This window comes from Elgaria multicarinata, chromosome 11, assembly GCF_023053635.1.
Source record: "Elgaria multicarinata webbii isolate HBS135686 ecotype San Diego chromosome 11, rElgMul1.1.pri, whole genome shotgun sequence".
Lineage (NCBI taxonomy): Eukaryota > Metazoa > Chordata > Lepidosauria > Squamata > Anguidae > Elgaria > Elgaria multicarinata.
In genome coordinates this window covers 28,565,375-28,799,080 of record NC_086181.1, presented here as the reverse complement: position 1 = coordinate 28,799,080, position 233,706 = coordinate 28,565,375, and the positions used below count along the sequence as shown (strand labels likewise).

General features: G+C 45.7%; 6 protein-coding genes across 12 annotated transcripts; 2 read left to right on the top strand and 4 right to left on the bottom strand.

Annotated features, from left to right (window-relative positions):
- The first annotated feature begins 936 nt into the window (after window positions 1-936).
- On the top strand, window positions 937-17,243 carry LOC134405266 (tetraspanin-4-like). Its single transcript, XM_063136504.1, has 8 exons — window positions 937-1,053; window positions 5,241-5,320; window positions 5,931-6,122; window positions 9,286-9,360; window positions 12,090-12,191; window positions 12,329-12,457; window positions 15,340-15,423; window positions 16,757-17,243. Exons 2-8 carry the CDS (start codon window positions 5,252-5,254, stop codon window positions 16,823-16,825), a joined length of 720 nt encoding a protein of 239 aa, XP_062992574.1. The 5' UTR covers window positions 937-1,053; window positions 5,241-5,251; the 3' UTR covers window positions 16,826-17,243.
- A 257-nt stretch (window positions 17,244-17,500) lies between these two features.
- Window positions 17,501-32,985, bottom strand: AKT1S1 (AKT1 substrate 1). Its single transcript, XM_063137722.1, has 5 exons — window positions 32,838-32,985; window positions 31,271-31,743; window positions 25,006-25,083; window positions 19,787-19,935; window positions 17,501-18,588 (listed from the first exon to the last, which is right to left on the bottom strand). The coding sequence occupies exons 2-5, from the start codon at window positions 31,740-31,742 to the stop codon at window positions 18,445-18,447; spliced, it is 843 nt and encodes a 280-aa protein (XP_062993792.1). The 5' UTR covers window position 31,743; window positions 32,838-32,985; the 3' UTR covers window positions 17,501-18,444.
- Window positions 32,986-34,419: 1,434 nt separating this feature from the next.
- TBC1D17 (TBC1 domain family member 17) lies at window positions 34,420-54,254 on the top strand. 3 transcript variants are annotated; one of them, XM_063138717.1, is made up of 17 exons: window positions 34,420-34,465; window positions 34,897-34,995; window positions 35,660-35,734; window positions 37,151-37,262; window positions 38,027-38,240; window positions 39,835-39,946; window positions 42,787-42,951; window positions 44,022-44,153; window positions 44,591-44,694; window positions 44,843-44,937; window positions 45,904-46,020; window positions 46,816-46,916; window positions 47,816-47,915; window positions 48,332-48,429; window positions 50,889-51,005; window positions 52,156-52,242; window positions 53,009-54,254. In XM_063138717.1, exons 1-17 carry the CDS (start codon window positions 34,445-34,447, stop codon window positions 53,219-53,221), a joined length of 1,962 nt encoding a protein of 653 aa, XP_062994787.1. In that variant the 5' UTR covers window positions 34,420-34,444; the 3' UTR covers window positions 53,222-54,254. The 3 variants fall into 3 exon arrangements, with proteins under 3 accessions (XP_062994787.1, XP_062994785.1, XP_062994786.1); XM_063138715.1 differs by lacking the exon at window positions 34,420-34,465 and adding an exon at window positions 34,530-34,791; XM_063138716.1 differs by lacking the exon at window positions 34,420-34,465 and adding an exon at window positions 34,532-34,791 and having other exon boundaries at window positions 44,025-44,153.
- A 35,639-nt stretch (window positions 54,255-89,893) lies between these two features.
- On the bottom strand, window positions 89,894-137,224 carry LOC134406123 (potassium voltage-gated channel subfamily C member 1-like). 3 transcript variants are annotated; one of them, XM_063137401.1, is made up of 5 exons: window positions 136,620-137,224; window positions 121,235-122,168; window positions 111,671-111,865; window positions 94,508-94,565; window positions 89,894-90,359 (listed from the first exon to the last, which is right to left on the bottom strand). In XM_063137401.1, the coding sequence occupies exons 1-4, from the start codon at window positions 137,220-137,222 to the stop codon at window positions 94,549-94,551; spliced, it is 1,749 nt and encodes a 582-aa protein (XP_062993471.1). In that variant the 5' UTR covers window positions 137,223-137,224; the 3' UTR covers window positions 89,894-90,359; window positions 94,508-94,548. The 3 variants fall into 3 exon arrangements, with proteins under 3 accessions (XP_062993471.1, XP_062993470.1, XP_062993469.1); XM_063137400.1 differs by lacking the exon at window positions 89,894-90,359 and adding an exon at window positions 95,860-95,902 and having other exon boundaries at window positions 93,932-94,565; XM_063137399.1 differs by lacking the exons at window positions 89,894-90,359; window positions 94,508-94,565 and adding an exon at window positions 100,714-100,823.
- Window positions 137,225-155,220: 17,996 nt separating this feature from the next.
- LOC134405638 (cathepsin D-like) lies at window positions 155,221-181,420 on the bottom strand (the record flags this gene model as incomplete). Its single annotated transcript, XM_063136879.1, has 9 exons — window positions 181,334-181,420; window positions 173,649-173,799; window positions 172,968-173,091; window positions 171,396-171,514; window positions 168,295-168,494; window positions 165,227-165,355; window positions 158,423-158,618; window positions 157,266-157,364; window positions 155,221-155,403 (listed from the first exon to the last, which is right to left on the bottom strand). Coding segments are annotated over exons 1-9 (1,263 nt in total), but the record flags the coding sequence as incomplete, so codon positions are not given.
- Window positions 181,421-188,048: 6,628 nt separating this feature from the next.
- LOC134406271 (protein kinase C and casein kinase substrate in neurons protein 3-like) lies at window positions 188,049-230,437 on the bottom strand. 3 transcript variants are annotated; one of them, XM_063137614.1, is made up of 11 exons: window positions 230,292-230,437; window positions 230,102-230,184; window positions 212,676-212,743; window positions 211,298-211,454; window positions 207,390-207,625; window positions 205,350-205,511; window positions 203,375-203,550; window positions 201,431-201,551; window positions 198,041-198,138; window positions 192,177-192,271; window positions 188,049-188,533 (listed from the first exon to the last, which is right to left on the bottom strand). In XM_063137614.1, the coding sequence occupies exons 2-11, from the start codon at window positions 230,139-230,141 to the stop codon at window positions 188,418-188,420; spliced, it is 1,269 nt and encodes a 422-aa protein (XP_062993684.1). In that variant the 5' UTR covers window positions 230,142-230,184; window positions 230,292-230,437; the 3' UTR covers window positions 188,049-188,417. The 3 variants fall into 3 exon arrangements, with proteins under 3 accessions (XP_062993684.1, XP_062993683.1, XP_062993685.1); XM_063137613.1 differs by having other exon boundaries at window positions 230,102-230,437; XM_063137615.1 differs by lacking the exons at window positions 230,102-230,184; window positions 230,292-230,437 and adding an exon at window positions 228,684-228,761.
- Between the last annotated feature and the right edge of the window lie 3,269 nt (window positions 230,438-233,706).

Sequence of the window (233,706 nt, the reverse complement as noted above, 5' to 3'; positions counted from 1 at the left end):
ACACTAAACTCTGGCTGAGTTCGGACGACACGCTAATCGACGGTTGATTTCTATTTTGCTCCTATTAACCCCCCCCCCCCGTTGATTAGCGTGTTGTCCGAACTCATCCGTAATGTGGGAGATACAGAAGCGAAGTACTTTACTCCCGATATTACAACCGGGGTAAACTACTGCGGTGTAAGAGGAAAAGCGATCTGAGCGTGTAACAGAAGCCCAACGTAAGGTTAAGTGTGTGTCAGCATAAAATCTGCACGAAAATTTCATTCAACATTCCGGGAACAAAATAATCTGAAAAGGCAACCCTTAAATAAACGAAGGCAGGAAGGCATATTCTTCTTTTAATAGTCTCAAAAATCATAATCGCAAAGAGAAAATCTTCTTTATAAAAGAAACATGAGCCAGAAATAAATCATATATGTAAAAAAAAAAAATATGCTGAACGCCAGCCTTCGAATGAAGCAGAACTCTTCGCCGAATATATTTATTTATTTATTACATTTTTTATACTGCCCAATAGCCGAAGCTCTCTGGACGGTTCACAAAAATTAAAACCATGAAGAACATAACGGAACGCATCTTCCAACTCCGGGGTGGGGGAAGGATTTCTGCCCTGGAGACGTTCAAAGCGAAAAGAATAAAATAAAATAAAAATCCCCCCTAATAAAAATGACGCCATACATCTGGGCTGATGTTAGCCCAGTGAAGCTGGGTGGCTTTTATTTTGGGGGGGGGGGGAATGTCTAAATACAGGCAAGAGGTGCCGGGGTTCAGACTCGCTTGGACGTCCAAATCTCTGCCCTGGTTTCCCTCCCAGAGCCCCCTGGACTCCTCCCCAGATCCTCAAACCCGCCCTCCCCATCGCTGCTCCGCTTTCTCCACTCCCATTTCCTTCCCCCTGTCCCGTGCCTGGAATTTGCTCCCCCCGCTCCCTTTCCATCCTGCATCCCAGCGGAGGAGAAGCAACTTTCAGGCTTCTAGGTGTCTGTGGGGGGGAGGGGGGCTATCGCCCCAAATCCACCCTCCTTCTCCAAATCCCCCTGCCCCGAAGCCAAGGTGAGGGGCGCACCGAGTGGGATTTACGATTGGGGGGGGGGGAATAAAGGATGGGAGGGAGCGGGGTATGAAGAACCAAAGTTATGAGGATGGGCATTGAAAGCAACGGGAGGCATCTCCCTACTCCGGGGTGGGGGAAGGATTTCTGCCCTGTAGATTTCTTCTGGGCCCCTTGGAATAGATCCTGTCCTGTCTCTTACTGAAAGCTCAGGAAAGGGCGGGAGGAGATTTGGCAACTGTGATTAATTTCCTTCAGAGGTATATGTACTTTGTTAAAAGAAAGACAAAAGAAAGAGGCTTAGTCAAAAACTATATTTAATCTGGTTTGTCTTTCTTTGTTTCTCCCTCACCACTACCTTTATGGGAAATTACTTAAGGGGGAAAAAACACCCATTAAATGTATACTGGTTATTTAGTATCAGAAATTTATTTGACCAATTCACATTCAGAAATCCAACGTTTCTGTTCATCTAAAATCTGGGATTGGGGGATGGGATTAGAATCTAGAATTGGGGAGGGGGTCTCAAATTTGGATTACGTGTTATTTCTTTACTGCAAAATAAAAATAAATGTGAAATGAGTGGCAAGGATGGGGAGAGGCGAGCGGTGAAAATGAAGACTTAAACGTCCAGGAGGGCAGGAGGTGGTGGCTAAGTAAAATTGGCAAATTCTTTCTCCGTTTTGACTAACAGGGGTGTGTGTGTGTGTGTGTGAACCTTGCCCATCTCTCCCCCCCACTTCTTCTGAACACATGGTTGGCAGGAGATGAGTAGTCCTATGAAATCTGTAATGTGTGGGTCTGGACAGGGTATACTCAAACTGCGATAACAATTGCTTCATCCCATTTTTAATTTTTGTTTTATTTTGCTTTCCCTTTAGAAGTCAGATATGTCTCAGTTTCCCCTACTTCCTTAGTTCCTTCATCTGAACAGGATAAATAAATGTAATCTCCTGCCGCCTTTTTTTTTTTTTTTGTGCAGAAATGCAAATCGAAAGTAAATAAATGTTTTAAGTAAAGGGGGGATTTCCCCCCCCCAATCCTGGTTGCATTTGAAATCTTTATGTTAGTAATTTATTAAGAAGCGGAAAGAAGTAATAGATAGTCCTTAGAAGTTAGAAATACATAAATATAGCTGCTGCTGCATCTTTATCTTGTGTTTAAAGCAATATACTGTATATATATGGACATTGGAAGACAAGTATAAATTTCTACTCCCTCCATTTTGCTGTCCAGTGTGACTGTTAGGCCAGCCTCATGACAGCTGTGTGACCCCTCAGTTTGAAGCCACACTCCTTCCCTGGTATACTGTCCCTTTGCTACAAGCATGATGCATGAAAGAGAAGGGGCATTGCTCCTCGCCCATTTCAAAACTCCCATCTAATCATTTCTCAGGAAACATCTTTATTTCTGGCCAACTCACTGGTTCTACACATTTTAGTAACCACAATGTGGCAGTGTGATGTGGTGTACCCAGGGTGTTTGATAATGTAAGATCTAGGTTGAAATCCTCAGCCATGAAGAACATTGAGTAACTTGGGGCAGCCTAGCTTACCTCACAGGGTAGTTGTGCCATATATGCCACCTTTTGCATAGAGTAGGAAATAAATAAAATATTGTTATGAACAATTAAATGAGCCTGGGTGCCAAAGTCACCCATTTCTTCAGACTAATTAAAAAGGAACCTAAATTGAGATAACATTGCTTATAGATATTGAGGTGTAAGAAAGTAACCCCAACAAATTCTCTTTAAAAATATACTTTATTTCTTTTTGCATTTGAATCTTTAACATGTCCTTTAAACCTTGCTGAGAATCCGCAATAACACTTCTGCCTTGGCCTTCTCATCCTCCCAGCTAGGCCAAGAAACATTTACATTAGCCTATATTTATGGACTCCAAATTCCAGAATGCCCTCTTGATCCTGGAAGTGGCTCCCTTTCATACAGGTTGTGGGGAGATAAATGGGATTCGGTTAGTCACCATTCAGCTGAGGCAGTCAGGGAACTGGAAGGGATATTTCCCTAATGCAGGACCGGCCCTAGTATTAAGCAGAGTGAGGCGGCTTCCTTAGGCGGCAGATGCTGAGGAGCGGAGAGCATACGTGAGAGATGTTGGAGGACAGAGCTGTGTGTGCCCTGTATCTCCTAAGCTAGCCTGCTGTCCTCTGGTGTGACAGAAGATGCTGACCTGTCACTGGTGTTGAAGTAACACTCTAACCCAGCGGTCCCCAACCTTTTTGGCACCAGGGACCAGTTTTGTGGAAGACAATTTTTCCACGGATGGGGGGTGGGGGTTGAGGGGATGGTTTTGGGAAGCCCCACCCCACCCACTCCAGCGTCCTGGCTTCGCTTTGGCTGGGTGGGCGCCCAGCCGAAGCGAAGCCAGGATGCTGGGGCGGGCGGGCGGCTTCGGAATGGCGCTCCCGGAAGTCGCTCTCCCAGAGCAGCTTCCGGCCAGGCGCGCCGTTCCGAAGCCGCCCCACTGCACCCCAGCGTCCTGGCTTCACTTCGGCTGGGCAGGCGAGATGGTGCTCCACGCCCAAGTACGCTGGGGTAGGGGTGGGGGTGGGGGTGAAAGCAGCTCACCTGTGCGGCCTGGTTCCTAACAGGCCATGGACGGTACCAGTCCATGGCCTGGGGGTTGGGGACCCCTGCTCTAACGAACACTGCTCTCAGAGCCGGTGTGGTATAGTGGTTAGAATGTTGGACTGGGACTTGGGAGACCCAGGTTCTAGTCCCCACTCAGCCATGAAGCTCACTGGGCGGCTTTGGGCCAGTCACTGATTCTCGGTCTAACCTACCTCACAGGGTTGTTGTAGGGATAAAAATGGAGAGGAGGAGGACCATGTGAGCTGCCTTAGGTTCTTTGAAAGAGGCAAAAAGGGGGGATATAAATGTTGTTATTATCATTATTATTACAATTAACAACTGCCAATCCTGGTCTGCTTCTGCACACGTGGAATGAAAAGGGTTGGACACATCATCTTTTTCTTTGTCTCACGCAGCAAAATGTCTTGGGCTGGTTCTGTTTCACAGTTTTTATATATTGAGGGGGTAACACTTATAACCCCACACCAGCTACAGCCTGTTTACTCAGAAACAAGCCCCATTGAGTTCAATGGGACTAACTTCCTAGTAAGTTATTTAGGTTTTCAGCCTTAATCAGAAATTATTTTGACTTCTGGAGCGTTCTCTCCTTTTCTTGGGGAAGGCCATTCATCCAGTCTTTATGAAACTTTGACTGGGACAGAGGCTTCTGGGAACCCTCTGTTGTCCCTTGCAATTTGCTCAGAGTAGAGCAGTTTTGGTGGTGGTGGGGGTAGATGTATGCCTAAGATGTTTTCAGTTAAAAAAATATGTAAAGCGTGATAAAAACAATGGGGATAAACTTACACTGGCAGTGATATGAATTTTCTGGAGAATTTTGAATGGGGAAATTTCCCCAATGCAAATTAGGTTCATTTGTGTGGGAATATTTTCAATTTGCATCAGAAAATGTTCTGATGCCCTAGAACAAGGGTGGGCAACTTGTGGTTCTTCAGAACTTTTGACTTATAACTCCCATCATCTCTTACCATTGGCTATTCTGGCTGGGGCTGATGGGAATTGTAGGATAAAACACCTGAAGCACCTGGAGAGATCTAATTTATCAAGTTTATTTTACTTGTATTTAGTAAACAAAGCTAAAAAAAAGTACTTCATGATAATTTTTTTGTCTCTATACACCACAAGTATTTGACCTGAAATATTTGAGGGGGGAAATCACACTTAATGTTATTTAAATTTTGTAATATGTAGATTTTTTTATTGGAATATTTGTAAAATTTAAAGATAATAACATGTACTTCCCTGAAGCCATAATCCTATGCATGTTTAATAATGTGAATTTCAAGTGCCTCTTATCTTCTGGGTAGGATTATATCACCCAATAGGATAAGATAACTGTTTTTCAAAACATAATTTTTATTGTAATTTTAGTCATAATTATTCTCTTTAAGGTTTCTTATTATCTTTGTTATTGTTATACATAATGAAAAATCTATGTTGTTGCTGATGTTTTTGTCATTATTATCATATTAGGGGTCAGGATTCCCTGTGATTTCTGTCAAATGTGATTTTAATGGCAAACCCAGGTTTGCCTTGTGCCATGTGTGAAAAAACTGTTTCTCTCTCTCTCTCTCTCCCTAGAGCCATTAATCATGGGGGTCAGCCGTGGCTGTTTGCTCTGCGTCAAAGTGAAGATGTTTGTCTTCAATCTCATCTTCTGGGTGAGTTGCAGTGGCTCGGTCAGCTTCCTCATAGTGAAGGTTGTGAGAATATGACCTTGAAAGTCAAAATTCCATGTCAGATAGCCCTTCTGTACAACAGCAGACCACCTCCCGGTATTATTTGGGAGGATTCGTCAGTGGGTACGTTATTAATATTTAACAAATATAATACAACAACTTACCTAATATGCAGGGTTGTTGTGAGGATGAATGAAGTAAGGAATGTCTTTGCCTGTTAAAATTCTAAAAACTGATTCTCCCTCACCCCTATTGGCTGAATTGCTGTGATGTAATGGAATGTTTGTGTGTGTAAAATGTTGTTGAAAGCAACTTCTGTGATAGAAGTGCAAGGTCAATTTTGTTGAGGGAAAAACGTTGCACAGGACCTAGAGAGAGGAGGAGCTATGTATCTTTGGCATGAAAGGAATGGGGACAAAAGGAAAACTTGGTGGTTCAGAGATTGGGAGGGCCAACAGGTGATTTTGGGGAAGATTAAGCTGAATATCCCACAGCAGTGCCCTGGGGCAGAAGAAGGAATGGTGGGGGTATTGGGCTTCCACACTACCTGGTTATATGACCTTGCCTTCTCTTCCCTCACCTCTTCCCTCAGCTGGGTGGCTGCGGAGTGCTCGGCGTGGGAGTGTGGCTGGCTGTTTCCCAGGGCCGCTTTGCCACCTTATCCTTCTCCTTCCCGTCGTTGTCAGCAGCAGGGCTCTTCATGGCGACAGGAGCCATTATCATGGTCGTGGGCTTCCTCGGATGCTTGGGGGCAGCCACAGAACATCGCTGCCTATTGCTGACGGTAAGGAGTACCTCCCCACTGGTTGTTACGCTGTGTGAGTGGTTGAGTGATAGAGAGACAGACAGACAGAATATGGCATTCAATTGGGATTGGCGCAGAGGAGTCAAACAAGACCCTTGGTAGAGGCAGGTAGAGGCTAAAGAAGTTGGTGTTAATTTCTTTAGCTGATACCTGCGTCTATCAAACCAGGACTCTAGCAGGACTCAATTTAAAGCAGGGTTCATCTAGAGGGCTGGTGGACACATTTGGAATTTGGGAAGAGTGTCATGGGCACTCTCACAAAATAGCTGACATTGGGCAGGTTTTTTTATTCATAAAATGGCCGCCATGGTGTGCATGGCTCAGTCACAACACCCTCATTTCCCATAAGGCAAAGAGGTGAAACTAAAAGGAAAATAACTTGTACAAGGACAAGGCAGAGTCTGAACACCAAAAGACAAAACTACATGCCAACCTCCAAGTTACTTTTTTAAAAAATAAAGAAATAAAATAAAAACCATGAGGGACAGGATGCTTAGAGGGTATGAAGAGAGGTGTCTGCAGGCACATTTGTGCCCACAGGTTCCATGTTGGAGACTCCAGATCTACAGAACCTATTTTACATAGCAGGAATGCTCTATCCTGGAATGTGGAAAATAATATATAAAAAATGAGCTCCTCAACGTGGGCAGAATACAGTCATTGATTTGGAGCATAATAGTATATTTTTGAAACATTGTAAACAGGCATGAGGCAAGGACTCAGTGATTCCATCAAACTGCAGGGGGTATGGAGATGAAAAGTAGGGCCTCTCAGACTATTTCTATATGAAGCTTTTATTGCACACTCATGATTGGTCACTCACAGAAGTGTGCGAGTCCAGCGCTTTTTGAGCTTTATCTCGCTTTTTAAAAGATCGGAGATAACGCAATAAGAAAGGTTAATCCGAGATATCAGCTGTGTGAAATGGGAGCAATGTGCTATAATTCAGCCACTAGATGGTGCTATGTAATGAAACAGATAGAACAATGTGGAGAAAGGAATTCAATTCAAATCAAATCATGTGTCCATCATATAAAGAAGCCCCTCGTAATCAGAAGCAGAAAGCCCTGGTAAGGATGCGAGATTTCAGCCTTGTGTGATGAACCTCTCAATTGGCTTGGCTGAAAGATCCACTTCATAAGGCTCCACCTCTTCCTGAACTGTTTCCTTTCCATCTGGCCATGATAAGAATTACCTACAGGGTCGTTTTCAAAGAGTAGCATTGGGTGACCAGTCCTCGGCCTCTTGGCAATTGAGCTATGGAGTGCTGCAGGGCACCATCTTGTCCCCAATGTTATTTAACATCTATATGAAGCCGTTGGGAGAGGTCATTAGGGGATTTGGAGCTAAATGCCATCAATACGCTGATGACACGCAGCTCTATCTCCCTGTGACAAATGAATCAGGTGAGGCTGTGCAGGTCCTGGACAGTGCCTAGACTCAGCAATGGGCTGGATGAGGGCCAATAAACTGAGACTGAATCCTGGCAAGATGGAAGCCCTGTGGGTGAGTGGTTCCCGAGTCCGGGAGACAGGCTCATTGCCTGTTCTGGATGGGGTTGCACTGCCTCTGAAAGAACAGGTTCGTAGTTTGGGGGTACTCTTAGACCCATTTCTGTCGTTGGAGGCTCAAGTAGCCGCCACAGCTCGGAGTGCCTTTTACCATCTTCGGCTGGTTCGCCAACTACGGCCTCTCCTGGACAGGGATAGCTTGGCCATGGTGGTATTGGATTACTGCAATGCGCTCTATGTGGGGCTGCCCTTGAAGCTGCTCCGGAAGCTGGAGCTAGTGCAGAATGCTGCAGCTCGGCTGTTGTCTGGAGCTGCCCCTTTCCAGCATGTAACTCCTCTGCTGAGGGAACTGCACTGGCTGCCTATTCGCTACCAGGCCAGGTTTAAGGTTCTTCTACTTGTATACAAAGCCCTAAACAACTTGGGACCAGGATACCTGAGAGAGCGCCTTCTCCCTTACCAACCTGCCCGGTCACTGAGGTCATCCGAGGGCCTGCTCCTGGTGGTTCCACCTAGATCCATCCTCCGATTGGAATCCACCAGGGGAAGAGCCTTCAGCGTGGTGGCGCCCCTCCTGTGGAATTCCCTGCCTCTGGAGGTCAGGCAGGCTCCAACCTTGTACTCCTTTCAGCGCCTCCTGAAAACATCTTTATTCCAAGAAGCCTTCCATTAATATGCAGCCTTGAATCTGTTTTTGCTTCTTTTAAATTTTGTTTTAACTGTTTTATTCTGTTTTTATTTTCATTTTATCTTGTACACCACTCCGAAATTTTTCAATGGGGAGTGGTATATAAATATTCTAAATAAATAAATAATATTTCTTCAATTCTAAGACACACTTTTTTCCCCATATAAACTTCTCTAAAAACGGGGTGCGTCTTAGAATCGTGGGTGTGTCTTAAGTTTTTTTTTCTGTTGGTGGTACTGAAATTATTGTGCATCTTACAATCGATGGCATCTTACAATCGAAGAAATGCGGTAGTTAAATTTACAAATTTGACTTGTTTTTCTTCTTTCCTCCTCAACCTTTTTTGCTTTCGAGTTGTGAAATTTAGATTCTCAGCCTGAGGAAATGGACTGGTGTGTGTGTGTGTGTTTTAATTTACCCTATGTAACTGTCTCTGGGACCCTTTTTGACTATTTAAATAATATTTAAATAAATGTTTAATAAAATAAAAAAAATAAAGAGCTTTATTTTGGTAGTGAAATGAGCTTTGGGGGCAGACAAGTACTGTATGTGCACTTGTAGAATGTCTAGGTTTGGATATTTTCGTTGCCATTTCTAACTTTTCTACCTGCTTGTGGCTTGGCTTGCTTGCTGGAGTGATGCAGAACTGTTTGCTTTGCAGGTATCCTCCTGCCATGCAGCTGAACTCTGGTCGTGGCGGAATCTACAGGAGTCTGGGGGAGGGGCATGTGCATTGAGGTCGTTTAGCTCTGCAGTGCTGATTGGGGCAGTTCAAACTAGACGGGCTTTTATGTTCATTCTGATTGCATGTATGAGAACCTACTAATGCAGTCAGGTAAGGATGGAGCAGAGAGGCGGCTTCAGAAACACAGACGCAACGCAAAGCCTCGTTTGGGAAGCTCTGCCTGGCCTTGCTGATCTGGCTGTCTCTGTCTCTCCCTAGTTCTTCCTGGTCCTCTCCACACTTTTCCTCCTGGAGCTGGTTGGTTTGCTGGTTTTTGTCACCTGCCGGGACAAGGTAAGGATACTCATCCCCATCTTTGGGGAAGGGGAAGGGGAAGGGGGAGGGGAAGGGGGAGGAAAAGGTACACAATAATGTATTTCAAGAGCCTGCGTACAGGCGTTGGCAGCTGCTTGTAGTTTCCACACTTGAAAAACATGCTCCAAGCTCTAAGGCAGGGGGTGCGGAACATCTGGCCCACCCGGGGTGCAGAACATCTGGCTCTGCAGGGTTCCCTAGAATGCCACACCCGCTTTCCCTAACCGCCAATCATTTGATGGCTTCCCGTCTTTTGTGCAGCTCCACACACACCCCACCCCCATTCTGAATGTTTGAAATGCCTCTTCTATGGCTTAAGCCTTAAGTCAGAGCTTTAACGTAAGTCCCTTAGATCTTTAAGCTAAAATATGCTGGTATTGTGGGTTCTGCCCCTTTTGCTTTCCACCCTGCCGACCGCTGGAATGCTCCCCCACCCCCCCCCAAGAGACCTCCAAAATGGAATTTGGGCTTCACCGCTTTTATTTATTTATTTATTTATTACATTTTTATACCGCCCAATAGCCAAAGCTCTCTGGGCGGTTCACAAAAATTAAAACCATAATAAAACAACCAACAGGTTAAAAGCACAAATACAAAATTTGTGCGTGTTCAGAAGAGGGCAACCAGGACGATCAGGGGTCTGGAAACAAAGCCCTATGAAGAGAGACTGAAAGAACTGGGCATGTTTAGCCTGGAGAAGAGAAGATTGAGGGGAGACATGATAGCACTCTTCAAATGCTTGAAAGGTTGTCACACAGAGGAGGGCCAGGATCTCTTCTCGATCCTCCCAGAGTGCAGGACACGGAATAACGGGCTCAAGTTAAAGGAAGCCAGATTCCGGCTGGACATCAGGAAAAACTTCCTGACTGTTAGAGCAGTGCGACGGTGGAATCATTTGCCTAGGGAGGTTGTGGGCTCTCCCACACTAGAGGCCTTCAAGAGGCAGCTGGACAACCATCTGTCAGGGATGCTTTAGGGTGGATTCCTGCATTGAGCAGGGGGTTGGACTCGATGGCCTTGTAGGCCCCTTCCAACTCTGCTATTCTATGATTCTATGAAAATACAGTATTGGGCTGAAAGAGGTTCCAGAGCAATGCTCTAAAGGCACAATGTGCAAAGAAGGAAATGATTCAGGCTATGAGCCTGCCTTGATTTAAATGAACAAGGAAAGAGTCCGTTGTATGAGCCTAATGAATCACTTCCACACCTTGCTGGGCAATAAAGCTACTGCCCCAGTTGTGTACACTACTCTTCAAGTTTCCTTTGAAGAGTTGCAGCATACATGGTTTCTCAAAATGGAATGTCTAGGAAAAACAACCTTTTCTTTTTTCTTTTCTCCAGCTGGTCTTCTTTACCATTCACAGTTGTTTGCTTCTAGATAATCATTGCATGATTTGGTACAGTGTGCCAGAAAACCATATTTTAAGGCCATGCACAAATGTACCTGCTCTAAAGTCCCCCCATCACCACCACACGCTGCATATTCACACCTGAAATAGAAATGCTGAGCAGAAAGACCATGGTTTCCTTTGCTTTCCCAGTGGCCAGTTACGTAGAATTTTTGCTGTCAAAAACCCGGCCTTGAAACAGGAAAAGGAGCATCCTATTGTGTTTTCAAGCTAACTCCCAACAAAATGTTGCATGGGGTGTATGTCTGTGTGTGGCTGTTCAGCCATCCCTTTTCTAGGACACTCCATTCTCTTCCCACCTCCCATTGTCCGTTCTCCTGCTCCCCCCCGCCACAAATAAGTAAAAAAAAAACACCCTCATCCTGACCCCTTACAGTTAAGACGATGAAATGGGAGAAAGGGGTAGATGTATTGATGACCGTCTCACTGTCAATTGTCACATATAATATAGAGATAACTGGAATATTTTAAAAAAACTTTAATATACTGAGCAAGATAGCTACTCAGTATAATTCAACAGACTTTCAGCATTCTGTGCCAAATTAGCATGCTTAGCCCTCATTGGGTTGTTTGGGATTCCCCACCCCATAGGAGTTTTTTCCCCTAAGGTGTTTTTGTACTTCTGCAAACCTTAGGGTCCCCCTAAGCCTGCTGATGGTGCATGGAGGGTGCTGTTTTGGATTGGCATGTTTACATTGAGAATGCGTTGGAGTATGAAAGGGGCACAGGGATGCCCATTTACTTAAGCTAAGTTGTCATCATCATCATCATAGTTCTGCCATTATAAGTCTCAAAATACTACTGTTTATAAAAACGACACATTATTATTATTTATTATTATTATTTACATATGCTTTCTTCTGTTAGTGGAATCCAGCAACCGTCCCCAACCTGGTACCCTCCAGATGTGTTGGACTACAACTCCCAGCATCCTTTAGCCAGCATGGCTGGCTGGGGTTGCTGAGCGTTGAGCTCTTGGAAATGTGAAGTGAGGCCAAAGAGAGAGCAACTTTTAAAAATGAAATGGAGTCTGCAGGAGGTGACCATCAAAGTTGCCGCTGCATTGACCCTTGGAAGGCTTCCCAAAATTCCTCGGGTTTGAAAACCTTAGAAGATTTTTTTGTTGGTTTTCATCGAAATGTTCATAGCTACCATGAGGACCGGAAACTTGTTTCATTGTCTATTTCGCACCCTGCTAGACATAAGTTCAAGTCAACCACCTAGCTTCTTTGCATCACGTGCAGTTCATACACTGACGGCCACGGTCCATCAGGTGCATTTATTGTGTCTTTTCTCCAGTTTGACAGGTATGCCCAATCCAATCTAAAGGAAGGGCTGAAGCTGTATGACACAGAGGGCAACGTGGGGTTAACCAAAGCATGGGACCTTGTGCAGAATGAGGTCAGTGTTTGAACACCCCAATTAAGGGTGCTAAGGAACTGCAGGTACAGCTGGAACCACTGGGAGTTCTTTCCCCACATCAGGTATCTCTCCCCCGACCCACCTCTCCAAGACTGATTCTTCCCCTTCCTTTCCAGTTTCGTTGTTGTGGGGTGCAGAATTACACAGACTGGTTTGAAGTGTGTAACAGAACGTGGGTCCCCAAGTCCTGCTGCTTACAGCAAAGTGAGACTTGTCAAGTGGACAGCGCCAGCTGGTGGCCAGAGGTGAGATGGTAGCACTAGGAGTTGACTTCACTCTTAATTCAAAGAGTCCTTTATTGAGGCGATTTCTTTGCAGAGGGAACCGGCCGGATCAAGGCGCTAGACGGAGGGGCCTGATTATCAGGTTCTATGCGCACAAACACGCTGCACTAGGGCCCTCTTCAACCGTTTGTTGTCATGTGCTAAATCCCCCAGTGTCATGGTGGAAGTGAGCTAGGAGGAAAGGAATCTATTTTTGCTTTGGCAAAAGAGGCTCTTATTTTTATATTTGGAAAACTTCTTGCCTTTTCTCAGGGCTTTCATTCTGAACAAAGGACATGCCCCGTTGGGAGTCTTGGGTCTCTGGTTCTCATTGTTCTAATCCTCGGATGCCTGTTTCACTTGAGTGACGCGCATAGTCTTAAAGTTAAAAGAGACCTTAAATATGTGGGGTGTATATCTGGGTAAGTGCATACTTGAGTATTAGCCAGCACATGTTGCAACACACTTGAGATCCAGGGCTTAAACTCCATCCTGTGACAGAAGGAACCACTTCTGACAGGGAATGCTCATATTTTTTAAAACCTTGTATACTTTTTAATGTTTACTATTTTAAACTGTTGTAAACCACCCAGAGAGCTTCAGCTGTGGGGCGGTATATAAATGTGATAAATAAATAAATAAATAAATAAATAAATACATACATACATATTCTCTTCTGGTGCTGCATCTACACCGAATTGACACTGGTTTTATACCACTTTACTTGCCATGGCTTCTCCCACTATATCGTTTGTTGAGATGTTGAGACGTTTATGTTACAGGCCCTTAGCTGTACCACAGAACTGCAGCTCCAAGAGGAAGGAGAGATTGACTGATAACAAGGGTGGTGGACTTAGTCCTTAGCGTCCTGGGCCAAAGTACTTCAAAGATGGCCTTCTCTCTTATAAACTTGCCTATGTTTTAAGACTAGCCTCATTTATTGCCTTGTTGCCATTGGAAACAAGGCACCAGACCCTCTTGGTGGTGGCACCTAAATTGTAGAATTCTGGGACAATAGTCTTACCACCAGGCCTGGCCCAACCAAAGTTGCTGCCTCAAGTGAGATGCTGATGCTGCCACTGCCCCTCCCACTTCTTCTCCCTGTGCCTCCCCCCTCCCTGCTCTTGCATGGCAGCAGCAGCAGCAGCAGCAGTTTCCAGCTCCGTCCCAGTGCCATGGCAGGGACTCCTGTCTCGCAGCTCCCTGCTCTTGCAGGGCGGCAGCTCCTCCTCCCTTCATCAGCCAGCTGGGACACTTTGCTAAACTAGGCAGAAGGTGGGAGCCGCCGGTCAGATGAGGGAGGAGGATGCACCACTGTTAGGTGACTGCAAGCTGTTGGCCGGCTGGCCAAGCAAGCAGGCAGCTAGGGAGGGAAGCGACAGCGGCAGGAGGGAGAAAGTGGCTGGCCAAGCAGCGGCGGGCCCTTTGGGTGGGGAGGGTGGAAAAATTCACCTCTCAGGATCTCTTCTCGATCCTCCCAGAGTGCAAGACACGGAATAATGGGCTGAAGTTACAGGAAGCCAGAATCTGGCTGGACATCAGGAAAAACTTCCTGTTAGAGCAGTACGACAATGGAACCAGTTACCTAGCGAGGTTGTGGGCTCTCCCACACTAGAGGCCTTCAAGACAACCATCTGTCAGGGATGCTTTAAGGTGGATTCCTGCATTGAGCAGGGGGGTTGGACTCGATGGCCTTGTAGGCCCCCTCCAACTCTGCTATTCTGATTATTTCTAGCCCTCACCACCTGCTGCGCCCACTTCCTCCTGCTTAATTGTTGGGCCAGCCCTGCTTACCACGTCTCTTCTGGTATTTAGATAAACACTTTAAGATCCATCTGTTTCAACAGACCTTTTGAGTCTTGATGACTGCTGTGATAAGATATTTTAATTGATGTATTGATTCTGCTTTTGAGGGTTAGTATGTGAATAACATTTATGTTTTAAGTGAGAGGTTATTGATTTTTTTAATGTCTGTTTTACGATGGGATTTTCGACTAGCTTGTTTATATTCAAAGTGGTGAGCAATAGAAACGAGTATAAATAGACTGATTTTTTTTTACAAAACTGGTCAAGGCTGAAACACTGGTGTATAGCTATAACCTTCATTTTCTACCTCCACTCCACACAATTTCATTTACTTTCTAAAATACTTCAAAACATAATGGCAGTAGTGCCATCAGTGTGTCCAACCAAAGTTCAGAAAAGTTTACTTATCACTGCATAATGTATTTTATGTTCCATCGGCTAAAGACCACTGCTCTAGTAGAAGGAACCTGTCGTGCAAGCACTGATTCATTACTGACTCTTGGAGGGACGCCAGCTTTTGCTGTCATTTTCTTGGCAGGCCTTATAGCGGGGTGGTTTGCCGTTGCCTTCCCCGGCCGTTATTACCTTTCCCCCAGCTAACTGGGTACTCATTTTACCAACCTCGGGAGGATGGAAGGCTGAGTCGACCCGAGCCGGCTGCCTGAAACCAGCTTCCGCTGGGATCGAACTCAGGCCGTGGGGAGAGTTTCAGCTGCAGAAACTGCTGCTTTACCGCTCTGCACCACACGAGGCTCTACCTAGTAGAAGCTACCTGCGTGTTACAAATATTTTTGTTTTAAATCTGGGGTGAGTAACTTGTGGCCCTCCAGATGTTTTGGCCTACACCTCCAGTCAGCCACCATAACCAATGGTGAGGAATGATGGGCATTGTGGCCTTTCAGGTGCTGTGGCCTACAAGCTGCCCACCTCTGGTTTAAATGAAAGTTGACGTTCTTGGGAGTGTAGAATTAGGGCAGTGGCACAGAATACAGAGAATTTGTCCCAAGCTGCCTTACCAGTGTTTTTCACATGTTTACTTTGGTTTCTGTTCCCTGCAGGCTTGTTACAAGAAGGTGAAAGACTGGCTAGGGGAGAACATCTCTGCAATGGGCATTTTTGCTGCCTGCATCATTGTTGTCCAGGTGAGGTGGCAGGAGCAGCCAGAGCAGACTGGGTGATCCAGGCAACTGCTGAGGACTCCCTGTTGCAATTGGCAGAGCAGGCAAAGAGCAGGCGCGGGCAACTGCGGGAGGTTTTCAGTGCCCTCCCATGGGCAATAAAAAAAATGGCATCTGTAGCGCTACAAAGCGCCCAAAAGCTAAAAATTAGCTTCTTTGCAAGGGTCAAATTTAGCTGGCAAACAAGCTTATTTTTACCCTTTCAGCACTCTGTAGCACTAAGGATGCCTTTAAAAAAATACAACATAGCAGGGGGCACATGCTGCACCTTGCCCACCCCTGGCATAGAAAATGCAGATTGCCTATTGGAAGAGAGCTGGGCAATGTATTCTATGGGATAAACTATCTCCAAAATGTGTCCAGTGCCCATGTAGAACACAGGCCCAAACTGACCTATTGCTATGAACAGTTATGGCTCCACCCAGAGATATCAGGTACTCTTCAAGGACAGCTGCCCTCCTCTCCTGCTCACTGCAAAGAACCCAGATTCCGCCTCCAACTTAGCATTAGGTGGGAAGAATGCATGGGTGGGTGGTGGTGAATGCACATGCATGTAAGGAAGGGCCAGAGGTCAGTAGCAGAGCACATTCGTTGCATCCCAGTTTGATCCTTGGCATCCTCAGTTTAAAGACGGAAATACTGTATAAGGCATCTGTCTCTAGCTCTGCACTGAACTAGCATCATCTTTTCAAGGTTGCAGGCAGGGCTCTTTCCCAGCCCGACCCAGAGATGGGGCCTTCTTCCCGTAAAGGGCTGAACCTTCTAGCACGGAGCTACAGCCCTTCTGAGACACCAGAGGTTGGGTACTAACCAGGGATATGGCAGGTTGATGTGAGCTGGGCAGTTGGATAGCTACAATACTGAGCACAGGCCAGCTGTACCTAAGGATGGGCGAATCAGCAAGACTTGAGCTCACTAGACTTCTCCCAATTCCATCTCGAAGGCTGTTCCAACTCAAGTCCATATCAGATTGTGAGCTTTGCCTTTTCCCCCTTTTTGCATGAAAATCCCTGGGTGTTTTCATGCATTCCCCCCCACCCCACCCAAAAAACCCCGAGACGTCAATAGTGCACATCTCTAGTTGATTATTGTGCCCGAGTCCAGGTTTGGTCCCAAAGGGGAAACAAACTGAAACACGTTTCTCATTCATCCTTAGCTGTGCCTTCCCAACGTTTAGAGGCAGTGAGGCAGAATGGGGCATCTGGATTCTAAGCGGGGGAGGGGAGGAGGGTGCGACAGGCTGGGCTGGAACTCCCCCTTCCCTTCCCCCCTCACCCGATTCGCCTCCTCTCCCTAGGTGCTGGGCATAGTGTTCTCCATGCTGATGTACTGCCAGGTCCGGAAGGCAGCGAAATACTACGACTGAGTCCATCCGAGTATACTCTTGTGTCCATCGGTCCTTGTAGCTTAGGGACATGGAGCTCAGCAGCAACAGTAACGGCATCTCTCGTCCCTCTGCCTTCTCCATCCTGTCCTTTCCTTCTCTTATTCAAGCCTTATGGCTTTTGCTTAAGCCAATTCTTGCCATTTGCTCATGCTGCAACTACTGGGGAAAGATATATTTTCACAGCAGAGGATCCCCCAATTCCTGCTGAAAGACCATTTATGCTTTTTTTAAAAACTACCCACACATGTTTTTAACCCCTAAATAGGGCTCGATTTTCTTCCATCTTAGCTTACCTAGTTCCCCCTATATTTTATATCATAATGTCCCCTCTTCCTTCAACTCTGTTGCTTTTGTATATAACAGAACTATACCAAGCACCAATAAAATACCCTCTAGCCACCCCATTTGTTATCTGTTGCGTATTTGTACTTTGATTAGGGATCATTTCCCTTTAAAGGAGAACATCTGTTTCTATCTAAACCAGCCTTCCTCAACCTGGGGCGCTCCAGATGTGTTGGACTACAACTCCCAGAATGCCCCAGCCAGCTCTGCTGGCTGGGGCATTCTGGGAGATGCAGTCCAACACATCTGGAGCGCCCCAGGTTGGGGAAGGCTGATCTAAACCATTTCCTGCCAGACAAGACACCAAACGGGTTGGTAAAAGACAGATATTTATTTTTTTATTATTATTGGCTTATAGGTTGGCAGGAAGGAGAAAAAAAAACACATCCTCTCGCTTCCGATTTACCAGTCATCTTTGGACAAAAATAGAGGGTCAGGACCAGAAAAGGCCCTTGAAAATCTGATACAAAAGTATGCTGGGCTGGCAGGGTAAGGAGCATAAAGAGAGGGTCGTTAACGCAACTCCTAGAGCCCCCCTTTCCATCCCATCTGCCTAAGGGCAGCCCCACGTTTGCACCACCCTCCCCCAATAGGAAAGAAACAAAAACCAGACCCTGAAATACCACTGTTGGAAATTGGGAGAGACTTATTCATGGGGAAAGGGAGGTGTAGGGCGAGCAGGAGAGAAAGATGACACGATGCCTCCCCCCACCGTTCCACAAAGGGTCACTTATCGTAAACCGAAGTGTAGACAAACCCAGCTTATGTGCAAAGGATCTTTTAAGACACTTATTTGGAGAGGGGGGAATGGGGGGGGGGAATCTGATTCCGAGAACCCTCAGCAACCAGGGCTGGGGTAAATGAGGCAGATGTGGCAGTGTATATTTGTCAATACACCTCTGTAGTGTTTTTTTTTAAATTATTTACTCCTCACATGTCTCTCAGGAGCCCCACTCAGAAGGGCTGCTGTATCTCCTCAGTACCCGAGTCAGAGGGGGAATGCGGGGGGGCAGGATTTCGAGGGTGGAGAGAAAAGGAGGTAAACGGACCCTCCAGCCCAACTGTAGTGTGAGACTGAGGTTGCCATTTTTTAAATTAAAGCTTATGGGATCTCAGGCTAGGGAAAGGGAGGAGGTTTGAACTTATGGCTTGTGGGGAGCTTCCAACCCTGACCACCGATTTGTGAGGCGGGGCGGGAGAAGGGTACCAACTGGGGATGGCAAGAGAGGGGCGGGGGGGGGGGGCGTCAGATCCCTTTAGTATTTCCGCTGCAGCTTCTGGAAGTCGCTTGTGTTGAGCCGTGGCCGAGGCAGGTCCCCAAACATCTCCGTCCCGTCCGACACCCGCAGCACTAGAGCCCGCATGCTGGCGGCGATCTTCTCAAGGTCAGGGGACGAATGCTGCGAAGAGGAACGAAAGCGAGGAGGCTTTTTCTTCCGTCTCCTTCGCCCCCTGATGACCCACGCCCTTCCCCTCTTCCTCGCTGGCTGTAGGCAACCCCAACCCCACATCCACACAAAAAAAAAGCCAATATCCACCAAGCTTCTCTCTTCGCCTTCCACTGGTCCTAGACATGATCCCCAGGTGCTACACTTAAGTAGATTTATGCAAATCTCCCTGAAGGTTGCAAAATAAATAAATAAAATAAAATCTACAAAAGGCCCTGCTCTGCTAATAAGTGCATTTGCACGCGTTAGCAAAGGAGGCTGCTGAGGTTGTGCCATGAAGGCCTATGGGGTACGTGCCGGGATCAGGCAGGAGGACTACAGGGGACTAAGCAAGCCACGTCTGATCATCTGTCGGGAGTAACGTGGGTTAGCGAGCAAACAACCAACCCACCAAAGCGTATTTTAGGGTAGCTTATCGTGACGTGTGAAATGGCCCAGTAGTAAAGCAGCTAGAAGCTATTAAAAAAAACTAGGCAAACATTCAATACAAGGACAGTGGATAAAGAAATAATGCATCGAAGAATTGTATAGAAATAATTAATCATCATGAAAAATAGAAGTTAAGCAAAGCCCTACTGCAAATTATGTTCTATCTTCCTAAACACCCTTCAGCTGAACTACTTTAAAGCTATATTAGTTAAACCCAGGTTGGGGCCCTCCAGCTGGGTTGAAACTACAACTGCCATAAACCACAGCCAGCATGGCCTTTGTAGGGCACCAACACAGGGAAGGCTTATCTAATCCATTCCAAGTTTCACAACATTCTATCATTCTAAGCTAGCAGTGGACAATTTGTAGCCCTCCAGGGTGGGTCACCCCACGCCTACATCTCCCATCAGCCCTAACCAGCACAGCCAATGGTGAGGGATCATGGGAGCTGTAGGCCAAAACCTTCCCTCCTGTTCTCAGCTGAGCAGAGACTCTTCAAATGCTGATTGCTACCAACACCGCCCCCCTCTTCCCATTTATTTTTCCACTTGCAGGGTTCAGCCTCAGCACCTGCAAGGCCTTACCCGTTACCCTGCAGGATTTGTGCTGCTAGGTTTGTAAGGTTACGATGACACCTGGCCAGAAGGGAAGGCAAAGAGGATTCGACCTCCCCGAATGGGGCCTGTCCTCCCCAAATGCCTCCCCTCGGCTCCCAACCCACCTTGCTGTTCTCTTCATCAGAGGATCGCATCTCTTGCCGTTGCTCCTTAAAGCCCCAAATGGGCACCGAAACAGGCAGGGATTTGGCATACTGATGGCTGAGGGGCGGAAGCGCTGTCTGTCCAGGCGCTTCCTCGCTCAGACTTCCATCTGGGGAAAAACAAGGGAGCGGGGAAATAGATTACAGCGGTGGCAGGAAGTAAAGATGAAAACGGAAAACATCGCCATCCTAAACTCTAACAGGGATGGTCTGAGTTTAGTCTTGCACGAACAAGACTTCCTTTATTAGAATCCCCATGATGCACCGATGTGTTGCAGATTTTATCACGCAAGTGTGTATACCAGGATTGCAGAAGCTTTTCCTGCCCAAGGCACTTGAGGGAGTGCCTCTCTCTATCTATGCCTTGCCCGAGATCGGAGATCTCATCTGTGTCCCACCAACCCAAGACATCCCCTGTTTCCCCGAAAGTAAGACATCCCCCGAAAATAAGACCTACTTCCAGTTTTGCCTCTCGCTGTAATATAAGGCATCCCCCCGAAAATAAGACCTTTTTTTTTTTCAACAATAAATGTGTACCGTATTCTTCTTCATGGAAAAATAAGACATCCCCTGAAAATAAGACCTAGCGCATCTTTGGGAGCAAAAATTAATATAAGACACTCTTATTTTCGGGGAAACACGGTACATTATGGTGGGACAAGGGAGAGGGCTTTCTCTGTGGTGGCACCCTGGTTGTGGAATACCGTCCCCTTGGAGGCCCGACTGGTGCTGACGCTGGCTTCGTTTCCGCGCCAAGTTAAAACGTGGCTTTTTATTAAAGCCTTCGAAGTTTAAATTCTCCAAGGTTGCACATAGTTTTAATTGTTCTTGTTTTTAAACTTTTCTACTGGTTTTAGTTTGTTAATGATTTAATACGTTTTAGCGGTGTATATTTGTTTTACATTGTTCTGATTTTGTCTGTATGCTGTCCTGTGATCCTAGTGATATAGGGAGGGATACAAATGTTTTAATAAATCAAATAATAATAAATAAATAGTGGGCAGGGCAAAAGAGGGCAGGGCCAAAACACCAGTATATTGTAGCTCAAAGCTCTTATTAAAAGCAATTAAGCCTTTAGGAGAGAGATTTCAACCTTTCAGAATTGGGGCTCGGGGGGAGGGGGAGGAATGCACCAGGTTCTGCATCTTTGGTGTATATTCAAGATCTGTGAACTTTTAACATATAAACTAATTTGTGTTCAGTGATCTAAACTGGTCCACACCCAGGACCCACCTCGAACTCCCAGCCTGCAATATGGGACCCACTTTCACAATTTTCTTCATGCTCAACATGCCGGCAACAGCTTTGCCGTGACCCATCTGGACTGATCTTGTGACCCACCAGTTGAAGACCACTGATCTAGAGTATGTACTCTTATTTAAAAAGAGATGAGGCGCCTTGCTGGATCAAGCCAAGGCCAATCTAGTCTACGCCTCCAAGACTCCCAGTATCTACCTGCTACTAGGTGGTTCACAATTTAAATTTCCACTCAGCCCCGTGTCGGCACTAAGACGAGTGTACATGCAGTTTTGGTAGCCCCCGCTACAAAAGGAATATAGCAGATCTAGTAAAGGACTGTTCAAATGCCACCTCTCCCTTGCAAAAGCTGTAGGGCTGTGTGATGTTACACATCTATACATAATGAACCTGTGAGTTTGATTATGCATTCCTGTCATACCTCTTTGTTTTATGGTGAATGTTTCTGTGGTGAAAGACAGATGAGTGACAGGAAGAATGGTGGAACTGCATATGTGTGATGACTGGCTGAGTAAGAGGGGGTGAAGTGTGTGAGCTATATAAGCTGTGTCTGATAGGAATATGGATGTAGATGGGATTTTAGGACTGAGAACTGAGAGAGGGGAGGAGGTCTGTGGGGATTTGTGAAGTGACGAGATTGATCTAGAGTAATGTATGAGAACATATATTGATAGACCCAGTGCTTGTTTATTATTCAACAACTTATTACTGTAATTAATAAAGCTTATTGTTTATAAAATCCTACACCTTCTGCTCTGGGCTATGTAAGACGGAGGTAATAAAGGGAACAGTACAGGGTTATGGGGTAAAAAGGGTTGGGCTTGAGCCTTAAAGGTCCTGGTGGGAGCGAAACCGTGTGTGTGTGAGTGTGAGTGAGTGAGTGTGTGTGAGTGTGTGTGAGAGAGAGAGAGAAGGAAGTGGTTCCTTTTGGGTTGAGAAAGGCCATAGGCAAGGGGAATTCTCACTAGGAGAAGGCTGGAATGCCACCGGCTGTCAACTTAAGACATTTAGGTCGATCAATCAAATTTCCATATGATATTCAAGCTTCTGTCCTTGAGGGCCATTAGCAACGTCAAGATATAATAATACATGCACACAGACACTCTCTACAAAATCTGGAAATATGTTGACTAACCATAGTTCTTGAAAGGGATCATTATCAAACATGTCTCATCAGAGGTACAAGATGCGGAGAGTAGAATTAAAAATAAATGGGAAAAATGTTTAGAATTAGTATTTTCAAGCTGACAATCGAACACAATGTGTTGTGAATGTCCGAATTACTCAACTGATGTAGGTACAAGAGCATATTTTTTGCGGGGGGAATACTGAAATTATGGTATTATGCTCCATGGGTTGACTCCATCTAGTCACGCTTAGAGTGGACTCATTGAAATAAATAAGACTTAAGGTAATCATGACTAAAGCCCCATTGATTTCAATGAGTCCTTACTCTAAGCATGACTACATATGGATTCCACCACACAGAAATGGCAAAAAATGTATCAATTACCCAATTAATGTTGGAGATGCAGGCAAGATAGAGCAGAATTTTTTAATACATATGTTGTGAGCAAAACAGAATAAAGAAATTCTGGATTAGTGTAATTAGGTTCATAGAATACATTATGGGGTATAGATTGCTAGCAGATCTCACAATCATGTTATTGGTTAGACTGGATGGACTTATACAGATAAAATTTAGAAAAGCAACAGGGAAAGTCTTAGTTACTGCTTGAATATTAGTGAGTAAACCCTGGACCAAATAAGTACTTAGATGATTGAAGAAGTATATGGCACAGAATACTTGTGTCTAAGATAACAACATACCTTGTTATATGGGAAAGAAATGGGGTGGGTGGGAGACTCAATGAAGTGTTGGTATAAATCAGTTTTCCCCAACCAGGGCCCTCCAGATGTGTTGGATTGCAACTGCCATCATTCCTAGCCAGCATGCCAAGAATTGCAATCCAACACATCTGGAAGGCACCTGGTTAGAGAAGGCTGGTGTGCATCCCCCCCACCCCCCAAATACTGGAACTTGTTAACCTACCAAAACATGGGAGAGGTGTTAAATTTCTCAGAGAATATTGTGAACAAAACAGAAAATGCAAATGGCATAATGGGCAATATCCAATTAATTCAAAATAGAGTAATAGAATTTTTAAAATAATGAAATGAAATTTCTATACAAGTTCAATAATATTCTGAACCAAGAAGTATACTTTAGGATCATGAATATGTGTTGTAGCAGACATAACCTTAGAAGATGAATTCCATTGTGTGAGTGTGTGTGAGTGTGTGTGTTTAGAGAGAGAGAGACAGAAGAGGGAACTTCTTCTTGAGGATGGTGTTTCCCCTCTGTAGTTTTTATAAGTACTTGCATTAAAAAGACTTAAAAATGTACTGCTCAATGAAGTGGGAGCAGCTAGCCTTCCTGTCCTTTGAGTGTCACTGGCCTCCACCACAGAAAAGGCGTGGAGAAGAGGGTGAGGATGCAGTTCTATGAAAGGGCAATAGCTACCTTAGTTCAGTAGAACTTCCACATTCTGGGGTGCTGTATCTGATGATGTATGTCACACGAGGGGAAACCTATGGCCCTCTGGATGTTGTTGCTGTTGTTTCATCGGCCTCTCCTTCCACAAGAGGCAAAGGAGAAACTCACACCTTACACAACCCTCACAGGTCTTCTATTCCTTACCATGTTGCCTGTGAATGTGGAACTAGGAGTATTATTCTGTGTAAGTTTTCTTGTTTCTCAAGAAAGAGGAAGTCATGGGTTCGAGGAGCCTTCCCCAACCTGGTGCCTTGCAGATATTTTGGACTTCAACTCCCATCAGCCCCAGCCAGCATGAGCAATGGTCATGGGAATTGTAGTACAACATCTGGAGGAAACCAGATGTTCTCCATCCCTGAGGCATATGATGTTTGGACCAAGCAACTGGTGTCCCTTTGAGTCTCTGCCTGAAAGATTTCCCAGAGACGGCTGATTTGTCATTGCTGGAGGCAGAATGCTGGACTTTGCTGTGAGTGGGCATGAAAATTTTCATGTCATTTTAGGTGCCACCCTTCTTCAAGAACCCGGCAGAATACAAAAAAAAAAAAAAAAGTTCCTAGGACCATAAAAGGAAAAGAGCCAATTCTATACTCAAGCACCAACACCAGGAAAGGCCCTTTTCACACACTCACATTTCTATCCTTCCTCCAAGAATCTCAGTGGCCCAAATGTTTTTTTTTAAACTTATTTATGTTTATATCCCACCTTTTCCCCCTCTTGCAAGGAACCGGAGGTGGATTACGTGATCTCTCCTCCATTTTATCTTCACAACCACCACCCTGTGAGGTAGATAAGGCTGAGAGTCAGAGACTGGCCCAAAGTCACCCAGTGAGCTTCATGGCCGAGTCCCCAGTCCAACACTGGCTCTCCCTTTCTGTCCTCATAACAAACTTGCAGGGTAGGCTAGGCTGGCCCAAGGCCAATCAGCAGGCTTCTGGGCCAAGCAGAGATTCAAACCCCGATTTCTCCATTACACACTATTCCAGGGGCAGACAACTAGGTACCCTCCAGATACCTTAAACTACAACTCGCGTCGCCTCCAGACAACATGACCACTGGTTAGGGATTGTGGGAGTTGTAGTCTAAAAGACCACTACACTACTTTGATGCTGACCCTTGATCACCCAAGAGGCCTTTCAAGAAGATGCCCAGAAACTGATAGGATCGTACGAGAAAAGATACTTCTGAAGGTACTGATAAATCCGGAAATGTCCAGGCTTAGTGTAATAACTAAGGGTTCTTCTACAAAGGCCTTCTCAACGGGCATAATACTCACTTTATGGGGAAAATATGAAGGAAACCCAGTGTGTGTGTGTATGTATGGTAAGGGGGGAGCATCAGTTCATCCTCAGCTGGTGCCACTCACCATCAGTGCTCTCTAGATCGGAATCGAAGAAAGGTTCATAGTCTTGACTCGGGGAATCCTCATCCATCACAAACAGACCTGGAGGTGGAATTTGTTTTGTTTAATGTTTTCTATGGTTTTAAAATTTGCATATTTGTTTTTAATATTCACTGTTTTAATCTTTGTAAACTGCCCAGAGAGCTTTGGTTATGGGGCGGTATATAAATGCAGTAAATAAAAAATGAATTGAATTACCATTCTCGTTCACACAGGGATCTCCTATCTAGAGCCCAGGTGTAATCGTTTCCGGACTGCTCATTTAAGGACCACACAAGCCTGGTTGGCACATAATGCTAACCCATGACTTCTTTAACCCGTGGCTTGTCGAATTCTGGGTTGTCATGATGTGTGAACCCAGTTGTGCTAACAAATCATGGTTTGTTAACCACAAACAACCCAGAAAAATAATCCATGGTTTGTTGTTGGGTTATTAAAACCATTAAGTTGTCACTACATACGAAACCAGAATTGTGGGTTGTTTTGCCAGACTACAGAGGTGGTGGGCAAGAGTGGTCAAAAACCTCAACTGCTCTGCACATCAATACTACAGTGCTGCACAGGCACTTGGGATACAGGGAGGAAGCATGCAAAGAAAGAAGAGGGAGCATGAAAGGGAACCCAAGACTGAGAAAACAAACCACAACTTGTTCAACCATTTGCAAGACAAATCCTGGGTAGGACCACAAACTATGGGTTAAAGAAACCATGGCTTAGCGTTACGTGCGAACCAGGTCACTGTTGCCTCCAGAGCAGGGGTGGCTGCTTATACTAGGATTCCTCAGCCAACATTTTAGATGCAGCTATATTGCGAGCAGGAGAAATTGTTCACAAAGCCATCTCTCACACCTTGCCGAGACGCAACTGGGGCCTGTGTGCAAGTTCCCCCACACGCACACCATTTCCATCTCCTGTGGCAATTTGTCCTTGCCTGCCCACATCATTATCTCCCTTTGAAATCCCACCCAGATAATGAAACAAAACTATTTAAACGTTTCAGATTTAAGAGCTTGCAGGAGGAAGGGGAGAAGATTTCTCAACACTGGGAAGTAGAGATTAGAGTTAATGACAGACAACGTGTCTCCATTCAGTTTCTGAAAATCCTATGCTCTGCATGATCGCCCCATCCACGTATTGACTAAACAGCAGAGCTAGAAACTTGATAGCCGGTTTTGCTAGATTGTCTTGTAGTGCACAGAAGCAACTTAACATGGAAAATGTACTCTTCCACTATAAAGTGTGGTGTGTCTTCCTCTTCCATTGTGCATTTCATTCCTGGTCAGCAACGATTAGGGGACCCAAATAAGGGGTGGGTAGGCTAACGCATCAACCCCCACCTCTAAAGTAACCTTTGTAACAAGTATACTTCATGACACATTTGTTTCTAGGCTGACATCTGAGGGTGGGGGCAGATTGCAACTCTTTAGGGGGCACATTTGGCCCTGAGGTCTCAAACTGCGGACCCTTCATTTAAAGGCTTCAAACCCTATTTTTAAATAGGGGACCGACGGTGAAGGAGCCAATCTTCCATTTGGGCAAGGGAGATGCCGCGAGCAGTTTTACCCTGAGTTGGGCACAGATGCCGATTTGGAGTGGGGCTTGTCCCGAGTGAAGTTCCTGACATAGGATGCCTCCTATCGCTTCTGGTAAGGATGGCAAAGGCAGTATCCTATGGAAACATGGCAGTTGGGACTGGGCTGCTCCTTCCTTAAGCAGCCTGCAATTCCATTCGGCTGCATCCGAGGGAAAGGCGAGACAGCGAGATATATGTAAGCACATAAGAAGAGCCATGATGGATCTGACCAAGGTTCATCTAGTTCAGCATTTTGCTCACACAGTGGCCAACTAGCTGCCTGTGGGATACCCACAAGGGTGCAATATTGCCCTCCTGCTTGTATTCCCCAGCATAGACACACTGCCTCAGATACTGGAAGTCATTTATAGCCGTCAGACTAGTAGCTACACATACACAGACCTGCAGCCTGGCTGGGACCAACTCCCCTCCCAGAACCAGGCTTCTCAGTGGCCCTTCCACTTGGTCATACCACAGTACCATAAGAACTGGTGCCAGAATTTATTTAATTTCCCTCTTCCCTCCCTGTCCTTTTTGTGTCGTGCCTATTAAATGGTAAGCCACCACTCACATGCTCACACACACAGGCTCAATTCTAACCATTGAGAAACAACACGTTTCTCAATGGTTAGAACTCCATGGTGGAGTTTTGACACCCCTGTTGAGAAATGTGTTGTCTGGCAGGAGAACTCCACCCCACAGTGGAGGGTTTTTTTTGGGAAATCACTCCACACTGAATATCCATGCTGTGCAGAGGAGAGTTCCTGCACAACCATTGTGTTGCGTGTTGTGTGGAGGGCTCTGTGGAGTTTTCTGTTGCCCTAAGTTGACGTTTCCCACTGGCTACAGAGTTCCCTGGCCAGAGCGGCAAAAGGAGTGAGTGCCGCTCTAGGAGAGCCGCTGGGATTGTTTTTTGAAGCAATGGCTGATGGGATACTATCGGGAGGACTGGGGGAGGAGGGAGGGTGGAGGAACTGTCAAACATCACAATGGGTTTTACTCAACTCCACCGTAGCCCACACTCCGCTGACTAACGTGTTGTCTGAACTGAGCCACAGACGTGAATGATGGCTTGCTTAATAGGTCTCAAAAGGACTCAGTTCCCAAGTGCGCTGAATAGTGCACTTGGGAACTGGGTCCTTTTGTTGCCAAACCAGCACCATCCACACTCCAAGAGGGAAGCATTGACAAATGTGGGCAAGCTTCTAAGGTTTGCAGAAGTACAAAATGGTTTAGGAAAAATCCCAGAGGATTCCCCCCCTCCCCCAATGAGAACTGAGTATGCTCAGTGGCCATGGAATGATTGGGGAGCCGGAGGGAGAAAACCAGCAAGGAGGAGGAATGGAATGGAATGTCAAGGAAGGGGGCATGGCTGGCTTGCACTCTGAAGTAGACAACTCCATGCTGCAACATTTTGTTGCAGGTCTCACTCGTTACTGGAAGCTGAGAACTGCTTTCAGCACATAGGCAAAATAGTGACATGTAAAGAAACATAGTAAATTATATAAACCAACCCACAGGAGAAACAGGGAAAGACGGGGTGGTTGGAGGGGTGACAGACATCAGAGGGACAGACATTATGGCTTCATGGGCCTGGAAGTGGCCCATAAATGAGGATCAGTATTAGATGATCACAACCCAAATGAATAAGGCATTATACATAACCCCTGAACAGCTTCGTTTCAGAGATGGAACGACATTCAGGCAGATTCAGGCCATTCCTTTCTCAAGGAGGGGGATGTTCCAAGAGCGAATCGTGGTCTGAGCTATCAGGTTTATGGCAGCCTTTCCAAACCTGATGCCCTCCAGATGCCTTGGACTACAGCTTCTATAATACCCACCCAGCCAAAGGGTATGCTGGTTGGGGATAACGGGAAGTGCAGTCCAACATGTGGCTGGGTTTGGGAAGGCTGATTTAGGGATCCCCTTCTAGGGCTCGGGACCCAACCACTGCACTCTGGATGTCAGGAAAACCACCCAACAGGAACAAGGAAGGGGGTTCATTTGGAATGGGGGTCCCAGGTAGGTGAAGGGAGAGAGCTACACAGCCATTCCAGCTCAGGAAGGAGATGGGCGCCCTGACCAGGAGCGAGGCACTGTTCAGCCCCTTGAGGTACAGAAAGACACTCCCAAATCTACAGGAGCCACTTCAAATGGGAATGCGGATCTCAATATTTACCACTGCATACACAGGGAGCACAGCCTTGTTTACAGTTCCATACTCTAAAAACACCATGTAGATCAATGTGCTAGATAAATGAGCAATAATAATTTTGAACTGCGCCATTTGATCCAGGCGAGTCTGGGTGCTGCAGATCAGTTTGAGAAAGCTCCGAAGCTGAGAAGGGAGCAATTATCATGGTTAGGGAGTGCCTGCCTCATTTCTTGAACTGAGACAACTTTGATGGCTTCGTCTGGGGGGGTGGGGAGGCAGAAGTGCTCCTAGGCCAGCCCTCCCCAACCTGGGGAATTTCAGATGGGTTGAGACTTCATCTCCCATCATCCCTGGTCGATTTGGCCACCTGGAGGGCACCAGGATGGGGGAAGGCTGACGTGGAATCAATTGAGTTCATTAGAGGACCAGAAGTCCTAGCAGAAGCCTCTAGAGGCCAGCCATTAATGCACTTCAAGGTGGACTTTGGGCTGCAAAACGGAACCCAAGAGAGTCCAGCTAATGTGCTTTGTCAATCACAGACCAGCACAGCCTTCGTCCAGCCTCCTGCCCTCCAGATGTCTTGGACTACAACTCACAGAGGCCAACAATCTCACCTGGTATGAACTTGGATTCCCTCACCCTGGTGGCTAAGAACACCTCTGCTCTCCTCAGTGCTGGCTAGGCTTCCCTTAAACAAAATGGACACACAAAGGGAAGGCTCTGCAGGACAGTAGAAGCCGAAGGCAAGAGGTACACAGAGTTAGCCAAAGGCTACAAGCCCTCAAGGCCAAATACATGCCTTCCACCTCAGCCACTTACTCATCGGGTGACCTCTGCCCACCTACAATAGGGGGGATGATACTGGTCTATCTTACAGGGCTGTTGTAACAATTCCCAAACCAAGTTACAAGAAAATGCTCTGGATCACTTGAAAACACACAGGGCCTGTTCAGAAGACACCTTAAACCCTGTTGGTTAAAGCTTTTGGTTAAGCAGCAGGGTTTAAGGTGTCTTATGCGAAGCGTTTTGCTAAACCCTGCTCACTCACTAACCACAGTTGGACTGTCTGTAGCAGGGTTAGTAGCTCAAACAATGGCTTAAGGTGTTGTGTGTGAGAGCACGGCTTGTAGTTAATGCTAACCCCAGAGAACCACAGGTTCGCTAACCACAGAGCTTGAAGTATTGTCTGAACAGGCCCATTATATAAATGCTAAATATTATTAGGCACATGCAGAATTATAGCTATTGGCGAAGTTTACATATTTAATACATGGAGCAGTACGTCCCCCCCTTTTTAAAAGGATTTGGAATGTTGTATTGCCATGTGAACCTACCTAGTCACTTAGCCCATTACCTCAGGCCCTGCTTAGTATTTCCGTTGCCATCTGAGGTGTAATGGCAAGCATGTGGCGTAGGGCCTTTTTAGTGGTGGAACCTAGACTACGGAACAATCTTCACAAGGAGGTTGGTTTAGCCCCCTCTCCACTTGCATTCCGAGTGTTTTTATTAAGATGCTGCTTTTTAGAGGCCTGGTTTTGCCTTCTCCTGGTTCTGCCTTTGTTGAGGTTTCATTTGTTACTCTGCTGCTATTTTATTGCTTTAGTTTTTAATTGGTTTTTATTGTTCTGTTAGCCGACTCAAGGGTTCCTTGTTGAGCAGAAAGGCAGGGTGTAAATACGTTAAAACATTAAATATTTCTGATCATTTGCAAGGAAAGATTTTTTTTTGGGGGGGGGAACAAAAGATGACAGGGTTGGTCAATTAGCCTGTAACGCTGAGGTTTTTCACCCCATCCCTATTTTTTTTTTTTTTACAAAATCTAAAGACACAATCCTAAACATGTTTAGATAGGGAAAAAATCCCTTACAACATAGGATTATGCCCTAAATGTAGCAGGTGAGAGCTCATATAGCATAGGAACTAAGTGCACAACCACTATGTGCTCACCTCAGCCCCCAACGTGCTAGGTGATCTTCAGTTACCCACTGGTTGCCTCACTTTGAGAGTTCAGTCTTCCTGCTTCAGCAGCTGCAAGTTTTGTCAGAACTTTAGCTAAAGTAAAGGATCCTGCACAATACATTAGCAGCAGCAATCCATTTCTAAAGTGATCACTTCCCTCTAATTCATATGCAACCCAGTTTCCTCTTTGCTCTGCTCTCTTACTGATCTATGGACCTTGTCACATCCAGGCACTGCAGCACCTAGATTGTGGAACACCAAAAATGACAAATGTCATCGTCCCTTGGTCTACCTCACACCCAGACTTGGAACGTCCTTCCCAAACCTGGCTTTTCAGGAAATCCTTTGGGATGAGGATTTATACCATGGCTCAAGGAACTTATTTTTGACTGCTGTGACTTAAGGTTAACTGTGAAGTTGCTATCTTTCTCTGTTTACATCGTTTTAAAATTATGTTAACATGAGCTAGTTTGAGCATTTTATGGAAAAATGGGATATAAATATTGTAACAAACAAGCAAACCATTGATTGTGCATACTTACCAGTGGTATCGCTGGGATGCTCCCTTCCACCCGGCTGCTCCAATTCAGTTAACGTATTCCTATCTCCTTCATCATCTTCATCTTCGGGTTCAGGTTCCTGGCCTCCAGAAGCCTGTGGCAAAGGCCCCTGGGGGGTAGGTGTCCTGTGGGGGGCAGGGTCGTCTGGGGCACAAGTCGAGGGATAGCTCCGGGAGTAGGATCCGTGGGTGGGAGATGGGCGAGGGGCTGCAAGAGGGCGGGCAGCATAGGTGAAGGCAGTGGTCTTGTGAACCACTGCAATATCTTCGAGGTAGCGTTGAACGGCGTCAGCCAGAGCACCACTTCCATGCTGCGTGTAGCTGAACCTGCCAGGGGGTGGGGCCCTAAACGCAGTGAGCAGCACAACCTCGTTGCCCGTCTGACGCCGGTACTGTTCTGCTGCAGCAACCAGTGCTGCCCAATTCTCCTTGTGGTTGTCTGCCATGTCGGTCATCCTGCAGGCAAAGAAAAAGAGAAAAAATAATTGGCTGCCATACAATTAAGTAAACCTTAACTGATCAATTGTTATGAGATTTATTTGATTTAAAACATTAAATGCTCATCTGAATAAAACAATCATGGGAAGGAAACAAACGCTTGTTTTTAGATGGCACAAGCGCGCATTGCAGTGGGCATAAGTGTTACACATATGCAATTCTGAGATGGTAGCTACCACCCAGTTTCTCTAAGTACTGGCATTAAGATGATTTAACATTTTGTTTGCATTTTGTTTGTGTGTTTGTTTGAGTTGTTGATGAATGAGAGGACAAGTTTTCTAGTTGATTAAGCTGATCAATTAATCAACTCACTGTTGCAACCCCAGTTTATATTGCATGCCTGGTTAATTTTAGGACTGAGAGCTCTTTTATGAGAGAGAAGGGATTAGAGGGTTTGAGCTTCTCAGCTTTTCAATATAATAGATTAAAGTAATGAGGGCCAAATATCAGAACTCTCAGATTCTTTGAGCAAGAAAGTGGGGCTCAATTGGAGGGGGAGGTGGGGGCTAGGGGAGCACTTGGAATAGTTAAAGAGCCAGGACTTCCTAGGTCTTCTTAGGTGAGGGCAGGCAGGGCGAATTAGTGGGTTTGGAAGGGGCAAGGAGCCCAGACCTCAAGTCCGCTTGCAAAGAGAAGAGGGAAAGTTTAGAGAAAGAGGACTCAGGAGTCCAGTCCAGAGTCCTCTGAAAGAGAAATGCAACCTAGCGGGCAAAAGCAGAGGGAGACACACTAGCAGAACTTCTGAGTTCTTATGGGGAGAAAGCGGAGCCATTTCTAACGAGCCACAGAAAGGAGTGAGAGTCGGGAGCCAGGATTCCTGGGTTCTCGGGCAACAAAGCAACGTTTCATGCCCTGAAATGGGGTGGGTGGGGTGGGAGAGGGGACTGTACTATCAGAGAGGCAATACTATGGGAAATGCGGGGGGGGGGGGGGGGAGAGGGGAGGAATAAAACAAGGGGTGATGGAAATATGCAAAAACAACCCCCCCTCTCTCTCGCTGTGTCTTCCCCACCTCCTCTGGAAGGGGAGGTGCAGAGGGGGAGATGCATTACCTTCTCCTGCCTCCCAGTTCTTTCTCCTCGCTTAACCACCGGAGCCTCCCCACCCACCCCCCTCCCTCGCGGGGTCACCAGCCGGAATCCTGACCTCTCGCCTTTAACCCTTCCCAAGACACTTATACCTCCCCCACCCCTCTAAACAACAACCGCCTCCTCCCCCTCCCCACCCCAAGGCTCCGCCTCCTCCGCCCGCCCTCACAAGACATGGGAACAGCGCCCGCACGGTGCCCGGGACAAAGATGGCGAAGGGAAAGGGGGCGTTGGCGGCGGAGAGCCGAGACCTATGCCCGATACAAAGATGGAGTCGCAGGGCGAAGCGTCCCTTAAATAAGTATCGGCTGTAAGTAAATAGAATCTTAGTTTGAGATGTGCATTCAGTACACACACACACAGACACACACAGACAGACAGACACACTGTTGAATACATATCCAGGACTCTGAATGTGGCAGAAAGTACTCAGAATGCCTCCTTTTTCAAGAGGGAAACAGGCGCCTGTCACAGCGCTGCCCGTAGTAAAAATGGAGCGGTCACTTAAACGTAGAGATTTTTTTTTTTAAAAAAAATAGAGTGACACCCAGCTTAAACTTCCAGTACAAATTAAAACCCATGATTTCTAGAGGTGGACAGTGGGTGTCGCTCTATCCATTTGAAAATGCTCTGCTGGAACCCCTCTACTATTTGCATTGTAAAATTCGAGAGGAGGAGGGGAGCCACATCCGCTTTAGACAGGAAGTAATTTAGCCTGCAAGAGTGTATGTGAGTGAGACTCTACACTGTTTCTATCTCTATGCTCCTGGATAAAGGCGGTGAGAATATGTGGTAGGAGGTTCCCCCCCCCTCTTTCAGCCTTGCCCAACCTGGTGCCCTCCAGATGTGTTGGTCCAACACATCTGGAGGCGCCAGATTGGGGAAGGCTGCTTTATAGGTATAATAAGGTGACCATATGAAAAGGAGGACAGGGCTCCTGTATCTTTAACAGTTGCACAGAAAAGGGAATTTCAGCAGGTGTCATTTGTATATATGATGAAATTTCCTCTTCATCACCACAGTTAAAGCTGCAGGAGCTATACTAGAGTGACCAGATTTAAAAGAGGGCAAGGCACCTGCAGCTGTTCACAACTGTTGTGATGAAGAGGAAATTTCACCAGGTTCCCCATATATACAAATGACACCTGCTGAAATTCCCTTTTCAATACAACTGTTAAAGATACAGGAGCCCTGTCCTCCTTTTCATATGGTCACTCTAGATATAAAGTATTCATACCCGTATACTCTCTCTCTCTCTCTCTCTCTATATATATATATATATATGGCCTATTATTATGCGCTTCGAAGCTATAGCGGGCTTTTCTTAACTGATTACGACCTTATCAACAAAATAAATAAATAGATGTCAAAAAGTCAATCATTTTGCCCTCTACCAAGATGGCGGCGGAAGTCTCCCTCACGCAAACGAACATGGCGTCCACAGTCCCTCGCTGAGGCCCTTCGCGCCAGAAATAATGATGGCCGCTGAAGAGGAACTAGTTTATGAAGAGGGAGGAGCGAGCGGGCCAGGAAATGACGTTTTGTTTTTCCGGAAGTGGCTGTCAGGGAGAATGGAGTCAGGGGGCTCCAGGGTGAGGGAGGCTTTTGCCCCAATGCTGGAGGCCTGGTCTGCCGCTTAGGACCAGGGATGTGATGTGTCAGGATGAGAGGGTTTTTCCTCTCAGGGGAGAAGCTTAGAATTATTCCCCGGGGCAGAAGGAGCGGGGTGTCGCCCCGTTTGGTTGCTAGAGTGGGACGCTTGATTTTCTCCCACCTAAGAAGTGAGGGGGGAGAAGTGGCATCTGGCCGCTTCCTGGGGGCGTTTTTTTTTTAAAGTTTCATTAATTTGTGACCCGGCTTTCAATTTCTCCTTCGCATGCACTTTGGTATTATTTTGGAACCTTGTTTTGATAATAAAGTATGTTCCTACTGTGCTGGGTTTCACTCCCTGTGGAGGGAGGAGTGGGTTTGGGTGAGTCCCTCCTTTCTCTTTTGACCATTTGTTTCTTCTGTCCTGCTGCAGATTGCATTTGAAAAGGATGGCGTCTATTTACACACCAGCGCAAAGCGTCATCCTGACCAAGATTCCCTCATACCAGGGGTTATCCGCATAATTGAGAAGGTGGGTTGAGATGGGCTGCTGGGTGGAACTGAAAAAGCAAGAGAAGAGGGCTTAGGCACCTAGGGTGAGAAACCTGGCCGTGTACCAACAGTAACAAGCCACAGCGGGCCTTGGGGTTGTATGCCCCTCCTCTCCTCAGTGCAGCCACGAGGAGGAGTTTGGAATAACTTGATTTTGATGTCTGAAAAAGTATTGAGGAACATATCTGATTACAGAGATGGTCTGAACAGCTTTCCCAATAGTTGGTGTGAGTTACTTTTCTAGGACCAAGTAGGAGTATACAAAGTGGAATTCTTCAGTGCTCTCCACAGCTTCTTGTTCTTCCTTGTGGTTTACAGAATAAGGAAACCTTAAGGTTGCATCATCTAGATGATGGGATTCAGATTGCCTTGTGCCTCCGGACTTTTTAAATACACTGTGTGTACTACATTGTAGTAGGAAGTGGTTGTGAGCTGGATTTTTTTGTACAGTGTGTGTGTGTGTGTGTGTGTAAACAGCTATGTGTAGTTTGAGCTTTTATATTGTATTTTATATTATGGTTTTATACTGTTGTTTTATACTTTGAATGTTTTTAATTTTTGTGAACCGCCCAGAGAGCTCCGGCTATTGGGTGGTATAGAAATGTAATAAATAAATAAATAAAGTTCTTTCTCCCTTTATTCAGGGTTCAGATACTTTGCTACAATGGGCACCTATAGAAGAGTCTTCAGATGCTGCTCAGATCATGTACACCAAGAAGGTGAGACCCCCCCCCCTTCCCTGATGGCTTAATCCTCCACCTGTATCTGTTCAGTTAACACTTTAGCACATTCCATCCCAAGGACTAGATGTGGGTAATAAAAAATCTCTTTAGACAGGTGATTCTTTATTGTATTATGAGCCACTGTTCTGATTCACTTATTCTTTTCTGTGGAGCGGTTGCTGAGATTACATCTGTATGTGCCCTTGGTTTGAGGTAACATCATTAGATGTCTGTTCTTGGTGCTGTATTGACAGTAACCAAGACACAAAACTATGGGTGCTCTTGCAAAAGTTGTTCAGAAGTGTGCCTTTACTGAGCTATGATTCCCGCACTCTTTATGCAAAGGAGCATATGCCCTGCTTTTCCCCCAGCAAGTAGGTTTGTGGTTGGTGAAATGGTGTGAGGATATTCCAGTTCTCTCCTGCTCTGCTTCCTAGACAAGGAGTAGTGCTCCCACCCACTCTCTGTGGCACCCTTGGAAATAGTAGAATAGAACAGGCTTGCTGTGGTATCATTAAACCAGTAGAAATGCTGGGCACATGGAATAGCGTTATACTGAGTTGGACCTTCAGTCTGTCTAATCTAGGACTGCCTACTACAATTGGCAGATGTCTTTTCCAGCTCACCTTCCGCAGTTCTTTTTTAACTGGAGATAAGCATCCACTCTGCCACAAAACTATGGGTTTAATGTAAAAGTTCTAAGTCAAAGGTACTCTGGGGAAGTGTTCAGAACTGTGGACATATTAGGGGCTCTTATTTGACTTATTCAGGATGGGTATTGATCTTCTCTACTGTTCCCACATTCTTTATGTACAGCAGTACAATCCCTGTTTTTCTGTCCAGATAGATTATCCAATGATACACTAGCACAACGGGGATCTAGCGGTTCTAAAAAACATCCCGAAACAAATAGAAATGCATGTTTCTGGAACAAGGCAGGTTAACGAAGCTTATAGAAGGAAGCTCCACTGACCTGTCCTGATCTGGAAACAAGCATTTCCGCTTGCTTCTGGGTTTTGAACCGCTAGCTCCCCATTGCATGAGTGGTGGGTCCTGCTTGCGCAACAGATTGAACAGGAGCCTAGCAGCATGGTTGGATTGTACTCTACGTTCGCTGAAATCCTGTGAGGATATCCCAGAGTTATCATTTGCTCTGCATCCTAGGAAGGATGTAGACCATTCTAATATAGACAGCAGGGCAGCCTCTGATCTGAGGAGAGGTATGTGCTTCTCTTTAAAGAGGATTCCATATGCCCACTCCTTCCTTATTCAAGTTCTTCTTGTTTAGATCAGAAGTTAAAAGTATATTGCACTGAAGTCACCATTTGTGTAAGCATCATCTTGGAGATCATGATAAAGTCTTTAAGGAAGTGGGGAGCCTCTTGCACCCTAAACATGCTTTCTGTCCACTAGGACCTGGTGGGCTGCCACACCGAAGAAGAAATCTTTGATCCAGGGTATGAACCAGATTGGGCTGTAATCAGCACAGTGGGGACCCGGTCTCAGGTCCCGGAGGAAACAGCCGGTAAGCAAGAAGAGGGATGGGGTGACTGGAATGGAAAAGGGCAACTAAAATGATCACAGGGCTGGAACAACTCCTCTATTTACAATATCTGAGATTGTTAACTGAGAGGAGAGTGAGGGGGAGACATGATAGAGTTGTGGAAAAAGTGGATAGAGAGTCATTTTTCTCCCCCTCTCATAATATTAGAACCCAGGGCCATCCCATGAAGCTGATTGGTGGGAGATTCAGGACAAATAAAAGGACGTGCTTCTTTACACAGTGCATAGTTAAACTGTGGAATTCACTACCACAAGATGTAGTGATGGCCACCACTTTGGATGGCTTTAAAGGGGGATTGGACAAACTCCTGGAGGAGAAGACTATCAATGGCTACTAGTCCTGATGGCTATGTGCTAACTCCAGTATCAGCGGCAGTATGTCTGATGTACACCAGTTGCTGGGGAACATGGGTGGAAGTGTGTTATTTATATTCATGTCCTGCTTGTGGGTTTCCTGTGGGCAACCCACAGTGGGTAGTCACTGTGTGAACAGAATGCTGTACTAGATGTACTAGATGGACCCTTGAACTGATCCTGCATGGCTCTTCTTATGACCGCCCCTTGGTTTAGCAAAGAAGGTTGAATCAAGGCTTGTTCATAATGCTGCAATAAGTGATGCAGGATGGGGAAAGGTGCTAGCTGGCAACCATGGATTACTCTTTGAGAGAGAAAACAGTTCTTTAACATGAGCCCTTTCGTTTTTGTGTTCTCATCGCACCACACCAGCTTCTGGGCCAAAATCTCCAGTCCCACGTGGGCAGTGGGCCTTCTCTCTCAGCTTGTCTGAGCTGAAATCCATTCGCAAGAGTAAGCCAGGTCTGGGCTGGTCGTACCTCATCTTCATCACCAAAGATGGCATCTCCATTCAGGCCCTGCACTTCCACCGCGGGGGCACCAAGGCCTTGCTCAAAGCTCTTTGCAAATACGTGATCCTAGCCACGTGAGTGAGATTCGTACCTGCTACTTCTTTGGTTCTATAAAGATCACAGATCAGGGGTAAGTGGGGTTTCCTCCAGGAATTTCTCTGGAGTTAACAGTGGAAGCCCATCCCCGTCCCCTAGAGGAAACCAGGAAGGCTTTGTAGGCTGGATAGGCAACCTCCGCGGGCTAGATTAGTCCCATGGGTTGGTGGCTGCCCTAGTCTGATTTATAAAGGCTGTTCACACAACACGCTAACCCACACTCAGTGGTTGAGTGTGGGTTGTTTTGAACCATGGGATGGGTTAGAAAGTTGTCTGAATGCAGCCAGGGTGTCTTCTTAACTGCACAGCATGGCTTGTTAACCACCCTGAACAACAAACCATGGGTTCTTGAGGTGGCTTGTTGAGAAAAACAAACCACATTGCATGTTTAACAAGCCACCCTGGCTGCGTTCAGACAACACAGTAACCCACGGTTCAAAGCAACCCACACTCAACCACTGAGTGTGTGAGTGTGCTGTGTGAATAGCCCCATTGTATAAACTTCATATGAAAGAGGAGGGTGGTGGAGGTCAGTGGAAACTCAAGTCTGCTATGAAACACTCTGACCCATCTGATCTTAAGTCTTCTAGGTGCTGGCTTATGTTACTCAGTAGAGAGGTAGCCACTTTGAACCAACTTGGCGGGGGGAAAGGCTGTCTGTGTTCTTTAAAGCAGTGGTCTTCAACTGGCCAGCCCCGAGATCAACCCTGGACTCCCAACCTACAACATGGAACCCACAATTTTCTCCATGCTCAGTATGGCAGCGGCGGCAGCTTTATTACGACCCATCTGGACGGATCCCATGACCCACCAACTGAAGACCACTGCTCTAAAGTGCTTTTCTCATCCAGTGTGTGTATGGAGAGAAAAACAGTCCAAATTTATGCCTGGTATGGGATATCATTTCCTGAGGCCAGCTTCTCAAAGCAAACTTTGAAGCTTCTGTATTGATGCCCTGAGCATCTCAGTTACCAGTTGCTGGGAAGTTGCCCTAATTTCCTGCTTGTGGGCTTCCCAGAAGCTTTTGCTTGGCCATGGTCGGAAACAGTATGCTAGGCTTTGGTCAGATCGAGCAGGGCTTGCTTTTCTGTTAAGTACATGTGACCCGGATGCTCTCTTCCCCAGGCTTGCTAAGAGCTGAGCCACGTGATTCATCAAAAGCATGTAGTAGAGTCTGTCCTGGGTTGTATCACTGCATACTGGAGGTGTGGGAAATTGCATGTTGAAATTTAAACCACTTCGGGTATTACTGCATGGTTGAAAAATGTTATCTAAATATTTTCAATATATAAAATATTCTCTTCTTCATGTAAAACAAACCAAACTTCCAGTATAAGTACTTCAGGGAGAGGGTGAGGCAAGAGCACATTTCCCTGATGTGCTGCCTTTCTGCATGTAGGAAAGAGCATTAAAAAAAAAAAAAAACCAGGATTCCCCACCTGCAGTCTGGAGCATTATAGTTTTGGAAGAACTTTTGCCATATTACTATACAGAATGTGTATCCCAATGCTTAAGAGTATCTGGGTGTGAGGGAATAAGAAACTTGCTCTAGTTCCTCTTCTCTCCTTGCAGCTCGCCAAAAGATTCCCGTCTCTATCTGGTATACACACACGACTCGTACGCTCTCACCCACTCTTTCGATGAGCTTCAGCTCTTTGACGACAGCTCTTCCAACCTTGTGTCGGTGAGTCTCTTCTGCAAAGTGCTCCATGGTCACGGCTGCATCTTAGTGGGTTTGGGGTTGCGGAGAGGGATTGTGGAGCCCGGAAACCCGGGTTCTATGGACGAGGGAGTGGAGGAGAGCTGAGGGAGTGAGGTTTTGTGGGAAAGGGCAGAAGCTGTGGACAAGGGCACAGGAGGACCTCTGTCGGGGCTACCCTTGGTTAGGGCAGGAGGGTGCCTGGTTCTCCTGAGAAGTGATGGTGATACATCTGGGGTTTTTTCAGATACAGATAGATATAGAATCAGTGCAAACAACACGTTTCTCTAAGCAGTGGGAAAACTCCGCTCAACGGTTGAATTTTTTAAGGGGGGTTCCCCACACAACATGCACTAAACTCACCGTTGTGTGACTGGGCTCCTGTGGAACTTGAGTAAAAGGCAACGTGACATTTGATTGACAGTTCGTCCACCCTCTCTCCTCCCCCAGTCCTCCAGATGGTATCCCATCAGCCATTGCTGCATAAAAACCCAATCCCAGCGGCTGTCCTAGAGTGGCACTCCCTCCTTTCGCCGTTCTTGCCAGAGAACTCTGTAGCCAGTGGGAAACGTCAACTTAGGGCAACAGAAAACTCTACGGAGCCCTCCACACAACACGCAACACAACGGTTGTGCAGGAACTCTTCTCTGCACGGCATGGATATTCTGCATGGGGTGGAGTTTTCCCTCCAGACAACACATTTCTTAACAGTGGTGTGAAAACTCCACCATGGAGTTCTAAAACCTCTGTAGAGAAAAGTGTTGTCTGAACTGAGCCATAGGTATAGAAATGTGTGGCTGTGAGTTTTGAGCGAAATGAGATCCCTTATACGCTTGGGATATTGTTTGAGCTGCACTCCTGGATTCTCTGGCTGGGGAATGGAATTTTAATTTTATATCAAGGCCCTGAGGCCAAAGCTGGCTCTCTTGACATCCCAATCCAGCCTTCCAGGATTCCCGAGATTATCCTGGCCTTGCCTCCTGTCCCACCAGTCATTGGGTGGTTTCCTGTGGTTTTTGGGGGAATTTTTTCACCTCGTTCTAAAAGTTGGAAATGCTTCTCTGAAGGCTTAGTTACTGGCAGTAAGAGCTTTACGCCAAAATATACTGGTGTTTTGCCCCACCCCTTTTGCCCTGAGCCCCCGCCCACCCCTGGAACCCCCCCAAGAACTTCTCCGGAATCAAACGTGGCACCTGGGCTGAAAGAAGTGCAAACACACACACACACACACACACACACACACACACACACACACACGTGTTAGATGGTAGTGGAGGCAGCTACCGAAATGCCTGAATTCCAGAGCTGGATCTTTGATTTTAGTTTAGTTACAACCAGCTTCTCAGCCAAAATTGCCACCAAAATGGCTTACAACAAAAAACAATGCAAAGGTGCAATATAATTAGGGACATGAGAGTGTGTGTGTGTGTGTTGGTCTCTTCTGGCTCCTGGCAGTTAGCGGTGAAAGTCCATGTCCCAAGCTGTTCCCTGCAGACAGGAAGAGCAGATGGGCTCCGGAGGTGTTGGTGAAGATGCCAGCCCACCAAGGCAGCCCCTTCCGATCATCTGTCTGGGATATACATGCATGCAGTGGAGGCTGGTGGCTGTGATGTCGGTAGGACGGGTGAGTTTGCTCCAGGTTTTCTGTCAGAACTCTGAAGGAGCTATGCAAGGTACAGAAGCATCATGCATAGCTCCTTTAGAGTTTCAACTGGTTCTGACTGAAACCCAGAGCGGATTCACTGCCCCATTGACATTTTTAAAATTTATTTTATTACATTTATATACCGCCCCATAGCCGAAGCTCTCTGGGTGGTTTACAGAAGTTTAAAACAGTGAACATTAAAAGCAAGTATACAAAATTTAAAACCATCAAGAACATAAAAACAGCAGTATCCTTTATATTTTTATTTTATTACATCAGGGCCACACTCCTCCACTGCCCTGAAGGAATTCTCTCTGAGACTGGGAGGTTCACCCTGGGCCCTGACTCTGCCTTGAGATTGTATTATTATTATTATTATTATTATTATTATTATTATTATTATTATTATTTATTTATATAGCACCATGATCAATGAGCTACTGTATGTGCCCCTAAACCAGCCTTCCCCAACCTGGTGGTCTCCCAATGTGTTGGATTGCAACTCCCATTTTCCCCAGCCAGCATATTTTATTTATTTATATTTATTTATTTATTACATTTTTATACCGCCCAATAGCCGAAGCTCTCTGGGCGGTTCACCAAAATTAAAACCACAATAAAACAACCAACAGGTTAAAAGCGCAATTACGAAATACAGTATAAAAAGCACAACCAGGATAAAACCACGCAGCAAAATTGATATAAGATTAAAATACAGAGTTAAAACAGTAAAATTTAAATTTAAGTTAAAATTAAGTGTTAAAATACTGGGAGAATAAAAAGGTCTTCAGCTGGCAACGAAAGCAGTACAGTGTAGGCGCCAGGCGGACCTCTCTGGGGAGCTCATTCCACAACTGGGGTGCCACAGCGGAGAAAGCCCTCCTCCTAGTAGCCACCTGCCTCACTTCCTTTGGCAGGGGCTCATGGAAAAGGGCCCCTGTAGATGATCTTAAGGTCCGGGCAGGTACATATGCGAGGAAGCGTTCCTTCAAATAACCTGGCCCCAAACCGTTTAGGGCTTTAAATGTCAATACCAGCACTTTGAACCGGGCCCGGACCTGGACACCAAGGCGGACCCATCTGGCTGTCAACCTCCCTCCGCAAACTATACGCAAGATGCATTTGGTGCAATGAAAAGCCGGGCTCCCAAAAACCTGTTGCCTTTGTTTTCCTCCCCTAGCGGTTCCTGCAGGATCCTTACGCCGCCACTTTCGGTGGCTTCTCCAAAGTCACCAACTTCTTCCGGGGGGCTCTGCACCAGGAGGATGGGGTTGGCCAGCATTCCCACGGTGACCCAGGTGCTGCCAATGTCGAGGATGAGACCGGCTTCGAAGTGATCACCTGTGTGAGTGCTGGGACGGGTGGCTCCGGTGAGGTGTAATGGAGGGCAGGAGGAATAGCAAGCAGTGTGGCAGGGGGCGTGGAGAGTGCTTCTGCAGGGCAAGAGATGCTTTGGCAATCCTTTCTCCTCTCCAGCCACCTCCGCTCTTGCACTGGCCCAGAGGCAAGAAGTTTGGTGGGGAAGGGAATGCTGTAGAGCTGGGAAGGGCTGCTTGTGGTGTTCCGGGTGTTTCGACTCCAGTTCCTACCACCCCTAGCCAGCATGGCTAGTGGTGAGGGATTTTGGAAGCTGTATCACAGCCTTCCTCAACGTGGGGCGCTCCAGATGTGTTGGACTGCATCTCCCAGAATGCCCCAGCCAGCAGAGCTGGCTGGGGCATTCTGGGAGTTGTAGTCCAACACACCTGGAGCGCCCCAGGTTGAGGAAGGCTGCTGTATCAGGAGGGCCACAAGCTGCTGTAGAAGCAGAGGAAGAGAAATGGAAGGGTGACCTTGAGACCCTTTGCAGGAAATCCCTTCACATTGGGTGAACAGTCCATAATGCAGAAGCCTACGTGGACTTCTGCTAACACCGAGCCTAACTGTGGTGCTAAAACATTGTCTACTAGGCCTGGTAGTTGCAACAGTTAGTCTTACCCAGATGTCTTGCGGTGCCCATGTAAGCAGCGCAAAGCATCTACCGATCTCACTCAACCATGGAGCAGAATGCAAGGCCTTGTCCAATCAATGGGTCCAAAGAGGTGATTCCTGAGGATGAGACAGTCAAGGACATAGTTTGAAAAACACTGTGATATCTGACATTCCACATGAGCTTACTGGGGAACCCAAGACCAGCTCAGTACTAGTGGATCAGCTGCTCCAAAGTAAACGTCCACCACTGCTGATCTTCCCCTGTAATATGCCTCAGCAGGAGACGACTTGGCAGACTTCCTGCTAGTCATCTCGGTCTCTTACCCTGACAAAATTGAGAAGGGGCTTTACGACACCCCCCCCCCCCGGGAATCCCCTCAACTTGCAGGAATTCCGCAGTATATAACCGTTCCTTCTCTTTAACTCTCTGTCTGTCCCTGGCAGCAGGCACAGCTGGGAGAGCGGCCCCCTGTCCAGCGGGAGACCCCTGTGACGGAGCAGGAGTGGGAGCAGCACCTGGATCCTGATGGGCGTGTGGAGGACCCTGTTGGCTTGCGCAAGAGGATCTTTGCCGGGGTAAGGCCTGAAGGGACGCAGGAGCCTTGGCTGACGAGCCATCTGTTCATCTGTTGCTGGGGGAACTAGGTAGCAATGCGGAAGGAGCAGGTGGGTTGAAGGATGCTGGATATCGGGACAAGGATGCGTGTAGGGTAAGACTGTGTTGGTTTTCTTCCCAACATCTGTTTGCTTGCTTGCTTTCATTTATTTATTTTACCACATTTTTATACTGCCCAATATCCACTCTTGTTCACAAAAAAGTTCACAAAGTTCAAACTCAAATATGACATGATAAAATAGATTTTTAAAAAAGTTTTAAACAGAATAAAAACCAGCAGTAGTCTAACGATCTATTTTTTTTAATGCATTTTAAAAATGAAACTGAAAGACTAAAAAGCCTCAGCGCGCATCTCGAGCGGTTGCCCTGTTCAGTCCTCTCCCCTGTTCTCTTCCAGGGTCTCAGCTTGTCCTTACGCAAGGAAGCATGGAAGTACCTATTGAGCTATTATTCCTGGGACAACACCAGTGAAGAGAACAAGGCCCAAGTGAGGCGGAAAACGTACGGCTGGGTCAGGATTGTGGGACAGCAGTTGTTCCAAGCTGTGCTGGAACTGGGACTTGGGAGGGCTGGTGTGCCCGCGGATCAAGACTCAAGCCCTGAACTCCCTCTTTTCTTCTTTAACACTCTCTTTTAATGTTTATCTCAGAGACGAGTACTTCCGCATGAAGCTACAGTGGAAGTCAGTCAGCGAGGAACAGGAACAACGGAATTCCTTGCTGCGTGGCTACCGCAGCCTGATTGGTCAGTATGGGTTCCCTCTCCTGGTCCTGATTGGTCAATGGTTTTATACCCCTTGTGGTCATGGCAGGCATTATTCTTGATTCATTGTTTGCTCTGCTTTCTGATGCGTGGGAGTGCAACCTCTTCTGCATTCAAGATGGTATTGGAAGTAAAAATAAAATAGGCCTGTTCGGAAGACACCTTAAACCCTGCTGGTTAAAGCTTTTGGTTAAGCAGCAGGGTTTAAGGTGTCTTGTGAGGTGCATTTTGCTAAATCCTGCTCACTCTCTAACCACAGTTGGACCATCTGCAGCAGGGTTAGTAGTTCTAACCATGGCTTAAAGTGTTGCGTGTGACAAGCACGGCTTGTGGTTAGTGCTAACCCCAGAGAAGCACAGTTTCACTAACCACAGAGTCTGAAGTGTCATCTGAACAGGCCCATATTGATCCTTGCTGAATCAATCCAAAAGGCCACCTAATGCAACAGTGGCCAACCAGATGCTTCTGGAAGCCAACAAGCAGGGCATGAAGGCAATGCATTTCTGATGTTGCTCCCCAGCATCTGGTATCCAGTGGCATACTGCCGTCTGAACATGGCTCTGTTGGCAAAGTTGGATGAAATGGTGCTTTATCGCAGCAGTGTCATATCGCCATCTAGAGGCTGTATAATGAAAGGGGGGGAAATAAACGTGGAAAGGAGCCAATTGTAATCCAGCAAGGAATCCGGAAGCAGAAACTCCAGTAAAGTTATGGGATTTTAGCTGCAGGTGGAGGAGCCCTGACCTAGTGGCCCCTGGGACTTTTCCAGGGTGGGGTGTCATGCCTTTGTTTTTGTCCTCTGCTGCTTCTGTATTGCTAATTTGCCTTGCCTTGTTTTTCAAATATTTATGGACTGTTTTATTGGTTGTTTCCTTGAGTGCCCTTTGACAGAAAGGCAGTAAGTATGTTTTTTAAATAGCTTGTGTGGGTGTCTACATGCCTTTGCAGAAAGGGATGTGAGCCGCACGGACAGAAACAACAAATTCTATGAGGGCAGTGAGAACCCTGGCCTGGTGCTTCTGAATGATGTCCTGATGACCTACTGCATGTACAACTTTGACCTTGGTGAGTCTGGACATGGGGAGGGAATAAGGTTGGCAGGAGAACATGGTGCAGAGTTGGGTCAGCTCAGGATTTGTGGGGGGACCTTGGCTTGCATGCCCTAGGAAGACTCCTTAACTATCTAGGGTGGGGTGGGGGGAGGAACCAGAGGTTTAGCTAGTGAGGGATAGAAGAAAGTGCATCTCCTAAACAATCCTAGGGTCCTTCAGCCCCACCACAGGGGATTCTGGGACGTGTTCTTTGCCACAGGGCCTGGCCAGGTCAGAAATGGTGCATGGTGCCTTGGCTCCAAAATGTCAGGACTCTGCAATGAGAGGGAGTCAAGTTGGCATTGCTGGCTCCTGGTAGATGGTTCCTTAATGGGTCTAGGGCCCAGCAATGCCTGATCTTGCCGGCCTCTAGTATCCAAGCATGGACTTGAATAGAGCTGTGTATGGTCTGTGCTCAAATAAACCCATCACTTGCCCACCTGCTTTCAAGTTTTCCGCAGCCCTATGGGCTAGAAACATGATTTTAGGTTGTTTGCTTTCCTAAAAATGAAAGCTTGGGATATTAAATTCCTTGCTGAGCAGCATACCCGATACAGACAGACCTGCAAATCTCTCCCGCTAGCCTTTTTTCTGGAGATATTTTTTGGGGTCCTTTTTCTGCTCCTAATCCTGTCTCTCGTCATGGCATTCTGCAGGGCCCAAAATGAAAGAGCCTAGAACTTGAAGCATATGATTAAAAAAACAACGACAACCACACACACACACACACAAAACGCAGTGACTTTGTATTTTTTGCTTGCCTGCGCAGGTTACGTCCAAGGCATGAGTGACCTCCTGTCCCCCATACTCTACGTCACCCAGAACGAAGTGGACGCCTTCTGGTGCTTCTGTGGCTTCATGGAGCTGGTGGTGAGCGTGCATGGGCTGCAGGAACTCCCGTCTGTCCTGGGAAAAGAGCCTGTCCCCGTACAACTGGGGGTGACACGGGACAAGGGAAACAAAGTCAGAGAAGGGCCCGGAGATGAAGTTTTCTGAGAAAAGGTTTTAAGGAGCTGAGTATGCTTAGCCTGGAGAAGCAAAAATTAAGAGGCAACGTGTTAGCCATTTCCCAATATTTGAAGGTCTGTTGCATAGATGATGGAACAAATTGGTTTTCTGCTGCTCCAGGAGTGGGGGAGGGGGCTGTAACATTCGACACAGCGAGTCAAATTCCAAGAAAAAGGATGTTGAGTAAACATTAGGAAGGATTTCCCGGTGGTATAAGCTGTCCAACAGTGGAACAGTCCCCATCTGAAGGCCGTGGGCTCTCCTTGGTTGGCGTTTTTTAAGTGGAGGCTGGGTGGCCACCTGGCAGAGCAGCGGATTTCCTGCGTCGCCAGTGGGTTAGACTAGATGATCTTTGAGGTCCCTTCCAACTCAAGGATTCTAACTCAGGAATGGTCAAAACATGCCCTGTGGGCCACATACAGTCCTCCTGCCTGCAAAATCAGGGTGGGTTGGGTGGGGAGAATGGCATCCGTAGCAGCTACACTTGTTTCCAAGATAAATTTGACTGTTTGGGGCACCCCATTGCCGCTATGACTGCTTTTAAAAAATATATTCAGCACCTTCCTGGGAGGGCTTTTGAACCTCCCACAGTTGCCCTCCTCTGTTCTAACTCTAAGGACAAGATGGGAGCTTGGCATTGGCCCAGACGTCATCCCCGAGGAACAATCCAGCGGTGAAGATTTCCAGAGCAGCCAAGGGGGCCAGTAGTCTGGAATTCCTTTTCTTCGGCTTGTTCACACTCTTTCGCTTTCTGCCTGCAGCATCGCAATTTTGAAGAAAGCCAGGAGTCCATGAAGCGACAGTTATCCCAGCTCACCTTGCTCCTCAGAGTGCTGGATCCCCCACTCTGCGACTTCCTAGGTACTTGTATTATTGGCTGTGGCTTAAGATGAACAGGGGCTATCAGAGAGGACAAAATGTATGTGTGTGTGATCATGAAACCTTTTGTCGTGAGATGAAAATGGATGCGTTTTGAGCCTTTCATTCAGCCATCTCCAGCCTGGTGCCCTTCAGATGTGGCGGACTGCAACTCCCATAATTCTCAGCCAGCCTAGCCAATGCTGGTTGGGATTTCTGAGAGTTGTGGTCCAAACGCATCTGGAAGGCACCAGGTTGGGGAAGGCTGAATTAATGATTCAGGAACTCTTTTGTCTCTCCGGCCAGCTCTTTGGAAAGTTTAAAGAAGGAAACAAACACTGTGGTGAATAACGCATCTCTTAGTGTGTGTATAAAACAATCTCTTACTGACTTCTGACTTGCTTTGCTGCTTCTCCCAGACTCAAAGGAATCCGGCACTTTATGCTTCTGTTTCCGATGGATCTTGATCTGGTTCAAGAGAGAGTTTGCCTTCTCTGAAATTCTTCAGTTGTGGGAGGTAAGACTGAATTGGAGACTGCTTGTTTGATCTGAGTACTGGGGTGGGGAAAGTGCAGATTATGTCATGATGGTTTTCAGTGTTGGGAGAAAAGTGGGCGGCATGGAAACATGAAACAGTGAGAAGAAGCTGAGAGCTTTCTGGATGGCGTCATAAGGTTGGGATGTGGAGAAGACAGCTGAGGGATGTTTTCTGAGCGATATGATGAAAGCTAGAGAGATTTCTGTGAGTGAGAAGCAGATTAGAACTACAATCATTGGATTGAAAGATACCCAATGGATTATTTAATCCGGAGGTATACAGCCCACCTGAGCATATGGAAATTGCCTTACCTTGACCTTTTGGCCCAGTATTGTCTACTTTGGCAACAGCTCTCCAAGCTTTGGGGCAGAAGAGCTTCCAGGCCTGCTTCCCAAATTACTTTCCACTGGGGATGTGAGGGATTGAACCTGGGACCGTCGGCATGCAAAGCAGAGGCTCCACCATTGAGCTACAGTCCTTCCAAAACTCTGTTCCAGCTTTCCTCCAACAAGCTTATTCCATTCCCAAATGGTCACCCATCCAGATCCTGGTCAAGCCACGTCCTGCTTAGCTTTGGCAAGGGAACCGTGTTTTTAGATTTGAAGACATTGATCTAACAGTGTCACGTGCCTTTCACCCAAACGGTTCTATAGGCAGCTTAAGGGCTGCACCTCCCATAATGTCCAATTAGGATACACACATGTGTGCACACACACACACACACACACACACACACACACACACACTAAAACAACCAAGTCTTGGTTGGCTCTGGATGGGTTTAATTTTGTCCAGTGGTCCTCAGTCTGTCCTCATGGTGTTCCCCTGAACTCCTCCAGCTTGTCCCATATCTATGCTGCTACCTATGCTGTTATTTGAGCATGAGGCTACGGCGCACAAACTTCATAGTTGCTCCTCAGCGCCCTCTGCGTTGTCGCATGGGACCTTCAGGCGCACCATTTGGACAGTGCGTGTAAATTAAATCTGCCAGGATATTGAGAAAATGGGAGGAATATTTGTGAGTGTGGCTCCTGTGAGTTACACATGTCGTACTGAATGGATTCTACTACAGCAGGAAGGCAGTGCAGCTGGTAGAATATAGATAAGAGAGCCTTGGAATTCATGTGGAGAACCTTTACCCCTTTCCTTTCTATGCCATCTAAGCATAACCTGGTGAACTGGATTAGCTGTTCATCTGGTATGATTAGATGATTAAGTAGTAACTCTAGATTTTATCACTGGGTCAAAATACACCTTAAAACCAAGTACAAGTCAGTAGCTGCCACCACTTGCTGGATTATTGAGTGGCAAGAGCTCATCACAGCTATGAGGAGTAGTTGCTTCACTTCAGACTTCTAATTAGATGACTGAGTTATAAGTCCACCAGTTTCCAGTGATTAACCGCCCCCCCCCAATTCTCCCCGAAGTATAGTGTACTCTCTTTGTAAGTTGCTCAGAAGGACAAAGGTGTTAATGTGGGGTAGGCACCCGGAAGAGGACCTTAGATGTTGAGCGTAGCGTATGGGTAGGTTCATGTCGGGAGAGGCGTTCCCTCAGGTATTGTGGTCCCAAGCCATGTAAGGCCATATAGGTTAAAACCAGCACCTTGAATCAGGCTCAGAAACATACAGGCAACCAATACAAGTGGGCCAGAGTCGGTCTTATATGCTCAAACCTTCTGGTTCCGGTTATCAATCTGGCCGCTGCATTTTGCACAAGCTGCAAAATTATTAATGTAATGTAATTATTATGTAATTAATGTAATTATTAAAATACATTAAGAATTTAAGATTGTATTCAAAGAATATAGAAAGGCCCAGAGAACCGCCCAGAGAGCTTCGGCTATTGCTATACTTCGGCGGTATAGAAATGTAATAAATAAATAAATAAATAAATAAAAATAAGGTAGATTCTAATGTTATTCCTGCCCTAGATGAGCTAGCTGACTTGGTGATAGGAGATCCATCAGGATTAGCACCAAGGGTCGGCATGGTTGGGCCCCTGCTGAGGAGGGCTCAGACCGCAGCAGGGGCCCACTGACAAGGGCGGGCTCTGGGCCTGTCAACCAAGCAAGTAGTATCTGTGATGAGAAAGTGTATGTGGAGCAAGAGCAGCCAATGACAATGGCTGTAAGCAGGCAGACTCACTGAGGGGTGTCTTGTCGAAGGGCCTTTCAAAACCCGGAGCCAGGATTGCTTCAAGTCCCAGATAAACCAGACGCAGATGGAAGCTCAGGCCTCGGCCAGCCATACTTGGGGCAGTCAGGCCTGCAGAGAACAGCTTGACCTGTTAGGAATGGTGGCACATCGGCTATTACAGGCTCAGACATAAGAGGGTTGCATTTAACTCTCAACAACGTGGTGGAGAATATTCCTAACTGTGACATGGGGTTATGGCTCCCTTCCTCAGCCCAGCGGTGTGTCTTTCTCCCATGCCAGGTGCTGTGGACAGGGTTCCCTTGCCCCAACTTCCACCTGCTGGTGGCCTGTGGCATTCTGGATGCAGAGAGACAGGCTCTTATGAACTCTGGCTTTGGCTTCAATGAGATCCTCAAGGTGAGTGCTGGAGACCTCTAGCCTTCCTATCTTCTCTCTGTGCGTATGTGTGCTTGCACTCTGTCTAGCACATACAGACACATGTCATGCGCCGTTTCAAAGAATGAATCCGGTTTGTAGTCTTTACATACAGTGCAGGATTTAGGAACAAGCCAAGCAAGGCATGGCTTTGGACCTCATATTCTGCGGGGCCTCTAAATATGTTGGAGATAATTAAGATATAAGATAACTAAGATGAAATTGCTTTGACTTTAAATATATTGGAAGGTCTGCTGTGAGTTACAGCAGAGTTGCTTTATATTAAGAAAGCGTGGTAACACAGCATTTAATATTAGAGGCAATAAGCTCAAACTAGAGCCAGTTTAAAAGAAGTTCAAGTCAACTCACTTTATTAGTCATTTTATACACATCTTCTGAGAAAGCTGCAAGCACCCCTTAATACTGGGTGGTACCCTTTCATTACCCTTCCTATTATAATGCAATACACTTTTTTCTCTTTATATTTGTGATATAGGGCCTCTGACTCTTAGGGCATCAGCATGTCTTAATCCCCCTTGCTTACACACAGGCCTGTTTCTGAAAATGTGTGGCTGGTGACAGAAAGAGGCCTGTTCATCCTCCACTGCTGCCTATTCCTCTTTCGTGGCTCCTAGTTTTCTTGGCTCCAGCCCCCTGCCGCTGCCCGCGACCTGCCTTTGCAGCACACTGTCCCCGCTGTTCTGTGAAGTTTCTGCTGAATGCTTAGAAAGGCAGATGAGGCACACTGGCTAGCAGCGTGGACAAGGAGCAGTGCTTATTTTCTTTCACCGTGCAGATCTCAGTCCTGCCCCAGGAGCCTCTGCTCTTGGCCCTCTGCCTCTCTAATACCTATTTGTAAAGATCTCCCCCAACCCCACTTTGCATAAAGCGTTCCAATCTGCAGTACTTGCATTTTTCGAATAATAGCATTATAACTGGCAGCTACTTTGCAGAAATACATAATCCACCCTTTGTCACATACTGCTTCTCTCCCTGTCTTTCCCTCCCCATCTCTCAGAAATGTACATTTCTCTGTCTCTCTTCCCCACCCAGCCCTTGCCAAGCTGCATCCTCTTTTCTTTCCTGGTTAACCGTTTGAGTCTCTTTATGTTCCGTGTCTGCCTTTCTACAGCATATCAATGAGCTCACCATGAAGATGAGTGTGGAAGACATCTTATGCCGGGCTGAGGCAATCTACAGGCAATTGGCAGCGACTCCAGTGAGTCTCATCTAGCCTGGCCTGATCCCTTTCATATCATGGTATACTATGGGGAAGACTGGCAGGCAAACTAGGCGAGCAAACGGCCCTGGATCTCATTACCTGGCTCCCCACGGAAAAGGGACGTGTGAGATGGTAGTTAACTAGCAGGCTGGTTATTGTAGCTGTAAGAGTCGTGAGCATCCTTCTCACTCAGGGCTCCATGCTGAACAAAATGGAAGAGCCACTGATTCTCTCTGTGGCTTCGAAATATCATATTAGTGAGAACAGGTTTGAATGTGAGGGCCGCCAGGTGGAAGCTCCCCCCCAAAAGCACAGGTGGCGCCCCATGCAGTGTGCGTCATGTTTTATTATTAACAGTCGTGCTTATAAGTGGGACCTGCAACAGAATGTTGCAATGTGCACTGTTCTTGTTGAGGTTCCAGCCAGCCATGCCCTTTTCTAGGATGCTCCATTCCATTCTTCTCCCCCCTCCTCAAAGGGTACCACGCCTGAAAGTCTGCAAGTTGCCCACCCCTGCTTCATTGATCCTTTACCTGGATCCAAGAATTGAACCTGGGACCTTTGGCCTGCAGGAAAGGTGCTCTAACAATGAGCTGCGGTCCTTGTCCTGTGTAGTTCCAGCACCCCTGTGCCACTGAAGGAGTGTGGGAGCAAACCACCCCACTCTGGGAATGTGTTTTGAATTGGGCTCTGGGTTTAAGCCAAAGGGAAAACATTTCCTAATGAAATGGTGTCTCCCCCCCCCCCCCCGCTCCCCATGAAGGACCTACCACGCAACGTCCAGGAGCTGCTGGGACTCTCCGAGGGCAAATCCCCAACTCCCAGCACGGACACGGCGAGCTCCCCTCAGCCGCTGTCACCCAGCCAGGTCCAGGAGATGGAGCTGACGGACAGCGTCTCCCCGAGCCAGCCGGACAGCAGCATCGAGATCCTGCCGACCGAGGATGCCTCCACCTCTCAGAGCCTCACTCCTTGAGAGCTTGTCATCGCTGCCATCACCTTCTTAACACAAGCACTTTAACCAGAGCAGGGTGAGGGGCTGGGGACGAGGACGAGCGCAGGGGGTGGGGGGCTTTGGGGTGTTGTGTTCTTCCTGGAGTCCATGTCGCAGTAGGAGCATCAACTCCCTCTAACGGCAAACGGGGCTTGAGAACAGCTGCCGCGTTGCTCTTGAACACCCCCAGTGCCTGGTGTGCATTGTGTGCCTTTCCCATAATGCACCAGGGCATGGCCATCTCTCTCAGACACCCCAGGGCTTGTTATAGAGTTCACCTACTCTACCTGGGTTATGCAGAAGACGGAAGGGAGCAAGTTAATGGCTGCTGTGTGCATTTTTCTTCCACTTTGGCTTCTCAGCCGCCTCAATTCTTCCTTCTGCTCTCACTGGCTGGGTTTTCTGTTTGTTTGTTTGGCGATGCTCCCGTTTCTCTTTCTGTCTCCTCTGCGCCTCCCTCTCTGTGCAACTCCCAGGCTCTTCTATGGAACGTCGATCTTGATGGCGACGTCTTTTCAGGTTGCTAATAAAACCTCTGTCTTGGGTAACCCAAGTTCTTTCTGCCGACGAGAGATGACGGGTAGCAGATCAGAGCAGTTTTCTAGAAGGAGCGTGGTCGGCGATGGGAGGGCAGATTCCGTCTGAGAGAAATGTGGCATCAGAGGTTACCGCAGTCCAGGCTGGAAGGCAGAGCTGCTAATTTCCTTGGTCCTTTGCCAGGGAATTCCCGTCGACATAGCTCCTCAAGCTTCCCTCCCCTTGCCGCGTCCCTTTTGGGGTGGGAGGGTGGTGGTGGTGGTGGGTGTTTATGAACCGACAGCAATAGATAAAAGGGGGAAAGGTGTCCGGCTTTTGTCCTTCCGTGCCTCTCCAGCCTAGCAGGCCTGTGGACTTGTTGCCTCGTGTGCGTCTGTGCACCAACGCCCCACTTCTCCCCACTGGACTGCATCCTTCTCAGCCCCTAACCTGGCTTCTTCGTTTCCTTTATAACGCACATTAAAAATGTAGTGTCATTCGTTTGGATGTGGGGTGTTTTTGTGGGGGGGGGGGGAGGGATGGAAAGCTGCTCACTTTGTACCATTCAAGTTGGCCAGCCTGGGATTGCGGAGTTGTGGGGGGGGGGGGGAGTGTTTGAGGGCTGTTTGCCCCTTCTGACCTGAACACGATCATTATAAGGACCTAATTCCCACAGCACGTGTGCATTCTTCCTTTGCCTGCACTCGCACTAGTTTGATCCATGGCCTCTCCCAGGGAACCCTGGATCAGGAGAGTACTGTTCTTCCTTGTCTTTCCAGGGTGCCTGAAAGAAAGGGGAGCCATGGTAGTTTGACCTGCTCATGCTTGGCATATATCTGTGACTGCTGGTGGAAAAGATGTGTAATTTTGCCCTAAAACAGGGTAGGCGAGAGCAACCTTTGCTGGGTTTTGCCTCCAATACCACCAGTCCCAAAGGAGGCAGCCAGCGCTGATCGGATGCCCAGAGCAGCAAGGTAAAGCAAGGCGGGGCCAGTTGGGTGGGTGAACGCTCCCAGCCTCAACTGTTGGCCATCAAGTGGAAACTGCCTCCTGCTGATTTGTAGATCAAAACATTGATCTACACTGACTGGCGATGTCTCTCCAGTGTATCAGGCAGCAGCCTTTCCTAGCCACTCCTGGCAATTGAACCTGGGGCCGTCTGCTCTAACAATGAGCTCCAGCCCCTCGTGCGTGTGTGTGTTTTAGATTGGGTTTTTTGTTTTGATCAGTTTATGGCTCCTGCTGTACCAAATGCTTGTCACCTGTTTGTTGTTGCTGAGTTCTTATGGGGGAGAAGACCTGACAAGCCAGGACTCCGGGGTTCTGGAGCGGGAGGCGGATGGGCCTAGCAGGAAGGGTGTGTGTGTGTTTCTGATTGCGTAAGGAAAGGACTCGAACTCTGCACTCCAGAGCTGTTGCCTTTACCCTGCTGAGAATTACCGAAAACTGTTAAAGGTGAAGAAACTGGATGACAGGGGTATTCTGGGCTAGAGCCTGAGTCACAGAGCTGGTCCTTGCTAGTGTCACTGATGTGCTTGAAATGATAAGCAGGCCAGGTTGACCTTGGGTGGGCTTACATGTGTACTAGGGTCTGAATAATAATATATTTCTTACCCACCTCTCTGATTGGATCGAGGCGGAGAACAACAAGCATAAAATACTGGTTAAAAACATAGCATACACTGTTAAAAACATCCTAAAAGCATCCTAAAATTCTACTGGATAGGCCTGAATGTTTGAAAGGTTGGGACTAAAAAGGAGAGAGACTCTTCTTGCCCACCCATTCCCCCCCACCCCAATTCTCTGGATAGGATTCAGGTGGCCCAGAGTCGGTATTATTAGGATCTGTGAAGAAAAGAGTGTTGTAGTGCAATCCTATGCATGTTTCGATGGGGGAAAGTCCTACTGGCTGGGGAATGCTGGCAGCTGTAGGACATTTTTCTTTCTAAGCAAGCATAGGATTGTGCTCTTAGGAGCATAGAGCAATGGCCAAGGTGGTGTTCTCGGAGGCTGTTGAGTTGTCTGGAAGGCCAATTGTCATGGATATTACTCATAAAAACACGAGCCCTGTTGGGTCAGACCAAGGGTCCATCTAGACCAGCATTCTGTTCACACAATGGCCAACCAGCTCAGGAACCTACAAGCAGGACATGGGTTCAACAGCACTTTCCTGCTCATGCTCCCTAGCAACTGGTGTATATAGGCTTACTGCCTCTAATACTAGAGGCAGCACATAGCCATCAGGACTAGTAGCCATTGATAGCCTTCTTCTCCAGGAATTGATCCAACCTCCTATTGACGCCATCCAAATCGGTGGCCATCACTACATCTTGTGGTAGCGAACTCAATAGTTTAACTATGTGCTGTGTGAAGAAGCACTTCCTTGTATCTGTGAATCTCCCCCCCAGTCCCTCCGTGTCCTCGTTGGTTGGTAACGGGTGGGGAGTGGATCCTCCCAGGGGGCTGATTTGGCTCAGCGGCATCCTGTCCCTAACCCCCTGCGTGTTCAGATTCCCTCTCTGAGCTGCATAATCACCTGGGTGCCTGCAAATTCAAGGCCCGGCCTCTGCACAAAATAAATAAATGTGCTACTTTTTTAAACCCACCAATGTGAGTGAAGGGTAAGAGCCGCAAGACTATATATTTTTTTTTCCTATTCTCTCTGCAGGCAAAGCAAAGGAGAGACCACTGCAGTGAATGCTGCAATTGCTTCCCTCCACTTCCCTCTCCTCTCTTTTCTCCCCCCCCCCACTCACCTTCCTCTCCCTCTCCCCCCCCCCCCCCCCGGGCCCAGTGCTGCAGGAGAGTAATGCAGGGAGGTGGTGATGCAGTACTAACTGGCAATTCGCGCAGTATCACAACGCTTGGCTCTTTGCCCGCCTTGCCTTGTGCTTCTGCGCCCGCCTTTTCTCTCCTTGCTTTCTCAAGCAGCTCGACGGGGGGGTTGGAACCGCGGGGTGGGGAGAGAGAAGCGGAGTGGGGGTGGGTGGAGAAGGAGGGCTGGATTTGGGAGCGAGAAGCATCTGCGCCCCCCCCCCCCCCGCACCCCACCCCGCAGGGGGCTTCGTCTCCCCAGGGCCTGCAGCGGCATTCACAAAACTGCCATTCGCAGCAACCTGGTTTCATTCAGAAAAGCCCGGGGGGGGGGGGGTGCGGAGGGGAGAGGGAGAGATTCAGCCGCAGTGTCAGAGAAGGAGGCCAGAGGGGGTGAAGCGGAAAAGAGCCTATTTCCCTCAGTAGCAGCCCTAGATATTTGGGTCTGCTGCAGCAGGCTGATCAGCACCCTCACTGTTTTCAGGTTCCCGGCTCTATTTCAGGCACCCCTTTTCCCTCTTGCAGCCTTCCTTTGCAGCCGTTTCCTCCTCACTTTCCCAGCCCAATCAAACTTCCCCTAGCAAAGGGTCTCCTGGGCTGCTTCGCCCTCCCTGTGTAGAGGTGGCGAGTCAGGGACGTTGGTGTGCCCCCCTCCCCGGCCTTTCAATAGAAGGGCCTTGCTCTGCTTCCCCTGGCAACAGCCACCATCTAGCACAGCTCTTCCCAGAATTTGAAGTCTGTCAGATGCATCTATCTTCTGCCGGTTCTACATAGGCAGCAGAATGGGCTGTGTTGTTTCATATGATAGGTGCAGGGGGTATTACTTTTAATACTCCCCTAGGTTTTTAAAAAAGCAACAGCATTTATTTATTTATTTATTTATGTATTACATTTCTATACCGCCCAATAGCCGAAGCTCTCTGGGCGGTTCACAAAAATTAAAATCATAGTAAGACAACCAACACGTTAAAAGCACAAATACACATGCCTCCTTGCTTGTAGAAAGCTAGCAGATCAGAGGTCTGGTTGCCATCTTTCACCCCCACATGCTAGCTTTACTCTGGCAGGGAGCATTTTTAAAGTAGTGGTACTGCTATTTGCAAACTGAAGTGGTACAGCCCACTTTACCACTGTCACTCTGCTGTGACTAGACCAGGCCTTCCAAATACTTCTGTCAGGGCTATACTGCAGGTGAGAGGTAGCACCTGAAGCTGAGAGAGAATGGGCTTGCCTAAGGTGACTTAGTAGGTTCATGACGGGGACCAGATTTGAACTGATTCACAGTGTTGGTCTCTTAGCTGCTGCTCTATGCTAGCTCAGAAGGCCTTGGTGAATGCAGGAGAAGACCAGCGCCGGATAATTTATTTCTTTATTTTAATCCTGCTCTTCCTTCAAGGAGCTCAGGGTAGTATATGTAGCCCTCCAATCCGGCTCCAAATCAGTTGGTGAGTTTTATGGGTAAGTGGATATTCGAACCCAGATCTCACCCCGTTCTTAGGCTGACAACTCTAGCCACTTTTAACCCTGTCAAACGGTGATGTGTGTTAGTTTAAATTTGGTACTGGGTATAAAGAAAACACACACACCTACATTTTGAGTCTTGGAGCATATCTGTCTATGTATCTATCGTCTATTTATCTATCTAAAACAGTGGAGTTCTAGCTCTTGTTGCTTGCAATGATGTTAAAGCATAGCGGGGCGTGATTTGTTGAAATCTCAAGAGGGTGTTGGTGGGAGACTACAGTATGGGTCTCTAGATTTTACTGCTCCTAATCCCGTGCTTTAAAAGCATATTGACACGCAGAAATAATGGCATGACTTCTATAAAGGTTGCCACAACAAGCATCCATAGACACATTTAATTTTTTTTTACGAAAATAAATGCTGCCCAGTATATATGCTAGAGCTGCTTAAACCTCTTCCGAATGAAGCATTGCTTTGATGAGGTCAGCTAATATTTTAAATACTGGAAGCAAGCTAGTAATTTACACGGAACTCTTCTTCAAGTGTAGGTGTAGAATAACATTTTCTGAGCAATGCCGTTATGATTTCAGGCCTGATGTTTTATTCAGTAATGCTTGAGTGTTCTTTAAAGGAAAGGAGAAAAAACATGGTTAATGGTGGACAGGTGGGGTGAGCTTGGTTCACACATGCAGGTGTCCATCACCTGTTTACTCAAAAGTTGAAGAGGTTTAAGCCTGGTCTATACATGCAGCAGTGGCATGAAATAGTGGCATGGACTGCATTTGCTTTAGAGTGCAGCTAGGGGAAATCTCATTTTTAAATTAAGTACAAAATTCCCCCGCAAGTAAGGATGGAACAGATTACCATCTTCCTCTACCTCAGCCTTCCTCAACCTGGGGCGCTCCAGATGTGTTGGACTGCATCTCCCAGAATGCCCCAGCCTGGCTGGGGCATTCTGGGAGTTGTAATCCAACACATCTGGAGCGCCTCAGGTTGAGGAAGGCTGCCCTACCTGGTCCCCTCTAGATGTGTCGGACTTCAATTCCCAGCACACCCCAGGAACTTTTCCTGGGGGATGCTGGGCGGCTAAGACATTTCTCCTTTATGTACTAATCTTGTGTGGTTGTGCCCTTGCAGGCAATATTTTTCCATGGGGGAGCGTTCAAAATCAGCTAGTGTGGTGTAGCGATTAAGGTGTCGGAGTAGTAGGCTGGAATCGTAGCTTCGTGGCAGAGCACATGTTTTGCATGCAGAAGGTCTCAGGTCCAACATTCCACCCCACCCCGACATCTCCAGGCAAAGCTAGGAAAGAAACGTGACTCAATCCCTGGAGAGCTACTGCCAGTCAGTGTCGACAATACCAGGCTGGATGAGACCAGGGTCTGAGTCAGTCTAAAGCAGCTTCCTCTGATCATGGTAACGACGGTTCAACTGAGATTCTTGAATTCATGAGACCAGGGACAGATCGTCTGCTTTGCAGATTATTTGCTATTGAGCTATGGCTTTTCTCTCGTGCTAAAATCGCACGCTACGTTGGCTTGAATGAAAACAACGCAGATGTACATGATGCCGTGCGGATTAGCTCTTCTTAGCCTCCTGGTGGCGGTTTAAACTGGGCCTGCGGTGTTTGATCGGGGCTGCCTCACGCCTCTTATCTCATCCCGCGGTGGCGGCGTCCTTAGAGGCTGAGCATGTACCTGTGGACTAGGTTTGTGCAAATTGGTTGACACCAGTGAATGGAGAACCTCTTTCGGCCCGAGGGTTGAATTCAATCTCAGAGAAGCTCTTCGGGCGGCCTTCCACTAGCAAGCAGAGCCAACGGCGAAAGGGCCTGTCCAAAATGCCAACATATTTTAACTTTAAGCCAGGCATCTCAAGCTTTTAGAACAGGGAATAAAACACACACAAATGCTGGGAAAACCCCCAGTGTGACAGGTCCATCCCATGGCCCTGATGCTCAACAGCCTTGGTTTTCACCTATCTGACCTTGGGGTCAGGGCCAACCCAAGATAATTTGCTGCCTGAGGCCAGCGGAGGCTGGTGGCTCCGTTGTCAGTGGGGTTGTGAATCCCTTCTGGATTTCAGCCAGAACTCTAAAGGAGATATCCAAGGTGCTGAACCAATTTGGGGGATAGCTCCTTTAAGGTTCTGGTTGAAAGCCAGAGTGGACTCACCGCCCTGTGAAACTGGAGCCATCAGCCTCTGCTGCCTTAGGCAAAGGACAAGATAGTGGCAACCCCCCCCACCAAATCATAGAATCATAGAATAGCAGAGTTGGAAGGGGCCTATAAGGCCATCTAGTCCAACCCCCTGCTCAATGCAGGAATCCACCCTAAAGCATTCCTGACAGATGGCTGTCCAGCTGCCTCTTGAAGGCCTCTAGTGTGGGAGAGCCCACAACCTCTCTAGGTAACTGGTTCCATTGTTGTACTGCTCTAACAGGAAGTTTTTCCTGATGTCCTGCCGGAACCTGGCTTCCTGTAACTTGAGCCCATTATTCTGTGTCCTGCACTCTGGGAGGATTGAGAAGAGATCCTGGCCCTCCTCTGTGTGACAACCTTTCAAGTATTTGAAGAGTGCTGTCATGTCTCCCCTCCATCTTCTCTTCTCCAGGCTAAACATGCCCAGTTCTTTCAGTCTCTCTTCATAGGGCTTTGTTTCCAGACCCCTGATCATCCTGGTTGCCCTCCTCTGAACCCCCTCCAGCTGATGGCACCAGCTCTTGACTTTCATTTTAAAGCGGACTTAAAGGACGGGGGTGTTCTCAGCACCTCACTGCTGCCTGCTCCCCGCTGCACCTCGTGTCTGCTCGCCATCATGTGAGTGGAGCAGCACATGTGCGATGCCTGATGCGACCTTTCAGGCTGGCTGCCTCTCTGCCTGCTCGGGCGCCTTTCCCACCAGCGCTGACTGTGATGTGCTTGGAGAAGGTGACGAGGGGAGACATCTAGACAGGCAGTCAAGGCAACGCACTCTTGCAGGCGTTGCAACAAGCGGCGGAGCCTGTTGGCTCCTATTTCAGCGGGGCCGTGGATCTGCCCCATGATCGGGTCAGAACTCTAAAGAAGCTATGCAAGAAGGCGGATTCATTTTGGGAGTGGGGTTCAGCACCTTGGATAGCTGCTTTAGAGTTCTGACTGAAACCCAGAGCGGATTCAGTGCCATGTCGAAATAGGAGCCACCAGCCTCCACTAGCCACACGCAAGACTTGCCACCACCAGAGAGCTAGGTCAGGAGAATCGGGGTGTGTGTATGTTGCCATCACCCCAGCTTCTGCTGCCTGAGCAGGGCAGCTTCATGCTGTTTACTGGTAGGGCTGACCCTGCTTGTTGAGATCCACACACCACAGCCAGGGCCAGTGTGTTAGGTTACATCATTTTAGACGCTGGGCTTAATGATCTTCAGGGCCGGCCCTGCTATTAGGCAGAGTGAGGCAGTTGCCTTAGGCAGCAGTTGTTGGGGGCAGCAGCAAGGTGTTGGAAGAGAGCGCTGTGTGCTACACAGCCTGTCCTGCACCCCCTAAGCCAGCCTGCTCTTCCATCACGGGAGGAGGCTTCATTTTTTTTCTTTGCCTCGGGCAGCAAAAAAACTTGGGCCTACCCTTATGACCTTCCACTGCCTGCCTCCCTCCCCCGTCTTTAGATAGTAGCATGTGTTATTACTGCTTTCAGAATGTGGTAAGCCAGCCTTGCTGCGTTTGGACGTCCTCTTGCTCATTCCGTTAAGTGGGGCCTTGGGCCTGTGCCTCAAAGTCTTTCCCTGATGGCACCGCTGACCAAGGCAGTGAAAATGTTCAACACGAGATGAAAGACAATGAACAAATGTTTAGCAAATAATTAGAAAATAGATGGAGACCGAAAGGCAAACTTCATGCATTCTCCGATGCCTCTAGCATAAGGGATGCATAACAGTGCAATGGAGTTAAACAAATTTCAGGCAATAGTATTACCTAGTAATAGGGTGTCAATATGAAAAGGAGGACAGGGCTCCTGTATCTTTAACAGTTGTATTGAAAAGGAAATTTCAGCAGGTGTCATTTGTATATATGGAGAACCTGGTGAAATTCCCTCTTCATCACAACAGTTAAAGCTGCAGGTGCCCTGCCCTCTTTTGTATCTGGTCACTCTTGTATAGCTCCTGCAGCTTTAACTGTTGTGATGAAGAGGGAATTTCACCAGGTTCTCCATATATACAAATGACACCTGCTGAAATTCCCTTTTCTATGGAACTGTTAAAGATACAGGAGCCCTGTCCTCCTTTTCATATGGTCACCCTACCTAGTAAGTATTCATAGCATTTGTAAGACAGCACTGGTTGGGGGGAAGTTTGATCAGGGAACTAGGGGGGAAAGGGTTAACTCTGCCCCCCTGCACCATTCCCAGGATTGAATCACACCCACTCACCCATGACACTGCTTTAAGTCCAGCTGGGGTTGGAGGGGCAGGTGGAAAGAACCAAGTACCCATATTGAAAGTATCTTTTGTCCCTTGTAAGACTATTAGCAGCTTTGGGAGGTGGGAGAGGCTTTTTCATCAGAGGCATTGACTTAGGGTGACCATATGAAAAGGAGGACAGGGCTCCTGTATCTTTAACAGTTGCATAGAAGAAGAAATTTCAGCATGTGGCATTTATATACGTGCAGCACCTGGTGAAATCCCCATTCATCACAACAGTTAAAAACTGCAGAAGGCCTGCCCTCCTGACCAGATACAAAAGAGGGGAAGGCTCCTGCAGCTTTTAACTGTTGTGATGAAGAGAAAATTTCCCTGGGTTCCCCATATATACAAATGACACCTGCTGAAATTCCCCTTTCTATGTAACTTTTAAAAATATAGGAGCCCTGTCCTCCTTTTCATATGGTCACCCTAATTGACTCAATCATGGAACTCCCCATCACAGCAAATTTGGCGCTCTTTTTCATTTCAGATTAACATCCGATTAACATTAACATCCAGATTAACTTAAATCTTAAATTTATCAATGTGAGTTTTAATAAATGTAGTCAATTTATGAATCAATTGAGGCCAGCCTTTTCCAACCTGGTGCCCTTCAGCTGTGTTGGTACTACAGTGCCCATCATTCCCAGCCAGCATAGCTGGGAATGATGGGAGTTGCAATCCAACACATCTGGAAGGCTACAGATGTTGGGGAAGGTTGATTTAGGTTGTACTCTTTTGCACCCTTGTTTGAGAGGAAGCCCTGCTGAATAGAATGGGGCTGACTTCTCTGCAGGATCGTGGATGTACAAATCGCAGCCCCTGTTTTAAGTTCCTTGCTCAGCGCCGGCTTTGGGGGAAATCATTCATCCCTCCTGGCCTCAGTTGCCCCTCTGTAAAGTGTGACCATTAGTGGCATACTTTCACAGGGCTGCTGGGAGATGGGTAGCAGCAATTGCAAAGTGCCTTCCATGCTATTAAAAAATGATAAACAAAGCAGTGACTCTGGCAAGAGAAATGAAGGACTCCTGGGTGCCAGAAGGCACCTTCTTGCTCTGGCACTGCTAAGATTTCTGGCTGGCAGCAAAGAAGAGTTTTCCCCCCTGTTCTTTTTTCTAAAAATAAATAAATAAAAATTGCATTAATGTCCTTCCAGGCTTAAGCTAGGGGAAATCTAGGTCACCCCAGCACAAGCGGCAACACGCATTTATCTGTACCTCCTCTTTCATCGCTGCCCCAATAGAGGGGGGTTTATTTCTGGAACTGCAGCCCCCATTATGCAACTGCCAGAGTCTCCTGAGAGCAAACCTATTTTTATCCAGGCTGGGAGTGTGTGTGCTGTGACGTCTAAAATCAAACCCTGCTCCCAGAGTGCCAGATGTACCCCTGGCAGGGGGTTGAGGCTGCCCCCTGATATATACATACACACCTCTTGTCAATACTCTGCCCCCCCCCATCATCCTGCTGATAACAGACCTGTAGTCCTGCTGCATAGAAACCCCACCCCCCGCCCATCCCCATTATTCTAGGTCTATCTTATACGCCTATACCAGGGGTCGGCCCAAGACATTTTGCTGCCTGATGGAGAGTGATAAATGGTGCTCTTCTCCCCCACTCCACCCCACCCCAAGAGAAGGTGCATAGTACCCAAAGTTAGCAGAATTGTTTTGGTACTCAAATACCAAATCTTCAAATACTCTTCAAATACTTGAAAGGTTGTCACACAGAGGAGGATCAGGATCTCTTCTCGATCATCCCAGAGTGCAGGACACGGAATAATGGCTTCAAGTTACAGGAAGCCAGGTTCCGGCAGGACATCAGGAAAAACTTCCTGACTGTTAGAGCAGTATGACACTGGAACCAATTACCCAGGGAAATAGTGGGCTTTCCCACACTAAAGGCATTCAAGAGGCAGCTGGACAGCCATCTGTCAGGGATGCTTTAAGGTGGATTCCTGCATTGAGCAGGGGGTTGGACTCGATGGCTTTATAGGCCCCTTCCAACTCTACTGTTCTAGGATTCTATTATTCTTCCTTGGCATGATTTAAGGAAAATTAAGAAATGAGGTACATGCTTCCATGTTCTCTGTTTTCTGGCCCTGGTATGTTCTGGCCGTTTTTTGTTTATTTGGTTTTGCCTCTTAGGGATGCCTTGGTACAAGTGAGTGGCTAGAGCTGTCATTCTACAGCAAGGATGGGACACCTCCACCCATGTAGACCAAACTCAACCTGCCAGATCCCCACTTCTGGCCAGAGGAGTCCCCTCCCTGAAGTCCCACCCAAAGCTCCGCCCCCTCAGAGAAGCAGAAGCTGATGCCCTGAGGCAGCTGCTTAGGAGTCTCTCTCACCCCTCACCTTTCCACAAAGGTGGGAAAGGGAAGGTGTGAGCCAAGGTCCTCCCAGCTGAGCCTCCTCTTCAAGGAGCATCTTGCTGCAGCAGCTAAGGTGGCTGGGTGTTCTTATCTGCAGAAGACAGTCCTCTCCTTGAAGCCATCCCGCAGAGGTCTCCAACCTTTTTGGACTTGTGAGGACATTTGGCTAGGGTGACCATATGGAAAGGAGGATAGGGCTCCCGTATCTTTAACAGTTGTGATGAAAAGGGGATTCCCTTTTTCTATACAACAGTTAAAGCTGCAGGAGCCCTGCCCACTTTTGTAGAGTGTCCAAATCCAAAAGAGGGCAGGGCTCCTGCAGCTTTAACTGTTGTGATGAAGAGGGAATTTCACGCTGCATGCATACAAATGATACCTGCTGAAATTCCCTTTTCTATACAACTGTTAAGGCTACAGGAGCCCTGTCCTCCTTTTCATATGGTCAACCTAATATAAAGAACCATAAGAAGAGAGTGACAGGACAGAGGAGAGAAGACACACAGTCTTCTGTCTAGAGGAAATCTTAAATCCTAGTAAGTCTTTTAAAATATGTATCTATACCAATGAACAGTGCTTGCACATTTTAGACAAGTCTATATCTTCTTTCGCCCTCATTTTTGGTGATATAGAAGTAGTCACCTTGCCAGCAGCTCGGTCGGCTTTGCTCACCGCTCCCATGTCCTTTGCCTCAAGCAGTAAAATGTCTTGGATCTGCCCTGCTTTTGAAGTATAATTTTAACTACTAATAACATGGAAGGACAGTTATGTTTTACTGGATGGTTAGTAAACAAATACAGCATATAATTTTACACTCACTCACACACACCCCTTTAGTTTTCTGCAAAGTGTAAGTGTATGTGTGTATGTTAGTAATGTGTGTGTGTTTATTCTGCCTATGATTCTTGATATGAGAATAGCGGTATGACAAGTATGTCTCTATATATTCATTTATGAAATGATGAAATATTTTGAAGAATATTAAGAGTGGTCTCTCTCCCTTTTTTGTTTTTGTTTGCTTGGTTTTTTTTTACTAATTGGTCCATTTAAAGCCCTGTCAATAAATGATCGCCTTCAAGCCAGCATCAAGGGTAGGCATAGTTGGGCGCCTGCTGAGGGATCACACCACAGCAGGGGCCCAATGAGACGCGGCCCCTGGATTTGCTTCTCTCTTCCATTGCAACCTTTTGGTCCACCCACCTTTCACTTGGCCCAGGCAACAGTGGTGGGGAGGAGGACGAGGAGCAGCGGATGATGCCGCTGGCTACTTGCTCACTGGCTCTGCCTGTCCAGCACGCAAGCGTTAGCAATGATGAAACTGAGGCAGACTAGGCAAGGTGGCAGGGAGCGGCCTCCAAATGGGCTGTAAAGATGGCCAAACAAAATGGCCGCTACCATCGAATGGTGCCTCCCATTGCAACACTTTCCAGAGGGGTAGCTGTGTGAGTTAGTCTATGGCAGCAAAAGCAACAAAGAGTCTTGCGGCACTTTAAAAACTAACACGTTTATTCTGGCATAAGCTTTCTGATAAAGTGAATATAGGTTTGTCTAAAATTTGCAGCTGCTAATTCATAGGTATAGATACATATTTAGAATTACTAGGGTTTAAGTGGAAAAACTGTACCTTACTCTGTTTTACTCTGTACAGCACCATGTACATTGATGGTGCTATATAAATAAATAAATAATAATAATAATAATAATAAGACTGAGGCGTTTTTCCTGGCCCGCTCCTCACTTCTTATGGTGAGGAACGCCTGGAACGCTCTTCCAGAACATTTGAGAACTACAAGTTCGATTGCAGCTTTTAAAGCTCAACTAAAAACTTTTCTTTTTCCTAAAGCTTTTAAAACTTGATGTTGTGCAGACTTTATACTGTTAGTTTTACCCTACCCTGTGCCTGCTTACCCTACCCTGTGCCTGCTTACCCTACCCTGTGCCTGTTTGCATTCTCTTCCCCTCCTTATTGTTTTACTATGATTTTATTAGATTGTAAGCCTATGTGGCAGGGTCTTGCTATTTACTGTTTTACTCTGTACAGCACCATGTACATTGATGGTGCTATATAAATAAATAAATAATAATAATAATAATAATAATAATAATAATAATAATAATAATGGTTCCTTATGTTTAAACTAGACCTGGACTACGCAGGCTTATGCCAGAATAAACATGTTCTTCTTTAAGGTGCCACAAAATTCTTCGTTGTTTTTACCATAAAGCAGGGGTCTGTGCAGAGAGGCCTAGTTTAAGTCTAGAATTTTTAGTTTGACTTTACCCATGAAATGGGAAATTGGCCTGTGGGTACTTGAGTCTGGGGTGGGAGCGGGGTCGGGGTGGGGTGGGGAGATAACTCCCAGTCTCCAGTTTAGTTCAGAAATCTCTGGAAATAAATAAATAAAAATTCCAAACCTGTTCTTGCAATAGGGAATAGAACTGCATTGGCAGAGCTGGTGCGGGGTGTGTGTGTAAATCAGAGAGAAAAATTTGACCAGGATTTCTCTAGGGAGCCAGTGCACACAACTCTCATTAACTCAGCCCCTCTGGGCTAAGACATTTAATTAGCTACGAAGGAGCAGAAACAAAGCAGCAAACAAGGAAGCGGCAAGCCGTTGTCCTCTTCACAGCCTCCTGGAAAGGTGGAAAGTGGAGGGATGTGTTGATCTGGGAGGGAAAATGCCTTTGTTTTCCAATATAGCCTTCCCATATAAGTACTAGGTTGTAGTTCCCATCATCCCCAACTACCACCGCCACCCAGACAATCTTGGAACTGGAAGACAACGTCATCTGGCCCCCCCATAACATTCCATGAATGAGGCAAGCCTCGTCTGGAAGCACCCAATGTTGAACAGAAAACAATGCTCAAAATTCTCGATTTATTCAACTTTATTTATTTGACCAAGTAGCAGCTAACAAACCTGAAGTACTGAATTGGTAGCTAAAATGTTTCACACTTGGCAACCTTACTTGCTTCTTCACGGAACTCTGTTCCCTGAGGTTCCTTGGTTGGCAGCCATGACAGTTACGCTGGCTTGAAGCTGGGTTAAATGTCCCGTTTACTCAGGTCTTGAGGCACCTAGGTGAATCTAGAAATGGCTAGCCTAAGAGGCTATCGACGCACAGCCTTTCCCTTATCTAGAAGGCACCAACACTGACAGCCCCTCATCCTCACTGTGATCCCCCTTCAGTCTGTCTGTGTGTTTCTCTGCCAACGTCCTTGTCCACAGTTGGGCTAAAGGAGTTCCTGGCACAGATCAAGGGGTTTGGCGTGTGGCCAGTTCTCTTTTGCTGGCAGCCAAAGCTATTTCCCGTCGGTGGCTGGGAGGCCCAGAAGCCTCTTTGCTAACCACAGAAGCATCACAATTCCACTGGGGCCCCTTGAAAGGATGCAGAATCCATTTAATGGGGGCGGCGATTCATTAAGGGATAAAACCAGTTGGCTCAGGAACAAGGGCAGAGGAGATGATTTTGTCTTCCTTACAGCAGGGATCCTGTTCAAGGGCACCGTTTAGGGTGGGCTGAAGAACCATTTCGATAATGTCTCTCCCCCACCTCACCTCCCAGTGTTCAGGACTCAAGAGCACTTATCCATTGCTTCCATACTCTGGCTTGTTATAAACAGTTAAATGGGACCGTGTGCTGTGGACACAAATACTTTTGTGCTTGTTTTTAGAAAATGGCTGTTGGACTTGATAGTATTGCTGTAGTGAGGCATAAGCAGCTGAGCAAAGACATTTTCTCTAGGGTCCCATGTCCAAGATACGAACAAAAAATGTTTTAAAATCTGTTTAATTGCCACCACTCGAGGTTCCTTGAGAGTTGACATTTGGGGCAGAGGCTAGAGTGGTCTAACAAAGAATTTCCTAGTCTTTGTCACCAAACAATATATCCCAGATTTCTGGTAAAAGATCAGCTAAACGGCAGCCCAATTTTCATCAATATATGTCATCTAAGCTTGTAGGCTATTTGCATCTTTAGATGTGAGTTATGCTCAAATGCAGGTCTACTCAATTCATAATTCACCAAGCTAACCATTCCTACCAGCCATATGTTGAGGCATGCTAGGTGCTTGACAAAATCTTATCCTGTCATTGTTGTTCTCAAACCAGGAGGCTTATTGAGCTACCGCTGACCAACCATACATGGTGAATAGACTTTTTCATTCTTTGCTTCATGGGTCCAAGTTCTGCTGTGTTAGATGATAGCTCAAATCTAAGATCTTGCAAATGCTTGGCCCATCTCTTGAGTAATTTACAGCCATTCCTAGACATCTGAGATTAAAAACATGTAGTTCTGGCATGTTTTGACCCGAACACCTCTCACCTGAGAAATTAAACACTGATTCTTCTTAAAAGGCCCCCCTCCTGCTGGTGTTGGAAGCAAGGGGACGAGAGCTTATTTGGACTGCAATGTGGGTGGTGGCATAAATTGCACCAAACCCATTCTAATAGCTCAGTTTGTCAGTATTCACTTTCCAATGAGCTGAGATTCTTGCAGAGGTCTGCTGCCCAGAGTTTTCCTTTGATCCAGTAAACTGAGCTTCAGTTACCAATATCATTGTTTTGAGAAATAACAGAGGTAAAACCAACCATAAGAAAGGCAAAAGGATTGTTCAGATGTAATGTTACATGCCTGATCCTCAGGCTCACACTTCTTCTCAACTGCGGTGATTCCAATCCCTCCTTTCCTAGTTTGAGGCAAACCATAGTTGATTGGTTTGTCAGAACTGGCAAGCTATGGTTTGCACTTGCCCTGCAAACCAAGGCTGGAAACTAAGTGCAAACCACTGTTTGCCAGTTTGGACAAATCAGGAAGGGGGTGGCTATATATGTGAGGGGAGGAGCACGTGAGCTCAAGGGTCCTGCCAGACTTGTTCACTAATTATCAAGCCATGGTTTGAACTTATGTACGAACCATTTCTTTGTTGGGGGGATAAGGGCATTAACAGATTATGGCAATTTTGCAGTGATGTTATTCATTTGTTCTGTACAGGTGAAATTCCCCCAACCAGAGCATCCATTCTTGGAAAACCTGGTTTTCCCTGCAGTCTGGTAGGAAGAAATGCAGTCCCATTCCCTGCTCCTGCAACTATAATAAGACCCAGGGCTATGTTCTGAATAGCATTGGCTTGAGGTGGTCTGCATTCAAATCAGCCAGGAAGGTCACTGGGCAATCATGATTACCAACCTCACCTCTCTCTCCTACAGGATAAAAATGTGGCAAAGAAACCCCCATATACCAATGTCCCTGAGCTCTCTGGAAGAAAGCTGGGATACAAATTTGATAAAGAATGGCTTGGGACCAGAGTGTCTCAAGGAACATCTCTGTTATGTACCTGCTGGGACCTTTAGGTCATCTTTGTAGGCCCTCCTTCAGGTTCCTCCAGCTGGAGGAAGCTAGGTGGGTGGCTATAAGAGAGAGGGCCTTCTCAGTAGTAGCACCGTGCTTATGGAATAAACTCCCCAAAGAGGTTTGCCTAGTGCCTATGTTGTTATTGTTTGGGTGCCAGACAAAGAACGTCATCAGATGGGGGGGATTGCGTTTCCCTACTGTCGCTTTGCCTCCTGCTTCTGTCCCACAATAGGGATGAGCAGCTTCCTGTTTCTTCACACGGGGAAGAAAGAAGAAGCAAATAATGACCACATGGCCCATTCAGTGGGCATTTTTATCATGCAGCTTCTCCTGTACGGATTGTCATTGTCCTACTGACACAGACATCTGTTGGATGGTGTCATGTCATACACCTTCCTCTGTATAGCTGTACCATCGGAGGTTGTTTAAAAATATCCCACCAATTGACAGGGCCAGGCCTACCCTCAGGCAGAATGAGTTGGCCGCCTCAGGCAACAGATGATGGGGCCAGGGAGCTGTGGTGAGTTATGGGGATTTCTACATGAGGCTTTTATCCTGCACCTTTTTCAAGGCTTCTGCTTTCGGAATTAAGATCAGCTCCTTTACACATGTTTTTTTTCTGGTTTTTCTTTCTCTGCCTTTCTATATGTATCATTGTACAACTACCAGATGGCGCTGTGGTATAGCAGAGTTGAATGAGACTCTCATTCTACCATTTCTAAATAATACCAGACTTTCCTCGCTAGGGAAAAAATGTGATAACGGTTGCAAAGCACAGGAAAGGCCCTGCAAACTAGCATGAGTTAGCAATCTGGAACGCATAACGAAAGCCTCATGTAGAAAGTCTGTTGGGTTCAGAGCTATTGTGTGTGGCTCATGGACTGCGCTGCATCCCCTAAGCTAGGCTGCTGCCCTACAGGGCAATGGAGGAAGTTGTCTTGGCCCCAGTGCTGAAATAAGACTCAATCATCAATGTGGTTGGCTTCTTTATGTGGAATGGGTGGGGATGCCATCTTGTGCTTTGCCTCAGACAGCAAAATGTTTTCTGCCGGCCCTGCCAACTGAATTACTTTTCCCCCTTTGGCTTTCCCATTTCTTCCACTTTCAGAGTTTGTGCACTCTTGGCTTCCAATAGGATGCACAGCTCCTCAGCAGCAAGGCTAATGCACCCTCTTCCATGACATGGGGACTCATACAGCGCCAGAGGTGCTGGATCTATCATTTATTTAGCACATAACTCCTCACACCAAAATCTGGAAAGGCCTTAAGACATCCAAGCAAGGCCGCAGGGAATCCACCTTAAAATTCTGCTGAAAGAATGGCCTCTCCTCCTGTAATAGTGCTTGTTGGATATATGTGCAAAGTGCACAGCCACCTCCTAGGGTAGCCTAAGTGTCATGGCAAAGGAGAGAAGCAACTTCCTTTAGGCCTTGCCCCAGATTCTAGGTCAAACACCACCATTCAAACTGGCTTTCATCCATTACGGGCACCACCTCTTCTTCCTCCTCCTCCTTTTTCTTTGTTGACTGGTGAGGAATTGCCAAGATGCTGCCAGTATCCTAGGGTCATGTTTACATCAGATGGGGTCACCCTGACTTCTCTGGCCCAGACAGGAAGGGGAACAAAGGGCATGTCTACACCAGCCATTTATCCCGGGATCATCCCTGTGCATCCAAATGACACATGGGGGATCCCGGGAGCAGGCAGGGACAATCCCTCCATTTTCCTAGGATAATCCTTAGGTGTAGAAAGGCCCAAAGAGGCAATGGTGCAGGTTGCAGGCGGTGGAGCATAGTAAAGAAGGAATGTGCTGCCGACCCTCCCACATTTGTTGCCTGATATTGGGGTTCACCTCTAGCCCTGCCTCTTGTGTGCCCCTCCCTCCAACCCTCCTTCAGCCTGTGAATAATAGTCTGGATGCAATTGGGTTGTTGTTTTTTTGAAAGTTTTAAATGAAAAGGAAATAATTTTATTACATGCTGTAACCTTGGCATGTCAGCTCATGCAGACAGTATAATGTCCCAGAGACCAAAGACCAGGGGACGCTGCGGGAGGGGAGGGTGGAGTGCTGGTGGAGGGAGCAGAGTGGATGAAATGTAAAATGAGAGAAGAAATTAAAAGACACTTCAAAAGGGGGGAAACGAAATGCACCCCCTTCTCTATCGCCATCAAGAGGGAGATGCGAAGGTTGGAGGGTGGGAGGGAGCAGGGCCAGGGTTTATGGAGTTTTTGGGGGGACACTGGCCCAAACCCTCATCCAGGAGTCCCTTGTAGCACCAGAGTTGAATGGAAATGAAAGGATGGACGGATGAGTGGGGTGGGTGGCACTGAGCAGCCAAAACCAGTCTGACCCAGTTGCTTGTCCTAGGTTCAACAGGCCTGGATTTTGCTGGTTAATTCCTCTCTCCTGAGCAAACTGCAGTACAAAACAAATGAGACATTAGTGTGTGTGGTGGTGGTGGGAGAAGTTCATGAAGGACTGTGGTAGGAAGGCAGGGGCATCACACACAGGTCTGTTTTATGTTGAGAACATCATGAACGGATTATTGGTTGTAAACTGGAGCAACAGATGTATGAGGCTGCGGGTGGATGGAGGATGGTACTCTGGGAACATAGATGGAAGTTCAATAGGGCTAAAAAGACCATAGATAGCCAGATTTGGAGACCATCCATGGACAAATACATGGATCTGCCTTGGAGAATGTGGTGTGTCTGGTTTCACAGAAGGTTGGTGGTATTAAGAACCCATATTAAGGTAAGATTAATGACCTATATGATAGGGATTCTGAAATATGGGGGATTCCCAAATCTTTATGGATCTGACCTTCCCACATAGCTTTGGTGATCTTTTTCTGCTTTATCATTGCTAATAAAGTACCTCCTAACACAGTCTGAAATTTGAGGTGGGTTGACTTGGGAAGACAGATGAATGATGTGTAGGAAACTGGAGGGATAGATGGGAGTATGTAGGCCATGGATTTTTGAGTGATTGGCTGAATAAATGGAAGTGTAGGTGCTGGCACGGCTGATTGGAAAGAGAAAGGATGTAGGAGGTGGATGACTGTGACCTGGAATGACCGTCTCAAGTGCTGGGACAAGGGAGAGTTGAGTGTAAATCCTCATAGAAGGCGTGAAGGAAGGGCCAGAGGTGGGAAAAGATGAAAAGGGCTTTGTGGAACAGGCTGGCTTATGAAGAAGGGTGACGTGGTCGATGCTCCATGCTGTCCTGTCACCACAAGGCAGAGTGTGAGTGCATTGCTGTGTAAAGAGAGCTTCTCCCTCATTGGGACAGGTCAGCAATGGAGCTGATTTATTGCTTTCTGTATGAAATTGACCTGGAGGTAGCCCTTCCGCTAGGAGAGAGCGTGTGTGCGAAGGAGGGTGGGCAAGGCAGGGGCATCATAAACATCTCTGAAGGAGGGCCAACATCACCTCCTCAAATTGAAGTCCAAAATGGCTGCCTTCCTGTCCCCGTAGTCCAGCAGTTGGAGAAGTGAGTGTCCCACAGCAAAAACTTGCAAGGTGGGGAATTGATGGGATGGTGTGTACGTATCCAGTTACACAGTTTGCATGTTGTCGGATCCTGCTGCTATGGGAAGAGCACATGGTTTGCGTGCAGAAGGTCCCAGGTTCGAAACGCTGGCATCTCCAGCCAGGGCTAGGAAAGAATCCTGACTGAAACCCTGGAGAGTTGCTGCCAGTCAGTGTCAACAACACTGGCTTAGAAGCCCACATTCTGATCCCATATAAGGCAGCTTCCTATGTTTTTTTATGCCCTCTGATTGTGGGTGAACATTTGTGTACATGCCTTCTTCATATGTGTGTGGAATGTGAGTGTTATGAACACCAAAGAACTTGTTTAATAGTCAGTGCCTTTTCCCAGGAGCTCTAAGAACTGTAGTTCTGTTAGGAGGCTAGGGGGCTCTAACAAAGAAGTCCTGGCATCCTCACCAAACTACAACTTCCAGGATTCCTTGAGAGTTGGCATAACAGCAACACTGGTATATAACCAATGTAAATGTATAGTGTGGATATGCCCTGAGAATGTGGGTCAGAATTACATGGGCAAATGGGAGAGTTATCAGCCCATGCTTTGCATAGATGTGTTGGTTTGTGCGTAAATGCATGGGCTACACACCTCTGTGTGTTGCCCAATGTGTGAATACTGAGTGTGGAAGAATGTGTTGGTCACCCAGACATGAATGTGCATTATCTTTCTTCAAGTATATCCCTAGGGATGCAACTGTACTACAAACTTAAACCAGTACTAAGCCAGGTTAACAGTCATGGCTTCTTTCTTTCAAGGACTCCTGAGAACTGTAATTGATGGAGGGGGCTCCAAATTTTGTTAAACTTTAGCCTGTCTTTCCTCTATTACTAAACTACAATTCCCAGGATTTTTTTTTGCCACTGTGAATAGCCCTGACAGAGAAACCACTTTATGCCAGTCAAGTAGACATTTCCTGGGGATATACATTTACACTTAAAAAAACAAAAACCCACAGACTTTTCACCTCCAGGAATCTTGGGAATGATACCGTAGTTCTTTAAAGGCAGTGGAAGTGGGATTCCCAATTTTTCAATCAGCTTAGCTGTTCTCTTAAGAGCCGCTTGATCTACAGCAATTAACAGGTGGGCAACTTTCACACCATCCTGCCAATCACAGCAGACCCAGTTACTCTTAAAGGCACCACTACAGAGCAGCCTTCCCCAACCTGGTGCCCTCCAGATCTGTTGCACTGTAACTTCCAAACCCATGCTGGCTAGAAATGCTGGGAGCTGCAGTCCAGCACATCTGGAGGGCACCAAATTGGGGAAGGCTTCTAAAGAGGCAGGTTGCAAAGTCAGACTGTGAAGATGCAACACATCACCTAGGGCAGGGTTCCTTGGGAGTAGCTATGGCAGATAAATTGGTTTAGTTTACATGCACAACCTTTTTGGCCTCAGTGTGATGCTGGTCGAGAGGCACGCACACACCAGTATTCCTGATACAGATTGCTCTTTCCTTGTTACTGATCTGCATGAGGATTACTGGGGGGTGGGGGGGAGTGAGTGGAGAAAACAGATAGGAGGGAATTTGGTGGGGGTGGCAGGTTCAGGATACCCTTGGTGGGGATGCATTAAAGGCGTTGGGAGGTTGTGCACTCCTGATACGGCATAAAGATATGCCCTTAATTCATTGAGAAACAACGTGAATGCTCACTTATGCTTACTGATGGTGTGCACGTGTGTGTATATCCAGAAAAGTGCTTGCGTATAACCCATGCATGTGCGCTCACTGCCCTGTGTAATTGTTGCTGTTTTTTAAAAAATATGGGTTATTCCCCCTCATGGGTCTCTAGAAGTGTTTGTATATGAGAGAAAGAGGTTATCCGTCCAAACATGCGATTGTCCCCCTTTGTTATGCATTCACGTGCTACCTTTGTGCACATAGGTGTGTACTGGTGTGCAGAATACTGAGTCCTATATATGTGTGTATATAGACCCAATCTGTACACAGGGTTGCAACTCTCTTGATGTAGTTTGCCTGAAGTGCTTCTATGCACTCTAATGGAACATGTGCGGAGCAGTGGAGCACATGGAGCTCTTGTTTGAAAAAACAAAAAACAAATCATACCAATCCAGTGGAGGCTGGGGGCTCCGATGTCAGTGGGGCCGTGAATCTGCTCCGGGTTTCAGTCAGAACTCTAAAGAAGCTAAACAAGGTCCAGAAGCACACAGAGCTCCTTTAGAGTTCTGAAACCCAGAGCGGATTCACTGCCCCACTGATATCAGAGCCCCCAGCCTCCATTGTACCAATCTGCTGTTTGGTAAGGAAGGGAGAGTGGAAGGAAATAAATCCAGCCTCACCTGCCCCCCTTTTCCCCTCCCAAATACCAATCCTTAGGATGTTCATTTTCCAAAAAGGGGGTTCTATGCTGGAACTGAGAGGGGAACTGCATACGGAAAACCTAAACACACATGTAGGTGTTCCCCCATTCTCCACCCACATCTAGCTAAAAATACCTGTGCAGAAAACTGCTTCCTTCTATAGCTGTGAGAGTCAACTGGATTGAGCTAACTGTGTGTATCTGGAATTCATCAATTCCCCACTTGCATTTTGAGATTGGGGTGGCGGGGTTGCGGGGTGAGAAGGAAGAGAAAATATTTTGCTTACCTCCTTGGGACCCAGAATGGTTTGGGTGTGTGAGTGGAATGAATATGAGCAAAACTTAAATCCTTAGAAATGATTTCCTGTTACGAGGAAGGTAAAGGATGAGCACGTATTAGGGTAAGGAATTTGCAAACTACAACAATGAGTCTTGTTCTTGTGGCACCTTAAAGGCTTAGTATTTGATCATGGCAGTGGGCTGTATAAGCAAGAGCCTACAGCATCAGAAAGCTCCTGCCACAATACATTAGTTAGGTCTCATTGACATCAGAGACTTAAACTGGTTTAATAATAGGAACATAGTACAAGAGTCTCAGATCCTTCATCAAACTACAATTCCCAGGATCCTTTGGGGGGGGAAAGACATGACAGTTAATTACTATGAATAACCAATATGAATTTGTATGGTATTTATGATCTTAGCTGATAAGGTGCCAGAACAAAACGTCTTTATTGGGTTTTTTCCTGCAACAGGCTAACATGGCTGCTCTTCTAGAATGAAGAAAGAAGGGGGCTGGGAGTGAGGAAATAAATTAATAATGAAATGAGAGAAGGGAGAGGGGATGCAGTACATTAATACAAACTTGAATGCTGTCCCCCATTGACCCTCCAGCCCGCCCTCAAATGCCCCCTCCCCCATCACTTAACAATTCAAGATTTGAGAATTGAAAACATTTTGGCACATCAATTGCATGTGAAGGAAGGAAGTACCACGGGGTATCAGGCAGAATAAAGACCCTGGCATTTATATGTGTGGGAGGGAAAAACATATCTCCCCCACATTTACTATATTCCTTCTTGAACCGCTTGAATTTTCCCCATCTGATTTCTTTTTGGAATGATCAAAATAATGCTTTTTTAAGACTTCAAAATTCCTGAAAATATAACATTTTGGACTCAGTTTTCTTTTTAAAGTTTTGGTTATTTTGGTCACCTACACTGAACAAGTACGTAAAAAATAATTTCAAGTTTCAAGGCATTAAAATATAGCATTTTGTATTAAAGCTTCTGTTTGGGGGTTGAGTGTAGATAAAGTGTTGTTTTTAATCAGATTGCACATTTTCAGGAAGTGAACAATAATATTTCACTTTTTAGTGAATAAAAAGACTATAAAATATTTATTTTGTCCTCTTGACGTGGTTTAAGCTTTTTGCTCAGTGTGAGCAGAAGAAATCACTTGGATTTGGGAGAAAAACACTTTGATAACCACAAAGAAATCTTTCTCTTACTTTTTTTTTTGGCAAAAGAACACCCCTTTTCCGTCACCCCCTGCGTTTTCCACGCTTCTCCCTCCCTTGACTGTCCCCGTGGGAAATCCTTATGCCTCCATTACAGGACTCTTAAAAATGTTGCTGTGGCAACTGGAGGGGAGGAAAAGAGGGATTTATGAAAAAATAGCATCACTTTCTAAATTTTATTATTGTAATTATTATAATACATCTGCTTGAAAAAATAGCTCTGTGTCCCTCCCCCACCGTCCCTGAGCCCACCCATCATCCCCAACTTTTGGCATCATCTTCTGCCAAACATAAATCTTCCCCCACCCCCGTTGGCCTCACTCCCACACCAACATGGGGCAAAATCATGCTTCTACCCCCCACCCCGCCCACACCCAATCTTTCCTGAGTCTGAAATCACCCGTCTTCTCACCAATTCTCATCGTTGCTCCTAATTTCATACAGTTTCGGGAAGAATCAGTGCTGAAAGACAATATTTGACTGCTAAGAGCCTTTCTTGAGCACCACCTGTCTATTCCTCCCACCCCTTCCAAGGCCTCAGATCACCCCTAACATTTGCAAGAGAATAGGGTGCCCTGTCCCCTCTACCTCCAGAATGAATCAGGGTTATTCCATAAACTCCCCCCTCCCACCACCCATCTTAGGTACACACCTAGAGGCAGGCATCCAGCTTAGCAAAGGTGAGGAGAGATTGTCTCGAAGCAGAGCACACCCAGACAGACAGACAGACAGACAGACAGACAGACAGACAGACAGACAGACAGACAGACACACACACACACACACACACACACACACACACACACAGACGGCTTGTTCATATGTCATGATTTGGTAAAATGAAAGGATTTTTAAAAATAAATAAGTAGCCCCCCAACTTTTATTAGAACACCTTGTGACTACAGTACTACTAGGGCAAACTGTATCCAAACTCTATCCAAATAGATAGGTCTGGCCTGCTTAAAGACATAAGAACGGAAAGGCCACTTTCACGCTAAAGCGCTGCATGAATGGAAAGTATTCTGTGGAAAGTATTCTTACACTAAAAGGTCACAGGGTCTATTTCTCTGAGACCCACATGGGATCAAAAGCAGAGATTTGCATTCATGGCCAGCTTTATGCTTCAACCCTACAAGGTTTGGCTCTGCCTCTTACTGTGATTAAAGACCAGTAAAAAAAAATATGCCAGTGATTTAGTTTATTACTAAATTTCCACAACCATAGGAGTGTAGGAACCATCTCACTTTTCTGCCTCCGATACCAAAATGGCTCAGACTGTCTGTACCTATGACACGTGGTAGAAATAAAACATGCTGATATGTGTGCACACTGTGAGGCCACAGTGCCGGTTGCAGGTTTTTGTGGGCTCTTGGGGAAGACACCTGCAATGCCCAACTCTCAGTGAGACCACCTGTATCACTTTGGACTACAGGTGAGGAATACCACTTTTGAATGCTCTCCTGGGTATGAAAACAAAATCCCTACCAGTAGAAAAATAGCACAGGCAGGGAGTGGGCTGGATTCGGTTTTTAAAATGCCACCCCCCCCACCCCACCTGCAGCTTGAAATGGTACAATCTGTTGTACCCTGCAGAGTTCAGTATGCTGCATGACTAGTCCACACCTCTGAGCATGTCCTGAGAACCAAGAAGAAAAACACACATACACCTGCACATATTAGTGCTTAACTTGAACCTGTCCACATTGGGCTTGATATTTGGGCTTAGAACTTGCTCTTCTCCTAAAACACTATAACCCGGAGTGGTTTCCCACCTACTCCCTTTTTTACTCCGGCAGGTATTGGCTGGTGTAAAGAGTGCATCTGAAGATGTGCAGCATGCCTTTCCATTGCCAATGAATCACCAAAAGACAATATCTAGAGAGCTTTAGGGTATAATCCTATGCCTGTTTAGACAGAAAAAAAGTCCTACATCTTCCAGCATGCCCCCTGTCTGCATGGTTAGGTGGGAGGTGCTGGGAGTTGTAGGCAAAGGATTGTGCCCCCCTTAGCAACTGTCTATGTACTCATGCATAAGTACTTAGGCCGTTACACTGTGACGATCCTGCTTGGCGACAAATACCACTGCCCCTTGCCTTTTGTGGTACCCCTCCCCCTTAGATACTCTTTTGAGAAAGCTTTAGGGGAGCGGGGTTTATGGATTTCAGCTCCCCCCTCCCATAAGTAGACACAGCAGATGTGTACTAACCTTCAGATGTGTTGGGGCTCAGGCCTACCCAGAAGCCTCAGCTTCTGGACTCAGAAGCTCCCAGATGGTTGGGAAGGGCTGGCCCTATCATTAGGCAGAGCAAGGCAGTCACCTCAGGCAGCAGATTTTGGGTGCCACAGAAAGGCAGCAAATTGCTACTTATTTAACATGTTAGTATTGTATTTTTACTTCCAGAGCGAGGGAGAGGTAATTATGGAATTTTCTTCCTCAGGTGTCAAAATAACACAGCCAGTCTTGAATTCTGCGCACCTGTACTTGGTGGGAAGAGGGGGAGCCACTTGCTGCTCTACCTCAGGCAGCGAAATGTCTTGGGCTGGCCCTGTGGTTGGGGATTGGTTGTTTTTAGTCGTACAGGAAACACTTGTGTAAGCTCGGAGGTATGATGTGTTACCAATGTCCATGTTGTTGAGCTGCGCCCCGGCCCTGAAAACAGTATCTGAGGAGCCCATATGTGTGATGCACAGAGACCACGAAGAACCCTCAGATGATAACTGCCACAAACACAGCTGTAATGTGCATACATACACGCTCACACACAGATAACCAGTTAAACACTGGGATGCACAGGTGAAGATGCGCTTGCCTTTTCAAGACATCACTAAGCTCCACTAGTCTTTGTTGAGCTGGACACAGTGAGTTAAGAGTTGCATACTACGCTACGCAGATGCTGAATAGTCCCCTCACAACCTGTCCCCTACTAGGCTGGCTTTCATTAGCACCCTTCCTGAGCTCCTAATGCTTTCTATATAATGTCTCCGTCTGGCTTGCATTAAAACCAAAATGAAACAGAATACTTTTTTTTTATAGTAGAAGTTTGTTTCAAACCTAGGACATTCTTCAAATTTTTTAAAATCCAACCCTCCACATTTATGAAGATGTTTTTGTCAGTAGGTTTAAAAAGCAGCAGCAACATTCTTGGTCTCTTACACACTGAAAATGGAAAAATTAACATGTTGTAAATTAAAAACACACACTTTATTATCAAGTAATTATTTTTTTTCTGAAAATCTCAGAAAAAGTGCTTCAACACATTTTCAAGATTTTTAAACATCTTAGTTGAATTTGAATTCATATTTTGGAGGAGGGGTTAGAAGTGTCAAAAATTTGAAAAATGGCATCAATATTTTATATTTTGAAGCAAAAATGAGAGCTGGTAGCATTTTGCATATGGAAAATGTCAGTATTTAGCATGTCCCCAAATTTCTTATACAAAAGTGTCACATTTCAGTTTTTATTAATGTTCCCCATGCTCTGGAATATTTTTTTTTTAAAAAAAACACATTCTTTGCTTCATTTTTGGCAATTGAAATGCATGGAAATCATTCATTTGCTAAAAATGCTATTTTTTCTCTATCTTTCTTTTTTAGGCAACTCAATTATATTGCACAAAATGAATTTAGCAACTAAAATGTTTCATAATTAAAAAGAAGCTCAAACATTTTGAAAAGACAAACAAAATTTCTATTGCTATGTAAACTTCAAATTATTTGTCCAGAAAGGCCAAAAACAATGAAAGAAAGAAACTGAATGAAATTATCATTCTGAATGTGAAAGCAAAACAACCGTCATAACTTTTCATGGAGAAATTATATTCCTTCATCTGGGCAGGGAAGAAAATATTCCAAAAGAACGAAAGGACATATAAATAAAGCGACAATATTTCTAAGCAGTATTGTGGTACAACTGGATAGAAATGCTGTTACAACATTATTTCAATCTCCTTATTCAGAGCCAAATTACATATCTGCAAAAAGCATATGCTATAACTCTCCTGGTACTCTACCACTTCTGAATGCAGGTCGGCCTGACTGTACCACCTCAGAATGCTTGACTGAATACACCCCTGCTTCCAATAAAAAAAAAAGGATTTTGGGACCCTGCCAATGGCAAGCTACCATGGTCAAGGCAGCTTTCTACATGCTAGTTTTCTACAGGCTCATGGTTTTTGATACGGGGAGCATTCTAATATACAAACCAAGTCCACAAAGGTAACAGACTCACAAAGAATGTTACTAGCTGACATGCTCATGCATACTACTAATCTAAGCTATCTACAGCATGAAAAAATCAAAGAACCTATTCTAATCCAGTTTAGAAAACTTCCCTGCCTGCTCCCCTGGAGACAATTTTACTCATCCCAGGTGAGTGAGTGGCTATTTACAAGCCTGTGCAATCTCCCGCTTCCCACAAACACTACATTCTGAAGTGGTATAGTCCAGGAAAGCTGTACCATGTGAACATGTCGATCAGCTCTGACAAACCAGCCAAACCAAATCATACAAAGGACAGTAATTACAAGAAATGAAGTAAATATTGTGAAAGGAAATTGCCCATTTAACCCTGATAGATGGGTGGGGGTGGGGGGCAGGATTTAAAGTGCAGAATGGCAACACAGCAGAAGTCCCAAGACTATCCAGTCCTATCCCCCTCCTGCATATAACTTTTAAAGTGGGGGTGGGAAGTCATTGTTGAAAATCTATAGTTACCATGATTTGTAGAGAAGGCTGTTTGCTGCTGCAGTATCTGCTATTATGCACATTGCCTTGTCTTGCTATTTTATTAGAGTATAAGACAGTGAAGGGGCAAACAGCCATATTAAAGGGGAACAGACCCAAACAGTACACAGTCCTATGGATGTTTACCTAGAAATAAGACCAAGTGAGTTTAGTTGGCCTTACTCACTATTAAGTATTCTTAGGTTTGCGGTCTTTGCCAACATCACCCCTTTCCTCAAATGCCTCCCCGCCCCCTCAATCTCAGCTACACATCAGGTCACTTAATCAACTTAACATGGGACTCTGTGTGTCCTTCAAAGAGAAATCCCGGTCAATATGACCGACTTAACAACTGCCCCCATTTTCCCAGCCCGGAAGTGGGTCGGAGGAGAATGCACCGCAAAAGGGGGGGTTATACAGGAGCTTGCATTAATCAACCCCTCTCCCAATTTGGCTAAGGGAGGGGGGCTCCGAATCACCCTCCTGAATCTAGCCAGCTATTTTTTTTTATCATCTTTTTTTTTTTTTTTTTTGCATAGGAATCTTTGCATAAAGAGCTTCCATCATCTGGGGAGGAGTGTGGTGGGATTAAGACTGGATGGGATCCTGGAGGAGGCGTGGAATGTATGTGCCTCCACCGAAGTAGGAGAAACATTTGCATAGTATGTGAGGCGGATGATGGGTTTCCAATAGGTGTGGCAAGTTGTTAAGATGATTTTTTTTATAGGGGTGCAGAAAGCTCTTATGAAAAGGAAAAAGGGAGAAACGGTGTTTTGGAACGAAATGGCTAACCACACACAACCGCCACAGGCCAATGTACGAATTTTCATCAACACAAGGAATTATTCTGCACTAAAGAACGTACTCCCAAATCAGAATTCAGTTGGAACCCTGTCCTCTGGATACGAGGCTCCTGATCACACATCTTCCTTGGAGAAGATTTATACAAAAACAGAAGAACGGGGGCCAGCAACTAGACACTTCTGGGCCAAATCCAGCCCCTTGACAGCTGAAAACTAGAGACAACCTAAAGGCATAACACATGTAAGAGAACTTGCTAGCAAGCTACTTTAAGGGAGGCAGGTGCTGGACCAATACCCCTCACTCCCTTGTTAAAGTGGTCCTAGTTGCTATCCACGATAACATAGGATTTTGAGATTTCTGCTTATTTGAATATTTGAAATGATCTGACATCTAGGTCTCACGGTAGTTGCGCCATTCCAGGTTGCAAGAAGAGCCACACATAACTGAATGGTCATCCATATGCATAGAAAATTGACATGTCAGCGAACAGGGGCACAGCTGGGCCTGGATCCATGGGGTCCTGGACCCAAATCTATTTCTCAAGGCCCCAGAGAATAGATTCCACAGAGCCCTGAGATTTTTCAAGTGCGACTGCAGCTGGGAAGAGAAGGATTAACTCTCCCCTTCCCACATGCTGTAACACCCACCAAAAAATCTTTCCCCGCATGGCAATTAAGCTTGGCGGGGGGTGGGGGGACTTTTTACATTGGTTTGGCATGAATTGGGTCAGGGTGCAAATTAATTGAAATATATATATTTTAAGATGTTTTTGATGAGAAAGTAACTGGCTGGCTTTGCCTCCTGTGAAATGTAGATAAATCCTAGTAATTATTTCTAAATTTCCAAATACAGATATAAATTCCCATATACAGATTCCCCCCCGCAATTTGTGTCCTATGGGGTTAAGCCCCAGATCTTTTGTGCCTAGCAACACCTCTGTCACAGAGTAAGTTTGGCTAGTAGCCTTCTCTTTGGCATGTAGATTTCTATGCTGAAGGATTATTTATTTATTTATTTTGTATACAGGAGCATTCCGTCATGGCAGTCCCCGCCTGCAATCTGAAGTGGTACAGCCCAGGCAGAGGTTTACTGCCTCTGTGAAAATTGGGCCTTATACATTGTTGTGGGCATTTTCTACTATCATGGCAACACGAGCAGCAATTTCTGTGGCATGTGATGCTGAGAAGCCAATCACATGATACTGAAGAAGAGGTAGCATGGTTAGCAAAATTAGGGGATTTAGTTTATCTAAAACCCAGGCCCACAAAAAGAGTCAACAATCCTGATCTGAAATCCATTTACTTGGAATATAGTCCTACTGATTTTCAACAGAATTTCCAACCTTGGTGGACCAAAGATACTTAAAGATTATTTAATGCAAAAAGGTAAAACAGATTACCCATTATGAAGTAAAGCACCCTAAACTAGCACATAATGAACGTAATAAACACAACAAAACCCTAAATATTAAGTAAAGGGCAACCAGAACCACAATGAACACCATTAACATCAACAGACGAATGACAATTATTCTGTGTTTTGTAATGTATCAATAAATCTTTTCACAAAATTCGTAGATTGCACAAGACAAGAAATTGGATTATTGTGTAATGTGTACATGTGAGGGGCAGGGCCTTCTTCGCCATAGTAACAAGGCTCTAAAATGCCCTCCCTAGGAAGGTCAGTCTGGGCCCATCTTTACTGGCTTTGAGTTGGGCAATGAAGAGAGTTTTATTCCCACTGGCCATCTGGGTTCTTTTACCAATGTTACATTTGTTTCATCTTATTATTTATTCTTGTTTTATTTAGTGATGTTTTAGATTCATTAGCCATTTTGATTATCTTTGACAGAAAATCAGGGTAGAAATGTTTAGAAAAAATAACTAATTAAGGGCGAAATCCTATGCATGTTTAGATTCAAAAACGTCCTACAACTCCTGGCAAACATGCGTATGATTGCACCTTAAATATCCACAGCACAGATTTGAACTGGTTTGATAGACATTCCTTCTCCCTAGGAAATCCTAGGAACAGTAACTCTGTGAGGTATGGAAGGATTGGTAGGAACCTCTAACACTACATTTTCAGCACCCTCACACTGAACTACAATTCTTCCTATCCTGGGAATTGCTTTTGTCATTCATACATATCCTTGCCTGGTTCTGATGTAGTGATAAATCATGGTTTGCTGATATGAGAACAAACTTGCTCAAGACTTGGTCTTGCGTGCTCTTTTGCATAGATGAGAAGGAGATCTGAAACATTTGCTTTTGAACTAACCATAGTTTCCTATTATGGCTGAACTTCGAATTGAAGTTTTTCTAACTGTGGATAATCGACAAACCAGAATATCAAACTACAGTTTGATCATTGTTTGTTTTAACTAACCACAGTTAGAATAAACCATGGTTCCCCATGGTCAGACATAATGGGGAACTGTGGCTGATTTGAAAGAGGAATTTCTTTGATCTCTTCCTCTTGTATGCGAAAGAGGAGGAGGGGGAAAGGGAAGTGCATAAGACCAAGACTGATGCAAATATATTCTTGTAATGACAAACCATGGTTTGTTGTTACATCTGAACCAGGCTAGAGTCCATATGATTGCTACTGAATCTCATGTTTACTGAATTCCTCATTGCAAAATCAGTTCCAGAAACGCCTCTGTTACGCAACACACATACCAACCAAAAAAAAGTTACTTCCATACACATCAACTCAGAGCTTTTCAGTCTGAGATAGTCGCTTCAATAAATTTGGCCTGGGAAAAATTGGTGCCAGTGGGGACAATTTAGCAAAAAAAAAAAAAAATGCTAAGAAAATAATTTTACCTATCAACACTTTGGACACTTTTGATCATATCTCAGGTTATTAACCTGAGATATGAACGAAGCTTATGCCCATGGATTCCATCCTCAATCTGTGCCTTCCTGCTTCCTTCTTGGTATGATGTGACAAGCCAAGAAGTCTTCAATTTGACCATTGTTTCCCATTTTGCCTGAAGCATTACAAGGTTAGGAACAAGCCATGATCTTAAACCACAATATGAAGTTGATTTAAGTCTGGCTTGTTCTGGTAACCATAGATTCCCAGATCAGAGGACAGGGGAAAACTATGGTTAATTGCAGTACAGGAAGGATAGAAGGAAGGACTTTGTGTGCAGGCACAAGGTTTATTAAGCTGAGATATGAGTATCTGAACACAGCCTTTGTCTCGACTTCCCTTCCTGTCAAGAATATTCCATTCTCTTCCTCCTTTCACTTTCAGTTTGTATTACCACCCTCATTTTATACAAAAGTTGCTACTATATTGGAAGAGAAACCCCATGTGGTGGGGTTGAAGTGTTGAAGTAGATTTAGCAATAGCAGGCCAGACGCTTTAAGAAATAATCTTAAACTACTTTCCTTTAGCTTGAACTTATGTTAAATTGAACTTATATTTTACGGTTTTAATTCTCTCTTACATGTTAAAAATGCATAGCTCCTTCTATAGTCAAAAATTGGACATCATTTGCTAGCTTGATGAAGAAAATGGTTTAAGCATCTACTGTCCGAATTAAATGAGTTCACTCCAATTTGGCCAGCATAAAATAGAAGTACAGAGAGTTATAAATTGTTTCACCATCTTTCTCTTGAATTTTGACAACTTTACTGTCATGTTTTAGGGGTGTGTGTGGGAGCTGCCATGGGTGGGGGTCCTGTTGGAGAGACAGAAAGATGGGGCAGACATATTTAAAAAAATTTTTTTTTAAAAAAAAAGTTTTATCAAATATGTATTGGAAGTGCTTCAAAGGAGCCATCCAAGATCACTCAGGGTGCAATCCTATGCATGTTGAAACAGAAAAAAAGTCCTACAACTCCCAGCATGCCCCAGCCAGCATGGCTGGCTGCAGTATGCTGCGAGTTGTAGGACTTTTTTCTATCTAATCACTCATGGGATTGCGTCCTTAGTAGCTCTCTGAGAGCTGATCACATGCCCACTGCAATGACATGCAGTTAACAGTGCTGGTGAGTTTAAACAACAACGTCTTCTTGAAGGTCAATATTTAATTGACATAACCAGCTCTGTGTTCCATGAGGTTAAGAAGCCAATCAGATGCTGATGAAGACGCAATACATTTAGACGTGTTCACAGACTTTATATGGACCGAAATAGCGCTTACGATAGGCACATTTGGCCATTGCCAACCAGCTGCCATTTTGCAGCCACATGATAGTCAGGGATCGCACAAAAGCAAGCTATCACACGTCAAAGATGCGCACAATTTTATCCTATCAATGCAAAAGTCTCTCAGCAAGAGGCAAGATGACCAATGTCTAACTCTGGGATAATGATCGCTTCAGCTGCACGTGAGGTTTGGCCCTAGAGAGCTACATTTTTAGACTGCCTATGGAATGAACAACATTGCTCAAGGCACAATCCTCTGCAAACGCACTTTCAGACAACACACAAGATGTTTTTGCTGCCAAAGGAGTCACTCGGCCTGTCTGCAACACCAATTGTTGACTCAACCAAGCTCCAGAACGGCTCTCATATATTTTATACCACTTCAATATGCTTTATACTGCTCCCATACACATTAGCATTGTGTTTGGAGGAATTCTCTTTAAAAACGGAGAAGAACCACTGTGCTTCCAATATTTCACTCTTCAGTTCCCGAGCCTCTTACAAAACATAATGTTTTGCATTCCTCAGTGCATTCATTGAAAAACCGGAGCTGTGCAAATTTGCAAAATCTTTTCCCCCATTTAAAAAGCAACAACAATCAGATTGCTTATATACTTTTAAACCATTTACTGGTGCTTTGCTTTTCTCCTATAAAACTTTTTTTAATGGAAGCTGAGGCACTGAAGATTGACAGCCCCTACAAAGGGATTACAAAACCTTGTGTATTATAGCCTTCTGAAGTATTCCTCCACTAAAATACGTCACTTAAAGGGAACGCCTCTATGTACAGGGACTGCAGTACCACACCTCTCACTTCCTGCTCCCAACTTGGCCATGGCCACACTTCAAACCATTCATTGCCTTTTGTACTCCCTCCATCCCACTATCTGAAAATACGAATAACAGAACACCATTCCTGCAGCCTCCTGCATTGTAATTTTCTCTGGAGATTACTATATGAGTTAGCAATGTGCACACCATACTCCTTGCCCTTGCACTGTTTCAGATTTTATGAACTACAAACAGGAGGCTCTTGGATTCTGGTCTAGGACAGAGAATTCTCCCTGCCAAATTCTTATAGCCATCCATGATCCTACACCCAGGGAAGGAAAAAGCCCTTTAGGATACACCAAGCCCCTACAATGTGCGGTGCTTCTTACCCCCTTTCGGGATGGGAACAGACCAGGGGAGGGGGCACTGGCTAAATTTGGTGGGTTTTGTTGTTGCAGGGGATTGCAAGTCCAGAAGGAAAATATACCTCTTTTTTTGTTTAGTTCTTTTTTTTTTGTCTTTTTTTTCCGTTTTTGCATATAACATTAAATATCGTCGCTTACAGTATCACATGCAAACACATGCTGGCTTGGAAAATGCAGACTCTAAATAGTTTAGCTCGGCGGCGCTATTCCTTACATGTTTGTTTCATCTGTCTCAACAGCAGCGCTTTGAAAAACAACGTGTCCTGGATTCTGCTGCTCAGTATCATGTCCCATATTCTGTTGTTCCAGGAAAAGCTTGGGGAAGATATCTTTTCCCACATGGTCGCCGACAAATGTTCTGATTCTGTTGTTATATCTATATATATGTATTTTTCTGCTGAAAAATAGGTTTATTTTTTCCTGCATTTCTGTTGTTGTTGCTGTTGTTGTTGTTGTGTCTCTTTGTTTCTCTCCACCCATTTTTGTTTTTTTGTGATCAGATCAAAACACCATCTCATCCCAACTTCGGATGGAAGAAGGAAAAAAATCACAGTGAAAGCACCCACCTCAACAAGGGATGCTCCATTGTCGTTTTCTGTGTGTGGAAAAAGAAAAAAAAAGGGAACAGAACAGAAGAACGGGAGAAAGAGGGAGAGGCGAAGGGAGAAGCCTGGGTCTCTAAGCTTTCTCCTTCAGGCCCAGTCAAATGTTGGAATGTCCTGCTCCCTAACCCCATCCTGGTCTCTATGCCTACTCTCAGCTTTTTCATCGGTAGGAACTTGATAGTTCTTAGAATATCTACATTGTAGGAAAGACGATATCATGCATCCAGGCAGAAGGGAGTGCTTGACCTTATTGCTTGTGATTGATGGAAGATCCATGCACAAAACAGAAGAACAATTCCAAGGAAAGACAGAAGGCCCAAGGCAGATGGGTGGGGTGGCCTTCCCCAAAGAGACTGTGGAGTGTCCATGTGTTCAAAGAGCCAGCATCACTCATTAAGTAAGTAGGGAGAATAAGAACAAGAGTTACAGATAGAGAGACTCGACGGATGTCTACAGTGTGGATGGCTTTGACAGATGAGTGGGTATTTTATGGGGAAAGGTCAGCAGGCAAATAGATCAGAGATTGATAAAAGAGATGGATAAATCAAACATAGATTATAGAGTGCAGACGGGAGACATATAACTGAAGGAAGGAAGGCAGGAAAGAAGGAAGGAAAGAAATCACTAAGCTCTATGGCTCGTTACAGTCCTGAGTAAGATGTTGAGAAGGAAAAGAGCGTTAAACGGAGGGAGATAAAGCGCAAAGCCAGGGCCAGAGAAATATCGTGCAGTCTGGTGAGGTTGAAGAGGAAAATAAATTCAGGTAACTTAGACAGGAGGGCCTTGGGGCCTTTCCTGCAGTGTCTCTCACTGACCTCCCTCTCCTGCTTTTTGGAGTATTTGGATTTTCAGAGCAAGCCAGCCCTCCCCCTCATCCTTCCCCCTCAATAAACTCTTATGCCCCACTCCTGATCCATAGCCATAGGGACAGAAGGCTTCAGGATTCTCATGGACACTCCAGAAAGTGCAATCTTTAGTGCAACATCACTTTTCAAATACCTCCTGCGTTTCATTTATTCCAGTGCGTTTGGCTGCTTTTGTTTTCTTTTTCCTTTGCCTTATTTTTTTGGCATTACCTTATTTTTTTTCTCTTTTAATTTTTTTTAAAAAGAAACAAACATACAAGCTAACCCCAAGCATCTCTGGTGTGTCTCTATAGGATGGAAGGGATGGGCGAGCGAGGGCGTCGGACGGAACCAGGCGAGCCAAAGGGAGTGGGTGCTGGAGTCGGGCGCAGTCCAGCAATGCTGTTCAGGCTGTGGGACTTCTCATAGCCTGTGGGGGGCGCTGTGAGGAAAGAGAGAGAGAGAGAGAAAGGGTTGAATGAATTAAGAGGAAACAGGTCAACCTAAGACTCTGTAGGGCAGCCCACCTGATGCCCTCCAAATAGGCTGGACTACAACTCTCAGAATCTCCCAGCTGGGGGATTCTGGGAGGTGTAGTCCAATACATCTGGAGGGGACCAGGGGGAGGAAGGCTGCTATAGGGCACTAAGTGTTTTAGAGCAGGGAGTCTGGTAAATGGCACCTGGCTCTGCAACCCTAGTAGCATGTTAAGAGGAAGTGGACTACTTTCTGCTGTGCTCCATATGACTTATACTGACTCAAACATGTTCCACTTAGCTCAGTACTGGCTGTGACTGGACAGTCACTGGTGGCTCCCTAAATCATAGTTTATGAAGTTATGGACAAATGTCATGGCTGTGTGCTCCTCCCTTCCCCTCTCCCCAACACACATTAGTTTCGCAAATTGATCCTGGCTTGCATTAAGCCATAGGACCCTTTTAGGTCTGAACCAGGGAACTCTGGCTTCATTCTGGTTAGCAAAGCATCATCATAATCCAGATCCTGGTTTGTTAAATGATATTAAGCCGGAGTTTGTGAAGGCTATGGTTTATGAAGCCACTGACAAATGTTCAGGCACAGCCATCGTATACTCTGATTGGTGGCAGTTTTCCAAGGTTTCAGGGCACAGCTCTTTTCCAGCCCGGCTACTTGAGATTTTTGTAATTGCAAATGTCAGGAATTGAAGCTGAGGCCCTCTGTATGCAAAGCTTGTGCTCTACCTGTGAACTATGGCCTTCCCCCAGTGCGAGTGCTCCAAATAACTAGGGGACAGTATTGCAGCTACCAGCTTAGCAGGTGTCAGGTGACACAATGAACCAACAGTGCTAACCCTTGTCTGGTTCATTGGGCCTAGACTGAGCTGCCAGATTAACTGTCCCTGTGTCGTTGCCTATTTCTCTGACCACCTCCATCCCTGGCTGATTTCCAAATCAGTACCTCCCCTTCAACAAGCAGTATCAAGCACGGCCCTCCATGCCGAACCTGAAAATATCAGTGCACTATCTCTTCCTTGCCTTCTCCTTCTCACTGCCACGGTGTAGTCACATCTCTCTGGTGACAGAAGCAGCTTCTGGCACCCCAGTTTCAGCTGCCATGCTTCTTTAGCATGCCCATGCAGACAGCAGAGTACCCCTGGAGAAGAGGGGTGGGGTGGGGAATTCGCCTGGTACTGGGGTGCCCAGCTGCTGCCATCACAGGTGAAAAATGCGTTGGGCAGGTGAAAGCTATGGGGCAACAGGTTTGGAAATGGGCTGACCCACACTCCACAATTGAATTTAAAACTGTGGTGCCCAATAATCTTAACTTAGAGATCCATGAACTTTATGAAAAGGCCCCCTGACCTCTCCCAACCCATACCACTCCAAGCAACTAGCCTAATAATAATAATTTAGAGCTTGCGGACCTCGCTGCAACTTCAATATGTTGCATGTTTATCCCACCCTTCCTCCAAGGAGCTCAGAGTGACAGAGATGGTCACTTCACCCTTTTATCCTCACAACAGCCCTCTGGGGCAGGTAGCTGAGGAAGTACAGCTGCATCAAGGGCACCCACTGAGCTTCATGACTGAACCCAGAGTTTTTTGGTCATGGTCTCTAGGCTTGCATCTCACCGGCTCTCTCACCACTATTACGTAAGTGAGAGATACGTTTTGCAGTTTCTCCCTTACCAATTCCTTCTAGTACCACAGTTCTCAAAGCATGTGGTTTGCCAAAGGAAGCATAAACGAAGAAGCTCTCCAAGCTAAAAGGCACATAAGATGAAGCTTTACCTTATGTAGCTATTTCTGGACTGCACCATTTAAAAATGATCTCAGTATATACAAAACTAGCATGTCGGGGAAGAACTTTCTCCAGGTATGCCCATTTTGTATGTACAAAAAGCATTATATATGTGGCGGGGTGGGTGGAACTCCCACTACCATCTGAAAGGGCTTCACATACATAACACCAACAGTGATCCACTCTGTTTTGTTTTGCTTTTTTAAAAAAGCAAATGGTACAGTCCTCTCTGGCATTCTATGTTTCTGGCCAATCAGAATACACACCTCACTAGATTGCGAAACAGAGAGCCAGTGTAGCATAAAGAAGAGCAGGAGCTGTTACCTGGATCTGAACTCACTGGGAGCCAAACTAGGCCTGATGTTAAATGCATCTTTGCATTTAATTTGCAGGGTTGTTGTTGTTGTTGTTTTTAAATGCAGATAGTGTTAAGGTGAGGGCTGATAATTATTGGGACCACAGCAGGCATGGAGGGGGGATGAAACCCTTTCCTTCCCCGCTGCAGTCCTCCTCTGAAGCTGGTACCTATCTAGGACGACAGAGGAGAGCTGTGGGGAGGGAATCGGGTGCATGTGTGCAGGAGGACACAGGACCTTGGCAGCTATGTGGGATTCCTTTTCACCCCCGACTCCCTTCCCACGTCTCTTCTCTATCTTCCTAGAATGGGGAGATCCTTCATGCCACCCTTTACGTGCTCATATATGTGTGCCCCACAAAGCCAGGCATGCAATACAAGCAAAAATGTACATGTCATGCTTGCAACCCTCTCATGATAGGCCAGATGAGACGAGGCATGGGACTTGAGCATGTTATGACCTGCTCACATTAGGTGTTTAGTGTACCATGTGTGCATAAGACACAATCAGTGTGCGGAAAAGTGCCCTGGTGGCATTGCCCATGGCACCAACGGGCAGAATATCAACACTACATGTGGTGCGGTCACAGCAGCTTCCAGAGGGAAAAGGGGGCTGCAGAGTAAGAGTGCACACAAGAATGCATACTTTGAGTCTCCATGAAAAAAGTGAGGTGTGAATCTTCCAAATAAATAAATAAAATAAATACTTACATGTCACTGATGTGCATCAGAGTAAAATGTCATAATGGACACCTCGCTCTCGCAGCTGAACAACATATAATCACATACGTATACATGGCGTTAAAGGTCAAAACAGACTGTGTATGTTGGTAGCATGTATTCAATGTGTCAGGTAGAGTAATGTGATATTAGATTCTGCATGTGGACAGCAGATATTTATATGAACTTGTGTGCAGTAATATTATACATGGAATCAGCCTGTTGTCTGATGGACCAACATGTAAAAATGACACCTCTGTACATTGCAGACTATGCATGCAGCTAATATGTCATCATATGTGTCAAGCACACACCATAGCGTGTGGAGTTAGCTGTCAATATGCATGTGATATGTGTTGGTAATATGTTAACACAGAAGCCATGAATGTGGTTACGTGGTGTATTGCGAGTACTATGTGGAACAGTTATACATGGGAGATACATATAGGTAGACAGATAGATAGCATATAAATACCACCTAATGTGCAATAAATACAGCAAGTTGTAAGTGGCATGACATGTCTGCAGCATATCAACAGAGGCACTGTATATTTATGCACCACAATGTGTGTTGGCGTAGGATCTCTTAAGAGCCTACAACTCCCATCAACCCTCACCATTGGCTATGCTGTGAGGGTGATGGGAGTTTTAGGCTGGAGGGCCACAAGTTGCCCACCTTGTCTTAAAGTATGTTGCATAACATGCGCATAGAAAGCATGCTGCCACATGTGCCAGCATGCTCTTTGCTGGCCCATGTGGCATCCGACATACCACGTAATGTATGTTATGCATGCAGATAACAAGTCATCACATGTGCTCTGTACATGGCATGCTCTTATGATCAGAACTGCATGTTATTCAACGTTCATAGCATGTAACACCGAGGCACCAGCTTTTCCACCAGAGTATCGCACTAAATCTCTCTCAAAGCAAGGCCCAGTTTCATAGCCCAAGGAAGCCTCCAGGTCTCTCTCTCTCAGACGTGATTAAGGCATATCTCCATGTGGAAGAGCTCCTCCATGCCAGAGGTAGCTGCATTTCAGCACTGCTACAGAAAGGGTCTCTGCAGTGAACAGGTGCCCTCAACTCAGCTATCCCAGCAGAGTGGAGAAAACGGACATTATTACAGATTGAGATACCCAGAGACCTCCTTTCCCATCCGCCAGGCTGCCCCCACCCCAGCAGGAAAAGCCACAACACACTGAGATTGGATTGAAAGCATTGAGCAGGGCTGACCTGCCTCCGGGAGGTGCTGGAGTTCACATGCCCAGCCAGTCTCAGGCGGTAATCAGAGCTGGGGACAAAGAAAGACACGGAGACCTGATCACACTGCGCTGGAAATGCTAAGCAGGACAGCTTGTGCAAGCAGCAAAGTGGAAACATTCACATCCTTTGCGTGCACAAGAAAGGTGTTTCACTTTGCAAGGCATTGCTGGTCCACTGCCCCTTCTTTTGCACACGGCAGGAGGGAAAAGGAAAAACAGCACGTGCAAACAGTGCACATTCCCTGTGCTGCCTGGTGCACTTTGTAACTGCACAGGCAGCACTTGTACAGGGTAGTTTGAATGTTCTAAGGAACACTTCACATCAGATGGAATTTCCTGCACAGAAGTCAGTTGAGCAAAGCAAAACTTAAGACGCAAGGAGCTTATCTCTGCTATTTGCATATGCAAGTCTTTTTAACCATATGCAACTAAGCAGCGGTTGCACATTTACCACATTTTCAATGTGCAGAAATAGGTTCACCTGCAAGCAGGCAACCAAGTACAAATGCAGATGTGCAAACCATTTTATTGCATTTGTCACATTCATTTGCTCGTCCAGGTTTTGCATGTGCAGATGGAGAGCAAAGCTTCCCTGGCATGCAGTAAGATTTGAACATGAAACCAGGAGCCCAGTTTCACACTTACCTTCCCTCATACTCTCTCTCTCTCTCTCTCTTTTCTCCCTCTCTAACACACACTTTGCTATTGCAACCAGAACAAGGTGCACCTTTGTCTCCTTTGCACTTACAAGGCTTCACATGTGCAAACAGTTGTGATGCACTGGTCTCCTTTCCATATGTAGGACAATTTGCATGTGGAAAAGGGAATGACACTTGTGACTTCTTTGCACGCAAAAGAATATCAGAACGTACAAAGAGGGAGAGGAGTTCACCCACAGGATTTGCACCAGTCCCACTGGACAGCTTAAGTAGAGACCAAGATGCTGAGAATGGGAGACTGTGTAGCCAATCCTAAGAAGCCTCATCTAGTCACCTGTGGCGAGTTAAGAATTATGTCCAAGCAACCATGCATGGAACCTTTATATAAGCTGGAGCTTTTGTTTCTTCAAGGGTACAAATGGCTAACACAGGAAATTAGACAGGCTAATATTTTTTGTGATCTTATTTACATGGCTGCTATAAGGAATTCTGCCTGATCCCCTCCTCCGCTCCTCCCAACCCCATGCATCAGACGCTGGGGTAAGGTCACAGATATGTCGGCCTCATCCAAACGTCTATGCCCAGCTGCCAGTGAAAAATAAAAAAAATGTCTCCCCAGGGGAGCAAAACAAGTAGACTGAGGTGTGTGGAGTGAGTTACGTACCTGGCTCACGCGGTCGGGGCGTTACGAGAATACAGGGTGGACCCTACAAGATGTATGAAATGGGGCATTAATTGGAATCAAATATTGGTGCAGCCCATCTCTGAGGAGAACACGAGGAGAGTCCAGCCCACAATCAGGAATGGAAAAGCCCCTTTGCAGTTCAAATATACTTATCCTTTGTGCTAAGTCCCCATCTATCCCTATGCCTCAATCCAACCATTCCCCTACGTGACCCCATTTCCTTGTGTGCTTCAAGCCTTACAACACCTCCTAAGTACACCTCATTCCCTCACCCTCACTTCACACCATCCCTATTTACTACCCAAGTGATGCTCATCCTCTAGCTTCGTCTTCTGAGCAATATTCCTTCCTCTTTTGGGCACTTTGGAGTGCATCTCCCACCCTTACACCAACCCACAAGCCCAGAGCTATGGGCCCCTCCCCCATCGTGTTCCCTTCTGTGGACAGGTGCAATATTTGCCCTGAAAATGAAAACAGATAATAATGAAATAAAGCCACAAGCACATGGGAGACTGGGAAGTGTTGGGAGGGTATGTATGTGCCTATGAAAGATGAAGGAGAGGAATAGAAATGAAGAGTCCCCACCCACCCACCAAAGCAGGCCAATTCTGTAGCAATGGGGAGCAGTTTTGGAAGGGGGTGGTTGAATACTTTAATGCTCATCCCTGACTGAAAGTAATGCTACAATCCTGTGCACACTTACTAGAAATGTCTCACTGAACAACAGGACTAATGCACAGAATCATGCTGCATGTTTAAGAACACTAGCTCTATTTGCTGATCCATCCTTTCTTGCTCTTGCCTCTCCCTTTCCCTTTGATGGCTCCCTCGCTATCAAATTTTAGATTGTGAGCTCTCTGGGGCAGGGATCTTGTCTTCTTGGCTTATGTTAGTCTGTTAAGCACGATGAACTCTGTTATTTTTAAAGGGGAAAAAAAGACAGCGCTGGCAATGTATCAGCATTGCATTGCTATACATTGTGGGTTAATTGTCCAGGATGGTTGGTCAATGGAAGATAATAATCAGGAGGTAGGCTCCAGATAAATGGGAAATCTCTTTGTTTTTGTTTTGTTTTTGAATGAGATACCCACCAGAGCTTGGAGAAAGTGTTATTTTCACCCAACAACAAATTACGGGTTCCAATTCTGGATCGCATAGCCCTAAACAACCCAGAGTGCCGTGCTTGGATGACACAATAATAACCTAGGACCGGGGGTGTTCCGGAGTTGTTTTGGAAACCAGAAGCCAGTGAGGAATAATGGGCTCAAGTTACAGGAAGCCAGTTTCTGGCTGGACGTCAGGAAAAACTTCTTGACTGTTAGAGCAGTACGACAATTGAACCAGTTACCTAGGGAGGTTGTGGGCTCTCCTACACCAGAGGCCTTCAAGAGGCAGCTGGACAACCATCTGTCATGGATGCTTTAGGGTGGATTCCTGCACTGAGCAGGGGGTTGGATTTGATGGCCTTAGGCCCCTTCCAACTCTACTATTCTATGAGCAGGTGGGAACCAGCATATTCGCTCACTCCCATCCGCTCACAAACAGCTCCTAGCTTGTTAACCATGGGTTATTTGATCAGGTGAAGCGGATCAGTATCTTCTAAATATAGGGTGACCATATGAAAAGGAGGACAGGGCTCCTGTATCTTTAACAGTTGTATTGAAAAGGGAATTTCAGCAGGTGTCATTTGTATATATGGAGAACCTGGTGAAATTTCCTCTTTATCACCACAGTTAAAGCTGCAGGAGCCCAGACCTCTTTTAAATCTGGTCACTCTAGTATAGCTCCTGCACCTTTAACTGTGGTGATGAAGAGGAAATTTCACCAGGTTCTCCATATATACAAATGACACCTGCTGAAATTCCCTTTTCTATGCCCTGTCCTCCTTTTCATATGGTTACTCTACTAAATATAAGCATATTTGCATTTTGGGGGTGCAAATTTATTTTGCTTCTCCTGGTCATACAGAGGGCGAAAGGGAGCTAAAGCCCTGTCTTCTTCCCCATGGGAATCTTTGGAGTTCAGCTAGATGATGCAGATTTTCTATCACTCTGCATGGTTTCTATTATTTCAAACCACCTGTGTGGGGCTGTTAATTTGATCAGGAAATGGCACTGGGGTGGGTTCCCCCCCATAAAGAATGTAGAAAGAGAAAATAGTTCTCAAAAGTAACAACAATTAGAATTGAATGCCACCCAATGTGTTTTGCAATAGTAAGTTTCTTCTTCAGGAGCAGTCTATAAAGAATTACAAGATGAATAAAATCAACTATAAATATGTACAAAAATCTAAACAAATTTGTTTAAAATTAGTAAAAAAAAACACCAACATATACAATGTAACTAGTAAAGCCTGTTATTTAAACACATTTATATGAAAACAACTTTAATAGAAATGGGAGGACAACAAAAATATTGTGAACCATTATAAATGAATACTTCGAAACTCAAGTAGTTTAGACTTTCAAATTCTGAGAACAAGCTGAAGTAATTTGCAGAACTAGCAGCTATCTTTCTTGCACAATGAAGAAAACTAAATGTAGGAGAGGAGTATTTCTCATATAATTACTAACAATCTTCAGGTGGCAATTTTTAATAACACATCTTAAAGAGAAAGAATGTAAAATTGAAAACTTTTCTTACAAATAGTAAGATACTTATAGATTTTTGTTCACGTTTATAGTGAATATTTCATTTTGTAATTCTTTGTAAATTGCTCCTGAAAAATGAACTTATTATTCCAAAACGCATTACAGTGCATTAAATTTTAATTGTTGGCACTTTTGAGAGCTAGTTTCTCTTTCTGCATTCTTTTTGGGTTTTATGCTGGTTTTTCGTTTTTACCCCATACCATTTCCTGGTAGATCTCATTCTTCCAAAGCCATTTGCCCTGCAGAAGAGTGTGTAGGTTATACAGGTACTTGTAATATTTTCTGTTGCAAATTTTGTCAAATGACAGAAATAGAAGAATGGAGTTTTACTAAAGAGTTTTACTTCATGCAGGGTAACTCTTACAGGATTGGTCTACACACACAGAATGAAATACAATGCATAAAGTGGTAGAATAGACAGTGCCCTTTTAGATTATAGATGGATCACATTTTTTACTGTTCCTTGTCAAAAATTTGCAAAACTAAAACTTTACAATACACATATATATGGAGAATCCAAAATTTAAACTTACTTTCTAGTCTGAAGTAGCACAGTCCATTCTACTACCTCATTCTCCTGCATGTGTAGGGGCAGACCCAAAATGGCTGTTTTTCTAATGTTTCCATTCCTTTCTTAGTCTTTCACAAAATTGCTCCCGCCTTACAACTGGTAGAACGCTATGGTTCCTTCCTCCTCTCAGTTTGTGTGACTAAATGCCTATTATCGTTCTGTGGTAATTATTTTGTGTGGCGTCTTGTGTGGCTCCAGTGTATCTGAGTAGGCCTGAGGCCTTCTTTTGTAATGGTCAAAGGCCTGTGTAGTAGACAGTCCTTTTGAATGTTGTTACATGGAGCATGTAAAATGCATTCTGACTAGCTAGGGATTCTTGTTAGGTGAAAAAGAGCAGTTGTAAGGTGAACATATGGAAAGGAGGACAGGGCTCCTGTATCTTTAACAGTTGTATAGAAAAGGGGATTTCAGCAGGTGTCATTGCTATGCCTCCAGCACCTGGTGAAATTCCCTCTTCATCACAACAGTTAAAGCTGCAGGATCCCTGCCCTCTTTTGTAACTGGTCATGCTAGCTAATGAAGCAGGGCTCCTGCAGCTTTAACTGTTGTGATGAAGAGGGAATTTCAGCAGGTGCTGCATGCATGATACAAATCACACCTGCTGAAATCCCCTTTTCTATACAACTGTTCAAGATACAGGAGCCCTGTCCTCCTTTCTATATGGTCACCCTAGCAGTTGGGAAATGACAGTTAAGGCATGACAGTAGACAGGAGTCAGTGAGAGTTAGTCTGTGGAGAGAGAGGGAGGAGGTCTGCTGGTTGATACGGTGTTTTTAGAAGGGCTGAGGAGAAAGTCAGTAGATACTCTTTTTCTCTGGGATAACCTTAGTTGGCTGGTGAAGATCAGGAGTAGGGGAGCAGATGGCTGTGTTATGCCAAGACACTGCCCTAAGAGCTTGTTAGAGGAGGGTTACACAAGCAGGCAGTAAAAACCCAGATAAACTGTCGAAGTACCCAGACATACGAGAGCAGCTTTGCTAACAGAGGGGGACTGTACCCAGGAGTTGGTTGAAGGGGCCACATTTGGTGGAGATGGAGGTTTAGGGAATTTGGCCTGAGGTAAAAGAAGTTATTAAGAGGCTTATAATAGCAACGGTGTCTTGAGTCCTAAAGAATGGTCACTAAGCAGTATTTTGAAAACCCAAAGTAAATATTAGTAATCCCTTATGAACCAAATATCCCTTTAATAAGTTATTTGTTTAATTGTTCAACTTGTGTTGGTGGCCATGTCACACCTAAGCCTCTTATACCAGCTACTAGGAGGTTTTAAAGTATTCTAACAGAATTGGTGGCTGCGGGAAAGGGTCAGCTTGTAGAAGAGAGGACTTTAGGCCCAGAAACCTAAACATTTGCTCTGAAGAAGAAACGCCATAGGTGAGGGGATTGCCCAGTGAAGGAGCAGTTTCCCCAAAGGTGGTGGCAGTAGCAGGGAGAGGAAATCCGACATAGTCTGTCAGGACAGGACCGCTACTAGAAAGGAACCTGGCAACTGTAGCTACTGGAGGAGGGAGCTGCGAGAGTTTTGCGAGGAGGGCAAGCCACAAGGTAGGACTGAACTGCAAGAGTGAATATAATGGGGGTGATGTGGGGAGCCTACTCACCAATTCCCTGCATTCCAGGCATCCTACTCATGCTTCCAGGGGGCCGCGTTGGCATTGTAGTCATGCAGGTACCAGGAGGTGGCAGAGGAGTCTGATGCTGGCTGCGGCAGGCGGCGGGCGCCTATGGGGCCCGGGTTTGGTGGGCAGTGGGGTAAAGGGAGGGATAGGGGTAGGAGCAATGGATGGAGATGAAAAGGGGGTAGGGGTAGGAGAAACAGACAGAGGTGGTGTGAGGAGGAGGAGGCACTGAAGATGGGCATGTGATGAAGTAGAGAAAGGCATGGCTGTGAAAGCCACCCACCCACCTCACCTGCCCTCCTCCCAACCCAAGGTCAAGACTCCTGGGCCCCCAACTCACCTGTTCTGACACATTAGAATCCCCTTCTGCCCGGCTTTCTAGTTTCCTTACTCGCTACCTGTCTCTCCTCCACCAAGGTCAACCAGTGTGATGTAATAGTTAGGATGCTGGGCCTAGATTGTAAGCCTTGCTTCAAATCCTGCTCAGCCATGAAGCTCACGGAGTGACACTGTCTATCAACATAACCTACTTCATAGGGTTGTTGCGAGGATAAAAGGGATGCGGCCTCACAATCTGTGCCTTAAAATAAAAATTCAGCTTCTCGCACCTCCAATATCCTAAATCCAAGCTCTCCCCTTGTAAGGCAGCTGGGTGTTTCGTCCCTTATCCACCATTTGTAGCCTTTTTGCATTCAGAGTACCCCAACAGACTAGGCTATTGCTTTTATGTAGAGGCAAAGATCTTACAGAGATCTGAATTTAAATCATTCTAAGCTATTTAAAAGAACAAGAACACTGTTGTAGTTTTAATAAATTTAATTATTGTTGACTACATGTATTAATGTTGTTTAATAAAACTAAACAAGTCCTATTGGGTTTCCCTCCCTAATGGACTAACATGATTGCATGCATGGTTTATTTATTGTTGTTTGCTTTGTCAATTCTTCTTGTAACAATTCTTCTTGTAACAAAAAAGGCAGGGGACCTCCTGCTAAGTTTATCCTGATTTGAAGCAGTGGACCTCTAGCAATGTTTAACTTCAGCACATCAATTTTACTGCTGTCTGTTTGATTTTAAATCTTTGCTTAATGGAATGAGCTGCAAAACTATTGAACAATGTCCTCAAGTATCTAGAATATTAGCCCTGAAAGTGGGAGACCTGAGCTCCAATCCCAATTCAGCAATGGAGTTTACCCAAGTGCCTTTGGACCAGTTACTATTGTTCAGCACAACCTACTTCACAGGGACATTGTGATGAAAACAATGGGGATAGGAAATCATGTGTTCTGCCTTCAACACATTGGAAGAAGGGTGGGATATATACAGAAATCAATCGTTTATAACAAACTTTTCAAATATTTTTGTTGTTGTTGTTGTTAAAAGGAAAGTTAGAAATGATGGTTAAATAAGGAGCAAAGCTGTGCTTTTAAAAGGAGATCCCAGCAACTAAACCTGGAGCCAACTACATATCCTCTACCTCTGAGCTATTGTCTTTTCCCTAAAAAGAGAGTTTCACTGGTCAGAAAACAAACCCAGGCCTCCCATAAGACATGTCAGAATTCAATTGACCTAGCAATGGAGGCCTGCAGCACTGCGGGGATAGCAAGACGTCTGGCTGAAAAGAAAGAAAGCCTTCCTTCACTCCCATCAGCCTCATCTTGTCTTCCCCATGATATTTTCTGTGGCGCAGATGGCATTCTGCAGTCTCCTCATGCTGGCCAGGCTACCAGTGTCCTAAATTTTCCACCAGCTGGGAACACAGCTCTCCCCCTGCCCTCCATATGAGAGCGTCCATTATATTCTGAGCTGCAGAGAATATGAAAAGAGGCTAGTGTGCAGAGCAGGGCAGACCATACCTCCCCACTGGAAAAATGATTATTATGCCAAACAGAGGTCCCGCTCCACAGTTTACTTAGCATAATGGTTAACCTAGAGCCCTTGGTTTGATCTCCTTCTCTTTCCATACCACTTCTTAATTTTTATTTTATGTGTGTGTGCTCAGCCTTAATGCTAAGTAATAGGAACATTTCTATTTGCATACCTCTGGATTAACAATCATATGCAAATTAGCAATGGCCTATTTCCCATTTAAATTAGCATACTTTGGGATTATGATGCACAAAGTGCTTAACTTCTGAGAGGTGCCAGAGCACAAGCTAAGCTAGGAGCCCGTACTATCTTGGAAACCCTGCTCCTTAATCTTAAATGTGTAGGAACAAGCTGTAGTTACTCTATGAGGGTGCACTCTGCACATGCCCAGACACTCTTCTTTATGTTTTTGTTACATACTTGAGGAGTTAGCCCTAGTACTGAAATCAGATTCTATGAGCAGCAAATCCCCAACGTATTTTTTAAAATGTGCATGCATTGTGATTAATTTTCCTTGATCTTGTACGCACAGATTTGGTCCAACAAACATATGCAAGTGTTCATTTGCATCCCTATGGCCTAACAAGCATAGGCAGATGAGCAGTAGGTTGCCACAGGGTTAACATGTTTGTATATATATTAAAATCCCAGATGAGTAGCTGGATTAATCTCTAGCACCAAACACACACACACACACGATACTGCAGACACCCTGGGGATTAACTGATGATTTTAACAAATGTTGCAGTTAGGAAATTTAACTCTGGACTTAATGGTTTATGGGGACCCTTCTCTTTAGATTGCAATAAGTATTACTTTGCCTAATTAAAAATATAATAAACCAACCCTACTGCATTAGGGGCCCTTCGTCCTCATTCTGCTGAGTGAAGCCCTAGATGTTAGCTCCAAAGTCCCACCTTGATGGCACCACAGCTGTTTTGTTTTGGCAAATGTCTTCCTAGGCAATAGCCTTCTTCAGAGGTATTCACACCAAGTTTCTAGGACACTGGGGTTTCCTCAGAAGCTTATCAGGGTTTCTTCAGTGAGAACAGAGAAGTGGCAGACAATCTGGCAACCATTACAGATCTTCCCCCTGCAAGGTATAGCTCCTGGACACGGCTGGCCCTATCATGAGTCACAGTGAGATGGCTGCCTCAAGTGGCAGATTTGGGGGGCCAGAAAGGTGTGGGAGGACAAAGCTGTGTGTGTACCACACAGCTTGCTCTGTGCCCCCTAAGCTACCCTGCTGTCCTCAGGTGCAGTAAAGGAAGCCAACATTGGAGTATGATTCAACTGCCAATCTTGTCTTTTGTACATGGAATGGGGGGAATGGGGCATCTTGCCTGCCTTAGGCTGCAAAATGTCTTGAGACAGGCCGTGCTCCTGGGGGTTTGTATGTGAACTCTTGGAAGCAACAGACCAGACCCAGCAGATGCACTGTGTGAACTGAAAGTGTGCCATAGTCTTACCCTGCAACTTTTCACAGATGAAAATAGGGACGTGATGGTAATAGTCCTGTTCTCATACCAAAGATCATTGTCCAAGGTCTTGCCCTACATTATATAATGCTGAAGAGTCTTCTCTGTTTTAAAGTGTACTCGTTTACTCTGCAATAGCCTATCCTTTACACCCAAATGGTACTTGTGCTTTTAGTTAAAGATACAAGACCAGTAATAGGCTATCACAGTCCAAACTATACCTCAACATCTGCAGTATGTGAAATGGCAGGCTGTGCACTACACAATGCCTTTACTGCTCACGTGCAGGTATTTATATGTGTACCCACTTGAGATGAGATACCGCCAGTTCTGCTCATAAATGTGTCTTCTGGGAAAGAAGCACCAACAACATTTTAACAAAACATCCCCCTGAAAGGCAAAAATAGGGATAGTGTATTCCCAGGGATTTTAACCAAAAGTGGGATTGTCCTTGGTAAATAGCGGCAGAGCATGTATGGTGTTCTTGAATACACCTCCGAATCATCAGCAACTGTGACACAGCGAGGGTCTATGACAGATGCACAGGAGCTCTTGGGAGACAAGCTGATGTGGAAAGGGCTCCTTAAAGGCAAGATATTTGAAAACCATTGGCCTGCTTCATTAGATGCATCTGATGAAACAGACTATTATTGCCACAGTAAACCAATTAGTCTCTAGGGTGTCACAACATTCTTTGTACTTTAGTTAATAACATGGACACCCGAGCAATGGTCCCCCACCTCGTTTTTAATCTAGATATTTGGATAAATTAGCAATTTCATATGAACAATAGCCCTTCTGACTTTTTACTTCTTCCTCTTATTCAGGATTCAAAAAGCTCTAAAGAAGCCCGATACAGTATACTTGAACAGGTGATGTCTTCCACAGTGTGTGATGAATGGATTGTGGCCTCAAGTCCGCTTTTTCATGCATCATGTTTATCCTGAGGCTGTGATGTGATAAATTACCGAATGGTGTTTTCAATAACGCCATCACTTTATTCATGCTTGTCCAGACATCTTTTTAATCTGGTGGTAAGACTGTTGTGGCTCCTTGCCAATGGCATTTTCGCCCACACATGTGTTCCCAGGTGATACCCCAGAATGCAGCGGAGTATCTCTGGGACCACAGAGAGAGGCTAAAGAGTGGCAAAAAAGCTGGGGAGAGGACACTCCTATTTGTTGGGAGGACCAAAAAAGGAAAATGGTGTTAAAATATGGTGTAAAAAGGTAGAGATTTTCTGTAGCGCACACACCACAAAGCCAAGTGGGCAGGATCAAAAATGTCAATATTTTTTGTCAGTGTGAAACGCTACACTCCACCTATGATAATCATTTAAAATGTGGTAAATATAGGAAAAAGCAAAGGAGGACCGAGCTCCTGAACTAGTAACAGTTACGTATAAGAGGGAATTTGTAAGTCATTTGTAACAGTTGTTATAGAACACTGAAAGTCACCTTGAATATAAATGTAGAAACGCAATTGACATATTCATGTTTGGGTTGCAATGTTTAGCCAATTAAGCCTGCAATCCTATGCCCACATATCTGGGAGTAAGCCCTATTGAACTAAACGGGACTTATTTCTGGGTAGACGTTTTCAGGACTGCACTGTTGTCTGTTAGATCATAATTTAAAAACATGTAATCAGTTAAAAAGGTGCCTTTGATTATTCAGGCAGCAGATTTCTTTTAATTGGTTTTTAACACGAATACTAAAAATTACAGAAAGAAAAAAACATTTTACATTCTACAACCAAATTATTGTAGAACAAAATGTATGTTCAAGAAAGGGAAAGTAATACTGTTCTAAAATGATGCCTGCTGTGACATACATGCATTATCTGAAAACTAAGTATGCTGCTATTTTTCTATATGCAAATTTATGTAAATTTAGTAACTAAAACTCATATGAGTTGTAACTAAGATAACTAGTCTAGTTTAAATACATGGCGGTGGGGGGAGATCAGCAGTGGCAATTTCTCGTGCAAGAATAGAACAGCTGCCACTGCTAAAATTCCCTCCACTACACAATGCGGTAGAAAGAAAGATCGAAGGAAAAAGATCAGAGCGAAGAGGATAAACATCATGGTTAAACAACTTGAGGAAATGGTATAGCTATACTTCTATACAATTATTTAGAGCAGCGGTGTCAAAAACAAAAATAGTTGTAATGATAGGAGAAGGCACCATAAGAATTCACTATTGAAAGTAGCTCTTCAGGACTAAAAGAGTCTTTAAAAAAAGTTTGTTCTCTGTAAATTAATACTGGCCCCCCACCGTTTAATCAACTAAACTTTAATCTATAGTCTTAATCGACTAAGCTTTAGTTGATTAGCCTACAAACTAAAGCACTTAAAGCTTGAAGTGCTAATCAAGTTGAGAAGGATATATTTAGGGTGACCATATGAAAAGGAGGACAGGGCTCCTGTATCTTTAACAGTTGTACTGAAAAGGAAATTTCAGCAGGTGTCCTTTGTATATATGGAGAATCTGGGGAAATTTCCTCTTCATCACAGCAGTTAAAGCTGCAGGTGCCCTGCCCTCTTTTAAATCTGGTCATTCTAGAATAGCTCCTGCAGCTTTAACTGTTGTGGCAAAGAGGGAATTTCACCAGGTTCTCCATATATACAAATGACACCTGCTGAATTCCCCTTTTCTATGCACCTGTTAAAGATACAGGAACCCTGTCCTCCTTTTCATATGGTCACCCTAATATATTACACACACACATACACACACAGCTGATCAAGATCTAACGCTGGCTAGGGAAGGACAGAGGGGAGAAAGAAGGCCCAAATAGAGGCTGGGAATTACAATTCACAACTTTGCTGAATACAAGTGACATTGAAGTTGGACAGAACACTTTGAGTAGTTGCAATGTAGAACTTCCACTAATGGATGTATCATGTGTGACATGCCAAAGTATTTTGTGCATAGGCTGCTATTGGAATGACTCTTTTCTTGCACTCTCTCATTAGCTGGGTGTCAGGATCTTTAGTTCAAAGAAGATCTTGAACTAGAAGCTAGGGTTGTCTACTACCTAGGGGAGTAAAACCAGCCTAGCCTGTTCCTTTAATACAGTTTTATTTATAGAAATCTGCAGGTGAAGCTTCTTGTAGCATGATCCATTGTTAATTGTTGTAGAACAAACTGTTAAAGAGGCAGTTATAGAGGGCTGCTTCAAAAATTGGCAACACAAACTGGCAGCCTAAGGATGCAATCTTATACTCATATACGTAAGAGTAAGATCAATTGAACTCAATGGGGCTTACTTCTGAGAAGACATATATAGGATTGTACAGTAAGGATATCAGGTTACTCAAATCTGGTTAATGGAAGGAACTCATGGAGACCAGCCACATTAGCAAGACATCCTCTTTATTAGGGATGTAGTGCTTAATTGATAATCAATTAGATCAATAGTTTTTAAAAACCTTTTTATTGACTAGAAAGGTGCCTTGATTAATCAGGCAGCAGATTATATAAAATTTTAATGCAAATGTTGATTAAAAAAAACAATTGCAGATGGCAAGCGCCACCTGGAAAGAGGCATTCCTCCCTTCTCTCTTCTAAGATTATCCCTGCTACGATGCAAATATACTTTAAAACCAAAGAAAGTATGTTTGTTTGCTTCAGGACTATAATTTTACCTGTATTCAAAGGTACGCAGGTCTATTGTATTTGATTAAAACTCAGTTAATCATCTTTAATCTTGTGAGAGTTCTGATCCTCACTCAACTTTACGCGAGCCATGTCTGACAATGAAACAAATTATTTTATGAGAGTATGAGCAGATTAGGACTAAAATGCATTGCTCAAGATTGCTCCTAAGGAAAAACTCAGTTCAAAATGTGTTCAGCTCAAGGGAAAAAATATGCACTTGGAGGTCTCCCCCTTTCTTCCTGTTTCTGACACTAAGGGCTCATCTACACCAAGCAGGATATTCCACTATGAAAGCGGTATATAAAAGGCAGGAGCCACGCTACTGTTTATAGCGATATTGAAGTGCACTGACAACTGTAGGGGCCCATGACACGTAACATATACCGCTTTCATAGTGTTATATCCTGCTTGGTGTATATGTGTCAAGGGCCCCAACAGTTGTCAGTGCACTTCAGTACCACTATAAAGCAGTAGTGTGACTCCTTCCTTTTATATATTGCTTTCATAGTGGAATATCCTGCTTGGTGTAGATGAGCCCTAAGACTCAGCAAAAGATCAATTCTGTCCAAGGCTGCAACTTCTAATTTATTGATGAGCTTGATTAATCAATTAACAAATTTTATTCAACTTAAAAGGCATTCCTAATTAATTGAACAGCACTCCCTTTTAAAACAAGTTAATTATTTTTAATATAAAAACTGCAGAAGGAAGCCACCATCTTAGAAAAAGTGTGCACCCTTCACTCTCACGCAGGAAGAAATACCATTTTAAGCCAGAGCCTGCTGTGACATACACATGCTCCATTTAAAAACAAAGGAAGTATTCTTTCTTCAAAACTATTGTTTTAGTCACATGCAAAACTGCTGCAGTTGTAATTGACCAATGAATTGATTAAAACACATTTTATTAATCAACTAACTTTTTTTTAATCGGGTGACAGCCTTAATTCTGTGTTTGATGAAGAACTCTGTACAACTCAAAAGTCTGCATACTGTTACACCAACAGAAGGCACCTCATTTCATACCTAGACCTAAATCTATTTTATATCTCAAAGTCTGTGGACTAGAAATACAATTGTCAAGATTTGGGCCTAATGACAAGCGGCAAGTCGACAAGGCATTCCTCCCCTGAGCTCTCTGTAGTTGTGCCTTGCCCACTTCTTGCTGATTCTCCCTACTGCGTAACACCTTGAACATCTGTCGTGTTCTCTCCCTTGGTGGAAGTAAATACCTCGTCAGCTTTCATTTGCTGCAGCCTCCTGTTCGCCTGCTGTGACAGGCACAACCTTGTCCCCGTTCGAGAGGCTGCCTGCTGCTAAGATCAGCTTCTGACAGATGCTAGACCAGCAGTTATAAAACACACAGGCACGTTGCTGCTGATTCCTGTCCAGAGGGATCAAGTTCTCTCATACCTTTTCGCAGTGAGATGGGCAAAACTGAGATCAGCTCTCACCTAATTTAGAACAGAGGACTGCAAATGAAAAGGTGGAAACTAGTAGTCCAGTTCCCAGAAGAACTACTGATGGATTTTCCAATAGTACTAAAATCAGATATAACAGTAGCAGTGCTGTATTTAAAGTACAAATTCTAAAACTGTAAGATACCCAGTGTTAATTACAGCGGTAGAAATAAAATTCTATCCTGTCCTAATTAGCATTTTGTGTATGCAGTCAGGCTGATTTATTTATTTTACTAACTAGTCTTCTGTATATGCAATTAGGATGACTTAAATGTGTGGGTTTGGGGTTTTTTTATATAGAAAGGGGGTTGGGGAGTAGAATATTTGAATAAACACTGGCTACTCTTGATCTTGAAAGATCTGAAATTGGCTTTCTTTCACCCTCCTTTCTGTAAGAAACACAAAGTTTCTGATCTTCTACAGAGAGCGGAAAAAATCAAAAAGGTGCAGTAGACAGTATAGACAGACTCCAAAGGCCTGAAAACTAGTGGGCCATGGTGTGGCGAGAACATTCAGCGGACACAAGAAAAACTTCTATTTCTTAAACTGCTTTTTATCCCTGTATCTTCCACCAACCTAAACACACACCTTCTCTCCATTGTCCAATTCCAGCCAAAATACTTACAATATTTAAAATAATAAATAACTATATTTAAAGTACAGAGTTTGTGTTTCCTTGACACAAAGATTAAAATTCTAGGCCAGGGACAAAAGGAACATATATGCATTTTCCACACAGATACTAAATGCATTGTTTCCTATTCAGAAGCTGGCACTTTGCAGTTGCACGAGAAACGTGTCTTTAGACTCACCTGAGTCATGAAAGAGTTTGGGGATTTGACACGCAAAGACTTTAAGGGAAATTGGGGGAGGTAGGGGAAGTATTACCATATGTGCAGTGGTGGTGCAGTTTCCCGTCTGATATACTTCTGCGCTATATTCTCAAACCACTTTTTGAACTCAAATTTGTTGGTGTCTGTGGAGGCAGCTTTAGAAACAGAAATGGCAAAAAAGCATGTAGTGTATAGAACCTACACCTCTTTAGATGATACCTTACTTTTTTTTTACAGAGTAGCCCAGCCATGGCTAGCTGTTATCAGGGTTTGACCAAAACACTTCACTGCCTGAGGCAAAGGCCAAAATGGTCCCCTCTTCCGTTCCATGTACAAGGCCAACTGGACTGATTCATCAACACTGGTGATGAGATAGCATCTTCCACTGCATCTGAGGGCAGAGGGCAGCTTAGAGGGCACAGGGCAGGTTGCATGTCACAGATTACCTTCCTAGTTTTTATTATTAGTTTTATTATCCCTCATGCTGGTTGGCCTTTCCCCTCCCTGTTTGTTTATTATTGTGATTTTAGAATGTAAGCCATATGGCAGGGTGTTTTGTATTCTGTTTTATTTTGTTCTTTACAGCACCATGAATATTGATTGCGCTATATAAATAAATAAATTAATAATAATAATAATAATAATAATAATAATAATAATAATAATGCTCCACAGCATCTGCTAAGTTTACAACCAACCATCCTCCCAGGGCTCAGAGCACAAATAACCTTTTCTTAAAACACCTCTAACAGGTAGCTATCTGCTATTTCCCTTTTACAGATGGGGAATTATGCCATGTATGAGCAAGGATTTGAAGCAAAGTCAATTGCATCCAAGTCTAACTTTTTCTCTTCACAGAACTCTAACAGTGTGGGGCAGGGAGACAGGGAGATAATAGCTTTCTAACATTTTATTACCACTTGCATGACCCCCCTAATAATGATAAATTAACTCCCCACTAAAATATCTACCCTTTGCTGCAGCATCCTTCAAAATAGCAGCCTCAGTCATTTGGAGAGCAACTACAGCCAAACGTAGTGGGACAGAATGATGCATATAAGGGAGGAAACATGGCGGAGTGAGGGATGGAGACCGACAGAAAGGAAGAGCTGATCTATGCTGAGGTGACTGCGATAATGGAGCTGGGGGATGGGGTTACATAGGGAATGTAACTAAATTGAGCTGTTGATCTAAGAGGTTGTGAAAACAATGGGAAGGAACTGGGATAGCTGGGGTGGAGAATCCACTTTCCCCCTCCCCAATTTAAACCCTAATTGCTCAAAATCGGCTGTGTTAGTGTCCATTACCCATTGGAAAAAGGCACTAGGGGGTGCTGCTTCTTGACCAATATACACTGTTGCTAGGGAGGCAAAAGTGGGCAAACAGAGGCCCTTTCTTTGCTAGGACACCATCTGCCCCATTTTAATGTGTCCTGATCTTTTCCCTGACCTAATTTCCTCACACATTATTCTCAATAGTTGGCTTATATTTAAATAAACTACACATTGGCAGTTGTCTTTTTTTATCTCAGAAAGGTGGTTTTGCTATGGCAATGTGGTGGCAGTGGTGGTGGTGGTGGTGGTGAAGGGGTTGTTGTACATGCCTTTGCAGAAAGAAGCAAGGCAGAAATGGTGCGCAAGTATGTACCTTTTCGGATGTTCCCATCTGGTGACTGCCCAAAGTCACCTGTGGAGAGGAGGAAGCAGGCTCGATCACGGTTGTAGCGCTCACGGCCGCCAGGCGTGACAGGCGACTTCTCCTCAGGTGACAAGGCCTGGTCAATTGTGGGGCAGTCCTCATTAGCCAACGCTGCATTTGCCGCATCACCATTCTGCTTGGAATCTAGGAAGGGATTTGAGGAAAGAGGAAGGGAGAAAGAAACGTGAGGCAGATGTTAAAAGCCACCTCAAGCTCCTGGAGAGAGCTTTGGCTATTGGGCAGTATAAAAATGTAATAAATAAATAAATGCCATCCTTCCCACTTAGCTTAGGGTAAGAAAGGGTGAATAAGCCAGGACAAAATAGTGGTGTATAAAACTATGCATGGTGTGGAGAAATTGGAGCCAGACTTTTTTTTTCTCCCCCTATCATAATATTAAAACCTAGGATCGTTTAATGAAGCAAAGTGGTGGGAAATTTAGAACACACAAAAAGGAAGTTTTTCTTCACATAGCACATAGTTAAGCTATGGAATTTGCTTCCACAAGAAGTAGTGATCTGGGTGGCTTTAAAGGGGGATTAGACAAATTCATGGAGGATACAACTATCAATGGCTGCTAGTGATGATGGCTATATAGTATGTCCAGTACTGAAGGCAATATGTGTTCGAATACCAGTTTATTCATTTTATTTTTCCCGTTAGCCAGGGAACATGAACAAGAGGGTGTTACTGTGCTCATGTCCTGCTTGTGAGCTTTCCATAGGCATCTGGCTGACCCTTGTGGAGAACAGAATGATCCAATAAGATTGTTCTTATGTTCTTAGAGCTACAACACGTTTTGAGGAAAGGGTGGGGGAGGATGTCTTAAGATATTCTCTCAAACTTGCTTCTGAAAATTCAAAGTAATGTTCTTTACAATGGATGTTTTTAGAATGAGGAAGGTTCAGTTTTACTTCTTACAAAACAGATGTAAACTACTGACTTTTTGGCAAATTAATCCATCACATTATTACTTTATGTTCAAGGCTTAAAATGCTTCAATGATGGTGAGTTTCAAAAGTTCAGATTTCAGAGATTTGGGCCAGATTTAAAGTGTGTTCAAAAATTAGTGTTAGCTGTATTCTCATGTCAGGGAAAAAAGGACTATCCCCCACTACTTATTATATAATTGGTCTATATTCAAGTTCAGTTTATGTAAATAAATTGCCTATGTAGCCACCTCTTGTACTCACAAAGAGAGTGGCTAAAGGGCATTACAAGGAGGACATTTGTTATCTCAGTCAATATATGATAGTAAATAGAGAATGGATCCCCATATGTGTTATGGATAATGAGTCTCCCTCAGGGAACCCTGGGAATTGTAGTTCTGTGAAAGGTCTCAGAACCTCTGTAAAACAGTTTCAAGCTTCTATGTTGGAAGCCATGACAATTAGACTGTTTACCAACCAATTAAAATCAGTAGTGTGGAAATGCCCTGAAAGAAAGCCAGCACAAAAGGGTATTTTTTACACAGCTCACTGACCAATTTGAAAAAAAAATACAGAGTAGCTCACTAAAGTTGCTAGGGCTACCAGGTCAAAAATGTACAGATAAAGGGCATTTAGAGGGCTTTGAGGTTTTCATTCATGGAGCTACAATAGTGTGAAATAATATCCATTTTGTATTATATGACTGTGATATTCTCAGATGTCACAATTGATATTATTGTACCCGACAGTGACACCTATCATTTGATGACTTGAATGGGTGAGGCTTCATTGGTTTGCTATCACAGATCATAATTTTGAAAAACGATATTAGAACAAAACTTTAAAAACCCACAGAATGATGCTGACATAGGGGAAGAGGAATATCTTTCAGCACTGGTGAGATCACAGGCCCTGATCCATCAGATTCCTATGACGCCTGTGCAATGACATTCCACACAATACTTCAAATAACAATAGGCACACTAAAGAACAACCTCATTGGCCGAATGACAAAATAATGATGTTTGAGTACTGGCAAAATATGATAATGAAGAAACAGTTATCCTTCTTTGAACAAAGGTGTCTCTTAGGATCCTGTGCAACAAATGATCAACAACTGCACACGTATTGCACACTCATTCGTACTGACACCAAACTATCAGTCCTAAATTAAATCCCATTGTTTCTTATTCTGCTCTTTGGCAAACAGGATGAACAAGTGCTCTTTCTTTTTCTGACATTCTACAAAAACCTGACAATTGTTGTATAGACTTCTCTCCCCCAATCTTTCCCCCTATGTTTCCTGCCCTTAGGGGCTTCTTCTTCTTTCTTCTTCTTTTTTTTTGGGGGGGGGGGGGAAAGTTGCACATCTCTGTGGAATCCCCAAATGTCGCAGAGGATTCCTTGGAACAGCTTGAAAACCACAGCTCTAGGCTAAACATACTCAGTTCCTTCAGCCTTTCCTCATATGATTTGACCCTTTAGCATCTTTGTAGCTCTGCTCAGAATCTGTTGTCAACATTCTTCTTAAACTGTTCCGCCCAGAGCTAAACAAACTACGCCAAGTGTAACTAGGCCCAAATAAAATAATTGGCATTACATTCTCTTTCTCACATTACGCAACCAAAGTCACTTTGGCAAGTTCTGGCAAAATGACAATGGGCGAAGTGTTCAAGTGGTTCCCAATAAACTGGGATTGCTTTGACAACTGCCTGGGTTTCCCTGTAAGTGATTTTGGAAGAGGCAGAACCTTAATACTGGCCAACCATGAAGTGTTCAGACTAAGAGATTCTGGACCTCTGTTCAGGCTTGAACAGACTGTTCCATTTTTGAGAAACAACAGTACTCTTCTAACTCATCCCTCCAGGCCCTCCATTATACAGACATTTTGTTCTGCCTGCATTCAAAGTACAAAGCGGTATAGCTGAGGGAAATTGGATTCTCTGCCCTCCCCAACTAGTATCTCCATTGCTAATGATACTGCTATATGTTGGTACCAGTGTCTGTGACATCACCGAGAAGAGATACAGTTTCCCCTCATCATGCCCGCACAGTTTTTAATATTATTTTGCAAGTTTTTGTTTTGTTTTAATTCTTCCCTCCTGCTATTTCTTTTCAGGATGCATACTCATTTGTTCAATACTCAAATAGAACTTAAAAAAATAAATCACTAACATGATAAACAAAAATAGTGTCCTCCTCACAAGAAGACTCAGCTATTTCCAGAACTTTCTCTTCTTTACATTTTTTAAAAAATATGAGCTCCCCTTTCCAGCACCAGAGCACATATCTCTTATTTGTTTAAAAAGAATCAAACAGGTTATATTGCTTTACAGGAAACTTTCCTCAGGGATTGTGAGGTTTTAATTGGCCCTGCTCCTATGCCTTTAACCAGTAGTCTGACATACAATACTGGACATTTTGGCTGAAAATCCAAATGGCCATATATACACACACACTGCCACACTTAATGGTGCTCACAACCACCACCTGAGGCAACCATTTCACATTGCCTATTGGTAAAGCCATTTTTGATGTAATTTTTTTTATTAGCATCTGTAGCATTTCCTAGCATGGAGTTCACAAGATGTTGCAGTAGAAATAGGATGGGTGGGCAAGCAAGATGGAATATGACTGTTACCTGTATAACGAAATGACAATGCAAACCTAAGGTGCTTCCAAATGAGGTTTTTATTGTGCAATCGCCCTGCCTCATTCGGGGAATTTTACAGGGTGTCCAGATGTTGTTGTTTTCCACTCATAAACCTCCCGGGTTTTCCCGCTGCTTCTTCCATCTTTATTTTTTCCTTACCAGAAAAAAGTCCGTTAAGGAGGAAAAGACAGAACAGCTGTATAATGCCTTTTCGCTCATACTGCTAGCAGCCCTTCAACTGGAAGCACCCCTAGTTGAAGGAGTTGCAGGGAAATGGTTGCTTTGGGGAAAGAGAGGCACTTACTGGGGTATCAGGAACCTAGGTGGGAAATGCAAGGTTGTTACCAAGGTAAAAGAAGCTGAGGTAAAATTGTGGGCTGAGGGATTGAGGGGAAGGGAGCAGTTATACAGTGGCTGATGTGTTTTCCCTAAGAGCATTAGATGTTCTAACCACTGTATTCCCCCCCTGGGCCTTCCCCTGCCATGTTCGATGCACAGCCAAGATCCTGTCCAATTAAGTGAATCCTTGCTCCTCCACTGCACTTGCTGCAAATGGCCTTTCTGGCCCGGGGCAACTGGAGCGGTTGGAGAGCATGGCAGGAACTGGCCGCAAGCCCTGGGGGCCCTCCAGCATGCAACCTTCCCCCGCCTCCGCCTTGTTGCCTGTCTTTGAGAATTTGCTGGGTGAGTGGGCACCGAAGAGCAGGAGAAGCAGAATTCTATGTATCTGTTTGCGCCGTGCAAGAGGATGGTGATCGTGATCAGCTACATTCACCATGAGATATTCTTTAGGCTGTGATCCAAGGCTGTGCTCCCATTCCTCAGTCACAAAATTTGAGTATTTTGGTGTCACTCCTCTCCTGCAACTTCACTGCCCCAAAGTAATAATGTGTCCTGCCCCCCATTCAGCTTGATCCAAGAAGGTATTAGCCCCACGACTTTTTTCTTCTAGGAGTCATTCTCAACTCAGGCCACAGCTAGACCTAAGGTTTATCCTGGGATCATCCAGGGTTCACTCCTGCCTGAGCACTGGATCCCCTGTGTGTCACCTAGATGAACAGGTTTGACCCCTGGACGATCCAGGGATAAACCTTAGGTCTAGCTATGGCCTCAGTCATCTTAAAAGTTCTCAAGAGGCCATACTCCTGCATCCCTCATCTCCCCCCCCCCGCCATTCCAAAATACCAAATTCTCTCTGAACGAATGAAGAAACCCTGACTCACAGATCCCTCCCCCCATTCTTAGGGAACCCAGGCATCCTGGCTCTCAGCCTTTGCTGGGGATGTGCATGACTGTCTCCCTTGTGGGATTCCCTGCCAGCAACCCAATTGTCCTTGCCAGCTCATAGAGGGACCCATCTGCTGCTCAAGCCCCAGTGCATTTTGGGTATTTAGGATGCTCTTTCTGTGCGCAAGAATGCAGGCAAGAATCATCCCCTTATCTCTGCATAAGAGCAACCAATGCCAGGCAATCTTCATACATTCATTCTCTGCCCAAAAAGAAAAGGAGTTAGGAGGGCAACATATGGTTTGGCACATGCCCTTCCATCCTGATTCAGTTTCTTTCCCCCTACAAACTGCTACTGGGCCACCTCTAAGAGTAAATCAAAATAAAAAGCTCCAGTGCTTTTAAATCACCTAAAGCCCAGCATGGCTGCCAACCTTGACTCCTTCTTCTCTCCACCCCCGTCCATCCACAGAAGAAAAAAGAATTATTCTTAATCAAAAGTGTCTCAAATTGCCAAAACAGGCCCTTCGACGTTAGCGTATGAGTCATTTTGGAAGGACAAACTTCATCCACAGCCAAGATGGGCTACCCTAGATAGCCTTGCCCTGAATAACAGCTAAATCAGGTCTTTTTGTGCAGCAGAATGGGCAGTTTTTGCGCCACAGCCGAGAATCAGCACAGCAACTAAGAACACAAAAAGAGGAAAGTGGGAAGGAGAGAGTGAGTGAGTGAGAGAGGAAAGCCCTCAAACTCCGTGCCCTGATAACCCTGTCAGCGTCCATCAGCCTGCTGCTGAACCCCTGTGCAAAACAAAGTACCCTGGGTATCCCCCTTACCTTTTGCGTCGGCATCTTAGCTACCGTTTGTAGAACCATAGAATCATAGAATAGCAGAGTTGGAAGGGGCCTACAAGGCCATTGAGTCCAACCCCCAGCTCAATGCAGGAATCCACCCTAAAGCATCCCGGACAGATGCTTGTCCAGCTGCCTCTTGAAGGCCTCGAATGTGGGAGAGCCCACAACCTCCCTAGGTAACTGATTCCATTGTCACACTGCTCTAACAGTCAGGACGTTTTTCCTGATGTCCCACTGGAATCTGGCTTCTTTTAACTTGAGCCCGTTATTCCGTGTCCTGCACTCTGGGAGGATCGAGAAGAGATCCTGGCCCTCCTCTTTTTGACAACCTTTTAAGTATTTGAAGAGTGCTATCATGTCTCCCCTCAATCTTCTCTTCTCCAGGCTAAACATGCCCAGTTCTTTCAGTCTCTCTTCATAGGGCTTTGATAGGCTCTTCATAGGGCTTCATAGGCTCTTCATAGGGCTTCATAGGGCTTTGTTTCCAGACCCCTGGTCTGGAAACAAAGGCTACAGGGTGTATGATTTGGCTAAAATTGGTGAGAGTCAGGGGATGGGCCTTGCGGATTTCATTAAGACTCCCCACCCCTACCATTTCCACACACAGATCCATAATTTGAGCAAACAGGTCCCAGCAAAATGCCTGGCCACACCAGCCTCTGGGGGCCCTAGAATGTACGCAAGGTTTCCCTGCAACTGCGCATAGCAGGGGAAGAAGGGTAATGGTGGACAAGCTTGTCCGTAGTTACAGAGCTTGTTATCAAGGTACTTGCTGATAAACTTCTGAGGAGCCCCCAATTTTGGGGGGAACAGAGTTTGAAAATCATTGCACTGGGGCATCCAACAGATAGTAGTCTAGCACGTAAATCCTCATGGTGATTAGCATTCCCATTTTATAGTTGGGAGAACTGAGGATACAACTTAATGACTTGGCTCCATTCAGTCTTTGTGACTGAAGTTCTGAGCTCAGGTCTCCAAGCAGCCAGTGGAGCAGTCCCCCTACCTAAGTTATATCATGACCTCACCATCTCCATATTATATCATACGGTTGAAGCGCGCTGCCATGCAAAAGGAGGAGGAGGAGTGTTGGGAGAGGCAGTCTTGTTTCCCAACATTAGGGCCTTTGGCCTCGCCAAACCCTTCCTCTTAATATAACCTATCTCCTGCTCAAGACCCATTAAATAAACCCTGTGGGAGCCTCCTCATCCCCAATCAAAGCTTGGCCCTGCTCTCCCTGCTTCTCCCAGTTTCTGTCAGGTGAATTGGCATAATCTTGGCTCAGATCAGACGCAGCCCTACTATGAGGTAAGGCAACAGCCTCAAGGCGACGGATTTTGGTGCTATTAAGAACAGCAGCATGGGAGACGGACAGATCTGACTCATGGGGCACCATCCACCAGGAAGAAATGTGTTTGGAATTCAATACTTTTTGGTTCCAAAATGTCTTGGCTCACATTTCCAGCATCTCTCCCATATGCAATGATGAAAGGAGTCTGTTCTCCTTCAGTCGCACTATGGAACCCCGTCCCACCAACAGGGTTAGGGGTGAGACCCGATTTTAGAGCTGGGCACCTGGATTTTGACACAATGGATCATGAACTGGCCTGGAATGTGGCAACCCTGGGTCCTCCTGGCTCTTCTGTGGACACGTCCGTGTAGCCTTAGGCAAGCTGCTATGGCTCAATCATCTGTACAATGGGAATAACAAAGTCCGACCCCACGGGCTTGTGGTAAGGGAAAATGAACACTATAGTTTGCTTTTTAAGTTAAAAGATAGATAGATAGAAACAGCAATAGTTGATTCAGCAAAGAGGATGTGGCTTTCATATTATTTATGAATAAGTATGAACAGTGTTCTGTTTAATCTGAACCAATATAAATTCTGTTTCAAGGAAATGCAAGCTGTAGATTTTTTCCTTACCTATTTTGCATGATTTTACTCTGCTTCCTCTTCAACTCATGGGGAAGGGCAAAGAACAAGAGCGGGTACCAAAGCCCCATCCTTGGTTCACTGCCGGAAAGTCTACTTAGCCCCCACCCGCTCTAGCTTCTCTGATTTCAAAAGTTGTTCTCCACGTATCTTCATAACCTTAAGAGCTAGAAATATGCTTAAAAGAATAAATAAAGCAGATTCCCAGGATGCTGAATTTGCACCCAATAACATTTTCTGCATTTATGTGGCACTTGGAGTGACATTACTGCACTGACCACTGAAAAGCAGCCCTCCATTTTACTCGGAAGGAACATGCATCACCCTCCTTTAAACTTCCTCTTTCGTTAAATCCAGCCAATGTAGAAACAATGATATAGACTACAAGGCATTGGGTGGGGAGAGGGATGGAAGAGCCCCTGATGCAACAAACCTCAATCAAGGAAGATAAAAACAATGCGACAGAAAGGAGCTATCTTTTGAACTTTTTTTTTAAATGGCCGTTTCCCACATTACTGATTGCATTACCCATCGTCCAGAGCAGCAGGGATGAGTCAGTTGAAGAATTATTCCAAGGGCTGAGGTTGAATTAGAATAATGGCTTTCAAACTATGTTCCAGGGAATAACGTAGAAAAAGTGATTACTCCAGAGATAACTTTTTCTCTCTCCCCGATAAGACTAGAATTTGGGGTCACCTAGTGAAACTGATTAGCGATTAATTCAGGACAGAGAAAATAAAGTATTACCTTGCACAACGCATCATCAATTTATGGAATTTGCTGTCATGAGATGTGGCGGCGGCCTCGGGCTTTGGTGGCTTTAGAAGGGGATTATTTGACAAATTCATGAAGGATAAGGCCGTCAGTGACTAAATGGAGCTGCTGGGGGAAGGCTGTTGCCTTCGTGTTTTACTTGTGGGCCTCCTGATGGTATCTGGTTAACCACTGTAGGAAACAGGATGCTGGACTAGATGGACCTTTGGTCTGAGCCGGCTCTTCTCATGTCAGGGCTGGGGGACCTCAAGCTCCTGGGCCAAAGCTTAGAGTCTCAATCCTGCCCTCTAAGGTTCCCTAGATGGCTACATCCCCCTTCCCCTGGCCTCACGCCGTTTCCCCTGACCACCAATCGTTTGGTGGTTTCCAGGTTTTGTGCTTTTTTTCTCTCCATTCTAAAAGATTGAAATGCTTCTTTTGAGGTTTAGATATTTTCTGTAAAAGCATTAAGCTACAATATACTGGGTTTTTTTTGGTTTTGCACTTTTGGCCCTGCCCCATTGGAATTCTCTCTCTCTCTCTCTCCCTCTCTCTCTCTCTCTCTCACACACACACACGAGCTGATCTAAAACTGAATTTGGCCTTCAGGCTGAAAGAGGTTCCCCAGCCCTGTCTTAGGGTGTCCTGAGGTTCATCAGAGGTTTCTTATCAGTGAGGAAAATCATTCCAGGTGAACAAGCTTTCTGGAAGGACAAGCTTTCCCCCTCCCAGTCTTCTTCTGCAATGCACAACCACCAAGGGATATACTGCAGCCACTCCTAAGGTTCAGGCCCCCAGATGTCATTGGACAACCAGGAGCTGGGGGATGTTCCCATCATCCCCAGCTAGCATGGCCCAAGTTTAGGAAAGGCTGAGGTATAGGCTGCATTCTAGGGTGCTCTTTCATTTCACATGGGGGGGAGCAACGAAGGGGCCCAGCGGACACATCCAGCATCCCGTGTGAACTGAGAGTGCACTCTTGAAGATGCCTGAGCATCTTTTTCAATTTCCATAAGTTCTGTGGCAGACCTCCCGCAATTCCACAGCAGATGTGGAAAGAGGTCCCTGGATGGTAGGAAGTTTGAAAAACACCAGATTAGGGATGTCATTGACCCAAATAGGTTGCGTCCTTAGAAATCTCTGCCCACACATTGTCCCCCCATTTACCTGCCCTGTTGATCTCGATGATTTCCTCTTGAGCAAGGGGGCATGAGTCGCCCTGGTTGCTCCGATGTGGAGACTGCATGTCCGGTTTGCAGTAGTTGGGCGACCCAGGCTGTGGGGCTCGTGGGATGTGCTTGTTCTTTTTCTTTGGTAGTTTCTGCTTGGCCATGGCCAGCGAATAATACATGCCAAAGTTGTTGACGATGACTGGCACGGGCATGGCGATGGTCAACACACCAGCCAAGGCGCACAAGGCTCCCACCAACATGCCTGACCAAGTCTCAGGGTACATGTCACCATAGCCCAAAGTCGTCATAGTCACCACCGCCCACCAGAACCCAATGGGGATGTTCTTGAAGACGGTGTGCTTGCTGCCCGTGATGTCGTCTGGGTCAGCCCCAATCCTTTCGGCGTAATAGATCATGGTGGCAAAGATCAAGACCCCCAGGGCCAAGAAGATGATGAGGAGCAAGAACTCATTGGTGCTGGCTCTCAACGTGTGGCCGAGGACTCTCAGCCCTACGAAATGCCTGGTCAGCTTGAAGATCCTTAGGATCCGGACAAACCTTACCACCCTCAGGAAGCCCAGCACATCCTTGGCGGCTTTGGACGAGAGGCCACTGAGGCCCACCTCCAAGTAGAACGGCAGGATGGCCACAAAGTCGATGATGTTGAGGGTGCTCTTGATGAATTCCAGCTTGTCTGGGCAAAAGATGACACGCATGAGGAACTCAAAGGTGAACCAGATGACGCACATCCCTTCCACGTAAGTCAGGAAGGCCTCCGTCTCCATCTCATAGTCCACCTTTATGCTGGTAATGTTCTCGGTCTGGATGACCTCCGTTTTGTTTTTGATGTGGTTGAAAGCCTCGTGGGTCTCCAGGCAGAAGGTAGTGATGGAGATGAGGATGAAGAAGAGTGAGGCGAAGGCCACGTACTGGAGGGAGGCAGAAGGGAGCACATGCACAGGGAGGAAACCGACAGAGAGGGACAACGGGAGGGGGAAACGAGGGGGGGAGGGGAAGAGAGGGTGTTCAACAAGGAAAGATAGGAAAGAAAAGCATTAGTGCTCACACATCCTTGTAAAAGATTGAATCCCCCCAGAGAAAGAGCCACATCCTTTAAAGTAGCCTTCCTCAACCTGCTGCCATTGGCCAGGCTGGTTGGGAAAGAGAGGAGTTACAGTATAACACAGCCTTCCTCAACCTGGGGTGCTCCAGATGTGTTGGACTACAACTCCCAGAATGCCAGCAGAGCTGGCTGGGGCATTCTGGGAGATGCAGTCCAACACATCTGGAGCGCCCCAGGTTGAGGAAGGCTGGTATAACACATCTGAAAGGCAGCAGGGTGGAGAAGGTGGCTGCACTGCATCAATCCCTCCCCCAGAAAACAATACTCAGGTGTGCCTCAAGAAGATGGTAAATCTCCCAACTCCCTTTCTCACTCCCCCTACCCCTTCCGAAATCATGAGAAGATGGGCAGGAAACTAAGGGTTGCAACGGTAGAGTGAAGTGCACCTCACAAAGGTGTGAAAGGTCACATTTTTAAAATGTTCCCAATATTTTTTATAATCCCCCGCAACTAGAAATGTAGCCCAGCTAGTTTTCTTCTTGCAGGGAGCTGTGTTGTTATTCTTTGATGTGGGGAACTTGAACATTCAAAAGTAATATTCCCCCCCACCCACATACCTGCAGTCCATTCTGCCATCTCATGCTGCTGCATGTGTAAGACTATGAGAGCTGGAGGGGGGAAGTTTACAAGTCACAACTGGCCCAGCAATGGTTTGTGACGTTTTCTGAGGCGTGTTTCTCTGGGTGTGAGATAAGCATAGGACACTAATTTACAGACATCAGATCACTGGATCATCAAGCCTAGGTATGGGCAGATTTCAAGCTTGTGGGATCTACTTTTATTGTTATTAACACTCTGAGGTTCACCAATTGGAGCCAAAATGGCAGCTTAGGGGAGTGGGACCCAGTACAAAATGGTGGCTCAGAGGTAGAGCCAATTGCCTGCTGTCCCTCATGAGCCATATACTTAGATGACCTGCATCTGAATTAATATTGGTCAGAAATGTTAGCAGTCTAATTGAAGGTAAGCACTGGGGAGAAGCCTTTCTGTTGTTGCTATTGTTATTTATTTATTTATTGCATTTTTATTCTGCCCAATAGCCGGAGCTCTCTGGGCAGTTCACAAAAATTAATTGTTAAATGATTAGGAGTCAGAAGCCATTGCTAATCTACCGCAAACCACCCAGAAGCCTCCCAATGTACCATTTGCCCATCCCTGACCCAGCCCATTACCACCTGCCCTTACTGACTGTAGTTCTCCAAGCAGAAACTCTTTGCCAGTGTTCACTACCCGAGGACTTTCAGCATAGGTCTGCTGCTGTACTATCGCCCCTCTTTATACTCACAAGGGCTGCTGCTAAGGGTGCTGTTTGGGGATCCTCTTTAGAGAAAGAGGAAGGTGTTAATACAATGAAATAAAGGTTCAGTGTTCCACATGTTGGCAATCGCACTATGCATGTGCAGAATTTGATAACTGGTGCAGAACTGAACATCCAAAGGGATGACCTCAGCCTGAGTTGTAAGAAAACAAGTTTCTTGCCCTGATGATTACAATCATCCCGTCAATGGCATGATATATGCAGGTTGCATAATTTGTTTTCCCTTGGTGTAAGATTTGGATCACTCTGGTCCAGGATTTTATTTATTTGTTTTACCCATATGGCATTACCTTAAACCTCGCATGGCCATCTTGGGGTAGATCACTACTATTTCCTTTTGGGAGAGGAGGAATTGTAGATGATCAAAGAAAAGGGAAAGGGATCACCCTGCAATTTAGGAGCTGAACTGGGGACTTGAACCCTATTCAATTACCCATGGGGAAATTCTGGGACCTGACTTTTCCTTCCCCTCCTTTCTCGTTTCATTCATCCTTGCCATTTTTCTGACATGGAGCTTCTCAACGACCCTAATGCCTGTGTTTGGATTAATGAATAAAGCGTGCCAGGTGGTTTCTGCTGAAGCTTCAGAACTGTGTTATATGCTCAGCACCCAGACACCTTCTGCTGTACCATTCCCCTCCTTTGGCACCTTGGAAAAAAGCTGCGAAGGAAAGCAATGACGCGAAGAGTCATGTGCTCTCCTGCACATGTGCATTCCACACATAATTCAGCATTGGTTCACTTTCCCCACTGGGTACGCACCCACAGACTCTGATTGTTCAGGAAGCGTTGGGTATGCACCTACAATATGCAGTTGCTATCTCACCCCAAAATGCTTTGTCACTGCACACTAGAGCTGTCCTCAAGGGTGCGTTTTCTATATACGTGTCTCCGTGTACAGCCCTCCAGCTGTTCAGCCATGTCTCCACAACTGTATAACAATCATGCACACACACACACACACACACACACACACACACACACCTACCTACATGTACTCTCTCTGCTCATGCTCTCACACACTTTGTGTTGATGCACATAGCAAAGCATTGCCATTCACATGTGTACACCAAGCAATTTGCTCTTCTAACCCAGTGTTCCTTTGCTTGTACACACACACACACAAACACACACACACCTATATAATTGATCCTCTGGAAGTCTTCTGCTTATACACAAGTCCACACATAGGTAGAGGGCTAGTCTCAAGGGTAGGTATGATAAGGCACCTGTCAAGGGCCTATAAACTAGTAGGGGCCCACAGGCAAGAGCCCCCTGGAGTTGTTCCTCTTTACCACTGCAACCTGCTTTTTCACCTGCCTCTCACTCTGGTGTAGACAATGGTAGGGGTGAAAGGAGCAGCAGATGCCCCCTGGCTCTCAGCCTGTCAAGCAAGCAAGAGGTAGCAAGGATGAGAAAGAGGAGGAGGAGCAGTAGCATCTGGTGACAATGGCGGTGAGAAGAGGGCCCACAAAAAAGTGTCTCTTGCCCAAGGGCACTCAAAAACCTGGAGCTGATACTGTATACACTGTACACACGCTTACACCCATGTACACATGCACACAATACTTTCTCCCATAGTCAACCTACGGTCAACCTAACTCTATTCAATACATTCATCCTACTCATATGCTCAGTGCTTTGTGTGTACATTCACACTACACAGTCCCTAGTGTGAGTGTACACACAAAGTAGCATACTTTCATGCGTTCCTTCCACTATTCTCTGATTCTGTCTTGACCAAACAAAGTCTTGGAGAACTGTGCATACACACATAAATCTGCAGTTGTACACATATACCACCAAGGAAATCTACCCAGAGTGCAAGCAAGCTCATCGCTGTACTGATTTCAATTAGTTTTAAGCTGACTTAACTCCCGACTGGGCTGCAACCAAAGCCCTGCATATGTGCATACTCAGACACAAATACATATTCCCTTAAGTAGATGCACACACACATTCCATGTACATCATTTGTTGTTACGCATAAGCACTCCCCCCCCGTGTGCACACATTTATATGTAACACACATACACACACACACACACTCCATACATATGTAGATTATCATGGGGGTAGCTGGATTTGCATGCACACACATCTTTTGGTGTGATGGACACGTCAAAGCACTTTTCTACATTTGTGTGCCTAAACACACCTCTATTCTTTCATTTAGCATGGCTCTCCTAGACAACAGCACTTGGGCGTGCTACACATAGATCCACGTAGCCCCACACATGCTTCGATAAACAGTTGACATGCATGTCCCAACACAGAGATCGTAAAGCCTGTGCAATGCAGGCACATGCTTCCGTTCTCACGTGAATGTGTACACACACTCCACATCAAGGCATACGCACACACACACACAGACACACTCCATCCCCAGCTCCTTCTGCAGGGCAACCTTGCTGCTTTCTCTTCCACTCGCTGGATCTCTGCACTGCACAGAATTCCCGTCCCGTCAGCACTTTCTGCACACAAACCCTAGAATCTCTTTTGAAGCGCAGTGCGGTGCCCAGGAAGTGGAGGGGGGAGAGCAGGAGGAGGAGGAGAAGGGGCAAGCCAAGGGAACCAGGAACACGAGAGGAGGGAGGAGAAGAGAAGGAGAGAACCGATGATTGGATATATGCATAAATCGGAAGTACTGTGATAGATGGAAATGCTGTTCTGATCCTGTTTTTAGGAACACCTAATTTCTCTGTGGGGTGGAGTGGGGGGGGGAGGTTTTCTGAGGTCCCAAAGGAGCGCATTGCTTTGAGCATTTATAACCCAGAGCTTTAGCCATTTCTCAAACAATATTACCAGCTGCTGGATGTACTGGGAAACAGGCTGGCAATGCCTCCTCCTCGACCCCCATTCCCCACCCCCCACCCCGCTACTGCCACACATACCATTTTACATTCATTCCGCCCTCCCCCCTCACACACACAATGCCTATGAGGAAGAGGCTATTTGGGTCCTCCTCTTAGCAGCTCTCTGAGTCTCAAATCATTTTGGTAGAAATAATGAATTATGCCTCCTGGGGAAGATGGTGTGTGTCAGAAGACGTGCTTGGGGGCAGAATACATGGGAGAGAGGAAGAATAGTATTCATATAGCTGCTCCTGGAAAGAATTTGTGGCAGTGGGGGTGGCGGTCAGGGACGAGGCTGATGCAAGGTCAAAGAGAAGGAATGGGAATGTCAGAAAGAGAAGACTCTGCCACCTTTTGAACCTCTCTTCTTACAGAGAACTCCCAAATGTTAGGTCTTCAGTTCTCCCCCCAACCTATTAGGACCCTGCTTGAAAAGTCAGAAATCCTCTAGACGCTTCTCCTCACCTCCCCCCCTTGGCAAACCCAATCCCCTCACCCCCACCCCCACTCTAGAAATCCAGCTGCCCTTCTGTCGGCACAGGAATACCCCCCCCTTTGCCCAAAACGAATGAGGGAGCATATTGTAGTAGCAGATGGGGAATCCAGCAGGGGTGAGAAGGAGGGAAGGAAAAGATAGAGCGGTGTGTTTGGTGGTGGACAAAAGATCAGGAGGGGTGGGGAAGTGGCTTTGCCACCACAGATTCCCTGGGATGACCTTGGCTCTGTCTCTTAGCCATTCAAAGTTTCCATTCTACACGTTGGGCAGCTGAAGGGGGGAGGAGGGAATGTTCAGCTCAGATCCAGCAAATATCATGAGGTGCTCATCGGTCACTATGCGAGGTGCATGAGTCATCTGCCTCTCCTTGCGCGAGAGGCAAAGGAGAAACTCACCCCTTAGATAACCCTCGCTTTCCATTCCTCACCCCATTGCCTACGAATGTGGAACTTGGACTACGGGTATTATTCTGTGAAAGATTTCTGGATTCCCAGGAAAGAGGACCCTGTTCTCATGGGTTAGAACAGCCTTCCCCAACCTGCAGATATTTTGGACCAAGCCCCAGCCGGTATAGCCAATGGTCAGGAATCCTGGGAGTTGTAGTCTAGAACATATGGAAGGTGTCAGGTGGGGATGTGCTGGGTGTTTGTGTGTGTGTGTGTAGATTAAAGAGCCAGATTTCTAGATATTCATGGTGAAGTCTGGGCGTATCAAAGAAAGAGCTGTTGAGAATCCGGAATGCTTCAAAAGGATTTGGTGTGACCAGAGCAGGAGGGATGCTGGGATGATTGGACATCTGAGAATAGGAATGGGGGTTGTTGAGGATTAGAAAGCCCAGGGCTCCTGGGTTCTCTAGGGCAGAAAGTAAGATCTGAAGCCACACAGGATGCCAGTTTTATCTCTTCTTGAAATGCGCAAATGTGCACAGAGCCATCAGAGAAGAACAAGTAACCCTCTTTAGGGAGCCCCCTTTGCCATTTCAATAACCCCCACTCCAACACAATAGGAACTAGAGAAAAATGGTCTGTACTGTATGGGTGGAAGTTATATAATAGGACAGTTGTTAAGAGTTAGGTCACTGCAGAGTGCAGGGATTTCAGCAGTAGTTGACCCTGAAGATCAGTTTGTCCTGTTTCCAGAAAAAATATTTAAAAATGGGGATAGGGAGTGACAAAATAAGTAGGCAAGTAGAATGAGGGGGTGGGATTAGGGAAAAGTAAAACTTCTAGTGGCAGAACACAGATGAGGGCACTGAAGGAGCTCAAGCTGTAGTCCTCATCAAGTGAGGTATTTTGGAGTGCCTCCCATTTTTTCATTTTTAGAGGGGGTAGCCGTGTTAGTCTGTCACTGCAAAACAATCAAGAGCCTTGTAAATGTTAAAGAACTAACAAATTGTTCACGGTGTAAGCCAGCTTTCCCTAAACCAATACCTCTGGATGTGTTAGACTCCAACTCCAACCATCTCCAGCCAACACCATGGCTAGAGCTGATGGACACTGCAATCCAAGACATCTGGAGGCCGTCATGCTGGGGAGGGCTTCTCTAGATTAAGGTGATTGCTGTGTATCACAGTTGGGTGAGCGGTGGGTGGGCTGGAAGTGAGGTGGGCATTAGGCCCGGGAACTGGGTTTAAAAAAGACGAGATTAGATGTGTTTCAAGAAAAGGGAGTTGAGAGAAATCTGAGAGGTGGGGTTTAGCATTGAAAGCAAAAAGGACAGGAAGTCTTGGGCTGGGTGGCAAGGGAGAAGGATTGACATATTAATTTCAGGAGGGTGGAATGAAGGCTGAGGCAGGAGATCAGTTTCAACACAGTGGGGTTGGCTGTGTGATGGGAGGAGTGGAAGAGTTGAGATTGGTTTGAAGATGGGGGTAGAAAACAAGCTGAGATTAGCACATTGGTGTTTGAGGAGGGGGAAGAAATGGAACAGGACCCAAAAGGCACTGGAGAGAGATGTGATGGGGAGTGGGGGAGAGCAAGGCATTTGGCAGGCCAGTTTCAATCCAGGACAACATGGCGGGGGCGTGGAAGTTGCATCCTTGTTGAAACAAGAGCCTGACTTCCAGCATTCCCTCACCCTTCCTGGCCTCCTGCATTGTTGTCCCCTTTCCAAAAGTTTGCCCCACACAGTTCCTTCTGCTCTGGCATCAGAAAAAGTCCAAGGATGCTAAACAAATGGGGTATGGCTGGTGATAAATATAGCTGTCATTTTGTCAGCCTTCACCCTCTTTCAAGAAAGCCATCCTCCAACTGGCATTTGCTCCATCTTTACCCCTGTCTTGCAAAATCTGCATCAACTTTCTCTTCTTAAACAATTATGCAATGAAGTAAAGATCCTCAAACAATAATGTCCCCCACTCACACACACACACACACACACACACACACACACACTCCTCAGTCCCAGCACACATACACAGAAACCATCCTCCAGGGCTGCAGTGCCTATGTTTCTGTTCTGCTTCCTCTCCACTGTAATAATAATAAAAGCTAAACGGGACGTTGCGTATGTCAACCCCCTCCATCAGCACCTGACAGCCTGCGCTAATTCATTAATATTCTCTCCAGTTTTATCCTTTTCTTCCTCCTGTTTATTTCTTTTTTAATTCAAAGCATCATGGAATGCTTAGAAGCAGGAAGAAAGCATCTTTTTCTTTTGCGTGTGTGTGTGTGCGTGTGTGTGTGTGTGTGTGTGTATTTTCTCTCCCTCTGCTGCTATTGCTGGCTGCAACGCTGCAGTTCAGTACCATGGAGAGCGACAAAAGAAGCGGAGGAATGGATTAAACCGCAATAGCCCAATTTTAGCACCTTGGAAAGGGGCCTTTTCCCATCACACTGGAGGGTGAGGACGTGGGGGCAGGGAGGAGGATTTGCTTAGCATGGAGACCTATGGGGCAAGGGGTTGAAAAGGGATCCAGAACATCTAAGTTCTTGGGGAAAGACATTGGAGTCTAGTGGAATTGGGAAAGGTGTTTTTTTTTTCAAAACTCCTGAGATCTTTGTAAAAGGTATGTAAGGAGGTCAAGCAGAAGGGGAGGAAGGGTTGAATGGAAAGCCAGCACTTCTGGGGTGAGTTGGAAGTGGGGGATGAGTCTAGTGTGATGGAAAGTGGGGAAGGAGTGGGGTGCTCGGATTCCTGGATTTTTGAGGGAGGTCTTGCAAATCCAAGCGGAATACAACACAAGGGTGTGCATATGAAAGTATCTGGGAGATTTCTGGGCCTTCTGGTAAAGGTGTGGGAGGGCTGGATAGGGTGGAGGGCAGGAAATGAAGCCAGTACTCCTGGATCATGGATGAAAATCAGGTGGGTAGACAGGAAGCTTCAAGAGTACGTATAGGTCTAGCCTACACACTTTGAATCTATACGTTGCGGCTGGATATTGCCCCAGTAACAACCTTCCTGACATTTTGACCCTCGGATGTAGTGATTTAGAGCAGAGATAAATTACATGCTATGATTTTGGATGCAAGGAATGAGGAGTTACTCTGGGGAATAGGGGAAGGTACTCCTAGGTCTGAATAGCTAGGCAGGAAGAGTCATGGGAGGTGGGGTGGGGACACAAAGTGTGTGTGTATGGACAGTCAGTTCCTGGACTGTCATGATGGGAGTGGGATCTGGGGAGAGGGCTTAAAATGGGAGAGTGGGATAAAGTGCTTTGGGAGTTCAAACTTGGATTCTCTTTGTGGGAGTGTTGAATCTAGGAGGTTAATATATGCAGAGCTGGCATCTAGGGCAAACTGGGTTCCATGAGAAGGGAGCCTTCCCAAGGCTGGTTAGGATTTCTGGGTTCTCTGGGCGAGGAACAAAGGCTGGTAAAGTAAAGGAAGGGCTTTTGAGAGACAGAACTTCTGGGTTCTCTGACTAGAGATGAGTCTGTCTAATGCCGGGGTAGGCTGGAGAACCAGGGTCCCAGCCTGAGCCCCACATTGTACAAATAAGAGTAGCCACCCTCTTTAGCTGTCTCTTGCCAGCATCCGGAATCTGTTCTCTTTCTGCAGTCATTATTCACAAGAGTCACTAAAAGCATTTTTTTAAAAGTCCTCTCCTCTCCTCCCCCTCCTCATTTCTTTGAATTCCCTAAGACGTTGAACCAGAATTTCTGTGCTGTTGTTTTTTAAAAAAAAGACATGCAGGGAAGATGAAGACAAGAGAATTAATATGAAAGGAGGTGAACAAGGATCTTCAACAAAGGGACACTCTGAAAAATGTGTGCCTGGTTTGCGAAAAGAATAAAAAGCTGATGCACCCTGTTGCAAAATGTGGGGCATCGTGTCACTAGCGCCTGCTGTAGGCCAAAGAGACTTTGCCTTCACTTCCAGTATCAAGTATAAAAAGAAACGTGGTGCACATTGCGGGTGAGGATGGCACAGGGAAGGCAGAGGTGAACTTGGTTAAAAATAAATTCCCTTAGCTCAGAAACTGGTCCTAGCTCTCACTCTGCTGGACAGACACAAATACTTAGGATGCATCAACTTTTCTGGGGCCAAGGCTCAACTTTATAGCTGAATACACAGAAGGGGTATATCAGATTTTAACCCAGATCGTAGATTTGCAGGACTGGCAGGAAGGGGGGAAAAAACATCAATTTTATATGATGCTGAAGTTGGTTCCTAGTTTCTTATTTGACTCAGTAATGCAGATGTACCTCGAACAAGGATCTGGGTGTTCAAAAATACTGCTGTAGTAAAAGATACTTATCAGCTGTTCTCCTTTATTCAAGTTCCTGGTATGTTGTATGACCTCATTTATTCTAGATAGACCTTTACTTACTGGACTTTACCTACTGGAAATAGATTTCTCCTGAGTTAACTGCCCCCACTGCCTTCATCTGTATATCTCAAAAAGCTGTGAATATATAGCCCAAAAAGTTCACATATTTCATAAACATATAGAGGAATCTGACCATGTACATTGATGGTGCTATATAAATAAATAATAATAATAATAATAATAATGGCAACGGTGATAGATTTTGTATATAATACTTTTCCTAATTGTTCATGCTGCCATGTAGGACTTCACCTGTCAGGAGTTTATGTTCTGAGTATGTGGATGAGTTTCTTATCCATACATTGAAGGTGAAATAAACACTCCTGCCACACTTAATATGTGACAAAGCACATGATATTGGTGTTGGGGAAAATGTAATGTATGGAGTAGTCAGAAATGCTTTATTTACTTTTCCCAAGTGCAAGCACATGTTCCTACTCTGATCTGTGCCCTGTCTCCAATTTATGAGTACAGGCAATTTAGGTACCCAGAGAGGAAAACTTAAGACTGCAACCCTAAGCACATTTTCTAGAAAGTAAGTCCCACTGGGTTTTATTTATGAATAAACACGCCTAAGATTACGCTGCCCATCTTGTGAATGTGATCACATTCATGGAAAGCAATCTATTCTTCTATCCATACAATATGCGTGAGTGTCTACATATTAACCCAACTAATTGTAATTGTGCGTGATACAGATATATACAGAGATCAACTTTTTTCTCCTTGTCTATATACCTTGAAGGGACTTAAAACTGCTTCCAGAATCAAAGCTGGGGCATTATCCAGATTAAAAGAAAAATGAAAGCCACAAACATATAGAGAAAGGTGGTGATGTGAAAGGAAGAGAGAGAAAGAGGGAGAGAAGGATTTGTGTGTCCGCTTTGTGCACTGCCTATAAGTTCTGTCTACGTACACACTTTACTCCTCTCCAATGCACAGGGGTTTACATGCAGCTATCAAATATGCCTGGGTACAGATTTTGTAGCCCTAGCCTCCCGATGCATTCCTATAAAATATGCATGATGGTATGTGCAGAGAGTGAATGGAAACTAGGAAAATGTGTCTCTGCATATTGGATAGACCTTTTATAGAAAGAGTACATATGCATTTTGGCCTAGCAATCTATTTCCTATACCGTCCATCCATCCATCAGGTTGTCTACCTGCTCTTGCCCAGTTCTTTCATTCATTCTAATGTATATATAGGGCAGGGGGAATAGTGGATATGGGCCAAACAGCCTCTTTGCAGCCTCTCAGTTAATTCAAAAATTGTGGCTGGGGCATGAAGCTCAGCTCTTTCAACCCCCCCCCCCTTACAGTCCTTAGTAGCTATTGGTATCTCACTTCCTCTCTCTCTCTGGTTCTGCCACAGTTATAGGCAGAATAACCGTGGCTGGTTCTGCCATAGTTACAGGGCAAACCTTCTTTAACTGCATGGAGCGGGGCAAGGATGAGGGGAGCCACAGTTGTACGGAGAGAGAAGGTGCTGGTTTGAGCTCCGAACCTGCTCGTTTATGAATCCCTGACGCGATGCCCATCTGAATGCAGCATTGCCTTGTATAGTCCTTACTTCTCGGCCTCCCGGCTCCCCTCCCCAACCCTCCTGCCTTCTCTTCCCGTCTTCCTTCCTGCTGTAACTTTTTTCTGGCTTCATTCCCAACTGTGTGGGGGAAGAAGGGGTGGGTGGGTGGGTGGATGAAGAGACCTGACTGGCCTTGCACCCTCGAGACCAGCTGCCTGGGGCGGGGGGGGGACGGGTATGGATTGCCGAATGCCTGCTTTGCACTGCAAACTCTGGGGCTTCCACACTGCACTGCGGTGCCCCCTCCCCCCCTTCTCAACCCGCTGTCTCTGCAGTTCCAGAGACAGCAAAGCACTAATATTGTCCTGGAAGAGATACTGAAGGGGGGGGGAGTGTGACGGGGGACCTTTCATCACCCTCACTCTTGCTTCGCCGGTTCAACTACTTCGCAAACAGAAGTTCTGCGCTGTTTTACCGAGGGAAGAGTTTTAGCTGCATAGACTAAAAAAAGAACCAAAAAGGAAAGGGGGGGGCGTGCAGTACGAGGAGGGATGTGTGGGGAAGTGCAATGAGGGGTGAGGACTCTGAGCTGCAGTGTCTGGGATCGGTGGGGGGAGAGGAATTTTGAGCAGCACTGCTCAAGCATGATGTGGGGGAGAAAATCCAAAACTGCATTGCTGAGGGCTGGCAGGAAAGGTGGGGGGGGGGGATCTGGAGTTTCTCCGTGAATTTATGAAGTGGATTTGGATGTAATCAGGACAGGTGGAAGGATTCTTAGATTTTGCAGTGGAGCAAGCCCGGTGGGGGTTGCAAAACTGCAGTGGGACAGGAGGCTTCCAAAATGCAAGAAGGGAGTAAGTAAGACCTGGAGGTAGGGGAGATCAGAGAGGAGGAGGAGGAGGAGGAGGAGGAGGAGGAGGAGGAGGAGGAGGAGGAGGAGGACAGGAGACCTCAGTTTAGGGGACAGGGAGCAAAGGACTCAAGTTGTGTTAGCAGCACCTCCTGCTGGAGATCAAGGCATTCTCCCTGACTCCAACGAACAAGCCATAAATCTGGCGCATGCGTGTTAGGATCCTCCTGCTGCTACACGCTACTACACTCATTCGCACGCCCATGTCCTGTGGCGCCCAACTCTTGGTCTCAACTTTTTTGTCCTCCTTTTTGTGCCCCCGCCTCCTTTTTGCTGCCACCAGCCGCCTGGGCCCTTGCACAATCCTCCGTCCCGCGTAGTCTCATACTCCTTTCTTTTCCTGCCCCGCTGTTTCTCACCCTTGGGTCTCCTGCAAACTTTTCCCCAAGCCCAAATCACTGCCTCGCTCCGTGATTCTCAGTCGCAAGGGCCCCCACTCGGAATCTCCATCTCTCCACAGTAGCCGCTCGGATTTCCCATGACGCAAGTGATTTTGCGCAATTTTGCCCACCAAGTGCACCTCTCCTTGCACACTTGCGTACCTCGGGCACGCTCATGCACACATTCGCATCATTCTTAGGTCCACATGTTGCCTTTTCCTAACCAGTCCTTCTTCAGCTTGCCGCCATCCAGATGTCTTGGACTACAACTCCCATCACCCCTTGGCCATGGTGGCTGGGGATACTAGGAATTGTAATCCAAGACATCCAGAGGGCACCAAGTTGGGGAAACCTGTCTTGACGTAGCCTGGATGTCAGTCTGCGTTATCTCACTACTACTTATTCTCTGTAGGGCACTTCCAATGCCCTTTGCACATCAGTTACACATTTGTCCAGGTGTGCATAAGATGCCACGGATGCCCCCTCCATCTTTGGGGCAAATCCTTTCCCTGCCCCGACAATTTCATTCCCAATCTATCCTGTTGCTATTCTCACCCCAACACCCTAATTTTTTCTTCTCTATAACCTGCCATCACCCTTCAGGACCCCATGCCACATCCATCTTTGCACATGCTTACCAGTTATTGCACACGGACTCTTGCGCATCAATCCCCCTGTGCTAGTCCATGCATTGTGCCAGTGCCCATTAACCATTTCACACGAGAAAGCCTTGCACCTCATCAATGCATGTTGATGGTTAATGCACCCTGGTCTTTAGCACTCCCCCACACCTCTTTCTTTTTGCACATCACCTCTCCTCCCCCCCCCCCGCTTTTCCTCCTGCTCTGAGAGTGCCGTTTCAAGGTCCAATGGTGGGGGTGGGGGTGGGGGGAAAGCAATTTGTTTGGGAAAGGGTCGGGATCCACAGTAAGGCCTGCTTGTGAACAGAATCACGACTCAATGGCAGAAGCAAACGAATAATTGAATACTTTGAAGAGCAATTTCTTCTGGTTACTTTTAAAATAACTCATCATGAGTGGAGATGGAAGGGAAAGGACAGAGCTAGCTTAGCGGCAGAGCGCATGTTTTGCGTGCAGAAGGTCTCGGGATCGATCCTTGACATCTCCCATTTATGCCCTGGCAAGACTGGGGATAAACCCTCCCTGCCTGACCCCCTTCAGAGCGATTGCCTCTCACAATAGACGCTCCTGACTAGACAGACCAATTCAGTATAAGAGAGAGAGAGAGAGAGAGCTACGGATGATCCCTCCCCACTGGCTCTCCTACACAAACCAAACCTGCCATCAATCCTGATCACTTATTTGGGATTAACGCCTAGGTAAACAAGTGTGTGTGCAAAACCTGAGTTTGTACATATTCTCCTATGATCCTTGCCTGTCCCCTTCCCCCTCCTATTCTCTCCTCTGCTGCCAACATTTAGATTTGTAAGCTCTTAGGGGCAGAGGTTGTTTTTTGGTCTTGTTATATTGCTGTTGTTTACTTTGCTTACTTTACCGTGACACAAAAGAGTAACAAGAGCAAGCATAATAGGAGTAAATACATATTACTTCTAAAGAACCCTAAGTTGAGGGGCTCCTAAGGAAAGCGTGTTTGTGCAGGCGTGTGCTGTCCCCAGATAGTGTTCTGGCTGGACACAATCTCTCTCTCTCTCTCTCTCTCTCTGAGGGCACGATCCTCTCCTAGCTTGGGCACGATCCCTCTCTCTCTCTCTCTCTCTCTCTCTGAGGGCACGATCCTCTCCTAGCTTGGGCAGCTTCTCTCTCTCTCTCTCTCTCTCTGAGGGCACGATCCTCTCCTAGCTTGGGCACGATCCCTCTCCCTCTCTCTCTCTCCCTCTGAGGGCACGATCCTCTCCTAGCTTGGGCAGCTTCTCTCTCTCTCTGAGGGCACGATCCTCTCCTAGCTTGGGCACGATCCCTCTCTCTCTCTCTCTCTCCCTCCCCCCCTGCCCCCCCTCCTCCTCCTCCGGCGCCGGCCACTCACCCTGGCCATCTTGGAGGAGTAGGGGTCCTCGAAGAGCGCCCAGACCTTGGGCTGCCAGGAGGACCACCAGCCCAGCTTGCGCCCGTCCTCCTGCAGGCAGAGGCGCTTGAGGTCGCCGCCGCTGTCCTCATCCTCCTGGCTCTCGGGCGTCTCGAAGCTGTCGAGCGCTTCCTCGGCGTCGCGGTGCTGCCGGTAGTTCATCCAGCAGCAGGCCTCCACGTCGGTCTCGTCGATGCCCCAGAAGGCCAGCTCCTCCTCGAAGAGCGGCCCGCACACGTCGGCCGGGCAGTGCAGCTTGCCCGTGCGGTAGTAGTTGAGCACGTAGGCGAAGACCTGCGGGTGGCGGTCGAAGAAGAACTCGTCGGCCTTGGCGTCGTAGTCGAAGTTGCTGCAGGCGTCGGGCTCCGTGAGCCACGAGAGCCGCGTGCCCGGCAGGGTCTTGAGGGTGCTGCGGTACGTCTCATGCCGGATGCCGCCCACGTTGATGACGATCTTGTCGTTGTCCTCGTTCCGGCCCATCTCCCCTTTCAAACATGACTTGGACGGCGCCTTGTTGCCAGACTTGCGCCCGCGGAACGAGGAGACGCACACTGAGCTCAGCATCGGGCGGCGCGGGCCGGGGCCGGGCCGGCGGGGGGCCGCCCCCGAGGCCGGGCAGGTGTCAAATCAGCGCGCGAGGCGTCATCGCCGCCCCGCCTCCGCCTCCGCCTCCGCCTCCTCCTCGGCCGGCCCCCTCCCCCGACGGGGAGGGGAGGGGAGGGGAGCAGGGAGGCTCCGGCTGGACGGGGCGGGAGGAGGAGTTGGCCGCGAAGGAGCCCGCGGCGCAGCGCCCCGCTCTGCAAGAGACGCACAAGGGGACGAGGAAGGTGAGTGCGGGCGGCTGCCCCGCCGGACCCGCGCGCCCGCTGCCGCTGCCCACCCGTCCGGCTCTCCCTGCCGCCTCCCCGGCATGCTCCTCCGCCCATTCATCCCCTCTCCGTCCGCTCCTCGGCTCTCTCCGGCCACCCCAGTGGAGGCGGGTGGCTCCGATTTCGGCGGGGCTGTGGATCCGTCCTGGGTTTCGGTCAGAACCAGCCGGGACTCTCGAGGCGCTACCCAAGATGCTGAACTCTATCCCCAAAAATAGGGTGAGCGCCTTGGAGAGGTCCTTTGGAGTTCTGGCTGAAGAACCCAGGACGGAGCCACAGACCCGCCGAAACCGGAGCCACCCGCCTCCCCTGCTCCTATCACCCTCCTCTCTGCGTTGCCCTTTCTGCCGTCCCCATCCACGCCTCGCCTCGCTGCCACGACGCCTCCGTCCCGCACTGGCGCTGCTGCTGCATTCCCCTGCCACCCGCTCTCTTGCTCGCTCGCTCGCTCTCTCCCTCCACCGGCCACTCCGCCACCATCAAGTACTCCATTCTGCCATCCTTCGTTGATGGTGCCCCAAACACCCGCACACGCCACATCTGCCCATCCCTCTTCTTCTTCATCATCATCCCTTCATTGCCCCCACCCACCCCGCCCCGAGGGGTTCCTCCCCTACCTCATTTCTACGACCCCCACAGACCACCCCGGCACGATCCTCTCCGCCCCCCTTCTAGCCCTCCACTCTGTCGCGCCATTAGACCTTCCAGCCGGCTCTTTCTCACCTCCTCGGTCTCTCCATCTAGGTCTACCAGTCCTCTGACACCCATTCATCTCTTGCCTCTGTCACTTTCTCCTCCATTCAGTCTCATCCTCCATTCATTTCTTCTCTCTTTTGCCACTTTCACTCATTCCCCTGTATTCTTCCTGCCTCTTTCCTTTCTTTCTCTCTCCCTTGCAGTGGAGACTGGTGGCTCAGTGTCAGCGGGACTGCGAATTTACTACGGGTTTCAGTCAGAACTCTAGAGGAGCTATCCGAAGTGCTGAAGCAAGCCCAAAGTAGGTTCGGTGCCTTGAATAGCGCCTTTAGAATTCTGGCGGGTTCTGACTGAAACCCAGGGTGGATTCAGAGCCCGCGGACATCGGAGTCACCACCCTCCACTGCTTCCTCTCATCTTCCCATTCTTGCACTGGCTTTTCCTGCCTCGCCAGTCCACTTCAACTCCATTCCCTGTCCCTTCCTCTTCCCAAGTTCCCTGTTTCTCTGTTTCGCTTTTCTCATTCCGCAGCCCAGTTCTCTCTCTCTCTCTCTCTCTCCTCTCCCCTCCTCTCTTCTCTGACACCACCACTCTTTCCCAGGGAGGGCTTCTTTCCCCTCCGTCCCGGACTCCCGCCGCCTTGGCTGCGAGGGCCACTTCAAACACGAGATTTCTTCCTACGCCGGTCCTTCTCCCTCTCCCTCCCTACGCGGAATCCGGGCAGAGCAACGCGCCTGTTTGGCCCCAGCCACGTGCGTTTGGAAGCGGCTCTCCCATCTCCATCCATCACACGGGTCACTGTGGCAAAAACAGATCCCGGCCCGAGCTCCGCGGGTGGGAGAAAATGTCGCCTTCCCGGGGCCAAAGCAGGCGGGACTTTAAACCCGTATCTGGCAGCTACGTCTGCCTGACTCCCTTTTTCACTTTTATTCTAGACGAGGTGCGGGGCCTCGATCCGGATCGGGCCCCCGAGCATTTGGGTGCGGGTGGGGTGGGGGGATGATAGATCCCCTAAGGTCCGGAAAGAGCTCTCTGCGTGTAGAGTTAAAAGAAAGAGGGCGGGGAGAGACGCGGCTGCTGGCTATAAGGCGCTAAAGTCACGTCAGTTTCGACCCTCCAGGGCCCCTGCGGCGCCTCCCCGCCTCTGCTCTGTCCAACGCTCCCTCCTCTCTGCTTCTAGCGCACTTTGCCAGCCAAACTTTCTATCCCTCCAATGTCTTGTTCCTGCACCGTCCCTCGGTCCCTCTCGGCCTGCTCCCTCTAGCCTCTCTTCCGACCCTTCTGTCGCTCTGCTTAGTTTCCTCGTCTTTGCAGCCCTGTCTCCCTTTCCCCTCCTCTCCGCTCCACTTCTATTCTTCCATTTCCCCCTTCTCCTCAATCATCCCTCCCCCTGCACTGTCCTTCCACTGCCTTTGACATTCTCCCGGTTCCCCGCTCCCTTCTCCCCTTCTCTCCCCGCCCCCATTCGCCCCATCTTCAGTCCCTCTCTTGGCCTCTCTTCCGTTTTCCTTCTCCCCTCTTTGCCATCCTTCCCCCCCCTCCACTCCCAGCCCTTTTCCCGGAGAGGGCTCAACCTGCTGCATCCTGGATCATCACCCGCCCCTCATTGCTATTGCTCCTCTGCCCCCTGTGTCCCCCCTGACTCCGCTCCACTGCTCCCCACTCTTGGCTCCTAGCCTCCTACCATGGACCCTGATGATCCTGTTAAAGCTCTCTCCCCCCTCACCCCACACGCGGTCCGCCATGTAGCCCCTGCACTCTCGCCCAGCTTTAGAATCCCTCAGATCCTTCAGGTACATATTTCTCCCTTCCCCTCTCCCCCAGTAGACCTCCCTGCAGCCCCATTGGCCTCCCCGTGGGGCTGCTGACCCCACTGCAGCCTCGGCTCCTCACTTCTCCACGGACCCCCTGCTCTTTCTTAACCCCTGCGGTGAGCCAAGCTGCCACCCAAGTTTCCCCCAGTCCATGCTGCCTCCAGTGTAGGCTGGTGGCTCCAATATCAGTGGGGTCGTGAATCCGCTCTGGGTTTCACTCAGAACCCTAAAGGAGTGATCCAAGCTCCCGAACCTATGAGGGGTTCAGCACCTTGGACAGCTTTTTTAGAGGTCCAGCTGAAACCGAGAGAGGATTCACAGCCCCACTGATATTGGAGCCCCCAGCCTCCACTGGCTGCCTCCTGAAAGTGTAGGGGGCCTATATGTGCCCTTGCTTCCCATTCCTCCAGTTTCACTTAGAGCCCTCACCAACTCCTCGCCATGGCAACTCCACCCTTCTTATGGCCCTTTGCATCTATCTCTGTAACGCCCACTGCCCTATATACCACAGGCCCCACACTCAAGGTTTTCATTCCCCCATTCTTGTATCTAGCTTTTCACAGGTCCTTCAAGGAACCACCTTCTACCTGTAGCTCACTCACCCCCAGCCACCCATCTCCTACCAGCCTTCCCCAAACTGGTGTCCTCCAGGTTGGGGAAGTTTTGGACTACAATTCCCATCACTCCAAAGGCCATGGGGGCTGAGGATGATGGGGGCTGTAGTTTTGTATATCTAGAGGGCACCAGGTTTGGTGCTCTCTAGATATTCGTCACTCTCAATCCACTCTCCTCCCTTCTCTCGTGTTGTTGCCAAGGTGTACTAAGTGTGTGTGTGTGTGTGTGTGTATGCATGTACATGTACATGTGTGAACATGCAATGATGCCTCACTAAGAAGACATTTGCTATGGTTGGGGAGGGCAGATGACCAACTACTCCATCCCATTTCCTGGGCTGCAAAATAAAGAAGTCGGGAGAGGAAAGTTGAGTCGGGGAGAGAATCTCCTGCACGAGAGAGAATGTGGGCGGGTTTGTATAAGTGCATTAATGGAGACTTAAAATACATTTGGGGGAGGAAAAACAGATTCTCAAGTAATTTCTCCTGACCTAAATTTGCCTGCATTCCCCCCCCAAATTTATTCTAACTTTATTATTAGTATTATTATTGCCTGACTTTTTTCCCAATACTGGGCCTCAAGGCCTAATAATAACTAATCTTCTGTATTATGTTTTAGTCTATCCTGGGCATTTTCTGAAGGCGCCTGATGCAGTTATATTGCTGAAGCTAAACAGGTCTGGATTTGGTCAGTGCCTGGACAGAGAACTGCCTGGGGAGCCCTGAATTCCAGTGTGGGAAGAAAGGCAGGAAATAAATGTAATAAATCAATCAGGTTATGGCTGTTTTGGGCTTTGTGAAGAGAAATTTGAATTTAGCAAATAAATGCTTAAGAATGCCACTACAGGACCTCACCATGTAGTTCTTTTTCAAGTGTCCCTCAAACAAATAATCAAATGTTAGAATGAAAGTTCTGAAGTGTTGGCTTCAGGTTTTTTTTTATAAAATTTAAAAATATCATGGTTGGTTGGTTGGTTGCTTGGGTTTTGCAAAATGTTTAGGTGGAACTGTGTGTGCAGAAGGGTCTGCCTGTAGGACAATGTTTTCTTAAGGTAATGCATTTCTGCCTGTCTTAAGAAGGGTTTATGCCATCATAAAGAAAATGCCCCTTGTATAGCTGTCTCTCTCTATGTGTGTGATTAATTTAAATACAGGAATGTGTACAAGAATGCAAGTTGACAGGTTGGAATGTATGTATTCTGTGTAAGTATTAAGTAACAACAAGTGAGGAGAGAATTTATATATGTAGAAATGTGTATTTGAAGATGGATCCTTGTGTTGGAGTCTGTGCCTGTATGTGTGTGTGCCCACATGTGCAATGTTCTGTGTGTGTGCATGTGCACATGTTGAGATGACATGATATGTAGAATTGTGCGTGTCAAAAGGTGTGTGCTTTGACATGATTTTTGGGTGCTGAGTAAGTGGGAAAGATTGTACTGTAAGGCAGCCATCCCCAACCCTCCAAGTGTGTTGGACTACAGCTCCCATCATGCCTAGCCAGCACATAATCCTGTGTGAGCAAGTATAATCCTGTATAAACACAATTGTGTGTACACAACAAGCACAGGATTGTGTTATGGCTCCCATCATCCACCAACCAGCATGGCCATTGGAAACACAACACATTGGCAATACAATCCTGTGTTTGTTGACTCATAAGCAAGCCCCACTGTGTGCAATGGGACTTACTCCCAGTTAAGTGCATAGGGCTACAGTCACTGCTGTGTTAGTGGAGTGTTTGCACGGCAGGGGATGTGTGTACTGTAAGAGACACCTGCGTGAAAGAAGACTGTGCATCCCTAAGAGCTGATAACTACGTGCACATTCATCACTTGATGTCTCTGATGCCAGGTGATGATCTCAAGGTATGAATAAGCCACTAGAAATCTAATACCGCAGACAGAAATTTCATATCATCTGAGGTTGCCTGAAATGCAATACAGATTCATCAAGTGTCTCTCTTATCAAATGGCAGGCGTGTATCTGTGAGCCAGTCTGATAGAGGACACAATTGAGTTCAGGGGTGTGTATGTGTGAATGCACAAGAGAGGGTTGCAATATCCACTATTCTTTGTGAGTGACCATGCAGCGGCACATCTATGTACACTGACATGCATGCTTCCACACATGTGATTGTGAATTTAGATGTTTGTGAATGGGGATATAACAGTATGTGCGTGAACAAAGTGGTGCGTTGGAGTGTAAGTGCAGATGTGTTTGAAGGCAGTGTGGTGGGGCAAAGTTGTGTGTGTGTGTTTGAAGAAATTCCGGAGGGGTAACTGCTAATAATCTATTGCAGCAAACCAACAAAGAGTCTGTTGGCACCAGGCTCTATACTGTTTCTGGTATTTGTGGTTCTGCATGATCATTCTGAACCTGTTTATATCTGTGTAAATGCAGACCTGTAAGAGCAAAGTGAGAGAAAGGAAATTATTGCAGAGGGTCAGATTCTGGAATACCTGTGCATACCTGTGTGCATGTAGATTTACTGCAGGAGCCCAGATCTGATGGAACACCTGTCTGACTTTTAAGTTTTGAATTTCAGCTTTCAAGAATCCGGAATCCAATACTTCCATTATTTAACACTGCAACCCTACCCAAATGTATTTAGGGATAAGCCCCATTGAAGCCAATGAGACTTACCTCTGAATAAATATGTACCAGATTGTGCTGTGAATTATTTACATTGTGAATTGTTATATTTTATGTTCATTGTAAACTTCTTCCAGAGTCATTATGGCTGAAAGGCAGCTTTTTCTTTAATTTAAAGAATTAATTATATTTTAAAATTTAAATCAAGAGCAATTTTTAAAAAACCTTCCAGTGCCTGTGGTCTATACACACATTCATATATAATGTTTTATTTTTCTACCTAAAAATTAGTTTCAGGGTTTAAAAAGCAGAAAAACAAAGCTTTACTCTTGCTATGTGAGAGCAAGGGGGCAAAGGAAGGTTGCTGTGCTGTCAAGTGTGAATTTAGGTGAGCTATTATGCAAGCATGAGCACATGTGTATGGTAATGATCAGTGTGCAAGAGAATGCAAGGCCATTCTCCTAGTTGTCTGTGTTATAATATTTCCATGTCAGGTTAGAGCAATGGCTTTCTCTGTGTCCTCCCCCCCCTTCTGCATGCCACCCCGTGCTGTGTGTCAATGTGTCAGTGTGTTTGTTTTTTCCTTCATGAGAGTTGTGTTCCTCTCTGTTTCTAGCCTCCCCACCCCAGTCCAGATTTCTGCCTCACCAGACCAATACAACAATGGATATCACACAAAAGAAAAGAGCAAAGGACACCACAGGCACTGACGGGCACCACACAAAGGCACAGCGACACACACACACACACACACACACACACACTTATTGTTGCCTATTTCTCTCGTTCATATATCCATGTGCGCACGCACACACAAACACCCACCACTAATCATCGCGGCTTGTGAACATACTTAGGTACACTAGTTTCTCTGACACACCAGTTGAAATCAAACACACCACACAAACAACATATCTCCAGAGTCGTAACTTATCAGTCTGAGGCACGCACGCACGCACGCACACACGCACACACAAAACACAGACTGCCCAAACATAGACATACCAGTAGCTTCACTCTCAAATGTCCATCTTTCCCTCAGACACCCAGATCTTCTTTGCTTCCCTTCCGGCACCATTTACACCTAAAGCCATTGCTCTTTCATTCACACACTGCAATGGACAGTACACAGATATAGACAAATCAACAGTCGTCTTCTCTCTCTCTCTCTCTCTCTCTCTCTCTCTCTCTCTCTCTCTGTGTCTTACACACACGCACGCAAACAAACAGCCATCACATAGAGAACCAAATCTCTCTCTCTCTCTCTCTCTCTCTCTCTCTCTCCCCTAGAAGATGGGAAGGCAGTAATGACCAACATAAACACACTCACCAATGGTAGCATGCAGCTGTCCACCTCACAGGTGCTGAATCTCTGTCTCTCTCTCCACCCCCCCACCCCGACCCGTGAGCTCAGTATTTGGTAGAAAGGACCACCTCCCCACACCAATTCCCCCTGTCTCCATCCCCTTAACCACTGCCAGCCTGCCCCCTCCCCATTGCCACCCAAAGGAAAAACAAACACAGACAGACACACAGACACACTTAAAATACCAACACACAACATAGCCACTGAAGGCCCATACTTACCTGCTAAACCAACCCTTTTGGCTTAATATTATTTTTGAGAGAGAGAAAGAGAGGAGGAGAGCTGTTGGAAGGGGTCACCCTCACCTCCCCCTCCAAAAAAAATCAGGGGGGGGAAGAAAGAGGCTATAAGAAAGCCTCTTCCCCCCACAACCTTGAGAGACTTGAGAGACTCCTGAAGCAAAGAAGAGGAAGGATGGAGGGGATAAGAAATGGCCTTTCGGGGTGGCAGGGTGGGGGGGGAGGGAGATGCAGGATGTCGATGAATAGGAGTCAGGCTGTCCGTCTGTCCCCCCCACACACCTTGTGCGTCTCTGCTTCCCACCCCCCCACCCCTGGTCTCCGGATGCAGGCTGCGCCTTCTGGTACTGCGGACTCTGTGATGACATCACTACCTCTTAAGGTGGAATTTTGGGGCATCTCATGTACCAGTTGCTATCTTTTTTTGGGGGGGGGGGGTCATTTATGCAAAGGCAGGTGGCCAAGGTTCAAAGAAGCCACTGCTCTACCGTGCCCATGCGGAGTGGTTAAAAGCTACTCGCCAGACATCTCTGTGGAACCATTAGAGGTAAAGAAGGGGTTATGTGTGTGTGTGTGTGTCCTATTATTATTATTTATAAAAATTGGGAATATATCCTGAATTGTATGTGTTTCCTGATGCACTAACACACTCACACCCAAAGGCATCCAACAATTCTGTAGAGTCACAGGTAGAGGTGGGAAGGTGATCGGGGGGGGGGGGAGTTGTTAAAAGACATTCCACCCGCACTTTTAAAAAATAAGTGTGAGATGCCCCCTCAGGGCGAGTAAAGACAGGAGACAGGTAAAGGAGAGAGATAGTGAATATAGCTACCTTAAAGAAAAGGGGGGCTGAAAGGCTGAGGTGAGTTGGGGGGTGTCCCTGAGTCAGCTGAAGAGGGGGGGGGCAGCTAGGAAGACGGGATGTGATGAGGTTTGTCTGCAGTGGAAAAGAGTTGAATTTAGCCTGCAATTAGCAAAATCTCAAAAGTGTGTGGGAGGCATACAAGAAGCCTTTATGAGGAGGATGTGGCACCCATGTGCTGTGACGGGGAAGGTGGGACCACTTAATAGGAATCATTGTGTCTTAAATCAGGTTAGAATTTTCCCACACCCCAGGCACATGATTTGTTTTGAGAGTGCAACTTTGCCTTACGGCGGATTGCAAGGGTATGCTCTGTCTCCGTCGGCTTGCAGTTTGAGGATCTGCGGCCAACCTTGCCCTCCCCTCCCCACCCCAATCCAGACACTGTTATGAGGGAAAACCTGAGATGATGAGATTGTTTTCTGCCCTGAGCCCTTGAAATAGAGTGGTGTTAATCTAGAGTGGTGTTACCTAGGGAGGTTGTGGGCTCTCCCACACTAGAGGCATTCAAGAGGCAGCTGGACAACCATCTGTCAGGGATGCTTTAGGGTGGATTCCTGCATTGAGCAGGGGGTTGGATTCGATGGCCTTGTAGGCCCCTTCCAACTCTGCTATTCTATGATTCTATGATTCTATAAGGACTTTAAAAGGCCACGCTTCTGGCCACTGTGCCTATTCTGTGGCCAAGGCAAAAGACTGCTTTAAAAACCATTACCTTCATGGTTAAATATACAAGACAGTCATGGGAACCCTGCCCAGTGTATCATGGCCTATAGGCCTAGAATCTGTAGGATTCACCTTCATTGGATGGAAGTGAGCCAGTTTGGTATAGTGGTTGGACTGGGACTTGAGAGCTCTGGGTTCTAATCCCCACTCAGCCATGAAGCTCACTGGGTAACTTTGGCACAGTCACTGACTCTCAGCGTAACTACCTCACAGGGTTGTTGTGAGCATAAAATGGATCGGAAGAGGATTACATACACCACCATGGGCTCCTTGGAGGAAAGGCAGGATATAAATGTAACAAGATAGATAGATAGATAGATAGATAGATAGATAGATAGATAGATAGATAAATAGATGGATGATACTTCACAAGGCTGAAATTGGTTCTTTATTCCTAGTTCTTTATATGACACAGCAACATGAATAATGATCATGCTTCTACATTATAAAATAAAGTTTGGATTACCTCAGCTTTGCCCAACTTCACCCCCCTTCCAGGTTTTTGCACTTCATCACCCATAAACCTCAGCCAGCCTAGCCAATGTTTGGGAATTCTGGGAGTTGTAGTTCAAAACATCTAGAGGGTACTAGATGGGGGAAGGATGGACAACTTCATGTCACACACGCCCTCATGACTGGAACTTGTGACAGAGAAACTTGGGTTCAAGTGCCCCCTCGGCTATGAAGCTCACTAAGTGAGTTCGGGTCTGTCATTCTTTCCCTCAGCCTAGCCTTCCTCACAGAACAGGTGTGAGGACAAATATGGAAGGAGCTATGTACATTTTGGCCTCCTGGGTGAGAAGGTGGAATCTAATGTAACACATAAATAAATACATAAATAAACATATTAGAGGAACTGTGGGATAAAAACAATCATTGCTCAGTGTGTGGGCAATTTCAGCTCAAGTATCAGAATCTCTGGATGCTTTCAAACATGGCACTAAAATCATGCTCGTCTTGTTTTTTGTTTTAAAAACAACAACTACCTTTCTAGCCATTGGAATGACACATGGAGAGGAAAAGTTGGGTGGAGGGGAAATAACCATCAGATTGCCTGGCACTTTACAGAATACAAGCGGGCCAGAGGCTGCCCTATGGAGCTTCCAATCTCAGGTTCAATGCAGGACAAACAAGAGAGGACAGAGATGGAGACACAGGTGCCACTAAGCGTTGGCAACTTTTGTTTTTTCATCTAAGGCTGGCCACAGTCCCTTGGAGCTAATGTTTTAGAGGCCACAGGTTGGCAGCAGGGAAGGCGGAGACACCCCCACACCAACTTCTTTCTTTTAAGATCACCACCCCACGTTGTTTCTCTTTCGTCAGACTCACACATATTCATTCACCCTAGGGATGTATGGTTTTTTGTTAAATATGTCCCATCTGCATTAGAAGAATTGTCAGACACTTTTTTGTTCCGTCATCTGCTGATTAATGGATTCAGATTTCTTTCCCCTTCCGAAAAGTATGTAGAAAACCCTGCCCCAATTTACAGAACCTTTGCTGGCAGGAAACATTTTGCATATTTTTCTTTGCTCAGCATATAATCAATGAGCAGAGTGCACACACAAAAAGATTTCGACACAGCAGAGAGAGGTCAGAGATGTATAAAAGGTGTGTGGGTGATGTTTTAAATGGAGCACACATTAGTATATTTCATATTTTCGTATGACTAAATTTGCTTACAATTCCAGAAAGGTAAAAAATGGTCTGCTGATCCATGCAGATCAGAAGATGCTGTTCCACTGCAGAATTCATGGGTCCGATTCATAGAAATCCAAAGTCATACACGGCGGTCAACATCTAAGGTCCTCCTCTGGGTGCCTACTCCAAGGGAAGCTCAGAGGATCACAACAAGGGAAAGGGCCTTCTCAGTGGTGGCCCCCCAATTATGGAATGATCTCCCCAATGTGGCCCGCCTGGTGCCAACATTGTTATCTTTTTGGTGCCAGGTCAAGACTTTTCTTTTTCCCCAGGCATTTAACAGCATATACTGAGTTTTTTAATTGACCTCAGATCTAGAGGGTCTTTATCAAAAGATGTGAAACCACTTAGCTGCCTCACTCTATGGTTGAACCTTTAAGCTGCCTGAATCCCTAGAGAATGACAGTATATCTGGGACCAGCCCTAGATCATGTGCTAATTCTGGGGGTGAGCATCATTTGGATTTGGGATGCATGAAAATTTCATTCCTGTTTGCAAATTGTAGAATCATAGAATAGCAGAGTTGGAAGGGGTCTACAAGGCCATCAAGTCCAACCCCCTGCTCAATGCAGGAATCCACCCTAAAGCACCCCTGACAGATGGTTGTCCAGCTGCCTCTTGAAGACCTCTAGTGTGGGAGAGCCCACAACCTCCCTAGGTAACTGATTCCATTGTCGTACTGCTCTAACAGTCAGGAAGTTTTTCCTGATGTCCAGCTGGAATCTGGCTTCCTTTAACTTGTGCCCATTATTCCGTGTCCTGCACTCTGGGAGGATCGAGAAGAGATCCTGGTCCTCCTCTGTGTGACAACCTTTTAAGTATTTGAAGAGTGCTATCATGTCTCCCCTCAATCTTATCTTCTCCAGGCTAAACATGCCCAGTTCTTTCAGTCTCTCTTCATAGGGCCCGTTCGCAACCACAAAAATGGCAGGAGCATAATTCCCGGGAAATATTTGCACTTTCCCAAGCTTGTGTTTGCATTGAGAGTGTGAACTTGCACAAGTATGTGATTCAAAAATGCATTCCCCCCCCCCAAAAAAACACTCATTTTCATGCTATGTGGGGAAAGTGTACATCTAGGCTGGATGCACGGAACAGTGCACTTTTTCCATGTTAGAAAATGTGCCATTTTCCTTCTCAGGGGGAAAAAGGCGCTCACCTTTGGAAATGAGAATGCCATGAGATGAGCATCAAGTTAGAAAATGGAGGACTTCGATGACCTCACTCTCCCATTCCTAATTTGGATCCCCTCTAGCAAAACACTAACAACTGCATATTCCTTGTGCTAAAGCAATGTCTTCTGAAAAGGCACTAGGGCACAGTGAAAGATGTGGGCGGTAAACAGAGAGTTAAAATTTGTCACTCAGATGCACGCGCATAGAGCCACGCACCGGAATGTTAAACGGCCTCGTTTGTTTTGCGAGACCCTGTTTGATCACCGGAAAACATCTCGTTGCTGCTGTCTTGTAATAGCAGGTGGGTACCTGCAGCGCCTGACAGCGGTACACGACAGCTCTCCCCAGAGCTCCACCAATCACTCTGTGCACCATGCACGGAGCTCATAAGTTTAATGAGAATAATTGACACTTGCTTTAGAAATTGGCTAAATAATAGCTGCATAGCACAGCCTTCCCCAGCAGCCATGCCATTAGGTTGGACTGCAGTTCTCACCATCCATTGGTCATATTGGCTGGGGATGATGAACACTGTAGTGCAACACAACTGGAGAACACCAGATTGAAGAAAGCAGGCATAGTATTCTACTGGGTATCAGAGGAGGAAGATGGGTGCAGGGGTGGGTGGGTTGGTTCTTCTGCCCTGAAAAAGGGATTTGGGCACAGAGGGAGGTTTTAGGGGGGGGAATATTGTGAAACTTTGGGCAAAGAATGTGAATTCAGAGAGGTAAATTAAGGCAGATGTTTTATAGCTATTAACAATTTTTTGGTTTGTAAACAAAGCAAAAACATGAACTTGTTTGCCAAAGTTTTGGGGGTTTTAAGAGTGAAGACAAGAGGCAGTTATTAGGACACATCCTAAATACAGGGAACTGTTATTTCTGCTGTATCAGTTTCTATGACCCTAAACAGCATTTCGGATCTTTGCACAACCTAGGTGCTAGAGAATTGGAGTCCTGCAACATCTGGAGAGCTACACATTCCTTCTCCTCCTCCTCCCTGTTCTATACTACAGTCTCTTTTAAATATATCATGACTTCCTTTTTAAGTCATGGCTTCCTTCCCAAAAGAACCATGGGAACTGTAGTTTGATCTCCATTAGAGATCATCACCCTCCACCCTCACAGAACTATGTTTCCCAGGATTTGCAGTGGAGCAGGGACGACCACTTACACAGCGCATGATTAATTTAAGGAATTTGCTACCACAAGACGTGGCTTAGTCTGTTGCCTTTTAAAATGAAATTAGACAAATATATGGCACATAGGTCTGCTAACGGTGATTCACCAGACCACAAGGCAGATAGGAAACTGTGTTATACAGTGCCCATCTAGCCTAGCATTGTCAACATTGACAATACAGCGGCTTTCTAGTGTTTCAGGTGGGAGGGGGTGCTCCTGAACTACCTGGAGATGTTGGGGATTAAATTTGGGGACCTCTGCAGGCAAAGCCTGTGCACCGCCACTGAGATATGATAAAATGCAGCGTGGGCAACAGCAATATTATATGTGGCCCCCTGACGTCTCTGACACCTCCCGTATCAGCCGCTGCTGCGAGAAAAACAGGAGAGAGGGCAGGCAAGCAGGTGGGCACATATGCAAGCGCAGAAGTCTAGTCACACAGTGCAGCAGCTAGAGTGGCATAGTGTCCGTCAGAAAGGTTTAGCTGTTGCCTTCAGTGGACGCACCTCCGAGCTTGCACATGTGCCCGTCTACCTCCTAATCCCTCCCTTATTTCCCTTGCAGCCGTGGCAGCTGCATCCTGTTTCAGCCATTACTGCCACAAGGGGCATAAGGCCTCATCTACACCAAGCAGGATATTGCACTATGAAAGCGGTACATAAAAAGCAGGAGCCACACCAAGCAGGATATAGCGGTATGGAAAAAAAAGTATATGGTATGTGTCAATGGGCCCCAACAGTAGTCAGTGCACTTCTTTATAAAGTAGTAGTGTGGCTCCTGCTTTTTATATACCGCTTTTATAGGGTGTCCATATGAAAAGGAGGACAGGGCTCCTGTATCTTTAACAGTTGCATAGAAAAGGGGATTTCAGCAGGTGTCCTTTGTATATATGGGGAACCTGGTGAAATTCCCTCTTCATCACAACAGTTAAAGCTGCAGGAGCTATACTAGAGTGACCAGATTTAAAAGAGGGCAGGGCACCTGCAGCTTTCACTGTGGTGATGAAGAGGGAATTTCACCAGTTTCCCCATATATATATTATTTATTTATATATATATATATATATATATATATATATATATATATATATCATATTTATTTATATTTATATAAATTTATATAATTTATTTATATATATATATATATATATATATATATATATATATATATATATATTTATATATATTTATATACATGTATATTTATTCCAAATTAAAAATGTATACAAAGGACACCTGCTGAAATTTCCTTTTCAATACAACTGTTAAAGATACAGGAACCCTGTCCTCCTTTTCATGTGGTCACCCTAGCTTTTCTTTACCCCAGTAAGTCTGACTTATTTTTAAAGACTGAAGTTGCCACTGTCTCCTGCTATGTGCAGGAGAAGCAGCGTGATCAAAACGGCCCACTGAATGGGCCACGTGCACGTTGTTTACTTCCTCTTTCAAAAGAGGAAGTAATGAGGGACAAAATGCGTGGGCGGAGAAGTGACGGCAAGGGAATGTGATTTCCCCCTGTGTGATGATGCTCAATATCTGCACCACATTGCCATCGGTGAACATGCACATGATCAGATTCCAAATGATTTGAGGGGAAAAGAAAGCCCCTCCCTCACCCAAATAAAGCTGGAGAAGAGGCAGGACGTGGCTGGGATGAAGGGCGTTGCAAAACGTTTGTTCAACCAAACATTGCTCATGTTTCCAGCATGACGATGCAGGGACGGGAAAAGCTTCATCTATTGGATTTCAGTCTGTCGTCCAGTTATTAAAACACAAGAGCCCTATTCCCAAAACATGGGAAACCTAAAGTTGTTTGTTCTATTGTAAGCTGCATTTAGAATCTTTTGTACAGAAAAGACACTAAAACATTTAATAAGTAATAAGCATAGTAATATAAGTCTAACACATAAAGTTCAACTCTAAGGGCAAGCAGCCCTGCCCTGCCCTGGTTGGAAGCATGGGAGTCATAGTGAGTTTACTCTTGTATTAGAGTGAGGCAGGAACTTAGATGCCAGGAGAAAAATATCATTTTTTAATGTTCCTCCTGTAAAAGAACTGCCTGCCCATAGCAATCTAGCACATCAAGAAGAAAGATGTCTTTCTTGCTGGATTTCTATTTGCAGGGAGCTAGTTATGTTAGGGAAACATTCAGGAACAGAATCTCCCCTGCCTCCAGTCTGAATAAATGGTGAAGTTCATTCTACCACCTCGTTCTGCTGCATGTGCACATCAGGCGTAAGACGACAGGCTTTGATATGGGATTATTTAAACGTTGTGAGACCCCACGTTATCTGCAGAATATATTATGCAAATAGTAGAGATGACATAGGCTGCCATTTGCTAGCACGATTTGATCTCAGAAATCAATTCTATGCCTTTGATCACTTTTATTAGATTGTGTGACTGCAAACTCGCATTAGATGTCAGCAGAAGTATTAAGCGGTTTATTCCAGGCACTGGAAGTCATAAGAGCTAAGGCTGCAACAGTGTAAAACCTGCTATTTTCTCCACGTGCAGCAGTTTCGGGGGCAGGATTCAACTGCCTGAGAACACCCTATTTAGCACAGCCATGTTTCTAGCCCTTATGGGTGTGAAGATACACTCAGAAGCATGTGAACAATCCCTGCTGAATCTCAGAAACTCAAGAGCGGGTGGCTGAATCAGATTTCAGGTGGGCAGGTGACAGGGAAAGAATGCAAGGCCCTCCTTAACTCTTTGCCCTCAATATGATGAGCAGAATGAGAATAAAATCATACGTGTGATATGCACTTTTGTTTGCATAAATCTTTGCAGGCCATAGAATGGTAGAAGATGATGATGATACGCAGAGGAGATAAAGGCTTAAAGAGATTTTAGAGGACATCTAGTCTTATCCCTTGCTCGGGGCAGGAAACTCGGCGCTAGAGCTTCCCCCAACAAGAAGGCTGTCCAGGAACTCTTTAAAGACTTCTGGTAAGTGAGCACTTTAATTACAAAACAGAATAGTAGAAAACAAGGCTATGTGTGTTGGGGTGTGTGGGTGGGTGTGGGTGTATGTATGATCGATCCCTTTGTGTAGATTCCAGGGCCCTTCCCTGAATAGAAAAAACCCAGGCCTTCCCTTGATGTCAGCCCTGACGCCAGGGTGGCTACGATGGCAGTGGGGCAGTGAATCCAGAACTTCAGAGGAGCTATCCAAGGGGTGGAATGCATTCAAATTCCAGAAGCACCTTGAATATCTCCTTTAGAGTTCTAGATGGTTCTGACTGAAACTCAGAGCAGATTCACCGTCCCACTGACATTGGAGCTACAGGCTTCCACTGGTAATCTGGAATTTTGGCCCCACCCCTTTTTGTCTTTGGCTCCACCCACCACTGGAATGCCGCCCCTGAGAGCTTCTCCAAAACCTAATTTGGCCCCCAGGCTGAAAGAGGCTCAACATCCCTGTGATAAATGAATGCTGCAGCTTTATGTTGGGTCCATGTAGGCCAGTATTGTCTGCTCTAACTGGAAGCAATTGTTAGGTGGAGAAAGGTCTTTCTCAGCCCTGTTACATGAAATCCCTTTTTAACTAAGGCTGCTTGGGAATTGATCCCAGGACCTTCTGAGTGCAAAGCTTCTGCTCTGCCACTAAGCAATGGGATTGTAATGTTACATCATCACAAACCTTCCCACTGTGAATCATCAGCCATTGAGCAATTTTATCCCACAGCTTTACCAAAGCTTCTGCTTCCAGATTCTTTGTGGGATTAAGGACGGCTCTTTTACACATGCTTTTTTTTCCAGGATTTTTCTTTATTTGTTTCATTGTACAACCACTAGATGGCACTGTGGGATAGGAGAATTGAGCAGTTACACAGGGCTTCCTAACCCATTTTCTAAATAACAGCAAACTATCCTTGTTAGGAAAAAAAAATTGGAAAATGGTTGCAAAGAGTGGGAGAGGGCCTGGAGGATGACATGGTTGTATAAATGACCCGCAAACTATTGTGAGTGAGCAAACATAAGCGCACAATAAAAGCCTTTTTTTAGAAAGCCTCTCAGTCACTTGAGATCTCTCGTCTCACAAAAATGACTGCCCCATCTCCTTTGGCACTAAGGTGGTCAAATTACCACCCGGAGAGACGTGCTTTCGGAAGGTGAGGCGGCTGAGCCTTCTGCCTCCTTCCCACACATTTTCCATGATCTGACTCCCTCCTGTGGTTGCTGTAGAAAACAGGACTCTACAGGATGCAGCCCTATCCACTCTTACTTGGGAGCAAGTAAGCATGGATATTACTTCCACTCAAACGGAAATACTTCTGAGTAGACGTGCATAGGATTAGGCTGTATGTATAAGACACAGCAGGTTAGGGAGGAGGATGAAAGACAGGAGTGGAGGAAAATCAGGTGGGGGAAGCCCTGGGTACTTCAATCCTGGACTCAGCAATGCATTTAAAGGTAAAAGGAGAATTTCTGGGTTAGGCAACCTCATGAGTAAGATTTTTCTCTCTGCTACCATGAGGATTAGAAACTTGGTGTCTTTTTAAAGGAATTATTCTCAGAAACAGGATGACTGCAGATACCGCATTGTGGAATCCCATCAGTGATGCTATGCAAACAATCCTTCACCCAAAACCTTTTGGGTTCCTCATGTCAGCACCATGGGACACAAAACAGCTAGGAGTAACTGAGCAGGCTGGACGTGGTGGTACTTTCTGTCCTCGACGTGGTCGTGTCAGGCGCTGTGGTCACCCGGGCTGTGAAAGAACCACCGCTGCCACATATGGATTGTTTGGAAACAGCTAAGCCAACGCGGTCGTGGTCTCGGTCAAAGACTGAGTAATACTTTCGGAGGAAAACATCACCCAGGATCCAGAGCGGGCCAACAGGTTTAGGGATATCGAGACTCATGAAACCGCTGATGCAAGCAGTCATTCCCCCCTTGCCCACCTGTGGAGATAGGGATGAAAATTAATAACACATCATCAACATCATCATCATCCTTTCTTTAGAATTCTGAGCCTGAATCGGCATTTTATCTCCTGTTTCATAATTACGTATTATTGCATTTATATCCCAACTTTTTTCCTCCAAGGAACCCAAGGCGGCATACATAATCCTCCTCCTCTCCATGTTATCCTCACAACAACAACCCTGTGAGGTGGGTTGGGCTGAAAGTCTGTGACTGGCCCAAAGTCAGCCAGTGGCCAAATGGGGACTAGAACCCGGATTTCCCGACTCCCAGTCCAACACTGGCTCTCACTATAGATTCCAGTTTTAGGATTAACGGTTGTTTTAACCAATATTATTTTTTGCTTTAATCTTCTTCTGAATTCCTGTGAGAAGCATTAGGGTTGAAAAATGGTACAGAGATATTGTTAATAATAACATAATAAATAAGGTACAGGGGATTCATAGAATCATAGAATAGCAGAGTTGGAAGGGGCCTACAAGGCCATCGAGTCCAACCCCCTGCTCAATGCAGGAACCCACCCTAAAGCATCCCCGACAGATGGTTGTCCAGCTGCCTCTTGAAGGCCTCTAGTGTGGGAGAGCCCACAACCTCCCTAGGTAACTGATTCCATTGTCGCGCTGCTCTAACAGGAAGTTTTTCCTGATGTCCGGCTGGAATCTGGCTTCCTTTAACTTGAGCCCGTTATTCCGTGTCCTGCACTCTGGGAGGACACGGAATAACGGGCGTCTTTCACTCTTAGGACTGATAATGGTCTATTTCTGACCGGCAGAAGCTAGTTCTAGGACAGTGGGGTGCTGAAATTACTTTCCTTTAGGGCCAGTACTTCCTGTGGGCATATGTGTCTGCTTCCCATCTGCTCGATCTGTACATTCGCAAACGAACAGATATTACACAATATTGAAAGTCTCCAGTCCCTTCAGAAGGAAACTAACCTAGTAACTCTTCCCTTGTCAACATGGTAGGACTTTCAGGCAGATGTCAGGGGCCCCCTCATCAAAATAAGCAGCAGGGCCCCCAAACACAACAGAGCTGGCTTACCACATTTTGAAGCAAGTGAAGTAACACACATTGCCTTCTAAAGTAGGGATTCAGACCCCAGGAGGGGTGGATTTCTCCCTTGGGCCTGAGATTCTGCACCCCTGATCTAAAGACAAGCCCTCTCCCCTGTATAAGACCATTGGATCCACTCAAGGAAACGGTGGGAACAAAACAAAACAATTCTAGTCAACACCGCTTTCATCTGCATCACAGTTTAATTTAAGCGCGAACCAGCTTAAGCCTCACCTCAGTGGCAAAAGCAAAACAGAAATACGAACCTCATTTGAATCTGCTGCGGATTTCTTCAACATTCCTGGTGCAAACCCCTATTCTTTGTCCAGCTTTGACAAAGAATAAGGGTCTGCACCAGGAATGTTGCAGAAATCCGTAACAGATTCAAACGAGTTGGTGTTTCTGTGAATCCAACCTGCAGATTCCACAGCAGGCTTCTGAGTCACTTCTGAGTCACTTTTTCAGCAGACTTGCAGATGGGTTTTTCACTTTTGGGAGGGGATTTGCGCCATTGCGCAATGGCACTGATGCACATTTGCGCAACTGCATGTTAACGCGCAATTACACAAGTGTGCTAATCCCCAATAGTTAATACAAATTAGCACATATAGAATAAGATTCTGATAAAAAAAAGAAGAAGCCAATTCTGTCAATCAGCAGATGACTGAACAAAAGGCACCTGACAATTCACGGAAGACAGACGGAATGGATTTAACAAAATCCCTAAATTACTAGTTTCTTAAGGCTGTGACCATTCCTTCATAGGCCTTTTATTGGCATCTCTCACCTGGAGGGTATATTGCTTTGGGGTCAGGGTGTAGGGTTTGCCGGCGAGATGAAAAGTCACATCTGGTAACTGAGGCAACTTGTCGCAATCTATCAAGTACTGTGGGAAGGAAAGGCAGAGTGTCATGAGGAAGGGGAGAAAAAGAGGTTTGGACACCGCAGCCCCACCCCTCAACTTACTTCTTCTGCTAGGGCATTCACCCAAATTCCCTCACTCCCACCACATTCCACCTGGGATTGGCGGAACTAAGTGTCATAGCTGCCTTTCAAAATGGCGTCCTCGTATCTACTTCTCTCCCCTTTCTCGTAATGCCTGGCTTCGGCATGCGACCTGATGTCATCACGCTACAGGTTCTCGGCCAACAGCAGCCAGTTACATGGAGCAGAGGAGAGAACCTGAGGTCACGCAGTGAATATCTGTGTCACACAGAGAATTTCAGTTGATGTTAAAGTAGGAGAGGAAGTCAGGTTGCCTATGGACCCATGTAATCCCTGCTGCACCACGTATATATTCAAAATAATTTGGCAGATTCAGTGCTATGGAGAACTAATAGGTTAGATTTTGCTTGTATGAAGCTAAATTTGACTCTTTTAGTGCTCGGTAACCATGACAGAGCGCTAAAAAGGTCAAATTTAGGTTGAAAACAAGGTAAATTTTACTCTTTTAATGCCCTGTAGTGCTCCGCGGAATTCTGGCAGCAAATAGCCATGTTTTTTCTCCAGAGTTCAGCCTCAGCTGGGAGGGGGATCCAGGTGGTGGTGAAAATGGCCCCCAGAGCTCTCGCAGTTGCCCATCTTTGTGTTAGTGGAAAGAGGGAGAAGCACTCAGTCCTCATTGCACTGTTTTTGCCCCCATCCTCACTCTTAGATTCCCCCCGCTTAAGGTGCAATACTATGCATGTTTAGACAGAAAACAGCCCTAAAAACCCCAGTATTCTTCAGCGAGTTCCACCATTTTGTCCTTCTGGAAATGAGTGTTTTGTGACTGCCCATGTCCACCACAGCAGCCATTTTGTGAGAGCCCCCACAATACTGTCTCAAAATTCCAAATGTGCCCACCAAGACAAAAAGGGTGGGGTCCCCTGATCTGGGTGGAAAGAGTGTGTAGCTTTTTGGATGTACCCTGAAAGGATCCAGGCTATGCCACCGCTTCCTTACCTGCCCTCCAAAGGTGTGCTCAGCCCCAAGGGCCTTATGCAGAGCCTGGATTTCGTCACTAGGCCCCGTGATCAGAGAAGTGCCTGTGTCCACAATGCCTTGGCAACCATCCTTGCATATCTTAGTTGAATTGTCCTTGTCAAACATATTCCATGGCCACCATGATTTGTCCTTGGGGTTGCCGCCCACAGTTATCCTACACGGAGGGTTCGGGGGGGAAAAAAGAGATTAGCAATTTTCCTTCAGGACAATTTACGGGCCTGGCAGAAGTGGAAAAACCATGTCTGTACCACCTCGGATTGCAGGTGGAGGCTCACATAACTCACCAAAAACCAAATAAATATATCCCCACAAATAGAGAACTAGCATCCCAGGGTGAATGGGTGGGGTTTTTCTGACCTCACCTTCTGCCTGACATACTAGATTTTTTATGTATAGGAATGTTGTCGGAATGTTACCTCATAAAGAAAAAATATCATATCAGCCCTTGCCTAAACCCAGGTGCAGGTTTACTATCTCATCTGCCATTTGGGATAGTCAGGCCTAAGTCCTGGCAAAACATTCATGGAACCGTAGGCCCTTTTTAGGATAGAGCTAGGCTGCTGCCAATGGAACTTTACACTAAACTTTACACTTCCTTGAATGAGGTGGTCATGTGGCCCCTTTTACAGAGTACAGTCCTCCGTTTGAAGGGCTGCAGGAGGGTTGTCCTCTATTTCAAAGGCACCCCCTATTTCAGCCTTCCTCAACCTGGGGGGCTCCAGATGTGTTGGACTGCATCTCCCAGAATGCCCCAGCCAGCTGCTGGGGCATTCTGGGAGTTGTAGTCCAACACATCTGAAGCACCCCAGGTTGAGGAAGGCTGCCCTATTTGAAGGGCTGTCCAGGCCAGCTGAAAGATAAAGAAGGTCTAAGAACCCTCTGAACTTCAACTGGGCCTTGAAGTTGCCCATCAATGGGACCAGGAGAGCAGACTGACAAGGCACATGGGCTACCCGGTCACAGTTTCCTACACTGTGGTGAGATATACTGTATTTCTATTTAAATTATAATAATAATTTCTTAATTTGCATCTATATGGATAAGTTCGCATAATCTTTTGTCCTCTTTTGGGGTGATGCGTTTCCTCTTTTTTGCCGATTCGTAAGTGGCCACACTGCACTCCGGGTTTGCAATACTGTAAAACCAGCCTTTGTTACCTCAGGGGATATGCAACTGAAACGGCTCAAGAGGAACATTATTTTATACTTGGCCCCGAGAATGATTTAAAATATTTATTCCCCAACTTTCAGCCTTTTCCCCCCAGAGGCAACTTACAACAAAACACACACACAACAACAACAATAAAAAATCCAAGATCATGCACACACGCAAAAAAAACCCTCAAAACTAACAAAAGTAGCAGCAACATCAAGTAGTAAAGCATATTTGAAAGTATCGGTTTAAAATGTAACACCATTGCCGCCTAGTGGCTAGTGCAGTCACTGCTATCTCTATAATAAAGGTATTACAGCAATATGGATTTTGGACATTTTCTTTTGGATTTTTTCGGTGACCAACACAAAGACCTTTGCTTTTTTTGTAAACAAATCACTGAATTTGTTCCTTTGATGAAGATTGCTAAACGGGACCATTAGCAGTAATGATAGTGTATTCCATGTGTCTTTTGGGGACTCCCCAAAGCTCAGTGGCAGACGTGCTGAGTAGTTTTGCCCAAGTACTCTGCTATGATTGGAACATAGGCAGTTGCTTTGTAACAGTCAGACTATTTGTTCTTTTAGGCCAATATTATCTCTTACTTTGACTGCTGGTAGCTTTTCAAGGGCTTTTCTACATTAGGCTCTTAACCTGCACCTTTACAAAGGCTTCTGCTTCCGGATTCTTTGTGGGATTAAGATCGGCTCCTTTACACGTCTTTCCCCTCATTTTTTCTTTCTTTCTCAGCCTTTCTAAATTGCACTAGCGCTACGTGGCACTTTGGTATATTGGAATTGCTCAATTCAATGAAGGTTCTATATTACCATTCAGAAAAAAATACCACACTTTCCACATTCGGAATAAAAACCGTGATAATGGGTGCAAAGCATGGGAGAGTTCCAGGAGGATAATGACATCGTGTAAAGGATCCACAGACTACCATTACTGAGGAATCACAAGCACATAATAAAAGCCTCGTCTACAAAGGCTCCAAGCTTTCAGGCAGATGTTTTCCCCATCACCTGCAATCTGATTCTTCTTTAACAGGAAATGCCTGGGATTGAACCTGAGACCTTCTGGATGTGGAACAGGTTCTCTACCATTGTGAGCTATGGTCCCTCCCCTAACAATCTCACCCACTAAGTCCTAATACCCTGGCGGTGAACTCAGCAATCCTGGTTCCTCTTTACGCAAGCCTTTCCTGAGTGAGTGTGCTGCTCAGTACTTAATTTGCTTAGTACTTATTGCATTTTTCAAGTTTTTGGTTTTAAATCTTTTAAACATTTTAACTGATAACTTTCTGCATTTATTATGAGGCATTTTAATTTTTGCTTTTGTAAACCACTTAGATATACAGATAGAGAGATATGCTAAGTAATATATAGATTGATTAAATAAATATTTATTTGGTTTGTCTGAACTTGCACAAACCTACAGCATTACTCCTTTTTGCATCCTAGGCTTTAATAAAAATCCCCATCACATCTTGCACATCTATGAAACCTGAACTAGTACATCATTAATTCAGGCTGTATGTTTGAGACATTCCCTGACAAACAGTTTTGGTGACCCAGTAATGTTATTATAGTAAAACAAAAATGTAAACATTTAGGTTTAGGGCTGTGTTGAATGGATTTGAAAATGAGTTATGGTAGGCGCTCAGCAAGGAGTCTGAGGGCTCATCTACACCAAGCAGGATATTCCACTATGAAAGTGGTATGAAAGCGGTATATAAAAGGCAGGAGCCACACTAGTGCTTTATAGCGGTATTGAAGTGTACTGCAGGATCTACACTATTGCTTTATAGTGGTACTGAAATGCACTGACAACTGTTGGGGCCCAGGACACACCTACACCAAGCACAGTATGAATGTGGTATGAAAGCGGTAGATGGTCTGTGTCAATGGGCCACAACAGTTGTCAGTGCACTTCAATACTGCTGTAAAGCAGTGGTGTGGCTCCTGCCTCTTATATACTGCTTTCATACTGCTTTCATAGTGGAATATCCCGTTTGGTGTAGATGAGCCCTGAGTTTGGCTTGGCAGTCTCCTCCCCTGCCTGGAAACTGCTTTTCAAGATTAAATAAATTCAAATTTTATTCATGGCTACCCTAAATGGGTTTTAGCCAAACACATGTTATCACACATTATTACGTAAAAAATTACAGTTTGCGGTGCACTATACAGCAATTACTCCCATCAACACATATCTTCTGCAATATACACATCCAACTTCTACGGTGACACCTGAACCTGTTCCTTCCTAGTTTTTGCAGCTCTTACTGCAAAATAGGCCAAATTCAGTAGGGTCGATTTCTCTGCAGTTAGTAGGTAGCCTAATTTCGCTTGGTCCGTTAGATGCGCCATGGGGGCCAAATACCTAGCTAAATATTTCTTCCTAGGACTATTGTATAATCTGCCGAGTCCTGCACCTCTTGTACTCCACAACAGCAAATTCTTTGATTACTCGGTATATTGTTAAATCTTCCTTCTCTAAAATTCGTCCGCATGGTCTGCATTCTCAGGCTCATAAGAGCTTTACGTAAGACTGGATTCGTGATTTCAATTAGATATTTTTCCTCTCTATGCTTTAATTTTATGAGAGGATAAACGCTGGAAAATTTGGAAGCTTTAATTGCATCAATATCCAGCTTACCAAAATAGTTCCTCAGTGTTTGTCTAATAGCCATGCGTTGGTGATCTATATTTCCTTCTAATATTGTTATTAATAAACAAACATAATTGGACCGATGGACCATGTCAGAGTGCAGGTGGATGACCATATCTGCCGAGGAAACTCCAATCCTGTGTCCAAAAAAGGGAATAGACCTCCTTTTTCTAAAGGCACTTTCTTTGCTTTCGGGAAGCAGTGGTGTTAATCCGCGGCAGCAAAAGCAACTATGAGTTGGTTTGCATGGCACAACAGCCCATGAGTTAAACAATCTGTGCACCACTCAGCTTTTAATTGGCAACCCACAAGCGGCTCCTTCATAGGTTGTTTGTGTGTTATACTAACCCAGAGTGCTGGGTTGTTTATTTATTTATTATTTGTTTAAAATATTTATATCCCGCCCTATATCACTAAGATCTCAGGGCGGCGTACAGATAAAAACATACAATATAAAACAATGTAAACAGTTAAAAACAAATTAAACTATGATCCAAGTTAAAACAATATGTAATTTAAAAGCAATAGATACAGTTAAAACAGTTAAAACAATGGGCCAGTGAGTTTAACCATCGAAGGAAAAAGCCGTGTTTTTACTTAGCGTCGAAATGAAATCAATGTTGGCGCCAATCGGGCCTCCAAGGGGAGGGCATTCCACTAAACAACCCAGCAATGGATTAACCATTGACTTGTTTAGCCCATAGACAACTAGCTGTCTGGGTTCAGATGACACACCAAGCAACCTATGAAGGAGCTGCTTGCGGTTTGCCAAGGAAAAGCGGAAGTGGCAGGCCTGCTGCAGGCAGGCAGGCTGCATTCTTCCACTTTTTATGCCAGCCCATGGGTTGTAAACTGGCTCAAAGAGTCCAATGGCAAAGTTAGAACATAAAGGCAGCATCCTGCACAGGAAATCACACAGCAATGAGCTACAGTTAGGCTTGGGCTTAAGCATTTCCCCTTCTCTCCTCCTCCCACACAGCAAGGAAAAAGAATTTGGAAGCTTTCACTTCCACTTCTACTTAACCACCACTTCCTGCATCATCCGGGCCGACAAACTGAGACCAACATTAACCATGGTTGGTTTTAAACCAATCAACCAAACCGTAGTTACTGAAGCTGGCTTATTTAAACTAACCATGATTAATGCTAACCACAGTTCCGGGTCCGAACAATACAGCAAGTGGAGCACAAGTCTCCAAATTCCTCCTCCTTGCCACTTACGTACAGGAAGTAGGAGAGGAGGAGCATGTTAGTTTGAGGTTTGTTGCAGCTAGGAGTTGTAGGACATTTTTCTCCCTAAATATGCATAAGATTGCGCCCTAAATCTCATCAATTTCAAGCTAGTCATGATCAACTTCAGTCTCATTAATTTCAATGGGTCTACTCTAAGTATGAGAGAATCTGGACCCAACCCAATATGATCAGTGATATGTATAAGTGCAATTTTATGTACGTCTTGCGCACAAGTAGTTGTAGCCAGAGTTACATGTGCCCAGATTTAGGCTGCAATCCTATACCCTGGAATAAGCCTCACGCCATTCAACGACACTTACTTCTGAGTAAACATGTAGGGTTGCGCTGCTAAAGAGAGTCTGGGACTGGAGGATTTCTTGCATAAGCCAAATCTCATCTCTCATCTTTAGACACAAATATTTTCATATATGGTGAGCAAAATATGCAGCCCGGCCAAGAGAGTCCTTTCAGAGGGGGCCGGTGCGGTACTATGATCCATGCAGGGTAATTGAAATGTAATATGTATATTTTGCTTTCAGAACATTAATTTAAATGAATGCAAGCCTGAATGGTCTTATCAAACTCTGGGGCAACTAATCTGCCGTTTTTGACATCTATGCCACTGAAGAAGATTGTGAGGTTGAAATACGTTTGGCAATTATAACTATTATTCATCATTTTCTTTGACGACTTGCATCGTTATTCTCTATGCCTACACCCAAGCGTGATCAGCTGAAGTGCTTCGTTCACAAACGATCCAGTATATCAATGATATAAATAATGTGTGGATTTTATTTGCTTGCATTTTTAAACATTTCCGAATGGTTTGATTTAAATAAACTCTGATATATCTGGATGTGGCAGCAAAGTATTTTGTTCATCATTCCCCCCCCCCCCCTGACCTTTTACTTCGGTCCGAATTAGTTGATTGTGGTTAGAAATTCTCTCTCTCTCTCTCTCTCTCTCTCTCTCTCTCTCTCTCTCTCTCTCTCTCTCACACACACACACACACACACACACACACACACACACACACACACTTTCTACCTCTCTTTCTAGACCAGGCCTAACAGATTTATTAGAGCAGAAGAGCCATGCTGAATCATACCAAAGGTCTATCTAGTCCAGCATTCTGTTCACATGGTGGCCAACCAGATGACTGTAGGAAGTTCACATGCAGGAGGACATGAGTGCCACAATACTCCCCTGCTCATATTATCTAGCAATTGGTGTACCTGGGCATATTTCCTCTGATACTGGAGATATCATTATATAACCACCAGGTCTAGTAGCCATTGATAGCCTTCCCCTCCAGGAATTTGACCAATTCCCTTTTAAAACCATCCAAAGCAGTGGCCATCGCTACATCTTGTGGAAGAGAATTCCACAATTTAACGATGCGCAATGTGAAGAAGGGCTTCCTTTTATCTGTCCTGCATCTCCCACTAATCAGCTTCATGGGATGGCCCCTTTGGGTTCTAGTATTATGAGAGAGGGAGAAAAATGTCTCCCTATCCATTTTCTCCACACCAGGCATAATTCCATACACCTCCGTCCCTCCCTACTTGCCATTTTTCTAGGCTAAACTGCCCCAGATATTCTACTAGAGGAGTTGCTCCAGCCTCTTGACCACTTTTGTTGCCCTTTTCCGCACCGTTGCGGCAGGAGTTACAGCTACAACCCTGCTTATTCAGATGTGTCACTTACTTGTCCACCTTGATCTGCCAGTAGGCCTTGCGTGACACCGGGATGTAGTTCAGGCTCCCCTCATAGGCATCGTGGTTGATCCCTCCAAAAACAACTTCGCCGCCACTTCTTTCTGTGTCGCCGTTAGAGCTGGGAGAAGAGTTAGAAGTGTCAGAAAGTTAGCCGGCGGCGCCATCTTGTTTGAGTGCGTGTGGTCAAGGGGAACGGAGGTTCCCCTTGACTACACACTTGGGGGCTAGCACCGATTGCCCACGGCTTGTCAGGGAGGGTTGCCAACCAGCCTGCTTGCTCACCACCTACTCGAGCTGTATAACTGTAAACACACGGAGTACAAAACACAACATAGGTCTCTCCAGTACTTCCTTGCCCAAAGGGAACTGACCCAGTAAAGCTGCCATGGAATGGGGGTGGTGAGAAGGCGCAACAGCAGATGCCACAGCCTCCCTGCTCCCTGGCTCTCTGCCAGTCAAGCAAGCAAGCGGGAGCAATGCGGAGCAAGAGCAGCTGGAGACAATGGTGGTAAGAACGTAGACTCACTGAGGGAGGAGGCCCATTCAGGGTACTTCACCCAAGAGCCCTCAAAAACCTGGAGCCGACACTACACAGAACTAGGGTGACCCCATGAAAAGGAGGACAGGGCTCCTGTATCTTTAACAGTTGCATAGAAAAGGGAATTTCAGCAGGTGTCATTTGCATATATGGAGAACCTGGGGAAATTCCCTCTTCATCACCTAAAGCAAATTGATCTTATCTTAATTGTAACTTCTATCCCATGCTGCTGTTGCTTATCTTTTGTACAAGGTGTTCTAACCATGCCTATATATTTTAAATATGTGTATGTTTTAAATAACTCTTTTAGCCTGTTTGTATAATGAACTAATAACTGTGATTTTATGGTGTTAAATTAATGATTGTTGGTATAGTTTCTATTGGGTCTGTGACCACATAATAAAATGTATGTAACTCCGTGCTCAGGGTGAAAGAGATTTGACGCTCCTGCCCTCAGTGGTCAGAGGCCAGAATACTTCATGGGCTAGTGGTCGTCAACTGGTCCAGACCCAGGATCCACCTCGGATTCCCAACCTGCAGCATGGGGCCCACTTTCCCAATTTTACTAACTATGCCTATATATTTTAAATATGTGTATGTTTTAAATAACTCTTTTAGCCTGTTGAACAAAAGACTGTGATTTTATGGTTTTAAATTAATGATTGTTGGTATTGCTTTTATTGGGTCTGTGACCGCATAATAAAAATCTAATCTAATCACCTTTACAACTGTTAAAGGTGCAGGAGCTATACTAGAGTCACCAGGAGGGAATCTACACGTCGTACTGAAGGCGCTTACGTGCGCCTCCAGTGCGCCCTCAAAACGATGGTGTAGACGGAGAAAGAAGAGACGGAGGAAGAGGCGGAGGAGGAGGAGGCTGGGGAACTTGCCGCCGCCGCCTCCCTGCCGGCCTCCTGCAGCCGGGGTAAGAGCCACCCGGGACAGAGAGCTCGGCTTCTGCTTCCGCCGAGCTCTCCGACCTGGGTGGCTCTTACCCCGGCAGCAGGAGGCCAGCGGGAAGGCAGCGGCAAGGACGTCAGTACGACATGTAGATTCCCTCCAGATTTAAAAGAGGGCAGGGCACCTGCAGCTTTAACTGTTGTGATGAAGAGGGGATTTCACCAGGTTCTCCATATATACAAATGACACCTGCTGAAATTCCCTTTTCAATACAACTGTTAAAGATACTGGAGCCCTGTCCTCCTTTTCGTATGGTCACCTTGCAGAGAACTAACCACAGGGAGCATAAAACAATAGAGTGACAGCTGAAATCCTGATACAATGACCTGAAGAGCAGCTAAGAATTAATGGAGAGAAGAACCATCCCACACATACTCAGAAGATGTGTGATGTATTGTCAACCCCTTAAGACACATGACGTTCACCTGGCAAGGAAATATCTCCTAATTGCGCTGTGTACGTACACCGAGGCATTTTGAAACCCTAAACCGGTCTGGATGAGTCACTGGGAAGAAGAACATTAAGACAACAATTACACAGATGTCTGCCCAGATTCTTGCATAAAAAGAAACTACCCACGGCTAAACACGCGGCAGTGAGATGCAGAAATCAACAGCAGGTTCTCACCAGGGCCAGAAAGGAATCCCGGAAGTATTTTTTTGCAATGCTTCGCTAACTCTGTACAGCAGGGGTGGGGAATCTGTGGACATCCAGATGTTGATCGACTCCAGCTCCCATCAGCACCAGCTAACAAGGCCAACGGTCAGGGTTGATGGGAACTGTAATCCAACACACAGGTTCCCTATCCTGCTTTACTACTTTACCTACATCAGGTAGTCCTAAATGGAGTGGGGAAGGGGGAGTATGAGAGCTAGGGTTGCAAAACAGCCATGAAAAACAATCATTAGCTGAGCCTCTACCTGTTCCTTTAAGAGACATTTGATGCGCAGAAAACAAGTAAAACATGTTTTGTGGCACAGGGTTAAATATGATCCCATGCTAATTGTTGCAGATCTCACTACAGTTAAAGGGACATCTCTAGTGGCCAGGTCCTGAAGTGGCAACCCCAATAGCCCGACTGGCAAAAAAATGAAAGATGGCAGGACCGTTCAGGCTTTGGGAAGGGATAAGGTTGAGATCCATTGTGGTGTAGTGGTTAGAGTGTTGGACCGGGAAAGGGAAGACCAGAGTTATAGGCCATAGCTAGACCTAAGGTTTATCCCTGGATCATCCTGGGGTCAAACCTGTTCATCTAGGTGACACACAGGGGATCCAGTGCTCAGGCAGGGGCAAACCCTCGATGACCCCGGAATAACCTTAGGTCTAGCTGTGGCCTTAGTCTCCCCTCGGTCAAAAACCTCACTGGGTGACTTTGGGCCAGTCACTGACTCTTTGAGCCTAACCTACCTCGCAAGGTTGTTGTGAGGATAAAATAGCGAGGAGAAGAAAGATCGTGTATGCTGCCCCGGGCTCTTTGGAGGAAAAGAGGGGGATAGAAGTGTAACAAATAAACCTAGTAATAAATAAGGTTAGGATGGATGTAATAAGGAGGCTCATACTTGCAGAGATGAAATGAGAAGACGTTCTCCTTAAGGAGCTTCTCCTTCATCATGTTATCGAAAGGTGGGGTGATGTTGTTCACCGAAATGCTGGGATAACCCAGTCCCATGATACCGTCAAATTTCGCAGCAACGAAAACCAGCCCTGGCAAATCCGTAGCCTCAGCAAATGTCTGGTTCTGAACGGTGATGTTGCCAATCTAAGGAGAGAGAATGGAAGCATCCTGTTTGGTCCACCAGATCCCCATATCGCTCCTAGAAATCCCTGACCTGCACAATGACCTTCAATCTCCCCCTCCTGCCCTTGAATATCTGATGTCTGGTAGCATCTCTCTTTCCCACTTCAACTCCAAGGCTTGGTCTTCTCAAACCTGGTGCCCTCCAGATGTTTTGATGTACAACTCCCTCCAGCCCGAGCCAGCATGGCCAATGATCAGGGATGATGGGAGTTGTAGGCCAAAGCAGTTTCTAGGGCAACAAATATGGCCCAGTTAGAAATTAACAAGAAATGATGGTAAAAAGGAAGTCAGGCTGTATCCAAGGTGGGATACAAATAAATATAATAATAATAATAATGATAATATTAATAATAACAACAACAACAACAACAACAACAACAACTCTTTTATTTTCTCCATATGGCCTCTTAGAATTTTAAATCTCTTAAGCTCCACACTGCCTTGTTAAGATTCGCTCCTGCTCTCAATGTCTGCTGTTGGTGCTGTTTTAAAGTTTTAAATTGTGTTTATAGATTTAATTTTTTTGTAGTGTTTTTAAATTTGTGTACGTTTTAATTGTTAGTGGCCTGGGGAGCGCTATTGGGCTGAAATTTGATGATAATGGTGATAGTGTTAATAATACTAGTAATGGTTTCCTGTGATGTGAATGATCTATGTTGAGCTTGTGCCCCAATCCGCTGTCTTCCACGCGCCAGAAGAGTTGATCAGAGAACGTGGCTTGTTTCAGCAATGGTTAGTGAGAAAAAGCTTGGACCAAAGTGTGGTTTCAGGGCCTAGCTTGTTCCGAAACAACACTTAAAATAAACCGCAGTCCCCTAAATTCAGATCTCACAGGGAACTGTGATTTGTTAAAGCAGAAATAAAAGCTTGAACCAAGTTTCTATCTTGAAAGACCACTCTCTGATCTAGAAACCTTTCTCCCTTATCCTCAACTCTAAACAGGTCTCCTAATCCCAATAAAGAGCCTTCCCCAACCCAGTGCTTTTGAGATGTTCTGGACTACAACCTCCATTACCCCTGCTGAACTACATGGGGGGTGATGGGGTTATAGTCCAGATTGGGGAAGGCTTCCCTAAACAGGCGCCCCCTGTCTAAACCCTCAGAAAGCCCCAGGGTGGGTGCGCAGTGACGCAGCATCGATTATATGACGCCGCTGCAATCACGTACCCACCCTGGGGCTTTCCGCTAAAGGTGCAGTGAAAAATGTTGGGGACTTACCCTGACATTTTTCTCTGGAGTGAGGCGAGGACGGGCAAGTCGGTGTCAAGACAGCCCCGAAGCCTCACTCTGGAGTCTCAGCGGAGGCGCGGCTGAGCAGTGCCTGGTGGAAGGCGACCTGCGATTAGTCACCTTCCACCAGGAAGAGGACGGGGGCTGCTCCAGTCCCTGAATGGCCGCCAGAATCCCCCACGCTCCCTCCTCGGCATCAGGATTGCCCAATGCCACCCTGGGGGAGGGAAAGCGCAGGTTTTCAAGGGACGCAGCACCAACCCGGCGCTCTGAAGACACCCCCCTGGCTAAGTATACGCAGCTGCTGTCTGGTATATTCTTCCTCTGATTTCCTTGCTGACATTTTTTCTTTCTTTCCCCTCCTTCTCTCCCCTCTATTCTCTGGTCTTGCCTCAGTCAAAATTCTGAGTGCTAGTTTCGCAGGGCAGAGATCTACATTTTGGCTTATGCAACCTCGCGAAGCTCGGCATCCACAGATGACACTGTATGCATCATGATAATAATAGTCACAGTGTCAGTCAGTATAATTTTAATTACTTCTCTCTGCCAGCACTTAAAAGTTTTTTTGCTGATCAATCGTTTAGCTTTTAATCCGTCAATTGCATTTAAATATGTTTGCATGTGGCCCAAACTTCAGTTGTGGTGCTTTCCTGAGGAAATTGAAGTAAGTGTGAGATAACTCACAGCTGGGGGAGGGAACATGCGGCTCACCGGACGTTGAGGGAATCCCATGAGCCCTAGCCAGCAGAGCCAATGGCCAGGGATGATGGGAGCTGCAGTCCAACAACGTCTGGAAGCCCACAAGTTCCCCATCCCTCTTTTAAAGTCACCCTCACAATTATTCAGGGCTTTACAAAAAACGAATCTCATAAAGCTCCAATTAATGCTTAACCTCCGCAGATGAAAATAGTGGCGCTCTTGGGTACTTTTAACACCACAGTATTACATAGCCCTCCAAAAGTTCGCCTTGGCCTTCACTGCGTAAGATCGTCAATCCTAGCTGGAGCTTTCTTTGCTCTGGGAATAGTCTCACACGCGCTCTCACTTCTGAAGCCGGCTGTGTTAGACCAGACACTGAACGCCAGTTCTTAGGTCAAATCGTTTGGCACTATGGTTCCAGGGTCGGGGTCTAGGGTCGGCGTGATTGGGCACTTGTCAGGGGCTCCCACCATAGTAGGGGCCCACAGAGAAGAGCCCCCTGCTGCCCCTGCTCCTCCTCTTCACCATGGCAACCTGTGCATTCACCCGCCTCTCGCTCTGGCCCAGACAACGGTCATGATGAGGAGCAGCGGCAGTAGCACCACGTTCTGTTTGTTTCCTGACTCTCTGCAGGTCAAGCAAGTGGTAGCCATGATGAGAACGAGGATGAGGAGGAATAGGGCTTGGTGGCAACGGCGGTGAGAAGGCAGACTCTTTCAGGGAGGGCCCCCGTTCAGGGTGTCTTGCTTGACGGCCCTCCAAAGCCGGGTTCCGGCACTGTCTGGTTCAAATAAGGCCCTGGATTTTCCTCTGGTTTAATCCTTTGGATGTGGCAGTGAAACGGTGAAGCCAACTTCCCGGCACAACTCTGACGGATTAAACTCATCCCCCTCCCAGGGAACCCAGGCATCCGAGCGAGCCCCTTGTACTCACTCTAAGGATGTCCTCGCTCAAGAATCCTTTGAGGCTGCCACTTCCGTAGTGAATTTCAAATTTGCCATCATTGTCCTTGTGGGTGCGTGAAAACCAGGAGTGGTAGTGGCTGTGAACCCCTGTGGAGAGAGAACACAGCTGTCTTGTGGGTGTGCACAAGGGTGGATTCAACTCTAGCACCATCAGATCTCAGCAACCACTTGACAATTGTTCCCTTACTGGTGACAGATGCCCTGTCACCATTCAACACTCTTTCCTTGAGATCATGAAATGATGGTTGTTATTTGATATATAAAAAAAAGTCCCCCGAAAGCAAGGGCGGGGAATGTATGCCTCCCCAGGTGTTGTTGGGATGTAACTCCCATCATGTATCACCATTGGCTAGGGATGATGGGGGTTGCAGTTCACCAGCCACACGTTCCCCACTCCTACCCTAAAGGCCGTAGAGCAGCTTTCCCCAACCTGGTTCCTTCCAGATCTTTTGGATTTCAACTCCCATCAGCCCCAGATAGCATGGCCAAAGGTCAAGAATGCTGGGAGTTGTCATCCAAAACATTTGGAGGGCACCAGGTGGGAGAACGCTGTTCCAGAGCCCCTGGTCAGCACAGCCATTCTTCCCCCCCACCCCGGGCTGCCATTTTGAGACAAGGTTAGAGAGCAGCCCCATACTAGGGTGACCCTATGGAAAGGTGGACAGGGCTCCTGTATCTTTAACAGTTGTATAGAAAAGGGAATTTCAGCAGGTGCCATTTGTATGCATGCAGCATTAGGTGAAATTCCCTCTTCAACACAACAGTTAAAGCTGCAGGAGCCCCTATGTCTCTCCCACCCTCCTTCCCTTCCAAACAGCAGCCTGCAAGGGAAGGAACACATTGTTCTTGGGCTTCTTCAAACAAGCGATTTATAGCACGCTCGTGACTGGCCACTCATAGAGGTTGATGGGTCATTTTAACAACGCCGTGAGTCTCCTGCTCCATTTCCTGGTTTTAGCATTAAAAAAATAAGCCTCAGAAAACCCGACTCTACTGAAATATATTGGGATTTCCTGGGATTTCCTGGGCAAAGTTGCACTATAAAACACCCCCTAGAGGGCGCTGTCCCATTGAACTGCATAGGCCACATGGTCACTGCTCTCTTCCCTGTGTAATTTCAGCTGGTTTCAAATGTGGAAAGGAAGCAGGAAGCAGAGCAACAGCAACGAAACATAATTCCCCCCTGGCTGAAACCCCTCCTTGTCTGAACTGATTGCCTGCAGTGGGCTTGTGAAATTAAGCTGAGGGCTGCATGAAATTAGGGCTGCAGTTGCCCACCTCTGTTAAAAAACAAAGTAAACAAACCCATGAAAGCAACTGGAAACAACTACAGTAGTATTCTAGGCTAGGGATGGGCAGAAAGTATCTCTCAGGATGTTTTGGACTTCAACTCCCATCATTCTCCACCATGGGCCATGCTAGTGGGGGTTTCTGGAAGCTGAAGTCCAAAAAATCTGGAGACCGACCTTCCACCCTCGCCTGTTCTAGGCCATAATGCCACCCTGTTCCCCGAACATCAACTGAGAAATGTGGGTCTTACAGCATGCCAGATGCAACAGGCAACATTTGGAGGAGGGCACCCACAGATTGGACGAGCCAGTATCGAAGATAACGTTGAAGCACTGATTGGGGGTTCCAATGCAGACCTCTCCATAGTACTGCGCCTGGTGGGGAAGGGAGAAAGAAAGAGAACAGTCAGCGGAGAATTCCATAGCGGCTTAAACTTACATCATCACCTGTCTATCAGTCCATCCATTAGGGTGACCATATGGAAAGGAGGACAGAGCTCCTGTATCTTTAACAGTTGTGTAGGAAATAGAACTTCAACAGGTGTGCTTTGCATGCACAGAGCACCTGGTGAAATTCCCTCTTCATCACAACAGTTAAAGTTGCAGGAGCCCTGCCCTCTTCTGTATCTGGTCACTGTAATATAGTTCCTGCAGCTTTAACTGTTGTGATGAAGAGGGAATTTCACCAGGTGCTGCATGCGTACAAAGGACACCTGCTGAAATTTCCTTTTCTATGCAATTGTTAAAGATACAGGGACCCTGTCCTCCTTTCCATAGGGCCACCCTACATTTATTTGTACTGGGAAATTGTTGCATGAGTTTGCATAATTTAATTCTTACTAAAGTCTTGTTTGTGCAGTTACATCTTTGCAACTTTTGTTCGGATCAAGCCCTGTAGGACCCACACAAGTAGAGGTTATAATGGCACGTACGTCCATGTAGTTGTGGAGCCGCTGGCTGGTGACGGATGTGGTCGCCGGGGGCTTCGCACTCCGGAACCCTCCTCGCCTTAACATCTCAGCAATGGGGAGGCCTGTACGGCCGAACCTGTCCCGGACGGATGGGTATTTCTGCAAGGGGATCCTGTTGGGGAGAGAAAAACAGAAGGAGACGAGTCATTAAAAGGAAGGCAGTGTGAAGACACCCTTTATTAGTCAGCATCACCACAGGGTTGTATAAATGTTTTGGTCCTGAGGGCCACATCCGGTACACACATACATACCTGGGGAAGAGTGCTTTGGACATGGTGAGGGAGGGCAAGGATAAAGCTTACCACTGGCATGGGGCTGGGAGGAGTCATGGGGAGACTGCAGGGGTCATATATGGCCCAAGGGCCACAAGTTGTGCACATCTGGTCTAGCAGGGCAGGTCCTTGCCCCAAGGATGCTTCCAACTGAAAATTTGACAGAGGAAGGGAAAATGGAGGCAAGGGAAGCCTAAGACCATCATCAGATGAGCGTTTTATAACACACTCATTACTGCCTCCTCACGGATTTTTGCAAGTCCTTTTCACGACGCTGTCTGGCTCCTGCTCCTGTGACTCCTGGGCCTCTTCACATTTGGTGCCAGCTATTGTTTTTAGAAGGCAACAGGGGGCATGATTTGGCTAAAATTTGGCGGAGACAGGTGTTGGCAGGGAGAGGGGGTTGTAGATTTTATTAGGCCAGCCCAAGGCGTTTTATTCCCTGATAGGAAGGGCAAGATGGCGGCCCACCCACCCGCATTGAATGTACAGAAGCTAACCAGTTGAATCTTTCTCAACACTGATGATGCCACAACCTCTCCACTGCACATGAGGGCAGACTAACGTAAGGGTGCCTATCTGGCACAGAAAGCTCTGACCTCTTGCTGCCACCCCTCAGCATCTGTAGAGCTGGCCCTGGATTTCATTAACTACACACACACGCACACCTTTCCCCCCATAATGTGAAAACCAGGCGATGCCAAAGGCTTAATAGAAAAGATAGGTTTTGAGGAGAAGTTTGAAGGAAATAAGAGAGGTTGAATTACATAGGTGTCCCAGAAGGCAGTTCAAGGCAAGAGGAGAAGCAAGGGAGAAAAGCAGTCATTGGAGGCAACAGGAGACCTCCACAGGGTGCCACTTCTATGCATGCAGCACCTGGTGAAATTCCCTCTTCATCACCACAGTTAAAGCTGCAGGAGCTATGCTAGAGTGACCAGATACAAAAGAGGGCAGGACTCCTGCAGCTTTAACTGTGGTGATGAAGAGGGGATTTCACCAGGTTCTCCATATATACAAATGACACCTGCTGAAATTCCCTTTTCTACACAACTATTAAAGATACAGGAGCCCCCAGTCCTCCTTTCCATGTGGTCAGCCTAAGTTGGATGATCCACGGACAGAGTGGTATCATTTTATAAGAGAAGAGGGAGTATGTGTTGGATCTGGGAGCAGACAGGGAACTGCCATTCACCCACAATTTAGGCAATCTGAACTGGGTTGCCAACTGATCTGCTCCTGAGCCCTTAATAGTAGCTTGACCTGTGCAAAACAAGCAGGTGAAGCTCATGGAATGAGGCTAAATGTTTAGCTTCTTCCCATGTACCTGTTTCCCTCGAATTATCCCCTACAGCGCTAAGCTGTAGTTGTTGTTATTTTGTTGCTAGCTAAATCACACCCCGGGCGGCAGCGCTCCTAAGATCCTTTGCATACCAGGAAACGGGTTTAAGGGGGGAAATGTAAAAAATCATAAAAAATCAACGGATGACCCAATCCGATTCAAATGTGGTATGCTTAAAGCTCTCCTTAATATCTCTTACTGTGACAATTTTGATGTCTTTATCTTTAAAACTTACGCAGATGTAAGCATTTGTTTAATTTGTACTTTAAACATATCAAATCCTGCTCCTGCGTCCCCAGTGGCCGCTCGGAAAACAACAAATGATTCGCTCCAAAAGTAGTACCAAAATAGGTCAGGTCTTTTGCCTTTGAAGCACAATTAAAGCAGGATGCTTTACAGTTGAAGCAGATTATAAACTGGAAAACTTCAGAGTCCTTCACAATAAAAGCAGATTATAAGCTGGAACGCTTCGGAGTCCTTTGCACGCAATTCGCAGTGATTGCACAGGTGTGATAAAGCTCGTTGTCACCTGCTAATGTTTGCTATCAAATTGCTTGATCAAAAGCCAGGTATTTTTTTTAAAAAAAGAAAGGAAAAAGGTTTTGGACATAAGTTTGTTGTTTCTGAGCAGGGATTTCAGTCTCATGTCAGCTACGTTTCACTTAAAACCCTGCCCCCCTGTCTGCATGTCATGTCACGGGCTTCCCTCTGCTTGGAGTCCTGTGTGTTGGATCCGCTAATCCAACCCTCTTATCCCTTCCACATGTCCACGTAAGAATATATTAACCCAAAAGGGGGGGAAATACAGGTATACACACACATGCAACACTTGTTAAAGGAGCCTTATAATTAACACACCGATACTTGGGCATCACCCAGCTGTAGGCAGCAGGGCTGGGCAGGTGAGATCTTTACAGGTATGTAACGTGGCTCCCTGGCAGTTCAGCACATGTAGCAGGCACTCCAGCTTGCAATTGGAGTTGGGACCCCTTAGACAAGACATTGTGTTTCTTTTCGGGAGGGACGGACCAATGCTTCAAAGTCCTCTTTTGCATAGGCATGTTGAGGAGGAAGACCTGCTGAAACAGGTGGGCGGGGAGGTCTTTCTGGTGGGGAAACGGGATTACCTTGGAAGAACCAGGCAGATGTTATCTCTTGGATAGCACTGACTTACTCTGACACACCATGCCAATGTGCTTCCTGTTCTCTGCTCATGACCCCCTCCCACCCAGCCCTGGTAGCGCGGTGGGACACCAGAGTTGATGCCACACTGCACTCCTGTTGCACTCAAGATCTCTGGAGCTTTCTGCTGAAATTGTCTTGGAGCCTTAGTGGGGAACCCTCCACCCAGAGAGCCAGATGTGGACCCTGGCTTTAATTTTATCTGGTCCCCAGGCATTTCCAGGAAGCTTTTCCCCCACAGGGGAAGGGACAGCAGGGAGAGCACATGCTGATGCCAGAAGCTGTTTCGGCTATCAGCACCTTCCAGCAGTGGCACCAGACCTTCCTGCTCTGGAGGAGATATTCCCTGATAGAAAGGGCAGACATGATTTCTCCCTGGCCTCCATCTCTATGGATAGTATTAGTTATAGTATTATTCCTATTGGTCCATTTTTCTCAAACCTGGTGACCTCCAGATGTGCTGAACTACAACTCCCAGAATTCCCAATAGCCATGCTGGCTAGGATGGATGGGAATGGCAATCCAACACATCTGGAGGGCACCATGTGAAGGGAAGCTGTGTTAGTCAGCACATCCCAAGTGGAATAACTAGAGTTTCAAGAGATGACAACACCGCTGAGATCACTTCCTGAGCATTAAGATATTTTAATTTGTTTATGGCAGGGATAGGCAACGTGGTGCTCTCCATATGTTTTGGACTACAGCTCCCAGAAGCCTCAGCCATCATGGGCCATGGACCATAGAAGCCATAATTCAAAACATCTGGAGGGCACCGCATTGCCCAACACCGATTTATGGTAGTTCTAATATAATTAACAACTTAAAATACAATCAATCGATCAAGTTAATTAATACTTGTGTGTGGGCCACCAATTGATTCCCCCCCTGCCCCCCAAGATCCAATGTCCCTTGGTAGAAAAATATTTTCCCACCCATATCTTAGACCAGGGCTGGCAGGCTTCAGGTTTCTGGGATCTACTTTGTTTTTTACTATAACCCTGAGATCTACCAACTGGAGCCAGGTCAAACTAGGGGAATGAACACTAAAAATTAGGGGGCAGGGTGCCTCTGAGCATATGCTCAGCCCACGAATTTGTGATCAGTATCAGAACCAAGCTCACAGGTCCTTTTGCACAAAAATCCACTCCTGGTTTCTCCCATTTTCTTCGCTCAGAAACCAAATCAAGGGTTAAAGTGCTATAGGGCACAATTCTGTGCACGTTTAGACAGAAACAAGTCCTACAACTCCCAGCATGCCCCAGCCCTGCACCTTTAGCTGTTGCTGTTGTCAGACCATTGGTGGCAATGAATATTTAGATCCTGATTCTGCTCTGTTTATTTGTTCCACTCCAGCAAGGCTTCTGTGCTTTTAAGTAGCTTAAGGCGAGGTGGATATTCAACATATTTTTCCCAGGGTTGATGATGAGTCAGGAATATCTGTCAATTTCTGCCAGTCACATAGATATGTGATCCTGCTCTGGATACTTTTGGAATAATTATTATTATTATAATTACTACTTCTACTAATTAGGTTCAGGACACCCACCAGAAAAAAATGATGGCAACTCTACCTGTACTCCTAATCACCAGCCAAATACTGCTGTCACACTGAGTAGATACCATTTTCACCCTAAAGAACTCAGGAGCGTTCCTAAGTAAGGATGAGAATCTTTCTGAATCATCGCCTTTAGCAGTCTTTATAACAACAGATTGATTTCTAACAATTAGCAGGAGATCAACTTTAGCTTCCATGAAAAGGGAACACACTCAAAAGACCATTGAACTGACCAATAACCTTTGGAATGCATTAAATTCTTTGTCTTCACCTGCTGATTTCTGCATATCAAATCTGTGAAGTATCAAAAATGATAGACAGATACACACACACACCTCTTTTTCTCCACCCAAATTTCTTTAGGAGTCTGGGGCTGGATCCTGGATCTGCCTTCCGCAACAGGAAGACCGATACTTGCAGTAGGTCCCTCTGCAAGATTTTGGGGGATCCTCCCTCCCTCACACCACAACTCAGCCCATCCAGCATGGTTTCTGTGTAACATTTTCAGGGGAATGGTGGGGTGGGTGGCCTGACGTGGCAAGGAGAGGGCAGGGAAGCCCACTTCCGCAAGTGCAATTGACCCAGTGTAAATCTGGATCCAACTCCTTGTATCTAAATCCCTTCTTTTCTAACTCCCTTCCCATTCCTTTCCAACCAAAATAATCCAGGTGTCCTTCCAGATGAGGCTTTAATTGCATCATTCATGGAATTTTATTGGGGGGAAAGAGTGGATGCCAACATTTCCCCCTCATAACTTTCCTTATTTCCCCCTTGCTTCTTCCATCTTTTTTTTTTCTTAATGCAGAAAATCCATTAAGGCAAAAGAGACAGAATAGCCAAACAATGGCTTCTAATTGATAAGGGATAAGACGCCACCATTTTGAAGCTCTCCTGCCTCCCCCCGCCCATATTTGTTAGTCCTCTAACCCCCATACCCAGAATGTTTTGCTGCAATCTAGGATTTGGAAGGCCAGCCCATGATATTTTGCCGCCTGAGGCAAAGGACAACCCACCCGCACACCACAAATTCCATGTACAGAAGCTGTGGAATCTTACTTCAACACTGGTAATGACCCAGTGTCCTCCACTGCACGGAAGGGGAGAAGGCTGTTTTAGGGGGCATAAAGCTCTGTCCTCTAACATCCCTCTGCTGCTGCCCCCTTCAAGCATTCGCTGCCTGAGGCCATCACTTCACATTGTTGAAGGGAAGAGCCAGCCCTGAGGGTTTGCAAAGTTGGGTTTTTTTTGGCCAAGTGCTCCTTCACCACCAACTACAGTGTGTTCAGCTCTCCCACCACCATTTCTGCCCCCTTTCTATAGCCTCTCCCCACCCCAAATCCCACCCACTTCTAGAAGGCAGTAGCCCGTCCACACACCATGGGAAGGCCTGCATTAACCCTGTTCTCTCTCAAACTGCCCAATATCCCAGACAACCAGCTAAGACTGTGGTTGATTGACAAATGGATTAAGTGTGTACAGCCACCCATTAAGAAATATTTTCAAGGCAGCTTCAATGCTGACCCATTTTCCTGGCACAGCAGCTGTGTTTTTAAACAGCTCTTTGGAAGGTACAAGTTCAACAGGCAACACTTTCCCAAGCTGCAGCATTTGGGAACTCAGTTGAACTTTTGCCTGTCAGTCACACAGTTATTAAAGGCACAGCAGCCTCCAAGAGGAAAAAGCCCGGCCACCTTATCTTCAGCTCACTTTTGTTTGTGGCTGTCCCTTCATCTGAGCTTTTCTTCTTCTTTGCTTGACCCTTGCCATTGCTTCTCCTTTATTATTAATTACAGCACTTTTATCCCACCGTTTAGCCAAAAAAGAGTCTCAAGGCAGCATACAAACATAATTCTTAAGACAGTCCCTGCCCACAGGTTTACAATCTAAAAAAAAAACATGACACAAAAGGAAAGGGGATTGGGAGGGAGGAGGAAAAAAGCAAATTTAGGCACTGAATAGTTGCAAAGTTTAGAAGGTAATGGACACAGTGGCTGCCACTCCCTCTAATAGATTCAAACAGATCCAGGCATGATGGGATGGGATGGGATGGGATGGGGTGGGATGCCTGGCTGCTGCTTCCTTTCCCTTTGATGGCCTCAGCAGCAACAGTTGTGTGGAAACAACTATGGAGAGTTTTAGACCCTTCTTGAATATGTACCTATTTACTCAAGAATTTCCTGACCTCTAATCGCAGTGTTCTGTTTTAATTTTGGGGTAACACTTTAAATCGTATTTATTATTTTCTACTATTTTTATATTGGCTTTTATGTTGTTGTTTTTAATGTAAACCGCTTCGAGATCTTATGATATCAAGCCGTATACAAGTAATTTAAATAAATAAACAAATTTCACAAGATCCTTCATTGACAGAACATCACTGTTCTGTCCGCCTGTCATCAGCTGTTCAGGGACCATCCCTCCCTGCTTTAACCCACTTAAGAACATAAGCAGAGTCCTGCCGGAGCAGGCCAAGGGTCCATCTAGTCCAGCACTCTGTTCCCACAGTGGCCACACAGCTGCCCATGGGAAACTCACAAGCTTGACATGAGTGCAAGAGCACCCTCGCACCCATGTTCCCCAGCAACTGGTGTACATAGGCATACTGCCTCTAATGCAGGAAGTAGCACATAGCCACCAGGACTTGTAACAATTAATAGCCTTCTCTTCCAGGAATGTATCCAACCTTTCTTTGAAAGCCATCCAAACTGGTGGCCATCGCTACCTCTTGTAGTAACAAAGCCCATAGTTTAACTATGCGGTGTATGAAGAAGTGCTTCCCTTTATCAGTCCTGAATCTCCCACTAATCACTTGTCTGTAATCCCTTTGCAAGACATCTCCTGTCTTCTATTCTAACCACTAGTCCTTTATCCCCTCCCAGACTATATCCAGGCATCCTAAATCCCACATGCCGTGTTCTGATCCGCTGGGATCTACACCTTTTTCAGAAGATGCAAGCTGAGCATCACAGGGCCTTGTGCTTCAGATGGATCCATCTTCTCCCTCCCCCCCCCCCCCCGGTCATCAGAAACCCCTCACCTGTCAATCCATAAGATTCCCTAGACCAGCCTTCCCCTACCTGGTGTCCTGTAGATATTTTGGACTACTACCCCCAGCATCCCTGACTATTCACTATCCTGGCTGGGGCTGATAGGAATTAAAGTCCAAAGCATCTGGAGGGCACCAGGTAGTAACCGCCCAAGAAGACCCCCACTCCACATAGAAGTCCTAGCCCCTAGACAGCCCTCTCGCCTCTCCACCAGGGAGTTAGAGTTAGACAGACGTCTTGCATCCTCTCACCGCATCAGCCCTTGAGCCCCAATTGCCAGCAGCAACATTGCGAACCAGATGCGGCCTCCCATCTTCCGTCTGTCCTTTGGCAACCTTCAGCAGGGTTCTGAAGGTTCAGCAGGGCTTCTGTCTGCCCTGGCAGGTTGCACCCAGATTAAGTGTCCCGGAGGTGGACTAGATGTATATCTGGGCCATCCACTTAGAAACAATGTTGCCTTGCCCCAGGAATGCTGATTGGTTGGAATGCTGGGGCTGGCCACCCCCATTTCAGGCAATTAATGGGGTTCGTCTTCCAGTTGGCTGAGTACAGCTCAAGAAAGGGTTCCGCCTCTTTAAGGCCTATAATCTAAAACACGGGGAGACAACCAGGTGCCCTTCAGATGTTTTGGACTACCACACCCATCAGCCCCAGACAGCATGGCCAATGGTAAGGAAATATGGGGATTGTAATCCAAAACATCTAGATGCTCCAGATTGCCTGCCCAGGATTTGAAGAGTGATAGATTGCCAGGGCTCAGAATCGGATCGGCTGTGCTGGAGGTGTGGGTGGGGTTTGTACTGACCTCCTGGGTGGTCTGAGGGATCATCCTGCTGCTGATTGGCTGGGGTCTCAAGTGGTTCAACTCTTCATGGACTGCAAAATCCTAGGATTCAAGAACAAAATAGTTCTCCTTGAAGCTGTGAGACAGGCAAGGCAGTTGTGGGTGTGGTGGCAACTTCCTTATTGTCCTCATTAATTCTACACCCCAAAATTGTGTCTGAGTCAGTGGAGTGGAGCTTGGAAATCCCCCTTTTCCCCTTTGTCATGCATCTGGCAAACCTTTTTTTAAAAAAAACCCTTTAGCCTCCCCACACACCACACCAACATCTCAGACTGAGGGAACTACCTGTTTAAAGTGGGGAGAAAGCATCCAGGCATAGAGCTTCTTTTCATGAGCAATTTATTGCACGCTCATGATTGGCCACTCACGAAAGTTTGCGGGTCATTTACATGACATCGTGAACGACCGAGAAGCCTCCTACGTTACCCTTTAGAAATTCTGCCAGTAAAAGAACCACTTTTAAAATGGTAATAGCCGGAAAAAAGCGGGATCTTCCACCACTAGATGGAGGTGTCTCAATGGAAGTGAACGGAGGGGAAATATTCAATTCAAAGCACGTGGTCACCTCTCTCTGTCCATGTAATGCAGCCTATAACAATTATGCCAAAAAGCAGGAAGCACAAATGCCCCAGGTAAGCAATGCAATTTCCCTTTAATGTAAAGATACCCTTAGTCTAAGCATCATACTATGCCCCCAAGCAGGCCAGAAACTATGATCATGTTGGTCATAAGAGCAAGACTAACCAATGCAGTATTCATCAGTTTTGGATGAAAGAAACGTCATTCCAGCCTTCTTACCTATCCTCTAATGTAGCCTAACCCAACTTGGTGCTCTCCAGATGTATTCACTACAACTTGCAATATCCCCCAGTTAGCTAATCCAAACACATCTGGCAAGCACCAGGTTGGGGAAAGCTTCTCTGATACAGAAGTAGGCAGAAAGTCAATCTCAAAATGTTTTGGACTTCCATTCCCAGCAATCCTGACCACTGGGGTGAGGATTTCTAGGAGCTGAAGTCCAAAACATCTGGAGATTTACCTTCTGCACACCACTGTACACTGTACACTGCACACCACCAATGTGCAGCCCTCAATGGAGACCCAGGACTGACTCAGAAGTATCAGTTTTTCCCTTGTGTGCACAAGCCCCTGGCATGACCTTAAAAAAATGGCAGGCCAGTAAGGTATTGGCTTGGTAGCAACCTTCACTAATTCACATGACACTGCAGCCTACTGAGGATTCAGAGGCATTCAGATTGTTTGCACGTCATGACAGCCCACCAAGGGTTAATTTACTAGTGTGGGCTTTTGCATGTGCCAGATACACAGCTTGCTATGGCTTGCAAACTGAGTAAACCGAGGCAGCAGGGATTGTTTTAGGGTTAGACAATCCTCAAATAACCCATGGCTTGTTTTAGGGGGTTTTCAGGGTTGTCTAACCCTCAAACAACCCACTTCCTGGATTTGCACGACACAAGCCACAGCATGCCAGATGCCCACATTCATAAATATGAAATAACAATATTACTCCCCTTCGAAATTGAGCACTTACTGCTTTAGAGAGAGCAACTAGCCTGCTTTTATGGGAATGGTACACTAGTTACTCTCACTGCCTTTCTCATCAGTTGGTTGAGAGGAGTAGTTGTGGGGGAGCGTGGAGAAGGGAAGGAAAGGGGTTCGCCAGCCCCAGTATTTCGCAGTTGCGGGATATCCATAATTTCGCAGTAACACAGTTGTGAAACAATACACCTACAATTAAGGAACACCAGGAAGAGAAAGGAAGGGAAAAGGGCAGCCAGCCACGGAATTTCACAGTTCCGAGACATCTACAACTTTGCAGTCACGGGAGACACCTGCAAGTAGGGAATACCTGGAATGGAAAGTGTAAGGACGGCCAATACAGCAAGGGAGCACGGACAGGCCCAAGAATAATCCTCCCCAATCACAAAATCACGCTGAGTCACCCCTTCAAAGGTGTGCAGCAGTTTACTTTTTTCCATTCACAGATAGCATCACTTCCCTTGAGAATAATCCCATGTGTGATGTTTCTGTGTGTTTGTGGGGAGGAGGCCTAGTTCCGTTAGGGGAAGAGAAGGCCACAGTAGCAGTAGCCCCTGCTGCTGACTTCAGAGTGCTAGCAGAGTGCATTCCATTCTCTTAGAGTCATAGAATAGTAGAGTTGGAAGGGGCCTACGAGGCCATCAAGTCCAACCCCCTGCTCAATGCAGGAATCCACCTTAAAGGATCCCTGACAGATGGTTGTCCAGCTGATTCTTGAATGCCTCTAGTGTAGGAGAGCCACACTTCTCATGTAGACACCTCCCTGAATTCAGTCATGAATTAATTGAGCTGCTCTGGGAGAGTGAGGCAGCCCACTTCAGTGGACATTTCTTGGAGAACCATTAAATGGCAACAGTGCACATTGTCAGTTATTTAATTTATAATTATGTTATTACCACTATTGGGGGGGGGGCTATTTTAATTTTCTGCCTCAAGCGCCTAATTGGCTCAAGCCACCTCTGCCTGGACAAACTACTGCCCCTCAGTCTTCATTTTCCAAGTCTGTAAATTGGGAATACCCTATTTCTTCGATTCTAAGACACACTTTTTTCCCCATATAAACATCTCTAAAAATGGGGTGCGTCTTAGAATCGCGGTTGTGTCTTAGGGGTTTTTTTTTCTGTTGGTGGTACTGAAATTAGTGTGCGTCTTACAATCGATGGCGTCTTACAATTGAAGAAATACGGTAATCTCTCGCTCTCTCATATATATATATATATATATATATATATATATATATATATATACACACACACACACACACACACACACACACACGTTCTAATGATGAATAAGGAAATGTTTTTCCTCAGGCTTTGTTTTGTATCACCATGGCTTCAGCTCCACAACCTGTTTCCAGTACTAGGGACAACTCTTGTTCATGGGAATAAGAGCAACAGAGTCTTCTGACACCTTAAAGATTAAAACATGTGCAGAAGGACACTAATTATAGATACCTATTTTTCACCACTAGTAACAACAGCCTGCTTCCATGAATTGTGTATAAGTTCAAGGTAGGCTTTAGCTCTGGCACCAAATTAGGCCCTAGTTATCCCTCTTGAGGCATTGAAGTAGGCCTGGTGATAAAACTAAATCACTCTTATTAAAAGTGTTGTCTTCTAGTCTTGAGAGACAGTAATTCCACTGCTCATTTGTGAATGGGTTTTGTATCAGTAATGTTCACATCCTCACAAAAAGTCAGCGGCATTTTGTGTGTTGAGCAAATGTAGCAATCATTAAATGGTTATGGATCTTACGGATCAGTAACTGGTTAAAGAACAGAAAACAGAGCGTAGGAATAAATGGCAAATTCTTCCAGTGGAGGGATCTGTATTGGGACCAACGCTTTTCAACTTGTTCATAAATGATCTGAAATTTAGCAGTTGAGCAGTAAAGTGGCCAAGTTTGCTAATGACACTAAATTACTTAGGGTGGTTAAAGCAAAAAGGGATAGTGAAGAGCTCCAAAAGGAACTTGCCAAGCTGGAAGAATGAGTATTGAAATGGTAAATGTAGTTCAATGTAAGCGTGTAAAATGAAGTACACTGGGGTAAAAAATCCCAATTTCAAGTATATGCTGATGGGATCTGAGCTAATGGTGACTCACCAAGGAAGAGGTATTGGGGTTGTGGTGGCCAGCTCAATGCAAACATTGCCCTAGTGTTAGGCTGCTGTGAAAAAGACAGAATTAGAAAAGGAACTGAAAATAAAACTGCTAATATCAAACAACTCTAATTTATGGTGCAACCACAAATCTACAGTGCAACCATATCTGAAATACTGTGCACAGTTCTGGTCTCTGCACCTAAGAAAGGAGTGTGTAGAGTTGGAAAAGGTCAGAAAGGGGCAACTAAACTTGTCAAGGGGATAGAGCAACTTCCCTATAGGGAAAAGCCACAACATTGTCGTGAGAACAAAATGCAAGTGGGAAGGGGAAGAGCCCTTGTATGCTGCCTTGAGCTCCTTGGAGAAGAGGCAGGTTATAAATATAGCAAATAAATACATAATAAATAGAATAGTATGTTATGTTTCTTTTGTATACGCCTAGTACATCTCATGCCATGCAGGGGGACATCTTTCTGAGTCAACATGTTTTAGGACTGCCCAATGTATTTATATGCTTTTTTGAATAAACCTGCTAGTATGAAGCAACTACCTGCTCTATAAACCTCTTTTCTTATAAACCGCTTATGAACTGAGAGCATGAGTATATGTCAGCATATGGGCACTCTGCTTTTTATTATTTATTTTATTTGTTTATTTTTTATTATTGCATTTATGTCCCGCCTTTTTTCCTCCAAGGAACCCAAGGCAGCATACATAATCCTCCTCCTCCCATTTTATCCTCACAACAACCACCCTGTGAGGTGGGCTGGGCTGAGAGGCTGTGACTAGCCCAAAGTCACCCAGTGGGTTTCCATGGCCAAGTTTCCAACCCGGATCTCCTGACTCCCAGTCCAACACGTTAGCCACTACGCCACACTGGCTCTCCAGTGGGCACCAATTTGGATGGCTTTAAAAGAATTTTGCAGAAATTCATGGAGGAGGAGGTTATCAGTGGCTACTAGTCCTAATGGTTGTGAACTATCCAGAGAGCTTCAGTTGTTGGGGGGTATAACAATACATTTTTAAAAATGCTACATCCAGAATTAGAGGCAGTATGCCGATGTACATCACTTGCTGGGGGTGAGAGTGTGCTGTTTCAATCACATCCTGCTTATGGGTTTCCTGTGAGTAGCGGGTGGGCCCCTGTGTGAACAGAATGCTGGACTAGATGAATCTTGGTCTGATCCAGTACGGCTCTTCTTACATTATGTTTGTTGGTGAAATGCCCAGTTTTTGGCTTCTCTCTGTTGTATCTTATAAAGAACAGAATTTTTCTTAAAATTTATAACTTACCTGTTATGATAGTTATGATCTGCTCCACCAGAGAATGGACTAAATACGTATTTATACCAAGATGCTTCAAAATATTTAAACCATCTGCATTCGATATGTGAATTGAGTTTGCAGTGCTGATCTGCTGTTCACACATTCTGAATTCAGCTTGGGTTTCATTTTGGAATCTGATCGCAACTGCTCAAAAGCCAGTGTTACGATCAATCAAAATAGGTATGAGCACATAGGCAAAAGGGAGGGATTAGATAGTGGAAGCATGATCACACACAGACCAGTTTCTGGGATTTCGTCTGGCACTGCTGCCCACACATTTTCCAGGTTAATTCAGCAGCCACAGAGATTAGAAGCTTAGAAATGAAAAGGCACTGAAACCAGCCACCATTGATTGATTTATTTTCCAAAATCCCCAGATGAGTTAAAACAATTTTTAAAACGGTCATTCTCATAAGCTCACCATCACCATTTTCTCAGCCTTGTCCTCATGTTTCTTTGGGTGGAGCCTGAGACAACAAGTTATACTGTGGTTACTTTAAAGGTTTATCTCAAAACAACAACAACCACCCTGAAATCCAAAATCCAGGGAGGAGAGGAAACATCCAACATGGTAACACTCAATTTACTGGAAGGCCGGGGCCTACAAATACTCCGTTTTCCACTGAGTTGCCATGTGGAGAATTTTAAACAAGCAGGCACACATTCCATTTTGATCTCACTCCACCCTTCGCAACCCACATGCGACTGATCTTTTGATAAACATTTCGTGATCTCCTTGTGATACTGAGACGTCTTCCTTCATCTGTTTTTCATTTTCTTTTGGAGTCTGTCTTGGGGTTTCCAGGGGTGTAGGCATGTCCTCCGGGCCAGGCACAAACAGCTTAAAGGCACCTGGATTTGTTTGTGTGTGCGTCACAGACATGAAATGAGGCAGCTGTAGTATCTGCAGGTGTGAAGGTGTGTAAACCTGACCGGATGTGTGAGTACAAGGGTGTGCTATGTTACAGGTGGGTGTTGTGTGCTGTGTGCTGGTGTGAGGAATTTGATTCCCGGGCCACAATTTATCCCTGGTTTGTTAACATCTAGCAGGGCTGTGAGTTACCCTATATTATCCCACCTGCCCCAAAGCCAAAAGCTGCCTTCCCCTGAATAAATCATGTAAACTGAGCATCAATGGCCTTGCTTTGCATAATTTATTCTACCACTATCAGAAGAGGCAAGAAGCTGGACAGGACCCAGACGCTGCTCCCCAACCCGCTAGAACTTCCATCCAGTCCCACCCACCAATCCACCCCAGCTTCTGAGATTTCCCTAACATTGCCCACCCATATTTTCAAGGTTAACTTTGCGTCCATATGGACTAGAAAGTTGCATGCTCATTAAAAGAAAACGTTAACGCCGAGTCTCTAACGAAGCTGAATTTTGCACCGTTCCGTGCTTGCATGGTGTGATCTCAGAAATGTGGAAGAAACGTAGCCCTAACATTGGTGCATGGGTGTGGGTGTGTCTCCTCTGTGGCTCGCCCCTACTATCTGGTAACTAGCCCTGAATGGGCTCCACGTAGTTGGCAGGATAGAGCCCCACACGTCCACTGTCGGTCACCCCCTTGCACCAGCCTTGCTCGTCCTCATCTTCCATCTTGGTAAGCAGCTCTCCTGAGGTGAAAAGAAAGCGAGAGGGAGGGGGAAACCCCATAAATGAATACCGATACTTGGACGGAATGAGCCACGCCCTGGAGCAGTGTCATAAAGAAGAAGGAGGAGGGATAGGACTGGAGGGCTGGGAACGGTGTAGGCCTGAGCTTTTGCAAGACTCTTGGGCATGGCACCCTCAAGGGCTCCTCTCCCTCAGTGAGTCAGCAGCTGTTCGCCAGCGCTGTCATCATCCACTGCTGCTGTTGCTCCTCTTCCTCATTACCGCTCTCACAGCTGGCTTGAGGCAAAGAGGGAATAAGCAAGTAGGCAATGGCATCTACTGCACCTCCCTCACACCACCACCACTGTCAGGGCCAGAGTAAGGGGCAGGTGGACAAACAGGTTTGAGGCAACCTATCAGTGGGGGTCCTGTGAGGGTGTGGGACCCTCGGCACATCCCCAACTACGCCGACTCTTGGCACTCGCCTTGGCCAGCAACCACTATGGGCAGCAGAAGATGGTTTGGAATGGGATGACCCTATGGAAAGGAGGGCAGGGCTCCTGTACCAGTTGTGAAGAAAAGGGAAGTTCTGCAGGAGCTATACTAGAGTGACCAGATACAAAAGAGGGCAGGGTTCCTGCAGCTTTAACTGTTGTGATGAAGAGGGAGTTTCACCAGGTGCTGCATGCATACAAAGGACACCTGTTGAAGTTCCATTTCCTATGTGAGTCCTGTCTTCCTTTTCATATGGTCACCCTAGAAAAATAAAATCCAAAAGCTTCTCAGCAGCCTTTCAACACATAACGTTTTCCCAAGGTGATGTAAAATTCAATAAGCTCGTTTTAAAAACGACATCAATATCAACATTTAAAATAATAAAACAAAAAGAGCAGCATCTGACATTTCAAGGCAGCCAAGTTCAGAAATAGTTAAAAAAGAGAAGAAGCAGAAATAACGAAACCAAACCTACCTTCTTTAACTAAAAGCAGGCCGAAATAAAATATTCTTCATCAGGCAAGATGGAAAGCAAAGCAAAAGAGTGTTGAGGTGGAGAAGGGGGGGAAAGGAGGCTGATGTTCAAGCCATGGAGACTGCATTTGGTTACAATTTTAAGATTAAAAGTGGGAGGAGGCTGCAGGCGTTCGAATTAAACTCTATCAAGAGGTTTCAACTTACACCTGGGACTGCTCCTTCCTCACCGCACTGGTGAGAAGACGCAAATGTCCTGAAGAAAGCTTGAAGGGCATTTTGTGACCTTTGAAGGGAAGGGAAGGGAACCTCTCTTGCAAGCACTGAGTCATTACTGACTCTTGGAGGGACGCCAGCTTTCGCTGACGTTTTCTTGGCAGGCCTTATAGCGGGGTGGTTTGCCGTTGCCTTCCCCGGCCGTTATTACCTTTCCCCCCGCTAACTGGGTACTCATTGAGTTGGGCTAATAAAGGTATTACCCTAAAATGGATGTTAGCATTTTTCTTTTTGGCTTTTCGAAATAAAATAGGCTTTTAGGGTCAGCCTAAAAAAACACAGGGAGGGAGCCGAACGGGGGATGGAGTTCCACAAGTATGGGGCCACTACAGGAAAGACCCAGCAATTGAATGCAATGCCCACCAGTTTAACCATTCCTAACAGTAGGCATAATGGCCTCTGCGGCAGAACATAATGCTTATTTGTGTGTTCTGACACTGTGACAATGATGTTGTCATTGCTGGCCACCTTTCCCTTTGTTAGGCAGGTTGTTTGTTTGTGAAATGGCCCAGTGTGGGTGGGTGGGTGGGTGTTTTCTTAATGGGAACTAATGTTGAGAGACGCCTGCAGTTCTCTCTGGAGCGTCAGAGCTTTGAGAAGGTGACAAACACTCCACTAAAGCAAGGGGCCATGTAAGGTAGGTAGGTAGGTATGGTAGGTAGGTAGGTATGGGAGAAGCAAAGGAACCAAAGAGGTTTTGGAGCAGACAGAGACAGAAGCAGAGAGGGAGGACTTAAAGCTCCATCCAACGAGGGTTTTATTGCACGCTCATTACTGGGCACTCACGGAGTTTGCTCAGGTCCCTCACATGACGACGTCTGCCTCTCGCGTGCCTTCCGCCCCTTCTGGCCTTCCTCGCACGACAAAAAATACCCTCTTTAAGTCCGATGTTTTTTTAAACTCGGAATCGCTGCTCTCTGCATTGAGCAGGGGGTTGGACTCGATGGCCTTGTAGGCCCCTTCCAACTCTGCTATTCTATGATTCTATGATTCTATGATCCTGTTGTGTGCAGGAGAAGCGGCGCCATTAGAGCAGCGGAGTCAATGGGCCTCGTGCTCGTTGGGTACTTCCTCTTTTGAAAGAGGAAGCAACTGAGGAAGGAAAACACGGGCGGAGAAGCGAAGGTAGGGAGCGTGTGTCCCCTCCCTGCCCCCGGTGTGATGGAGTGAAACAGCATGGAAATCTGGTAACAATACTGCTGCCCAGTAGGATTGGAGGTCTACCTCTACTGGTTGAACTGGCCTCCGATAAATGTGTGTGTGAGTGTGTGTGTGTGTGTCTACCCAGGGTCCCCTATTTGAAGGGCTGCCAGAGGACTGTCCCCTTTTTGACGGGCTGTCCAGTCCAAGTCTAGTTTGAAGAGCCATGAGAAGACAGAGCCGGGCCTTGATGCTGCCTGTCAATGGCACCTGGACAGCAGACCGAGCGAGGCACATGGGGGCCACCCAGTCACAGTTTCCCCACGATGATGGGATGTACTGTAGTTCTATTTAAATCATAATAATATCTAAATTTGTGTCTGTATATATAAATTAGCAGGTGCAAATATAATGCAGATTGGTGTCCGCCTTTGTCCTCTTTTGAGGTGGGATGCGTTTTGTCAGTTTTGGGGTGATTTGGAGGGAATCTACACATCGTTGTGAGGGCGCTTGCATGCGCCCCCAGTGCGCCCTCACAATGACTGTGTAGACGGAGAAAGAAGACATGGAGGAAGAGGCGGAGGAGGAGGCGGCTGGGGAACCAGCCGCGTCCTTGCCGCCTCCACCTCCCCGCCGGCCTCCTGCTGCCAGGGTAAGAGCCACCCAGGTCGGAGAGCTCAGCGGAAGCAGAAGCCGAGCTCTCTGACCCGGGTGGCTCTTACCCCGGCAGCAGGAGGCCGGCGGGGAGATTGCAGCAAGGACGCGGCCGGTTCCCCAGCCTCCTCCTCCTCCGCCTCTTCTTTCTCTGTCTACACAGTCGTTGTGAGGGCGCACTGGGGGCGCATGCAAGCGCCCTCACAACGACGTGTAGATTCCCTCTTGGAAGTGGCCTCTTCAGTTTCTTCCCACTCTGTGGACAGATTGAAAAGCTTGATTCCTCCAGACTCTCATCGACCTCCCTCACCCTCGCCACCTTCCTGCCCTTAATACTCCCTTCCCTCTCCAGTTGCCTTCACTTGCACCTGCCTTCCCCTCTTCAAAGGAACCCAAATCCAGGTAAGAGCTGCCCCCCTGGAATTTCTGAGTGCCCAGGGAAGCGGGGAACACAGAAGAACATCGCTGAAGAGGAGAAGAGGAGAAGGGAGAGACCCAGCAGCACAGCAGGACTTCTGCCAACGTCAGAACAGGTCGTGTACCCATCGCCTCCTTATACCAGGCTCTGCGAAGAGAAAAGACCGCCTTCGGAAGGCTGAAATGGGGTGTGAAGACAACACTCACCTGCTTTGAAGCTTAGCTCGTCTGCCTCTTGGCCGGTGTAGTCATACACGGCACGGACCCGCTGTCCTGGCACCGACACGGGTGCTGGCTTTGCACTGGGGGAAAGGGTGAGACATGTCAGCAGAGCTACAGGCAAGCGCGCACACAGCCCTTTTGGGAATTATTTCTGTTGGCCTTGATACCTTGCCCTTCCTCCAAGGAAGTCAGAGCAGTGTACATGGCTCTTCTCCTCACACCTACCCATTTATGCTCACAACAACCCTGTGAGGTAGGTTAGAGAGAGAGAGAGATTCAAGGTCACCCAGTGAATTTCATAACTAACAGGGCTGACAAGAGGGTGGGGGAAAGCTGGCACAAATCACCGTGGCCTGGCGGTCTGGAAGTGGGCCCAGGGCCCAACTATGTTCCATATGTTTTTGTCTTTCTCAGTAGTAACATTACTTGTCAATTGTTTTTGACATCCATTGTAAAATCAGTGAATTTCAAAGAAAATAATACTGCTATACAAAATTCTGTCAGTTATCGACCAATATACCAGGCAGGGCATATTTGGGGGTTTTGCATGTAAAGATTTTTAGCCAGTCCGCCCAAGTTTGGGGGGGGGGCAAAAAAAAATTCTCACTGGGACCCAAACCCGCTCTCGGCAGCCCTGGTAACTAAGTGAGGAATTTGAATTTGAGTCTCCTCGGTGCCAGTCCAACGCCCACTACACCATGCTGCCTCTCAGCATTTGATCTTCTCCCCCATAGTTGACATGCAACCACCTTCGGGCAGGTATTTTTCACTTCCTTTTTATCTACTTTTAAAGCACTACGTACATTGGTGGCACACTACACACATTTCATGCAAAAGGAGGTACGTAGCAGCTTTCCCCAACCTGGTGTCCTCTAGATGTGTGGGACTGCAATTCCCACCATTCCCAACAGGCTTGGTCATCAGAATGATGGAAGTTGCAGTCTGACATATCTGGAGGGCACCAGTTTTTGGAAGGCTGGTGTACAGTGTAGGTTAAAACAAATCTTGAGCCAAGAACAGAAAAGCCCGTATTTCAAATGTTATTTAGTTAGTTACTTTTGTTAAATATTTCCCCAAAATGGCACACAAACTAGCTTAAATCACTAATAAAACTTATAAAAGTAATAATAAAAATGAATTGGGTTGAGGAGACGTCCCCCAATACTATCTTCTGAAACCAACCCTGCAGGTAAGAGGAAGATGAAAGCTGAAGCGATTCCAATGCCAACCTTGCCTTTAGGACTGCAAAAAGAAGTCTGAATAGGGATTGGGAAGGGAAATGATTTTGAAGTCAGAATTTTTCTCAATCCGAGCAACGTATCATTCCTTGGCATATGCCACTTTAAGCAAAGAGATATGCGTACCACGTTGTAACATCAGAAAGAGGTATTTACTTGACTCATTGAGTGTCTTCAAACAAGCGATTTATAGCACGTTCATGACTGACCACTCACGGAAGTTTGCAGGTCATTTTTACGACGTTGTGAGCTTCCTGCACGTCTCCTGTTTCTTTTCCAAGTTAACCCATTTAAAAATAAACCTGATTCTTCTGAAATGTGTCAGGATTTCCTGCCATGTGCAGTCGAAGTTGCGCTATAGAACGCCCAGTAGAGGATGCTGTCCCTAAATTGCCCCACCTACCCAGCCAAAGCTGCTGTAACTCCCCCAGGAGAGGCAAAAAGACAGATCTCTGTATTCTACTTGAAAGAGCAAGTAGCAGTTTTGGAGGGCTCTTTAGACCAGAGTAATGGCACAACAGGAAAGGGTTAAATGCACACTGTGCTGCCCTTTGGATCAAGATCGGAGCGTCCCAGAGCTACTCTAAAGTAAAAACAGAAACAAAAAACATCAGGAGATCTGATCATGTATCTACCCTGTCACATCTGTTTTTGGTCCTTAGGTTATTTGGGCCACAGGAGAATGATGTTAACATGGAATAGCACATGTAAGAGACCTATTTTTAGAGTGAATGTCTTCTAGCTGACCTCAGTTTACATCCTCATTTCAAATCAATTGAAAATGCCTCCAGTGTGGACAAACTGAAGTGCTTTAAAGGACCAGCCATCCGAGCAGATTCCAGGGCAAGGCAGACAAGTACGCCCCATGGCCAAAAGAGAGCTTGGTCCCCGTCCCCCCGCCCTTGCCCCGATGAAGCCATTTCTGAACTGCCACTTAAAAGCAGCACTAAATCTGAGCTAGGATTTATTCAGTGGAGGCTGGTGTCTCCGACGTCAGTGGGGAAGTGAATCCGCTCTAGGTTTCAGTCAGAACCAATCAGAGGTTGGCTAGTTCCTTTAGAGTTCCTAATGGTTCTGACTGGAGCCAGAGTGGATTCACTGCCCCACTGACATCCATTGCATTCACCAACATCCATTGCATTCATTCATTGTTTTCAATGTCAGAATACAGTGTTGGAACAAATGAAATAGATTAAAATAGACTGTGAAATAGACTGTGGAATGCCCTCCCTTTGGAGGCCTGACTGGTTGAAAAATGTGGAATGCCAATTTATTTTATTTATTTTTTTATTACATTTCTATACCGCCCAATAGCTGAAGCTCTCTGGGCGGTTCACAAAAATTAAAATCATACTAAGACAAAACAGGTTAAAAGCACAAATACACAATACAATATAAAAAGCACAACCAGAATAAAAACCACACAGCAAAATTGATATAAAATTAAAATACAGAGTTAAAACAGTAAAATTTAAATTTAAGTTAAAATTAAGTGTTAAAATACTGGGAGAATAAAAAGGTCTTCAGCTGGCAACGAAAGGAGTACAGTGTAGGCGCCAGGCGGACCTCTCTGGGGAGCTCATTCCACAACCGGGGTGCCACAGCAGAGAAAGCCCTCCTCCTAGTAGCCACCTGTCTCACTTCCTTCAGCAGGGGCTCACGGAGAAGGGCCCCTGAAGGTGATCTTAAGGTCCGGGCAGGTACATATGGGAGGAGGCGTTCCTTCAAATAACCTGGCCCCAAACCGTTTAGGGCTTTAAATGTCAATACCAGCACTTTGAATCGGGCCCGGACCTGGACTGGCAGCCAATGAAGTTGTAAAAGGACTGGCGTAATGTGATCTCGCCGGCCAGTCCCTGTTAGTAAACGGGCTGCCCTGTTTTGTACCAGCTGAAACTTCCGGACCGTTTTCAAAGGCAGCCCCATGTAATCCAAACGAGAGGTTATCAGAGCATGGATAACTGTAGCTAGGCTATCTCTGTCCAGATAAGGGCTGACTCTATTCCAGTGCCAAGTAAAAACATGGCTTTTTAATAAAGCCTTTAATGGTTAAATTCACCTGGCTTGCACATTGTTTTAATTGTTTTTACTGCTTTTAAATTATATATTGGTTTTAACTTGATTAATGATTTAATTTGTTTTTAGCTGTGTATATTTGTTGTTTTATATTGCATGATTTTATCTGTACGACGCCCTGAGACCCTAGTGATATAGGGCGGGATACAAATATATGAAATAAATAAATTAAGAAGTAAATATTAATATTACACACACTTTCTACTACTCAGATGCAAGGACAGATGCTCAGCTTCCTACTCAGCTAGCCCGGAACCTTAGCAGGCAGAATGATTGTGCAATTGTAGTACAGGGCTACAGGGCTGGTTAAGGGCGAAGTCACAGAACTCCACAATCTCATGCTATTGCACAATGGGAGGGGCTGGTTTGCCAGTCAATTATTCCCCCTCCCCAATTCCATACTTGTTCCAATTTTTTATTATAAAAAAGGCCCATAAGCCTGAATTCTGCATTAAATTAATTTTTTTTAAAAAACCGAACAGATTCTGTACAAGACTGTTCTAAAGAATAACATCTTGAATGGTCTGGAGAAACCGTGAAATAAATTAGACATCTGCCAGCCTCCCCATTATCCCATTGTTGGCCTGCTTTCTAGAAATTGAAACCAAACTTCAGCCATTTTGTGAAAAGGAGGCATCTGAGGAAAAGACTCCACCATGAGATGGAACAATGCCAACAGAAGCAGCATCTTGCTGTCTGGAACCAATCTCGATAAGGCAAGGTCTCCAGAACATGAGGAAACGGCCCCATTACCAAGGTCCTTAAAATCTTGCAGGAAACGGCCCTCATAACATGCCCATTGTGTTCTCATGTCATCCTACCCAAATTAGGAAATGGGTTATGAATTTGTGGTTGTTCTTTTTCTAAATATGAATGGCTAATTACTGTTGCAGAGAGAGTGGAAATGCTGCTCAAGAGGCAGTGAATCCTTCCCAACAAAAGGTATTAAATATAAGAGGTAACCAGCATTTCTTTACTACATTTATACCCTTACCTTCCATCAAGGAGCTCAAGACTGATGAACATGGTTCTCCCCTCCCCTTTTATCAGCACAACAACCCTGTGAGGTAGATTAGCCTAAGGCAAGGCCGGTAAACCTTTCAGCCCAAGGAGCAAATTCAATTTCAGAGAAACTCTCAGGGGGCGCATTCCAGTGTTGAGAGGGCCAAAGGCAAAGAGGGATGGGATAATTGGACCCTATGGAAAGGAGGAACAGGGGCACCTGTAAACAGTTGTGATGAAGAGGGAATTTCAGCACGTGTCCTTTGTATGCATGCAGCACCTGGTGAAATTCCCTATTCATCACAACAGTTAAAGCCGCAGGAGCTATATTAGAGTGACCAGATACAAAAGTTGACAGGGCTCCTGCAGCTTTAACTGTTGTGATGAAGTGGGAATTTCACCAGGTGCTGCATGCATACAAATGACACTTGCTGAAATTCCCCTTCTCTACACAACTGTTAAAGATACAGGAGCCCTCTCCTCCTTTCCACAGGGTCACCCTATGGGCCCAGAAATACACCTCCTCCCCTCCCAGCATAGTTCAGCTTAAAGCTCTTCCTGCCAGTTATGAAGCCTTAGGAGAGGCATTTCAGCCTTTCAGGCTGGGGAGGGGGAACTACAAAACCCTGGGAAGCCGCCAAATGATTGGTAGTTGGAAGGAAAAGGGCGGGACTAGGAGAAGGGGGCGTGGCCTTCTGGAGAACCCTAGAGGGCAGGATCTGGCCTCCAGGCTTCAGGTTCCCCACCCCTGGCCTCAGCCACCCAGTGAACCCAGCTATTCCCAGCCCAAATTCAACACTCTAACCACTACACCATCCTTTCTCTAGGTCTTTGTATTTTTGCACCAAGGCCATGGTTAGACCAGGCCTATATCCCGGGATTGTTCCAGGATCATCCCTGTGCATCCAAATGACACACAGGGGATCCCGGGAGCAGGCAGGGACGACCCCTCCATTTGCCTGGGATAATCATTACGTCTAGCTAAGGCCCAAGACATCTGAACAAATACTTTCAGAGAGTCTCTACTACACCTAATAATGAGGACGTTATTTGGAAGACTCGCTGGCTGCATTGGCTTGATTCTTTCTCGTTTTCCCCCCCAATAACTTCTTTTATTTTAAATGGTCTTTTTTCCTCTTTTAATGAATTAATTGTATTGATTTATCAAATGATTCATTACAGCTATACTCCACTCCTGCCAGATAACATTTCTCTTTAAGCCTTACAAAGCATCTGGTTGTTTTGAGTGCGGTTTAGCGGTGAGGTGGAAGTTCTCCGTGGAGAATAATTGGATTGAAATTGGGAAGGGGAAGGAGAGCTTGAAATCAGTGACTGTGTGTGCTAAATTAGCTGAAAGATTTGGGGGAGGCAGTCAAAACTATTGCCAAAAGGCACCCCAAATTCACTGTCTGTGAATTAGGGGGACATTTTTGTTCAGCACTAGAAGAGATCTGTCCACCCACATCCACTGTCTAGCTCCTTCTCTACCTCTTGCTGTGTGTGTGTGTGTGTATGTGTGTGTATTAAACATACCTGCTCTGAGAGGGGGTGATACTGCGGAGTGTCGCTTGCTCTGGTTCTTGAGCTTTCTTGACTTTCACCTGTGGCCGCTCCTGATCTGGGTTCCAACTCTGAAGGGCAAGGAGTGAGGGGGAGAGAGAAAAGCATTCACAGTTTAATTGGCTCAGAGCTTAACTTCAACCAAAGTTAGGCCTGATCTAAAATGGCCGCTTCATTCAAAGGCAGCAAAAGTGGGTGGCGGCAGGGGAGAGATTTTGACAATGTTCAGGAGTGGAGCAAAAGTGGTGAAATGTGAGTTGTTAACCAGTGGCAGCGGTGCTGCTGCTCTGGACAGCTGGTAGCCACGAGATGCCCACAGGAGAACTGTCAGTGTCGCAGGCAGGAGGAGCATTGCCTAGGCAGGGTGACCATATGAAAAGGAGGACAGGGCTCCTGTATCTTTAACAGTTGTAGTGAAAAGGGAATTTTAGCAGGTGTCATTTGTATATAAGGGGAACCTGGTGAAATTTCCTCTTCATCACAACAGTTAAAGCTGCAGGAGCCCTGCCCTCTTTTAAATCTGGTCACTCTAGTACAGCACCTGCAGCTTTAACTGTTGTGATGAAGAGGAAATTTCACCAGGTTCTCTATATATACAAACGACACCTGCTGAAATTTCCTTTTCTATGCAACTGCTAAAGATACAGAAGATACAGTTTCGTTCCTCCCAGAGTGCAGGACACGGAATAACGGGCTCAAGTTAAAGGAAGCCAGATTCCAGCTGGACATCAGGAAAAACTTCCTGACTGTTAGAGTAGTACGACAATGGAATCAGTTACCTAGGGAGGTTGTGGGCTCTCCCACACTAGAGGCCTTCAAGAGGCAGCTGGATAAACATCTGTCAGAGATGCTTTAGGGTGGATTCCTGCATTGAGCAGGAGGTTGGACTCGATGGCCTTGTAGGCCCCTTCCGACTCTGCTATTCTAGGATTCTGCACTGAGCAGGGGGATTAGGGTGACCATGTGAAAAGGAGGACAGGACTCCTGTATCTTTAACAGTTGTATTGAAAAGGGAATTTCAGCAGGTGTCATTTGTATATATGGAGAACCTGGTGAAATTTCCTCTTCATCACAGAAGTTAAAGCTGCAGGAGCTAATGTATACTAGAGTGACCAGATTTAAGAGAGGTCAGGGCACCTGCAGCTTTAACAGGTGTGATGAAGAGGGAATTTCACCAGGTTCCCCATATATACAAATGACACCTGCTGAAATTCCCTTTTCTATGCAACTGTTAAAGATACAGGAGCCCTGTCCTCCTTTTCATATGGTCACCCTAAGGGGGATGGACTCGATGGCCTTGTAGGCCCCTTCCAACTCTGCTATTCTATGATTCTATATGGTCACCCTAGCATCGCCCTGCTCTGAAACTGGCAAAAAATGGTGAGCCGTGTGGGAGGGGGACAGTTTCAAGGCAAACCGGCCCCCAGACTTCGAGATTTCAAGCCAAATGTTCTCCCCCAAGACGGCTGGTGTCTAGAACAAAAGAGCCAAACAAGAAGCAGTGAAAGTTCTGGGTTTTTGAGGTTCCTTGGGCAAGATGCCCTCAGTGGGGGTGGGGGGGGGAAGAAGGCCTCTCAGTGAGTCTACCTTCTCACTGCCATTGTCACCAGCTGCTATTGCTCCTCATCCTCTTTCTCATCATTGACACCACTTGCTTGCTTGGCAAGCAGTCAGCCAGTGAGCAAGGAGGCCGAAGCATTTCAGTCGTGAAAAGGAGAAACAACTCTAGGGTTTTTTTGTCAGTGAGGCCCTGGTGGGGTCTGGACCCTCAGCAGGTATCCCACCATGCCTATGCTAAATCCTGGCAATGAAATACGGAGGGAATTTTAATAAGATAGCAAATTGCTGCTGAGAGCTTTATCACACCAGCATCATACTGTGCAATCACTGCAAATTGCGTGCAAAGGACTCCGAAGCGTTCCAGTTTATAATCTGCTTTGACTGTGAAGCGCTCCCAGGCATCCTGCTTTAATTGTGCTATAAAGCCCAAAGGCCCGACCTATTTTGGTACTACTTTTGTTGTTTTCCCAGCGGCCATTGGGGGCGCCGGAGCAGGATTTGATATGTTTAAAGTACAAATTTAACAAATGCTTACATCTGCGTAAGTTTTAAAGATAAAGACATCAAAATTATCACAGTAATAGATATTAAGGAGAGCTTTAAGCATACCACATTTGAATCGGATTGGGTCATCCGTTGATTTTTTAATGATTTTTTACATTTCCCTCCTTAAACCCATTTCCTGGTATGCAAGGGATCTTAGGAGCGCTGCCGCCCAGGGTGTGATTAGTTAGCAGCAACAACAACAGCTAAACGCTGTAGGGGATAATTCGTGGTAAACAGGTACGTGGGATGAAGGTTTCTCTTAAAACACGTGGGCCAATTTATTATTTTATTCAAGTTCACCTACCTTTTTCAGTACCATTTTGAGGTTGGCCTCTTGTTGTCCCTCTTGGCATAGGCATCAGTCATCAAAGGCCATTAATTATGATCCTATCATCTGTCATTAATTGGGAGGCATTTTCCAGGTTATACAAAAACAAAGTGTGGGCTTAGGGAACATTTTGCATAACCAAAGGACATTCTTGCCTTATTAGCTACTTGAGGCTAATGTTCAAGAAGTATTCTACAGTCATATCATGTGAATTTGAAATATCCAATGATTCACGTCTGAAAGAACTAGATTCTGAGGTAAAGTCCTAAAATCTGAGCCTCTAATCTAAATGCTATTTTCAATCCCTCCTCACTCTAACCTCCCCACAAAACCCTTAGGGCACTGAACTCTAGTCATCAGAGTTATGAATGGGATGTTAAATGAAATCAAAGAACACACAGATCGCTCCCCCAATAGTTTATTTAGGACACAATCCTCTGCATATTTAGACAGAAAAAAGTCCTATAACTCCCAGTATAGCTGACTGGAGGATGCTGGGATTTGTAGGACTGTTGAAACATGCATAGGTTACACCCTTAATCTGTAAAAAAAAAAAAAGTGTGTGTGTGTGTAAAAAACTGAAGTAAAACACAGATTGACTTGTTACCAGTCAGTCTGAGATCCCTCCCTAGCCACTGGCTGAACTCTAGTGTCATGCTGAATATTCAAAAACATTGTAACTGTTCAAGAGTAAATTGTCAGTGCAAAGGGCCTGAGGAGAGAAAGAACATGTTGTTCTTGGTGGAAAAGAAACATGGCGTAGCAGATTTTTTCTTCTTCTGGAAACTGTCACAGGCAGTTTCAATTTTCATCGTATATTATATGGGACTGTTTCTCTCTTATGCCTAAATGCTGCCTAGAGATGAGAGTGCCTCTGAGAATGTGCAGAATGCCATTCTCTCACTGCTAAGGAAGGGAGAGGTTCCCACCTCAAACTGTGGCCAATTCATAGGCATCCCTGGTCCGTGCCGATTACGCCACCATTTGAGATCATCCTGGTCGTTTATGTCCTCAATGGCTTGGTGCAGGTCACTATAAACGGCTTGGACGCTGAAGGGAGGATAATGAACAGGAAGGGGGTCAGGTGGCATTCAAAAACTTCTACCCCACCACCCCAAATTGTGCCCTCGGCCTCCCCATTTCGTACAACACATCAAAACTGGGAGAATTCTTCTGACTGCAGGTGCTCCCAGATGAGGGGTTTATCCTGCAATCACCCAGCCTCATTCATGGAATTTTACAGGGGTCCAGCTGACAACATCTTCCCTCTGTAACTGACCCACCTACCCATGTATTCACATTACTGCTTCTCTTTTCCTTTTAGCACAGAGAATCCATTAAGGAAGAAAAGACGGAAAAGGTGCACTAGGAGCCTTTCGTCTGAAAGCACCCTTTGATTACACCAATGTTTTCGACTCAAAGATCCAGCATTCCTGGCCATTAGCAACGTTAGCTGGGGCTGATGGGAGTTAAAGTGCAAAAATCTGGAAGGGACCTCATTGGGTCAGGAAGGAGTTCACAGTCATAAAACTATTAAAAAATCTGGAGTGCAACATTCCCCTGTCGGTGGACAGACTATACTGCTAGGGGGCCTGTAGAGATACCATTGAATTAGACAACTGGTAAGCCTTGTATTCCCTCTAGGGGTCAGTGGTGACACTGAAGTCCAGACTGACTGACTGAAAGCTCCATCACACCGGGGGTTAACATGCTCCCTACCTTCGCTTCTCCACCCGTGTTTTCGTTCCTCAGTTGCTTCCTCTTCCAAAAGAGGAAGTACAGAACGAGCACGAGGCCCATTGAGTCCGCTGTTCTAATGGCACTGCTTCTCCTGCACACAGCAGGAGAGAGCAGCAATTCTGAGTTTAAAGAAACATCGGACTTAATGAGGCTTTCTTTTGTTGCGCAAGGAAGGCCAGAACGGGCAGAAGGTGCGCAAGAGGCTAACGACGTCATGCGAGGGACCTGAGCAAACTCTGTGAGTGCCCAGTAATGAGCGTGCAATAAAACGCTCATTGGATGGAGCTTTGACTGACACCCCACCCCCTACTTTTTAGCTATTGGCAAGCCCCCAGTCCCGAGGCTTGCAATGGTAACCCAGCTAGGGTGACCATATGAAAAGGAGGACAGGGCTCCTGTATCTTTAACAGTTGTATTGAAAAGAGAATTTCAGCAGGTGTCATTTGTATATATGGAGAACCTGGTGAAATTTCCTCCATCACAACAGTTAAAGCTGCAGGTGCCCTGCCCTCTTTTAAATCTGGTCACAGTATAGCTGCAGTATAGCTCCTGCACCTTTAACTGTTGTGATGAAGAGGAAATTTCACCAGGTGTGACATGCACACAAATGACACCTGCTGAAATTCCCTTTTCTATGCAGCTATTAAAGATACAGGAGCCCTGTCCTCCTTTTCATATGGTCACTCTAAACCCAGCAGCCTATCTCCAGCCTTCCAGATGTGTTTGACTACAACTCCCATCAGCCCCGGGCAACATGACATGGGGAGTTTGTTTGTACACAGCGCGAAGTTAAACTCTGGAATTCACTACCACAAGATGTGGCGATGGCTTCCAATTTGGATAGCTTTAAAAGGGGGTTGGATAAATTCCTGGAAAAGGCTATCAATGGCTAAGTGCAACCTCCAGTACCAGAGGCAGTGATCCTGTATACATCAACTGCTGGGGAACATGGGTCGGAGGGTGCAGTTGCACCGTGTCCTGCTTGTGGGTCGACAGCTGGATGGCCACTGTGTGAACAGAGTGCTGGACTAGATGGACCCTTGGTCTGATCCAGCAGGGCTCTTCTGAGGTTCTTACTGTTACATGTATTGGGACGTCGTGTGTCATTGAAGCCTCCATGAACTTTCCCACACCTGGGGTCAGCGGTGACATCAAGGCGTCGATGCAGGGCAAGGAAGGCCCCTTTAAGGAAGGCAATGCGCCTCTGCTCCAGCGCCTGCCCCTGCTCAAAAACCGACTCCATTTCCTCCATGTAGCGCGGGCTGCAACGGTCGAGTTCCTGCAGGGCCTTCTCGTAGCGCTCGCGCACCTATTGAAAGGGGTCAAGGGTCAAGAAGGTCCATGTGCCATGAGGCTCCTCCTGCTCACTCGGGACATGAGCCCTTTCTAGAACTGAGAAGATGAGAAGAACATGCTAGAACCTTTTCCCTCAATAGGTGGCAATGGTCACCATACTGAGGCTTCTACCACTTCCCGCCCTTCCTGTTGCCTCCTAGTGACTGAAGGTAGTCCAGTCCCAGATGACATGTTTCCATAAGATACCACTCACATCACTCCATCATCCACCTGCATGCAATGCCTTGGCACCGATGGCTACTAGGAGAGTGTTTAAATCAGGGGAAAACTACCAAAACACTCTAGTCCTCCCAATTTTTATTTTAAAAACATGTTTACATTTTCTTACTGGCAGCTGGGAATGCTTCAAAGCGAAGTGGGAGCCTCAAGCTGCAGCCATCTTAATTTCCCATTAACGCTTCTGGGCAGGTAACTTGTCCCTTGTGACTAGCCATGTCCACCCATGGCAGCCATTTTATGGTGGCACCCAGGACAGTTCCTCACATTTCCAAACGTGCTCAGAGGCCCTAAAGGTTGCCTAGCCCTGACTTAGAGACAAGGCTGTTATAAACAGCAGCTTGATCTAAAGGCATTATCAAGTAAACGTGAAATCCTTACAGCAAAAAAGCTTCACGTGATATTTTCTGCAGATTATACTTCTAGTACAGGCGCACGAGCAGGGCAGACTTTCTTTTTTCTGGCCAGTTGGCAATCCTACAGGCAAATAAGATGGCTGGGCACTTCACGGAAAGTGAAAAGGTAGGGTGACTAGGTGTCCTACTTTACAGAGGACTGTCCTCGATTTTGGAAAGAGGACCATCCTCTATTTTGGACTGTCCTCTAATAATAATAACAACAATAACAAAAACAAAAACTAATACATTATTAAAATAACAGCCAAACCTCTTAAAATTCAACTGGGCAGGCCTGCCGGAAGAGATCAATCTTTATAGCTTTTTTAAATTCAGAAAGATTGTTAAATTGGTGAATCTCTCCCGGCAGGCCATTCCACAGTCTGGGATGACGTCCTCTGGTTGAAGAGGTGGCCAGTCCAAGTAAGGTTTAAAAACAAAGGGTAGTATCCAATATCAGTTCCACTTAAACTGGACCAATTGAAATGAATGGGTAGTCATGATTAACTGGCCCCATTCATTTCAATGGCTCTGCTGTAAATAACACTAACATTGGATATTGCTCACAGAACCATTAGGGTGGAGAGACAAGGGCCTTGAAGCTGCCCATCAGCGGGCACCCCGGTTGTGGAACGAGCTCCCCAGAGAGGTCCGCCTGGCGCCTACACTGTACTGCTTTCGTCGCCAGCTGAAGACCTTTTTATTCACTCAGTATTTTAACACTTAATTTTAACTTAAATTTAAATTTTACTGTTTTAACTCTGTATTTTAATCTTATATCAACTTTGCTGTGTGGTTTTATCCTGGTTGCGCTTTTTATACTGTATTTCGTAATTGTGTTTTTAACCTGTTGGGTGTTTTATTGTGGTTTTAATTTTTGTGAACCGCCCAGAGAGCTTCGGCTATTGGGCGGTATAAAAATGTAATAAATAAAAAAAAATAAAAAAATTAGCACCTGGACAGGAGGCTGAACAGGCCCACAGGTCACCTAGTCAGTCTTCTCCATTATGACAAGATATAATGTACTTCTATTAAAATTATAGGTATTTTTTTCTTAAATCAGCACCTATGCATATAAATGTACACATGCCAATGTTATGCAAATTGCCGTCGGCATTTGGGGCGATGCATCTCCCCTTACCTTGTTGGCTTCCTGGCTGCAACGCTGATGTTCGTCTCGCAGGGTGCGCTGCCGGTCCGGGGGCACCTCAGTCCCTGCCGCAGCCTGCAGCCCACCCTCCCGTAAGGTTGCAATGTGTTCTTTGCGGCAGGCCTTGTGGTACAAAGTCTTGCTTTTCTCAACCTGCATGTGTGGGGTGAAGGTGGGCAGGATGAAGTGGAGGTGGGGAGAATAACAGTGAGAGGATTGTCAATAGACATCATTTCTTCCCCAGAGATCCCAGGCCTCCTGGCTCCCAAATCTCCCTATGCCCTAGGTTTCCAAGCTATGAGGTGTGGCCCTGGAAGGATGCGGAACACAAGTCAATGGCCTGTGAGTTTCCCCAAACCGCCTGTGTTAGCAGACAGTGCCAGTAGTGCAACTAGGCCTGGAATTTGGAGCCAAACTCCAAGACACCTCAGCTCAGGGGCCACCCAACATAATCACCCAGAGATTGGCAGGCAAAAAACATTTTATAATCAGGGAGCAACAGGCTGGCCATGTCCATGATTACAAATGCTCATTCTATTATGTTTACTTTAACACACACATATATTCCTTTCCTACAACAAAACAATGCTTATTCCAAAGTAAAAATGTTTTGAATCAGGGCAGCAGAAACAAACTTCTCGTTGCCATGATGGTGCTTTGATTTAAGTGAATTTAAAATGTGAAACTGCACATATTCAAAGTTGTTGTTGTTGTTTTTAAAAAATCAGGATTAGGAAACAGATTTCCCCTTCTAACATATTAAGAATGTAAAAGCAGTTGTAAAGCATGGAATGGCTGTGTGTGTGTGCATGTGTGTGTGTAGAAATTAATTGTGTGCTTTACAGCTGAAATAATATACATGGCTGTTGAAAGGGGAGACCGCCATACAACCATTAATCCAAGGTCTAAAATTACCTAGCTGCTCCACTAGACAGAGGGGGCACGTGTCCTACTTTACAGAGGACAGTCCTCTATTTCATGGGTTGCCCATCCAGAGTTAGCTCCTGGACATCAGTTTGAACGGCCACACGGGTGACCTAAGCAATCTTCTCCACTATGGTGGGATGTATTGCATTTCCATTTAAATTACAGGTATTATTTCTAAATTTGCATCTCTACATATAAATTTACATATGTAAATGTTATGCAAATGTGTGCCCTCTTTTTTGGAGAGGCATTTCCTCTTTTTTGGGCAATGAGTAATTGGCCACCCTGCCACTGGGCAGTGTTGAGCTTTATCACACCAGCGTTGTACTGTGCAATCACTGCGAATTGCGTGCAAAGGACTCCGAAGTTTTCCAGCTTATAATCTGCTTTTATTGTGAAGTACTCCCATGCATCTTGCTTTAATTGCGCTTCTTAACCAAAAGAAGTCCAATATTTTGCTACTAGTTTTCAAGCGTATTATTTGTTGTTTTCCAAGCGGCCACTGGGGCGCAGGAGCAGGATTTGATATGAATTAAACAAATGCTTACATCTGCGTAAGCTTTAAAGAGAAAGACTTCAAAATTGGCACAGCAATAGATATTAAGGAGAGCTTTAAGCATACCAAATTTGAATCGGATTGGGTCATCCGTTGATTTTTTATGATTTTTTTATCTTTCCCCTCTTAAACCCATTTCCTGGTATGCAAAAGATCTAGCCGCCCGGTAGTAATAACAACAGCGACAGCTTAGCGCTGTAGGGGATAATTCGAGGGAGACAGGTACTGTACATGGGATGAAGCTCTTTAACCTCTTGCCTGCCATCAATGGTAAACCTTGACCAGCCTCATTCTATTGTTTCTTCCCAAACTGGGTTTGGTAAGTAAGTGGGACTGGAGCAAGGGATGATGGGAGAAAGGGGAAGAAAAGAATGCTCCTGATTTGAAATAAATTTAAAAAATCAACCCACTGGGCCTTTTCTCCTTTCTGGAGAACTTATCCCTCCATTTATTTACCCTGCTAGGATCCTCTTAGAGAACCCCAAAGGCCTACATCCCTCCTGTCTCTCCACGCACTCACCCCCCGCCACCCACCCCCACACTCCTACCTTCTTGAGCTTCTTGGTCCAGGGCTTTTGTGCCCGCTGGAAGCCACTTTCCAGCTCACAGGCCTCCTTGAAGCCCCCAAATAGCTTGCGGTGATAAGAGTCATGTTGCCAGGCCCGGATGCGCCCGGCATCCTCTGACACCAAAGCCCGTTGCATCTCCATATGTAGCCGGCTCAGTCGTTCAGAAGCCCCCAAGAATGCTTGCCAGGCCCGTAGCAGGGAGCCGTACACGGGACCTGGAAAAGGGTGTGAGAGAAGAGGGAGAAATGATGGTGAGTTTCTTATGTTGCCTCTCCTAATAGCAGAATCTGTGAAATCAACAAATTCCCCACAGATTCTAAAAACGGAACCCTTCCGTTTCTTTTAAGAGTCGGAGTATGTACTGTGGTCCCTGTGTGGAGGCCATCTGACCTGCATAGCAACTGTTTCCCTGTGGTAATTGTTTATGCACCTCATGCCACTGAGGTGATTTTCTCTCCTGGCACAAAAATGGAGGGGGAAAAGAAACACCTTTGCGTTGATAAAAAAAAAATTGCCTCACCCCCTTGACCCATATGCTGAACTTTAGCACATGAAACTTTAGCACCACAAAAATGGGCCGCTTAGTCAGCAGGCCTAATCTGGCTCCCAAAGCAATTTTATCTGGGACCCCCGAGAGCTTTACCGAACCTTTTATCAATGTGTAGTAAAACGTTTGTCCACTTGTACTGAAAAGAATGATTTTCAGAAGTTGTAACGGGTATTTCACATTTTTTGAAGTTATATCTCCTCTGTGGTGCTTGAGCTATGCTTGGGCCATAACTGTGCTGCAAGATGGCCCCAACTTTATTACTGACCCTTCAGGGGATCTTTTGTGTTGCAAAATACACTTCCTGCCCACATATCATTGTCTCCAGAATAGGATGGAACCCCAAAAAAACAGACATTGGCCATTCCTGGTTTACTATAGGAAAAACAGCTCCCTTGTAGAGTGATATCAAATGGCTCCAAATGGCGACCATAATACATAAACTTCCCTTAGGAAGAGATTCTCATACTTTGCAGTATTGAGCTTGCTTTGGTCAAGAAAATAGCCGTTCAAGCCACTCCCGAAGGAAATTATTATGCATGCTGCTTCAAATACCTATAGAGAAGTGGCTTATACATGTGGCTAAAGCGTTGGACTGGGAGTCGGGAGATCTGGGTTCTAGTCCCCACTTGGCCACGGAAACCCACTGGGTGACTTTGGGCCAGCTACAGACTCTCAGCCCAGCCTACCTCACAGGGTTGTTGTTGTGAGGATAAAATGGAGAGGAGGAGGATTATGTACATTGCCTTGGGATCCTCAGAGGAAAAAAGGTAGGATATAAATGCAACAATAAAATAAATAATTAAAATAAATAATAAAAAGCAGAGTGCCCATATGCTGACATATACTCATGCTCTCAGTTCATAAGCGGTTTATAAGAAAAGAGGTTTATAGAGCAGGTAGTTGCTTCATACTAGCGGGTTTATTCAAAAAAGCATATAAATACATTGGGCAGCCCTAAAACATGTTGACTCAGAAAGATGTCCCCCTGCATGGCATGAGATGTACTAGGCGTATACAAAAGAAACATAACATACTATTCTATTTATTATGTATTTATTTGCTATATTTATAACCTGCCTCTTCTCCAAGGAGCTGAAGGCAGCATACAAGGGCTCTTCCCCTTCCCACTTGCATTTTGTTCTCACGACAACCCTGTGAAGTAGGTCAGGCTGAGAGTGCGTGACTGACCAAGGTCACGCAGTGAGCATCACGTCTGAGTAGGGATTTGAACCCAGGTCTTCCCAGTCCTAGTCCAGCACTCTAATCACTGCACCACACAAGGATTTCCAACCAGCAATAGATGCTAAAATGCTGCTGCAGGTCAAGTCTCAGGATTACAAAGTACATAGGTTTAGTTAGATCATTTTAGAAAGCAAGTCCATTCTGTCCTAATAATAATAATAATAATAATAATAATAATAATAATAATAATAATAAAATTTATTTCTTACCCACCTCTCCATTTTGATCGAGGCGGGGAACAACAGTAAATATAAAATACATAAAACTGAATTAAAACACTATACATTGTTAAAACATTCTAAAAACATCCTAAAAACATTTGCATCAGCTGTCAACACCATGCTTCTGAGGAAAACACTTGTTTGTACAAATCAAAGCAAACATCTGACAGTGTTTCTTTTAAATGGAGAAATGCCACAAGCCCATTTTGATGAAGGAGGCATCTGGCTGTCTTTCGAAGTTATGATTAACAGAGGATTCTTTATAGAAGGCTTAAACCAGGTGTGTTGAACCTCAGGCCGGTGGGCCAAATTTGGCCCGTCCAGGATGCCAATCCAATCCTCCAGGGTTCCCCAGAAAGCCCCACACCGTTCAGTTGGTACTTTCCCAGTTCTGGCTCATTCTAAAACATTGACATGTCTCTCCTAAGGCTCAGTTACTGGCAGGAAGAGCTTTATAGCGTCATCCCACGTACCTGTTTCCCTCAAATTATCCCCTACTGCGCTGTACTGTCCGTGTTGTTGTTGTTGTTGTTGCTAGCTAAATCACACCCCGGGTGTCAGCACTCCTAAGATCCTTTGCATACCAGGAAATGGGTTTAAGGGGGGAAATGTAAAAAATCATAAAAAATCAACAGATGACCCAATCTGATTCAAATTTAGTATGCTTAAAGCTCTCCTTAATATCTATTACTGTGCCAATTTTGATGTCTTTATCTTTAAAACTTACGCAGATGTAAGCATTTGTTAATTTTTTCTTTAAACATATCAAATCCTGCTCCTGCGCCCCCAGTGGCCGCTCGGAAAACAACAAATGATTCGCTCCAAAACTAGTATCAAAATAGGTCGGGTCTTTTGGCTTTATAGCACAATTAAAGCAGGATGCATGGGAGTACTTCACAATAAAAGCAGATTATAAACTGGAAAACGTCAGGGTACTTCGCAATAAAAGCAGATTATAAACTGGAAAACTTTGGAGTCCTTTGTTTGCACGCAATTCGCAGTGATTGCACAGTATAATGCTGGTGTGATAAAGCTCGTTGTCACCTGCTAATGTTTGCTGATCAAGTTGCTTGATCAAAAGCCAGATATTTTTTATTAAAAAAAAAAAGAAAGGAAAAAGGTTGTGGACATAAGTTTGTTGTTTCTGAGCAGGGATTTAAAGCTAAGCTAAAATATGCTGGTATTTGGGTTATTTTTCATATTTTGGCTCCACCCCTTTTGCTTTTAGCCCTGCCTACATCTGGAATGTGGCTCGTTATAGCTTCTCTGAAATTGAATTTGGCCCTTGGACTGAAACAGGTTTGACAGCCCTGGCTGAAATCCTTAGGTATAGGAAACTTCGTTATCATAAGAAATCCCGTTACTAGGAGCGGATCTACACGTACTGAAGGCGCTTGCGTGCGCCTGCAGTGTGCCCCCAAAGCGATTGTGTAGATCCTGGAAGGAAGAGGCGGAGGAAGAGGCGGCTGGGGAATCCGGCCGCGTCCTTGCCGCCACCACCCACCTCCCCGCCGGCCTCCTGCTGCCAGCGAAAGAGCCACTCAGCGGAAGAAGGCGGGGCGGAGAGCGGAAGAAGCTCTCCGACCTGGGTGCATAGCGGTGCATAGAACAAAGCGGTGCATAGAAAGGGAATGATGCAGAATAGTTGGAAATTGGTTCCCATCTGTATTCTGGGAACAAACAGGAATAGGTCTTAGACAAAGTTTTATACTCAAAAGAATAGCAACAATATTAACGGACGCGAAAAACATATCCACCTTTCCATCACCCTTCTCCAACCCCACAATTCTTTTGAAAACCTTTGTTTTGGAAGCAGAATGCATTACGCAAATTAGATGTGTTAACATCGTAGGAAGACGGGCCTAGCAACTCACTCGCATCGACGAGGGGCCGCCACTTGCGAGTCCACTCCTCCATCATCAAAGCGTAGCTGCGTTCAATCTTTGCCCGCTCCTGGAAGCAGGCCACAATCTGGTCACAGACGCGATACCCATCATCCAGACGTTTTACTGTGCTCTGATAGTGATTGGGCTGCAGGAGAATGGAGGAGAGGAACAAACTCAGCGTGGGTGCGGTTAGAGATGGGGGAGCATTTCCCCTTTAAAACCAAAAAAACAACAACAAAAAACCAATGTCTTTGACTTGACACATTTTTTCCGAATGACATGGAGTCCTGTCTCCTAAGGATTCAAGTTTAGCCAACCAAACCTCATTCCCTTCCCTGAGAAAGAGTGAGTCTTCATTCCAAGCACCACCCAATCACACCCTCTAGACTAAAGATGGGAAGATGGCGGACCACAGTCCAATGCGTAGGGCCTGCCGTCTGATTGCTGGGACTCTTGCCAAGAATGCTGAACGAGGTGGATTTTGATCTGATCCACCAAAGCACTGCTTACGCTCTTAAGCAATACTCAGGACTACTTAATACACATTTTTATGCCTTACTTATGAAGAGATCCTCACTACGTCATTCTTGCTTGGTACGTTCAAAACACATTGGTGGACCATAGGGATTCTCACTCAACAACAAATAAAGTATGCAACAATGAAGTCAGCCCCCCCTCTGAGCTGGTCTATTCCCAAATCCTCTCAAAATCCCCTTTCTTGACCCTCTATTTTCTCAGAGAACCTAGAAATGTTAGTTCTCAGCATCCTTGCTCCATCCCGTCACGCCTCCATTACTCTCAGGAGGATCCAAAATAGAACTCTCAATACGTCCCTCATAGGGTGGCCAGGTGACCTAATTTACAGAGGACAGTCTTCTATTGATGTGCTACCAGGGGACAATCCTCTGTTTGAAAGTGTCCTCTATTTGATGGACTGTCCAATCCAAGTCTGGCTCAAAGTCAAGAACCATTAAAAAAGAGAACAGGGGCCTTCAACTTGTCCTCCTGGACAAAAGACTGAGCAGGCACACAAGTCAGTCTTCCTCATTATGGTCAGCTGCATTTTATTTCTATTTTAATTACAGCAATTATTTCTAAAGTATACACATATGCAAATTGTTATGTAAATTGGGGTCCTCTTTTTGGGCGATGCATTTCCTCTATTTTGGCAATGTGTAAGTGACCTTCCCCCCAGTGTCTTCTCTTCCCCCACCATGCCATAAATGTCATACAATCTCCACTCCATTGGCTTCTACCCAGAGGGATCTCTTGAGACGTTGACCACTGCAACTCCCATAAGAGCCCATTATGCCGCCTCTCCCCTCCCAGCTCCACTACATCTCCCTCCCTGCTTTCGCCTACTCACCATCCAGAAGCTGTTGGTTGTAGGCTCGTCTGCAGCCACCTCGCTGTATATCACAGACATGGTGTCACCTGTAGAGGAAACAAGGATCATAAGGCAAGCTGCACTCCCAATTACAGGAGTGGTGAACTTGTAGTGCTCCAAGAGTTCTCAGACTCCAGCTCCCATCAGCCCCAACCAGCACAGCCAATCATCAGGATGATTGGAATTGTAGTCCAACAACTTCTTGTGGGCCACAGGTTCCCCACCTCTGCCCCAAAGCATCAAATGTAGGCAATCAGGGGTCTGCAACGCCAGGCCCACAGGCACCTCCAATAGCGCCCACACAGCTCTTCACAACCTGCCCCGTTAAAACTAAAAATACAAAATTGAAAAACATTAGGCTGCCAGGTTCTCGTCCTTGATCCTGAATCTGCCGTACAATGGGCAGGAAGATAAAGCTACAGGTAGAGGGGAGAGTGAGGCTAGAGGCTAGGAGATGGGAGAAACAGCATGATAAAGCAGTGGGTGGGAGAGAAAGAGCAAGGCTGGGGGGCTAGAAAGGGAGAGAAAGGAGATGGCAAGGGGCAGGGAAGAGAGAGAAATAAATAGGAAAGGGATTGGGTGGAAAGGCTAGAGGCTGGGAGTGGAGAGACAGAGAGCAAAGGGAAAAGGTCTGTGTGGATGGAAGAACATTAGGCAGGCCAGGAACTCTTTCCATTCCCCCCTCCCTCCCTCCCTCATGCCTCACTATTTCTTTCCCCTTTCCCGGTCATAATAATAATGTGTTTCTCTAGCCTTGATTAATTACAAGATCCAGAAAGATGAAATCCAAAGTGGGGGAAGCAGATGTGTGACCAGCATAGGAAATAAACAGCTTTTTATGAAGAGCTCAGATTATGGGGCAATGAAATCCAGGAACCCCAACTTTATTTGAACCCACCCATTTTATCCATATCATCCCCGCCCCCAACACACACACACCCTGGCCCCTTCAAAGATAAATAGCAGCTAAGGGCTCCAGGACTACCACCTCCACCCTGCTCTCATGTGGCTAGGTCCCATCTCATCTCCTTGAATGTCTTCCCAGTATCTTGGGAAACTGATTGTATCTTGCATTGGTTGCTAGTACATTTCTGAGCCCAATTCAAGGTGCTGGTTTTAACCTATAAAGCCTTACACGGCTTGGGACCACAATACCTGATGGAACGCTTCTCCTGACATGAGGGAAGCTGGGAGGATGGCAACAAGGGAGAGGGCCTTTTCAGTGGTGGCCCCCCAACTATGGAACGATCTCCCTGAGAAGACTCGCCTGGCGCCAACATAGTTACCTTTTGGGAGCCAGGTCAAGACTTTTCTCTTCTCCCAGGCATTTAACAGCATATGTTGAGTTTTTCAACTGACCCCAGAATAGTTGTTTTAAATAGATGTTGCCTGTCCTGATATGTAATCTGTTTTTATGCTTTTAAAATCTGTGTATGGGTTTTTAATGTTCCATGTTTAAATCTTTGTAAACCGCCCAGAGAGCTTCGGCTATGGGGTGGTATATAAATGTAAATAATAATAATGATGATCTTGTAAAAGCTCTGTCTCTCTCAGTTGTTTGGTGGTTTCTCAACTTCTCTCTCCCTTTGCGTGTGTGTGTGTGTGTGTGTCTCTTTCCCATTCTCAAAAGCTGACATGACTCTCCAATGGCTTAGCATTAAGAGCTTTAATGTAAAATATGCTGCTATTCTTGGTATTTTCATCCCACTTCTTTTGCCTTCAGTGCTGCTCATCACTGGAATGAGGCCCAAGAGAGCATCTTCGAAATTGGTCTTCAGGCTGTCGCTGTAGAAGCTACGCCCCACTGCCTGAATATCCAATGGGAGTGTAAAACCAGGCCTCTATCTTCACTGATAACTCCATTATTGGACCAAATTACACAACCTTGTAAATGAGGGTGCAGACGTTACTAGCTTTAAAATATTTTAAGTAACATGCAGGCAGAAGAGGGGCAGAGTGCTCCGTCCCTCCTCTTGTAGCCTGCTCACTCGCCTTCACAGAATTCCATGCAGTTGCCTGCATGCAATTGCTTAGGGCTTACGGTGAACGGGCTCATGCTTAAATCTAAGTTTGCAATAACATCAGTGACAATATCAAGAGCCCATTCAGATGTACATCCCTCACCAAATTTTACATTGCTGAAAATGGGGCAATTCCTATATAAGACTAAAGGATACATATTTATTTGTTTATTGCATTTTCTATACTGCTGAAGCTTTCGGGGCAGTTGTCAGGATGAGGCCTGTGCTTCCTAATGTGGGGAAGGAGTTTCAGAAGGTTAAACAGACTCAGAATCTGGAGGAGGAGGAGGAGGAGGAGGAGGACTAGAAATTTACCAGCCAAGACAAGAAGCAGGGGAAGAGATCCTCCAAGTCTCTTCAAGAGTCAAGGGGGAATCTTCCCAGGAGGTTATCAGAGAGAATGCCAACGATTCACAAGCCCATCCACCCGCCACTCCCTGGGAACTCAGCCACAGTCAGAGGGGGAGGGGACTTCAGAGTTGACAGATCGCAGAGTAGGCCGTAGGGTCAAGTAGGCAGAGCTGAGAGCAGGTGAGAGGCAATCACCAAAGACTTCTGGAGAAAGACCCTCTCTACGCTAAAGTGGCTCTTGGTGAAATCATGACAGCAGTTCACAACAATGAACTGGAGAAATAGGTCATTAAGGATGCTTCCAGACAAGGCTTTTATTCTGCAATTGCCCTAACTCATTCGCAGAATGTTACAGAGTATTCAGAGACAAAGTCGTCCTCAATTTATAAGCCTCCTGTGTTTTTCTACCGCTTCCGCGGACTTTTTCTTAGCAGGAAAAAAAAATCCATTGAGGAAGAAAAGGTGGAATAGTTGCACAATGCCTTTCAGTTGGTAATACTGCTTTACAGAAGACAATCCTCTGTTTGAAGGGCTGTCGGCGGACAGTCCTCGGTTTGATGGCATCCTCTGTCTGAAAGGTTGTCTGGTCCGGTCTGTCCCATTTCAAGATAAAGAGCCCTAAGGAGGGAGAGCAGCAGGGGCCCTGAAGTTGCCTATCAGTAGTTAGTAGCAGGACAACAGACTGAGGGCGTCTTTACATTGCTTACCCCGGGGTATTTGTGTTTCCTGTTTTTTGGTGCAATTGTTATGGGCTTAATTACACGGATGGAATACTTCCTCTCTGTTCAGTTCCATTCAGTTCCATTGAGACATGATCCCGCTTTTTTTCAGATGTTACCACTTTCCATGATGGAATTTTCAACAGATGCCGCGGGAGACGTTCTGGTAATTCACGACGTCGTTTAAAAGACCCACAAACTTTCATGAGTAGCCAATCATGCACGTGCCATAAATCACTTGTTTAGAGGAACTCTGAGCAGCAACACAGGTCACCTGCCCATGGTCTTCTCCACTAGGTTGAGATGTCTTGCCTTTCTATATCGAATTATTTGTTTATTTATTTTATTGCATTTATATACTGCCCCATAGCCAAACTCTCTGGGCGGTTTACAAGAGTTAAAAACAGTAAACATTAAAACAAATATACATTCCATAAAAAGCATGAAAACACCGTATCCTTATAAAAAACAGCTATTCAGGTGTAATTTAAACACAAACTCAGCATATGTTGTTAAATGCTGTTAAATGCCTGGGAGAAGAGAAAGGTCTTAACCTGGCGCTGAAAAGATAACAATGTTGGTGCCAGACAAGCCTCATCAGGGAGATCATTCGAAATTGGGGGGCCACCACTGAAAAGGCCCTTTCCCTTGTTGCCATCCTCCAAGCTTCCCTCGGAGTAGGCACTCGGAGGAGGACCTTAGATGTAGAGCTCAGTGAATGGGTAGGTTCATGTCGGGAGAGGCGTTCCATCAGGTATTGTGGTCCCAAGCCGTGTAAGGCTTTATAGGTCAAAACCAGCGCCTTGAATTGGGCTTGGAAATGTATAGGCAGCTAATGCAGGTGGGCCAGCATCGGTCTTATATGCTCAAACCTTCTGGTTCCAGTTATCAATCTGGCCACTGCGTTTTGCACAAGCTGCAGCTTCCGAACCGTCTTCAAAGGCAGCCCCACTTAAAGCGCGTTGCAGTAATCTAATTTGGAGGTTACTAAAGCATGGACAACTGAAGCTAGGCTATCCCTGTCCAGATAGGGGCATAGCTGGGCCACCAACCAAAGTTGGTAGAAGGCACTCTGTGCTACCGAGGCCACCTGAGCCTCAAGGGACAGAGATGGTTCTAGGAGAACCCCCAAGCTACGGACCTGCTCCTTCAGAGGGAGTGCAACCCCATCCAGAACAGGTTGAACCACCCACTAACAGCATCTCAGTCTTGTCTGGATTGAGTTTCTGTTTATTAGCTCTCATCCAGTCCATCGTCACGGCCAGTCCAATAATTAGAGTAATTATTTCTAAATTTGCATCTACGTGAAAACTTTACTACATGCTTTTCTTTCTTTTTTGGGTGGGGGCAAAACTGGGTCTTCTTTTTTTGGCTCTGAAAAAATGGCCACCCTACCCCCACCTAAGCATTAAAATGAAACAAAACAAAAGACAGGATTTTGAAGTTTTCACACGACAGCACCAGCTTGAAGAATGTGAGTTTGTTTGTTAGAATAGATTGTTTCTTGGGGAAAGGGACGTGGCTCTGAACACACACATGGCCGTATGCAGAAGGTCTCTCCAGTTCGATCTCCAGGTCAAGCGATCACGTCACAGGTAATGGGGGAAAGAGCTGGCAGAATGGCCAGTTATGCATCACCAAAAAAGAGGGCGCCAATTTGCAGAACATTTGCATGTGCACATTTCTACGTAGCGGTGCAAAATTTTAAAAAATAATTTAAATAAAAATACCTCTGGCCATAATGCAGAAGACCGTGGCCAGGTGAACAACTCTGCACCTGTTTGTTCAGTCTACCGTCCAGCTGCTGTTGATGAGCTACTTCAAGCTTTCTGCCTCTCCCTCCTTATGGTTCTCTGACTTTAAATTAGGCTTAGACAATGCATCAAATAGAGGACAACTCCAAACAGAGGACTGTCTTCTGCCAGCTCTCCAAAATAGAAGGCTGTAAAGTAGACCCTGGACAGGCACTGCCAGTGAGAGCAAACAGTACTGGGTTAGGGGGACCCGACTCTCTATTAGGCAGCTCAGTGTGTTGTATTAAAAATAAAATACAATCAGTGACAGCTGACAAACTAACCACCTACCTCGGTGGTACGGCTCCAAATTCCACCCACTCAATCTGCCCACACAAGATTCCTCCTGACTCAGGATGGATTTTTCATCCCTTCCAAGCTTTAGTCATGCTTCAAAAAGATTCCCTTTAGCTAACATGGCTGTGTTCATGGAAGGGGGTGAGAGGTACCATATTTCTTCGATTCTAAGATGCACTCCCCCCCCCATATAAACATCTCTAAAAACGGGGTGCGTCTTAGAATCGTGGGTGCGTTTATTATTTCTTAGAATCAAAGCTTTTTTTCTGTTGGTGGTACTGAAATTAGTGTGCGTCTTACAAATCGATGGCGTCTTAGAATCGAAGAAATACGGTAATTTAAGGAAGTTGCTATTTATTTAAGCACGGTGCTGATTATAAGCACCGGCCTTCACATAAGCATCTGGTTGGCTACTGTGGGCCTTAGGATGACGGACTAGGAAGCCCTTCCTTTGGCCTGATCCATTGAAACAACAAATGAAGGAATACAGCACATTTATGATTTAGGGTTTTTCTTTCTGTTTGTTTGTTACTTTCTCTTTTCTTTTCCTTTTTGTCTCCCTTTTTCTTTTTAATCATAATCATAATCATATATTTATTTCATACCTGCCTCTCCCTTTGGATCGAGGCGAGGAACAACAGTATAAAGGAATCAACACGTCTTTTTAACTTTCCTTTTTCTACTTTGATTAAGCCTAGAAGTTGTATCAATCAACTTTAATTTTTTTTCTTTGTACATTATTTATATTCATATAACCGTTGGTTTGATATTAACGTTTAGGGGATTGTTTGTATTCATTCCTTTTTTGTATCACTTTAAATAAAATATTTTTTTTATAAAAATATATCCAGCAGGACTCTTCTTTTGTTCTTAGGTAAAGGTTTCTGGATTTAAAAATAACTGGCATTGGATCCAGATTTAGTCATAAACTGCAATCCATACGATTTAAATTATTTGGGACTAACTAAATTCCTATTGTTTCCAATAGGTCTACTCTAATAGGTTCATCCCACGTACCTGTTTCCCTTGAATTATCCCCTACAGTGCTAAGATGGCATTGTTGTTGTTGTTGCTAAATCACACCCTGGGGCGGCAGCGCTCCTAAGATCCTTTGCAAAGGTTTAAGGGGGGAAATGTAAAAAAATCATAAAAAATCAATGGATGACCCAATCCGATTCAAATTTGGTATGCTTCAAGCTCTCCTTAATATCTCTTACTGTGCCAATTTTGATGTCTTTATCTTTAAAGCTTACGCAGATGTAAGCATTTGTTTAAATTTTCTTTAAACACATCAAATCCTGCTCCTGCCAGTCACCGCTCGGAAAACAACAAATGTTTCGCTCAAAAACTACTGTATTTCTTCGATTCTAAGACGCCATCGATTGTAAGACGCACACTAATTTCAGTACCACCAACAGAAAAAAAGCTTTGATTCTAAGAAATAATAAACGCACCCGTGATTCTAAGACGCACCCCATTTTTAGAGATGTTTATATGGGGGGAAAAGTGCATCTTAGAATCGAAGAAATACGGTACTAGCAAAATACCTCGATTCTTTTCCCTTTATAGCACAATTAAAGCAGGATGCATGGGAGTACTTCACAGTCAAAGCAGATTATAAACTGGAAAACTTCAGAGTACTTCACAATTAGCTTCACCCCACATACCTGTGGGGTATATCCCTATAGCACTAAGCTGTTGTTGTTGCTACCGGGTGGCAAGATGCTTTGCATACCAGGAAGTGGTTTTTTTGGGGGGGGGGAATGTAAAAAAAAATCATTAAAAAATCAACAGATGACCCAATCCGATTCAAATCTGGTATGCTTAAAGCTCTCCTTAATATCTATTACTGTGCCAATTTTGAAGCCTTTATCTTTAAAGCCTACGCAGATGTACACATTTGTTTAATTCATATCAAATCCTGCTCCTGCACCCCAGTGGCTGCTGGGATGATACGCTCGAAATCTAGTATCAAAATACGGAGAGTCTTTTGCTTTTATAGCACAATTAAAGCAGGATGCATGGGAGTACTTCACAATAAAAGCAGATTATAAACTGAAAAACTTCGGAGTGATTGCACAGTATAACGCTGGTGTGATAAAGCTCAATAAAAGAAGATTATAAACTGGAAAACTTCGGAGTCCTTTGCACGCAGTTCACAGTGATTGCACAGTATAACGCTGGTGTGATAAAGTCTAAGTATAGCTAAAATCTGGATCCAACCCCTGTTCTTCAGCTTTGCTGATGGTAATCATTAAGGGCCAAACAGCCATCTGTCAGGGATGCTTTAAGGTGGATTCCTGCATTGATCAGGGGGTTGGACTCGATGGCCTTATAGGCCCGCTTCCAACTCTACTATTCTATGATTCTGTGAAATCCGTAGCTAACAGCCACATCTCACCCACCCCCAATTTTTATTCTAGAGTAGTTGCAGGGCTCCCAATTTGGATCTTAAACTCCCTGCTACCCCTCATGTTGGTTCCTAATCTGGATTGGGGGCCCTTCTCCTACTCTAGAGTAGGGGTGTTTCCGATTCATGCAGCCCAGATGCACGGAACAGAACAAGCCATCACGGCACACACAGAGTTCCACTGCAACTACAAATAACAGCGAAAAAAAGACATAGCGGCTTGATAGATTTAAAGGAATGCCTGTCTTGGCCCTAAACTACACGCAGACTCAACGAGGGCTTGGCAAGAGGGTTGTAGAAGTTCATGTTGGTTAGGAGGAAATTACTGATGGATTTTCCACTCGTTTCTTTGAACTCATTTCAGGAAATGTGGCAGTCTTACCTAGCAAGGAAAGCTGGCCGTGGGCCTGACTAAAATAAGCACTGCAGTTGGGAGGAAGACGCATTTACATTTAGCAGTGTAAATCAAGACCCAGTCACAATTTCAAAAAGAAATTTTCCAGCTGCAATCCTTTACCCTCTTGCCTGGGAGTAAGCCCTGTTGAATGCAATTAGATTTACTTCTGAATAGACATGTGTCAGCCTGCACATCCAGTCTTCCAACTCCATTTTAGCACCATCCGTTTGCAAAAATATATCTGTGAAACTGCCCAAAACAATTTGCATATGGATACTGGAGCACCTCTGATTTCCTGGCAGCATTGAGCCACTGAATTAGCATGTGTCAAGTAGCAAATTAGCAACATACTGAAGTAAGAAGTTAATAAGCTGGCTGCCAGCGGGTTGCCACTGTGTCCAAACTGCCCAAAACAGCCAGAAGGAGCAGTTGTGCAAAGAGTCCTCCCCCTACCCCCACCAATAAATCAAGAAGACTTTTATTCTGATAGATGGTATTAAAGTAGGGTGACCATATGGAAAGGAGGACAGGGCTCCTGTATCTTTAACAGTTGTATAGAAAAGGAAATTTCAGGAGGTGCCATTTGTATGCATGCAACACCTGCTGAAATTCCCTCTTCATCACAACAGTTAAAACTGTAGGAGCCCTGCCTAGCATGACCAGATACAAAAGGCAGGGCTCCTGCAGCTTTAACTGTTGTGATGAAGAGAGAGTTTCACCAGGTGCTGCATGCATACAAATGGCACCTCCTGAAATTTCCTTTTCTATACAACTGTTAAAGTACAGGAGCCCTGTCCTCCTTTCCATACGGTCACCCTAGGAGCCATGTTGGATCAGATCAAAGAAGAACTGTCTGTTTGGGTCCCACACTCTGGAGCAACAGAGAACAAGTTTACTCCATGAGCTACATGACACAGGCCTTATAAAACAGAATCAAATATTCATCTTACAAAAAAGACATGTAGGAATATTACACAGCAGATTTAGAAATACTGGGTGAGCATATAATGGAATAACCCTTTAAAAATAACAATAAAACAAATAATTTAAAGCATGGGTGTTGAACTTCTTTCATCGCATGGGCCAAATTCCATTTAAAAGAATCTCTTCGGGCCCAGATTCCAGTGGTGGGCGGAGCCAAAGGCAAAAAGGGCAGGGTTAAAATACCAGCACATTTTAGTTTACAGGGTCCTCCTGCCCGTACTAAGCCTTAGGAAAGGCATTTCAACTTTTTAGAACCAGGGTGGGGTGGGGTGGAGAAAACTGTACAAATGCTGTGAAATCACCAAACAATTGGTGGCTGAAGGAAAGAGCGCACGGCCATCTAGGGAATACAAGAGGTTAGGATTTGTCCGCGATACTGAGCTTCTGTACCTGATTTAAAGGGAAATCCAACCCCAGCACCACCTATTAATTATAAAATTAAAACTGGAACGTTAGCTGAAAAGCTTTTCCCAATTGGGCGCCCTCCGGATGTGTTTGACTACAGTTCCCACCATGCTAGGTGGGGATTATGGGAGTTGCAGTCATTTGGAGGGTGCTTAGTTGAGGAAGCCTGCTGCTACTACAATTCCCCATTTCCTCCTAGTTCCCAAATGATACTCTTCCCCCTCCCCTTTTTTTCTGTCTATGCTTGGCCGGCTGTTGTGTGTCCCTCCCTCCCTCCCTCCGTCCCCATTCTGCCTGCACCCTCCTGCAGCTTCCAAACGGCCTGCCAAGGGATCTTGGCCTGCATCGCTTGAAAAAGGACGGATCCACTGTCGGCACTTTTGTCTTCAGTGCCGGGTCGGGTGGAAAAGCCATTTGAAAAGGGGAGGGATGCGTGCGGGAAGGGGGGAAGCTGCAGATGGGGGAAACATGTGTTTGCAGTTAGCTGAGGACCGCAGGCAGGAGAATAAATAGCAGATTGCAGAGAAAAAACGGCACGGCAGCCGCAATGTCCAAGGCATAGGTTTGTAGCGAAGCTGCAGAGGAAAAGATCCAGGATCTGCTCAACTCCACAGGATGCTACGTGTAAAGAACTGTAGCCCCCAAATGCTGAAAAGTTATCTCCTGCTCCCTCCAATCTCTAAAACCGATTTTAACCTGGAGGATTCAAAATAATAAACCAGTGGTGCAAATAATTATTTTCAAAAACTTAGGAGCCAGTGAGTCCGTCTAGGAGCCAGAGTGCTTCCTGACCTAAGATGACAGTGGCTAGGCCTATTTTTTCCTCCACCAGAGCCATCTACTAGGCCACTGGAGGGACTTACTAGGTGCCTGGAGTTTTGCACCTGTGAGACTAACCTAAAGGCAGGGTGATAATCATACTGGCCTACCTGCCAGGATTGTTGTAAGGCATGGCAAGGAGAGAAAGGCTTTGGGTAAGAACTGGATGTTATTTCCCTATAAGAGGCAGACACTTTCTGTGGTTATACACACTGCACATCACTCCATGCTTAACACTTCTCTCGTAATTATTGGTGCTAGATAAGGAATTATGATTGTGTTTCACACATCACTGAATATTTCACTACTGAATGTCCTCAAAGCAGCTTCGCCACGTTAAGTGCATGACACAATACTGGAGGGCGTAGGTGGGTATTGTGCCCTCCATTGGTACATGCAATCTGTTATTTTACTTTTGTTTTAAACCCTCAAATACATGCACAAAAGAAATATATTGAGAGGTTGTTCAGATATGCCAAAAATACATCACCCGAAGAGGGTGGTGTATTTTTCCTATTATCTTAGATTTCCTACTATTTTAGTTTTGCACATATGCCAGGAACCAAATTTGATGAAGTGTGGTATATAAATATTTCAAAACGAAGTAATAAAAATGGGCTGATGTGTCCTGAAACCCCTTGTTTTAAAGGGAATCTGTGGACCTAAAACACAGGTCTGCGCTCATTCAAAATTGGGCCAAATTTTAACATTCTGATTCTAAAAAAATAATTTTGAAAGTTTAACTTCACAATTAAATATTTGAGAACTTTAAAAAGGCTACAGGTGCAATCCTGAACTCAAGTTCTGCCAGCTATGCGGCCATAGGAGTTAGCGGGAACTCTGCTATACCATTGAATGCAAGATATGCCAACGGCATGCCAGATACGCTGGAGGAACACTCGGCCCAGTTGTCCCACTGCTCAAGACAAGCCAGCGAAATCGCTAAAACATGGCAGTGCCATCATGGGGCTAGCAAAGAGGAGAAGCATCGTTTGCCACACTTTTACTGCCACAAGCCACCTTGGGAGGGCTTTCGCCCTGAAAGGAGGCCAAGAAATGTTTTAAATAAATAAATAATCTATAATTCTCCAGACCACAGCGACTCCCCCAACATTGGTACAACTTTACCTCAGCCCTGGATTTGGTGCAAAGAGCGCCCCTTCTATTGACTTCAGGGGAGGGAGATGCCCTTTACCTATTATGGACTACAATTCCCAGGATTCCTGACCGTTGGCCAAGTGGGAATGGGCTGATGGAAGTTGAAGCCCACAACATCTAGAGGGCACCAGGTCGGGCAAGGGAAGCATAAGATATGGTACAGCTCAGCTTGCCATCACAGCAAACCGAGCCAGCACATAAACCCCACACAGGGCATAGATTACAACAGGGCATAGAGCAGAAGTGCAGAGAAACATAATTACCTACCCAGAGATTAATTTTAGGTGGTCCAATAAGTAAAACCATCGAGAGAGCTTCGGCTATTGGGCAATATAGAAATGTAATAAATAAATAAATGATTAAATAAAATAAAAATGCCAACTGAGGTCAAATTGAGCACTTCTGCTCTATGCCGACTCAGGAAGTTTATATTTTTATACCACCCAATAGCAAAACTCTCTGGGCGGGTCACAACAATTAAAACCATAAAATACCAAACAATGAAATTACAGATGAAAAATACAATTTAGAAGTTTAAAAATACTACCAACCGTAAGCAACCAACAGTACAAAAATTTAAAATACAATGCCAGATAAAAATAAACTGAAAACCTAAAATGCCTGGGAGAATAAAAAGGCCTTCCCCTGGTGCCGAAACAAGTACAATGTAGGCACCGGGTGAACCTCTCTGGGGTGCCTCAGCAGAAAAAGGCCTCTTTTTGTAGCCACCCATCTCACTTCCTTTGGCAGGGTCTCCCAGAAAAAGACTGCTGAATACTGTGAGTTTCTCTACATGCACGATTTATTGCATGTTCAGGATTGGCCCAGGGGCTGAATTTCATTTTGGAGAAGCTCTCCATAGCTGGGGACAAAAGAAGTGTGGCTAAAAAAATACCAGCTAAAATATGCTAAACATGGTCCAAGCTACACATTCGTCTAATCACACAAATGGAGCTATGCGTAATAGTTTAATTTATCTTCATGAGAGTGGGTGTAGCCCCACTTTGGATCAAGACCATGGTGCTCAGGGTATGTGTATGTTAAATCTTTCCCTCACTCATTTTCGTCCTGAAATTCCCACCCCCCCACCGAGACGGAAGGGTGGTTAAAAAGGAGGAAAAGGTCTCCATTGCCTCCAAAGGAGGCTTTTCCTCCTTGTTTTTTAAAACACCCCTGCTGAGGGTTGAATTTCAAGACAAAAACAGGTGGAGGGGAAATTTAAACCCACCTCCTGGAATGCTTTGGTCCTGATCCAAATGGGGTCCATGCATGTTTACATAAAGGTAAACAAAACTATCACGTGCGGCTTCATTGGCCGTAAGCCTAAGCAGAAGCCTTAAAAACTTTTAGAATGGGGGGAGAGGAACTACACAAAAGCCAGAAAACCACCAAACGATGGGTGGCCGGAGGAAAGGAGGTGGGGGAAGGGAACCCTGGACAGCCATAATTGAATCCCATGCAGGCTGTATTTGGCCTGGAATTCTGCACCCATGTCCAAAAGGGTACATACACTGACAATCACTGCAATCTCCCACCTGCCCATGAACCCATCACAGTCTTCCTTCTCACACCCTTTTTTCTCTTTCTCTCACTCCCCCTCACAAATATACTTTCTGTGTGCAGGTCAGGGACTATTTCTTCCCATTGCTGTCTACTGCCAATTATTCTACCTACATCTCCCCTTGTAGCAATGACCAGGATGCTCTCTCTGTGGGGTTATTAATCTATTTATTCAAGGCGGGCTCCTTCATTCTTACAAGCTCCACAACGCTTATTTCACACCATGCATAATTTTATACACTTCAATCATATGTCCCCCTTGCCGTTTTTCTAAACTAAAAGGCCACAGACGTTGTAACCTCTCCTCGCAGGGGTGTTGTTCCAGTCCCTCTGATCATTTCTGCCATCCTTTTCGCCACCTGTTCCACCTCTATAATATCCTTTCTGAGATACGGTAAATGGAACTGTACATCATATTCCAATTGTGGGCACACTACAGGGCTGAATGAAGGCATTACGATATTGCCAGCTTTATTTTCAACCCCTGTTCGAATGATCCCTAACACAGATTTCACCTTTTTTCACAGCCTCCTGGGTCAGTGTTTTCCCTATGACCATGACCAATAGACAGTCAGTGCCAGCTCGGTTCCCATCAGCATATATGAGAAGTCAGAATTCTTTTTGCCTCAACGTGCATCCTTTTACACTTACTTCATTGAATCACATTTGCCATGTTATTGCCCATTCGGCCATTTTGGAGAGATCCTTTTGGAGCTGGTGCTGACCCCTTTTTATTTTAAGCACCCTGATTAATTTCTTTTCAGCAGCTGCAATCTTCCCCATTTATGCATCTTCCCAACAAGTAAGTCTGCACCCGTTGGATTGCTGCCTGCCATAGGAATCCTGCCATGGGGTTCAGGGAAATGGCATAAATGCAGTTCTAAACATTCTGAGAATTTCTCAGTTTAAACACATCAACTCAGAAGAACCCTTTAAATTCAGGGTTTTGGCCTGCCCAACCTACTCCTATTCCGAGGCCTACTTATCAGGGGTGGGGAGGGGAGGTTTACACTGTCTCCATTCACCCTTCCCCATGGCCTCTATCACTACATTAAAATCCTGCTCCCCTCCTAGCACTGGGATCCAGCTCTCTGATTTAATTTCATTTTGGCTTCAGCTGGCTTTTCCACAAGCCGAAAAACTGGAAAAATATAGAAGAGGAGAGAAGGCAGGCCCAGCTGGCGTTGGCGGGAATGAGGCAGCGGAGGAGGGCTTGGGGTCTCTTGTAAGGAAAGAGCCCCCCCCCCTCCAGCCTCTCCTAACCTGGCTTCACAGCCTTGGGTTTCCATCCAAGAAAGAAAAGAATAGGAAAGAAAGATGAAAAATTAGCGGAACTGCCAAAATTGTGGCCGTCTCCTCCTTTCCCACAGTAGGGAGGAGTGGAGCGGGGTGCAATTTGTATGAATGGCCTTGCCAGTATGGCTCAACTTCCCGAACTCAGTCCCCACCCAATATTCATTGGATTGTTCCGCACCCCCACCCCCACATTACCAAATTGGAGGTACCTGACAACCCCCAAAGCCATGCCAATTTGTCCCTGTTCCAGTCTGTCTAAAGTTTAAACACATCTAATTTGTTTCATTGGTTTCTATGGGCCTGAGTCATTGTTAACCCTGAACTGCCCCCCTCCAAACGTACCAGTTTTCCTAACAGCTGCTTTGGAGACAACTGCTCCATCTCTAAACCCCTCTGCGCAACCACTGCACCCCTCATAAAAACACCCATTCAGTCCCGCCAACGTTATAGTCGCCCCAAAAGCCAAACTGCATAAACGGGCGAACACACGCTGCTTAGGTGCTTAAAAGATTCAGGGCCCGAGCCCACAGGACACAAATCTACATGTGCTAAACTCTATCTATACACGCACTTTCAGCAATAATTATGAGGATTTCTTTAAGTTTCACAGGAGACAAAGTCAGCCCGTTAATTTCTCATTCAAATCAAATCAAATACATTCTTCAGTTAATTTGCATACGGCCCCAGATCATCCCAAACCAAGGAAAAAGTTTTTTCTAAGCTGAATTGCCACGCAGGGGGAAGATTTTTTGGGAGGATCTTGCAGCATGTGGTGGTGAGGGGAGGGTCGAGGTAACAATCTGGGAATTAAGCAGAAGAAAAAAAAAACTTCTATTGGCATCATTGCACACTGTGGGCTCCGTGGAAGAGATCCAGGGCCCTGTAAAACAGTTTCAGGCCTAGCAACAACACACCTGGGCCTAGGCCCACTTGCGCTCCCTGTTAATTTGAACATTGCTTCACATCACTGCCATCTATGGTCCAGGAAGTGCACGGCATCACAAGCGCCATACACAGCCACCCCAGTATTAGCCACGTCCCCACAAATTGTACAAACTCCCCGTGAACATCCATATGGCACTCCTTGTCTTAGCCTAACCTACCTACCAGGATTATTGTGAGGATAAAATGAGGAGTGGAGAGAAAAGCATGTGGACCTCCCTCTGCTCCTTGGAGGAAGGGCAGGATAAAAAAAAGATAAAATAAAATAAATACGGTAGCCCCCCTAACAACAGCAACATTTCACTGCTTTCCAGCTACACAGATATCCCATTTGTCTTTCTGTGCCCCTCAAACACTGCTCACAGCCCTTCAAAATGGATGTACCCTACAAAACAGAAGTGATTTTTGACACAAGTGAGAGAACAATTTCCAGGGGGCAAAATATCAGACGTATCTCTTATGTGACACAGAAGCCAGCGGAGTCCATTGCCAAATATCAATCTATGGCCTTTCCAAAAACCAGGGGTGGTACAAGCTGATGGGATGCAGCTGTGGCACTGCAACTCCCAGCCAGCCAGCCAATGGGAAGGATGATGGGAATTGCAGTCCAACAACATCCAGAGGGCCACACATTCCACACCCTATCACAAACCCTAGACTTCTCTCTCCCCACCCCGGCATTTTCAGTGTCTCCATAACATCCATACATTAGGAAGACTCCACCCTGCATTTCCACCCACTCTAGGACACTACCCAACTTCGTTTTGGGGCAGCCCACATCTTTTCCCGCACCAAATGCAATTCTGCTTCATGCTAGGGAATAAAGGAAACTTACCCTGAGGAGAGGCCCCCATCCTGCCTCTCTACCCGTCCTCCACTCCTGCTGTCCCAAAGCAACAGATGGTGGCAGCTGAGCCGTGGGACGGCGGAGGGGAGAGAAATTGGGGCAGGTGCCAGGGAGGTCTTAGCTGTGCTGCTCTTCCCTCTGTTGTTGCCTCTCTCACATTCCCTTGCTTACTAGTTCTCCATCCGTGCCTGCCACACTCACTAAATCACAGCGCCACCCTCTAACCATTTAAACTACTCTTTATTCATCTGTCTCCAAATGCTCTCCCTATTCGTATCTAAAACTGCTTCCTTTCTTTTCAACTTTCTGTCTGTTTCCTTTCTATCTTTTATTCCAGGGAGTAGTTATATGGACTATCTTTAGGATTAACATCTCTCCCTGTCCCAGTATTCCTCCTATCTTTCTCTCTTTCCCCCTCTCTCTTCCTCCCTTCCTATCTCCCTTCTTATCTAGCCCCTGCCCCAATCCTATGTGTGTTTACTCAGAAGTAAGTACAGCAGAGTTCAATGGGATATACTGCCAAGTAAGTACAATAAAGAATTTCGTTGCGCCTTAACAACTAGCAGATTTATTGTGGCTTAAACCACAATAAATCTGTTAGTCCTTTAAGTGCCACAAGGCACTTTTTTGGTTTTCCATACAGCAGACTCATGCTGCTACTGCTCTGGAATGCGTCCCAAGGTAGGATGCAGATCCAGCAGAGATACACGTGGAGCGTTGCACCAAACCAATTAGTGTGTGCTGCCTTCTTCCTGTTCTAATTAAAAATAATTAATAATCATATAATGCCTACTACTTTTTCATCCGAGCAACATTCTGATCCTACGTGTCTTTTGCTATGCACTTTCTCCCTGCACCTAAGGTATCCTCTATGCATCGATCATTGCTTTGGAACTTTCAAAACATCATCGTTAATTTCCCCCACAGTGTAAGACATATTATGGCTGAATGAGTAAATGGTCACGCTCATTGTATTTTCCAGGTGCACGCAAATAGGCTTGCCATCTTTACCTCATTCATCCTAGTAGAAAACACCATGAGGCTGGTTGAGTGACTGTTCCTTTTTTCCTAGTGGGAAAACTGACACTGAGAACTAGTGGCTTGCCCAATTCACTGACAGCAGAGGAAGGATTTGAACCCAGCACACTGTGTACTAAGCCACACCGGCTCTTGTCCGCGACTCCCTCTTCACATAGTAGCACACATATCATTTTATGCTCCTCCACTCCTTACGAAATCTCTGCTGCTTTTCTTTTCTCCACACTTCTGCTGTACCTCCACTGCTCTCTCGCTTTCCCGCTGTCACATTCATTCCCCATTTGTCCATTTCACCCTCATTTTTCTTCGCTCTGGCATCCGCCACACTGCTCCCGCACGCACGCCTCGCACACATCACTTTAACTCACCCTTTCCCCCTTTCTCGTTCTCTCCCGCTTTTTCTTTCATGCTGCTGCTGCTGCTGCTGCCTCCACTCCAGAAGAACCCAGATCTGGAAAGAGGGGTAGTTGCTAGTTGGAAGATGGATTAAGGCCTGGAAAATTCCTGGCTGGGGAATGTCAAACTTCAGAGGGGAGGAAGGGGGGAGAACTGACACACATGTTCTGCTTAACCCTTTGCTACTAAGTCTTCTGTTCAAGCTCAAGCCGTTTTGCAGTCCCACAGCCCTGGGGACACTGCTATGGGGGAACTCCCAGATTCGCCTCCCCACACAACGTCCCAGACAGGCATAGAGTTGTTTCCTACGTGCTGTCCGGGGACATTCCTGGCCACTCCACGCCCCGACAGCTGCCACAGCTGCACCCCTGGATCTTTTCCAAAACCTGGGGGAGCGGACCTCATCTATTCCAGGAGCGCAACCTAGCATACATTCGGGCAGCAGATTCCAAATATTTTACTAAGATGGCCATATGTGTGTGTTTCTTCTCAACCGATGTTTGGTCAAGGACCCCAGAAGCAAATGTTTACATGCTACAGCCTTGGGGTGGCAGATGGGCAAAGTTCCACCCTAAAAGCAGCAAATAACTGTAATAGAAAAATCTACAATCAAAGAAGCTGATCTGTGCAATAGGAATAACTTAGTAAAATTGCCATTAATTATTTTCTTTGCATACATCATCCCAGGCGCACTATATGAAATGTGTGTGTTGGAATTCAGGGAATGTTTGTGCCCTGTGTGCATGTGTATTTTTGTTGTTGCAAGAATTAAAGAAGGAACACAGAAACAGCAGGAGCAGAGGGCAAGGTGGGAGAATAAACGCAACTAGATCCAATGTCTCTGGGCTTTTCAGCCCCTTAGTACAGGAATTCCTACCCACACCTCTGCCATCAGCAAAAACTGGCCCACTTTTAAAAAATAAAATCTCCCCAGCAATAAGGACTAGGCACTTACTGTTTTTAAACGAATGAAAGGATTAGCTTCCCAAGGTTCCAAATTCTGTATTAAGATGTAGCGTTCTGTGTGTCAGTGAGATGGGTCATCATGGTGCAGAAATCTAGCCTCACTGTGCATTGTCACCAGGGACTCTTGCAGATATGTTTTGTGACTCTCTGCAATGGCTATCACGACTCGCTCCTGCCGCTGGAGAGCATTATACTGGGGTTTGCAGAAGAAATCTTGGGGCTGGCCCCATGCTGTCCATGTGGAGAGGAACTGGGGGAGGAAGAGAAGGGAGCCACTTTAGGGTCCTTCGTTGTGATTTTTTCTCCCAAGGCCAAGCCTATAAATATCCCCCGCCCCATCCGACACACACCCATCGCCTGGCTCAGCCTCTGAGGGCAGGAATTCACAAACCATCTATTTTGAGGACGTATCTGGTTTCAATAGCTAGTGGTGCTACTTTGAGGGCATGAACTACCCAGAGGATGGGTTTGTTCAAAGACTAAGAAGAAACCCACTGGATCATTCTTGTTTGGGGACAATGTACCAGTGATTCTCAGAAAATGGGTGACACTGACGGGGCCAGGAGTGTTTCCTATGGTGCAGTTAAAATGAAAGGAGAAGTAAGCCAGAGGGTCTGTGGAAAGCAAAATACATTTGTTTTAGTTCCAGCCAGAGGTGTTTATATATATACACATAGGGCTGTTAGTGCTAGAAGAAATTGATCTGGGAGAAATAGAAGTGCTGTCTTGTTGGGGGTTTTCCAAGTTGTGAGGGCAGCTATGTTTTTTTTTCGCTTCGTGCTTTTGCGATGAGCTGGCTTGCTGCAGTTGGCCGTGTTCTGTTTGGTACAGCGGTTGGCATTCAAGATGGAAACTGCGAGCCTCTCCCGGTGCCACCTGCCAAACATTTGCAGCCATGGTGCCAATTAGGTGCCAAAGATATGCTAATTCAGACACTCTTCCCTGGTTTGTACAATTCATCCCAAGCAGTCACCACTACTCCTGAGTAACTCCTACAGAAATTACCTGTTGGTTACATTATTCACCCCAACCCCAAATGACACCCCCCCCCAGAGCATCAGGTGATGGAGCAGCACCAAACAGGCCCAGGGGTAGCAAGTGGGCTGGCATGAACTTGGGCATGCCCCCAACCCCCAGGAGATGCCACTGCATCCTTATTTTTGAAAATATTACCTACCCAGGGGGAAGCCGGCAGGGCATGCACATGGTTACAGGTGCTTACATTATTTGTAATTTAAAAATAATGACGCCCATTCAGACGACAGGCTAAGCCATGTGGGTTAAGCATCTAATCTAATGAGATGGGAGAAAGAGGTGGGTATACTGGTGACCGTATCACTACCAATAGTCACATGTAATATGGAAGTGACTAAAGTATTTAGAAAACTTTTAATATATTAAGCAAGACAGCTACTCTGTATAGTTCAAATATATATAGAAACTATATGGTATTACATTAAAACATTAAGAGAGAAAATAAAGAACCAAAAAACAATTTTAAAAAACCAAACGCGTTTCGACCATGCAAGGTCTTCTTCAGTGGTCTAATGAAATATACATAAACATGACGTGTAGAGAGTTGTTTTTGAATAGCAGCTTGAACAACACGCTGGAAAACTGCTGCATTTTGTGCGGGATTTGCTACATGCTAGGAAGAAGACCTTGCATGGTCGAAACGCGTTTGGGTTTTTTAAATTGTTTTTTGGTTCTTTATTGTCTCTTTTTTTCTTTTAGCTTAATCTGTTAACATAATCATACTTAACATAAAAGTGCACCCCCTCACCACGGGATCTTATTCCTGTTTCCAAAATCTCATTGTTTCTTCTGGAGGTGGTTTCCCACTCCCCTTAGATAAGACAAATTCTAGGAACTGCTTCCATATTCCCTCAAAATCATTTGTTTTTGTCATTCCTCGTCTCACTTTTATATTACGTTAATTTATCATTAATAGCAATATCCCATATCTCTTTATACCAATCTTCTATATGGTAATCCCCTTGAACCTTCCAGTTCCTAGATATCATTAACCTTGCTGCTGTTAGCAAATTTGTTATCAATTATTTTGTCTCTTTATTACAATTTAATTCTCCATATAATGATAACAATGCCACTATAGGTGTCTCTTCAATCTCCATTCCTAAAATTGTCTCTTTTAATGTTTTAATGTAATACCATATAGTTTCTATATATATCTGAACTATACAGAGTAGCTATCTTGCTCAGTATATTAAAAGTTTTCTAAATACTTTAGTCACTTTCATATTACATGTGACTATTGGCAATGATACGGTCACCAATATATCCACCCCTTTCTCTCATCTCATCGTCTTTACTGCAAGGGGTCAGGATAAGTTTTTTTTCTACTTATAAGCATCTAAGCTAAACATTATGGCTTATCCCGTCATGTGAACCATGACTTAGCGTGTCATGTGAACCATTCCTAACCATGGTGGCAACATACCTACAGTTTAAACATGTTAACTAACTGCAAAAGGGTTAGCGGCCTAACCATGGCTTAACATATTATCTGAACAGGCCCATATTATCCTTTTCTGGCGCTGATTCCCAAATAAATGTGTTTAGCATCAGGGCAGCAGAAGCACAAACTGTG

Coding starts and splice junctions, on each gene's coding strand:
- LOC134405266 (XM_063136504.1), top strand. CDS start 5,252: ATGGGGGTCAGCCGTGGCTGTTTGCTCTGCGTCAAAGTGAAGATGTTT. Junction 6,123..9,285: donor ATCGCTGCCTATTGCTGACG/GTAAGGAGTACC, acceptor GTCTCTCCCTAG/TTCTTCCTGGTCCTCTCCAC. Junction 9,361..12,089: donor TTGTCACCTGCCGGGACAAG/GTAAGGATACTC, acceptor TCTTTTCTCCAG/TTTGACAGGTATGCCCAATC.
- LOC134406123 (XM_063137399.1), bottom strand. CDS start 137,222: ATGCTGAGCTCAGTGTGCGTCTCCTCGTTCCGCGGGCGCAAGTCTGGC. Junction 111,866..121,234: donor CATCGAGATCAACAGGGCAG/GTAAATGGGGGG, acceptor ATCCCTTCCTAG/ATTCCAAGCAGAATGGTGAT. Junction 100,824..111,670: donor AGATGGGAACATCCGAAAAG/GTACATACTTGC, acceptor CGGGCCCCATAG/GCGCCCGCCGCCTGCCGCAG.
- LOC134406271 (XM_063137613.1), bottom strand. CDS start 230,141: ATGAAAGAAAAAGCGGGAGAGAACGAGAAAGGGGGAAAGG. Junction 207,626..211,297: donor GCGGCCCCTCGTCGATGCGA/GTGAGTTGCTAG, acceptor ACCCTTTTCCAG/GTCCCGTGTACGGCTCCCTG. Junction 203,551..205,349: donor GCAGCCAGGAAGCCAACAAG/GTAAGGGGAGAT, acceptor CCCTTTCAATAG/GTGCGCGAGCGCTACGAGAA.
- AKT1S1 (XM_063137722.1), bottom strand. CDS start 31,742: ATGACCGACATGGCAGACAACCACAAGGAGAATTGGGCAGCACTGGTT. Junction 19,936..25,005: donor CGATCTAGAGAGCACTGATG/GTGAGTGGCACC, acceptor GTTTTTCCCCAG/ATGGAAGTCTGAGCGAGGAA. Junction 18,589..19,786: donor CTGATGAAGAGAACAGCAAG/GTGGGTTGGGAG, acceptor TCCTCTTCGCAG/CATTCGTCCCCTGACCTTGA.
- TBC1D17 (XM_063138715.1), top strand. CDS start 34,750: ATGCACTTTGGTATTATTTTGGAACCTTGTTTTGATAATAAA. Junction 46,021..46,815: donor CATGTACAACTTTGACCTTG/GTGAGTCTGGAC, acceptor TTGCCTGCGCAG/GTTACGTCCAAGGCATGAGT. Junction 46,917..47,815: donor GTGGCTTCATGGAGCTGGTG/GTGAGCGTGCAT, acceptor TTCTGCCTGCAG/CATCGCAATTTTGAAGAAAG.